At 44.8% G+C, this 288,358-nt stretch overlaps 1 protein-coding gene across 2 annotated transcripts; it reads right to left on the bottom strand.

Moving 5' to 3' along the window:
• Positions 1–54,147: 54,147 nt before the first annotated feature.
• SLC12A2 (solute carrier family 12 member 2) lies at positions 54,148–282,430 on the bottom strand. 2 transcript variants are annotated; one of them, XM_063964250.1, is made up of 28 exons: positions 282,245–282,430; positions 280,656–281,314; positions 200,834–200,953; positions 192,242–192,317; positions 190,487–190,582; positions 166,846–166,985; positions 164,250–164,360; positions 161,343–161,451; positions 158,202–158,329; positions 158,031–158,115; positions 157,704–157,852; positions 155,171–155,278; positions 153,770–153,893; positions 152,413–152,514; positions 151,161–151,316; positions 138,167–138,266; positions 130,529–130,640; positions 130,146–130,286; positions 127,632–127,738; positions 121,615–121,694; positions 99,036–99,170; positions 96,256–96,303; positions 94,873–94,995; positions 91,678–91,789; positions 90,553–90,639; positions 88,780–88,915; positions 59,507–59,574; positions 54,148–55,616 (listed from the first exon to the last, which is right to left on the bottom strand). In XM_063964250.1, the coding sequence occupies exons 2-28, from the start codon at positions 281,259–281,261 to the stop codon at positions 55,481–55,483; spliced, it is 3,495 nt and encodes a 1,164-aa protein (XP_063820320.1). In that variant the 5' UTR covers positions 281,262–281,314; positions 282,245–282,430; the 3' UTR covers positions 54,148–55,480. The 2 variants fall into 2 exon arrangements, with proteins under 2 accessions (XP_063820320.1, XP_063820321.1); XM_063964251.1 differs by lacking the exon at positions 282,245–282,430 and adding an exon at positions 281,740–281,940.
• Between the last annotated feature and the right edge of the window lie 5,928 nt (positions 282,431–288,358).

The following is a 288,358-nucleotide window of genomic DNA, read 5'->3' as shown; positions in this document are numbered from 1 at the left end:
GTCAGAAAAAGAGTCACCAGTGCAGTTGTATAAAGTGTCGACTTAACCACGGACATGTGGACAAGTGGAACAGGGCAGACTAAGGACTACATGACTGTAACAGCCCACTGGGTAGATGTATGTCCTCCCGCAGCAACAACAATAGCATCTCACAAATGCCAACTCGTTCCTAGGCAGGCTATGCTTTGTATCACCGCTTTCCATAAGAGGCACACAGCTGACAACCTCTTACGGAAACTGAGGAACATCATCACAGAATGGCTTACCCCAATTGGACTCTCCTGGGGATTTGTGACATCGGACAACGCCACCAATATTGTGCGTGCATTACATCTGGGCAAATTCCGGCACGTCCCATGTTTTGCACATACATTGAATTTGGTGGTGCAGAATTATTTAAAAAAACAACAGGGGCGTGCAAGAGATGCTGTCGGTGGCCCGAAGAATTGCGGGCCACTTTCGGCATTCAGCCACCGCGTGCCGAAGACTGGAGCACCAGCAAACAGTCCTGAACCTGCCCTGCCACCATCTGAAGCAAGAGGTGGTAACGAGGTGGAATTCAACCCTCTATATGCTTCAGAGGATGGAGGAGCAGCAAAAGGCCATTCAAGCCTATACATCTGCCTACGATATAGGCAAAGGAGGGGGAATGCACCTGACTCAAGCGCAGTGGAGAATGATTTCGACGTTGTGCAAGGTTCTGCAACCCTTTGAACTTGCCACACGTGAAGTCAGTTCAGACACTGCCAGCCTGAGTCAGGTCATTCCCCTCATCAGGCTTTTGCAGAAGAAGCTGGAGACATTGAAGGAGGAGCTAAAACAGAGCAATTCCGCTAGGCATGTGGGACGTGTGGATGGAGCCCTTAATTCGCTTAACCAGAATTCACGGGTGGTCAATCTGTTGAAATCAGAGCACTACATTTTGGCCACCGTGCTCAATCCTAGATTTAAAACCTACGTTGTATCTCTCTTTCCGGCAGACACAAGTCTGCAGAGGTTCAAAGACCTGCTGGTGAGAAAATTGTCAAGTCAAGCGGAACGTGACCCGTCAACAGCTCCTCCTTCACATTCTCCCGCAACTGGGGCTGCGAGGAAAAGGCTAAGAATTCCGAGCCTACCCGCTGGCGGTGATGCAGGGCAGTCTGGAGCGAGTGCTGACATCTGGTCCGGACTGAAGGACCTGCCAACGATTACTGACATGTCGTCTACTGTCACTGCATATGATTCTGTCACCATTGAAAGAATGGTTGAGGATTATATAAGTGACTGCATCCAAGTAGGCACGTCAGACAGTCCGTACGTATACTGGCAGGAAAAAGAGGCAATTTGAAGGCCCTTGCACAAACTGGCTTTATTTTACCTTAGTTGCCCCCCCTCCAGTGTGTACTCCGAAAGAGTGTTTAGTGCAGCCGCTCACCTTGTCAGCAATCGGCGTACGAGGTTACTTCCAGAAAATGTGGAGAAGATGATGTTCATCAAAATGAATTATAATCAATTCCTCCGTGGAGACATTCACCAGCAATTGCCTCCAGAAAGTACACAGGGACCTGAGATGGTGGATTCCAGTGGGGACGAATTAATAATCTGTGAGGAGGGGGATGTACACAGTGAAAGGGGTGAGGAATCGGAAGATGAGGAGGAGGTGGACATCTTGCCTCTGTAGAGCCAGTTTGTGCAAGGAGAGATTGATTGCTTCTTTTTTGGTGGGGGCCCAAACCAACCAGTCATTTCAGTCACAGTCGTGTGGCAGACCCTGTCGCTGAAATGATGGGTTTGTTAAAGTGTGCATGTCCTGTTTATACAACATAAGGGTGGGTGGGAGGGCCCAAGGACAATTCATCTTGCACCTCTTTTTTCTTTCATTTTTCTTTGCATCATGTGCTGTTTGGGGACTATTTTTTTGAAGTGCCATCCTGCCTGACACTGCAGTGCCACTCCTAGATGGGCCAGGTGTTTGTGTCAGCCACTTGGGTCGCTTAGCTTAGCCATCCAGCGACCTTGGTGCACCTCTTTTTTTCTTTGCATCATGTGCTGTTTGGGGACTATTTTTTAAATCTGCCATCCTGTCTGACACTGCAGTGCCACTCCTAGATGGGCCAGGTGTTTGTGTCGGCCACTTGGGTCGCTTAGCTTAGTCATCCAGCGACCTCGGTGCAAATTTTAGGACTAAAAATAATATTGTGAGGTGTTCAGAATAGACTGAAAATGAGTGGAAATTATGGTTATTGAGGTTAATAATACTATGGGATCAAAATGACCCCCAAATTCTATGATTTAAGCTGTTTTTGAGTTTTTTTTGTAAAAAAACACCTGAATACAAAACACACCCGAATCCGACAAAAAAATTTCAGGGAGGTTTTGCCAAAACGCGTCCGAATCCAAATCACGGCCTCGGAACCGAATCCAAAACCAAAACCCAAAACCCGAAAAATTTCCGGTGCACATCACTAAATATATATATATATATATATATATATATATATATATATATATATATATATATATATATATATATATATATATATATATATATATAAACAGGGTAATGAGGCGGCACTCCGGAGACTTTTCAAAGACTTTAATCAGGTGATCTACGTTTCGGGGACACAGCCCCTTCGTCAGGATAAGTGTGTGTAACAAAAAACAGTGTTTAAATACATACATAAGTGGGAATACTCACACCCGCCGCCTCCAGCCGCGTCGCCCGGTTTCCGGCCGCGTCCTTCCGGTCCCACCGGAAATGACATCATGCCGGCCCGTCCAGCTGACGCGTTGTGGCTAGGAAGAAAGAAACCATAGCAACATATAAACAAAAAATATAATAATATGCCTCCTTTCAGCCATTGCATTGTGCATCAAAACAACACTGGTGTATAAATAAGACGATCTGATCCATACGAAAAATCAAACATATATACATCTTATGGTGATCAGAACGATGTAAGTGTGAAACATAAGTTATATTAATACAACGAGCCGTAGGCTGCATATTAAAATCACAAATAAAATATAAATGTTAGTGGCATAGAAAAAATATTAATAACATAGGAAAAAATTTTTTTAGTGACATAGGGACTAATATGCCTAATGTGTGTATCCAACGGGACTCAAGTTGTAGGAGTTTTTTGGATCTGTCTCCACCTCTTAAAGATTTAGGAACCTGGTCAATAATTTTATAACGGAGAGTCGCCATGTTATGTTGTTTTTTAGCAAAATGACGAGCTACTGGCTGTTCGCTATCACCCGCTTTTATGGCTTCACGGATCTTGAGTCCCGTTGGATACACACATTAGGCACACTTGCCCCTAAAGGGCTCAATGAAGCCCTTAATCTAAGATGTTTTTTATGAGCAGTTGTTAGGCAAGTGAAGATGATGCAATAATTATTTGCACTGGTAACAACCAGGTTTAATCCCAATAAAAATAATGTGATAGCCTTATGGATACATATTTTACTATGTCACATATATTAGTCCCTATGTCACTAAAAAAAATTTTTTCCTATGTTATTAATATTTTTTCTATGCCACTAACATTTATATTTTATTTGTGATTTTAATATGCAGCCTACGGCTCGTTGTATTAATATAACTTATGTTTCACACTTACATCGTTCTGATCACCATAAGATGTATATATGTTTGATTTTTCGTATGGATCAGATCGTCTTATTTATACACCAGTGTTGTTTTGATGCACAATGCAATGGCTGAAAGGAGGCATATTATTATATTTTTTGTTTATATGTTGCTATGGTTTCTTTCTTCCTAGCCACAACGCGTCAGCTGGACGGGCCGGCATGATGTCATTTCCGGTGGGACCGGAAGGACGCGGCCGGAAACCGGGCGACGCGGCTGGAGGCGGCGGGTGTGAGTATTCCCACTTATGTATGTATTTAAACACTGTTTTTTGTTACACACACTTATCCTGACGAAGGGGCTGTGTCCCCGAAACGTAGATCACCTGATTAAAGTCTTTGAAAAGTCTCCGGAGTGCCGCCTCATTACCCTGTTTGTATGACGGAGGACTCTTTCCACGAGGAGGGCACCAGGAGCGGCTGTTTGCTGGCGGAGGGGACCGCAGGAGTGCCGGGTCACTGTGCAGGTTATATATATATATATATATATATATATACTTACATACATATATACATTGGCATTCCCCCCAACTTGTGCACATTATGGATCGGGACCTGCCGTACCGGAGGCGCGTCAACGTCCGAAAAGGGGTGTGAACTCTGGATGAGAGGGGGTGGCCTAGCACCGTGACTCCCGTTTTTTTTTATTTTGGGGGCATGCCCAGCGCTCCATGAGCAGCTGGGCAGCCCTCGGCTAACCCTCCATGCAGTGATAGATGGCGTGCGCGTGGCAACTATTCAGTGATAATCGGCTGCTTTGCAGAGCCGTGCAGCAGTGATCACTAGCTCTCCCAAACTGCCACTCGCCCCCCTCCCCACTCGCGGGACACTGTGACCCTCGGGAGGGACTGTGGGACAGTGTCCAATTAGCGGGACTGTCCCACTGTAATCGGGACAGTTGGGAGGTATCCATTGGTTGGTGAGTCCCCCGGAAGCCTCAAGACATTAAAGAATAAACTACACCTGTTTTTTTGCTGATGAAATGTATCCTGTGAGTGCCGCTCTCTTTTGGATGGTTGTATTACGTTATGTGTTCGGGCACCAGAGCCAGTTGCTTGTGTGTATGTATGTGTATATATATATATATATATATATATATATATACACATACATACATACATACATACATACATACATACATACATACATACATACATTTATCTATACTCTATATAGTGGGTAGGGTGGGGGCACCAATATTTACAGATGGAATTAATAGGATTAACTGAGAATGGGCTGTCGGACTTAATCCCCTGCTGTATTGATGAATCCCCTGCTGTATTTTTCTCTGTATTGTATTGCAGCTGAGAACAATAGATGAAGAGTTTATGTAAATAAACCATGGTGTGCAACGGCGTTTCTAGAGAGGAGGGGACCCGTGTGCAGACTCCGTGTGTGGGCCCCCTCCTCTCCTGTAGCAGTCACCGCCGCTGTTAGCGTTGAGACTCTGGCACAGTGCCAGAATCTACAGCGCATGAGCAGGACTCCGAAAAATTACCGCTGCGCTATTTTTCCGGAGTCCTGTGCATGCGCTCAATGTCGGACTGAGGCATAAAGGGCCCACCGGGGGAATGCAGTGGTAGAGGCCCATGTTTAGAGCTGTGTCCAGTCTCCTGAAGTGGTGTGGCCAGCCACCACATTGATTTGTCTAACCATGAGAGAGTGCATGGGCTGGGCCCCTTGATAAATATATGTAGTAAATATTGCTCATGCATGATAATGTACCAGAGTAATACACCATAGTCCTGTGCAGTATAAGGTAACATGTATACTGTACAATTCAAGTGCACAGTCTGGAACCTGGTCTATAGTGGAGGGGAAGGGCCCCTCCAGACAGTGGGGCCCACCGGTGGTTTCCCCTGTACCCCTGTGGGCCAGTCCAAGCCTGCATGTGCTGTAGACTCTGGCACTGTGCCAGAGTTTCTAGTGCACAGTGCGCTATTAGTGGCGGTGACGGCTTCAATAGATGAGGGGGCACACACTCAGTCACCGATGGACGCCGGAAAGGGAAGTATAGAAGAAATGGGTGCAGTGTGTGCAGTGTGGGCTCCCTCTGGACTCAGGGACCTGTGTGCACCGCACACACTGCACCCATTTTAGATATGCCAGTGATGGTGTGCCTAGGCGTAGCAAAGAAGCCAAGATAATTGTGGCTCTTTCTGTATCTTGCCTCCGGGCAACTGCGATGAACGTACGCCACTGAGTCTGAGTAATACTTTATGTACACTTGCCTACTAATGAAAACCATTTCAGGGAGATTATGAAAGTAACACCTATCAGTGGGACGTACGGCTACATCTGAGAGGCGTGTCATAAAAATGACTTACATCCAAATGTAAATGAGCCCCAAAGTTAGTAAGATCTACTTGTTGAAGAAAAGACAGTGATATTTTGCAGTATTTGTGTATTGTGCTTTACAAGAAGTTCCATATACTGTAAGTGGCCACGAGAATCCTTATGTAAAATGCATGTAGCCATAGGGATCATTGAGCCTTATAACCAATGCAGGGAAATGGCACTGATGATCCCATTTGAATGTATGTATCGCTGAATTCTTTTTCCCCCCCAAGAATGTAACAGCTGCATAATGGAGAAAAGGTGCAATCAGGGAGATTGCTGGTCTACTCAGGGAATCAGGGAGATTGCTACTATTTCAGGGAGTCTCCTGCAGAATGAGGGAGGGTAGGCAACTATGACTTTGGGGGGTCATTCTGAGTTGATCGCTCGCTAGCAACTTTTTGCAGTGCTGCGATCAGGTTAAAACTCGGCAAAACTGCGCATGCGTATGCACCACAATGCGCAGGCGCGTCGTATGGGTACAAAGAGGATCAGTGCTGGGCGATGGATTTAACGAAGAATCCATTTGCACAGTCGATCGCAAGGTGATTGACAGAAAGAGGGCGTTTATGGGTGTTAACTGACCGTTTTCTGGGAGTGTTTGGGAAAACGCAGGCGTGTCCAAGCGTTTGCAGGGCAGGTGTCTGACGTCAATTCCGGGACCAAAAAGACTGGAGTGATCGAAGCGGCTGAGTAAGTCTAGAGCTACTCAGAAACTGCACAAACTGTTTTTGTCCCGCTCGGCTGCAAAGACGTTCGCACACTTGCAAAGCGAAAATACACTCCCCCATAGGCGGCGACTATCTGATCGCAGCGCTGCAAAAAGTTGCTAGCAAGCGATCAACTCGGAATGACCCCCTTTATGTAGCTCACTGATAACAAGAGGTTGCCTACCACTGCACTAGGATATCAGGCTGTCAGCAAATAGGAGAAATCCAGCCCAGCTGTGTTATCTACCCCCCCACCTTTGGTTCTGGAGTGTAGTCAGCCAGGCTGCTTGAGTTGCCAGATTTCTTAAGGGGGGTACTCACGGAGCGATCGCTACTTAATAGATTTTAAGTAGCGATCATTCCGTGTGTACCCTTCACAGTGATAGCGATGCATCGCTATCGCTGGTGCTAGATTGGCCTGCTGGGTGAAATGAGCGCACCCCCCCCCCCCCCCGTCTCCCCCTGCACTCTCAGCACACATCGCGCTGTGCTGAGTGGGGGGGAGAGAAACGCTCAGCACACATCTCTCCCCAAATCGGCACGTGAATACGGCCCTTTAGAATACCTTGAAAGATAAAAGAAGCAGGAAAACTGAATGTATAGGGGTTAGTTTGTATTGAAGACAGAATGAAAAGGGTTTTTTTTATTCAGTGGTCAATGCTATAAAAAGCTCAGATGGAGCGCTGGGAAGACAGATTTCTCTCTAGAACAGTGGTTCTCAAACTTGTCTGTTTTTGCAATGGTTTCAAATATCCACATATTTGTCCAGAAAACGATCAGATTTATTCATTGAAACCTGCTTGCAGTTCCTAGCGTACTGTAAAAGGGACAAGGTTTTGCCCCATGAGACAAAAAGCCTAGCTTCAACCCTGATCACTGCTCTAATATCTACAGACAGCACTAATAGTTTTATCTGCTATCCCTTCCTATGTCATTGTAAGCTAATTGAAAAGCTTCTCTATCAGTGGTCAGTGTCACCAGACATAAAGCAAGAGTTATGCCGACAGATTCTAATTAGTCATTAACAAAACTGACCCTGAAATCTTGGGTTTACTCCGTATGTAAATCAAGTGCTAACAATTAGAAGATAATGGCACAGAACAGGCAATGAAAGGCAAATAGTAATGTTTTTTGCTGAATCCAAACATCAGGCATCTGACTTAAATGAGATCATTACATCTTTCATGGAGTCATCCGTATAATCAGAGAGAGCTCTTCCAATGATTTCATTCATTCTCTTGGGACTATAGCTTGCAGGGGTTACACTTCGATTAACCTCATCTACTGTATGACGTGTTTTCTAACACATAGTACTTGTCTGATTGCTGGGTATTTCCTTCTATCTCGGTAGCCACATCCCTTCTGCTAATTATAATCATGTACGATATATGTATACTCCATGTTGCTCTCTGAAAGAAAATTATTTCACTACCAGTATTTTACTTATAAACAGTCTAGTTTATGGGGCAAAGGATATAAATGCCTCAAAAAGCCATTAAATTAGAGAAACAACCAACAATTTCAACGTCCTCAATGGTGTAAAGTCTATTTTTAGCAGCAGAAAACAAAAAAAAAAGGAAAGGATTATATAAAAGGAATAAATGTACATTATACAATTATTACTTTCTCATCATATTTATCCCCCCTTAATAAATTATATACACACTATTTGAAGATAGATTACATCAGGAGCTCAGCTACGGGGTGGGGACAGACAAAGCACATGCTCCAAATGACATATTGTGTGGCACCAGGAGAAGAGCCACTGTAGGATTATGTACTACTAAGCATTGAAGAGATCAAGTGGGCGGAGATAAAGTAGCAGCCAATCAGCTCCTAATTGTCATATCACAGGCTGTTTTAAAAAAATCACAGGAGCTGGTTGGTTGGAACTTAATCTTTCTCCAAGTCTTAGTACAAAGACACTGGCATATCTATAATGGGTGCAGTGTGTGCGGTGCACAAGGGGCCACTGGGTCCAGAGGGGGCCCCCACCGCACACACTGCACCCATTTCTTCTATATACTTACCTTTCTGGTTTCCGGGTGTGGGTCCCTTCTTCTCCCGAGTCCCGTTACATAAATTATTTGATGTATTATATTGTACTCACAACGTTTTGTATTGTATAGCTCACTGATGTTCTCTGTACTATATGGCAGGCACTTATTGCCACTGTGATGGTCTCTACAGGGCCGTAACTACGTGTTTGCCAGCGGTGCCTGGCACACAGTGCAGTCGCCCTGAGAGCGCAACTGTCCACATCCCCATTCAGGGGGCCCAAAGTCTGCGGCATTGTAATGAGTCAGACTGACTCATTACAAGCCGCCTCTGTGCTGCCTGATCCCCGCTGCCCGGCTTCTGCCCCCACACTTAGGATGCCGGATCCCACCTCCTAATCCCCTTTGCCCGGCTTCCACACCCATGCTTAGGCTGCCGGCTCCCGCCTCCTGATCCTCGCTGCCCAGCTCCCGCATGGACAGGCAGGAGCAACAGCACCAATCGGGTGCCGGCTCCAGCCTCCTGATCCCCGCTGCCTGGCTCCCGCACGGAGAGGCAGGAGCAGCAGCAGCAGTGGGGTGCCGGCTCCAGCCTCCTGATCCCCACTGCCCGGCTCCCACACCCACTGTCCTGCTCCCGCATGGAGAGGCAGGACCAGCAGCGGCAGTGGGGTGCCGACTCCAGACTCCTGATCCCCGCTGCTAGATATATATATAGCCAATGTCAAAACAACGGCACTCAGCAGACTGAAGAGATAGTTAAAACATCTTTAAAGCGGTCCTACACCGTTTCGGGGACACCCCCCCCCCCCGAAACAGTTATACTGTTTGTCCCTGAAGACAGGGGGTGTCCCCGAAACGGCGTAGGACCGTATTAAAGACGTTTTAACTATCTCTTCAGTCTGCTGAGTGCCGCTGTTTTGACATTGGCTACATTGCATAGCCATACTAGAGTGCCGAGTCTCACCGCTACCATATATATATATATATATATATATATATATATACGACAAGCGCAGGTGCGGCACTCAGGCAAGAAAGCAGCAAAAAATAACAGGCGGAGGCTGTATTAATCAATTATCAACGTTTCAATATCTGGAAATATTGTCATCAGATTTTGAAGCGTTGATGATTGATTGATTGATTGATTAATACAGACTCCGCCTGTTATTTTTGTTGCTTTCTTGCCTGAGTGCCGCACCTGCGCTTGTCCTATATTCTCCATTGTGAGGGCACCGGCCCAAGTTTATCTTTATGTGGGGAGTGCCGGACCTTGGTCTTTCTTATATATATATATATATATATATATATATATATATATATATATATATATACAGGTTGAGTATCCCTTATCCAAAATGCTTGGGACCAGAGGTATTTTGGATATTGGATTTTTCCGTATTTTAGAATAATTGCATACCACAATGAGATATCATGGCGATGGGACCTAAGTCTAAGCACAGAATGCATTTATGTTTCATATACACCTTATACACACAGCCTGAAGGTAATTTTACCCAATATTTTTAATAAGTTTGTGCATTAAACAAAGTGTGTGTACATTCACACAATTCATTTATGTTTCATATACACCTTATACACACAGCCTGAAGGTCATTTAATACAATATTTTTAATAACTTTGTGTATTAAACAAAGTTTGTGTTCATTGAGCCACAGAAAACAAAGATTTCACTATCTCACTCTCACTCAAAAAAGTCCATATTTCGGAATACACCGTATTTCGGAATATTTGGATATGGGATACTCAACCTGTGTGTGTGTGTGTGTGTGTGTGTATATATATATATATATATATATATATATATAGCTGTGTGTGTGTATATATGTGGCTGTGTGAACTGTATATATGTCTGGGCATCTGGTATGTACTTATGCTCCTGGCCTGTGTAAAAAGGGGACTCTGCCTGCCATACTGTGTAAAAGGGGGACTCTGCCTGCCGTAATGTGTAAAAATGGGGACGCTGCTTGCTGTAATGTGTAAAAAGGGGGACTCTGTCTGCCGTACTGTGTAAAAAAAGGACTCTGTCTGCCGTAATGTGTAAAAAGGGAGACTCTGCTTGCCGTAATGAGTAAAAAAGAGATACTCTGCCTGCTATACTGTGTAAAAAGGGGACTCTACTAGGCGTAATGTGTAAAAGGGGCTCTACCTGGTGTAGTGGGGCTACTGTGCGGCATCATTTGAATAATGGAGACTACTGTGCAGTGTAATATGAATTGGTATTATTTTGTTGCCACTCCCCTATATTATTGGTGCGCACTAGCCCTATTTTAAGACTGGGGGGGCGCCGATGCTGTTTCTTGCACACAGCACTAAAATGTCTAGTTACGGCACTGGTTCTCTACATCATACTGTGGTCACTGTAATGTTCTCTACATTATACGGCGGTCACTGTGATGTCCTCTGCATTATACGGCAGTCACTGTGATGTTCTGTGTATAGCATGGTGGTGATAGTGATGTTCTCTTTATGGGATCTGGTCAGGATCCTGGCGGTTAGGATTCCGACGGCCAAAATACTGATGCCAGAATCCCAACACTAATCGGAATGCCAGCACCAGGATCCTGACATTTATCACCATCCCAGTGCTGGGATCGCAACCGATGCTTTCACGGGCCACAGGAGAGGTAAGGGTTAGACTGTGGGCGGAAGGTTAGGGTTAGGCAACCCCAGGAGGGTTAGTGTTATTAGTGTTAGGCTGCGGGGGAGGGAAGGATAGTTTTAGGCTGTGTGGTGGGGGGGTTAGGCACGCAAGACAGCCAATGGTGGCAAATATTTTGCCTTGGGCGAAAGCCTAGGTCAGACCTGGCCATCTGTGGCTCTCCAGCTGTTGGAAAACTACAAATCCCAACATACCCTCCCACTGATCAGCTGGTAAACCATGCTGGGACTTCTAGTTTCCCAACAGTTGGAGAGCTACAGGTTACCCAGACCTGTACTAGCATCACTGTTGGATAACAGTCTTTCAGGGCAAATGGCTAAAACAGTCACCAAACTTTGTGAATGGAAATTCCTCCCTTTAAAACAGTACATTGACATTGGATACACAAGTCTAGTTTTGTCCAGGGCCAGACTGCCCATCTGGCACAGCTGGCAAATGCCAGAAGGGCCGATGGGCTGATGGACCGATCCACCATGCAGAGATCGGGATTGGCCGAGCAGCTCAGCCTCCTGGCACTCTCCTCGGCTGCCAGGCTCACATAGACAGGGGCAGGCTGAGCAGCTCCGCCCCTAGCATTCTGCTCAGCCGCCCGGCATGGAGAGATGGGCGTAGTGCAAGGTCAGGCCTACGTGACTCGCATTACATCACCATGAGCCTATAGCATCCGCACATTTAAATGCTAGGGCTGTACAGTATAACAGTCCCAGTTCATCCATGGTTTCGTCTCCAGTACAACACACACTTCCTGCACAGGACAATGGCTGAAATGTAGCTGTAGAATGTCTCTGATGGAACATCTGGGAGAAAATAAAAAACAGCAGTAAATCTAGTCAATATTTGCAAACCTCTTTTGACATGAATGCAACAGGAACGCAATAAAGCCATTAAGACAAAGGCACTGCATTCATTTTCCTAGATATAGGGGAGACAGCATTAAAAGTGGACTATGTCTCTCCCATCCTGATACCCATATACTCGGTAATTACGAGGGATCACAACTGCAAAATGTATTTATTTTTATAGGTAATGCAAGATCCATACTAGTGATCACCATCTTAAAAACAGCTCTTCCACCAGGGGTGAGGCAGCCACAACTTATACACCTCCTAAGAGGTATATCTGTGGCTTCCTCTAATCTATTATCCAGCTAAGACAACCCAACCCCATCACACCACTAGTCTGCCATTTTAAGCACAGAGAGTCACAGCAGGGAGATAATTCTCAGGCTGAGACACAAGGCCTGATCCTGCCCCTGATACAAGGTCCTGATACTTTTGTGCATGCATCCAAGTACATATGCATAAGATCGAGATGCATGCAGTTGTGATGGTAGTTCCTGGGCAGTGACAGGGTGTGAGTCCGTGGGTATGCCGGGGTAGGGGAAGGGATATCAGGGGTACAGTTCCACTGAGTTTAGCTAAATTCCAACAGACAATTCTATAGTGAGTAGTTACATGTTTAGGAGATGTGGGTCTGGATTTGATAAGATATAACCGGTTACTAGAAACTGGAGAGAGGTATAAAATATGTTTGTATTTTGCTGCAACTGGTTAAGGATATTACTAAGGAATAAAAGAAACAAAAGATATGAAAGAAACCCATGAGTGTTATTTAGTAGGCAGTGGAGTAGTGTGGGGGCAATATGGATAGGAAAGAAAGAAATCTATTATAGTTATACAGAGCTACATAGAACCACATGGCCCAACTAGTCAGTCTGTCCATATAAACAACTAGCTGAATACCCATGCTTCGCTATGGGATGAAGATGGTTAATACGAAATAATAGTTGTTCGTTAATTTACATTAGTTGGAGATCTAGTATATAGGCATATCTTGCCTCCCTGACCGACTTTGTGTAGTGGCCAGACCCCATTTTGGTCCCACAAGGGACTTTGCTCTTCCCCTGTCACATGCAGCCCTGTCCTGCCTGACATATCATGCATCTCCTAATATACTCTTTGCTGCTGGGGACCCTGCTCCACCCACACCCACTATATAATGCTCAGCGTGTGGCTTCCTGCTACCTCCATTCCCCTCCTCACATCATGTCACTGCCACTGTCACATGTAGCCCTGTTATCACTGACATATCATGCATGTCCTGATATAGTGTGTGCTGCTGGCCCACCCCTAGGGGTGCAAGGGGTGTGTTATCCCCACAGTTTTTGTTCCCAGTTTGTAAGTCATATGTGTACCAAGTTTGGTGTTAATTGCACCAGGCATTCCAGAGGTATGTTGTCTGCTGAAATACTTTGTGCTGCTGGTGTCTTACCCACACAGTGTTTGTTCCCAGATTGTAAATCATGTGTGTCGCAAGTTTGGTGTAACTTGCACCAGGCATTAAAGAGTTATGCTGTATACTGATATACTCTGTGCTGCTGCCCCACCCCTAGGGGTGCTAGAGGCGTCTTTACCCCACAGAGTTTGTTCCCAGATTGTAAGTCATAGGTGTACCAAGTTTGGTGTAAATTGCTCCAGGCATTCCAGTTATGCAGTCTGCTGAAATACTCTGTGCTGCCGCCTCACCGCTATGGGTTGTAGGGGTGTCTTATCCCCCACAGTGTTAGTTCCCAGATTGTAAGCCATATGTGTACCAAGTGTGTAAATTAGTCCCGGCATACCGGAGTTATGCGGTGTCTTAAAATACTCTGTGCTGCTGTCCCACCCCTAGGGGTGTCTTACCCCCACAGTGTTTGTTCCCAGATTGTAAATCATAGGTGTACCATGTTTGGTGTAAATTGGTCCAGGCAATCCAGAGTTATGCTTTCTCCTGATATACTCTGTGCTGCTGCCCCCCCCCCCCCCCCCCGAGGGGAGCTAGGGGTATGTAACCCCCACAGTGTTTGTTCCCATATTGTAAGTCATATGTGTAACAAAACAAAAGAGGAGAAAGACTCTATGTTGGGGCACTCTTAATTACAAATACGACACTAAAACTTAACTTTTAATAAACATAGTAAAATATAGTGACAAAAATATAAACAAAAAACATAAATATGAATATTAGTGCATATTAGTGATGCTACTATTAAGAATATATAAGTAGAATGCCTTGGTGAGAATAATTTGTTATTAATGCGTCAAACTGGGAGAAACCTGTCTATGATATAAAACAGGTTGTATTTTTAATCCCAGCGGGATAGTGACTCGGTTTAGCTTCTCCTTATTGTAAATGCTCCAAGAAGGGAAAAATGTAATCTAACAGAAAAAAATACCAAATTTATTGTAAATTGTTGTAGGCATTCCAGAGTTATGCTGGAACATACATATATACATACATACATTTTTGGAAACGTCCATGGATGGACAGTGACATTTGTAAAACCGGTTCTTAGCAAGCACATGGGACCTAAGGAGAAGCTACCTGCCAAGTTTCAAGATTGTAGGCCTTGTGGTTTAAGAGATGAGTTAATCTCCTTTTTTGCCTTCTATCATCGGAAACCCACACAAGCACGGGGTGAATATACAAACTCCACACAGTTAAACAAAATTTATTTGTGTGCCAGAGGTGGTTTTCTTTATTATATTCTTCTATTTTCATTATATTTCTCTCTATGCATTCAGCAAAGTTACTGACTCGGCCATCAGCCTGCCCAGTCGGCCTACTTATACAGACAAGATCACTTGCATTATTAAATAATACTACTGTCCTGGAAATTTCATAGTTACATAAGATAGATTCTATGTTCAATCTGCAATTGCAGTCATCAAATTAGCAGTTTCACCTTACACATCAGCTATAAAACAGCTAACCCTCCACATAATGTAGTATATGCGAGACTGGATTAAAATTTATGAATTTTGGACCCTACTCTATAATATATATTTTGTGTTGCCTATGGAATGAGGGGATCCATTCTGCTAGGATAAGCACCACTGTTCACAATAAATAATATATTCATTGTACAGTATATCTATACATACCCTATATAAGTATATGTACAATGGGAACTGTTTTGCAGTTAATATGGGTCATATCATTTGCTTTACATAAATCTAGAGGAAGAACTGATCTTGATAGAAGGTAATTTCTATTTAATGTTTACATGTAGCATTAGTGAAGGTTTGAAATTGGTTTCTGACAAATCCAGTACAAAAGCAAATGTAAATATGCTGAGACCTTCTTCTTGCATGCTCTCCAACATTTTCACATCAGTTCCTGTTTGTTTGTTTTTTTAACATTTGTCCATGGAAATTCTCAAGTTTTTTTTTCTTTCTTTTAATCTATCCCATGTGTGGTTTAAAATCTATTGAAAAATGGTTTGCCCTAAATCTTGACCTCGGTTTACCCTACTTTTTTCCCACCCCTATTGTGCGCTTGACTCCTGTAGTGCTATAGATCAGTGTTTTCCAAAATGTGATCTTCACACCACCACTCCCAGCTCATGAATTCAGGATTTCTTTAATCATGCACAAGTCACAGTAAATTTAGCTGGGTCAACAATTATTTAACCTGTATGCATAGACAGAAAGTGTGCCCCCGAAAAAGAGTTTTACTCTTTTTCTGTAAGGCAATAGAAGCTAATTACACAAAATCTGTATACATTATGACTCTGGGGAGCACCATCAACATGAATCACATGACTAGTAAGGTATTATTCACCTAATATGTCTCTCTGTATGGTTGGTCAAAACATATATGGAACATACTGTATATACTTGCTCATGTTGTAGACTCCTGTGCAGGGATCACACCCTTCTCTTTGACAGACAGAAATACTCCAAACTTGATGCTTTAGGGGTGTGCAGGACTGGAATTTGGAAACACTGCTGTTGATCCAAAATGTGCAAACACATCATCAAGCATTGTTTTATATGTGATGTTAATCCAATTACACTTAGAACACAGTGTGACACAGTATTTGCCAGTCCATAAAAGCCAGCCCTAAGTGGGTATATGTGTGTGATTGCACAATATAGCAGACTTGGCATAAAAATGATGCCCATTAATACTCAGAACAGCAAGAAACCTAGAACAGACTTCAGAGTCTACAATTTATACCTCTTTCAGACATAAACCCTGTCTGTAATCAGGCTTTGCCCGGGTCATCGCTATTCTCAGCGGACCCGGGTCTCCCGCAACCCGAGTTTTCTGTCTAACAGTGGATGCTTGGAGATGATGTCATCTCCAAGCACTACTGTGCCCGCCAATAAATTCCTCTTAGACATGACACGGGTCATTTTGTCCCAGGTAATACCTTTCGGGCCACAGGCGACCCGGGAATAACCCGGATACTGAGCAGGGTCGCGGACCCAGGACATCCGACCCGGGTCAGATCGGTTAAGACATAGCCAACACCCAGTTTGAGCCGCAAGCCCCAGCAATACCCCAGGTCTAAAGGCTGTGTGAGAGGGGCATAAGAGACACCGGGGTCTATTTAATAAGCATTGGAGAGAGATAAAGTATCAGCCAACCAGCTTCTATCATTTTCCTAACACAGCCTGTAACATGGCAGTTAGGAGCCGATTGGTTGGTACTTTATCTCCATCTACTTTATCTCTCTCCAAGGCTTAGTACATAAACCCCACTGTCACCAGCCAACAGTAACTGTCCATGAAATTCAGGAACATTTAAAATTTGTTTCTAGAGTAGGGTCCTGATTCATAAATTTTAATCCATTTTCATGTATATTACATGTTGAGGGGTTATATATGTTTGTTTCCTATATATGTAATATTTTACATGCCGTTTAAGCGAAGACAAATTCACTTTAAAAAATGATGAGTAATTTTCCCAATAATATCTTTGAGGATGTTAGGACACCCCCCCCTCCCATTCCTCCCCCCATAGGTGATTTTAATTAGTATAGTTCTTTGCATTTGTGGAATACATATCAGAATATTAGATTGGGCACTACTTTGGGTAAGACCTGGAAAAACCTATATAACGTGTCAGTATTAGGGATGTTTTGGACCCACCTGATGAGGTCGCCATGACGTGGTAGTTGGGCATGCATTTTTGGACAAACGTGCCAAGAACCTCAATTGTACTCCATTTTAATTTGTAAAGTTTATCATAATTGTTCTGATTATTAGTATTCTTATTGTTTAGATTGTGCACCTGCATTTTCCCTTTTTTTCTGTGTAGCACTACAAGTCTCAGCATGTTAGAACCTCTGATTATGCTTAAAATTAGGTTGTGCAGTCCAGCCTCCCCCCTTTCTTTCAGAAAGATTTATATGGGATGCTAATATTTTCTCATTACCATAAAAAAAACAGATGGCTGGCAAAAGTAAATATTAGGAAATATAGTAAGACAGTAGTGCAAGGAAGTTAGCGGGCCAGTAAGAGATCTCATGCCAGGAAATCAAAATGGCCTTCGGTTACTTCCTTATCAGATGGGAAACTAAAAATGTTTTAAAAAGTTAGCCGATATGCCATCAACTGTACGTTATTGTGTCATGCAGATATACAGGTACAGCAATGGACAATTATGTAATGTTATACGCCTAATTGCTGGAGCTGAACAATACTATGAGTTTATTCTGATGGTGTTCATGGTACAATGTAAACCCTCTCACCCAACATCCTGATTTTACAGATAACACAAGAAGTTTTCCCAGAAAAAAAATAAAATAATTTCTAATCTCTACAAGCACAGGTAGAATTCCAAATCAACTTTAGTTTTTGTGTCTTCTAGATGGGTTTTGGTTTTTACTTTCTTCTCTCCCCAAGATTTCTTAGTAATACAGTATACTGTCTTCACCTGCAACACAGCTAACAGCTAAGAGGTAATAAAAGGACATGAAGTGAAAACAACTAACATTTGATAGAACACATTTAAAAACATCTAAAACAGGACATAATAACCAAAAGACAATTTCATTATTTAAACATTGTTTTTATTATTGTCCAATGTCCGTATTGCATATAAAAATAAGTTTTAAAAACGCAATGAAGGAAAGTTCTAAAAATCTGAAACATAAAAGAGCACAGCGTTTAAATATAAATCATAAATAAGATGCTACTTGTTACACTTACTAGTATATTTAAGTTTCATTAAATTAGGCGAAATGCATATATAACAATCTTTGTACTATAAAGACAAAGTGTCAATTTAATTATGTTAACACACAAGTACATTATGGAACATATGCTAATACTACTGAATCTTACCAGATAGGTGTACTTTAAAACATCAAGGTGTCCAAACATTTTGGAAATGTACTTAGTGAAAGTGCACTGAGTAATTATAAGAATATATTTAACCGACCCAAGCCCCAAAGTTTGCATCTGTAGACAATTACTCTTATATATGAATCATCTCATTATCATGTATTATGTACAGTCAAACTTCATTTGGTTTCTTTAAATATTGACCAACATATTTCCTGAATACATACACATACAGTTATAATATAGGTTACTGCAATGCAGTGTGTCACACAACTATATTCCTGAAATGGGCAGTGGAGCGTTAGATGCTAGCAACACCACGCTTTTAAAATATGCCCCACTGTTTGCAACCATTCGGAATACAGTTAGATAAATATATGCCAAGAGTACCTGGTCACAATGTAGCAGCACTAAAACAATAAATCAGCAGTTCATTCAATCTCTAATGGTAGGACGACTGACTTTAGGGACTACCTAGAACAGACTGACTATTGTTGTACATGTTGTATATTGATATACTTCAGCTGTAGAAGTCCACAATCAGACTGTGAAAACCTTAATTTTGTTATATATCCAATTTATCAGTCATCGTGCTACCACTGACAAGCAGAAATGTGCTCAATCCGCTCTCTGAATACACTCGCTGTAATCATTTAGAGTTGGCCAGGTTGCCCATCTTTGGAGAAATTACTATTACACAGCTCATGTTAGTCAGGGGGAGAAGGCTTGTTTATATATTGTTTTACCATTGCCCTTTCTACAAACACCCAGTTTACAAACAATTAAAAGTCACAATATATTGCACTGTAAAGGGAGTCAAAGGAGCAGAGGTGAACTTATTGGGGTTAAATGGTTGTACACAGCGGTGGCTTGTTACTTGCTTGAACGGGGGGGGGGGGTTGCAGCCTTCACCTCCCTGCTCTCTTGGTGATTGATGGTGGGCATCACCGGGAGATGGGACTCAGGTCCAGCCATAGTGGAGGCAGGTCTTAGGTATGGTGGCGGAGCTGATCTCCGGGGCTGCTAAACCCGCTAGGGACTGCATCAGGAAGTGATTCCTATGATAAGTCACTGCCACTGCTAGGCAGTCCCTACGTGTGGCAGATTTTCCTGGGGCGGCTGCCTAGGTAAAATCCGCCACTGGTTGTTATAGCATGGCAGTATATACGGATTTGAATAGAGAATCACCTCCATGTTTTGTGTGAGCTCTGCCCCTTTCAGGACTAGTTGGGAGGTATATGGCAATCATTTATATTTGTCTGCTTCATATGTTAACACAGCGTTCCACTGATCACATTTATATTTTTACAATGCCTATCATAAATAGGCACTGTAAAGATACTACACTTGGAAACTAATTATTTTAGGTGTTATTTGCTAAAGGCCAAGTTCTTGTGGTTAGAAAATCCATCTCGGCATGTACCCAAGAAAGAGAGACACCCTCCCGTCAGTGAAGACTTTGCATATTTCTAAAATTATTATTTTTGGGGGGTCAGGGTTATATGTGAATACCAGGTTTTAGGTGTTATTTAGCACATATAATGCAAAATACTATAAAAAGCAGTTTAGAAACATAACGTTAGCCTCTTACTATAAAGAATGTCTATTTTTTGTTTACCTGTCATCAAGAGTATTATATATTTATTACATCAGTGATTTATTATTTTTATTTATTTCTCTTCAAACCAGAAAACCTAATTTCCCTGTGAATGTGCAACGGCGTAATAAAAATGACTCCAATATTCTTCAGCACAAACAGTTCCTGTAATTAATTATAAAGAGTGTCATTTTCACCTACTTCCATTCCAACACACTGCATAATAGTCCAGTCTGCATATGTTCTAGTGATTCACCAATAGTATCTCATATACATTAGTGTGCCAAACAAGCTCTGCACAAATACAGCTGCGGTGCCTTCACAACTAAGCAGCAATACAATGGATCAGAACACAGAGACTAATTCATGCTGCTTCTACTAAAACACTATTATTACACTGCATCAGTTGCACATGAAAGATTGCGTCATCCAGAGAAAACATATCAGATGTTATTACACATTTTGTAAAAAACAAACAAAATAAAAACCATACATTGAACCAGCAACACCAACACTACAGCCATCATGAGCTTCCCGTACAGACTTTCTGCCAATGAAGTACAATAAGTTTGTGAGGGCGCATCTCTGATGAAGGCAATTAGAATCAGACTGCCCACCTCTAAAGTGAAACCACTGTAGCACTTGGCAGGGAAACCTAAACACATTTCTCATCAGCCCACATGTAAAATAGCAGCTTAGACATTTAGGTCCTAAAACAAATCATCTGATAAAATTGGAAGGGATCTGCTATCTCATTAGAACACCAATTAGTTAGGGTTGAGAACCTGACATTAGGTTCCGTGCTGCCTTTATATTTATGAATTTAATAGTGCCATGTGCATTATCCATTTAAAACAAACAAAAAACAAAAACAGGTGCACTTTTTAATTACAGAGAAAGAAGATCACTAAAATGTACTAATAAATGTCATGTTTGTTATGCTCTCTTGTCAGTAAGTTGACGTCTTCAGAGTGATTATAATCATAAACTAAACCTCTTCATCAACTACAATAACAATATCGGTGGGCCATATAAAAATGTAATAAAGAATGGAGTACAGGTATACCAATATACAACAAGAAGAAATACAGCTAAACAAATACACTCAAAAAAAAATTTTGAGGTTTTTTTTTTGCATTGCAATGTTTAAAAATAATATTTAGCTTAATAGAACATATTAAAACATATTTTGAGAGATGCTGAAAAGCATGGTCCAACATGGTATATAAAACATTTTTTTTTGTGCCAATCTTTTCCCCCCTCCTGTTGTTATTGATGCAGGGGCAGTAGTATTCACCTAAGGGAAACAAGATCTTATTGTATTAAATCAATATTGTAATGATCACAGATAGACTTAGGCATCTTCCATCAGGAAGCCCCTCAATTCATGGGGTTCATTTGTCTTTCAAAATATGTTATTCCATTTTTGATGTAATGAATTATATTACAAGATTTTGGCATTAACTGTGAACATCTGAGTGAATAACATGGACAACTCTGCAATAAAAAGGATGTCTGTGAAACTGCTAGTTTGAAAACTCATTCTGTCTCTTTATTGCAGGAATTACTGTATGCTGACAATAGCAAAACGACAAACAGAAAATGCTAAACTTGCACTCTTGTATTTCTAATAAAGAAAAAACAAACCCCAGAGTATAACAATATAAACATTTAGTCATGAACCCATAATTTACAATACATGTGGAGACAGCCATTTTGTGAAAGGAACCAATCTTTAACCCATCAGTTCACTAGGAACAACTGACATCACTAATTCCTAACAAAATGGCTGCCATCAATTTGTGTATGTAACAAATGCAGTTGTGGTAACAAATGTAGTTTATCAACTGAATGCGCTAATTGAGCAAACCTGAGTTTTTATATAGTAACATCCGTAATGTAAGCTATTCTGTTTCTCACATATAGTGGATTGCAAACTGTAATTAACTGATTTACTTGAAACCACAAGACAAAGCCATCAACTTATTATGAATGAACTTCTAGAAAGAAGACACTATACACCTCATCTTCAGCCAGTGGGATGAAATAATTTGTGCTTAGCTGTGAAAGAACCTGTAAAGAAAATATTAAAATAAAAACACCACACAGTCTTTAAAAAAAAAAGTTTATTTGACAGGGTCTTCACCTGGGGGCAGCGGCCTTTAAACTCTTTTGCATGGCTGCCGCCTCCCCAAGGCTTCCGGCGTCTTCACCTGGGGGGGGCGCCACCTCCCCAGGGCTTTCAGCGTCTTCCTCCGGCGTCTTCACCTGGGAGGCGGCGGCCTTAAAGCTCTTTTGCTTGGCCGCAGCCTTCCCCAGGGCTTCCAGCGTCTTCACCTGGTGGGCGGTGGCTGCTAAGCTCTTTTGCATAGCCGCCGCCCATCCAGGACTTCCGGCGTCTTCTGCCTTCAGGAGGTCTTCTCCGCTCCTCCTCCGCCGTCGGACTGACAGCCGCTCCCTCACGCTGACTTATATAAGTCAGCCGGAGGGGACGGGGCGATGACGCAGCGAGCCGTGATTGGCTCGCGGTGGTCATCTTGAATTGAAAAAATGACGCTGAGGCGCCATTTTTTAAATTGGTACTGCTCCGCTGCCCAAACTCTGCACCTCCGCCGCCTACAGGAGAGGAGGGGACACACAGTCACCGATGGATGCCGGAAAGGTAAGTATAGAAGAACTGGGTGCAGTTTGCGCAGTGTGGGCTCCCTCTGGACTCAGGGGCCTGTGTGCACCGCACACACTGCACCCATTTTAGATACGCCAGTGATGGTGTGCCTAGGCGCAGCAAAGAAGCCAAGATAATTGTGGCTCTTTCTATATCTTGCCTCTGGGCAACTGCGATGAACGTACTTTACGTACACTTGCCTACTTATGAAAAACCATTTCAGGGAGATGTGAAAGTAACACCTATCAGTGCGGACGTGTGCTGCTACATCTGAGAGGCGTGTGATAAAAATGACTTACATCCAAATGTCAATGAGCCCCAAAGTTAGTAAGATCTACTTGTTGAAGAAAAGACACTAATATTTTGCAGTATTTGTTTGTGTATTGTGCTTTACAAGAGGTTCCATATACTGTAAGTGGCCACGAGAATCCTTATGTAAAATGCATGTAGCCATAGGGATCATTGAGCCTTATAACCAATGCAGGGAAATGGCACTGATGATCCCATTTGAATGTATGTATCCCTGAATTATTTTTTCCCCCCAAGAATGTAACAGCTGCATAATGGAGAAAAGGTGCAATCAGGGAGATTGCTGGTAAACTCAGGGAGTCAGGGAGATTGCTACTATTTCAGGGAGTCTCCTGCAGAATGAGGGAGGGTAGTCAAGTATGACTTTGGGGGGGTCATTCTGAGTTGATCGCTCGCTAGCAACTTTTTGCAGTGCTGCGATCAGGTTAAAACTCGGCAAAACTGCGCATGCGTATGCACCACAATGCGCAGGCGCGTCGTACGGGTACAAAGAGGATCAGTGCTGGGCGATGGATTTAACGAAGAATCCATTTGCACAGTCGATCGCAAGGTGATTGACAGAAAGAGGGCGTTCATGGGTGTCAACTGACCGTTTTCTGGGAGTGTTTGGGAAAACGCAGGCGTGTCCAATCGTTTGCAGGGCGGGTGTCTGACGTCAATTCCGGGACCAAAAAGACTGGAATGATCGCAGCGGCTGAGTAAGTCTAGAGCTACTCAGAAACTGCACAAACTGTTTTTGTACCGCTCGGCTGCAAAGACGTTCGCACACTTGCAAAGCAAAAATACACTCCCCCATAGGGGGTGACTATCTGATCGCAGCGCTGCAAAAAGTTGCTAGCAAGCGATCAACTCGGAATGACCCCCTTTATGTAGCTCACTGATCAGAGGTTGCCTACCACTGCACTAGGATATCAGGCTGTCAGCAAATAGGAGAAATCCAGCCCAGCTGTGTTATCTACCCCTCGCATCGCTATCGCTGGTGCTAGATTGGCCTGCAATCTAGCAGGTCGCTCACCTCCCCCGCTGGGTGAAATAATCCCCCCCACTCCCCGACCACCCCGTCTACCCCCGCACTCTCAGCACACATCGCGCTGTGCTGAGTGGGGGGAGAGAAACGCTCAGCACACATCTCTCCCCAAATCGGCACGTGAATACGGCCCTTTAGAATACCTTGAAAGATAAAAGAAGCAGGAAAACTGAATGTATAGGGGTTAGTTTGTATTGAAGACAGAATGAAAAGGTTTTTTTTTATTCAGTGGTCAATGCTATAAAAAGCTCAGATGGAGCGCTGGGAAGACAGATTTCTCTCTAGAACAGTGGTTCTCAAACTTGTCTGTTTTTGCAATGGTTTCAAATATCCACATATTTGTCCAGAAAACGATCAGATTTATTCATTGAAACCTAGCGTACTGTAAAAGGGACAAGGTTTTGCCCCATGAGACAAAAAGCCTAGCTTCAACCCTGATCACTGCTCTAATATCTACAGACAGCACTGATAGTCTTATCTGCTATCCCTTCCTATGTCATTGTAAGCTAATTGAAAAGCTTCTCTATCAGTGGTCAGTGTCACCAGACATAAAGCAAGAGTTATGCCGACAGATTCTAATTAGTCATTAACAAAACTGACCCTGAAATCTTGGGTTTACTCCGTATGTAAATCAAGTGCTAACAATTAGAAAATAATGGCACAGAACAGGTAATGAAAGGCAAATAGTAATGTTTTTTGCTGAATCCAAACATCAGGCATCTGACTTAAATGAGATCATTACATCTTTCATGGAGTCATCCGTATAATCAGAGAGAGCTCTTCCAATGATTTCATTCATTCTCTTGGGACTATAGCTTGCAGGGGTTACACTTCGATTAACCTCATCTACTGTATGACGTGTTTTCTAACACATAGTACTTGTCTAATTGCTGGGTATTTCCTTCTATCTCGGTAGCCACATCCCTTGCTGCTAATTATAATCATGTACTATATATGTATATTCCATGTTGCTCTCTGAAAGAAAATTATTTCACTACCAGTATTTTACTTATAAACAGTCTAGTTTATGGGGCAAAGGATATAAATGACTCAAAAAGCCATTAAATTAGAGAAACAACCAACAATTTCAACGTCCTCAATGGTGTAAAGTCTATTTTTAGCAGCAGAAAACAAAAAAAATGGAAAGGATTATATAAAAGGAATAAATTATCAACGTTTCAATATCTGGAAATATTGCCATCAGATATTGAAACGTTGATGATTGATTAATACAGCCTCCGCCTGTTATTTTTGCTGCTTTCTTGCCTGAGTGCCGCACCTGCGCTTGTTCTATATTCTCCATTGTGAGGGCACCGGCACAAGTTTATCTTTAAGCGGGGAGTGCCGGACCTTGGACTTTCTTTTTATATATATATATATATATATATAGATTAATAAGTCATTAACGCCCTCAGATTTTGTGTGTATATATATATATATATATGTATACAGCTGTGTGTGTGTGTGTGTGTATATATGTGGCTGTGTGAACTGTATATATGTCTGGGCATCTGGTATGTACTTACGCTCCTGGCCTGTGTAAAAAGGGGACTCTGCCTGCCATACTGTGTAAAAGCGGGACTCTGCCTGCCGTAATGTGTACAAATGGGGACGCTGCTTGCTGTACTGTGTAAAAAGGGGACTCTGTCTGCCGTAATGTGATAAAAGGGGGACTCTGCTTGCCGTAATGAGTAAAAAAGGGATACTCTGCCTGCCATACTGTGTAAAAAGGGGACTCTACTAGGCGTAATGTGTAAAAGGGGCTCTACCTGGTGTAGTGGCGCTACTGTGCGGCATAATTTGAATAATGGAGACTACTGTGCAGCGTAATATGAATTGGTATTATTTTGTGGCCACTCCCCTATATTATTGGCACGCACTAGCCCTATTTTAAGACTGGGGGGGGGGGGGGGGGGGCGCCGATGCTGTTTCTTGCACACAGCACTAAAATGTCAAGTTACAGCACTGGTTCTCTACATCATACTGTGGTCACTGTAATGTTCTCTACATTATACGGCGGTCACTGTGATGTCCTCTGCATTATACGGCGGTCACTGTGATGTACTGTGTATAGCATGGTGGTGATAGTGATGTTCTCTTTATGGGATCTGGTCAGGATCCTGGCGGTTAGGATTCCGATGGCCAAAATACTGATGCCAGAATCCCAACACTAATCGGAATGCCAGCACCGGGATCCTGACATTTATCACCATCCCAGTGCCGGGATCGCAACCAATGCTTTCACGGGCCACAGGAGAGGTAAGGGTTAGGCTGTGGGTGGAAGGTTAGGGTTAGGCAATCCCAGGAGCGTTAGTGTTATTAGTGTTAGGCTGCGGGGGAGGGAGGGATAGTTTTAGGCTGTGTGGTGTGGGGGTTAGGCACCACCAGGAAGGATTAGGTTTAGGCTGCGGAAAACATGGGTTAGGGGGGTTAGGGAACAGGGTTAGAGTTCTAATTTACCCTTTGTCTGTATTTTAATCATCGGGATGCCGCTGACGATATTTTGAAAGCTGGCATCCCAACCGTTGGTATCCATATACCAATGCCTCTGTATTTTATGGTAATCACTAATGTTACCTGTATAGTTAGTATGGTGGTCACTGCAATGCTCTATGGTGGATAAGATAGTGTAGTACTGGCAGAAGTACTTACTATACCTTTTAGCCCTGAGACAGTGGAGCCTGCATGCTCCATTTCACCACTTAACTGACAATTTTTACCTTCAAAACCATTCATAATATTGTTTTATTTATTTTTTATTTATTAAAGTTTCAAAAGTATTTTTTAAAATATTTAAATATTATATTATGCACATCTGCAGAACGGATCCTCTTGTCAAAAACTGGGGGACACAGTGGGGCGGTGCATTTGCATGTGTTCTGACCATGCCAGTTAAGTGGTTAATAGTAAAGACACCCCACAACCACATAATAAGAGGGTGCTGGCACCTTAATGTAACAAGGCTAAAACTAGGTTTTGCCCATCCTACAAACATACCAGTTTTAACAATGTTGACATTTGCATGCAAGACAGCCAATGGTGGCAAATATTTTGCCTTGGGTGAAAGCCTAGCTCAGACCTGGCCATCTGTGGCTCTCCAGCTGTTGGAAAACTACAAATCCCAACATACCCTCCCACTGATCAGCTGGTAAACCATGCTGGGACTTCTAGTTTCCCAACAGTTGGAGAGCTACAGGTTACCCAGACCTGGACTAGCATCACCGTTGGATAACAGTCTTTCAGGGCAAATGGCTAAAACAGTCACCAAACTTTGTGAATGGAAATTCCTCCCTTTAAAACAGTACATTGACATTGGATACACAAGTCTAGTTTTGTCCAGTGCCAGACTGCCCATCTGGCACAGCTGGCAAATGCCAGAAGGGCCGATGGGCTGATGGACCGATCCGCCATGCAGAGATCGGGATTGGCCGAGCAGTTCAGCTTCCTGGCACTCTCCTCGGCTGCCAGGCTCACATAGACAGGGGCAGGCTGAGCAGCTCCGCCCCTGGCATTCTGCTCAGCCGCCCGGCATGGAGAGATGGGCGTAGTGCAAGGTCAGGCCTACGTGACTCGCATTACATCACCATGAGCCTAAAGCATCCGCACAATTAAATGCTAGGGCTGTACAGTATAACAGTCCCAGTTCATCCATGGTTTCGTCTCCAGTACAACACACACTTCCTGCACAGGACAATGGCTGAAATGTAGCTGAAGAATGTCTCTGATGGAACATCTGGGAGAAAATAAAAAACAGCAGTAAATCTAGTCAATATTTGCAAACCTCTTTTGACATGAATGCAACAGGAACGCAATAAAGCCATTAAGACAAAGGCACTGCACTCATTTTCCTAGATATAGGGGAGACAGCATTAAAAGTGGACTATGTCTCTCCCATCCTGATACCCATATACTCAGTAATTACGAGGGATCACAACTGCAAAATGTATTTATTTTTATAGGTAATGCAAGATCCATACTAGTGATCACCATCTTAAAAACAGCTCTTCCACCAGGGGTGAGGCAGCCACAACTTATACACCTCCTAAGAGGTATATCTGTGGCTTCCTCTAATCTATTATCCAGCTAAGACAACCCAACCCCATCACACCACTAGTCTGCCATTTTAAGCACAGAGAGTCACAGCGGGGAGATAATTCTCAGGCTGAGACACAAGGCCTGATCCATCCCGATACAAGGTCCTGATACTTTTGTGCATGCATCCAAGTACATATGCATAAGATCGAGATGCATGCAGTTGTGATGGTAGTTCCTGGGCAGTGACAGGGTGTGAGTCCGTGGGTATGCCGGGGTAGGGGAAGGGATATCAGGGGTACAGTTCCACTGAGTTTAGCTAAATTCCAACAGACAATTCTATAGTGAGTAGTTACATGTTTAGGAGATGTGGGTCTGGATTTGATAAGATATAACCAGTTACTAGAAACAGGAGAGAGGTATAAAATATGTTTGTATTTTGCTGCAACTGGTTAAGGATATTACTAAGGAATAAAAGAAACAAAAGATATGAAAGAAACCCATGAGTGTTATTTAGTAGGCAGTGGAGTAGTGTGGGGGCAATATGGATAGGAAAGAAAGAAATCTATTATAGTTATACAGAGCTACATAGAACCACATGGCCCAACTAGTCAGTCTGTCCATGTAAACAACTAGCTGAATACCCATGCTTCGCTATGGGATGAAGATGGTAAATACGAAATAATAGTTGTTCGTTAATTTACATTAGTTGGAGATCTAGTATATAGGCATATCTTGCCTCCCTGACCGACTTTGTGTAGTGGCCAGACCCCATTTTGGTCCCACAAGGGACTCTGCTCTTCCCCTGTCACATGCAGCCCTGTCCTGCCTGACATATCATGCATCTCCTAATATACTCTTTGCTGCTGGGGACCCTGCTCCACCCACACCCACTATATAATGCTCAGCGTGTGGCTTCCTGCTACCTCCATTCCCCTCCTCACATCATGTCACTGCCACTGTCACATGTAGGCCTGTTGTCACTGACATATCATGCATGTCCTGATATAGTGTGTGCTGCTGGCCCACCCCTAGGGGTGCAAGGGGTGTGTTATCCCAACAGTTTTTGTTCCCAGATTGTAAGTCATATGTGTACCAAGTTTGGTGTTAATTGCACCAGGCATTCCAGAGGTATGCTGTCTGCTGAAATACTCTGTGCTGCTGGTGTCTTACCCACACAGTGTTTGTTCCCAGATTGTAAATCATGTGTGTCGCAAGTTTGGTGTAACTTGCACTAGGCATTAAAGAGTTATGCTGTATACTGATATACTCTGTGCTGCTGCCCCACCCCTAGGGGTGCTAGAGGTGTCTTTATCCCACAGAGTTTGTTCCCAGATTGTAAGTCATAGGTGTACCAAGTTTGGTGTAAATTGCTCCAGGCATTCCAGTTATGCAGTCTGCTGAAATACTCTGTGCTGCCACCTCACCACTAGGGGTTGTAGGGTTGTCTTATCCCCAGTGTTAGTTCCCAGATTGTAAGCCATATGTGTACCAAGTGTGTAAATTAGTCCCGGCATACCGGAGTTATGCGGTGTCTTAAAATACTCTGTGCTGCTGTCCCACCCCTAGGGGTGTCTTACCCCACAGTGTTTGTTCCCAGATTGTAAATCATAGGTGTACCAAGTTTGGTGTAAATTGGTCCAGGCAATCCAGAGTTATGCTTTCTCCTGATATACTCTGTGCTGCTGCCCCCCCTAGGGGAGCTAGGGGTGTGTAACCCCCACAGTGTTTGTTCCCATATTGTAAGTCATATGTGTACCAAGTTTATTGTAAATTGTTGTAGGCATTCCAGAGTTATGCTGGAACATACATATATACATACATACATACATACATACATACATACATACATACATACATACATACATATATACATTTTTGGAAACGTCCGTGGATGGACAGTGACATTTGTAAAACCGGTTCTTAGCAAGCACATGGGACCTAAGGAGAAGCTACCTGCCAAGTTTCAAGATTGTAGGCCTTATGGTTTAAGAGATGAGTCAATCAGTGAATCAATCTCCTTTTCTCTGACGTCCTAGTGGATGCTGGGAACTCCGTAAGGACCATGGGGAATAGACGGGCTCCGCAGGAGACTGGGCACTCTAAAGAAAAGATTAGGTACTATCTGGTGTGCACTGGCTCCTCCCTCTATGCCCCTCCTCCAGACCTCAGTTAGAATCTGTGCCCGGCCAGAGCTGGGTGCTCCTAGTGGGCTTTCCTGAGCTTACTAGTAAAGAAAGTATTTATTAGGTTTTTTATTTTCAGTGAGCTTCTGCTGGCAACAGACTCACTGCTACGTGGGACTAAGGGGAGAGAAGCAAACCTACCTGCTTGCAGCTAGCTTGTGCTTCTTAGGCTACTGGACACCATTTGCTCCAGAGGGTTCGAACTTAGGCACCTGTCCTCGATCGTCCGTTCCCGGAGCCGCGCCGCCGTCCCCCTCGCAGAGCCAGAAGAACAGAAGCTTGAAGACGCCGAAATCGGCGGCAGAAGACTCCTGTCTTCATTTAAGGTAGCGCACAGCACCGCAGCTGTGCGCCAGTGCTCCCAGCACACTTACACACTCCGGTCACTGTAGGGTGCAGGGCGCTGGGGGCGCCCTGGGCAGCAATTGAAGTACCTTTTGGCAATAAAAATACATATATACAGTCTGGCACTGTATATATGTAAAAACCCCCGCCATTTTTTCACAGAAAGCGGGACAGAAGCTCGCCGCTGAGGGGGCGGGGCCGTCTTCCTCAGCACACCAGCGCCATTTTCTATTCACAGCTCCGCTGGAAAGAAGCTCCCCATGCTCTCCCCTGCAGTATCCAGATACACAAAGTGTGAAAAGAGGGGGGGGGGGGGGGGGGCACATAAATTTAGGCGCAAATTTGTATATACAGCAGCTACTGGGTAAACACTGAGTTGTAGTGTAATCCCTGGGTTATATAGCGCTGGGGTGTGTGCTGGCATACTCTCTCTCTGTCTCTCCTTGTGGGGGAACTGTCTTCAAATAGAGCATCCCCTGTGTGTGTGGTGTGTCGGTACGCGTGTGTCGACATGTCTGAGGTAAAAGGCTCCCCTAAGGAGGAGATAGAGAAATGTGTGTGTGAGAGGGTGTCTCCGTCGACAACGCCGACACCTGTTTGGATATGTGTAAGTGCTGAGGTGAATTTATTGCACAAAAGATTAGAGAACAGACAGGAAATCTACCCATGTCTGTCCCTATGTCGCAGAGACCTTCAGAGTCTCACAATGATCACTATCCAAAATAATACACACTGATATCGACACGGAGTTTGACTCCAGTGTCGACTACGATAATGCAAAGTTACAGCCAAAATGGCTGAAAGGTATTCAATATATGATTATTGTAATAAAAGATGATTTGCATATCACTGATGACTCAGGTCCCTGACACAAGGGTACACATGTTTAAGGGGAAGAAAGCTGAGGTAAATTTCCCTCCTCTCATGAGGAAAAAGGGCGGGAATCTCCAGACAAGAAACTGCAGCTTCCCACAAGGAATACTCAGGCAGTATCCTTTCCCCACTAGGGCCAGGATGTGATGGGAATCTTCCCCTAGGGTGTCACGTTTGCCCAGACGGTTGCACTAGCTGTTCTCAGGGATCCTGCAGATAGCGTGCACATTCTAGTACACTACTCAGACCGGCGATTGTGTCGGCATGGGTTTATAGCGCTGTGGCAGCGTGGACAGGCACCTTATCAGCAGAGATTGAGACCCTAGTATGCATATAGATATATATATGTATATATAGAGATATATATATATATTAAAGATGCTGTCTTAAGATATATATATATATATAATCACTTTAAAGCAGCGGCACTCAACAGTCTGATGCAGTAAAAAAAGCCGTTTATTACGGTCCTACGCCGTTTCGGGGATAAACCCCGTCTTCAGGGACAAAACAGTACTGTTTTGTCCCTGAAGACGGGGTTTATCCCCGAAACGGCGTAGGACCGTAATAAACGGCTTTTTTTACTGCATCAGACTGTTGAGTGCCGCTGCTTTAAAGTGATTATTTTTGGATGGCAACATTCCCAGAGGGCACCGCAGCAAGTTACAAGCGCCCAGAAGTGAGTGCCGAGCCTGCCAGCTTTGTATATATATATATATATATATATATATATATATATATATATATATATATAAAACATGCCCAAAGAGACATGAGTATACTGGGTCCTAGAGTCAAAGCTATGTCGATTTCTGCTTGACTTGTCCTGTAGAATATGCAATGGACAGATGATGCCGACTTAAGAGGCATATGGAAGGCTGAGGATTGTGTGGAGAAGGGTTCTCGGACCTGGTCTCCACAACTATAGCTGGTAATTCTGATATTTGCCTTATATTCCTCCACAGCCTAGGAAAGCACGACATTATCAAATGCAGCCTTTCAAATAAAGAAACAAGAAAGTCCGAGGTGCGTCCTTTCTTGCCAGAGGTGGGGGCAGAGGAAAGAAGCTGCACAACACAGCTAGTTCCCAGGAACAGAAGTCCTCCCCGCCCTTTACAAAAATCCACTGCATGTCGCTGGGGCTCCACAGGCGGAGCTGGGCCCGGTGGGGGCACGCCTTCGTAAGTTCAGCCACAAGTGGGTTCACTCCCTGTTAGATCCCTGGGCAATAGATATTGTGTCTCAGGGATACAAGCTGGATTTTGAGAAGATGCCCCCTCACCGACAGCCCTGACGGCTTCCCCCCACAAGAGGGAAACAGTGTTAACTGCAATTCACAGATTGTATCTTCACCAGGTGGTGGTCAAGGTTCCCCTCCTTCAACAAGTAGGGGGTTATTATTCGACCATGTTGTAGTCCCGTAACCTGACGGTTCGGTGGGACCCATATTGAATTTAAAATCCCTGAACATATACCTGAAAAGGTTCAAGTTCACGTTGAAATCGCTAAGAGCGGTTATTGCAAGCCTGAAAGGTGACTCGGGACATAAAGGATGCATACCTTCAGGTCCCCATTTATCCACCTCATCAGGCGTACCTCAGAATTACGGTACGGGACTGTCATTACCAATTTCAGAGGTTGCCGTTTGGTCTCTCCACGGCCTTGAGAATGTTCACCAATGTAATGGCGGAAATGATGGTGCTCCTGCGGAAGCAAGGTGTCACTATTATCACGTACTTGGACGATCTCCTCATAAAAGCGAGATCAAGAGAGCAGTTGCTGAACAGCGTATCACTTTCTCTGGAAGTGTAACGGCAACACGGCTGGATTCTATATATTCCAAAGTCGCAGTGGGTTCTTACAGCTCATCTGCTTCTCCTAGGCATGATCCTAGACACAGACCAGAAAAGGGTTATCTCCCGATAGAGAGAGCTCAGGAGCTCGTGACACTGGTCAGGAATCTATTAAAACCAAAACAGGGGTCAGTGCATCACTGCACTCGAGTCCTGGGAAGGAGGGTGGCCTCATACAAGGCCATTCCCTTCGGCAGGTTCCATACGAGGTCCTTCCAATGGGACTTACTGGACAAGTGGTCCGGATCACATCTTCAGATGCATCGGTTAACAACCCTGTCCCCCAGGGCCAGGGTGTCTCTTCTGTGGTGGCTGCAGAGTGCTCATCTTCTCGAGGGCCGCAGGTTCGGCATACAGGACTGGGTCCTGGTGACCACGGATGCAAGCCTCCGCGGATGGGGGGCAGTCACTCAGGGAAGAAACTTACAAGGGCTGTGGTCAAGTCAGGAGACTTGTCTGCACATAAAGATACTGGAACTAAGGGCCATATACAACGCCCTGAGTCAATCGGAGCTCCTGCTTCGAGACCAACCAGTGCTGATTCAGTCAGACAACATCACGGCGGTCGCCAGGGCGGCACAAGAAGCAGGGTGGCAATGGCGGAAGCCATAAAGATACTTCGTTGGGCGGAGAATCACGTGCAAGCACTGTCAGCAGTGTTCATTCCGGGAGTGGACAACTGGGAAGCAGATTTCCTCAGCAGACACGACCTCCACCCGGGAGAGTGGGGACTTCATCAAGAAGTCTTCACACAGATTGCAAATCGATGGGAACTGCCACAGGTGGACATGATGGAGTCCCGCCTCAACAAAAAGCTAAAAAGATATTGTGCCAGGTCAAGGGACCCTCAGGCGATAGCTGTGGACGCGCTAGTGACACCGTGGGTGTTCCAGTCGGTATATGTGTTTCCTCCTCTTCCTCTCATACCAAAGGTGCTGAGAATTGTAAGAAAAAGAGGAGTGAGAACAATACTCATTGTTCCGGATTGGCCAAGAAGGACTTGGTACCCGGAACTGCAAGAAATGCGCACAGAGGACCCATGGCCTCTGCCTCTCAGACAGGACCTGCTGCAACAAGGGCCCTGTCTGTTCCAAGACTTACCGCGGCTGCGTTTGACGGCATGGCGGTTGAACGCTGGATCCTAGCGGTAAAAGGCATTCCGGATGACGTTATTCCTACACTGATAAAGGCTAGGAAGGACGTGACAGCAAAGCATTATCACCGTATATGGCGAAAATATGTTGCTTGGTGTGAGGCCAGGACGGCCCCTACAGAGGAATTCCAGCTGGGTCGATTCCTGCACTTCCTACAGTCAGGAGTGTCTATGGGCCTAAAATTAGGGTCCATAAGGGTCCAGATTTCGGCCCTATCCATTTTCTTTCAAAAAGAACTGGCTTCACTGCCTGAGGTTCAGACGTTTGTTAAGGGAGTGCTGCATATTCAGCCCCCTTTTGTGCCACCAGTGGCACCTTGGGATCTTAACGTTGTGTTGGATTTCCTGAAATCCCACTGGTTTGAGCCACTTAAGACCGTGGAACTAAAGTATCTCACGTGGAAAGTGGTCATGCTGTTGGCCTTAGCATCGGCTAGGCGTGTGTCAGAATTGCCGGTTTTGTCATGTAAAAGCCCCTATCTGATCTTCCATATGGACAGGGCAGAATTGTGGACTCGTACCCAATTTCTCCCAAAGGTGGTATCATTGTTTCATTTGAACCAACCTATTGTGGTGCCTGCGGCTACTCGGGACTTGGAGGACTCCAAGTTGCTGGACGTAGTCAGGGTTTTGAAAATATATGTTTCCAGAACGGCTGGAGTCAGGAAGACTGACTCGCTGTTTATCCTGCATGCACCCAACAAGCTGGGTGCTCCTGCTTCAAAGCAAACTATTGCTCGCTGGATCTGTAGCACGATTCAGCTGGCTCATTCTGCGGCTGGATTGCCGCATCCAAAATCAGTAAAAGCCCATTCCACAAGGAAGGTGGGCTCTTCTTGGGCGGCTGCCCGAGGGGTCTCGGCTTTACAGCTTTGCCGAGCGGCTACTTGGTCGGGTTCAAACACCTTTGCAAAGTTCTACAAGTTTGATACCCTGGCAGAGGAGGACCTTGTGTTTGCTCATTCGGTGCTGCAGAGTCATCCGCACTCTCCCGCCCGTTTGGGAGCTTTGGTATAATCCCCATGGTCCTTACGGAGTTCCCAGCATCCACTAGGACGTCAGAGAAAATAAGAATTTACTCACTGGTAATTCTATTTCTCGTAGTCCGTAGTGGATGCTGGGCGCCCGTCCCAAGTGCGGACTTTCTGCAATACGTGTATATAGTTATTGCTTAAATAAGGGTTATTGTTATGAGCCATCTGTTGAGTGAGGCTCAGTTGTTGTTCATACTGTTAACTGGGTAAGGTTATCACAAGTTGTACGGTGTGATTGGTGTGGCTGGTATGAGTCTTACCCTGGATTCCAAAAATCCTTTCCTTGTAATGTCGGCTCTTCCGGGCACAGTTTCCCTAACTGAGGTCTGGAGGAGGGGCATAGAGGGAGGAGCCAGTGCACACCAGATAGTACCTAATCTTTTCTTTAGAGTGCCCAGTCTCCTGCAGAGCCCGTCTATTCCCCATGGTCCTTACGGAGTTCCCAGCATCCACTACGGACTACGAGAAATAGAATTACCGGTGAGTAAATTCTTATTTTTTGCCTTCTATCATCGGAAACCCACACAAGCACGGGGTGAATATACAAACTCCACACAGTTAAACAAAACTTATTTGTGTGCCAGAGGTGGTTTTCTTTATTATATTCTTCTATTTTCATTATATTTCTCTCTATGCATTCAGCAAAGTTACTGACTCAGCCATCAGCCCGCCCAGTTGGCCTACTCATACAGACAAGATCACTTGCATTATTAAATAAGACTACTGTCCTGGAAATTTCATAGTTACATAAGATAGATTCTATGTTCAATCTGCAATTGCAGTCATCAATTTAGCAGTTTCACCTTACACATCAGCTATAAAATAGCTAACCCTCCACATAATGTAGTATATGTGAGTCTGGATTAAAATTTATGAATTTTGGACCCTACTCTATAATATATATTTCGTGTTGCCTATGGAATGAGGGGATCCATTCTGCTAGGATAAGCACCACTGTTCACAATAAATAATATATTCATTATATATCTATACATACCCTATATAAGTATATGTACAATGGGAACTGTTTTGCAGTTAATATGGGTCATATCATTTGCTTTACATAAATCTAGAGGAAGAACTGATCTTGATAGAAGGTAATTTCTGTTTCATGTTTACATGTAGCATTAGTGAAGGTTTGAAACTGGTTTCTGACAAATCCAGTACAAAAGCAAATGTAAATATGCTGAGACCTTCTTCTTGCATGCTCTCCAACATTTTCACATCAGTCCCTGTTTGTTTGTTTTTTTAACATTTGTCCATGGAAATTGTCAAGTTTTTTTTTCTTTTAATCTATCCCATGTGTGGTTTAAAATCTATTGAAAATTTGTTTGCCCCAAATCTTGACCTTGGTTTACTCTACTTTTTTCCCACCCCTATTGTGCGCTTGATTCCTGTATTGCTGTAGATCAGTGTTTTCCAAAATGTGATCTTCACACCTCCTATCCCAGCTCATGAATTCAGGATTTCTTTAATCATGCACAAGTCACAGTAAATTTAGCTGGGTCAACAATTATATAACCTGTATGCATAGACAGAAAGTGTGCCCCCGAAAAAGAGTTTTACTCTTTTTCTGTAAGGCAATAGAAGCTAATTACACAAAATCTGTATACATTATGACTCTGGGGAGCACCATCAACATGAATCACATGACTAGTAAGGTATTATTCACCTAATATGTCTCTCTGTATGGTTGGTCAAAACATATATGGAACATACTGTATATACTTGCTCATGTTGTAGACTCCTGTGCAGGGATCACACCCTTCTCTTTGACAGACAGAAATACTCCAAACTTGATGCTTTAGGGGTGTGCAGGACTGGAATTTGGAAACACTGCTGTTGATCCAAAATGTGCAAACACATCATCAAGCATTGTTTTATATGTGATGTTAATCCAATTACACTTAGAACACAGTGTGACACAGTATTTGCCAGTCCATAAAAGCCAGCCCTAAGTGGGTATATGTGTGTGATTGCACAATATAGCAGACTTGGCATAAAAATGATGCCCATTAATACTCAGAACAGCAAGAAACCTAGAACAGACTTCAGAGTCTACAATTTATACCCCTTTCAGACATAAACCCTGTCTGTAATCAGGCTTGGCCCGGGTCATCGCTATTCTCAGCGGACCCGGGTCTCCCGCAACCCGAGTTTTCTGTCTAACAGTGGATGCTTGGAGATGATGTCATCTCCAAGCACTACTGTGCCTGCCAATAAATTCCTCTTAGACATGACACGGGTCATTTTGTCCCAGGTAATACCTTTCGGGCCACAGGCGACCCGGGAATAACCCGGATACTGAGCAGGGTCGCGGACCCAGGACATCCGACTCGGGTCAGATCGGTTAAGACATAGCCAACACCCAGTTTGAGCCGCAAGCCCCAGCAATACCACAGGTCTAAAGGCTGTGTGAGAGGGGCATAAGAGACACCGGGGTCTATTTAATAAGCATTGGAGAGAGATAAAGTATCAGCCAACCAGCTTCTATCATTTTCCTAACACAGCCTGTAACATGGCAGTTAGGAGCCGATTGGTTGGTACTTTATCTCCATCTACTTTATCTCTCTCCAAGGCTTAGTACATAAACCCCACTGTCACCAGCCAACAGTAACTGTCCATGAAATTCAGGAACATTTAAAATTTGTTTCTAGAGTAGGGTCCTGATTCATAAATATTAATCCATTTTCATGTATATTACATGTTGAGGGGTTATATATGTTTGTTTCCTATATATGTAATATTTTACATGCCGTTTAAGCGAAGACAAATTCACTTTAAAAAATGATGAGTAATTTTCCCAATAATATCTTTTAGGATGTTAGGACACCCCCCCCCCTCCCATTCCTCCCCCCATAGGTGATTTTAATTAGTATAGTTCTTTGCATTTGTGGAATACATATCAGAATATTAGATTGGGCACTACTTTGGGTAAGACCTGGAAAAAAATAAGATTTTACTTACCGATAAATCTATTTCTCGTAGTCCGTAGTGGATGCTGGGAACTCCGTAAGGACCATGGGGAATAGCGGCTCCGCAGGAGACTGGGCACATCTAAAGAAAGCTTTAGGACTAGCTGGTGTGCACTGGCTCCTCCCCCTATGACCCTCCTCCAAGCCTCAGTTAGGATACTGTGCCCGGACGAGCGTACATAATAAGGAAGGATATTGAATCCCGGGTAAGACTCATACCAGCCACACCAATCACACCGTACAACTTGTGATCTGAACCCAGTTAACAGTATGATAACAACGAAGGAGCCTCTGAAAAGATGGCTCACAACAACAATAACCCGATTTAGTTAACAATAACTATGTACAAGTATTGCAGACAATCCGCACTTGGGATGGGCGCCCAGCATCCACTACGGACTACGAGAAATAGATTTATCGGTAAGTAAAATCTTATTTTCTCTGACGTCCTAGTGGATGCTGGGAACTCCGTAAGGACCATGGGGATTATACCAAAGCTCCCAAACGGGCGGGAGAGTGCGGATGACTCTGCAGCACCGAATGAGAGAACTCCAGGTCCTCCTCAGCCAGGGTATCAAATTTGTAGAATTTAGCAAACGTGTTTGCCCCTGACCAAGTAGCTGCTCGGCAAAGTTGTAAAGCCGAGACCCCTCGGGCAGCCGCCCAAGATGAGCCCACTTTCCTTGTGGAATGGGCTTTTACAGATTTTGGCTGTGGCAGGCCTGCCACAGAATGTGCAAGCTGAATTGTACTACAAATCCAACGAGCAATAGTCTGCTTAGAAGCAGGAGCACCCAGCTTGTTGGGTGCATACAGGATAAACAGCGAGTCAGATTTTCTGACTCCAGCCGTCCTGGAAACATATATTTTCAGGGCCCTGACAACGTCAAGTAACTTGGAGTCCTCCAAGTCCCTAGTAGCCGCAGGCACCACAATAGGTTGGTTCATGTGAAAAGCAGAAACCACCTTAGGGAGAAAGTGAGGACGAGTCCTCAATTCTGCCCTGTCAGAATGAAAAATTAAGTAAGGGCTTTTATATGATAAAAGCCGCCAATTCTGACACACGCCTGGTTGAAGCCAGGGCTAACAGCATCGTCACCTTCCATGTGAGATGATATTTTAAGTCCACAGTGGTGAGTGGTTCAACCAATGTGACTTAAGGAACCTCAAAACAACATTGAGATCCCAAGGTGCCACTGGAGGCACAAAAGGAGGTTGTATATGCAGTACCCCTTTTACAAATGTCTGAACTTCAGGTACTGAAGCCAGTTCTTTCTGGAAGAAAATCGACAGGGCCGAAATTTGAACCTTAATGGACCCTAATTTTAGGCCCATAGACAGTCCTGTCTGCAGGAAATGGAGGAAACGACCTAGTTGAAATTCCTCTGTAGGCCTCACATCACGCAACATATTTTCGCCAAATGCGATGATAATGTTTTGCGCTTACATCCTTCCTGGCTTTGACCAGGGTAGGGATGACTTCCTCTGGAATGCCTTTTTCCTTCAGGATCCGGCGTTCAACCGCCATGCCGTCAAACGCAGCCGCGGTAAGTCTTGGAACAGACAAGGCCCCTGCTGGAGCAGGTCCTTTCTTAGAGGTAGAGGCCACGGGTCTTCCGTGAGCATCTCTTGAAGTTCCGGGTACCAAGTCCTTCTTGGCCAATCCGGAACCACGAGTATCGTTCTTACTCCTCTCCTTCTTATGATTCTCAGTACTTTTGGTATGAGAGGCAGAGGAGGGAACACATACACTGACTGGTACACCCACGGTGTCACCAGAGCGTCCACCGCTATTGCCTGAGGGTCCCTTGACCTTGCGCAATATCTGTCCAGTTTCTTGTTAAGACGGGACGCCATCATGTCCACCTTTGGTTTTTCCCAACGGTTTACAATCAATTGGAAGACTTCTGGGTGAAGTCCCCACTCCCCCGGGTGGAGGTCGTGTCTGCTGAGGAAGTCTGCTTCCCAGTTGTCCACTCCCGGAATGAACACTGCTGACAGTGCTATCACATGATTTTCCGCCCAGCAGAGAATCCTTGCAGCTTCTGCCATTGCCCTCCTGCTTCTTGTGCCGCCCTGTCTGTTTACGTGGGCGACAGCCGTGATGTTGTCCGACTGGATCAATACCGGTTGACCCTGAAGCAGAGGCTTTGCTTGACTTAGGGCATTGTAAATGGCCCTTAGTTCCAGGATATTTTTGTCTCCAGGCTTGACCATAAGCCCTGGATATTTCTTCCCTGTGTGACTGCTCCCCAGCCTCGCAGGCTGGCATCCGTGGTCACCAGGACCCAGTCCTGAATGCCGAATCTGCGGCCCTCTAGAAGATGAGCCCTCTGCAACCACCACAGGAGGGACACCCTTGTCCTTGGTGACAGGGTTATCCGCTGATGCATCTGAAGATGCGACCCGGACCATTTGTCCAGTAGGTTCCACTGGAAAGTTCTTGCGTGGAATCTGCCGAATGGGATTGCTTCGTAGGAAGCCACCATTTTTACCCAGAACCCTTGTGCATTGATGCACTGAGACTTGGTTCGGTTTTAGGAGGTTCCTGACTAGCTCGGATAACTCCCTGGCTTTCTCCTCCGGGAGAAACACCTTCTTTCTGGACTGTGTCCAGGATCATCCCTAGGAACAGAAGACAAGTCGTCGGAACCAGCTGCGATTTTGGAATATTGAGAATCCACTCGTGCTGCCGCAACACTACCTGAGATAGTGCTACACCGACCTCCAACTGTTCTCTGGATCTTACCCTTATCAGGGAATCGTCCAAGTAAAGGATAACTAAAATTCCCTTCCTTCGAAGGAATATCATCATTTCGGTCATTACTTCAGTAAAGACCCGGGGTGCCGTGGACCATCCCTACGGCAGCGTCTGAACTGATAGTGACAGTTCTGTACCATAACCTGAGATACCTTTGGTGAGAAGGGTAAATTTTGACATGAAGGTAAGCATCCTTGATGTCCCGAGACATCATGTAGTCCCCTTCTTCCAGGTTTGCAATCACTGCTCTGAGTGACTCAATTTTGAATTTGAACCTCTGTATGTAAGTGTTCAAAGATTTTAGATTTTAAAATCGGTCTCACCGAGCCGTCTGGCTTCGGTACCACAATAGTGTGGAAAAATACCCCGTTCCCTGTTGCAGGAGGGGTACCTTAATTATCACCTGCTGGGAATACAGCTAGTGAATGGCTTCCAAAACTGCCTCCCTGACAGCGGGAGACGTCGGTAAAACAGACTTTTTGGAAACGGCGAGGGGAATACGTCTCGAATTCCAATTTGTACCCCTGAAATATTACCTGAAGGATCCAGGGGTCTACTTGCGAGTGAGCCCACTGCGCACTGAAATTCACTGAGAACGGGCCCCCACCGTGCCTGAACTTGTAAAGCCCTAGCGTCATACTGAGGGCTTGGCAGCGGCGGAAAAGGGTTTCTGTTCCTGGGAACTGGCTGATCTCTGCAGCCATTTTCCTCTCCCTCTGTCACGAGCAGAAAAGAGGAACCCTTTTGTCCGCTTGCCAACCAGGACTGCGCCTGATAATACGGCGTCTTATTTTGAGAGGCGACCTAGGGTACATCCCCTTTTTTAAGGCAATACTTCCAAATGCCGTTTGGAATCCCTGACCACTTTACTGGTAGAATACAAAGCACTTATACTTGATGCCAGTCGGCAAATATTCCGCTGTGCATCATGCATATATAGAAAAGCATCTTTTAATTGCTCTATAGGCAATAATATACTGTCCTTATCTAGGATATCAATATTTCCAGTCAGGGAATCCGACCACGCCACCCAGCACTGCACATCCAGGCTGAGGCGATTGCTGGTCGCAGTATAACACCAGTATGTGTGTAAATACATTTTAGGATACCCTCCTGCTTTTTATCAGCAGGATCCTTAAGGGCGGCCATCTCAAGAGAGGGTAGAGCCCTTGTTCTTACAATCGTGTGAGCGCCTTATCCCCTGTAGGGGGTGTTTCCCAACGCACCCTAACCTCTGGCGGGAAAAGGTATACTGCCAATAACTTTTTAGAATTATCAATTGTTATCGGAGGAAAACCCACGCATCATCACACACCTCATTTTATTTTTCAGATTCAGGAAAACTATAGGAAGTTTTTCCTCACCAAACATAATACCCCTTTTTTGGTGGTATTCATATTATCAGAAAAGTGTAAACATTTTCCATTGCCTCAATCATGCAATGTGTGGCCCTATTGGAAATCACGGTTGTCTCTTCACGTCGACACAGGAGCCAGTATCCGTGTCGGCGTCTGTATCTGAGGTAACGGGCGCTTTAGAGCCCCTGTATGAGACATCTGGACATGCACAAGCTGAGTAGCCGGCTGTCTCATGTCAACCACTGTCTTTTATACAAAGCTGACACTGTCACGCAATTTCAACAGTACATCCACTCAGGTGTCGACCCCCTAGGGGGTGACAACACTATTACAGACACTCTACTCCGTCTCCACATCATTTTTCTCCTCATACATGTCGACACAAAAGTACCGACACACAGCACACACACAGGGAATGCTCTGATAGAGGCCAGGACCCACTAGCCCTTTGGGGAGACAGAGGGAGAGTTTGCCAGCACACACCAGAGCGCTATATATATACAGGGATAACCTTATATAAGTGTTTTTCCCTTTATAGCTGCTGTATTGTTTATACTGCGCCTAATTTGTGCCCCCCTCTCTTTTTTAACCCCTTTCTGTAGTGTAGTGACTGCAGGGGAGAGCCAGGGAGCTTGCCTCCAACTGAGCTGAGAGGGAAAATGGCGCCAGTGTGCTGAGGAGATAAGGACGCCGAGAAAGGGGCGGAGCCTATCATCCGTTTTTCTATATGTTTTGGCAGGGGTTAAATGCATCCATATAGCCCAGGAGTTATATGTGATGCATTTATTTTAGCCATATAAGGTTTTATCGATTTATTGCGTCTCAGGGCGCTGCCCCCCCAGCGCCCTGCACCCTCAGTGACCGGAGTGTGAAGTGTGCTGAGAGCAATGGCGCACAGCTGCGGTGCTGTGCGCTACCTTATCTGAAGACAGGATCGTCTTCTGCCGCCGATTTCACCGGACCTCTTCGCTCTTCTGGCTCTGTAAGGGGGCCGGCGGCGCGGCTCCGGGACCCATCCAGGCTGAACCTGTGATCGTCCCTCTGGAGCTAATGTCCAGTAGCCTAAGAAACCCGATCCACTCTGCACGCAGGTGAGTCCGTTTCTTCTCCCCTTAGTCCCACGATGCAGTGAGCCTGTTGCCAGCAGGTCTCACTGAAAATAATAAACCTAAACTGAAACTTTCACAAAGAGCTCAGGAGAGCCCCTAGTGTGCACCCTTCTCGTCGGGCACAGAAATCTAACTGGGGCTTGGAAGAGGGTCATAGGGGGAGGAGCCAGTGCACACCAGCTAGTCCTAAAGCTTTCTTTAGATGTGCCCAGTCTCCTGCGGAGCCGCTATTCCCCATGGTCCTTACGGAGTTCCCAGCATCCACTAGGACGTCAGAGAAATAAGATTTTACTCACCGGTAAATCTATTTCTCGTAGTCCGTAGTGGATGCTGGGACTCCATAAGGACCATGGGGAATAGCGGCTCCGCAGGAGACTGGGCACAACTAAAGAAAGCTTTAGGACTACCTGGTGTGCACTGGCTCCTCCCACTATGACCCTCCTCCAGACCTCAGTTAGGATACTGTGCCCGGAAGAGCTGACACAATAAGGAAGGATTTTGAATCCCGGGTAAGACTCATACCAGCCACACCAATCACACCGTATAACTCGTGATACTATACCCAGTTAACAGTATGAAATATAACTGAGCCTCTCAACAGATGGCTCAACAATAACCCTTTAGTTAGGCAATAACTATAAACAAGTATTGCAGACAATCCGCACTTGGGATGGGCGCCCAGCATCCACTACGGACTACGAGAAATAGATTTACCGGTGAGTAAAATCTTATTTTCTCTGACGTCCTAAGTGGATGCTTGGACTCCGTAAGGACCATGGGGATTATACCAAAGCTCCCAAACGGGCGGGAGAGTGCGGATGACTCTGCAGCACCGAATGAGCAAACTCTAGGCCCTCCTCAGCCAGGGTATCAAACTTGTAGACTCTTGCAAAAATGTTTGAACCCAACCAAGTAACAGCTCAGCAAATTTGTAAAGCCGAGACCTCTCGGGCAGCCGCCCAAGAAGAGCCCACTTTCCTCGTGGAATGGGCTTTTACAGATTTAGGGTGCGGCAGTCCAGCCGCAGAATGTGCAAGTTGAATCGTGCTACAGATCCATCGAGCAATAGTCTGCTTAGAAGCAGGAGCACCCAGCTTGTTGGGTGCATACAGGATAAATAGCGAGACAATTTTCCTGACTCCAGCCGTCCTGGAAACATATACTTTCCAGGGCCCTGACTACGTCCAGTAACTTGGAATCCTCCAAGTCCCAAGGAGCCGCAGGCACCACAATAGGTTGGTTCACATGAAAAACTGATACCACCTTAGGAAGGAATTGGGAACGAGTCCTCAATTCCGCCTTATCCATATAAAAAATCAGATAAGGGCTTTTGCATGACAAAGCCGCCAATTCTGATACACGCCTGGCCGACGCCAAGGCCAACAGCATGACCACTTTCCACGTGAGGTATTGTAGCTCCACGGATTTAAGTGGCTCACAACCCAATGCAACTTCAGGAAATCCAACACCACGTTGAGATCCCACGGTGCCACTAGAGGCACAAACGGGGGCTGACTATGCAGCACTCCCTTAACAAAAGTCTGAACTTCAGGCAGTGAAGCCAGTTCTATTTTGGAAGAAAATCGATAGAGCCGAAATCTGGACCTTAATGGAACCCAATTTTAGGCCCATAGTCACCCCTGACTGTAGGAAATGCAGAAATCGACCTAGCTGAAATTCCTCCTTTGGGGGCTTCCTGGCCTCACAGCACGCAACATATTTCCGCCATATGCGGTGATAATGGTTTGCGTTCACTTCTTTCCTAGCTTTAATTAGCGTAGGGATAACTTCCTCCGGAATGCCCTTTTCCTTCAGGATCCGGCGTTCAACCGCCATGCCGTCAAACGCAGCCGCGGTACGTCTTGGAACAGACAGGCCCCCTGCTGCAGCAGGTCCTGTCTGAGCGGCAGAGGCCATGGGTCCTCTGAGATCATTTCTTGGAGTTCTGGGTACCAAGCTCTTCTTGGCCAATGCGGAACAATGAGTATAGTTCTTACTCCTCTCCTTCTTATTATTCTCATTACCCTGGGTAAGAGAGGCAGAGAAGGGAACACATACACCGACTGGTACACCCACGGTGTTACCAGAGCGTCCACAGCTATTGCCTGAGGGTCCCTTGACCTGGCGCAATATCTTTGTAGCTTTTTGTTGAGGCGGGACGCCATCATGTCCACCTGTGGCCTTTCCCAACGGTGTACAATCATTTGGAAGACTTCTGGATGAAGTCCCCACTCTCCCGGGTGGAGGTCGTGTCTGCTGAGAAAGTCTGCTTCCCAGTTGTCCACTCCGGGAATAAACACTGCTGACAGTGCTAACACATGATTTTCCGCCCATCGGAGAATCCTTGTGGCTTCTGCCATCGCCATCCTGCTTCTTGTGCCGCCCTGTCGGTTTACATGAGCGACTGCCGTGATGTTGTCTGACTGGATCAGCACCGGCCGGTGTTGAAGCAGGGGTCTAGCCTGACTTAGGGCCTTGTAAATGGCCCTTAGTTCCAGAATATTTATGTGTAGGGAAGTCTCCTGACTTTTCCATAGTCCTTGGAAGTTTCTTCCCTGTGTGACTGCCCCCCAGCCTCGAAGGCTGGCATCCGTGGTCACCAGGACCCAGTCCTGTATGCCGAATCTGCGGCCCCCTAGAAGATGAGCACTCTGCAGCCACCACAACAGTGACACCCTGGCCCTTGGAGACAGGGTTATCCGCCGATGCATCTGAAGATGCGACCCGGACCACTTGTCCAACAGAACCCACTGGAAGATCCTTGCATGGGACCTGACGAATGGAATTTCTTCGTAAGAAGCTACCATCTTTCCCAGGGCTCGCGTGCATGATGCACCGACACCTGTATTTGTATCAGGAGGTCTCTGTCTAGAGACGACAACTCCTTGGTCTTCTCCTCCGGGAGAAACCCTTTTTATCCTGTTCTGTGTCCAGAACCATACCCAGGAACAGTAGACGCGTCGTAGGAACCAGCTGCGACTTTGGAATATTCAGAATCCAGCCGTGCTGTTGTAGCACTTCCCGAGATAGTGCTACTCCGACGAACAACTGCTCCCTGGACCTCGCCTTTATAAGGAGATCGTCCAAGTACGGGATAATTATGTCGGCCATTACCTTGGTAAATACCGTCGGTGCCGGGGGCAGGCCAACGGCAACGTCTGGAACTGGTAATGACAATCCTGTACCACAATTTTGAGGTACTTCTGGTGAAGAGGGTAAATAGGGACATGCAGGTAAGCATCCTTGATGTCCAGTGATACCATGAAATTCTCAAGGCTTGCAATAATCGCCGAGCAATTCCATTTTGAACTTGAACCTTCGTATATAAGTGTTCAAGGATTTCAATTTTAGAATGGGTCTCACCGAACCGTCTGGTTTCGGTACCACAACATTTTGGAATAGTAACCCCGGCCTTGTTGAAGGAGGGGTACCTTGATTTCACCTGCTGGAAGTACAGCTTGTGAATTGCCGCCAGTACTACCTCCCTTTCTCCGAGGGCAGCAGGCAAGGCTGATGTGAGGTAACGGCGAGGGGGAGTCGCCTCGAACTCCAGCCTGTATCCCTGTGATACTACTTGCAGAACCTAGGGATCCACCTGTGGGCAAGCCCACTGGTCCCTGAAGTTCCCGAGACGCGCCCCCACCGCACCTGTCTCCACCTGTGGAGCCCCAGCGTCATGCGGTGGACTCAGAGGAAGCGGGGGAAGATTTTTGATCCTGGGAACTGGCTGTCTGGTGCAGCTTTTTCCTTCTTCCCTCGTCTCTGTGCAGAAAGGAAGCGCCTTTGACCCGCTTGCTTTTCTGAAGCCGAAAGGACTGTACCTGAAAATACGGTGCTTTCTTAGGCTGTGAGGAAACCGGAGGTAAAAAAATTTTCTTCCCAACTGTTGCTGTGGATACGAGGTCCCAGAGACCATCCCCAAACAATTCCTCACCCTTATAAGGCAGAATCTCCATGTGCCTTTTAAAGGCAGCATCACCTGTCCACTGCCGGGTCTCTAATACCCTCCTGGCAGAATGGACATTGCATTAATTTTGGATGCCAGCCGGCAAATATCCCTCTGTGCATCCTTCATATATAAGACGACGTCTTTAAAATGCTCTATGTTAGCAAAATATTATCCCTGTCTAGGGTATTAATATTATCTGACAGGGTATCCGACCACGCTGCAGCAGCACTATTTATGCTGAGGCAAATGCAGGTCTCAGTATAGTACCTGAGTGTGAATATACAGACTTCAGGATAGTCTCCTGCTTTTTATCAGCAGGCTCCTTCAAAGTGGCCGTATCCCAAGACGGCAGTGCCACCTTTTTTGACAAACGTGTGAGCGCCTTATCCACCCTAGGGGATATCTCCCAACGGGACCTATCCTCTGGTGGGAAAGGGTACGCCAGCAGTAACTTTTTAGAAATTACCATTTTCTTATCGAGGGAACCCACGCTCTTTACACACTTCATTCACTCATCTGATGGGGGAACAAAACACTGGCTGCTTTTTCTCCCCAAACATAAAACCCCTTTTATGTGGTACTTGGGTTCATGTCAGAATGTGTAACACATTTTTTATTGCCGAGATCATGCAACGGATGTTCCTAGTGGATTGTGTATATGTCTCAACCTCGTCGACACGTGAGTCAGACTCCGTGCCGACATCTGTGTCTGCCATCTGAGGGAGCGGCGTTTTTGAGCCCCTGATGGCCTTTGAGACGCCTGGGCAGGCGCGGGCTGAGAAGCCGGCTGTCTCACAGCTGTTACGTCATCCAGCCTTTTATGAAAGGAGTTGACATTGTCGGTTAATACCTTCCACCTATCCATCCACTCTGGTGTCGGCCCCATAGGGGGCGACATCCCTTTTATCGGCCTCTGCTCCACATCCACGTAACCTTCCTCATCCAACATGTCGACACAGCCGTACCGACACACCGCACACACACAGGGAATGCTCTGACTGAGGACAGGACCCCACAAAGTCACACCAGAGCGCTATATAATGCAGGGATTAACACTATACCTGAGTGATTTTTCCCCCAATAGCTGCTTGTATACACATATTGCGCCTAAATTTAGTGCCCCCCCTCTCTTTTTAACCCTTTGAGCCTGAAAACTACAGGGGAGAGCCTGGGGAGCTGTCTTCCAGCTGCACTGTGAAGAAAAAATGGCGCCAGTGTGCTGAGGGAGATAGCCCCGCCCTTTTTCGGCAGACTTTTCTCCCGCTTTTTTCATGGATTCTGGCAGGGGTAATTTATCACATATATAGCCCTGGGACTATATATTGTGATGATTTGCCAGCCAAGGTGTATTATATTGCCCTCAGGGCGCCCCCCCCCCAGCGCCCTGCACCCATCAGTGACCGGAGTGTGAGGTGTGCATGAGGAGCAATGGCGCACAGCTGCAGTGCTGTGCGCTACCTTGTTGAAGACAGAAGTCTTTTGCCGCCGATTTTCCGGAACACTTCTTGCTTCTGGCTCTGTAAGGGGGCCGGTGGCGCGGCTCCGAGATCGAACATCGAGGTCGGGTCCTGTGGTCGATCCCTCTGGAGCTAATGGTGTCCAGTAGCCTAAGAAGCCCAAGCTACCACCAGTTAGGTAGGTTCGCTTCTTCTCATCTTAGTCCCTCGTTGCAGTGAGTCTGTTGCCAGCAGATCTCACTGTAAAATAAAAAACCTAAAATATACTTTCTTTCTAGGAGCTCAGGAGAGCCCCTAGTGTGCATCCAGCTCAGCCGGGCACAAGATTCTAACTGAGGTCTGGAGGAGGGTCATAGTGGGAGGAGCCAGTGCACACCAGGTAGTCCTAAAGCTTTCTTTAGTTGTGCCCAGTCTCCTGCGGAGCCGCTATTCCCCATGGTCCTTACGGAGTCCCAGCATCCACTTAGGACGTCAGAGAAACCTATATAAAGTGTCAGTATTAGGGATGTATTGGACCCACCTGATGAGGTTGCCATGACGTGGTAGTTGGGCATGCATTTTTGGACAAACGTGCTAAGAACCTCAATTGTACTCCATTTTAATTTGTAAAGTTTATCATAATTGTTCTGATTATTAGTATTCTTATTGTTTAGATTGTGCATCTGCATTTTCCCTTTTTTTCTGTGTAGCACTACAAGTCTCAGCATGTTAGAACCTCTGATTATGCTTAAAATTAGGTTGTGCAGTCCAGCCTCCCCCCTTTTTTTCAGAAAGATTTATATGGGATGCTAATATTTTCTCATTACCATAAAAAAAAACAGATGGCCGGCAAAAGTAAATATTAGGAAATATAGTAAGACAGTAGTGCAAGGAAGTTAGCGGGCCAGTAAGAGATCTCATGCCAGGAAATCAAAATGGCCTTTGGTTACTTCCTTATCAGATGGGAAACTAAAAATGTTTTAAAAAGTTAGCTGATATGCCATCAACTGTACGTTATTGTGTCATGCAGATATACAGGTACAGCAATGGACAATTATGTAATGTTATACGCCTAATTGCTGGAGCTGAACAATACTATGAGTTTATTCTGATGGTGTTCATGGTACAATGTAAACCCTCTCACCTAACATCCTGATTTTACAGATAACACAAGAAGTTTTCCCAGAAAAAAAATAAAATAATTTCTAATCTCTACAAGCACAGGTAGAATTCCAAATCAACTTTAGTTTTTGTGTCTTCTAGATGGGTTTTGGTTTTTACTTTCTTCTCTCCCCAAGAATTCTTAGTAATACAGTATACTGTCTTCACCTGCAACACAGCTAAGAGGTAATAAAAGGACATGAAGTGAAAACAACTAACATTTGATAGAACACATTTCAAAACATCTAAAACAGGACATAATAACCAAAAGACAATTTCATTATTTAAACATTGTTTTTATTATTGTCCAATGTCCGGATTGCATATAAAAATAAGTTTTAAAAACGCAATGAAGGAAAGTTCTAAAAATCTGAAACATAAAAGAGCACAGCGTTTAAATATAAATCATAAATAAGATGCTACTTGTTACACTTACTAGTATATTTAAGTTTCATTAAATTAGGCAAAATGCATATATAACAATCTTTGTACTATAAAGACAAAGTGTTAATTTAATTATGTTAACACACAAGTACATTATGGAACATATGCTAATACTACTGAATCTTACCAGATAGGTGTACTTTAAAACATCAAGGTGTCCAAACATTTTGGAAATGTACTTAGTGAAAGTGCACTGAGTAATTATAAGAATATATTTAACCGACCCAAGCCCCAAAGTTTGCATCTGTAGACAATTACTCTTATATATGAATCATCTCATTATCATGTATTATGTACAGTCAAACTTCATTTGGTTTCTTTAAATATTGACCAACAGATTTCCTGAATACATACACATACCGTTATATATAGGTTACTGCAATGCAGTGTGTCACACAACTATATTCCTGAAAGGGTCAGTGGAGCGTTAGATGCTAGCAACACCACGCTGTTAAAATATGCCCCACTGTTTGCAACCATTCGTAATACAGTTAGATAAATATATGCCAAGAGTACCTGGTCACAATGTAGCAGCACTAAAACAATAAATCAGCAGTTCATTCAATCTCTAATGGTAGGACGACTGACTTTAGGGACTACCTAGAACAGACTGACAATTGCAGTGATGGGTATACTGTAATGAAAGTAGGTGAGATCCTAGGAGTTGATTTCCCTTTTAATTCCCCAAAGTCAGGGAACGGATTCACGTAAATACTGTATTTTAGCAAAGTACATGTAGTATATTGATATACTTCAGCTGTAGAAGTCCACAATCAGACTGTGAAAACCTTAATTTTGTTATATATCCAATTTATCAGTCATCGTGCTACCACTGACGAGCAGAAATGTGCTCAAGCAGCTCTCTGAATACACTTGCATCACTCGCTGTAATCATTTAGAATTGGCCAGGTTGGCCATCTTTGGAGAAATTACTATTACACAGCTCATGTTAGTCAGGGGGAGAAGGCTTGTTTATATATTGTTTTACCATTGCCCTTTCTACAAACACCCAGTTTACAAACAATTAAAAGTCACAATATATTGCACTGTAAAGGGGGTCAAAGGAGCAGAGGTGAACTTATTGGGGTTAAATGGATGTACACAGCGGTGGCTTGTTACTTGCTTGAATGGGGGGGGGGGGGGGGGTTGCAGCCTTCACCTCCCTGCTCTCTTGGTGATTGATGGTGGGCATCACCGGGAGATGGGACTCAGGTCCAGCCATAGTGGGGGCAGGTCTTAGGTATGGTGGCGGAGCTGAACTCCGGGGCTGCTAAACCCGCTAGGGACTGCATCAGGAAGTGCTTCCTATGATAAGTCACTGCCACTGCTAGGCAGTCCCTACGTGTGGCAGATTTTCCTGGGGTGGCTGCCTAGATAAAATCCGCCACTGGTTGTTATAGCATGGCAGTATATACGGATTTGAATAGAGAATCACCTCCATGTTTTGTGTGAGCTCTGCCCCTTTCAAGACTCCTAAAACAGGACTAGTTGGGATGTATATGGCAATCATTTATATTTGTCTGCTTCATATGTTAACACAGCGTTCCACTGATCACATTTATATTTTTACAATGCCTATCATAAATAGGCACTGTAAAGATACTACACTTGGAAACAAATTATTTTAGGTGTTATTTGCTAAAGGCCAAGTTCTTGTGATTAGAAAATCCATCTCTGCATGTGCCCAAGAAAGAGAGACACCCTCCCATCAGTGAAGACTTTGCATATTTCTAAAATTATTATTTTTGGGGGGTCAGGGTTATATGTGAATACCAGGTTTTAGGTTTTATTTAGCACATATAATGCAAAATACTATAAAAAGCAGTTTAGAAACATAACGTTAGCCTCTTACTATAAAGAATGTCTATTTTTTGTTTACCTGTCATCAAGAGTATTATATATTTATTACATCAGTGATTTATTATTTTTATTTATTTCTCTTCAAACCAGAAAACCTAATTTCCCTGTGAATGTGCAACTGCGTAATAAAAATGACCCCAATATTTTTCAGCACAAACAGTTCCTGTAATTAATTATAAAGAGTGTAATTTTCACCTACTTCCATTCCAACACACTGCATAATAGTCCAGTCTGCATATGTTCTAGTGATTTACCAATAGTATCTCATATACATTAGTGTGCCAAACAAGCTCTGCACAAATACAGCTGCGGTGCCTTCACAACTAAGCAGCAATACAATGGATCAGAACACAGAGACTCATTCATGCTGCTTCTACTAAAACACTATTATTACACTCTATATTTCACTGCATCAGTTGCACATGAAAGATTGCATCATCCAGAGAAAACATATCAGATGTTATTACACATTTTGTAAAAAAACAAACAAAATAAAAACCATACATTGAACCAGCAACACCAACACTACAGCCATCATGAGCTTCCCGTACAGACTTTCTGCCAATGAAGTACAATAAGTTTGTGAGGGCGCATCTCTGATGAAGGCAATTAGAATCAGACTGCCCACCTCTAAAGTGAAACCACTGTAGCACTTGGCAGGGAAACCTAAACACATTTCTCATCAGCCCACATGTAAAATAGCAGCTTAGACATTTAGGTCCTAAAACAAATCATCTGATAAAATTGGAAGGTATCTGCTATCTCATTAGAACACCAATTAGTTAGGGTTGAGAACCTGACATTAGGTTCCGTGCTGCCTTTATATTGATGAATTTAATAGTGCCATGTGCATTATCCATTTAAAACAAACAAAAAACAAAAACAGGTGCACTTTTTAATTACAGTGAAAGAAGATCACAAAAATGTACTAATAAATGTCATGTTTGTTATGCTTTCTTGTCAGTAAGTTGTCGTCTTCAGAGTGATTATAATCATAAACTAAACCTCTTCATCAACTACAATAACAATATCGGTGGGCCATATAAAAATGTAATAAAGAATGGAGTACAGGTATACCAATATACAACAAGAAGAAATACAGCTAAACAAATACACTCAAAAAAATGTTTTGAGGTTTTTTTTTTGCATTGCAATGTTTAAAAATAATATTTAGCTTAATAGAACATATTAAAACATATTTTGAGAGATGCTGAAAAGCATGGTCCAACATGGTATATAAAACATTTTTTTTTTGTGCCAATCTTTCCCCCCCTCCTGTTGTTATTGATGCAGGGGCAGTAGTATTCACCTAAGGGAAACAAGATCTTATTGTATTAAATCAATATTGTAATGATCACAGATAGACTTAGGCATCTTCCATCAGGAAGCCCCTCAATTCATGGGGTTCATTTGTCTTTCAAAATATGTTATTCCATTTTTGATGTAATGAATTACATTACAAGATTCTGGCATTAACTGTGAACATCTGAGTGAATAACATGGACAACTCTGCAATAAAAAGGATGTCTCTGAAACTGCTAGTTTGAAAACTCATTCTGTCTCTTTATTGCAGGAATTACTCTATGCTGACAATAGCAAAACGACAAACAGAAAATGCTAAACTTGCACTCTTGTATTTCTAATAAAGAAAAAACAAACCCCAGAGTATAACAATATAAACATTTAGTCATGAAGCCATAATTTACAATACATGTGGAGACAGCCATTTTGTGAAAGGAACCAATCTTTAACTAGGAACAACTGACATCACTAATTCCTAACAAAATGGCTGCCACCAATTTGTGTATGTAACAAATGTAGTTGTGGTAACAAATGTAGTTTATCAACTGAATGCGCTAATTGAGCAAACCTGAGTTTTTATATAGTAACATCCGTAATGTAAGCTATTCTGTTTCTCACACATAGTGGATTGCAAACTGTAATTAACTGATTTACTTGAAACCACAAGACAAAGCCATCAACTTATTATGAATGAACTTCTAGAAAGAAGACACTATACACCTCATCTGCAGCCAGTGGGATGAAATAATTTGTGCTTAGCTGTGAAAGAACTCTTTACCTCATTAATTAAATGACCCAATAGAGATTGGTGGCAATTGTTTATTGTATGAAGGCAGTGTTCTACCAATGTTTCGGTAGAAAATAAAAAGCTGTCATCCCTTCATATCCACACTGTACATGCATATTGGGGTTGAAAGATAAATAAAAAATAACCTTTTCAGTTGTTCAAATACACCAATGTGGTCACTTGGTTCTGTTTTATTGTAACAGCGGTCTTATTAAAACCCTGTGAATTTTTCTAGCACACACTAAACAAAAATAATACAAAATAACAATGTTTATGCTTGATGGAAGACGGAAAAAGCAGCATAAGTTATCGTCAAATGTGGAAGAAACTAGAAGCTAAAGGTTTGGAACTGAAGTCCTAGCTGAAAGGCATATTTTGTACATTCTATACAAGTTTATAAAAAAAGGGGGGGGATGGATGAAGTTTGGTTAATTTTCAAAAAGGCACCTCAAGGCTAAAGGCTTTTACAAATCTAGAATCCTTTCACTGGTCAAAATAAAAACAAACACACTTTTATTGCTGCTTTTCAAGTAGCAGATAAATAAACTTCCATGTATCCGAGTCCCATACATAGGAATCTCCCTTATGAAGCCAAGATCCACTGGTAATGTAACAGAAGCAGTACGACTGCAATATTTTCTCAAGCGTGGAAACACAGTTACTTTTCTCCATGTGCTATCGAGTCTCTGGAATCATGAAAGAAGTTCTGGGGTGGAGAGAGTGCGACGATACGTGCGCTCCAGCTGCTGGAGTACCATTTCCTCAGGGCATTGTGGCTTGCGGCACTTAGGAGTAGAATGTGAGGACGCTCTGGTGATTTCCACGTACAAGTAATATGGGTGGGAGATCCTTAGAAAGGGCCTCTATCCATGCCATGTAAAGTGCACTGGACACTGCACCTTTTCTTGCAACTGGAAGGCTCCTAGCAGTAACAAAGAGGAAACAAATGTCAGGGTGATTTTTCTACAATACAAAGTGGGAAATGTATCAAACCACAGAGATAGATCAAGTGTAGAGAGGTAAAGTACCAACCAGTCAGTGCCTGTCCTTTCTCAAACACAGCCTGTCCAATGACAGTTAGGAGCCGATTGGTGGGTACTTAATCTCCCTTCAAAGCTTGAGACGTATCCCCCTAAGGAGTCATTAATGAACTACAAAAAACACCACTTTCCATTTTTCCAAAACGCAAATACTCTGTTTAGCCTCATTCATTTCTTAAATCATGAGACCATACTTGCCTATTCACCTGGAATGTTTGGAACACTCACAAATTTCCAAAGTTCTCCGGGACATTAGAACAGCCTCACCGATTCCACAATGAAATGGGCTGCCCATGGTTTTATTTACAGTTCCCATTGAATTGATTCACTGATGCTCCGATTCCACATTGCGTGATGCCACAGATCATGGCACCATACAGTGGGCACAGGTTTCAACAATGATATGATTCATGACATTCACATAATTTCCCCCCTCCCCTCCCCCCACAACCATATGGACGACCCCTCCAGGACCTCCCAAATGTGACATTTAAAGTGAAGGTAAATGTGTGGCAGACTGTCCTTACTGCGGTGTCATTTTCACACGTAGAAATATTTTCTATTTTTTATTTACTTTATTTTTTTGCAAAGCACTTTCCATATGCAGTGTGTCTGAAAGATGTGAAACATGTCCCTATGAAAGTATAGGACAAAGCTACACCAAACTGTTTGTGTAGAAAAAGGCTGCAGCTCAGTCTACAAACCAAGTAAATATGCTCCCCGCCTGCCGCAATGCTTACATGCCAACCTACTGTATGTCAGCGTTTAGCAGAATAGAAGATATTAGACATAAATAAGTGACTGTAGAGGTAGATATTCTGCAGCACACACCCAGACTTGTCAGTAATCTCACTGAAGATGTTTGAGATTTGCAGCTTTTCTGAAAATGTCTGATCTAGAATAATGCATTCCACTGCACAACAAATGTGAGAAGAATCTCCAACATGTCTAATCCTAATCAGGTATGGGAACTCTGCCAGCACATTGCAAATGTATGCAGACACTTGGCCAATTCTCGAATTTTACTGAACAAATCCAAAAAATTCCAGGAAAAGGTGGTTCTACAAATAAGTGTGGGGATCAAAGACTTGGAAGACAGCCTATTTTTATTTTCTTCCTTTAACACACGTTTTTGCAGTATAAAATATTGCAACATTAAAACTAGTGTAAAAGTTTTAGTGTACAATTTGTTTTTCTAGAAAAATGTACATATTCACCAATGTCTGAAAGCTATAGCAAAACACTGCATATACACCATTCTCAGTAGCTACTATATAAATTACATTTTAAGATTAGTTGGTCCTGAAAGGAAGATATAGGACCAATATATAGGACCAAGCCATCTCCAGTTTCTTGTGATAACAGGACATGGGAGCCTATTAGTCCTGGTTATCCCAGTTGTTGTATAGGATCTGCGGTTACACAGTAGCTCCATCATTTGGGAAAAATGTATCTCTGACATCAATGCTGCCCAATATATATATATATCCTCTATCTTGTGTGGTCATAATTTCTCTGTAAATAGCATTATTACATATTGCAAGATAGGATGGAATTGCCCAATCTCACTTTCAGGGACAATTCTGGGTTTTAAATACGTGTTACTGCACATTATTATGCCGCTCACTCTCTAAGCTTTAGTAATACTTTATAAACAGTTGTAATTAGGTACCTAAAATACAACAGTAGGTGGTAAAAAAGTAAGTCATGTATGGCATGATGAATATGTAGTACTAGGCTCACCTAGGCTGATCCTCATTTATAGGGCTAAGATAAACTGGCACCACTACAAAGGGTCTGGAGTAATGATTATAATACATTGGCAAGTATGCCGACAGATGTTAGAACCTGGCACAGAGCAATAGCATGAAACAGACATAAGGTAAGTGTTCTCATTAAATATTCAGTAATAGGAGCTACTGAGGTGTAGAAGCAAACATTTGCTGAGACTCATATAGTGTGACTAGATGTTTGCACTTTTCTCTTACTGCATCATACAGAAATCTGAAGTGAGATTAGCAAAGTAAAGAATTCACTAAAGGACCACGTCCTCACCAACAACCTGCTTCAAAGCCACAGGTGGAACTAGGGGTGCCCAGGGCAAATAAAGAAAGCTGTTCTTCAAAATTCTTATATTGATGCTCAAACACACATTGGACACACCAAGTAAGGAAGCGTGGTCCCGGGATTTACAGGAGGTCAATGGTGGTAACCCCATGTGCAGGTTAGGGTGCCGCACTTTGACAGCTGAAGATCTCTAAAGCATTTGCTGTGTGAAAATAAAAGTTGGGCTCATTACAGGAGCTTCCAAAACAGTCAAAACAATTTTTACACTAGTAAAAGAGGGAGTAGCGAATGATAAAAAGCTAAAATGACCGTCACACTTGTAAGAACGTAAGAGAACCAAGAGATCTTCATGTATAAGTTTTAGGGGATTTTTATACACTGCATCTAGTCAGGGCTATGGGGAGAGGGTTAGCAGGCGATAATGATGCATTTTAAATACATTCATTGACTGCTGAACCAACATATAATACAGGTCATGAATCCCATATTCAAAAATCTGATATCTAAAATATTCAAACATTTTAGGACCACGCCTGAGCTAGTGACACATTTGCTCTCTGCTAGTTCAACGTACACAAACTTTATTTCATGTTCAAAATTATTAAAACTGCAAATGAATATACAGAAAAATCCGAAATCCAAATACTTTTGGTCCCAAGCATTTCAGATGGGTGTGGATTATTAGATCTACACTAAAAAGGTCTAAAGTCAATAGGTCTACCACTAATGGTAGACATGCATTAGGTTGACAGGGTCAAAAGGTCGACATATAACAGGTAGACAGTAGGAAAGGTCAACATGCGTCAAAAGATGGACAGGGTCAAAACACTGACAAAAAAGTAGACAATTTTTTTTAAGGGTGTTATGTCACTTTTCTGCCACAAACAAGCCCCATTAGTGTACCACGTCGCTTCGCACGCTTTAGGTTACTATTCCCAGTTGTAGTCCAAGTGGATGGTATAGTATGAAAAATGTTGAAAAAAATAAATGCAAAAACTCGTGTTTACCTTATGGGTCTTCCTTTTACATGTCGAACTTTTGACCCTGCCAACCTAATGCATGTCTACCATTAGTGGTAGACCTATTGACTGTAGACCTATAGTCTGGATAACATTTCAGATATGGCAGACTCAACCTGTAGTACCAAGTGACTGTTTTTGGGGTACTTAAATATTATCTTAAAAGTTTTCAGAAATGGTTTGTATATGTCACACCTTACCTTCCCCTCTTCCCCAACAGCTTAATGTTTCTCAATACCTGAAGCCAGTAACAGACTGCTCCAATAACCCTGTATCCCAACAGCAGACTTTTATCAACTTAAGTGGCCAAGTTATTTACTACCTCCTCCCCAGCAGACCTGTCCTACTGGTGGTCAGCATGAGGAGGATGCTGTGCAAATGCGGATTCAAAAGAAAGTTTAAAAAAATCAAGTATGATGTAGGGGGTGTAGGGTGACCACAGACACACACTGTGTGTATTTGTCAATGTTTGGAAGGAAGAGCAGATGTGCAGCCAATCAACTCAAAATGCCAGACAAGGCATGCCCCCTGCGCTTTCCTTTTACTAATGCCCAGGAAATGTGCACGTCTTGCCCCACTCTTGTTACACCACTGTTCAAAGCACCATCAATGTAGTATCACCACATAGCAGATAATACACTTGTATACATTTTTAGAACACATATAACATGCTGATGTAAACTTACATGACAATGACATTGGCTGTGCTTGAGTGCTCTTTCAACAGCTCATTTAACCGGATCTGACGGTGAGTCTAGTGCAAAGCAGAGAATGAGAGACAACAGGTAAGTACATGAGGATGGATGATGGAAGTGCTTTAACATATTGCTACATACTGCAGAGTCACGGTCACTGGTACATAACAGCACATAAACATAGCTGAACATACAACACAACTGAACAGGTGTTACATGTACTGTGCTACCGCAGTGTACAATTCTCAATTTTAAATGATGCCGCACTATCTCCAGCTGTATGTATCCATGTGTATTAATCAGAAAACCAACATGCAAAGTACTAGCAGAATGCTCATTGTGCTCCTCAGAGGTTGCCTGAGACAGCAAACTGTAGGAAGTCTGCCAGCCTGCAGCACATTGGCTCAGAGTGATCACAAGATTACAGTCACATGACCATTGGAACAAATGAAGTCTTAACACAAAAGCTAGTTTACATGTTTTAGAAGCCAAAAAAAAAAATAAGATTTTAAACCTACCGGTAAATCTTTTTCTCCTAGTCCGTAGAGGATGCTGGGGACTCCGTAAGGACCATGGGGAATAGACGGGGAGCCCGAGACATGGGCACTAAAAAGAACTTTAGATATGGGTGTGCACTGGCTCCTCCCTCTATACCACTCCTCCAGACCTCAGTTAGAGAAACTGTGCCCAGAGGAGACGGACATACGAGGAAAGGATTTTTGTTAATCTAAGGGCAAGATTCATACCAGCCCACACCATCCACACCGTATAACTTTTAAATTACGCACCAGTTAACAGTATGCAACAAAACAGCATCAGCCCGAGACTGATCAAAACTGTAACATAACCCTTATGTAAGCCAAAACTATATACAAGTCTTGCAGATGTATTCCGCACTGGGACGGGCGCCCAGCATCCTCTACGGACTAGGAGAAATAGATTTACCGGTAGGTTTAAAATCTTATTTTCTCTTACGTCCTAGAGGATGCTGGGGACTCCGTAAGGACCATGGGGATTATACCAAAGCTCCCAAACGGGCGGGAGAGTGCGGATGAATCTGCAGCACCGATTGAGCAAACATGAGGTCCTCCTCAGCCAGGGTATCAAACTTGTAGAACTTTGCAAAGGTATTTGAACCCGACCAAGTAGCAGCTCGGCACAACTGTAAAGCCGAGACCCCTCGGGCAGCCGCCCAAGAAGAGCCCACCTTCCTAGTGGAATGGGCCTTTACCGCCTTTGGTAACGGCAATCCAGCCGTAGAATGAGCCTGCTGAATCGTGTTACAGATCCAGCGAGCAAAAGTCTGCTTCGAAGCAGGAGCGCCAACCTTGTCGGCTGCATACAAGACAAACAGTGCCTCTGTTTTTCTAACCCGAGCCACATAAATTTTCAATGCCCTGACCACATAAAGGGACTCGGAATCCTCCAAGTTTCGCGTAGCCACAGGCACCACAATAGGTTGGTTCATATGAAAAGATGAAACCACCTTGGGCAAGAATTGAGGACGAGTCCGCAATTCCGCTCTATCCACATGGAAAACCAGATAGGGGCTTTTGTGAGATAAAGCCGCCAACTCCGACACTCACCTAGCCGATGCCAAGGCTAACAACATGACCACTTTAAAAGTGAGATACTTTAATTCCACCGTTTCAAGTGGTTCAAAGCAGTGAGACTTAAGGAACCGCAACACCACGTTAAGGTCCCAGGGAGCCACTGGAGGGATAAAAGGAGGCTGGATATGCAGCACTCCCTTCACAAAAGTCTGTACTTCTGGGAGAGAAGCCAGTTCCTTCTGAAAGAAAATGGATAGGGCCGAAATCTGAACCTTAATGGAGCCTAATTTTAGGCCCAAATTCACTCCAGTCTGTAGGAAGTGAAGGAAACGGCCCAGATGGAATTCTTCCGGAGGAGCATTCCTGGACTCACACCAAGAAACATACTTCCGCCATATACGGTGATAATGTTTAGCTGTCACGTCCTTCCTAGCCTTTATCAGAGTAGGAATGACCTCATCCGGGATGCCCTTTTCCGCTAGGATCCGGCGTTCAACCGCCATGCCGTCAAACGTAGCCGCGGTAAGTCTTGGAACAGACAGGGCCCCTGTTGTAACAGGTCCTTTCTTAGAGGAAGAGGCCATGGATCTTCTGTGAGCATGTCCTGCAGATCCGGATACCAGGCCCTTCGCGGCCAATCTGGAACAATGAGAATTGTCCGTACTCCTCTTCTTCTTAGGATTCTCAATACCTTGGGGATGAGAGGAAGAGGAGGAAACACATAGACCGTCTGGAACACCCACGGCGTCACCAGGGCGTCCACTGCCACCTCCTGAGGGTCTCTTGACCTGGCGCAATACCTCTGTAGTTTCTTGTTCAGGCGTGACGCCATCATGTCTATTTGAGACAGTCCCCATTGACTTGCAATCTTTGCGAAGACTTCCTGATGAAGTCCCCACTCTCCTGGATGTAGATCTTGTCTGCTGAGGAAGTCTGCTTCCCAGTTGTCCACTTCCGGAATGAATACTGCTGTCAGAGCGCTTACATGATTTTCCGCCCAGCGAAGAATCCTGGTGGCTTCCGCCATTGCCACTCTGCTCTTTGTTCCGCCTTGGCGGTTTACATGAGCCACTGCGGTGATGTTGTCTGACTGAATCAGAACCGGTAGGTCGCAAAGCAAATGCTCCGCTTGACGAAGGGCGTTGTATATGGCCCTTAATTCCAGGACGTTGATGTGAAGACAAGCCTCCTGGTTTGACCAGAGACCTTGGAAGTTTTTTCCCTGTGTGACTGCTCCCCAAGCTCGGAGGCTCACGTCCGTGGTTACCAGAATCCAGTCCTGAATGCCGAACCTGCGACCCTCTAAAAGGTGAGCACTCTGTAGCCACCACAGGAGAGATACCCTGGCCCTGAGGGACAGGGTGATCATCTGATGAATCTGTAGATGTGACCCAGACCACTTGCCCAGAAGGTCCCATTGGAAAGTCCTCGCATGGAACCTGCCGAAGGGAATGGCCTCGTAAGACGCCACCATCTTCCCCAGAACTCGAGTGCAGTGATGCACTGACACCCTTTTTGGCTTCAATAGGTCCCTGACCAGAGTCATGAGTTCTTGGGCCTTTTCCATCGGAAGATAAACCCTCTTCTGGTCCGTATCCAGAATCATGCCTAAGAAAGGCAAACGAGTCGTTGGCACCAACTGTGACTTCGGGATATTGAGAATCCAGCCGTGCTGTTGCAACACCTTCAGTGAAAGTGATACGCTGTCCAGCAACCGCTCTCGCGATCTCGCTTTTATTAGGAGATCATCCAAGTACGGGATAATTGTGACACCCTGCTTGCGCAGGAGCACCATCATTTCCGCCATTACCTTGGTGAAAATCCTCGGGGCCGTGGAAAGCCCAAACGGCAACGTCTGAAATTGGTAATGACAATCCTGTACCGCAAATCTCAGGAACACCTGATGAGGTGGGTATATGGGAACATGAAGGTATGCATCCTTTATGTCCAGGGACACTATATAATCCCCCCCTTCCAGGCTGGCTATGACCGCTCTGAGCGATTCCATCTTGAACTTGAACCTTTTTAAGTATAGGTTTAAGGATTTTAAATTTAAAATGGGTCTGACCGAACTGTCCAGTTTCAGGACTACAAACAGGGTTGAATAATACCCCATCCCTTGTTGATGCAGGGGAACTTTGACCACCACTTGTTGAAGACACAATTTTTGAATTGCATTTAAAACTATCTCCCTCTCTGGGGGAGAAGCTGGTAGGGCCGATTTGAAAAACCGGCGAGGAGGCACCTCTTTGAATCCCAGCTTGTAACCCTGAGAGACTATGTCTATTGCCCAGGGATCCACCTGTGAGTGAACCCAGATGTGGCAGAAAAGTCGAAGACGTGCCCCCACTGGGGCGGACTCCCGCAGTGGAACCCCAGCGTCATGCGGTGGATTATGTAGAGGCCGGGGAGGACTTCTGCTCCTGGGAACTAGCTGTGGTTGGCAGCTTTTTCACCCTGCCCTTACCTCTGTCAAGAAAGGACGATCCCCGTACTCTCTTGTTTTTATGCAACTGAAAGGACTGCATCAGATAATGTGGCGCTTTCTTAGGCTGTGAGGAAACATAAGCCAAAAAAGTTGATTTACCTGCCGTGGCTGTGGAAACTAGGTCCGAGAGACCTTCCCCAAACAATTCCTCACCCTTGTAAGGTAAAACCTCCATATGCCTATTCGAGTCGGCATCACCCGTCCATTGTCAGGTCCACAGGACTCGTCTAGCAGAAATCGCCATAGCATTGACTCTAGAACCCAGTATGCCAATGTCTCTTTGAGCATCTCTCATATATAAGACAGCATCTTTAATATGACCCAGGGTTAATAAAATGGTGTCCTTATCCAGGGTATCAATATCCGCCGAAAAGGTATCTGTCCATGCTGCTACAGCGCTACAAACCCAAGCCGACGCTATCGCCGGTCTGAGTAAGGTACCAGAATGTGTGTAAATGGACTTCAAGGTAGTCTCCTGCTTGCGATCGCCAGGATCCCTGAGGGTTGCCGTATCTTGAAATGGCAGCGCTACCTTTTTGGATAAGCGTGTCAAAGCTTTGTCCACCCTTGGGGAGGATTCCCACCGAATCCTGTCCTTAATCGGGAAAGGATACGCCATAAGAATCCATTTGGGAATCTGCAGTTTCTTGTCTGGGGATTCCCAGCCTTTTCACACAACTCGTTTAGCTCGTGAGATGGGGGAAAGGTTACCTCAGGTTTCTTTTCCTTATACATGCGCACCCTCGTGTCAGGTACAGAGGGTTCATCTGTGATATGCTACACATCCTTTATTGCAATAATCATATAATGAATACTTTTAGCCAATCTTGGCTGTAACTTTGCATCATCGTAGTCGACACTGGAGTCAGAATCCGTGTCGGTATCAGTGTCTACTATTTGGGATAGTGGGCGCTTTTGAGATCCAGAAGGTCCCTGCGACATAGTGGCAGGCAGGGCTTGACTCCCTGTACACTGCCTGGACTCAGCTTTGTCCAACCTTTTGTGTAATAAATACACATTTGCATTTAAAACATTCCACATATCCAACCAGTCAGGTGTCGGTGTTGCCGACGGAGACACCACACTCATTTGCTCCACCTCGTCCCTAGGAGAGCCTTCGACCTCAGACATGCCGACACACACGTACCGACACACCACACACTCAGGGAATTCTCATATCTGGAGACAGTTCCCCCACAAGGCCCTTTGGAGAGAGAGAGAGAGAGTATGCCAGCACGCACCCAGCGCCAATGACCCAGGAAAGAAAAGAAAAAAATCTTTTTACCCAGATAGCGCTATTAATATATATAACACTGCGCCAATTTTGTGGCCCCCCCCCCCCCTTCTTTCAAACCCTCTGTCACCGTGTTCTGCAGGGGAGAGTCCGGGGAGCCAGCTTCTCAGCGGTGTGCTGTGGAGAAAATGGCGCTGGTGAGTGCTGAGGATCAAGCTCCGCCCCCTCAACGGCGGGCTTCGGTCCTGCTTGAAATCTTTTAAAAAACTGGTGGGGGATCTCAATATACAGTGCAGAGCCTATATATATATATATATATATATATATATATATATATATATATAGTTTTGCCAGACCGGAGGTATAAATTGCTACCCAGGGCGCCCCCCCTGCGCCCTTACAGTGCCTGCCGTGTGTGTGTTGTGCGGGAGCAATGGCGCGCAGCGTTACCTCAGTGAAGAACCGAAGTCTTCTGCCGCCTCTGAAGTCTTCTTTCTTCTCATACTCACCCAGCTTCTATCTTCCGGCTCTGTGAGGAGGACGGCGGCGGGCTCCGGGACGAACAGCTAGGAGAGACCTGCGTTCCGACACCCTCTGGAGCTAATGATGTCCAGTAGCCTAAGAAGCAAAGCCTACCATTTAAGTAGGTCTGCTTCTCTCCCCTCAGTCCCTCGATGCAGAGAGCCTGTTGCCAGCAGGCTCCCTGAAAATAAAAAACCTAACAAAATTTCTTTCTTTCAGGAAACTCAGGAGAGCTCCCTGTAATGCACCCAGTCTCTTCTGGGCACAGTATCAAACTGAGGTCTGGAGGAGGGGCATAGAGGGAGGAGCCAGTGCACACCCATATCTAAAGTTCTTTTTAGTGCCCATGTCTCCTGCAGAGCCCGTCTATTCCCCATGGTCCTTACGGAGTCCCCAGCATCCTCTAGGACGTAAGAGAAATAAAAATAAAAAAAAGTTAGGGGCACAGGTGTATGGGTAGCCCCACTCCAAAGAATTACATTATTACTAGTATTATCAGTTATTTACATAGCCACACATATTCTCCAGCGCTTTAGAGAATATCTTGCCATTTATATCAGTAACCCCCACCCCCACAAACACACCAGAGTTAATTCTTATTGGGAGCCAATTACCCTACTAGTATATTTTTGTATTGTGGGAGGAAACCAGATTAACCGAAGGAAACCCACGCAAGCACAGGGAGAATATATAAAGTCCACACAGTTAGGGCTGTTGTGGGAATCGAACCAATGACCTGTGTGAAGCAGTAATGCTAACCATTACACCATCCGTACTGCCATGTCCCTAAATAGTTGTTGCAAGCCTTTGGCACACACTGACCCTATTTTAAACATGGGGGGCACCCAAAGGGAACTTTCACCCACAAGGTCTACAACCGGCTCTCTCACCAGTTTAGGATTTTTAAATGTTGTTTCTTTTGAAATGTAACATGCCACCACATGTCGGCTAGGCCCCCAGTTCAGTACAGGGGAAGGGGGTGCCAAAACATGCCCTTGCTCCGGGCGCCATGGCACCTAGCTACATCTCTGCATTGGCCCCTTCAATATGTTGCTATGGGGCCCATACAGTTCTGGTTATGTCCCTTTGTCACCAATTTTACTATCTTCTCTATATATCAGCTTCATGTGTAATGTGTCCGATTTTATTTTGACCAACAGATATCTTTTTTTTTTTTTTTTTACAATTTAGGCATAATAAATGTACAGCTGCATGTAATATGCTACAGCATCATGGTCTGCCGGGTATGCATTTTGCTATGCAAAGGCTAATATTGGTACATGTAGATGCTATGGCTAATTGGTTTGCTTCTCTGCTACCCTACCAAGCAGGTCTCGCTGTCTAAGCATATGTATTAATATTTGTGTTATGTAAACTGTGGAATAATAGGTAATGTGGGCACTACTGCCTGGTATAATATAAAAGGGGCAGTGTTCTTTGGCATATTAATTGTGGGCACTACTGTTTGGCATAATATGAATTGTGGGCACTATTATTTGGAATGTGAAATGTACACCTTGCACCTATTTTTTCAATACTGAGCCTCTGGAGTCCCGCATCGGCAGCAGCAGAGCTGCAGAAACTGGCTAGACACGAGGGGGCCCAGACAGAATCTGCACATTAGCCTCCCCCTCTCTTGATGCGCCTCTGGTGGTACCATATCGTTTTTTTGTAATGCCTTTATCTAACTGTCTCACTGTACACTACAAGAGGTAGCTATGATCTTTTAGTAGAAGAAACACATCAGCATCAATGCAAAAGCTTGCGAGTTGCAGGCAATCTCTGGATTTTGGTAATTATGCTAAACTGTTAGATTCAAGTCTACATTACTGTATTTTAAAAAGGAAAAAACAGGTTTGTTTTGCCTTTCACATTATTGCTGCTTTAAATTTAGCAGATAAATGTAAGAAATTCCAGAGCTGACTGCAGTTGCTATTACAGGTTGAGTATCCCTTATCCAAAATGCTTGGGACCAGAGGAATTTTGGATATCGGATTTTTCTGTATTTTGGAATAATTGCATACCACAATGAGATATGGTGATGGGACCTAAATCTAAGCACAGAATGCATTTATGTTACATATACACCTTATACACACAGCCTGAAGGTCATTTTAGCCAATATTTTTTATAACTTTGTGCATTAAACAAAGTGTCTCTACATTCACACAATTCATTTATGTTTCACATACACCTTATGCACACAGCCTGAAGGTCATTTAATAGAATATTTTTAATAACTTTGAGTATTAAACAAAGTTTGTGTACATTGAGCCATCAAAAAAATAAGATTTTACTTACCGATAAATCTATTTCTCGTAGTCCGTAGTGGATGCTGGGGACTCCGTCAGGACCATGGGGATTAGCGGCTCCGCAGGAGACAGGGCACAAAAATAAAGCTTTAGGATCAGGTGGTGTGCACTGGCTCCTCCCCCTATGACCCTCCTCCAAGCCTCAGTTAGGATACTGTGCCCGGACGAGCGTACACAATAAGGAAGGATTTTGAATCCCGGGTAAGACTCATACCAGCCACACCAATCACACCGTACAACTTGTGATCTGAACCCAGTTAACAGTATGACAAACGTAGGAGCCTCTGAACAGACGGCTCACAACAATAACAACCCGATTTTTTTGTAACAATAACTATGTACAAGTATTGCAGACAATCCGCACTTGGGATGGGCGCCCAGCATCCACTACGGACTACGAGAAATAGATTTATCGGTAAGTAAAATCTTATTTTCTCTGACGTCCTAGTGGATGCTGGGGACTCCGTCAGGACCATGGGGATTATACCAAAGCTCCCAAACGGGCGGGAGAGTGCGGATGACTCTGCAGCACCGAATGAGAGAACTCCAGGTCCTCTTTAGCCAGGGTATCAAATTTGTAGAATTTTACAAACGTGTTCTCCCCCGACCACGTAGCTGCTCGGCAGAGTTGTAATGCCGAGACCCCTCGGGCAGCCGCCCAGGATGAGCCCACCTTCCTTGTGGAATGGGCCTTGACAGATTTAGGCTGTGGCAGGCCTGCCACAGAATGTGCAAGTTGAATTGTGCTACAAATCCAACGAGCAATCGTCTGCTTAGAAGCAGGAGCACCCAGCTTGTTGGGTGCATACAGTATAAACAGCGAGTCAGATTTTCTGACTCCAGCCGTCCTTGAAATATATATTTTCAATGCCCTGACAACGTCCAGCAACTTGGAATCCTCCAAATCGCTAGTAGCCGCAGGCACCACAATAGGCTGGTTCAGGTGAAACGCTGACACCACCTTAGGCAGAAACTGAGGACGCTTCCGCAGTTCTGCCCTGTCCGAATGGAAAATCAGATATGGGCTTTTATACGATAAAGCCGCCAATTCTGACACTCTCCTGGCTGAAGCCAGGGCCAGTAGCATGGTTACTTTCCATGTAAGATATTTCAAAACCACCGATTTGAGTGGCTCAAACCAATGAGATTTGAGAAAATCCAAAACTACATTAAGGTCCCACGGAGCCACTGGGGGCACAACCGGGGCTGTATATGTAGTACTCCTTTTACAAAAGTCTGGACTTCAGGAACTGAAGCCAATTCTTTCTGGAAGAAAATCGACAGAGCCGAAATTTGAACCTTAATGGACCCCAATTTGAGGCCCATAGACAATCCTGTTTTCAGGAAATGTAGGAATCGACCCAATTGAAATTCCTCCGTGGGGGCCTTCCTGGCCTCACACCACGCAACATATTTTCTCCAAATGCGGTGATAATGTTGTGCAGTCACCTCCTTCCTGGCTTTTACCAGTGTAGGAATGACCTCTTCCGGAATGCCTTTTTCCCTTAGAATTCGGCGTTCAACCGCCATGCCGTCAAACGCAGCCGCGGTAAGTCTTGGAATAGACACGGTCCCTGCTGAAGCAGGTCCCGTCTTAGAGGTAGAGGCCACGGATCTTCCGTGAGCATCTCCTGAAGTTTCGGGGACCAAGTTCTTCTTGGCCAATCCGGAGCCACGAGTATCGTTCTTACTCCCCTTTGCCGTATAATTCTCAGTACTTTTGGTATGAGAGGCAGAGGAGGAAACACATACACTGACTGGAACACCCACGGTGTTACCAGAGCGTCCACAGCTATTGCCTGAGGGTCTCTTGACCTGGCGCAATACCTGTCCAGTTTTTGTTGAGGTGAGACGCCATCATATCCACCTTTGGTTTTTCCCAACGGTTCACAATCATGTGGAAGACTTCTGGATGAAGTCCTCACTCTCCCGGGTGTAGATCGTGTCTGCTGAGGAAGTCTGCTTCCCAGTTGTCCACTCCCGGAATGAACACTGCTGACAGTGCTATCACATGATCTTCCGCCCAGCGAAGAATCCTTGCAGCTTCTGCCATTGCTCTCCTGCTTCTTGTGCCGCCCTGTCTGTTTACGTGGGCGACTGCCGTGATGTTGTCCGACTGGATCAACACCGGCTGACCCTGAAGCAGGGGTTTTGCCAGGCTTAGAGCATTGTAAATCGCTCTTAGCTCCAGTATATTTATGTGAAGAGACATCTCCAGGCTTGACCATACTCCCTGGAAGTTTCTTCCCTGTGTGACCGCTCCCCAGCCTCTCAGACTGGCATCCGTGGTCACCAGGACCCAGTCCTGTATGCCGAATCTGCGGCCCTCTAACAGATGAGCACTCTGCAACCACCACAGAAGAGACACCCTTGTCCGTGGCGATAAGGTTATTCGCTGATGCATCTGCAGATGCGATCCGGACCATTTGTCCAGCAGATCCCACTGAAAAGTTCTTGCGTGAAATCTGCCTAATGGAATCGCTTCGTAAGAAGCCACCATTTTTCCCAGGACCCTTGTGCAATGATGCACTGACACTTTTCCTGGTTTTAGGAGGTTCCTGACTAGCTCGGATAACTCCCTGGCTTTCTTCTCCGGGAGAAACACCTTTTTCTGGACTGTGTCTAGAATCATCCCTAGGAACAGCAGACGTGTCGTCGGAAACAGCTGCGGTTTTGGAATATTTAGAATCCACCCGTGCTGTCGTAGAACTACTTGAGATAGTGCTACTCCGACCTCCAACTGTTCTCTGGACCTTGCCCTTATCAGGAGATCGTCCATTTTCTTTGAAGAAGAATCATCATTTCGGCCATTACCTTGGTAAGGACCCGGGGTGCCGTGGACAATCCAACCGGCAGCGTCTGAAACTGATAGTGACAGTTCTGTACCACGAACCTGAGGTACCCTTGGTGAGAAGGGCAAATTGGGACATGGAGGTAAGCATCTGTCCCGGGACACCATATAGTCCCCTTTTTCCTGGTTCGCTATCACTGCTCTGAGTGACTCCATCTTGATTTGAACCTTTTTATGTAAGTGTTCAAATATTTCAGATTTAGAATAGGTCTCACTGAGCCGTCTGGCTTCAGTACCACAATATAGTGTGGAATAATACCCCTTTCCTTGTTGTAGGAGGGGTACTTTGATTATCACCTGCTGGGAATACAGCTTGTGAATTGTTTCCACTACTGCCTCCCTGTCGGAGGGAGACGTTGGTAAAGCAGACTTCAGGAACCTGCGAGGGGGAGACGTCTCGAACTTCCAATCTGTACCCCTGGGATACTACTTGTAGGATCCAGGGGTCCACTTGCGAGTGAGCCCACTGCGTGCTGAAACTCTTGAGACGACCCCCCACCGCACCTGAGTCCGCTTGTACGGCCCCAGCGTCATGCTGAGGACTTGGCAGAAGCGTTGGAGGGCTTCTGTTCCTGGGAATGGGCTGCCTGCTGCAGTCTTCTTCCCTTTCCTCTATCCCATGGCAGATATGACTGGCCTTTTGACCGCTTGCCCTTATGGGGACGAAAGGACTGAGGCTGAAAAGACGTTGTCTTTTTCTCCTTTATACGGCAATACTTCCATGTGCCGTTTGGAATCTGCATCACCTGACCACTGTCGTGTCCATAAACAACTTCTGGCAGATATGGACATCGCACTTACTCTTGATGCCAGAGTGCAAATATCCCTCTGTGCATCTCGCATATATAGAAATGCATCCTTTAAATGCTCTATAGTCAGTAAAATACTGTCCCTGTCAAGGGTATAAATATTTTCAGTCAGGGAATCCGACCAAGCCACCCCAGCGCTGCACATCCAGGCTGAGGCGATCGCTGGTCGCAGTATAACACCAGTATGTGTGTATATACTTTTTAGGATATTTTCCAGCCTCCTATCAGCTGGCTCCTTGAGGGCGGCCCTATCTGGAGACGGTACCGCCACATGTTTTGATAAGCGTGTGAGCGCCTTATCCACCCTAAGGGGTGTTTCCCAACGCGCCCTAACTTCTGGCGGGAAAGGGTATACCGCCAATAATTTTCTATCGGGGGAAACCCACGCATCATCACACACTTCATTTAATTTATCTGATTCAGGAAAAAATAAGATTTTACTTACCGATAAATCTATTTCTCGGAGTCCGTAGTGGATGCTGGGGTTCCTGAAAGGACCATGGGGAATAGCGGCTCCGCAGGAGACAGGGCACAAAAAGTAAAGCTTTTTCCGATCAGGTGGTGTGCACTGGCTCCTCCCCCTATGACCCTCCTCCAGACTCCAGTTAGGTACTGTGCCCGGACGAGCGTACACAATAAGGGAGGATTTTGAATCCCGGGTAAGACTCATACCAGCCACACCAATCACACCGTACAACTTGTGATCTAAACCCAGTTAACAGTATGATAACAGCGGAGCCTCTGAAAGATGGCTTCCTTCAACAATAACCCGAATTAGTTAACAATAACTATGTACAATTTATGCAGATAATCCGCACTTGGGATGGGCGCCCAGCATCCACTACGGACTCCGAGAAATAGATTTATCGGTAAGTAAAATCTTATTTTCTCTATCGTCCTAGTGGATGCTGGGGTTCCTGAAAGGACCATGGGGATTATACCAAAGCTCCCAAACGGGCGGGAGAGTGCGGATGACTCTGCAGCACCGAATGAGAGAACTCCAGGTCCTCCTTAGCCAGAGTATCAAATTTGTAAAATTTTACAAACGTGTTCTCCCCTGACCACGTAGCTGCTCGGCAAAGTTGCAATGCCGAGACCCCTCGGGCAGCCGCCCAAGATGAGCCCACCTTCCTTGTGGAGTGGGCCTTTACAGATTTAGGCTGTGGCAGGCCTGCCACAGAATGTGCAAGTTGGATTGTGCTACAGATCCAACGAGCAATCGTCTGCTTAGACGCAGGAGCACCCATCTTGTTGGGTGCATACAATATAAACAACGAGTCAGATTTTCTGACTCCAGCTGTCCTTGCAATATATATTTTTAATGCTCTGACAACGTCCAGTAACTTGGAGTCCTCCAAGTCACTTGTAGCCGCAGGCACTACAATAGGCTGGTTCAGATGAAATGCTGACACCACCTTAGGGAGAAAATGCGGACGAGTCCGCAGTTCTGCCCTGTCCGAATGGAAAATCAGATATGGGCTTTTGTAAGATAAAGCTGCCAATTCTGACACTCTCCTGGCAGAAGCCAGGGCTAGAAGCATGGTCACTTTCCATGTGAGATATTTCAAATCCACCTTTTTTAGTGGTTCAAACCAATGAGATTTTAGGAAGTCCAAAACCACATTGAGATCCCACGGTGCCACTGGAGGCACCACAGGAGGCTGTATATGCAGCACTCCCTTAACAAAGGTCTGGACTTCAGGGACTGAAGCCAATTCTTTTTGAAAGAAAATCGACAGGGCCGAAATTTGAACCTTAATAGATCCCAATTTGAGACCCATTGACAATCCTGATTGCAGGAAATGTAGGAATCGACCCAGTTGAAATTCCTCCGTCGGAGCACTCCGATCTTCGCACCACGCAACATATTTTCGCCAAATTCGGTGATAATGTTGCACGGTTACTTCCTTCCTTGCTTTAATCAAAGTAGGAATGACTTCTTCCGGCATGCCTTTTTCCTTTAGGATCCGGCGTTCAACCGCCATGCCGTCAAACGCAGCCGCGGTAAGTCTTGAAACAGACAGGGACCCTGCTGAAGCAAGTCCCTCCTTAGAGGTAGAGGCCACGGATCTTCCGTGATCATCTCTTGAAGTTCCGGGTACCAAGTCCTTCTTGGCCAATCCGGAACCACTAGTATCGTTCTTACGCCTCTTTGCCGTATAATTCTCAATACTTTTGGTATGAGAGGCAGAGGAGGAAACACATACACCGACTGGTACACCCAAGGCGTTACCAGCGCGTCCACAGCTATTGCCTGCGGATCTCTTGACCTGGCGCAATACCTGTCCAGTTTTTTGTTGAGGCGAGACGCCATCATGTCCACCATTGGTCTTTCCCAACGGGTTACCAGCATGTGGAAGACTTCTGGATGAAGTCCCCACTCTCCCGGGTGAAGATCGTGTCTGCTGAGGAAGTCTGCTTCCCAGTTGTCCACTCCCGGGATGAACACTGCTGACAGTGCTATCACATGATTCTCTGCCCAGCGAAGAATCCTTGCAGCTTCTGCCATTGCACTCCTGCTTCTTGTGCCGCCCTGTCTGTTCACATGGGCGACTGCCGTGATGTTGTCCGACTGGATCAACACCGGTTTTCCCTGAAGCAGAGGTTCTGCCTGGCTTAGAGCATTGTATATTGCTCTTAGTTCCAGAATGTTTATGTGAAGAGACGTTTCCAGGCTCGTCCATACTCCCTGGAAGTTTCTTCCTTGTGTGACTGCTCCCCAGCCTCTCAGGCTGGCGTCCGTGGTCACCAGGATCCAATCCTGTATGCCGAATCTGCGGCCCTCCAATAGATGAGCACTCTGCAACCACCACAGAAGAGACACCCTTGTCCTTGGAGACAGGGTTATCCGCAGGTGCATCTGAAGATGCGACCCTGACCATTTGTCCAACAGATCCCTTTGGAAAATTCTTGCGTGGAATCTGCCGAATGGAATTGCTTCGTAAGAAGCCACCATTTTTCCCAGGACTCTTGTGCATTGATGTACAGACACCTTTCCTGGTTTTAGGAGGTTCCTGACAAACTCGGATAACTCCTTGGCTTTTTCCTCCGGGAGAAAAACCTTTTTCTGAACCGTGTCCAGAATCATCCCTAGGAACAGCAGACGAGTTGTCGGCATTAACTGGGATTTTGGAATATTCAGAATCCACCCGTGCTGTTTTAGCACTTCTTGAGACAGTGCTAATCCCATCTCTAGCTGTTCTCTGGACCTCGCCCTTATTAGGAGATCGTCCAAGTATGGGATAATTAATACGCCTTTTCTTCGAAGAAGAATCATCATCTCGGCCATTACCTTTGTAAAGATCCGAGGTGCCGTGGACAATCCGAACGGCAGCGTCTGAAACTGATAGTGACAGTTTTGTACAACGAACCTGAGGTACCCCTGGTGTGAGGGGTAAATTGGAACGTGGAGATACGCATCCTTGATGTCCAAGGATACCATAAAGTCCCCCTCTTCCAGGTTCGCTATCACTGCTCTGAGTGACTCCATTTTGAACTTGAACTTCTTTATGTACAGGTTCAAGGACTTCAGATTTAGAATAGGCCTTACCGAGCCATCCGGCTTCGGTACCACAAAAAGAGTGGAATAATACCCCTTCCCTTGTTGCAGAAGAGGTACCTTGACTATCACCTGCTGAGAGTACAGCTTGTGAATGGCTTCCAACACCGTCTCCCTTTCGGAGGGGGACGTTGGTAAAGCAGACTTCAGGAAACGGCGAGGTGGATCTGTCTCTAATTCCAACCTGTATCCCTGAGATATTATCTGCAGGATCCAGGGATCTACTTGCGAGTGAGCCCACTGCGCGCTGTAATTTTTGAGACGACCCCCCACCGTCCCCGAGTCCGCTTGAGAAGCCCCAGCGTCATGCTGAGGCTTTTGTAGAAGCCGGGGAGGGCTTCTGATCCTGGGAAGGAGCTGCGTGTTGCTGTCTCTTCCCTCGACCTTTGCCTCGTGGCAGATATGAATAGCCCTTTGCTCTCTTATTTTTAAAGGAACGAAAGGGCTGCGGTTGAAAAGTCGGTGCCTTTTTCTGTTGGGGAGTGACTTGAGGTAGAAAGGTGGATTTCCCGGCTGTAGCCGTGGCCACCAAATCTGATAGACCGACTCCAAATAACTCCTCCCCTTTATACGGCAAAACTTCCATATGCCGTTTTGAATCCGCATCGCCTGTCCACTGTCGCGTCCATAAAGCTCTTCTGGCCGAAATGGACATAGCACTTACCCGTGATGCCAGTGTGCATATATCCCTCTGTGCATCACGCATATAAAGAAATGCATCCTTTATTTGTTCTAACGACAGTAAAATATTGTCCCTGTCCAGGGTATCAATATTTTCAATCAGGGACTCTGACCAAACTACCCCCGCACTGCCCATCCAGGCAGTCGCTACAGCTGGTCGTAGTATAACACCTGCATGTGTGTATATACTTTTTTGGATATTTTCCATCCTCCTATCTGATGGATCTTTAAGTGCGGCCGTCTCAGGAGAGGGTAACGCCACTTGTTTAGATAAGCGTGTTAGCGCCTTGTCCACCCTAGGAGGTGTTTCCCAGCGCTCCCTAACCTCTGGCGGGAAAGGGTATAATGCCAATAATTTCTTTGAAATTATCAGCTTTTTATCAGGGGCAACCCACGCTTCATTACACACGTCATTTAGTTCTTCTGATTCAGGAAAAACTATAGGTAGTTTTTTCATACCCCACATAATACCCTGTTTAGTGGTACCTGTAGTATCAGCTAAATGTAACGCCTCCTTCATTGCCAAAATCATATAACGTGTGGCCCTACTGGAAAATACGGTTGATTCGTCACCGTCACCACTGGAGTCATCGCCTGTGTCTGGGTCTGTGTCGACCGACTGAGGCAAAGGGCGTTTCACAGCCCCTGACGGTGTTTGAGTCGCCTGGACAGGCACTAATTGATTGTCCGGCCGTCTCATGTCGTCAAACGACTGCTTTATCGTGTTGACACTATCCCGTAGTTCCATAAATAAAGGCATCCATTCTGGTGTCGACTCCCTAGGGGGTGACATCCTCATATTTGGCAATTGCTCCGCCTCCACACCAATATCGTCCTCATACATGTCGACACACACGTACCGACACACAGCAGACACACAGGGAATGCTCCTAATGAAGACAGGACCCACTAGCCCTTTGGGGAGACAGAGGGAGAGTTTGCCAGCACACACCAAAAGCGCTATATATATATCAGGGATAGCCTTATAATAAGTGCTCCCTTATAGCTGCTTTGTTATATCAAAATATCGCCATAAATGTGCCCCCCCCTCTCTGTTTTACCCTGTTTCTGTAGTGCAGTGCAGGGGAGAGACTTGGGAGCCGTCCTGACCAGCGGAGCTGTGAGAGGAAATGGCGCCGTGTGCTGAGGAGATAGGCCCCGCCCCTTTTCCGGCGGGCTCGTCTCCCGCTATTTAGAAAAATTAGGCAGGGGTTAAATATCTCCATATAGCCTCTAGGGCTATATGTGAGGTATTTTTAGCCTTTATAGGTACTCATTTGCCTCCCAGGGCGCCCCCCTCCCAGCGCCCTGCACCCTCAGTGACTGCCGTGTGAAGTGTGCTGAGAGGAAAATGGCGCACAGCTGCAGTGCTGTGCGCTACCTTTAGAAGACTGCAGGAGTCTTCAGCCGCCGATTCTGGACCTCTTCTGACTTCAGCATCTGCAAGGGGGCCGGCGGCGCGGCTCCGGTGACCATCCAGGCTGTACCTGTGATCGTCCCTCTGGAGCTTGATGTCCAGTAGCCAAGAAGCCAATCCATCCTGCACGCAGGTGAGTTGACTCCTTCTCCCCTCAGTCCCTCGCTGCAGTGATCCTGTTGCCAGCAGGAATCACTGTAAAATAAAAAACCTAGCTAAACTTTTTCTAAGCAGCTCTTTAGGAGAGCCACCTAGATTGCACCCTTCTCGGCCGGGCACAAAAATCTAACTGGAGTCTGGAGGAGGGTCATAGGGGGAGGAGCCAGTGCACACCACCTGATCGGAAAAAGCTTTACTTTTTGTGCCCTGTCTCCTGCGGAGCCGCTATTCCCCATGGTCCTTTCAGGAACCCCAGCATCCACTAGGACGATAGAGAAACTACAGGTAGTTTTTTCACACTCCACAAAATACCCTTTTTTGTGGTACTTGTAGTATCAGAAATATGTAACACCTCCTTCATTGCCCTTAACAAGTAACGTGTGGCCCTAAAAGAAAAATACGTTTGTTTCTTCACCGTCGACACTGGAGTCAGTGTCCGTGTCTGTGTCGACCGACTGAGGTAAAAAGACGTTTTAACGCCCCTGACGGTGTTTGAGACGCCTGGACAGGTACTAATTGGTTTGCCGGCCGTCTCATGTCGTCAACCGACCTTGCAGCGTGTTGACATTATCACGTAATTCCTTAAATAAGCCATCCATTCCGGTGTCGACTCCCTAGAGAGTGACATCACCATTACACGCAATTGCTCCGCCTCCTCACCAACATCGTCCTCATACATGTCGACACACACGTACCGACACACAGCACACACACAGGGAATGCTCTGATAGAGGACAGGACCCCACTAGCCCTTTGGAGAGACAGAGGGAGAGTTTGCCAGCACACACCAAAACGCTATAATTATACAGGGACAACCTTTATATAAGTGTTTTTCCCTTATAGCATCTTAATATATATAATCATATCGCCAAATAAGTGCCCCCCCTCTCTGTTTTAACCCTGTTTCTGTAGTGCAGTGCAGGGGAGAGCCTGGGAGCCTTCCCACCAGCATTTCTGTGAGGGAAAATGGCGCTGTGTGCTGAGGAGAATAGGCCCCGCCCCCTTTTCGGCGGGCTTCTTCTCCCGTTTTTCTGAGACCTGGCAGGGGTTAAATACATCCATATAGCCCCAGGGGCTATATGTGATGTATCTTTTAGCCAGTATAGGTATTTCATTGCTGCCCAGGGCACCCCCCACAGCGCCCTGCACCCTCAGTGACCGCTGGTGTGAAGTGTGTGTCAACAATGGCGCACAGCTGCAGTGCTGTGCGCTACCTCATGAAGACTGAAAAGTCTTCTGCCGCCGGTTTCAGGACCTCTTCACTTTTCGGCATCTGCAAGGGGGTCGGCGGCGCGGCTCCGGGACCGGACTCCATGGCTGGGCCTGTGTTCGATCCCTCTGGAGCTAATGGTGTCCAGTAACCTAAGAAGCCAATCCATCCTGCACGCAGGTGAGTTCACTTCTTCTCCCCTAAGTCCCTCGTTGCAGTGAGCCTGTTGCCAGCAGGACTCACTGTAAAATAAAAAACCTAAAAACTTTTTCTAAGCAGCTCTTTAGGAGAGCCACCTAGATTGCACCCTGCTCGGACGGGCACAAAAACCTAACTGAGGCTTGGAGGAGGGTCATAGGGGGAGGAGCCAGTGCACACCACCTGATCCTAAAGCTTTATTTTTGTGCCCTGTCTCCTGCGGAGCCGCTAATCCCCATGGTCCTGACGGAGTCCCCAGCATCCACTAGGACGTCAGAGAAACAAAGGTTTCACTATCTCAGTCTCACTCAAAAAAGTCTGTATTTCGGAATATTCCGTAATTCGGAATATTTGGATATGGGATACTCAACCTGTATATGTATCCTGGCATGTAACACTAGGCCCCTTGCTATTGCTTTTAAAGAGAGGGTCTCATGCCTTATTCACATACCCTGCCCAGTAGCACCGAGTGGGGGTGGGGGGAATGTGTACTCTATGCCCAGGCTTTTGGAGGGGTCTAGCAGGTGCTCAGGCTGGGTCAGCTGCCAAGTGCTGCTGATGGGGACAAATAATCCCCTTTGCAGCATGCATCACTGCTCATAGTGGTCCATGTTAGTTGCTGTAGGGGACAAATAAAGTTTTTTTTATTATTATTATTATTATTATTTTTCTTCATGAGTGTCCGTGGCAACGGCCACACAGTATTCAGGCCTGTGTCCACTCTCAGCAGCCCTACTCCCACCCAATTTAGTACTACTTCCAGAAATTTTTGCCCCTGGTGTTTGCTCATTTGTTTATTAACTTTGTTAGGTGCTGTAGTACCGTTGTGGCAACATATAAACAAACACCACCACCACATACTGTATATGTTATTACTTATGCTGGGCATACATGCTACAATTATCTCGCCGATCTGCCCGATATCAATGGATCAGCCAGACCATTGCAGCGTGTATGTGGGCGGCCAACCTGAAAACATCGATCGGTCGGGCATGCTAGAAGGTCCGCCCGAAGCGATATTTTCAAGTGCCCGGTGGGCCGCATAGGGCAGTGTATGCACTATCGCTGCTGACTTACAGACATTTCTATGTTCCTTAATGGGTAAATGTCTCCTCCCTGGGGGCAGAGCGCCTAAATCATGTGACATGCACCGTGAGATATCTCCTAGTGTATGTCCCAGATATCAGCAGGGTCAGACAAAATGCCCGTCGGTCTGCAAGGCATTTTATCTGAGCGTGTATGCCCAGCATTAGGTTTTAATTTAAGTTTTGGTGAGATTTTGTTGAAGGACAGGAAGGATAGAGATCCTCAAAGGTTAGAAAATGGCAGTGGGAAATCAGAGTGGGGGGTTAAAACTGTACTTTCAAATCTGATCCAACAACTTTTCCCTGCTTGTCTCGTGTATAAAAGATTTGCTCTGCTGCATTAAACAGGCAATGTTCTTATTGATGTAAGTGCCGGTGTTTCAAAATGACACTGGCAATAGGGGAGGGTATGGAAGAAAGCCTATTGACCTAAAGACTGTCGACCCTATTAGTGTCAACCTAGCATCCGGATCTCGAAAAGGGTGTGGATCATAAGGTCGAACAGTGTCTAGGTTGACCCCAAAAGGTCGACAGGCACAAGGTCGACATATGTAAAAAGTCGACATCGGCAAAAGGCCGACACTGAAAAGGTCGACACAGAAACAGGTTGACATGAGTTCTTTTAGGATTTTTTGTGTTTATTTCATAAAGTGAACGGGAACCCCAATTGGTGCACTGCGACGGGCAAGGTGCCTCGCTTCGCTACCACTGCGCTCGGCACAGGTTACTTTTCCCAATCGTAGTGCACGTGGATAGTACAGTATGAAAAAGTTTTAAAAATGAAAAAAATTGTAAAAAAAACCCATGCCGACCACTAGGGGTGTACCTATTGACTGTCGACCTAGCATCCGGATCCCGAAAAAAGAGAAAGATGAATGCTTTCTGTGCCTGAAATTTGCCTATTCTGGGAGTTCTGCATATGCTCTTTAGGAGAGAATTTATTTATTTATTTTTTTGCCTTCGACTTGACACAAGAGTCCAACAAGAGTACTTTTTCCAAATATTTACGATACATATTCGTTATGCATCATTAATGACTATAGCCTTAAGAATAAAAAAAAAAAAAAAGTTAACAGAAAATGAAAAGTTGATTCATTTATCACACAAATTAAGTCTGTGCACTAACATTTTTTCAGCAACAAGATATATACAAAAATAATAAATATTGGCGCTATGTGGAGCTGCACTTGGGGAGGTCTCACTCTTCTGCGATTTAAATACACAGAATGGTAGTTGCTCAAATAAATTTATTGGTACCTCAAAGGTGCATGAAAGGAAGGGGTTAACCTAGACTAGAAAAAAAACAAACAGATACATTCCCCAAGCATGACACGGGCGGCGTCTCTTTTGCTGGTTCATTATCTAACATATGCAACTTAGATCTTCGCATCACTATAATCATGCAGGACGACACATTTCCCCCCGCTGGCCCACCATGGGGGCCGGATGCAATGCAGTGCGAGACGGCCAGAGCCCCGCAACCCCAACCGAACTTGCACGTCTCTCCAAAGCGGCAACCGCCGCTTCAAAAAAACACACGAGCCTGGCCGGAATCCTGGAGCTCTGGCTATCCGGCACCGCACCTGGCCCCACAATAGACCAGCAAAAACAGGATTTTGGTATTTACCAGTAAATCCCTTTCTCTGAGTCCATAGGGGACGCTGGAGTTCAGTACTATGGGGTATAGATGGTAGATGGGGTGATCATGCGAGCCGGCACTTTAAATTTTTTAATGTGTGTGACTGGCTCCTCCCCCTCTATACCCCTCCCCAAACTAGTTAAGAAACTGTACCCGAGGAGAGACGCAACCCGACAAACAGAGGCGGCCCAGCGACCTTCTTTGCTGCAAAGGCAGAGAGCTACCCTTAATATGAGAGTGCTTCGCTGTTTAGCGAAGTGCTCGCATTTCAGCTGGGGGGGGGGGGGGGGAGCGAGGACCCGGCCTGCAGGGCGGCCTTGCCCCGTGTTGGGCGGCCCCACGTATCCTAGAGCAAGGAGTTGTAGTTTTGCGATTTTGCACAAAAATACAACTCTGAATTAGGTCCTAAAAGCTCCACTGAAGCATGATCAAACTACCTCCACCACCACAGGTATTGTTTATAAAGCATCCTTTTAGCCCTATGCTTGTACTTTCTTTTGCTCACTAGCAATTGTATCTTTTCTACCTCTCACTTTCGCATCTACATTGAGCCTCGGCATGTATGAAAGCAGATAACGTGAAGAAAAAATCACTTTTCCCTATGGTATTTGTGCATATCTAATGATTTGCTGTCAACATGCTATAGGAAAATTGAGATGTATTAAAAAAATAAGAATTTACTCACCGGTAATTCTATTTCTCGTAGTCCGTAGTGGATGCTGGGAACTCCGTAAGGACCATGGGGGATAGCGGGCTCCGAAGGAGGCTGGGCACTCTAGAAAGATTTATGACTACCTGGTGTGCACTGGCTCCTCCCACTATGACCCTCCTCCAAGCCTCAGTTAGGACACTGTGCCCGGACGAGCTGACATAATAAGGAAGGATTTAGAATCCCGGGTAAGACTCTTACCAGCCACACCAATCACACCGTACAACTCGTGATACTATATCCAGTTTGACAGTATGAAAAACAACTGAGCCTCTCAACAGATGGCTCAACAATAACCCTTTAGTTAACAATAACTATTTACAAGTATTGCAGACAATCCGCACTTGGGATGGGCGCCCAGCATCCACTACGGACTACGAGAAATAGAATTACCGGTGAGTAAATTCTTATTATCTCTGAAGTCCTAGTGGATGCTGGGAACTCCGTAAGGACCATGGGGATTATACCAAAGCTCCCAAACGGGCGGGAGAGTGCGGATGACTCTGTAGCACCGAATGAGAGAACTCCAGGTCCTCCTCAGCCAGGGTATCAAATTTGTAGAATTTTGCAAACGTGTTTGCCCCTGACCAAGTAGCTGCTCGGCAAAGTTGTAAAGCCGAGACCCCTCGGGCAGCCGCCCAAGATGAGCCCACCTTCCTTGTGGAATGGGCATTTACAGATTTTGGCTGAGGTATGCCTGCCACAGAATGTGCAAGCTGAATTGTACTACAAATCCAGCGAGCAATAGACTGCTTAGAAGCAGGAGCACCCAGCTTGTTGGGTGCATACAGGATAAACAGCGAGTCAGATTTTCTGACTCCAGCCGTCCTGGAAACATATATTTTCAGGGCCCTGACGTCTAGCAACTTGGAGTCCTCCAATTCACTAGTAGCCGCCGGCACCACAATAGGCTGGTTCAGGTGAAACGCTGACACCACCTTAGGGAGAAATTGGGGACAAGTCCTCAACTCTGCCCTATCCATATGGAAAATCAGATAAGGGCTTTTACATTATAAAGCCGCCAATTCTGACACTCGCCTGGCTGAAGCCAAGGCTAATAACATGACCACTTTCCACGTGAGATATTTCAGAGCCACGGTTTTTAGTGGCTCAAACCAATGTGATTTTAAGAAACTCAACATCACGTTGAGATCCCAAGGTGCCACAGGAGGCACAAACGGGGGCTGAATATGCAGCACTCCTTTCACAAATGTCTGAACTTCAGGTACTGAAGCTAGTTCTTTTTGAAAGAAAATCGACAGAGCCGAGATCTGTACTTTAATGGAGCCTAGTTTTAGGCCCATATCCACTCCTGCTTGCAGGAAATGCAGAAATCGACCTAGTTGAAATTCCTCTGTTGGGGCCTTATTGGCCTCGCACCATGCAACATATTTCCGCCATATGCGGTGATAATGCGTTGCCGTAACATCTTTCCTGGCCTTAATAAGCGTAGGAATGACTTCTCCCGGAATACCCTTTTCCTTTAGGATCCGGTGTTCAACCGCCATGCCGTCAAACGCAGCCGCGGTAAGTCTTGGAACAGACAGGGCCCCTGCTGTATCAGGTCCTGTCTGAGCGGTAGAGGCCACGGTTCCTCTGAGAGCATCTCTTGAAGTTCCGGGTACCACGCTCGTCTTGGCCAATCCGGAACCACGAGAATTGTGTTTTCTCCTCGCTTTCTTATTATTCTCAATACCTTTGGAATGAGAGGCAGAGGAGGGAACACATAAACCGACTGGTACACCCACAGTGTCACTAGAGCGTCCACAGCTATCGCCTGAGGGTCCCTTGACCTGGCGCAATATCTTTTTAACTTTTTGTTGAGACGGGACGCCATCATGTCCACCTGTGGTTTTTCCCAACGGTTTACCAGCATCTGGAAGACTTCTGGGTGAAGTCCCCACTCTCCCGGGTGGAGGTCGTGTCTGCTGAGGAAGTCTGCTTCCCAGTTGTCCACTCCCGGAATGAACACTGCTGACAGTGCTAGTACATGATTCTCCGCCCATCGGAGAATTCTTGTGGCTTCTGCCATCGCCATCCTGCTTCTTGTGCCGCCCTGTCGATTTACATGGGCGACTGCCGTGATGTTGTCTGACTGGATCAGCACCGGCTGGTGTAGGAGCAGGGATCTTGCTTGACTTAGGGCATTGTAGATGGCCCTTAGTTCCAGAATATTTATGTGAAGGGAAGTCTCCTGACTCGACCATAGTCCTTGGAAGTTTCTTCCCTGTATGACTGCCCCCCAGCCTCGAAGGCTGGCATCCGTGGTCACCAGGACCCAGTCCTGTATGCCGAACCTGCGGCCCTCTAGAAGATGGGCACTCTGCAGCCACCACAGTAGAGACACCCTGGTTCTTGGAGACAGAGTTATTAAGCGATGCATCTGAAGATGCGATCCGGACCACTGGTCCAACAGGTCCCACTGAAACATTCTGGCCTGGAACCTGCCGAAGGGAATTACTTCGTAAGAAGCCACCATCTTTCCCAGGACCCGTGTGCAGCGATGCACTGATACCTGTTTTAGTTTCAGGAGGTCTCTGACTAGAGATGACAACTCCCTGGCTTTCTCCTCCGGGAGAAACACTTTCTTCTGGACTGTATCCAGAATCATACCCAGGAACAGTAGCCGTGTCGTCGGAACCAGCTGTGACTTTGGGATATTCAGAATCCAGCCGTGCTGGTGCAGCACCTCCTGAGATAGTGCTACTCCCACCAACAACTGTTGCTTGGACCTCGCTTTTATTAGGAGATCGTCCAAGTACGGGATAATTAAAACTCCCTTTTTTCGAAGGAGTATCATCATTTCCGCCATAACCTTGGTAAATACCCTCGGTGCCGTGGACAGGCCAAACGGCAGCGTCTGGAATTGGTAATGGCAATCCTGTACCACAAATCTGAGGTACTCCTGGTGAGGACGGTAAATGGGGACATGCAAGTAAGCATCCTTGATGTCCAGGGATACCATGTAATCCCCCTCGTCCAGGCTTGCAATAACCGCCCTGAGCGATTCCATCTTGAACTTGAATTTTTTTATGTACGTGTTCAAGGATTTTAAATTTAAAATGGGTCTCACCGAACCGTCCGGTTTCGGTACCACAAATAGTGTGGAATAATAACCCCGGCCTTGTTGAAGTAGGGGTACCTTGATTATCACCTGCTGGGAATACAGCTTGTGAATTGCCGCTAGCACCGCCTCCCTGTCTGAGGGAGCAATCGGCAAGGCAGATTTTAGGAACCGGTGGGGTGGGGACGCCTCGAATTCCAGTTTGTACCCCTGAGATACTATTTGCAGGATCCAGGGATCCACCTGTGAGCGAGCCCACTGATCGCTGAAATTCTTGAGGCGACCCCCCACCGTACCTGGCTCCGCCTGTGGAGCCCCAGCGTCATGCGGCGGACTTGGAAGAAGAAGCGGGGGAGGACTTTTGCTCCTGGGAACCTGCTGTTTGTTGCAGCCTTTTTCCCCTACCTCTGCCTCTGGACAGAAAGGACCCGCCTTTTCCACGCCTGTTTTTCTGGGTCCGAAAGGACTGAACCTGATAAAACGGCGCCTTCTTAGGCTGTGAGGGGACATGGGGTAAAAATGCTGACTTCCCAGACGTTGCTGTGGAAACTAGGTCCGAGAGACCATCCCCAAATAATTCCTCACCCTTATATGGCAACACTTCCATGTGCTTTTTAGAATCTGCATCTCCTGTCCACTGGCGAGTCCATAAGCCTCTCCTAGCAGAAATGGACAATGCACTTACTTTAGATGCCAGTCGGCAGATTTCCCTCTGTGCATCTCTCATATATAAGACTGAGTCTTTTATATGGTCTATGGTTAACAGGATCGTGTCTCTGTCTAATGTGTCAATATTTTCTGACAGTTTATCTGACCACGCAGCGGCAGCACTGCACATCCAAGCTGACGCAATAGCTGGCCTAAGTATAATGCCTGAGTGTGTATATACAGACTTCAGGATCGCCTCCTGCTTTCTATCAGCAGGTTCCTTGAGGGCGGCCGTATCCGGAGACGGTAGTGCCACCTTTTTAGACAAACGTGTGAGCGCTTTATCCACCCTGGGGGGTGTTTCCCAACGTGACCTATCCTCTGGCGGGAAAGGGAACGCCATTAGTACCTTCTTAGGAATTACCAATTTTTTATCAGGGAAAGCCCACGCTTCTTCACACACTTCATTTAATTCATCTGATGGGGGAAAAACTACGGGTAGTTTTTTCTCTCCAAACATAATACCCTTTTTAGTGGTACCTGTAGTTATATCAGAAATGTGTAACACCTCTTTCATTGCCTCAATCATGCAGTGAATGGCCTTAGTGGGCATCAGGTTAGACTCATCGTCGTCGACACTGGTGTCAGTATCAGTGTCGACATCTGGGTCTGCTTGTGGTAGCGGGCGTTTTAGAGCCCCTGACGACCCATGCGACGCCTGGGCAGGCACGAGCTGAGAAGTCGGCTGTCCCACATTTGGCATGTCGTCAATTTTCTTATGTAAGGAGTCTATACGTGCACTCATTACTTTCCATAAGCTCATCCACTCAGGTGTCTGCCCCGCAGGGGGTGACATCCCTTCTAAAGGCATCTGCTCCGCCTCCACATCATTATCCTCATCAAACATGTCGACACAGCCGTACCGACACACCGCACACACACAAGGAATGCTCCGAATGAGGACAGGACCCACAAAAGCCCTTTGGGGGGACAGAGTGAGAGTATGCCAGCACACACCAGAGCGCTATATAATGCAGGGACTAACTGAGTTATGTCCCCTATAGCTGCTTTTTCTATATATTATATACTGCGCCTAAATTTAGTGCCCCCCCTCTCTGTTTTTACCCTGTTCTGTAGTGTAGACTGCAGGGGAGGGCCAGGGAGCTTCCTTCCAGCGGATCTGTGAAGGAGAAATGGCGCCAGTGTGCTGTGAGAGATAGCTCCGCCCCTTTTCCGCGGACTATTCTCCCGCTTTTTTCCATATTCTGGCAGGGGTATTTTCCACATATATAGCCTCTGGGACTATATATTGTGGAATTTTTGCCAGCCAAGGTGTTATTATTGCTTCTCAGGGCACCCCCCCCCCCCAGCGCCCTGCACCCTCAGTGACCGGAGTATGAAGTGTGTATGAGGAGCAATGGCGCACAGCTGCAGTGCTGTGCGCTACCTTGGTGAAGACTGATGTCTTCTGCCGCCGTTTTTCCGGACCTCTTCTTGCTTCTAGCTCTGTAAGGGGGACGGCGGCGCGGCTCCGGGACCGAACACCAAGGACTGGGCCTGCGGTCGATCACTCTGGAGCTAATGGTGTCCAGTAGCCTAAGAAGCCCAATCCGGCTGCAAGCAGGCGAGTTCGCTTCTTCTCCCCTTAGTCCCTCGCTGCAGTGAGCCTGTTGCCAGCAGGTCTCACTGAAAATAAAAAACCTAAATCTATACTTTCTTTCTAAGGGCTCAGGAGAGCCCCTAGTGTGCATCCAACCTCGGCCGGGCACAAAATCTAACTGAGGCTTGGAGGAGGGTCATAGTGGGAGGAGCCAGTGCACACCAGGTAGTCATAAATCTTTCTAGAGTGCCCAGCCTCCTTCGGAGCCCGCTATCCCCCATGGTCCTTACGGAGTTCCCAGCATCCACTAGGACGTCAGAGAAATTATAAATTCACTTATGCTGCTTACTGCTTTTTCACATATTGCCAGATATCACCTGTGTATGCTATAAGAGGCGAAGCAGGAAGAGCACGATAAGTGTCGCTAAAGTACATCTACCCCTCAGTCTTCCACATCTGGCTGCTGAGCAACTTAACCCTCAAGATCATACAACAAAGCCACAAGGCAGACACACACAAAACTTTCATTAGCTCCATAGGGCAACAATGTGCAGCAGCTTCTACATCTGCTGTAAGTCAATATTAGTGTGTTGGTACCTTCCTGCTACAGAGCGAGTCTGCACATGCAGTGGTAGAATGTTCAAGAGGATTTTCTCCCTTCTCCAGGTTAAGGTGTGTACACAGAGTGAGATAAAGCTGTAAGATTTTGACTATACAGTTAAAATCTTATGAAAAGTTAGTGCATATCTCAAGGTGTTAGGTAGCTTGCTATACAGAGTCGATCCCGATGTGCGCTCCCGTGGGGTCGGTATCGTAAGGCTAGATAGACTGTGCAGGCAAGTCAATCTTGTCTATCTAGTGTACAATCTAGTACAAAGTATAGTCAGAATTGTCACTTAGTGATCGTACATAGACAAAATCTCAAGCACAGATAGTCAAAATCTGTGCAATCTGTGCTATGTGGGCTCTGGGGGAGTTCAAGGGAAATCGCATAGTCAACATCGGTGATAGCAAGGATCTCACCGTGTGTACACACATTTATCCTCTACTACACCCTCCCCTCCTTATGTACGCTCCCTTTATGAGTAAATATTTGTTACTTACATGTACAGTATGTTTCTAATTGGATGCTGCAATCACGTTTTTACCATATTATTATTATTATATACTTCAAATGACCGTGAGAGGTTCATTTTTCAATTACTATGTGTGCGCTATACAAATAACTGGTAATAAATAAAAGAAATAAATTACTGCACATACATTTTTACTGTCTAAATAATTTCTACTTAAAAGCACTTTGTATACAGTATAACACTGCAAATAATTTGGTGAATTCTCAACACATCTGAGAATATTTTAAATTCACTTGAAAACACTGACTACTAGACTGTAAGTCATTAGAGCACTGCATGCACTATACGAAGTGGATGGCGGGAAATCTGTACATGCAACACATACAGCCTTCAGGATAATTATGAATGTGATAATTGTTGATATTACATAAATGGTTTACAAATGTATACCTTTGTTTTATACAGTTCTAGCTCATTATCAGTTATTCTCCAAGGTTCCTCTTCTTTCATTTTGTCAGCTACATCCTGATCTTTTTCATCTTCACGCAATCTAAATGGTTCAATCATCTCCTCAAAAGCTGCCACGCTGAAAGTTGCGGGGAAACACAAACGGAAATACAAATTGGAAACAGACAGCAAAATATCTGCATTTGCTTTTTTCTAGAAGATAAGGCGCATAACTACAAATGAATCTGATGGTCACATTTATGTTACGGTACTTGAGAGAGTTGTTTTGTGCACTCATATATAATTAATGGGTGCAATTCAATTGTTCCAGGCGCTCATTAATTATCCCAGTTGTCACGCCCAAATAGGTGGGGTTTACCTTTTTATAGTGGCTATACCCATCTAACGTCCTATATAGGGTGCCCACACCACAGACATCACACATTTCATCTAGTCTCCTCAGGAAGCTTCGAACAGAAATGTGCGCCCCACAGCACCCTTGCCCAAACAGAGCAGCAATGCAGTTGCTCCATCAGGCACCATCTAGTGGCAGCTGCAGTGGAAAACAATTGAATCACACCCTTGGAGATTTAGGATTAAGGAGATGTCAAAAATTCACTGGTTTAATACAGTAATTTCTAAGATGCTTGTGGAAACAAAGCTCCATCATGTTCCCCACAATTAAATATAAACAGACAAAGAACTCTATTAGGCAGTCGGCAACCATGGGAATCGGATAGTTCCCATACAGATCTTCTTTGGAAAACCACAAATCCAAAAGGTGATGCTTATGAGATTACAGAAGCTGGAGAATCATATTTAGGGGGTGTGATCGACTGACGAGCGTGCCAAATCCCGGATTTGCCAGAAGTGATTTTGACAAAGCCACGTAAGAAAATAAACATGACAAGCAATCCGTGTACTTGGCAAGCTACCTACGCCTTTGCAAAAATACATAAAAGGTGTCACCTACAGCTTCTAGACTGTTTATATATAAACTTGTATATTGTAGGTCATAAAAAGCACGATATTAAATATTTAGTCGATAGCAGATAAACTGCATCGGACATGTGGCTTTATCTGCAATGTCCCCTGTAAAGAAGTCTGTATGTATTCCGGCAATCTGTAAAGCACTTAGTGTTATCTGTCCCAGCGGCCACTCCACATCTGAAACATATGTCTGATGACATCATTCTTCAATATAAATTGTACCATGCATTATCAGAGCCACAAAGCACAATCCTGTATCTTAAAATTGCTGTTTACTGCTAAAACATAAAAGCCATGCTATGGTTCCACCCCTGGCACACTGTTACCTGCTTAACTCACATTACATTACACTAGTACAATTACATTTTATACCACCAATGTGGAGGACCATGAGGAAATAACACACTTTCAAAACACTGGAATGGCTGAGGCTTCTGCCCAATCAGATGCTGAATTCATTAAACACCTAAAGGTTGGCACGATATAGGGGAGCTTATGGCCACATGCAACCAAGAAGCTAGCCAAAAATAAGACAATCCATTTAATATAGTGACGACAAATTCATTCCAAGGTGTATACTTACTAAAATATGGGTTTATAGAGGAATGCACTGATGCAAGGAAGGTTAACTCAGTACATTTTATCTTTGCAAAATTAAAAATAAATCATCAAGCAGAGGAAAAGAGGGCGATGACATTATAAATAAAGAAAAGAAGTACACAAGTGACCTATAACATAGTTAGATATATTAATGCAACAATAAAACAAACGAAAAGCACATCATACTTTTCTTTCTTTGGCTTTGTGTTGATATCACCAAGGACCATGATGTCAGAGAAGTCAATTCTAAACTTGCTAAGTAATGTCGCCATCCTGAAAAGACAACATCACAGCTGTAAGCATTACAAATGTGTCATATTTACCATATAACAATCTCGTAGAAAAATGCAGTAAGTAGTAGTAGGTTGCTCAGGGAGCTCCCTGGTGTAGAACGAGGGCTTTGTATAAATGACACAGCTGACATTGCGCAGTTCCACTTTGGACAGGTGCAAAGCTGATGCTAAAAATATTTTTTTAGCAGGGGAAAATTATTTGCCGTCCCCAACCCTTTCCCTTATTAGATAGCTCTGGTGAACCAGTTTATAGTTAGCAATAGCACAAACATTACAACCCACAACAGAGTTATTAAATAACAAATGGACTAGATCATAAAGCATTTCTTTTTTTTGCACCACTATTTTGTCTACTTGAACGTATCATAAGGTCATGGCTATTATTCCTTGAGCTCACATGAGGAGAAAAAAAAAACCGTTCTTTCTGAAATAATGAGTTATAAATAAATACATGGTCCTTTTATTCATCAATTTCATGGTACAAATTAATTTTGTATTCTCATGGTTATTACACAGCGTTTCAGTCATCTTACCCTTTCATCTGGAGATAAATGGATTTAAATGTGTTTTAAGCTGGTAGTGGGACACCACTTTGAACAGCAGCTTTTCCCACACTTCTCAAGTAAGAATTACAATTTAATAAATCATAATCACGAAATAATAACGGTGGCAAGGGACCCATTAGATTACATTAGTTTGTCTTTTATCTCAAGCTGCTGTGCAGTTTATATCTGATCTGGAAGTCAGATGTCATCTCCCAGTCATACTGACAGTAAGTCATTTATCTCATCGTCCCTCTGTATGTGTGACTTGACTATACAAAACATCCCACGACAATTATAATTTTGACTTGCGCACATAATAAAGCAGCTGCTGATTGGGATGGAGAAAGGAGACAACTTATTTATTAAGGAATGCATATTTACAAAGAAACACAAACCAAAATGTATTTGCGCCAGCATTGTGACAGGAAGCTTCTTATATATAAACATGAACTTCTAAGAAGAAAAATACATACGCCCTGCGGTCATGGTCTATCCTGTTAATTTTTCCACCAATAAAAACTCTGATCTTGCAGTCTTTCCATTTCTTTTTTGTTGTCAGCAAGTATGGGATTAACAGTGTCAGACCTGAGTGAAACGATACGGCACATGTTAATAACAGTAATGATGACCTTGAAGCAAGCGACAGAACACATGCAAATATGATCTCTTCATATAAAAATAATAATAATGGCGTGCTGCAGTCAATAACCCCCCTCCCCACCAAAAACAGAGGTCTGACATGATACGCCTCTATCCACAGCATAGTACTTCCCAGCACTGACCAAAACAGACTCCTATAATCAATATGAAGCAAAGGGCTTGATTGCCTATGCCATGAAGCACAGAAAGATTTCAGTTTCAATCGATCGGTAAACGCTGCTGAATTTTTCCTCGGGGAGTAACAATGTGAAAAAGGTCAAAACTGCAGCAACTGAAACTGTATATGAATCTATCAGACACTGAACAACGTCAGATCGCTTACTCAGCCGGATGGTCTCTGAGCTTCTGTTCTCAGGCCAAATGCTACAAGTACTCTGTGTATTATTGCTGGGAGTGTGGGCCAAGCCCCCAGCCGCTTGTGCACTGTTTACCATGGCAGAAGTGTCTAAAATAGTTGCATACACGACATTATGGGTCCCTGATAGAGCGCCATCAGCCCTAGGTGCAACCGCCATACCACCACCAAAGCAGGGGTATTCAACAAACGGCCCTCCAGCTGCTGTGGAACTACACATCCCAGCATACTCTGCCACAGTTTTAGCATGCCTTAATAACAAAGCTGTGGCTGGGCATGCTGGGATGTGTAGTTCCACATCAGCTGGAGGGCCACAAGTTGAATACCACTGCACTATAGCTTGTATCTAGAGAACTCGAGTTAAGCAAATATACCATGATGGCAGAAACAATACCCTGAAAACACCCTTGGTTTGATCATTTTTTCATTATTATTTATTACGGTAATGGTTTACCAAAGACTGTTTAAAAAATGTATGTGGTTATACGAAGTCCTCCATGTTGTGTGTAAATTCAATGTCAAAGTACCCCCTAATCCGGGCATCTACCTCAGACCTCACTGTATGTACACAACACTCATAAGCAATCTGCACAATGGTCACGCAGAAATCCTGTTACAATAATGCAATCATCTGGGGGCCTGCCTCTGTAACCATCCCTTTCTACTGGATAATTTGTTGGAGAATCTAGATGGTTGTAAACCTGCCAGGTCACTACAGGTCAGGGCCTTGGCCTGCATTGTTAAGAATGCACTTAGAACCAGAGCTTGAACTGAATTATACTTTGATCTACTCTAGAATCAAAAATGAAACAATTTTAACAAACACTGCAGCTCAGGATCATTATGTGGCCTCTCCTCACTTCTGCCATGAGAACACCAGGAGTAGGCCTACCAGCCCTCTGGCTGAGAACATCAGGACTGCCCCCTGGCCTACCCCTCAAGGTGAGCAGGGAGCTGCGTAGGGAGAACACCAGGACCAGGCTCAGAAGGGTCATCTACATTAGTGTGCTCCCCACATTCTCATACCCGCCCGTACTGCTCCCATAAGACCAGGACATTTATATCATTTTTTCAAAATATTATGTTATCCCGATTTCCCCCCTTCCGTTGGTTAACTGCAAATGTGGTCTTACCATGTGCTTTTTTTTTTCTTTTCTTCTTCTTCTTACAGCGTACTTCCACCCCACTGTGTGCTATTCCTGTAATGTGTACCTCCACTGATGCACACCCTGCCAGCAGCAACCTACGCAGTGCACCCTAGATAGTTGCCTCGGATGGTTCCTCTGCGGGCAGGGTGTACTTCACGTGGATCTTTCTGGACAGGGTGTAGCATACTACTACTACTACACAAGTGTCAGTTTTCCCATATCTGTATTGGGCCCTTGTATGGCTCACCTCCCACAGTGTAACCTTCTAAGTGCGCCCAAAATGGCTGCCTCATCTGGTATGCTTGTGGATGGAATGAAAAATATATGTTCCTGTAAGTTTTGTTGGGACTCTTCTCTGAGGGTTAGGACGCTACAATCACCCCATTTTGCCTCATCTCTTCTAGGTGTAACCTATTCCACCCTGGGTAATCATACACAGTGCGCCCAGGATGGCTGCCTCACCTGGTACCTGTGAGGGTGAAATACACAACCCATGGAAGTTATTACCCAAAACGCCTACACCAATCCTGCATTGTGGTTACTGTGTACTACACAGTAGATTATCCCGCACCACTGTGTACTCTAGGTTTTCTTTTTTAAGTCTGTGTGGCTTGTCTATTGCTGTATTACTTAAATCTTCTATATTATGTGCATTGTTTTTTTTATGTCTGTAATGCGCCTTGAGTACTGTTGGAAGAGCACTAATAAATAAAATTATAATTACTAGACCTATGCTATATCTCGGGAAGCATTCAATATCCCGGCGCTCCGCATACCGGCACTGGGATCCCGAGAACTATTCTCACTCTTGAGGTGTCCACGACACCCCTGGTGAGAGAATAAATAGCATGCCCACAGCGTGGCGAGCGCAGCGATCCCGTAAGGGGCTCTTTTGCACTTGCCCCACTGCCGGCATTCCGGCGCCGGGATCCCGACGGCCGGCATATCGTAGTAGACACTGATATCTCATCTCAGAAGCTGACCACTAGGGTCCCCAGTAACCGCCTCCATGCTAAATTTAATATAGCATATCATAATGTGCTATCACAGCATCACACATAATAATCAGTTACAGAAGCAGGACATACAGTAGCAGGGAAGCTGGAAGATGAAAATTATGTCACATGATGCACTCATACAGCCAGGACACAAGTGTTGTTCTATACAGTTGTAGTGGTCTGCTCACGTCTGTAATTAGACGTAATTCTATAAAGTATGGCCCCTCGAGATATGAAGTTTTTCCGTTAGGGAAGGGATATTATGGGTGACACACAAAATAAATATAAAAAACCACCACCACTAATAATAATAATAATAATAATAATAATAATAATAAAAGGAAAACCCCCGTAAGACCAAAGAAACATGCCGTTAAACACTCTTTGTAGAATAATTTGCCCAACTAAACCCTAAAACATATACATAAAACATATCCATCAAATGGCCAAAAAAAGCATACGTTATTGCTTAATCTGCTTCTCTTGCAGGATGACTAGTATTCCTACCTCCGTCATCAAACAGCCACCACACATCCACTGTGCTTTTGCCTTGCTTTCTCTGGAACTGTAAGCTGGCGTCCAGAAGTCTCTGCTCGGCAGAATTCAGTGTTATTCCTTGACCTTTAGATTCTGCAAACCAGGGAAGGGGGGTGATGTAAGGGCAACAATCAGTGTTATTATTAAGTATTTATTTACCACATATGGAGCAAATAGAAAGGAGAAGGAATGTTAGTAGTTTGTGTTTTCCTACCAGCAACTCTAGTTTGTCTCTCTATCCGTTCTATCTGACCTCTCTGTGCTACTCGCTAGCAAGAGGCTTGTCACAGATCTAACATTACGCTGTCTACCATAGATTGTCAGTCACTTAGTGGAGACTAGCAATGCTGGAACACACAACTGTACCATGACCACCAGCCATTGTTTTACCAATATGTTAGCACTGGCATAAAGAGGGAATACATATTATTCTTCAAAATCCCACTCCCACCACAGAATTATCAGGACAATGGAGGAGCCTTGATCAGGAAACCCCACAGTTCAGGACACAATGGCCCCCTCCAACAATGCACATGATGTTATTGCAGCTGACAGACTGCCGTACAGCACAGGCAGATCACTTTCATCTGCTGGACTGAGAGATGCACCAGGTGCAGCATTGCAGGATCCTGCATCTCCTTAACTGTGGGGCAAGTAATAATAATAAAAAAAAATAAAAAAAAAAAATACAACGAAGGTTTTACTTTAAAAAAATAGTTGGAAAGCTATAGGGTGGGTCAAACTCTGCTGGACTGAAACCACACTGAACAAATTGAAGAAAAGCAAATATAAACAGGAAAATGGAGAATAGAATTTGGTGCACTCAGTATTATCCACATAGACTGGTATATAATGTTTTCCTGGACAATGTCAGCAATATTAGTTCCTAAGCATATCCATGATACATATACATAACAATTAAAATGTAAAAGGTAATACTTTTTAGACAACCTATATGGAAAGAATTTGTATTCCAGTCTCAACATGTTATGCAGGTGAAGCATATAATATATATATCAACTTCAGGGTGTCTGCAGTGTAAGTAACAAACCACACAGATCATGGGAATAGCTGAAGATAGTATCTTGAACAGGAGGATAAACAGTCTTAAGTGCTTCAGTTATTATTACTGACAATAGATGTAAAGGTTTGCTCATACCCGTATCATGTCATTACATCTCATTTTTACATCTGCTCAGAACTTGCTAACCCTCTACAGAGACATGTGCGTCATGGCTAGTAAACTAAAGCAAACACATAGTAAAGACAACAGAAACTTACAACAACCACAGGAAGGTGACAGAATGAAAGACAAAAAAGGGATGGAACTAAAATAAAAATGATAATGCCTGCCTTTTTTCAACAGGGGTTGTGTAGGAGTCTTTCCATCGTCTTCCTCATCTGGATTTTATTTAGAAAGAAAATTGGAAATAACTGATGTTAATTGTGTTAATAGTCAATGAAACAGGTGATAAAAAAAAAAAAGACAAATGAATAATAATGTGGGGGGAAAAACGCATTCACAAATAATATATTACAATGAAAACATAATGGAAAATAAAGGATTTAAACCACAGCCTTTTTTCAAAAGGCTACCAAAATACGCCAGGAATGTGGAGACACGCAGTAAGGGATAATACCTGGCAAACATACTGGATGTACCTGGCTGATTCAACCACCATATAACTACATTTCTTCTGGATGCATTACATCCAAAAAGTTATATTTGGACCCCAAATTGTAACTTTTTTATTCTACAAACCGGAGGCAAGTGCAGCGATGGTTGCAGGTGCCCAGTTCACAGAACACAAGATTTGCTATTTCAAACAGGAAGACCTTGCACTTTACTGCACAAGTGCTTGTGCGTAACCCTTTTTGCTGGCCAGTGTAGTATGAAGGCTTTTCCAAATCAGGACATATGTATAAAGCCTGATTTAGAGTTAAATGTAAAATGCACCCATACGCTTACATTTATGTGGCTATATTTAAAAAAAAAATATGTCCGGTAATTGCAGTCAACAATATCAACTCCGAAACTTGCGCCAAGCCCATGGGATGCACAAATATATGCCTACTAAGACATTGTGTGTGGTTCTCAGTGTTACCCAAACTCAGTGCTCAAAGCAACAAAACAGTGATGGTTTTCAGGTTATCCATGCTTAAGCACAGGTGATTTAATTAGTGCCTCAGTCAGTTTGATGTAACCATCTGTGCTCAAGCATGGATATCCATATAAAACATGGACTGTTAAGATGTCTTGAGAACCTAGTTTGGAAAATCCTGGTGTATCTTAAATATGTGCATCTCTTTACACATCAACTTTTTTGCTCAGTCTCTGTAAGTGGAGTCAAGTACACAATACTCTTGCATGGCAACTAGTAATACAAAATGGGCTTACAGCCAACTCTAAATCAGGCCCATAGTGTTTGCTGTAGACTTCAATTCTTCACCGACTCGCAAGTGTAAAACTATGCAAATGTCAGCTTGGGCATTCCTCTAGTCTACTTCTGTGTAATGGACTGAGCAAACCCTGTAACGCCCACTTTGCATATCTGAGCAATGCTCAACTGCGCTGGTGGATTCTGAGGACTCCACCATCAGTCGCAACATATACTCCTTGGGCAGCGCCTGCCTGGCGCTTGCAATGCTTTTAAAATATGCTCCCTTGTAACTCTCTCAAAATATGGCCACACTGTTGCTGCGGTCCTCCTCTTTCTGCGATCACTTTAAGTCACCTCACAGTCTCCACCCTGAAACGCCCTTGGATCAAAGAATCTGTCTCAAGTCATAGTGGTGTCGCACACAAATGCGAACTGCTGTGTGTTCCGTCACACACATCGGTTCGCAGGTACGTAGTGTTTCCTAGACATTTCACGTGGCAAATAATCGCTCAACTGCACAAACATTGGCACTGCGTACATATCACTTGCCTGTAATAATAAACCACATGAGTACAAACACTGCATTCACATTTACTAATTCTATGTGACTCTTTATAACACCACAGTCACTAGAATGGCAGCCGAAACAGAGTTTTATCTTGGCATAAGAAGAGTATATAACGCACGTGTGCAATTATACAAGTGTAAGTTAAAGATTAAATTCCCAATTTCAAAACTCTGCTCTTGGTGCCTGCAATCAATTATATTTTGTAAAAAGAAGACAAAAGTATATAATATCTGATATATAATGGTATTAATGCAGTTTCCTGGTTTTACATTCATGAAATACATTTCATCTATATTTTATGACGCTTGGCCTTGAAGTATGATTTTTAGGAAATGTTTGTGGAGAAAAATCTTGTCAGAAATGGGCATTTATGAAGACTGTTAAATAAGACTGATAATTAAGATCGTTCGCAGGAAGTGACAGAATGTAGGAGACACATAAATGTAAACTCATCTTGTTGTTTTAAAGAAGGAAGAATGGCGAAAACTCAGAGGAGCCTATAGCACATTTTTAGAGACTCAATGGGGGAGATTCAAATGTTTGAAAAGTCAGTTGGGAGTCTGTTTTTTCCTATCTAATAGACAGGAAAAAACAGACACCCAACCGACTTTTCAAACATTTGAATTCCACCCAATGGGTGGTATTCAAATGACATATCACGCCCAATCTTCTTCTTTCTAAAGTGATCCCTGTTATCGTGCATATCGCACCCATCGTAATCAGGTTTAGCTGCGTAAAGGGTTGGGAGCCCTTCCTGCGTAAAGGGTTGGGAGCCCTCCCTGCGTAAAGGGTTGGGAGCCCTCCCTGCGTAAAGGGTTGGGAGCCCTCCCTGCGTAAAGGGTTGGGAGCCCTCCCTGCGTAAAGGGTTGGGAGCCCTCCCTGCGTAAAGGGTTGGGAGCCCTCCCTGCCCCGAGGGTAGCGAGCTGAAATGATTATACCACACCCATCAGCAGAAACAAAACGGGTGTGGAAGGAGGGTGAAAAGAATTGAATACCACCCTATAACTACGAACTAAAGAAGAACCCTGATGTGATCACTTTCATTGTTGGACAGTGTTCAGTCTATTATAAAATGGCATTTCATATTCATTTTTTTTGGCTCATCATCTTCAACTAATAATCTATTTTGGATTGATTATGACGATTTTCTGTAACCATGTAGAAAAGAGACCATTTGCAGATACCTTTTCTCGTCATGGAACTTGTCTCATCACTGGAGTAAGGTTTAGAAGACTCTGCCTCAGCCTTCTTACTGTAGTCTACATATACCACCACATCTTTGGTGCCTGGAGACTTCTCCTGTGAAGACAGCAATTCCTCTAAAACAGGAAAGAAAAACAATATTCACTTTTCTGGACATGTTGTAATATGTGCTATTATAAAGACAACAGTAATAACTAATTATTCACTCGCCAGCTGAATATATGTTGCTTTTGGATCCCATATATGTATATGATGAAGAATAAGTAAACACAACAGTTTTCAAATGACTTCCACATACCTAAGGGCCTGATTTAGAGATGGACGCTATGCCGATGTTTGCACAGTTGTCCAATGTGTTTTGTACTGCACATGCACCGGGGGATAAAGTGTGAATTTGGACACAGAGAACTGGTATTTCAGTGGTCGTTCCTGGGTGGTAACAGAGGGGTGGCTAGCCAACCACACAGGCGTGTCATGGTCAGCGAGTGCATCCAAAGACGCAGTTGCACTGGCGGCCATGTTCTGACAGACATTCTGAGCTCTAATGTCAGATAATGCGCCTTTTTACGCAATTGCTGTGTGATTTCCATTGGCTGCGGCATTAGCAGAATTGCACTGCGTTAAAAGACGCAGTCACGCCAGGATTAACGCCCATCGCTGTACCTGAGTGCTTCCAATGGTGCCAGTGAAGCTTATCTATAGGACACTTACACTTAATTATAAAGCACTTGAAAATATGTAATGGCTAAATTTACCTTCAGAGAGGTGACTGGCTTAAACATGTAACATACTGTATAAAAATGTGTGCATGCAATGCCATACATTACACATCATATTATTTAAGTGAGTCCTTATATCAGAAGCAGAGGGGATTACCACTGTTATAAAATCAGATATCCTTGAATAGAACCCTACAGATTTTGTTATTTTTGAATACACTTCAATGTACGTAACAATTACACATGGATATCACAAGTGTACAATTAGAACAGTATAGGCTACTAATCTGGAATACAAATCTGGGTCATGGGGTTCTGAAGTCACTCTGACCTCCATAGACTTGTGCAAATATCGACTGGATGTTATTGATCCTTTCATTTCCACTCAGGCAAGCTAAAGAGAACTGTAGCAATTAAGACTTCAATTACAAAGTGCTTCCAGAACAAAAAAAGGGAAACCACAGAATGTATTGTCTGGGGAGCAAAATTATGTTTTGAAAATGAAATAATAATAAATGTATATATAAATGTATCCCTTGCATTAAATCAAAAGGATATTATAAGTGAAGGAGTTAATTGACCATATAAATACAAAACATTCAATTTATACAGAGGTGACTTGGCAAGTCATTAGCCTATATCACAGGTTCTCAAACTCTGTCCTCAGGACCCAAAATAGTTCATGTTTTCCAGGTTTTCCCACAGAATCACAAGTGGAATAAGTACAGTAGCTCCACCTGCGGATCTTTGAAAATGTGTCAGTGAGTTACAATAAGTACACTTGCGTACCTGCTAGGAGACCTGGAAATTGTGAACGGCGTGTGGTCGTGAGGACAGAGTTTCAGAACCACTGGCCTATATAAATCATATTCAGGGAACAGATGAGACTGTGTAGTATGTAGATGCAAGTGCATGGGAACGCAGGAACATTTACAACTTCCTTTTTCTCAGTATGCAATAGCAAATGGTTTCCTGCCTTTTTTATAGGAGAGTGATGGCGCTGTACTGCCAACAGGCACACTCCAGAGTTTAGACAGACATTAACCATCAGGAAATTTGTTTTGTCTGGTCCATAAATTAGGCATGATTAATAAGAAATGTACCTAAACTTTCCCATGGAATGCATTCCACAGCTTCATACTGTAAGAGTTCCATCCCTGAATAAATAAATACCCTGGGAGCTGCCATTTACTGTGCCACTCCATAAGAGTATTACTTTAAAACACGTGTCAGATTGACATTTAAAAAAGCCTAACCCCAACAATACTAGATGGAGTAATTAAGCAACATAAAAGCCTAACCCTAAAAATACTATATGGAGTAATTAAGCAACATAAAAGCCTAACCCCAACAATACTATATGGAGTAATTAAGCAACATAAAAGCCTAACCCCAACAATACTAGATGGAGTAATTAAGCAACATAAAAGCCTAACCCCCCAACAATACTAGATGGAGTAATTAAGCAACATAAAAGCCTAACCCCAACAATACTATATGGAGTAATTAAGCAACATAAAAGCCTAACCCCAACAATACTAGATGGAGTAATTAAGCAACATAAAAGCCTAACCCCAACAATATTAGATGGAGTAATTAAGCAACATAAAAGCCTAACCCCAACAATACTAGATGGAGTAATTAAGCAACATAAAAGCCAAACCCCAACAATACTAGATGGAGTAATTAAGCAACATAAAAGCCTAACCCCAACAATACTAGATGGAGTAATTAAGCAACATAAAAGCCTAACCCCAACAATATTAGATGGAGTAATTAAGCAACATAAAAGCCTAACCCCAACAATACTAGATGGAGTAATTAAGCAACATAAAAGCCTAACCCCAACAATATTTATTTATTAACAGTTTCTTATATAGCCCACAAATTCCGTTTCGCTTTACAACTGGACACAATTAGAGGACAAAACTGGGTAAAAACAAACAGTCATAGAGGTAGGAAGGCACTGCTCGCAAGCTTACAATCTATGGGGAAAATAGGCATTGATACACAAGAATAGGTGCTATCTATTGCATAGTTGTCCACCAGATTGCAAAGGTTCTTGGTGAGCTGCATGATATCACAGCAGTAATGAACCAGGGTCAGGAGGAAGGGAGAGTGAAGAATTAAATATGTGGGGAATATGTGTGGCCTGTACTGTGGGGATTTAATTGGCTAGGAAAGCTATGAAGGTAATGTGAGCGGTTCTGGAATCGACAATACTAGATGGGAGTAATTAAGCGTCCAAAAAGCCTAACCCCAACGATACTAAACGGAGTAATTTAGCGACTATACCAAATTACTTATTTTACTACTACAACATGATTGGAAAAATTCTGCACTTTTAATAACAATGAAATGAATTTAAGCTAACAATAGATAGATCACCCCTACAGGAGAGACAGCTGAAGCCACATCTTTATGATATAACACAAAGCTGGATATTATGAGGGTCAATAAGGTTACATTTTCCAAGCGCGGGATGTGAGAAAACTCCCAACTCCTTACAGACACCATGTCCCTGTATATGAATCAACCAACCTGCACAATTTATAATAATTTGGTGACGTGCTGACTCAATCTAATATGCACTGGCTACACACTGCTACAAGACAGAGAATCACCACAGCAAATTCTGCTTTCTCTTAATGAATAAAGCAGCAGCATGCTGGACATATACTTAAGTGTATATCCTTATTTCTGGTAAATGATGTAGAGTAGCTCGGTAAAACGGGTCTGGGTAGAATACAAATAAGGCAGTGTGAAAACATAGCCAACAAACTGGAGTCAGGTACTTTTTGGGCCTTAAGGTTTAGCAATGCATTTTTAATCCTAAAGACAATATATAGCTATAAACACCCTAAGGAATAGCATGCTTTCCATGGTAGATACCAAATAAAAAATACAAATATACACACTACTAAGCACTGATCCTGTTTGGCAATGAATTCATTATACTGTCCAGACAGACTGCAGCTCCCACCAGAAGGATTAGTGAAACCTTCAGGTAAATATAGAAGAAAAAGTATATATGGTAAATGTTGTCTCTCCAGAAGTATTTATTAAGCAAGAATTACTTAAGAACAGTAATAACCCAACTAAAAATAAGAATTTACTTACCGATAATTCTATTTCTCGGAGTCCGTAGTGGATGCTGGGGTTCCTGAAAGGACCATGGGGAATAGCGGCTCCGCAGGAGACAGGGCACAAAAAGTAAAGCTTTAGGATCAGGTGGTGTGCACTGGCTCCTCCCCCTATGACCCTCCTCCAAGCCTCAGTTAGGATACTGTGCCCGGACGAGCGTACACAATAAGGAAGGATTTATGAATCCCGGGAAGACTCATACCAGCCACACCAATCACACTGTACAACCTGTGATCTGAACCCAGTTAACAGTATGATAACAGCGGAGCCTCTGAAAAGATGGCTCACAACAAATAATAACCCGATTTTTGTAACTATGTACAAGTAATGCAGATAATCCGCACTTGGGATGGGCGCCCAGTATCCACTACGGACTCCGAGAAATAGAATTATCGGTAAGTAAATTCTTATTTTCTCTATCGTCCTAGTGGATGCTGGGGTTCCTGAAAGGACCATGGGGATTATACCAAAGCTCCCAAACGGGCGGGAGAGTGCGGATGACTCTGCAGCACCGAATGAGAGAACTCCAGGTCCTCCTTAGCCAGGGTATCAAATTTGTAGGATTTTACAAACGTGTTTGCCCCTGACTAAATAGCCGCTCGGCAAAGTTGTAAAGCCGAGACTCCTCGGGCAGCCGCCCAAGATGAGCCCACCTTCCTTGTGGAATGGGCATTTACATATTTTGGCTGTGGCAGGCCTGCCACAGAATGTGCAAGCTGAATTGTATTACACATCCAACTAGCAAAAGTCTGCTTAGAAGCAAGAGCACCCAGTTTGTTGGGTGCATACAGGATAACAGCAAGTCAGTTTTCCTGACTCCAGCCGTCCTGGAACCTATATTTTCAGGGCCCTGACCACATCTAGCAACTTGGAGTCCTCCAAGTCCCTAGTAGGCGCAAGACACCACAATAAGCTGGTTCAGGTGAAACACTGACACCACCTTAGGGAGAGAACTGGGGACGAGTCCGCAGCTCTGCCCTGTCCGAATAGACAAACAGATATGGGCTTTTTTGAGAAAAAAACCACCAATTTGACACTCGCCTGGTCCAGGCCAGGTCCAAGAGCATGTTCACTTTTCATGTGAGATGCTTCAAATCCACAGATTTGACTGGTTTTAAACCAATGTGTTTTGAGGAATCCCAGAACTACGTTGAGATCCCACAGTGCCACTGGAGGCACAAAAGGGGGTTGTATATGCAATACTCCCTTGACAAACTTCTGGACTTCAGGAACTGAAGCCAATTCTTTCTGGAAGAAAAATCGACAGGGCCGAAATTTGAACCTTAATGGACCCCAATTTGAGGCCCATAGACACTCCTGTTTGCAGGAAATGCAGGAATCGACCGAGTTGAAATTTCTTCGTGGGGCCTTCCTGGCCTCACACCACGCAACATATTTTCGCCACATGTGGTGATAATGTTGTGCGGTCACCTCCTTTCTGGCTTTGACCAGGGTAGGAATGACCTCTTCCTGAATGCCTTTTCCCTTATGATCCGGCGTTCCACCGCCATGCCGTCAAACGCAGCTGCGGTAAGTCTTGGAACAGACATGGTACTTGCTGAAACAAGTCCCTTCTTAGCGGCAGAGGCCATAAGTCCTCTGTGAGCATCTCTTGAAGTTCCGGGTACCAAGTCCTTCTTGGCCAATCCGGAGCCATGAGTATAGTTCTTACTCCTCTACGTCTTATAATTCTCAGTACCTTAGGTATGAAAAGCAGAGGATGGAACACATACACCGACTGGTACACCCACGGTGTTACCAGAACGTCCACAGCTATTGCCTGAGGGTCTCTTAACCTGGCGCAATACCTGTCCCGTTTTTTGTTCAGACGGGACACCATCATGTCCACCTTTGGTAATTCCCAACGGTTTACAATCATGTGGAAAACTTCCCCATGAAGTTCCCACTCTGCCGGGCGGAGGTCGTGCCTACTGAGGAAGTCCGCTTCCCAGTTTCCATTCCCGGAATGAAACACTGCTGACAGTGCTATCACATGATTTTCCGCCCAGCGAAAAGTCCTTGCAGTTTTTGCCACTGCCCTCCTGCTCTTGTGCCGCCCTGTCTATTTACGTGGGCGACTGCCGTGATGTTTTATCCCACTGGATCAATACCGGCTGACCTTGAAGCAGAGGTCTTGCTAAGCTTAGAGCATTATAAATTTACCCTTAGCTATATTTATGTGGAGAAAAGTCTCCAGACTTGATCACACTCCCTGGAAATTTTTTCCTTGTGTGACTGCTCCCCAGCCTCTCGGGCTGGCCTCCGTGGTCACCAACATCCAAAACTGAATGCCGAATCTGCGGCCCTCTAGAAGATGAGCACTCTGTAACCACCACAGGAGAGACACCCTTGTCCTTGGATATAGGGTTATCCGCTGATGCATCTGAAGATGCGATCCGGACCATTTGTCCAGCAGATCCCACTGAAAAGTTCTTGCATGAAATCTGCCGACTGGAATTGCTTCGAAGGAAGTCACCATTTTTTTTTACCATGGCCCTTGTGCAATGATGCACTGATTTTAGGAGGTTCCTGACTAGCTCGGATAACTCCCTGGCTTTCTCTTCCGGGAGAAACACCTTTTTCTGGACTGTGTCCAGAATCATCCCTAAGCACAGGAGACTTGTTGTCGGGATCAGCTGCGATTTTGGAATATTTAGAATCCACCCCTGCTGTTGTAACAGTATCCGAGATAGTGCTACTCCGACCTCCAACTGTTCCCTGGACTTTGCCCTTATCAGGAGATCGTCCAAGTAAGGGATAATTAAGACGCCTTTTCTTCGAAGAAGAACCATCATTTCGGCCATTACCTTGGTAAAGACCCGGGGTGCCGTGGACAATCCAAACGGCAGCGTCTGAAACTGATAGTGACAGTTCTGTACCACGAACCTGAGGTACCCTTAGTGATAAGGGCAAATTTGGGACATGGAGGTAAGCATCCCTGATGTCTCGGGACACCATATAGTCCCCTTCTTCCCGGTTCGTTATCACTGCTCTGAGTGACTCCATCTTGATTTGAACCTTTGTAAGTGTTCAAATTTTTTTAGATTTAGAATAGGTCTCACCTAGCCTTCTGGCTTCAGTACCACAATATAGTGTGGAATAATACCCCTTTTCTTGTTGTAGGAGGGGTAATTTAATTATCACCTGCTGGGAATACAGCTCGTGAATTGTTTCCCATACTGCCTCCTTGTCGGAGGGAGACCTTGGTAAAGCAGACTTCAGGAGCCTGCGCAGGGGAAACGTCTCGACATTCCAATCTGTACCCCTGGGATACTACTTGTAGGATCCAGGGGTCCTGTACGGTCTCAGCGTCATGCTGAGAGCTTGTCAGAAGCGGTGGAACGCTTCTGTTCCTGGGAATGGGCTGCCTGCTGCAGTCTTCTTCCCTTTACTCTATCCCTGGGCAGATATGACTCTTATAGGGACGAAAGGACTGAAGCTGAAAAGACGGTGTCTTTTTCTGCAGAGATGTGACTTAGGGTAAAAACGGTGGATTTTCCAGCAGTTGCCGTGGCCACCAGGTCCGATGGACCGACCCCAAATAACTCCTCTTCCTTTATACGGCAATACACCTTTGTGCCGTTTGGAATCTGCATCACCTGACCACTGTCGTGTCCATAAACATCTTCTGGCAGATATGGATATCGCACTTACTCTTGATGCCAGAGTGCAAATATCCCTCTGTGCATCTCGCATATATAGAAATGCATCCTTTAAATGCTCTATAGTCAATAAAATACTGTCCCTGTCAAGGGTATCAATATTTTTAGTCAGGGAATCCGACCAAGCCACCCCAGCTCTGCACATCCAGGCTGAGGCGATCGCTGGTCGCAGTATAACACCAGTATGTGTGTATACACTTTTTATGATATTTTCCAGCCTCCTGTCAGCTGGCTCCTTGAGGACGGCCCTATCTATAGACGGTACCGCCACTTGTTCTGATAAGCGTGTGAGCGCCTTATCCACCCTAAGGGGTGTTTCCCAACGCGCCCTAACTTCTGGCGGGAAAGGGTATACCGCCCATATTTTCTATCGGGGGGAACCCACGCATCATCACACACTTCATTTAATTTATCTGATTCAGGAAAAACTACGGTAGTTTTTTCACATCCCACATAATACCCTCTTTTGTGGTACTTGTAGTATCAGAAATATGTAACACCTCCTTCATTGCCCTTAACGTGTGGCCCTAATAAGGAATACGTTTGTTTATTCACCGTCGACACTGGATTCAGTGTCCCTGTCTGTGTCTGTGTCGACCGACTAAAGTAAACGGGCGTTTTAAAACCCCTGACGGTGTTTTTGAGACGTCTGGACCGGTACTAATTGTTTGTCGGCCGTCTCATGTCGTCAACCGACCTTGGCGCGTGTTGACATTATCACGTAATTCCCTAAATAAGCCATCCATTCCGGTGTCGACTCCCTAGAGAGTGACATCACCATTACAGGCAATTGCTCCGCCTCCTCACCAACATCGTCCTCATACATGTCGACACACACGTACCGACACACAGCACACACACAGGGAATGCTCTGATAGAGGACAGGACCTACTAGCCCTTTGGAGAGACAGAGGGAGAGTTTGCCAGCACACACCAAAAACGCTATAATTATATAGGGACAACCTTATATAAGTGTTTTCCCTTATAGCATCTTTTTTATATATTTCTAACGCCAAATTAGTGCCCCCCCTCTCTGTTTTAACCCTGTTTCTGTAGTGCAGTGCAGGGGAGAGCCTGGGAGCCTTCCCTCCAGCCTTTCTGTGAGGGAAAATGGCGCTGTGTGCTGAGGAGATAGGCCCCGCCCCTTTTTCGGCGGCCTCGTCTCCCGCTCTTAACGGATTCTGGCAGGGGTTAAATATCTCCATATAGCCCCCGGAGGCTATATGTGAGGTATTTTTAGCCAAAAATAGGTTTTCATTGCCTCCCAGGGCGCCCCCCTCCCAGCGCCCTGCACCCTCAGTGACTGCCGTGTGAAGTGTGCTGAGAGGAAATGGCGCACAGCTGCAGTGCTGTGCGCTACCTTAAGAAGACTGAGGAGTCTTCATGCCGCCGATTCTGGACCTTCTTCTTGTTTCAGCATCTGCAAGGGGGCCGGCGGCGAGGCTCCGGTGACCATCCAGGCTGTACCTGTGATCGTCCCTCTGGAGCTAATGTCCAGTAGCCAAAGAAGCCAATCCATCCTGCACGCAGGTGAGTTCACTTCTTCTCCCCTAAGTCCCTCGTTGCAGTGATCCTGTTGCCAGCAGGACTCACTGTAAAATAAAAAACCTAAGCTAAACTTTTCTAAGCAGCTCTTTAGGAGAGCCACCTAGATTGCACCCTTCTCGGCCGGGCACAAAAATCTAACTGAGGCTTGGAGGAGGGTCATAGGGGGAGGAGCCAGTGCACACCACCTGATCCTAAAGCTTTACTTTTTGTGCCCTGTCTCCTGCGGAGCCGCTATTCCCCATGGTCCTTTCAGGAACCCCAGCATCCACTAGGACGATAGAGAAATGTTAAAATACACAATGATCTCTCACAATATTATTAATACTGTAACTTCTGTTTCAGAACCAATCAGTATATATGAATAATCCTCTTTAAAACAGCCTGAGTGAATAATTTCTAGTCACTATAGTAGGCTGTTAGATTCTATAACCAACCTTCAAAAGGATTACAATCTCATAACCTACGAACAACTAACATTTGTAGAGGACTGCATTCATGTTATTTGACCAATTAGTTACAACTGTAATTGACTGATTGGGACTTCTTATACGCTTTTTTGTCAGCTATAGTGACAACAAATTATTCACGCAGGCCGTTTTAAAGAAGTTTATTAATTTAAATTTAAGTTCTGAAGCAGAAGGTATTAATATGATATTCTGAGAGAGATCATTGTGTATTTTAACATTTTAATTGGGTTATTATTGTTCTTAAATAATTATTGCTTAACAAATACACCTGGAGATACGGCGCTTCCCGCATATACTTTTTTTCCATTCCTGCATATACTTTTTATCTATGGTAGTGTTGGTCCTCATTTTAAAACCTAATACCCTGTCCCATTGCAATAAATAAACCTGATAGTAGATTTCCATGCAAAAGGCATTCTCCAGCACAGACCAGGATATTTTGGAATACCTGACGTGCTTTCTACTTTCAGATTACACCCATAAAACAGTCTGTCATTTTTTCAAAGAAATGCACAATAGCTAAGCTTGCCGGAAACGTGCCTTTCCTGTGTTATTTCATAATATATATATATATATATATATATATATAAAAGAAAAAGCTAAAAAAAGAAAAAAGTCAGTAATGCAGCTGCTTGTACAGAAGTCCCAACTGTGACCTATTTGCATGCAATGAAAAAGGACAATAGAACAGAACCTTGAAGCAGAAAACTATAAAACTAAACAGGAAAAAAAAATATCTTAAAAGGAACCTTTTCACTGTAACTAAGAGATAGCAATTATATGTATTTTCTACTGTGTAATGGTGGAAAAACAGTCTACTTAGTAGCAACACCAAAGCTTGTTGCAAAAGTTCAGTTCTAACAAACCTGTGTCACGTCCCATTATTATTTTGGTATATAACATGAAAGTATAGATGCCCTTAGAATCAATGAAGCACATATATTTTCTTTTTGTTGGTGTGTGTTTATCCATTTTTACTCAGAATTATACAGTATGTCTCATAGTACTCGTGTCTTATTGCTCATCTGCCACAGCATTGGCAGAGTAAAACCACCAGTGTGTGCTAACATTCAATGACAAGGGGCTGTCTCAAGATAGCGACATAAGAAAAAGAGTATATAAAATAACTAAAGAAAACAAAATAAATAACAAAAGCTAGATTGCTGTCAAACTCTGGCATCCGGTTAATAGACAGTGTCTAGTTAAGACAGTCAATACATAGACACCATATGTTAGACAGACATTAGGTTGACAGGGTCAAAAGGTCGACATGAAAATGGTAGACCATTCAAAATGTCGACAGGGTCAAAAGGTCGACATAAAAAAAGATAGACTTTTTTTTTTTATTTAACATGTTTTTGGACTATTTCATACCTTCTCTATCCATGTCGGCATAGAGTTGGTTATAAACCTTGTGGCGAGCAAAGCGAGCCCCGCGAGGGTATGGCTCTCTACAATTGGGGGTTCTAGATGACAAAACTATCCACACAAACCACAAAAATGCAATAAACCTGGTGTCTACCTTTTTATGTCGACCATTTTCATGTCGAACTTTTGACCCTGTCGACCTTTTGTACTGTCTACCTTTTTCATGTCGACCTTTTGACCCTGTCACCTAATAGCTGTCTAACATATGGTGTCTATCTATGGACTGTCTAACTAGACACTGTCTATCTTTTATACCACAGCCCCAAACTCTACTGTAGTGCATAAAGAAGAAGAGGTGGGACACAAAAGTGAGCAGCACAGATGCAGGATTCTTAAACTCTGCTAAAGATAAATGAGTTGGAGAAAGGTGCATATTTATACACTGACTCTAGCCAACATCCCGGGATATCTCAGTTACATGTTCCACAAGCGGAGTGAGTCTCACACGGGAAATTCAAAGACGGCAAGCTTATAGAGACATCCGTTGGCCATTTCATTATGGGATGCAAACAAAGTGCTTGTTCTTGGGGCTGATGAAACTTATCTCAGAGAAAATACCCCCAGTCCCCCCAAAATAGGATTTTAATACCTAGCAGTAAATCCTTTTTTCGTAGTCCATAAGGGATACTGGGGTTCACTTAATACGATAGGGGTATAGATGGGGTCCAAAGGAGCCAGTGTACTTTAAATTTCTTCAACTGGGTGTGCTGGCTCCTCCCCTCTATGCCCCCTCCTACAGCCAGTATAGGTAAAACTGTGCCCGAAGGAGAATGGACATACTTGAGAGAAGGAACATAACAGTGAGTGGTGAGATTCATACACCAGCACACCAACAACAGAAAATGACCAGCAACGATGGTAACAAACAGCAACAGCTGAACAGGTAAACTTCTTGAAAAGAAAAACCTGCAGACACATCAACGCACTGAGGCGGGCGCCTAGTATCCCTTATGGACAACGATAAAAGGATTTACCGGTAGATATTAAAATTCTATTTTCTCTAAAATCCACAAGAGATACTAGGGTTCACTTAGTACAGTGGGGATGTCCCAAAGCTTCCAGAACGGGTGGGAAAGTGCGGAGACGTCTGCTGCACCACCTGCCCAAACTGGGAATCCTCTTTGGCCAGGACAACAAACCTGTAGAACTTCACAAAGATGTTCCTCCCTGACCAGGTAGCAGCTCAGCATAGTTGCAAAGCCGAGACTCCATGGGCAGCCGCCCAGGAACACCCCACCAATCTTGTAGAGTGGGCCTTCAGAGACTGTGGAACAGGTAAGGCTGCCGACACATTGGCCTGTTGGATAGTAAGCCTAAGCCAACGAGCAATGGACTGCGTAGAAGCAGGGCAACCCTTTTTCTGCGCATCATATAGCACAATCAAGGAATCCATCTTTCTGATCAGAGCAGTCCTCTTGATATAGATCGTCAAGGCTCGCACAGCATCCAATGCCTCTGGAGGAGCAGAAGTGCCAGAACTTGATGAAGCCACAATAGGTTGATTCAAGCGGAACTCAGAGACGACCTTCTGCAGGAACTGCTGCCTAGTTCTGAGCTCCGCTATGTCCTCGTAAAAGACCAAGTAGGGACTTTTACTCGATAGGGCACCTAATTCTGAAACACGGCTAGCAGAAGCCAAGGCCAATAACATCACCATCTTCCACCCGCCAAAAGCCAGGATTTCTCTTCTGTGGTGGCTTCAGACTTCTCACCTGACCGAGGGCCGGAGGTTCGGGATTCAAAATTGGATTCTGCTAACAACAGACGCAAGCCTCAGAGGTTGGGGAGCAGTCACCCAGTTCCAAGGAAGATGGTCAAGTCAGGAAGCCATTCTTCCGAACAACATTCTGGAACGAAGGGCCATATACAACGCCTTTCTACAGGCATCGCATCTTCTTCAAGATCAAGCCATTTAGGTTCAGTCGGACAATGTGATGAGCAGAGTAGCAATGTCAGAGGTAACAAGTATTCTCCTCTGGGCAGAAATGCACGCTGTGAAGTTGTCCGCAATCTTCATTCCGGGAGTAGACAACTGGGAAGCAGACTTCCTCACCAGACACGACCTCCACCCAGGAGAGTGGGGCCTTCACCCAGAGGTGTTCGGGTGCTTGACACGTCAGTGGAGAATTCCACAAATTGACATAATGGCCTCCCGTCTCAACAAGAAGCTGAAGCGGTATTGTTCCAGGTCGAGGGACCCACAAGCAATGGCGGTGGACACTCTGGTGACTCCATGGGTCTACCAGATGGTGTACGTGTTTCCACCACTCCCATTGATCCCAAAGATTCTCAAAAGAATACAAAGGGAAAAGGTTCAAGCAATTCTCATTGCTCCGGACTGGCTAAGAAAGGTCTGGTATGCGGATCTACTGGAGATGCTCCTAGAGGACCGGTGGCCTCTACCTCTTCGCGAGGACCTTCTCCAACAGGGGCCATTCATCTATCAAGACTTACCATGGCTACGTTTGACGGCATGGAGGTTGAGTGTCAAATTCTAGCCTAGAAAGGGATCCCGGATAGGGTTATTCCAACCATGATACAAGCCAGAAAGGGGGTAACGTCTAAACATTACCACTGTATTTGAAAAAAAAATACGTCTCTTGGTGTAAGATCAGGAAATTTCCTGCGGTGGAATTTCAACTGGGACGTTTTCTCCTTTTTCTGCAGTCAGGTGTGGATTTGGGCCTAAGTTTGGGCTCCATAAAAGTCCAGATTTCAGCCTTCTCCATTTTCTTCCAGAAACAACTGGCTTCTCTCCCTGAGGTTTAGACATTTATGAAGGGGGTTCTGCACATACAACCGCCCTTTGTGCCTCCTACGGCACCTTGGAATCTCAACGTGGTGTTGCAGTTCCTGCAATCGGAATGGTTTGAGCCTTTACAGGACATAGACGTTAAGTTTCTTACGTGGAAGGCCGTCGCACTGTTGGCCTTGGCTTCTGCGAGGCATGTGTCCGAGCTGGGGGCATTGGTGGTCATTCAGAGTTGTTCGCTCGAATTGGGAGGGAAAAAAGACAAGAAGAAGTCTGTACTATTGACGCACTTGAGACAGAAAATGATTATGTAATAAAAAATAACCTTTATTAAATATTCATTAAAATTGAGATGTATTTATATATTTATCCCAAACTCGCAGTGAAACATAAGGTTTAAAATCACAAAACAAACATATAGGTGATGAGAAAAAATAAAGAAATGTGAATGAAAGATTAAGAAGCGTGTTCACGTGTAATTCTTTACTAGACCACCTCAACCGATTTATCCTGTGTATGGTCAAGTTACTAATGTAATAATTTTATACTATAATATTCTTAGTGAAACTTGTTATTTATACACTATTCACCCGGCGAGGGTAGATTCTTAAATAATCATTCCCAGTAATAGGGCTGTGGGGGTAGATAGGTATAATAAATTTAACCCACCTCCAGTTACAGGGTTGATCAGTCGTTAGGGATCACTATATCTCTATGTCCCTTTAAACCATATTCCCGATTAAGAGTTGTTCGCTCGCAAGCTGCTTTTAGCAGCTTTGCACACGCTAAGCCGCCGCCTACTGGGAGTGAATCTTAGCTTCTTAAAATTGCGAACGAAAGATTCGCAATATTGCGATAAGACATCTCTGTGCAGTTTCTGAGTAACTCGAGACTTACTCGGCATCTGCGATCAGTTCAGTGCTTGTCGTTCCTGGTTTGACGTCACAAACACACCCAGCGTTCGCCCAGACACTCCTCCGTTTCTCCAGCCACTCCCGCTTTTTTCCCAGAAACTGTAGCGTTTTTTCACACACACCCATAAAACGGCCAGTTTCCACCCAGAAACACCCACTTTCTGTCAATCACATTACGATCACCAGAACGAAGAAAAAAACGTGAGTAAAATTCCTAACTGCATAGCAAATTTACTTGGCGCAGTCGCAGTGCGGACATTGCGCATGCGCACTAAGCGGAAAATCGCTGCGATGCGAAGAAATTTACCGAGCGAACAACTCGGAATGACCCCCATTGTCTCAAAAAAGCCCCTATTTGATTTTTCATGAAGATAGGGCTGAACTCGTCAGCAATTTCTTCCAAAGGTGGTGTCTGCATTTCATATCATCCAACCTATTGTGGTTCCGGTGGTTACCGACACCTCTACTACTTCAAAGTCCTTGGATGTGGTGAGGGCTTTGAAGATCTATGTGAAGTGGACAGATTGTCACAGAAAATCTGACTCGCTGTTTGTTCTCTATGATCCCAATAAAATTGGGTGTCCTGTTTCAAAGCAGACAATTGCACGCTGGATCAGGCTTACTATCCAACATGCTTATTTCACGGCAGGTTTACGGTGTCCAAAATCTGTACAGGCCCACCCTACTAATGTCGGTGGGTTCTTCCTGGGCGGGTGCCCGGGGTGTCTCGGCTTTACAGCTCTGCCGAGCAGCTACTTCATTCAGGTTCGAACACGTTTGCCAAGTTCTACAAGTTCGATACTTTGGCCTCTGAGGACCTTCAGTTTGGTCAATCAGTTTTGCAGGAACCTTAGCACTCTCCCACCCGGTTTGGGAGCTTTGGTACATCCCCATGGTACTAATGTGGACCCCAGTATCCTCTAGTAAGAGAAAATAGGATTTTAATTATCTACCAGTAAATCCTTTTCTTGTAGTCCGTAGAGGATACTGGGCGCCCACCCAGTGCTTCCTTTCTTCCTGCACTGTTACTTGGTTAAGTATTGTTGGTTCAGCGGTTGCTGTTCCTGGTTTGAAGTTTGGTTAGCTTGGCTTTCCTCTAGTTTGTGTGTGCTGATTCAGAATCTAACCACTATCCTTTTATATCCTACTCTCAAAGTATGTCCGTCTCCTCGGGCACAGTTTATAGACAGAGTCTGGTAGGAGGGGCATAGAGGACGGAGCCAGCCCACACTATCAAGTTCTTAAAGTGCCAATGGCTCCTGGTGGACCCATCTATAACCATGGTACTAATGTGGACCCCAGTATCTTCTACAGACTACGAGAAAAGGATTTACCGGTAGGTAATTAAAACCCTATTTTCTTGACCTCCATAAATTATGAAGCAGAAGCAGCTTTAGAAGTAAGATATATGCCTTAATGATACATCTCCCCCCTCGTACCAACACTTGGCAAGTTAGCAGATGGTTGGTGGCTTCAGGGTCTGCATTTCTTAGTAGACACCATATCGAGCTCAATGTAGCGTAACAGCCACCAGTGATCGCGCTGAGCCCAAAAAAAAGTGGGTCCCAGGGACCCCTCACTTTTAAAAATTGGGGTCCTACTGGTTCTGTTCTGGGTCCCATCGGAATTAAGGTTTTTATTAATATTAATCTTATTTGGACACTACAGAAGTGTTGCAAGGTGGGGGCATGGGGTGACAGTGCTGCTGGGCTGTGTAGCATGCAGGACACTCTGCCCCAGAGCTTTAACTAGATATTTTGGTGCCCTTTGGCAGAAAGTGAATTGGAGCTCCACCTCCCAGAAACGAAACAACAGGCGGTGCGCGCCGCAGGCGCGCCGCAAAAATTTAGGTGCATGGCTTCATGGGGAAGGGGCGTGACCACATAATAGTGCCAATTCACATTACAGCACACTGTAGTGCCGCTTATACACATTGCACCAGGTAGAACCTCCTATACACACTGCGCCAGGTAGAGCACGTTATACACACTGCGCCAGGTAGAGCACGTTATACACACTGCGCCAGGTAGAGCACGTTATACACACTGCGCCAGGTAGAGCACGTTAAACACACTGCGCCAGGTAGAGCACGTTATACACACTGCGCCAGGTAGAGCACGTTATACACACTGCGCCAGGTAGAGCACGTTATACACACTGCGCCAGGTAGAGCACGTTATACACACTGCGCCAGGTAGAGCACGTTATACACACTGCGCCAGGTAGAGCACGCCCTTATACACACTGCGCCAGGTAGAGCACGCCCTTATACACACTGCGCCAGGTAGAGCACGCCGTTATACACACTGCGCCAGGTAGAGCACGCCGTTATACACACTGCGCCAGGTAGAGCACACCGTTACACACATTGCGCCAGGTAGAGCACGCCGTTATACACATTGCGCCAGGTAGAGCACGCCGTTATACACATTGCGCCAGGTAGAGCACGCCGTTACACACATTGCGCCAGGTAGAGCACGCAGTTATACACACTGCGCCAGGTAGAGCACGCCGTTATACACATTGCGCCAGGTAGAGCACGCCGTTATACACATTGCGCCAGGTAGAGCACGCCGTTATACACATTGCGCCAGGTAGAACACGCCGTTATACACATTGCGTCAGGTAGAGCATGCCATTATACACATTGCGCCAGGTAGAGTACGCCGTTATACACATTGCGCCAGGTAGAGCATGCCATTATACACATTGCGCCAGGTAGAGCACGCCGTTATACACATTGCGCCAGCTAGAGCATACCGTTATACACATTGCGTCAGGTAGAGCATGCCGTTATACACATTGCGCCAGGTAGAGCACGCCGTTATACACATTGCGCCAGGTAGAGCACGCCGTTATACACATTGCGTCAGGTAGAGTACGCCGTTATACACATTGCGTCAGGTAGTGCACGCCATTATACACATTGCGCCAGGTAGAGCACGTACCTTCCGCACCACCAGGGCCCTGTGCTGTCACCGCTGTTTCCGTCAGGTAAAAGAAGTGAGAAGAAGTTTGAGGAGGAGGGGGGGGGGGGCACCTCGGGAACTGGCTCCCCTGTCACAGGCCCGCTAGCTGGGCGTCCGTAGGGATGCTGGGGACACCTGATGGTAATGGTGCAGCCCGCTCTTCTCACGGCAGCAGTATGGTGGCAGAGCACGGCAGGGGCTGGAGGTGAGGTTCCTGGCCGGTCACCGCTGCTCTCCTTCACACAGATCGCGGGAGAGCACACTGGAGGCAGCCGAGAGGGAGGCAGATATCGGGTTGGGAGGGAGCTGCAGTTCACAGTCTTGGCGAGTCACCGCCCGCCCGCAGCGTACAGCAGCCGCAGAGCCGTCTTCTCTCTCTGCCCGGCCCCCGTGTGAAGCCACTGCACGTGACCAGGAGGGGGAGGGGGCACCGCCAGACTGCCAGTGTAAGGCTCCACCTCCGCTCTGTACGGGCAAGAAGCGCCGTCGCCGTCAATTTACAAGGAGTTGGCTGCAGCGGAGCGCGTCCCCGGGGACCCTCACATGTTTTAAAAGTGAGTCCCCGCCTTCAGATCGGGTAAAATACGCGCTATAGCGCGTATTTGCGAACACTGAGCCACTGCAGTTTGTATTGTTCAAAACAGGAGAACCGTAGAAATTCCGACACTACATTCAAATGCCAGGGTGCTGTGGGCGACACAAAAGAAGGTTGTATGTGAAGTATCCCTTATAAGAAGGTCTGAACTTCTGGCAACACTGCCAATTTCTTCTGGAAGAAAATTGAGAGAGTTGAAAGCTGGACCTTAATGGAACCCAGATGTAAGCCCTCATCCACACCAGTCTGCAGGAAACGTCCCAAGTGGAACTCCGCAGGCGGATACGTGCGTTTCTCGCACCAAGAGACATATCTTCTCCAGATAGTGTTTTGACGTCACAGGTTTCCTGGCCTGAACCATGGTAGCAATAACAAACGGTCCTTGCTGAAGATGATCTCTTCTCATTGGCAGAGGAGAATGGTCTTCGACGGACATGTCCAGAAGATCCGCAGACCATGCCCTCCGAGGCCAATCCGGTGCAATCACAATTGCCTGAACTCTGATTCCTGATTTGCTTTAGCACCGTTGGGAGCAATGTAATTGGAGGAAACAGGTAGACCAGCCGGTAAGGCCAAGGCAACGTTAGTGCATCTACTGCCTTCGCCTGAGGGTCCCTGGTTTGTGAGCAATACCAGTGAAGCTTCTTGTTGAGTCGAGAAGCCATCATGTCTATTTGTGGGCAGCCCCACCGGTCGATGATCTGATTAAACACCTGATGGTGGAGACCACACTCTCCCGAGTGGAGATCGTGACGACTCAGGAAGTCCGCTTCCCAGTTGTCCACTCCCGGAATGAAGATTGTGGACACTGCTCTTGCATTTCTTTCTGCCCAGAGAAGTATCTTTGACACTTCTCGCATGCAGGCTCTGCTTTTTGTCCCTCCTTGTCGATTTATGTAAGCCATCGCCGTGACGTTGCCCGACATGGATCGCTTGATCCTTGAATAGAGAAGAGGCCTAAAGCAGAGCATTGTAGATCGCCCGAAGTTCCAGAACGTTGATCGGAAGTAGGGCTTCGTGGGCTGAACACTTGCCCTGGAACTGAGCCCCTTGGGTGACAGCTCCCCATCCTCTCAGACTCGCATCTGTCGTGAGGAGGATCCACTCCTGAATCCCGAAACTTCGACCTTCCAGTAGGTTTGAGGACTGTAGCCATCACAGGAAGGAAATCCTGGCCTGAGGTGACAGCCGTATTATCCGGTGCATCTGAAAGCCCTCTTGGATTTGAGTAGCCTATGTATGAATGGGACGTGTTATGTAGCAACTCGCAAGCACAAGCTATGCCAGCCGCTGTGCAAATAGACTTTAGCGTAGTCTCTATTTTCCTATCCCCAGGGTCCTTTAGTGTAAAGGAGCCCGGAGCTGGTAGTACCACCTTCTTAGAGAGGCGGTAGACCAATACGTCCACGGCTGGACAGTTTTCCCAATTTTTCCTACCTTCTGGTGCAAATGGGAATGTGTGCAAAACCCATTTTGTCACCTGATATTTTTTATCAGGAGTTTTCCAGGCTTGCTTAAACATGTCATCTAATTCTGGGGAATCAGGGAAAATGACACTGCGTTTTTTCTGTGCTAAGAAAAACGACTGAGTTCATGCAGCGTCTTCTAAAGGGATTTTTAACCCATCCCTGATAGCCATTATGAGGGGCTCAATACCCTGCGCAGAAGTTGAATCCTCCGTAACAGGATCCAATTGCTCCGCCTCCTCCTGTACCGCTTCCTCAGAATCTGAGAGTAAATAAGGCAGCCCACGTTTATGTGGTCCTGAGCTAGGGGGGGGGGGGGGGGGGGGGCGGTTGTTTATCATCTGCCTTTGCAGCTAGGTCTGCGACAGCCTGCTGTAGCTGTTGTGTCTTCTGACTATTTGCAGTGAGCTGAGATGACATATCTGCCATCATTGATTTTATGGCACCGAGCCAGGATGGCTCCTGACCCTCCCCCCTAACTTGGGAGGACTGACTGCATTGTACACATGATTGGGAACCAGGCATAGAGGGAGAAAATCTGGTGTGACATACACTGCATAATTGGTGTTTTACGATGTTTACAGTAGACAACACACACACACACACACACACACACACACACACGTATTACAACAGCAAGCCTGCCTTACTGTACAGTATGTGAGGAGGAAACATAGAAAGAGAGGAACAGCACACCCAAGCTTGTCAGACTCCGTGAGAGTTCTTATCCTTTTCAAGACACTATAGAGTGTACAATAGCGGCTCTCCCCCTATTTACATCCCTGTATTGAGTGTTTGGAGAAGCTGTGTCTCCTTGCTACTGCAGCTGTAAGCAGAGGAAGGCACCAAAACGCCACTGGACCAGCTCTGAGAAAGCTCCGCCCCCTGTAATGGCGCCGGAGCTATGTAGTTATTTATACTGGCAAAGTCTCCTATTCTGTGTAAAACATCACAAATGCTAGTTTTTCACCACCGCTGCCAGTGTACACAGGGGGGCTATAGCGGATCCCCCCAGCGAAGGTTCCATATGCCGCCCCTGCGTTGCGCCGCACCAAGAACCGGGGGACCCCCCTAGCGGGGCCTCTGGTTTGTACTCACCACTCTTCTCACCTTCAGGCTATGTTAGGGGTGTGCTGCGATTGCGTTCGCTAAGGCGCAGTGCCCTGCGGTACCAACAACCTCTCAGGACGGTGGTCCTGCAGCGGAGAAACGGCTCTGACGCTTTAAGAGGCCGGTGACCGCCGGTGAATGTGCTTCTAACACTCTGATAAAGCAAAAACTTAGTTCAAAGTTGTGTTTTTAAACACCTGTGTCACAGCCCTATTTTGCAAATAAAGCTTTTCACACGTCTCTATATGACGCCACTGGCTGCAGGAATGGGTTCATTAGCAACCAGGGCACTTTAAGTGTGGCGTCTGAATCTTCTCCTCGCCTTTATGAGAGTTTCCTCAGGTGAGTTTATGCACCTCTGTCCCTGTTCATATGATAGGGACAGAGGTGATTTATTCAATATACAGTACACAGGACAGTACTATACAACAGACCATAAGCCCTGTTGTGGAAAAGGTGCAATCTCAAGCTGACTGGTAAATCAAAAGCTGCAATAAAGGAGACTGCATAAAACTACTTTCATTATTTTGGTTTAGTGGACATACGAGATGGAGGTAACATAGTGATCGTTTCCTTTAGAAATTAATCTTTTCTTCTCTTACAGACAAACCATTTGGCGATCATTAAGAAAACCTACTTTTAACGTGAAACCTTAAGCAAATGAGTAAATATTATTTAATTTCTGTTTGATTAATAAGCAAATGCAGCTTCATCCACAGAAGGCGTACTAAGTGTCAAAATAGCAGCGCTCAGAACAAACAGGCATATGAGGTAACGAAAGGGTTGATAGACATATGTGTTATGTCACATTCCATCCATTGTCTGCAAATCCACACTGTTCAGAGGAGAGGAGGCAACGCTTACAATATGTGCCATCAGTCAGCAAAATGATTGTCAACCAGCTTCACCCTGCCCATGTAATTAGGACCTCTCAGCTTTTCTGGTCTCGGTTTCCTCTCATTCAATGACTACTACAAAGTTATTTGCCTAAGGGTGGGGAGAATACCCTTTAATAGCTTGTCCTGTCACAACTCCCTCTGGCATCCTCTTCATGTCCTTCATGATATTTTTGGCTCTACGCTTCATGTGAATAGTCACTGGAAAGTTTCACTTGTCCCTATAAGCTTATTCAATTATTTCCAGAACCTATTGCTAGTCATGATTATTATTACATACAGGTAGAAAACAGTTTCAGCTATGAGATACTGAGATATAATAATCAGTAAGTCAGGAGAAAAAAATAAAAAAATTATATATATATATATATATATATATACACACACACACACACACACACACACACACACACACACACACACACATATATATAAAATCATACATACACTAATATTCATATTTATTTTTTTAAATTGTAGGCTTTAATCACTGAACCTGATCTCCATGACCTAGGTATTCTGTGCTGTACAATGACAATAAATTGCTGTAAGAACATAAATTATGTGCTATAACTTTGACAGAAGGTACTGTAGAGCTAACTTTTTTTATTAAATACTTGTACGTTTAACTAATTTACAAATTAAATTAGTAGTGTTTAATGTCTTAAATGGCCTAGTTTATTTGTTACAGATTTGGAGACCACCAACATTTGGCAAGGAGGTTAAACATGATTATACGCAGCGCACAGACACAGAGATTACAAACAGGAGGATGTTTTGGGAGCGATGTAAATAAAATAGCGAAATAGCAAAGTAGGGTACATTCTGTGAAAAGGAGAAGTTACACTAATTAGTTCTATATCTTATTTATGATCTATTAGGCTTATTACCTTGTCCTTGGAGATGTGAAATATCTAATCCTTCTCTGAGACGGATGACAACAACACCATACTGGTAATCAAAAGCATCACTGGAAAAACAAACAAACAAGTGTTTAGACTCCCCATAACATCAAATCAATAAACCTGTAGTTTATATATATATATATATATATATATATATATATATATATATATATGTAAACACTGTCACCGGACGTATATGCAATGTATGAGTATAGGGGGTATCCAATTAGGTGCGATACGTTCAAATCGGCCGGATATCGCGATTAATGACGATGGTCATTATCACGCTATCCAATTAGAGTCCCTTTTGATCCCCTGAAAACGGACGTGTGATCACGCAAAAACAAATGGGATCGGGGATAAGTCCCTGACCCCATGTGTTACTGCGGCTCTGGCACGCCACTTATCGCGGATTACGCTTTGGGTGCCTGAGGCACCCGAAGCATAATCCGCGATAAGTGCCAGCATTTGGGGGGAGGAGCTCACCGCATCGGGGCTAACAGGATAACCCCGGCGATACAATTATCTGCAGTCATTGACTATGCATAATTGGATACCCCCCTATGTCTGTACGCCTGCATGCACAGAACTAAATGATTAAGGTTTACAAAATTATTAATCCATTTTCTTCCCAGAGAAAATATAACCAGGATGCTCCACAGAGAAAGGGGCACACTTGTTCTTCTGATAAGTGTCCTGAATAACATTTATAGTCCTTATTATAGTATGTACGCAGGTACGGGGGTTACAGTGGTTAACACAGATCAGTGGAAATGTTTCTCAGGATACTGTCACTTCTGTAAACTCTGCTGCTCAAAGCTTCTAAAATTATCAACAAAGATTTATTTTCAATTACAAAGTAATAAAGGTGTCAGGTAACAAAGTAAACTATATAAAAACGGCTGAGAGATAAGTGTGTAAAACTATTGTCTACAAAGGCCTAAAAATACAAACAAGCCTCATAGATCTATTTCTGACTGAATCTCTTGGGAGATTGACGATTTAAGGGGGGTACTCAGAGCGATAATCTAAGCAATCTGACTAGATTGCTTAGATTTTAAGTATGATCTCTCCGTGTGTACCCCCCACAGCAATAGTGATGCGCGGTCCCGCGTGTCGCTATGGCTGGTGCTAGATTGGCCAGCATGCAGGCTCAATCTAGCAGGTCGCTCATTTCCCCCGCTGGATGAAATGAGCGCCCACCCACCCCTGTCCCTCCCGCACGCTTAGCACATATCGCGCTGTGCTGAGCGGGGGGAGAGATGTGTGCCAAGCGGTTCACTCAGCATACATCTCTGGCAACATCTGCCGGTGAATACGGGCATTTAGGGGAAGAAAGCAGACAACCACCTCACACTGCATCACCAAGCCATGACTACACCAGAAAATACCAAAAAGGCTTCATCACATACATGATGATGTGATCGTTTTACAAGTCATGATGATCTCCTTTTTACACCTACCTTTTGCATCTTCCAGAACCAAGTAGGCAAGTACAATATTAAAGAATAAACAGATAACTATTGTAGATCCAAGATATAGATAATACCAAAGCCAATACCATTCCAGAAGGTGCTCAGCAACACCTTCCACCTTACTACAGTATTGTGGGTTAGAGAGCAGAAACAAGTGGGTGCATATAATACCACTTTGTCTGCAATCTAAAGACCCATTTACTTATTTTTGCCTCTAGTGTATGGGTTTTTATTTGTGTTTTGGCTCATGTGTGTCTGTGACAAGAGCTATTCTGCACAGTTATGGCTGCTGAAGATATGAAACACTGGGTAACTACTATTCGTAAATTTAGTTAGTTATTAGGGAAAATTCATAGTCATTTTAGAGTGGTATTCATTTACAAGGTATTACATTAATTTGGCAAGAGACTGAATTGCTTAAAAGAGAATAATAATAATAATAATAATAATAATAATAATGTTTTAACTGAATAAACAGCTTTGTTTTTATTATTTAACATACTATTACACTATACTTTTCTAATTCTATTATTATTGCAGTATGTATTTTTTCCTTTCATAGTAACATAGTAACATAGTATCTGAGGTTGAAAAAAGACAATTGTCCATCGAGTTCAACCTATTTGTGGTGTCCTCTGCATGATGATTTGACTAAATAGTAACTATAATGCATGACTATGCACCATACCCCTGGATATCCTTATCCAATAGGAATTTATCTAACCCATTCTTAAAGGTGTTGACAGATTCCGCCATTACAACTCCCTCGGGCAGGGAATTCCAAACACGTATTGTCCTTACCGTGAAAAAGCCTTTACGCCGTATTGTGCGGAATCTCCTCTCCTCTAACCTGAGCGAGTGTCCACGAGTCCTCTGTGTTGATCTAACCAAAAACAGGTCCCGCGCAAGCTCTGAGTATTGTCCCCTTATATATTTGTAGATGTTGATCATATCCCCTCTTAGTCTCCGCTTTTCCAATGTAAACATGCCTAGTCTTTCAAGCCTTTCCTTGTATTCCATCGTCTCCATGCCCTTAATTAGTTTGGTCGCCCTCCTCTGTACCTTTTCTAGCTGCAGGATATCCTTTTTGTAGTACGGTGCCCAGAACTGTACACAGTATTCAAGGTGTGGCCTCACTAGTGATTTATATAATGGGAGTATAATACTCTCGTCCCTAGCATCAATACCCCGTTTTATGCATGCTAATATCTTATTAGCCTTCTTTGCTGCAGTCCTACTTTGGGTACTACTGCTTAGCTTGCTATCTATGAGGACACCTAAGTCCTTTTCCAGTACAGAATCCCCTAGTTTTACCCCATTTAGTAGGTAGGTGTAATTTTTGTTCTTGTTACCACAGTGCATTACCTTACACTTGTCTGTGTTGAAGCGCATTCTCCATTTGGCTGCCCATGCTTCTAATTTAACTAAGTCGTTCTGAAGAGACTCGGCATCCTCCTCTGTATTTATAGCCTTACACAATTTGGTATCATCTGCAAAAATTGACACCATGCTCTCTAGACCTTCTGTTAGGTCGTTAATGAAAATATTGAACAATAGCGGTCCTAATACTGAGCCTTGCGGCACACCACTTAGCACTTCAGTCCAAGTTGAAAAATATCCATTAACCACAACGCGCTGCTTCCTATTATCTAACCAGTTTTTGACCCAAGTGCATATTGTGCTTCCTAGCCCTGATTCTTGTAGCTTGTATATAAGTCTCATGTGTGGTACAGTATCAAACGCTTTGGCAAAGTCTAAAAAGATTACATCCACGTCTTTACCCTGATCTAGGTTTGCGCTTACTGTTTCATAAAAGCCAAGTAAGTTGGTTTGACAGGATCTGTCCTTCATAAACCCATGTTGATTCCTTTTAATGACCTTATTGGTTTCAAGGAACTTCTGAATACTATCTCTTAGAATACCTTCCAATACTTTCCCCACTATAGATGTAAGACTAACTGGTCTATAATTACCTGGTTCAGCTTTACTTCCCTTTTTGAATATAGGCACTACTTCCGCTATACGCCAGTCTTTGGGAACCATACCTGATATAACTGAATCCTCAAAGATCAGAGATAGCGGTTTTGCCAGTTCAGAGTGAAGCTCCATTAGAACCCTTGGATGAATACCATCGGGCCCTGGTGATTTATTAATCTTTAAATGTTTTAATCGGTGACAGACTACTTCCTCGCTTAAATAAGTACCTATCAGTGTGATATTGTCCTTATTGAGATTGTGTGTCAGTCCCTGAATTGGGTCCTCTCTAGTGAATACTGTTGAAAAAAACTCATTTAGTGTGTTCGCTATGTCATTATCATTTTTGCTTAAGACTCCCAACGTGTCCTTCAAAGGGCCTATACTCTCCTTTTTTAATCTCTTGCTATTGATGTATTTAAAGAATTTTTTGGGATTTGCTTTGCTTTCCTTTGCTACTAGTTTTTCAGTTTCTACTTTAGCCGCTCTTATTTCCTTTTTGCAATTTTTGTTACATTCCTTATAGTGCTGAAATGACTCTGCTTCCCCGTCAGATTTGTATTTTTTAAATGCTCGCCTTTTCTTGCCCATAAGTTCCTTAATCTTTTTGTTAAGCCACATCGGTTTATGATTTTTATTCCCTTTTTTGCTACTCATAGGAATATATTTGAGTGTATTTTTAGCTAGCAGGAATTTTAGTACCTCCCATTTCTCCGTAGTATTTTTTCCTAAAAACAAATCTTCCCATTCAATATCCCTGAAAAATACCCTCATCATTTCAAAATTTGCTTTGCTAAAATTTAAAGTCCTAGTTGAGCCAGTATAGGGCTGTTTGTAGAAACTGATATTGAATGTGACCATATTATGGTCGCTGTTTCCTATGGGTTCCCCTACTATAATACCCGATACCAAATCCTGATTGTTTGTTAATACCAGGTCTAAGATTGCATTGTACCTAGTTGGTTCCTCAATTAGTTGGACTAGGTAGTTATCATTTAGTGTGTTTAAAAACATACTTCCCCTAGCAGTATCACATGAATCGTTTTTCCAGTTTATCTCTGGATAGTTAAAATCTCCCATCACTACTATGTCTCCTACTCCTGCTGCTTTTTCAATTTGCTTTAGTAACAATTCATCATCAGATGCGTTGATACCAGGCGGCCTATAGCATACACCCAATACTAACTTTTTTGTTCCTTTTTCCCCGCATGCAATTTCTATCCATAGTGTCTCAACAGTGTCTACAGTACCCTCCTGAGTATCTTCCCATATATTAGGTTTTAAAAACGGCTTTACGTACAGACACACCCCTCCACCCTTTTTATTTAGTCTGTCTCTCCTAAACAGTGTATAGCCCTCTAGATTGACTGTCCAGTCATGAGATTCATCCCACCAAGTTTCAGTAATGCCTATAATATCATACTGTTTGCTTGCTGCAAGTATTTCTAGTTCACCCTTTTTACCAGTAATGCTTCTGGCGTTTACATACATACAACTAAGATAAGTATTTTCCCTTGCATTAGGGACATCTTTCACCTTATGTGGCAAGGATGACCTGTAATCGTCATTGGTTAGTGCTTTGGTAAAATCCCTTTTAGTACCCATGTTAATAACCTTACTGCCTGCTCTTACCCTCCCCCCAACTTCTCCCCCATTTTGTTTACTACCGCCATCCCCACTATTCTCACTGCATGACCCGTAGTTTTTAGCTAAACCCTCCCCCCAGGCTCCTAGTTTAAAATCTCCTCCAACCTTCTAACCATCCTTCCCCCCAGCACCGCTGCCCCCTCCTCAGTCAGGTGCAATCCGTCATATGATTATGATTTCAAGCACCTGGATGTCCATTCCAAAAATCCTGTATTTGCCTCTACATTCACAAAAATATGAAAATAATTCAAAGTTTGCCACAGAACTTTAACCAAAATGACAACTTTAAAGTGATCTTACAGGGGTCATTGAAGTTGATTATTTGGTCAAATTTCAGTGCTATATATGGCTGGAAAAACTTTTGTAAAATTCAAATGTATTGTTTGAAATTGATGAGGAGATCTTGTGTTCAGCTCAAAATATAATACACTGTAAATAAAGGCTGAAAGAGCTTTAGAGGCTGCAAAAACCTACAGTAATCCAAGGAAAGCGTACTTCAGACTACTCAAGAACATTTTCAGAAAGCAATTCTCTGTAACCATCTAGCTGAATGACATACATGTATGTAGCTGTCCTCGACTGATGGATCCATCTATGACTCATAAATACTGTCAATTTTTTTTGTGTGTGAAATCAGAGGGTTTGTCAACATAAATCAAAAAACACAATGCCCAGAACTTGCAGAAAGTACAGAAACCAAGGGGGAGAAGGGGGGGAGGACAGTAACAGAGGAAGTTTCAGAAATGGACAGCAATTCACAGATTCAGTGATGATATACCCCCCCCCCCTCTTCCCCACACACCTTCAAGTGACCAGTAGTGCTGCTCAAAGTATTTTTCTATATTATTGTCTACTAGATATATAGGTGCATTACCGACAAGTGATTGAAAATTTGCATGCACTTACTGCAATAAATTAATGTAGATTTCCACTTCTTTCATATCAGACTGAATCCAATTATTTTTGAAGCCAACCACAAGGGTATTTGGTCTCATTCGCCCCAACCCAGCAGCCTAAAATACACAAAACAATATAGAAAAGTGCAGTAACCCCTACTTGCAACAGAAAACCATAATCATACACATAATTTTTGCTTAAAATATAAATGAGTATAAAGCCAAAACCCTTTCATCTCTGGTGATTCCTGTATTAAAAATGACAAGTTGAGGCTCCCATATCCAAAATCCAAAATTTTTCGAGCACGACTAAAGGCCCCTACACATTTGGTGATCGCCGCCTAGCTGTCTGGCGGCGGATACGGCCGACCCGGTGGCCGGGGGGGGGGGGGCAGTGACGGGGGGAAGGAAATTTCTTCACTCCCCCCGTCACCCGGCTCCATAGCAGTGCATGCTAATATGGACATATTGGCCTGCATGCATAAGCGACTGGGCACCAACGATGAACGAGTGTGGGACCGTGCATCGTTCATCGTTGGTTCCTACACACTAAACGATATGAACGAGAACGTTCATATCGGTTTTTTAAATCTATTAGTGTGTAGGGCCCTTAAGAAAGTGACACCAAAGCTTTCTGATGGTTCGATGTAAAACTTTGCTTCATGCACAAAATTATTAAAAATATTGTATAAAATGACCTTCAGGCTATGTGTATTGGGTGTAAAAGCATTTGGTGTATGCACAAATTAGTTTGATGACGAATGACAAAAGAGTGATTTATGCTCACATTAGCACATGAGATGCACATAGCCTCATTACTGATAAATAAGTATATCTGTTCGCTTCATACAGACATGGAAAAATATGAGACTAGCAAAAACTATACATTATATATAGGTGTAGAAGTGTGTTTAGCATTCAGTCTGTTCAGAATATGTTTACTACAGTATGTAGTTGCGTATATATGACAGGTCCACTTTAAGGCACCAATTTTAAATGAACTCGTTCACCTTCAGAAGTAGAATATATTTAATTAGAACCCAAACATTATAATCTGAGGGAGTTATTCAGGTTTACTAGCAAACAAAAAAGCAAACAAATTGCCAAAACCATGTTGCACTGCAGGTGGGGCAGATGTAACATGTGCAGAGAGTTAGATTTGGGTGGGTTAAATTGTTTCTGTGCAGGGTAAATACTGGCTGCTTTATTTTCACACTGCAATTTAGATTTCAGTTTGAACACACCCCCAGGGCCGGCAACAGAAATCTTGGGGACCTGTACACTGATATCACTGCCCCCCCCCCCCCCCAACCACATTCGATCCCCAACCTCCTCCAAACATCCCTGCATACACACACATGTAATAAAGAACATTATATTATATATATATATATATATATATATATATATATATATATATATATACACACACACACATAAATACAGTATATACATACACACGTATCTGTATATATGTGTATGTATACATATATACTGTATACATGCACTTATGTGTGTGTACTGTATGTGCATAAATGTGTATGTATACAGTATATATGTATATGTACATACACTTACGTACACATAGTTAAAGTGATTTTCATTTTGACAAAAAATCATTACAGGCTGTGGTGATGGTAACAGGACCCAGATGGGACTCACCAAGGGTGAGTCTTTCATGTCTGTAGAGACAGCGGGAAATTCTGTGGGCTGCTGATGTCTGTAAATGCCCCCATGACCGTCCGAGTCTATTACACTGTGACCGGAGGTTGTGTGCGCTCATGCTGGGGCCAGGCTCAATACTGTTCCTCAGCAGCAAGAGAGAAGGAAAAGCTAGTGCAGCGCTTACGTCGCGCCAGGACCGGACCAAGTGACAGGTCACCAGGATGGGGGGGGGGGCCGCAGGTGGAGCGGGCACTATAAAAATTGGTGCAGGTGGAGCAGGCACTATAAAAAACACAAATTTGTGCTGCTGACAGCCTGCTGCCCATATTTTGTCTCCATGATACTTGGTGCCCCTCTCACCCTCGGGGCCCGATACTGGTGTCCCCTTTGACCCACCCCCTGTCGCCGGGCCTGCACACCCCACCCAAATCCAACTCTCTCTGTACATGTTATATCTGCGCCACCTGCAGTGCACATGGTTTTACCCAGTTGCTTGCTTTTTTGATTTGCTAACAAACCTGAATAAGGCCCTGGAACAATAATAACCACGTTTCCCCCACGCCCCCATTTGTTCCAAAAAAAAAAAAAAAATTCACTACTGGAGTAAGTGGAACATTACCAATTAAAGAGCAGATTAGTGAAAAGGATTATACATACTAAAGAAAACTGAAACACATGTTATTCAATTTGCAGAAAGTTCATAAACACAATGTAACTGCAACAGTAGGTAAAGGGAATATCTCACATGCCTAAAATATGGGGAAGACAGCTGGCATGTGTCGCTTTCCAATGCAGTGAAACATGACTATTACATGACAGGTATGCCTGCAGCAATAGCAGCAGAATGTAGAGCTGTTACCTGCATGAGATACTGGGCTCCGTCCCGCAAGTCTTCCGCATGCACAGGTGAATAGAAAGCTTTGGTCTTGTTTTTAATAAGCCACCTCTGGTATCTAGCCTGGTCTGTAAGCAATTCCTTCATAGCTTGCCTTCGAGGACCCTATCAAATAAAATAAAAAAATAAATATTTTTTTTTTTTATATATTATGTATATATTTTCACACACAATATACATATACATATTATATACATACATATTATAAATGCATACACACACACAAATGAAGTTCATTTAACAAGAGATGAGAGCAGCAAAAATGAGTTATGCGAATGATCACCTGCAAATGTTGTTGTCTGTTTTTGAGGGAGGGGTACAAATCAAAAAATTAGAGCCTGTCTTACCATGTGCACATGCCCACAGATCATCAAACCAACATTCTTTGTAAAGGCGTGTACTAGGTGGAGGAGAGCTGGACGTGAATTTGGTGCGCCAATTAAAACAAGACATTGAGGCCTGTTGTGAAAAGAAATCACAGGATAACAGTTTTAGAACAGGATTTTCCTGAAAAACATTTTGAAGAAATGCAGCTGAAATCCAATCAGTACCATACAACACACATTACTTTGTCAGCCAACAATAGAAAATAAGATTTTAAACCTACCGGTAAATCTTTTTCTCGTAGTCCGTAGAGGATGCTGGGGACTCCGTAAGGACCATGGGGATAGACGGGTTCCGCAGGAGACATGGGCACTTTAAGAAAGTCTTTAGAACTGGGTGTGCACTGGTTCCTCCCTCTATGCCCCTCCTCCAGACTCCAGTTAGAGAAACTGTGCCCAGAGGAGATGGACAGTACGAGGAAAGGATTTTTGTTAATACACGGGCAAGATTCATACCAGCCACACCAATCACACCATATAACTTGCTTATCTAATAAACAGTTAACAGTATGAAAAAACAATGAAGCATCAGTCCAAAGCTGATGAAACTAACCCTTATGAAAACAAAACTATATACAAGTCTTGCAGAATGTTGTCCGCACTTGGGATGGGTGCCCAGCATCCTCTACGGACTACGATAAAAAGATTTACCGGTAGGTTTAAAATCTTATTTTCTCTAACGTCCTAGAGGATGCTGGGGACTCCGTAAGGACCATGGGGATTATACCAAAGCTCCCAAACGGGCGGGAGAGTGCGGATGACTCTGCAGCACCGAATGAGCAAACATCAGGTCCTCCTCAGCCAGGGTATCAAACTTATAGAACTTTGCAAAGGTGTTTGAACCCGACCAAGTAGCAGCTCGGCATAGTTGTAGTGCAGAGACCCCTCGGGCAGCAGCCCAAGATGAGCCCACCTTCCTGGTGGAATGGGCCCTAACCGATTTAGGTAACGACAATCCAGCCGTAGAATCGTGTTACAGATCCAGCGAGCAATAGTCTGCTTAGACGCAGGAGCACCAAGCTTGTTGGTAGCATAAAGGATAAACAGAGCCTCTGTTTTCCTAACTCGAGCCGTTCTGGCCACGTAAATCTTCAAAGCCCTGACTACATCCAGTGACTCGGAATCCTCCAAGTCTCGTGTAGCCACAGGTACCACAATGGGTTGGTTCATATGAAAAGATGATACCACCTTATGCAAGAACTGAGAACGGGTCCGCAATTCTGCTCTATCCACATGGAACACCAGATAGGGGCTTTTATGAGACAAAGCCGCTAATTCCGACACTCGCCTAGCCGAAGCCAAGGCCAATAACATGACCACTTTCCAAGTGAGATATTTTAATTCCACCGCTTGAAGCGGTTCAAACTAGTGCGACTTAAGGAAACTCAAAACCACGTTAAGGTCCCAAGGCGCCACCGGAGGTATAAAGGGAGGCTGAATATGTAGGACTCCCTTCACAAACGTCTGCACTTCTGGAAGATAAGCCAGTTCTTTTAGGAAGAAAATAGATAAGGCCGAAATCTGAACATTAATGGAGCCTAATTTTAGGCCCAAATTTACCCCAGTCTGTAGGAAGTGAAGGAGACGGCCCAGATGAAATTCCTCCGTAGGAGCATTCCTGGCCTCACACCAAGAAACATATTTTCGCCATATCCGGTGATAATGTTTAGCTGTCACGTCCTTCCTGGCCTTTATCAGCGTAGGAATTACCTCTTCTGGAATGCCATTTTCCGCTAGGATCCTGCGTTCAACCGCCATGCCGTCAAACGCAGCCGCGGTAAGTCTTGGAACAGACAGGGCCCCTGTAGCAACAGGTCCTCCCTGAGAGGAAGAGGCCACGGATCTTCCGTGAGCAATTCCAGTAGATCCGGATACCAGGTCCTTCATGGCCAATCCGGAGCAATGAGACTTGTTCTCACTCCTCTTTTTCTTATTATTCTCAACACCTTGGGTATGAGAGGAAGAGGAGGAAACACATAGACCGACTGGAACACCCACGGTGTTATTAGGGCATCCACAGCCACCGCCTGAGGGTCTTTTGACCTGGCGCAATACCTTTGTAGCTTTTTGTTGAGGCGGGACGCCATCATGTCTATCTGGGGCAGTCCCCACTGAGTTGCAATTTGTCCGAAGACTTCCTGCTGAAGTCCCCACTCTCCCGGATGTAGGTCGTGTCTGCTGAGGAAGTCTGCTTCCCAGTTGTCTACTCCCGGAATGAACACTGCTGACAGTGCGCTTACATGATTTTCTGCCCAGCGAAGAATCCTGGTGGCTTCCGCCATCGCCCCTCTGCTCCTTGTGCCTCCTTGGCGGTTTATATGAGCCACTGCGGTGATGTTGTCTGACTGGATCAGCAACGGTTGGTTATGCAGTAAGGTCTCTGCTTGACGTAGGGCGTTGTATATGGCCCTTAGTTCCAGGATGTTGATGTGAAGACAAGTTTCCTGACTTGACCACAGACCTTGAAAATTTCTTCCCTGCGTGACTGCTCCCCACCCTCGGAGGCTCGCGTCCGTGGTCACCAGGATCCAGTCCTGAATGCCGAAACTGCGACCCTCTAGAAGGTGAGCACACTGTAGCCACCATAGGAGCGACACCCGGGCTCTGGGAGACAGGGTGATTAACCGATAGATTTGTAGATGTGACCCGGACCACTTGTCCAGTAGGTCCCATTGGAAAAATCTCGCATGGAACCTGCCGAAGGGAATGGCTTCGTATGATGCCACCATCTTTCCCAGTACTCGAGTGCAGTGATGCACTGATACTTGTTTTGGCTTTAATAGGTTCTTGACGAGAGTCATGAGTTCCTGAGCTTTTTCTATTGGAAGAAAAACCCTTTTCTGGTCTGTATCCAGAATCATGCCCAAGAAGGGCAGACGAGTCGTAGGAGTCAACTGTGACTTTGGAATATTGAGAATCCAGCCGTGTTGCCTTAACACCTTTAGTGAGAGTGACACGCTGTTCAGCAACTGCTCCCTCGATCTCGCTTTTGAGGAGATCGTCCAAGTACGGGATAATTGTGACCCCCTGCTTTCGCAGGAGTACCATCATCTCCGCCATTACCTTGGTGAAAATCCTCGGGGCCGTGGAAAGCCCAAACGGCAACGTCTGAAATTGGTAATGAGAATCATGTACCGCAAATCTCAGGTACGCCTGGTGAGGTGGATAGATGGGAACATGAAGGTATGCATCTTTTATGTCTAAAGATACCATAAAATCCCCCCCTTCCAGGCTAGCGATGACCGCTCTGAGCGACTCCATCTTGAATTTGAATCGTTTTAAGTATAGGTTCAGGGATTTTAAATTTAAAATGGGTCTGACCGAACCGTCCAGTTTCGGGACCACAAACAGGGCTGAGTAATATCCCTTCCCTCGTTGGAGTAGGGGAACCTTGACCACCACCTGTTGAAGGCACAACTTGTGAATTGCATTTAAGACTCTCTCTCCCTTTCTGGGGGAGAAGTTGGTAGAGCCGATTTGAAAAAACGGCGAGGAGGCATCTCTTCGAATTCCAGCTTGTATCCCTGAGCAACAACTTCCACTGCCCAGGGATCCACCTGTGAGTGAACCCAGATGTGGCAGAAAACTCGAAGACGTGCCCCCACTGGGGTGGACTCCCTCACAGGGGAGCCCCAGCGTCATGCGGTGGATTTTGTAGAGGCCGGGGAGGACTTCTGTTCCTGGGAACTAGCTGTGGTGTGCAGCTTTTTTCCTCTGCCCTTACCTCTGGCAAGAAAGGATGATCCTCGTACTCTTGCTTTTATTGGAACGAAAGGACTGCATTTGAAAAAGTGGCGCTTTCTTAGACTGTGAGGGAACATAAGGCAAAAAATTCGATTTACCTGCCGTGGCGACCAGGTCAGAGAGACCTTCCCCAAACAATTCCTCACCTTTGTAAGGTAACACCTCCACTGCTTGGTCCATAGGACTCGTCTAGCAGAAATTGACATAGCGTTTATTCTGGAACCCAGTAGACTAATGTCTCTTTGAGCATCCCTCATATATAAGACAGCATCTTTTATATGCCCTAGGGTCAATAAAATGGAATCCTTATCTAGGGTCTCAATTTCCGCTGATAAGGAATCTGTCCATGCTGCTACAGCGCTACAAACCCAGGCCGACGCAATTGCCAGTCTGAGTAATGTACCAGAAGGTGTGTAAATGGACTTCAAGGTAATCTCCTGCTTGCAGTCAGCAGGATCCTTGAGGGTAGCCGTATCCTGGGATGGCAACGCTACCTTTTTTGATAAGCGTGTCAAAGCTTTGTCTACCCTAGGGGAGGATTCCCACCGTATCCTGTCCGTTGGCGGGAAAGGATACGCCATAAGAATCCTTTTGGGAATCTGCAGTTTTTTTGTCTGGAGATTCCCAAGCTTTTTCACATAATTCGTTCAACTCATGTGAGGGGGGGAAATGTTACCTCAGGTTTCTTTCCCTTATACATGTGTACCCTCGTGTCAGGGACCGGGGGTTCCTCTGTGATATGCAAAACATCTTTTATTGCAATAATCATATAACGAATACATTTAGCCACTTTTGGCTGTAACTTTGCATCATCGTAGTCGACACTGGAGTCAGAATCCGTGTCGGTATCTGTGTCTCCTAATTGGGATAGTGGGCGCTTCTGAGACCCTGAAGGTCCCGGCGACATAGGGACAGACATGGGTTGACTCCCTAGATGTTCCTTAGCTTCAGCTTTGTCTAACCTTTTGTGCAATAAGTTTACACTAGCACTTAAAACATTCCACATATCCATCCAGTCAGGTGTCGGCACTGCCGACGGAGACCTCACATTCATACGCTCCCCCTCCTCCCTAGGTGAGCCTTCTACCTCAGACATGTCGACACACGCGTACCGACACACCACACACACAGGGAACCTCTTATCTGAAGATAGTTTCCCCACAAGGCCCTTTGGAGAGACAGAGAGAGAGTATGCCAGCACACACCCCAGCGCTATATGACCCTGGAAAAAACAATAAATGTTTATCCAGTAGCGCTGTATATATATATATATATATATATATATATATATATATACACACACCAATTTGTGCCCCCCCCCTCTTAAAACCCCTCTATCATCGTGTGTAAGCAGGGTAGAGTCCGGGGAGCTTCCTCTCAGCGCTGTGGAGAATAATGGCGCTGGTGAGTGCTGAGGGAGAAGCCCCGCCCTCTCGGCAGCAGGCTTCTGTCCCGCTCAAAATTACTGAAAACTGGCGGGGGCTCTGTTATATACATGTACAGTGCCCACCTGTACATGTATATACTTATTTTTGCCAAATGAGGTCCAATTGCTGCCTAGGGCGCCCCCCCTGCGCCCTGCACCCTTACAGTGACTGTGGTATGTGAGGTGAATGGGAGCAATGGCGCACAGCTTTACTGCTGTGCGTTACCTCAGTGAAGATCATGAAGTCTTCTGCCGCCTTTGAAGTTTTCTTTTCTTCTTATACTCACCCAGCTTCTATCTTCCGGCTCTGCGAGGAGGACAGCGGCGCGGCTCCGGGACGAACTCCAGGGTGAGACCTGTGTTCTGACTCCCTCTGGAGCAAATGGTGTCCAGTAGCCTAAGAAACAGAGCCTTGAAACTCACAGAAGTAGGTCTGTTTCTCTCTCCTCAGTCCCTCGATGCAGGGAGTCTGTTGCCAGCAGGCTCCCTGAAAATAAAAAACCTAACAAATATACTTTCTAACAGGAAGCTCAGGAGAGCTCCCTGTAGTGCACCCATCTCCTCTGGGCACAGTATCAAACTGAGTTCTGGAGGAGGGGCATAGAGGGAGGAGCCAGTGCACACCCAGTTCTAAAGACTTTCTTAAAGTGCCCATGTCTCCTGCGGAGCCCGTCTATCCCCATGGTCCTTACGGAGTCCCCAGCATCCTCTAGGACGTTAGAGAAATATATAACATCAAGCGGGAATAAATAAAGTAAAAATAATAGTCTAACTGGGTGCTGTGGCAACCTGAGGTGCCTTGAGGCACTCGCAGGAGTGCCTTGGATGGGTGGTCCAGGACCAATTCAAATTATTTATGGTCAACTTAATAGGCAAAACCAGTTCTGGCGACTGCTAATCATAAAATACGAGGACAAACAGAAGCAAATCCTGTCACTCACCATATAACTGTAAAGGAAGCATTTAATATTCCGGTGTCGGGATCCCGGCGCTCAGCATACCGGCGCCGAAATCCCAATTATTCGCACTCTTGGGGTGTAAACGACAACCCTGGAGGGAGAATACATAGCTTGGCGGGTGTATCGTGTAACCGTGCCCACAGCGTGGCGAGCGGAGTGAGCCCGCAAGGGGCTCTTTTGCACTCGCCCCACTGCCGGCATTCCGGCGGTCAGGATCCCGACAGCTGGGATATCATAGTAGACCCAACTGTACCTAAGGATGACATATAAAAACGATTTACTTTATTTAATATATTTTTCTGAATTTTTCAATAAGAAAATTGTCTAAGGGTGCCATAACAAAAAATTATAATACTCTAGGACGTTGTGATACAAAAAAGTTTGAGAACAACTGATCTAATGTGTACAATGAATTTACTGATGCAGTCATGCAACAGATCATAAAACGCACAGGCGTTTACTCCTAAGTGAAATATTTTACAGTCTTGGGGGTAGATCAAGCGCTGTATGGGTAAGAAGCTGTATCAGCGCATGTTATGTGCACTGATGATACCACTTCGCCCCATGTATTAAAGCAGCGGTGTGGGCTAAATGCAAGGGCGCATAGTCTATATCGGCGCTACTATCGAAAAGATAGCACGGAAATATGCAGGGGCAATGTATGAACGGTCAGTGCAACACCTGCAGCTATCGATTTCGACAGCTGCAGGTGTCAATGTCCTATCTCCACAGGAGTCACAGTTCTTTCCCTGGCTGTGGCGGGTGCCGGCTCCTGGCAGCTTGTGAGATCTTGCACATGCGCACCGGAGCGGCCCGGGAGAGACACAAGGCATCGGCACTATGCTCATGCACAGGTAGGAATCGCTGGAGGTGCATCCAAGATGTTAATACATCTCTGTACTGCTGCTGTGATAAGTGCGGGTATAATACATTTCGGCCATATTTACTAAAGGTCGATTTTCATCTATTTTCAGAAGATGAAAATACATCTAAATCAATTTGTTTACAGGGCTAAATAGACATTTACGAACATTTAAATATGAATATAAAAAACCCTCCGTTAGTAAATGTGTGTTTTAGACCCTAAAACACATCGAATTATATTATTATTTTTTTAATCATCGAATTGAAATTAATAAAAATCGATGAGTAACGCCCATTAGTAAATATACCCTTAACAGTTCAGTAAAATAGCATAGACCATTCTAATCTATATGAAAACTGATGTGGTGTATTGTACTAGGGCATTTTATCTAATTTTCTGAGAAGTATACCTGAAATATGCTATTTACTAAGATAAGGTAGACTCCTCACTAATCATGGGTAAATGGTAATGCAGCCATAGAAAAGGAGGGGAAAGGGTGTGACAGTTCTCAGTCCCCGAAATAGACAACCCAGGAATGTTGCTGGCAGCAAAGATGTATGTACTTCATCTGTAACTTTTCTTTTTATTTTCTTTGCATGTTAAATTACCTGAAATTTTTCACATGATCTTCTACACCTGCCAGCCGAATGGTGTGCTGCAGTGCATTCAGATAGGTCAAGGCTTGTGTTGAAGACCCCCAGTTTACATCTGGAAGATTGCAATGCCAAAAACAAAAAACAGTTGTTAAGCATTCATGCATAATACAGATGGCAGACTCCCATCTGGCTACTCTATCCAGCATGTGACCAAGTTGGCCGTTTGATGGTAATTCTGAATAGCAAGGCAAGCATAGACATAAAAAGTGCAGAACTTGATGATGACCCCAAGTCTATCAGCGTAGCCCCTTGCACAAAAGTGTTAACTTCTCCATAGGGTAGCGAACACTTTTGTGTGAATCGGGGTGCAAATTGGCCAAACAAATGGTGTGAGAAAGGGTGTCGTTGCTGGCATTTAAACTCTGCAGCAGCGGCACTTCACATCCTTCGCCGGCAATTGAATCCCCCCCCCCCCCCCCCACGACCTCTTTAAATCAGTATTTTATGGTACAGTGATCGATTAGGCACCCGCCACACACAAAATATAACAGTTTTCTAAAATGGGCAATGAAATGTTTAACTTGGCCAGAATTGTTGTGTGGTGTTTCGGAATGCAACTGTATTGCGTGTTGTGTTATGAAATGGGAATGTCTTGTGTGTTATGTTTTGGAATGGGAATGTATTGTGTATTGGCCAAACACAAAGCTTATATTTTTCTAAATGATGAGTGAAATGATACAGGCAGGAAAAGAGCAGGAACTAATGGAGCATCCTGTAAACCATACACCACCTTGACATCCTGCAGTGCTGAAAGGATCCTGACCTCACAAGTATTCAGTTAGAAAATGTGGCTGCCTGATGTTACAGTGACAGCTGTTAGACGGCACCTGCAGCACTGTTACGGCTGATGACAGCAATATGTTCCGTCAGCACATTTACCTCATGCCGTTATGTCCAAATTACAGTCTGTGTTACCACAAAATGTAGTTATAAAATAATAATTCTTTGGATATCGAGGTTATGGAGACTCAAAAGGAAATATTCCCCCCCCCCCCCCCCCCCTTCCATTACGTTAATGCTAAGCCATCTGTAATCGACCAATCTAACTCTTGTTATATTGTGAAATAGTTTCCATTGATATAAATAATTTCTGAATGACTTAAAACAGCAGATGGGTATGATTTTCTACAAATAGCTTTTTGGCTTGATATGGACCACAGCGACCTTGAAGTTAAACCCACCACATTCTTTAGTCCATTATAAATGGGATCTTAATTAAATTTAACACAGAAAAGCTAATCCCAAAAATGTTTGGTGCTATAAGATACAACCACAGTTCAAATTACAGTGGTAATTTATCATCTGAAATTCCTGCATATAAAACATGTACTATTTAATGGTGAATAATACGTGTGTGTAATGCAGCTCTAATATTACCGACAAAACAATGCTCAACTGTATCCACTGGGATGATGAGAAATGAAATCCCAGTAAGGTGGAAACACAATTAATTTATATAACACAGGATACAAATGAGGGTGTGATAACGGAATATATTGAAGTAATTACTCAAATGAAAAAAAAAATAAAAAAAATAAAGTAGGTTAAGAGAAGATCCACGTATGTGCATATCTGATAGCAGTGTTATACCTGCACCTGTGGTTAGATTTAATTACCCTAACTGTGCAGAGTTTGTATATTGTCCCCGTGCTTTCGTGGGTTTCCTCTGGGCAGTGCCATAACTAGACATTTTTGTGCCCTGTGCCTGAAATATAATTAGTGGGCCTAATTCAGACCTGATCGCTCGCTATTTTTTGCAGCGCTGCAAGCAGATAGTCGCCGTCTATAGGGGAGTGTATTTTTTGCTTTGCAAGTGTGCGATCGCATGTGCAGCCGAGCACTACAAAAGAGTTTTGAGCAGTTTCTGAGTTGCCCAGAACTTACTCAGTCGCTGCCATCACTTCAGCCTGTCAGGTCCCGGAGTTGAAGTCAGACCCCCTCCCTGCAAACGCTTGGACACGCCTGCGTTTTTCCAAACAACCCAGAAAACGGTCAGTTGACACCCACAAATGCCGTCTTCCTGTAATCTCCTTGCGATCGGCTGTGCAAATGGATTCTTCGTAAAAGCCATCGCACAGCAACGATCCGCTTTGCACCCGTACGACGCACCTGCGCATTGCGGTGCATATGCATGCGCAGTTCTGACCTGATCGCAGCGCAGTGAAAGAACTAGCGTGCGATCAGGTCTGAATGACCCCCAGTGTCCTCTCCCCCAATTTCAAAAGAGGGATACTGAGCAGCAAAAATAAAGGGGCATGACTATATGGAAAGGGGCGTGGCCACAGAATAGTACCAATTCACAATACACCGCGCAGTAGTACAGCAGTACACCGTACAGCTGACCGCACAGCAGTGTCTGTTATTCACATTACACCACACAGTAGTCCCCTTATACACGTTACGCAAGGCAGCAGGGTCCCTTATACACATTGCGCAACAGTAAAGCACATACCGCCTCATCATTCCTCCTCCTCCTCATACTATTATGTCTGGGAGTACTTCATACTCCCAGACATAAAAGTACTAATATTACACTTCATACCCCCAGACGTTATATTACGCCTCATCCCCACTATTCCCAGATATAATATTACGCCCATACCTCATATCAACCAGAAATTATTATTTAGCCCCTGGGATCCCCTCTGGCCATTCTGTAATCTGCAGGACTCTGCCACTGATGACTCCACAGCTCTGTGTACCTGTTACCATAGAAATTGCTGCGCACAAATGACATCTCTCCCAGGAGACGCTGCGGGCGGGAGACAGGTGACCCAGGAGGGGGCGGAGCATACAGGCGGGCAGCTGCACAGCTGTCTGAAGTAATGTATGTAGCGGTACACTGGGGAGAGAAGGAGCCCGGTGCACCGCTACATAGTTAAAGTGGGCAGCCATGTATGTATGATAGTATAGTAAGGCGATCGCAATTGCTGGGTGGATGCGGCCAGTTCTCCATCCACAGGGCATATGTGCTGCGTGCTGAGCACTGTTGGCACCACCTCTGGGTACTCCAGTTACCTCCCACAATCCAAAAATATACTGGTCAGTGATCGCATAAATGCGCATATTTTACTGCAGAGTTGATGGTGGGGACACAAAAATAAAAAATGCCGGGTCCCTCAGGGCGCACTGTGACCCGCAGCGCTGTCCTGTGCTGTCAGTCAGTCAGGTATCCACAACAACAGAGGGAGGAACTTGGAAGAGGCGGAGACCATGAAGAGTATGTTCTTCCGCCCTCCCTTCATCCTCTGCTCCGCATGCCCCCACTCTCCCCCACGAATAACGGCTGCAGGTGCCCTCCTTCCGCAAGTAGCGTGACTCGACCGCTGCTCCCTGGCAGCCCACTGGACACCTGCCCGGCTGACTCCGCTGCTGTATATACCCCAGCTGGGGGCAGTTCGGTCTCTGTGCCACCGGCTGGATGCCGCCGCCGCCGCTCTCCCCGCTGATTCCTCTCTTCTCCCGCCCCACCCAGGCGTCTCTCTCTGTCCCTACTTCCTCCTACCTCTGTCCCTACTCCCTGGTGCCTCTCTCTGTCCCTACTCCCTGGTGCCTCTCTCTTTCCCTACTCCCTGGTGCCTCTCTCTGTCCCTACTGCCCGGTACCATATAAAATGTGTACAACATGCTCTACCTGGCGCAATGTGTATAGAACACTAACTGGCGCAATGAGTATAATGTGCTCTACCTGGTGCAGTGTGTGTAAAGTGTTCTACCTGGTGCAGTGTGTGTAAAGTGTTCTACCTGGCGTAATGTGTGTAACGTGCTCTACCTGGTGCTATGTGTAACGTGCTCTACCTGGTGCTATGTGTAACGTGCTCTACCTGGTGCTATGTGTAAAGTGCTCTACCTGGTGCTATGTGTAACGTGCTCTACCTGGTGCTATGCGTAACGTGCTCTACCTGGTGCTAATTGTAACGTGCTCTACGTGCTCTACCTGGTGAATGTGTGTAATGTGCTCTACCTGGTGCTATGTGTACCGTGCTCTACCTGGTGCTATGTGTACCGTGCTCTACCTGGTGCTATGTGTAACGTGCTCTACCTGGTGCTGTGTGTAACGTTCTCTACCTGGTGCTATGTGTAACGTGCTCTACCTGGTGCTATGCGTAACGTGCTCTACCTGGTGCTAATTGTAACGTGCTCTACGTGCTCTACCTGGTGAATGTGTGTAATGTGCTCTACCTGGTGCTATGTGTACCGTGCTCTACCTGGTGCTATGTGTAACGTGCTCTACCTGGTGCTGTGTGTAACGTTCTCTACCTGGTGCTATGTGTAACGTTCTCTACCTGGTGCTATGTGTAACGTGCTCTACCTGGTCCTATGTGTAACGTGCTCTACCTGGTGCTATGTGTAAAGTGCTCTACCTGGTGCTATGTGTAACGTGCTCTACCTGGTGCTATGCGTAACGTGCTCTACCTGGTGCTAATTGTAACGTGCTCTACGTGCTCTACCTGGTGAATGTGTGTAATGTGCTCTACCTGGTGCAATGTGTGTAACGTGCTCTAGCTGGTGCAATGTGTGTAACGTGCTCTACCTGGTGCAATGTGTATAGGGTGTTCTAAATGGCGCAATCTGTATAACGTGCTCTAAATGGCGCAATGTGTATAACGTGCTCTACCTGGTTCAATGTGTATAACATGCTCTACCTGTGTGGTGTAATGTGAATTGGTACTGTTATGTGGCTGTGCTCTTTCCCCATGAAACCACGCCCCTGAATTTTTGGTGTGCGCCAAAAGGCGCGCACTAGCCTTGATTTAAAATATGGGAGGGAGAGCACCAAGTTACTTTCTGCCAAAGGGCACCGAAATGTCTAGTTACAGCTCTGGTGCAGAGTGTCCTGTATGCTACACAGCCCAGCAGCATTGTCACCCCCTCCCTCCTCCTTGCAACACTTTTGTAGTGTCCAAGTCAAGTCTGTTTTTATATTTGAATAATTAATAAGATTAATATGAACCTTCTTTCCAATGGGACAGATAGGACCCTAATTTTTAAAAGTGAGGGGTCCGTGGGACCCACTTTTTTTTGGGCTCAGTGCGATCACTGCTGGTAGGTTATTTGGTTCCCATCAAAACATTAACCCTAGTGTATATCAAATCAGATAGAAAAGCGGAGTCATTCCAGTATTACAAGGAATGCAACAAAATATGCAAAAAAGAAATAAGAGCGGCTAAAGTAGAAACGGAAAAGCAAATAGCAAGGGATAGCAAATCAAACCCCACAAAGTTTTTTAAATACATCAACAGCAAAAGATTAAAGAAGGAGAGTATACGCCCTTTAAAGGACAAGCTGGGCGTCTTAATCAAAAACGATAATGACATAGCAGAAAAATTAAATGAGTTCTTCTCATCTGTATTCACAAGAGAGGACCAGATGCAGGGATTAACACTTAATCTCAGCAGCGATAATGTCCCACTGCTACGTGCTTATTTAAGCGAGGAAGTAGTCTGTGAACGATTACAAAAAAAATTAAGATTAATAAGTCACCTGGTCCCGATGGAATTCATCCAAGGGTTCTCAGGGAGCTACATTCCGAACTAGCAAGACCGCTATTTTTGATCTTCAATGACTTGCTTACATCAGGCATGGTTCCCAAAGATTGGCGTATAGCGGAAGTTGTGCCGATATTCAAAAAGGGAAGTAAATCTGATCCGTGTAATTATAGACTAGTAAGTCTTACATCTATTGTGGAGAAAGTACTGGAAGGTATTTTAAGGGATAGTATACAGAAGTTCTTTGAAGCCAAAAAGGTTATTAATAGGAACCAACATGGATTTGTGAAGGATAGATCATGTCAAACAAACTTATTAGGCTTCTATGAAACAGTTAGTGCGAACCTAGATCAGGGTAAGTAGGTGGATGTAATCTTTTTAGACTTTGCTTTAGCTTTCGACACAGTACCATACATGAGACTTATCTACAAGTTACAAGAACTGGGGCTAGGAAGCACAATATGCAATTGGGTTAGAAATTGGTTAGATAATAGGGAGCAGCAAATTGTGGTAAATGGAACTTTTTCAAATTGGACTGAAGTACTAAGTATGTGCCACCATGGTCTGTACTTGGACCACTATTGTTCAACATTTTCATTTATGATATAGCAGTAGATCTAGAGAGAATGGTGTAGATTTTTGTAGACTATACCAAACTGTGTAAGGTTATAAATTCGGAGGCGGACGCCGAGTCTCTTCAGAACGGTCAATACAGACAAGTGTACGGTAATGCACTTTGGTAGCAAGGACAAAAATACCACCTACATACTAAATGGGGTACAACTAGGGGATTCTGTGCTGGAAAAAGACTTAGGTGTTCTCATAGACAACAAACTTAGCAGTAGTACCCAAAGTAGGACTGCAGAAAAGAAGGAAAACCAGGTATTAGCATGCATAAAGCGGGGAATTGATGCAAAGGATGAGTGTGTTATACTCCCATTATATAAATCCCTAGTGAGGTCACATCTTGAATATTGTGCACAATTTTGGGCACCATACTACAAAAAGGATATCCTGGAACTAGAAAAGGTTCAGAAGCGGGCGACCAAACTGATTAAGGGGATGGAAAAGCTAGAATACGAGGAAAGGCTTGCTAATCTAGGCATGTTCACACTGGAAAAGAGGAGATTAAGAGGGGACATTATCAACATTTACAAGTATACAAGGAGACAATACACAGAGCTTGTGGGGGATCTGTTTTTGGTAAGATCAACACAGAGGACACGCGGACACCCGCTTAGGTTAGAGGAGAAGAGATTTCGCACAATGAGACTAAAAGGTTTCTTCACAGTAAGGACAATACGTGTTTGGAATTCCCTGCCTGAGACAGTGGTAATGGCAGACTCTGTTAACACTTAAGAATGGTCTAGATAAATTCTTAATGGATAAAGATATACAGGTTTATGGTTGGTAGATCACGCACTATATTAAAAATAAATAATTAAATAATGGCCATCTTCTTCATCATTTTCAACGTACAAAATTAGTGCTAATAAAATAATACAGTGTAGGAGACCACCAATAGGTTGAACTCTATGGACAAATTGTCTTTTATCAACCTCAGAAACTATGTTACTATGTTATATATGTGTGTGTTTGTGTGTATGTGGTAGGTAATATATATTGTAAGCTACTTTGAGGCGGGGAATTATGTGAATGGCCAAATATTCTCTGCAAAGTTCTGTGGGATATATGGTTACTATATAAAATAAGATTTTACTTACCGGTAAATCTATTTCTCGTAGTCCGTAGAGGATGCTGGGGACTCCGTAAGGACCATGGGGAGAGACGGGCTCCGCAGGAGACATGGGCACTTTAAGAAATAATTTAGTTCCTGGTGTGCACTGGCTCCTCCCTCTCTGCCCCTCCTCCAGACCTCAGTTAGAGAACTGTGCCCAGAGGAGATGGACAATACGAGGAAAGGATTTTTGTTAATCCAAGGGCAAGATTCATACCAGCCACACCAATTACACCGTATAACTTGTGATAACAATCCAGTAAACAGTATGACAATAACATAGCATCAGTTCACGCCCGATGCAACAATAACGTAACCCTTATTGAAGCAATAACTATATACAAGTATTGCAGAAGAAGTCCGCACTTGGGACGGGCGCCCAGCATCCTCTACGGACTACGAGAAATAGATTTACCGGTAAGTAAAATCTTATTTTCTCTAACGTCCTAGAGGATGCTGGGGACTCCGTAAGGACCATGGGGATTATACCAAAGCTCCCAAACGGGCGGGAGAGTGCGGATGACTCTGCAGCACCGATTGAGCAAACATGAGGTCCTCCTCAGCCAGGGTATCAAACTTATAGAATTTTGCAAAGGTGTTTGTACCCGACCAAGTAGCAGCTCGACACAGCTGTAGTGCCGAGACCCCTCGGGCAGCCTCCCAAGAAGAGCCCACTTTCCTAGTGGAATGGGCCTTAACCGATTTTGGTAACGGCAAACCAGCCGTAGAATGCGCTTGCTGAATCGTGTTACAGATCCAGCGAGCAAGAGTCTGCTTTGAAGCAGGGCCGCCAAGCTTGTTGGCTGCATACAGAACAAACAGTGCTTCTGTTTTCGGACTCTAGCCGTCCTGGCTACATAAATCTTCAAAGCCCTGACCACATCAAGGGACTCGGAATCCTCTAAGTCCCGTGTAGCCACAGGCACCACAATAGGTTGGTTCATATGAAAGGATGAAACCACTTTTGGCAGGAACTGAGGACGTGTCCGCAATTCCGCTCTATCCATATGGAAAAACCAGATAGGGGCTTTTATGTGATAAAGCCGCTAATTCCGACACTCGCCTAGCCGAAGCTAGGGCTAATAACATGACCACCTTCCAAGTGAGATATTTCAACTCCACCGTTTTTAGTGGTTCAAACCAGTGTGACTTTAGGAAGTCCAAGACCACATTAAGGTCCCAATGCGCCACCAGAGGCACAAACAGAGGCTGAATATGCAGTACTCCCTTAACAAAAGTCTGAACTTCTGGGAGAGAAGCCAATTCTTTTTGAAAGAAAATGGATAGGGCCGAAATCTGGACATTAATGGAGCCTAATTTAAGGCCCAAATCCACTCCAGTTTGTAGGAAGTGAAGGAAACGGCCCAGATGGAATTCTTCCGTAGGAGCATTCCTGGCCTCACACCAAGAAACATATCTTCGCCATATACGGTGATGTTTTGCTGTTACTTCCTTCCTAGCCTTTATCAGCGTAGGGATAACCTCAACGGGAATATCTTTTTCTGCTAGGATCCGGCGTTCAACCGCCATTCCGTCAAACGCAGCCGCGGTAAGTCTTGGAACAGACAGGGTCCCTGTTGCAACAGGTCCTGCCTTAGAGGAAGAGGCCACGGATCTTCCGTGAGCATTTCCTGCAGATCTGGATACCAGGTCTGTCGTGGCCAATCTGGAACAACGAGGATTGTTCTCACTCCTTTTCTTCTTACTATTCTCAACACCTTGGGTATAAGAGGAAGAGGAGGAAATACATAGACGGACCGGAACACCCACGGTGTCACAAGGGCGTCTACCGCTACTGCCTGAGGGTCTCTGGACCTGGCGCAATACCTCTGTAGCTTTTTGTTGAGGCGTGACGCCATCATGTCTATCTGTGGCAGTTCCCACCGACTCACATTCTGCGCGAAGAGTTCTGGATGAAGTCCCCACTCTCCCAGGTGTAGGTCGTGTCTGCTAAGGAAGTCTGCTTCCCAGTTGTCCACTCCCGGAATGAACACTACTGACTGTGCGCTTACATGATTCTCCGCCCAGCGAAGAATCCTGGTAGCTTCCGCCATTGCCGCTCTGCTCCTTGTGCCGCCTTGGCGGTTTACATGAGCCACTGTCTGACTGGATCAGAACTGGTTGGTCGCGAAGAAAGGCCTCCGCTTGACGTAGGGCGTTGTATATGGCCCTTAGTTCCAGGATGTTGATGTGCAGACAAGTCTCTTGACTTGACCAAAGACCCTGGAAATTTCTTCCCTGTGTGACTGCTCCCCAACCTCGGAGGCTTGCGTCCATGGTCACCGGAATCCAATCCTGAATGCCGAATCTGCGGCCCTCGAGAAGGTGAGCACTCTGCAGCCATCACAGGAGCGACACCTTGGCCCTGGGGGACAGGGTGATAAACCGATGCATCTGTAGATGTGATCCGGACCACTTGTCCAACAGATCCCATTGGAAAGTCCTCGCATGGAACCTGCCAAAGGGAATGGCCTCGTATGAGGCCACCATCTTTCCCAGGACTCGAGTGCAAAGATGCACGGACACCTGTCTTGATTTCAAAAGGTTCCTGACCAGAGTCATAAGTTCCTGGGCTTTTTCTATCGGAAGATAAACCCTTTTCTGGGTCGTGTCCAGAATCATGCCCAAGAAAGGCAGACGAGTCATAGGAACCAACTGCGACTTTGGGATATTGAGAATCCAGCCGTGTTGTTGTAACACTTTCAGTGAAAGAGATACGCTGTTCAGCAACTGCTCTCTTGATCTCGCTTTTATGAGGAGATTATCCAAGTACGGGATAATTGTGACACCCTGCTTGCGCAGGAGCACCATCATTTCCGCCATTACCTTGGTGAAAATCCTCGGAGCCGTTGAGAGACCAAACGGCAACGTCTGAAATTGGTTATGACAGTCCTGTACCGCAAATCTTAGGTACGCCTGATGAGGTGGATAAATGGGGACATGAAGGTACGCATCCTTTATGTCCAGTGACACCATAAAATCCCCCCCTTCCAGGCTGGCGATGACCGCTCTTAGCGATTCCATCTTGAACTTGAACCTCTTCAAGTATAGGTTCAGAGATTTTAAATTCAATATGGGTCTGACCGAACCGTCCGGTTTCGGAACCACAAACATGGTCGAATAATAACCCCTTCCCTGTTGAAGGAGGGGAACCTCGACCACCACCTGCTGAAGATACAATTCTTGTATTGCATTTAACACTATCCCCCTCTCTAGGGGGGAAGACGGTAGGGCCGATTTGAAAAACCGGCGAGGAGGCACCTCTTCGAATTCCAGCTTGTAACCCTGAGACACAATTTCTATTGCCCAGGGATTTACCTGGGAGTGAACCCACATGTGGCTGAAATTCCGAAGACGCGCCCCCACTGGCCCCGACTCCGCCAGTGGAGCCCCAGCGTCATGCGGTGGATTTTGCAGAGGCCGGGGAGGACTTCTGTTCCTGGGAACTAGCTGTATTGTGCAGCTTCTTTCCTCTGCCTCTCCCTCTGGCAAGAAAGGACGCACCTCGGACTTTCTTGTTTCTTTGTGAACGAAAGGACTGCATTTGATAATGCGGTGCTCTCTTAGGCTGTGAGGGAACATAAGGCTAAAAATTTTATTTTCCAGCCGTAGCTGTGGAGACCAGGTCCGAGAGACCTTCACCGAACAATTCCTCACCCCTGTAAGGTAAAACCTCCATATGTTGTTTAGAGTCGGCATCACCTGTCCATTGCAGAGTCCACAGGACCCTTCTGCCAGAAATCGACATAGCGTTTATTCTAGAACCCAGCAGACTAATGTCTCTTTGAGCATCTCTCATATAAAGGACAGCGTCTTTAATATGCCCCAGGGTCAATAAAACAGTATCCCTATCTAGGGTATCAAACTCCTCTGATAAGGTATCAGTCCATGCCGCTACTGCACTACAGACCCAGGCCGACGCGATTGCCGGTCTGAGCAAGGTACCTGAATGTGTATAAATGGACTTCAGGGTACCCTCCTCTTTGCGATCGGCAGCATCCTTGGAGGTAGCCGTATCCTGGGACAGCAGGGCTACCTTTTTGGATAAGCGTGTTAAAGCTTTGTCCACCCTAGGGGAGGATTCCCATCGTAACCTGTCCGTTGGCGGGAAAGGATACGCCATAAGAATCCGTTTGGAAATCTGCAGTTTTTTATCTGGAGATTCCCAAGCTTTTTCACATAACTCATTCAGTTCGTGTGAGGGGGGAAAAGTTACCTCAGGTTTCTTTCCCTTATACATATAAACCCTTGTGTCAGGGACAGGGGTTTCCTCTGTGATGTGCAAAACTTCCTTAATTGCTATAGTCATATATCGGAGTGATTTAGCCAACTTTGGCTGTAACTTTGCATCATCGTAATCGACACTGGAGTCAGAATCCATGTCGGTATCTGTGTCAACAATTTGGGATAGTGGGCGCTTATGAGACCCCGACGGTCCCTGCGACATAGGATCAGGCAAGGGTTGAGACCCTGCCTGTCCCAATGCATCAGCCTTGTCTAATCTTTTATGCAAGGAATTTACATTATCATTTAAAACCTTCTACATATCCATCCAATCAGGTGTCAGCGCCGTCGGCGGAGACACCACATTCATTTGCTCCCGCTCCTCTCCCACATAGCCTTCCACATCAGACATGTCGACACAAGCGTACTGACACACCACACACACAGGGAATGTCCTTTCGGAAGACAGTTCCCCCACGAGGCCCTTTGGAGAGACAGAAAGAGAGTATGCCAGCACACACCCCAGCGCTATATAACCCAGGAATAACACAGTAACTTAATGTTAACCCAGTAGCTGCTGTTTATATACTTTTTTGCGACTAATTATGTGCCCCCCCTCTCTTTTCAACCCTCTTCTACCGTGTATCAGCAGGGGAGAGCCTGGGGAGCTTCCTCTCAGCGTGCTGTGGAGAAAAAATGGCGCTGGTGAGTGCTGAGGGAGAAGCCCCGCCCCCTCGGCGGTGGGCTTCTGTCCCGTTTAAATCTTATTTCTCCTACATATATACAGTGCCCAGCTGTATATACGTGTTCATTTGCCAGAATGAGGTCCCAAATGCTGCCCAGAGCGCCCCCCCCCCCTGCGCCCTGCACCCTAACAGTGACCGGAGTATGTGCAGGTGTGTGGAGCAATGGCGCACAGCTGCAGTGCTGTGCGTTACCTCCAGTGAAGATCACGAAGTCTTCTGCCGCCTGTGAAGTCTTCTTGCTTCTCATACTCACCCGGCTTCAGTCTTCCGGCTCTGCGAGGGGGACGGCGGCGCGGCTCTGGGACGGACGGCGAGGGTGAGATCCTGCGTACCGATCCCTCTGGAGCTAATGCTGTCCAGTAGCCTAAGAAGCAGGACCTAAATTCAGAGAGTAGGGCTGCTTCTCTCCCCTCAGTCCCACGATGCAGGGAGTCTGTTGCCAGCAGAGCTCCCTGAAAATAAAAAACCTAACAAAAAAACTTTCTATCAGCAAACTCAGGAGAGCTCACTGAAAAGCACCCAGCTCCTCTGGGCACAGAATCAAACTGAGGTCTGGAGGAGGGGCAGAGAGGGAGGCCAGTGCACACCAGGAACTAAATTCTTTCTTAAAGTGCCCATGTCTCCTGCGGAGCCAGTCTCTCCCCATGGTCCTTACGGAGTCCCCAGCATCCTCTAGGACGTTAGAGAAATAATGGTTAAAAAATTAATAAGAAGATTCTATAGGCATAAACTAAGGCAACATAAACTTACCAGGCTTCTTGTATGTGACGTATATATACAATCCAATGACTATGACGTATGTTAAAAGGGCGGCCCACCAGTTAATAACAAACATGACACCGCAGCAAAGGAGGGCCCCGATGAGAGACACCCACATGTTATAGTACTTGAAGGCAGGACGCCAACCTGACAAAAACAACAAAAAAAGTGTCAGCAATGAAACAGAAATGACACCGCTGCTCCCACACTTATTCAAAGTAAATAACCATTTGCTTCACTGGGAACCCATCATTGCTTTCAGTATCATGGACCCAAACGGAATTTTTGAGAAAAAGATGCGGTCGCATGTGCAGCACCCGTCCTGCGCATGTGCAGCACCCATCCTGCGCATGCGCAGCACCCATCCTGCGCATGCGCATGCATTTTCTGCGGGGGGGGGGGGGGGTGGCGCAGAAAATGCAATTGCCTAAGCCTGTCAATCAGGCAGGGGCGGTCGCGGGGCGGGCAACGCTCTGTTTCTAGGGAGGAGACGGAGCATTGCGGGGGCAGAGACATACGAATGGGAGCAGGGTGGCGCAAACGGGGGCGTGAACGTGGCGGCTGCGTGACGTCACAGGCAGCCACTGCGATAGGGAAGATGGTGGCAGGTCTCCTGCGGGCGCAGCTAAGCTGCTCCGGGAGGAGGCTTCCTCTATTTCTGCTAAAAAGCAGAAATTACGATTGCATCACAATTTCTGCTTGTTGAAGTGGGGGAGGCTCCGGTCAGAAAGCTGGGCAGCCTTGCCAAGCGATGGGCGGCCCCAAGCATGCGCTCCAAAGGATAGCAAATTCTGCTAATTAGCAGAATTTGCTATCCTTACTGAATTAGGCCCACAATCTGTAATCTGGTACTTTTTATAGTGGAAACTAATACTCAATGATTATGTATATGAAAATCAAAGTAACTTTTTTTTTTTTTCTTAATCATGCACGTACTGTATCTGGATTCCTCATTTGCTAACACAATTTGTAAAATTTGTATAACAGGGGCAGAGATATAAAAATGTCACCATATGTAAACATTAGTAAAACATGCAAGCTGAAGTAATTTAAGAGAAACTAAACAAAAACATCCAAGTAAGGTTGTTAGTAAAAAAATACACAGTCGTCACAATGACTATTTTAGTATGGAAACTTTATGTAGCAAAAGGGTAGTACCTGCCAATTTATGCCTCCCTTCAATAAACTGTCCAAACTGCTCTTAGGGGACAAATAAAAAACACATAGTACACTTCAGTCTTACCTGGAGACTTGGCAAGAGAAGCGTGGAACACAGAGAAGTTTATTAAGGCATATGATGCCAGGAAGAAGTTTGAAATGATGGGAGCAATCACATTTAGTTCAGCTAAGGAAGAAAATAAGAGCATTTCAAAATTACACTTGTGGTGTTAAATTGCACATAGAATTCCCCCTTATTCCAACCTGGAGCCACACTAAACTCTACCTACCACCAAACCCGCCTTACAACCATGCTCGCATCTCATGTCACTTGTCTGTCTCCACCCACCCCCTAGATTGTGAGCTCCTTGGAGCAGGGCCCTCACAACCCTCTTCTCTCACACTTCAATGATAGCCTACGTAGCGAATGTCTATACCTGCATCTCCTCTCGTTCATTACGGTTTATCTCTTCCAGTGGCTGCCAGTAATATGACGACTACTCCTTTGCTTCCTTTCATCTCGGCTGTAGTATGTACTGAGAATTGTGTTGCTAATTGATATCTGTGCTCTGTTTTAGTTTTTCTGTTTGTATGTTAAGTTCTGTGTACCCTGTATTGTTGTAATGTCTGCCGTATGTGAAACACTTGTGGCGCCCTATAAATAAAATGTAATAATACTGAAATGCATCTAGCCCCAAACACAGCCTACAGCTAGATTTAACTCTATCTACCCACAAACAATCTACAGCCATACTGAACTACATCTAACCACAACCCAGTCTACAGCCACAATGGACTCTATCTATCCCCAAACTCAGTCTACAGCCATACTGAACTCCATATACCCCCAACCTTAGAGGTCTATTCACTAAACCTTGGAGAGAGATAAAGTGGAAGGATACAAATTACCAACCAACCAGCTCCTTACTGTTATTTTTCAAACTCAGCCTGCAACATAGCAGTTAGGAGCTGATTGGCTGGAACTTCATCTCTGTCCACTTTATCTTATCTGAAGGCTTAGTAAATAGACCTCTTAGTATTTAGTCAAACTGAACTCCATCTACCTATAAACTCATACACGCAGCCATATTATTAAACTAGTTACAATTTTCACTGACACAACATAATATTGTATAGTTATGGCCTTCACAGCTAATACAGTAATTCTCTAAGATAGTGTATTGCTTGAGCCATATATGGCATGAGTACCCTCTTCTCAAGACATCTAGCTATGCTTATTCTTAGGAAATGTGAAGTTTGTCTGCAATTTAACAAGACTCACAAACACTTGAGTATAATTAGAATTATATGATCTGAAGGATTTTAGATTTCCAAAAAATAAATGCAGTCACTGTTACTTGGTAAAACTACTTGTACTTGTTTATTGGAAGCAAATGTGAAAAAATTAAATTAAATTAAAATACAAATGAAAACACACCAACCAATTAATATGAATCCCAATGCGATAATGAATGTGAGAAGATAGCCACGGAGGGGTTCGTTGTTGTTGCCATATCCCTTAGCAAACATCTGAAAACCTGGGTAAATGTTGTCCTTGCACAAGGCCTGAGGGGAAAGGAGACCTCTCATTTAGGACGATATATCTGCTGCATATACAAAGTAAAAACATTAAATTTGACAAACTTGTCAGAGAAATAAGATTCGAATACAACACAGCATAAATCAAAAAGGATGATTGCAGAGTATTTTACAAAGCACAAACCATTAGTAAATATGAACAAACTGCTAGTAAAGCACTAAGCTAATGTGGCCAATGCAGTATATGGTATGTACAATTTATTGCGAAAAGTAACGTTGGTCAAAACTGGATATGTAAAAATGCTGAAGGAAAGAGGTATTTCCAAAAATAACGGAATAAGGGGCAGATTTATTAAGCTTGGTGAAGTGATAAAGTGGAAGGTGATAAAGGACCAGCCAGTCAGCTCCTAACTGACATTTTTCAAACCCAGCCTGTGACATGGCAGTTAGGAGCTGACTGGCTGGTCCTTTATCACCTTCCACTTTATCACTTCACCGAGCTTAATAAATCTGCCCCTAAGTTACAGAGAGGCAGATATATTAAGCCTGGTGAAGTGATAAAGCAGTGATAAGTGGAAGCAATTAGCTCCCAACAGTCATTTTTCAAACCTGTAATGATTGGCTGGTGCATTATCACTGCTTTATCACTTCTCCAAGCTTAATACACCTGCCCCAGAATCAAAACCAGCGATACAAAACACTAGAAACTAAGCACATGTAGGTCCTTATGTAATAGCCTGCAAGGGACAGGTACAGGTGTAATATTTGACGAGTTAGTCCATTTATTTAGGGGCCAGTAATAATGTAAAAGGCAAAACCAGGTTGGTTGTGCTTGGATTAAATTGACAGAATGATACACGTGCCTGCAACTCACATACTCTTACGTAAAAGCACTGTTTGAGTAAGCAATGACACCTGATAGGATCCTTTTGCCAGAATAGTATTCTTATTCTCCTTGTAGTGCTAATGGGAGATCCTGGGGGTGGCTCCAAGGTAAGCTGGCCCTTTGTCTGGATGCGTTTTAGTATGAGCCTTTATCATGAGGCCTTACTGTAGACAAATCACATGGCCCTATGTGGGCACTGCCATTATGTAGTGTTAGGACTGCTGATATCAGAGAAGCCTTGACGTAGCTCAGCAGCTAAACATATCTTTGCAAACGCATGCGACCAATTCTCTAAAATTCTATTACCAGATATGGTTCAAATTATGGTTACAGATAATTTTTAGTGTGCTGGGGGGATACCAGGAATCTCCAGAAATGATTGAGCAGCTGCCACTGTTTGTTAGAATAGTATTCTTACCTGGAAAACCTTTGGAGCACTCACTAAGGAGGCAAGAGCTGAAGAAAGGGTGGCTGAGAAGATTCCTGCAGTAATAAGTGGTGCAAATCCAGATACCATGCTCATGACCTGCAAAGTTAAGTTACAGCACTTTATATTTACACATAAAATACTATTAACAATCTTTACATAGAGGATTTCACAAATGACACAAATAAACTTAAATTGGACCTAACCCTTTAGCAAACAAATTATATATATATATATATATATATATATAAAATAAAAGTTGAAAAGTGTTCGGCACTCCCAGTTAGAATGTTTATGGTGCCCGGTGCCTTCCAATGCAGGATTCTGCTGTTACAAATAGCGGTTTGTCAGCGGCACTCTTGGGACTTTAAATCATAGATCCTCTGGAGACCAGATAGAGCAACGTTTCGATTTAATAAAAATCGTCGTCAGGCATGCTCTATCTGGTCTCCAGAGGATCTATGATTTAAAGTCCCAAGAGTGCCGCCGACCAACCGCTATATATATATATATATATATATATATATATATATATATATATATATATATATATATATATATATAAAAGAATGTGTAGCTCGGCACTCCCTCTATTGAGTCCGTGCCCCGGTGCCTTGAGAAAGAATACTCAGTAAAAGACATAAATGCTGCGGCACTCAGGGTCTTGTAGCGGAAGATGTGTATTGGTAAACAATTACATCAACAACGCACCTTGAGTCCGTGCCCCGGTGCCTTCAGAAAGAAAACTCAGTAAAAGAAATAAATGCTGCGGCACTCAGGGTCTTGTAGCGGAAGATGTGTATTGGTAAACAATTACATCAACAACGCTGTTGATGTAATTGTTTACCAATACACATCTTCCGCTACAAGACCCTGAGTGCCGCAGCATTTATTTCTTTTACTATATATATATATATATATATATATATATATATATATATGGAAGAGAGAATGGCACTCCAAAAGCGATTACACACAAAGCAGCCGGTGCCCTCACGATAACTTCATATAGTAGAATGGAGGTGCGGCACTCACGGCATTCAATGACGGACTTACGGCGGTCACGTATAATTAGTAACGTTTCAGTGCCCCAGCACTGAAACGTTACTAATTATACGTGACCGCTGTAAGTCCATTATTGAATGCCGTATGTGCCGCACCTCCTTTCTACTATATGTGTGTGTGTGTGTGTGTGTGTGTGTGTGTGTGTGTGTTAGGATATGCTACAGAACGAGGGTGGGGAACCGTTGGCCCTCCAGCTGTTGTTGAACTACACATACCAGCATGCCTTGCAAAAGTTTTGCTATTTGACCATGCTAAAACTGTTGCAGGGTATGCTGGGATGTGTAGTTCAACAACAGCTGGAGAGCCGAGGGTTCCCCATCCCTGCTAAAGAATATGGTGAATGGAACAATCTAAACTTTCTTCCTGAACAATAAAATATGTAATTTACTTTTGGCTCTGTGCATCCTTCTTCTTAAATTAATTGGTCATCAACTCTTATGTTGAGTTTGTACATACAGAACAAGAAGAAAAGCAAATACAGTGGAATAAACCACAAAAATACCCTGTAGTGTCTATTAAGTCATACACTATTTCCAGATAAACTCAGAACAATGTGTAGAAGACCAATAAATAAAAATAAAGTTGAAGAAAGCAAATAACAAATTCAGTTCCAGAAACTTGAGGTGAGTGAGAAGGACCCTCTTTGGCTTACATCCGGATAATTGTAAACAGACTGTGTTTAATTCATCCAAGAAGCACACAGCAGCTTAAGTTTACAGGACTAGGACGTGTTGTTCTCACTCGCTTTATTCAGCTTTTTTGCTGGTAGAATTCTAGACTGTGTGTGTCCAGACGTAAAAGTTTTATATATATGAACAAGTTTTTTTTTTTTCAATTTTATTTTTTTTTGCATTTATTTTCCATTTTAATATAACTGATCTGAAAATAAAAGGAAATGGTTTCAGGCTGTTAACAAAATGCAGGAATGTCTCGCAAGAGATTTTTCCTTGTAGCCACAGCTTTGTGACATGTTGGGCCTTGCAGTTCAACAACCGGTAAGACATTAGTTTTGTAAAACTACTCTAGATCTGCCCCACTCAATTAAGTGCAAGTTGCTGCGCGCACTGTTTTAAAGCAACTACAGTGCAGAGACTAATTCATTAGTGCCGAGGGCGCACTTGCACTTAACTGAATCAGCCCCTATACAACAGTGGGAAAACGTTTTTAGTAGCAGTAAATAAGCAAATATTGGCTCAGAAATAATAAACTCCACTTTCACAATGAACCTGGTATAATGAAACAGTAAATACTAGGTAGAAGCGCATTTAAGAATCAAAACAGAACCCTACAAAATCAAGCACTCACAAAACAAGATGATGGAAAGTTGTCTATCCCTCCATAAAAGAGGCCAGTGCGCAGGACATGGCAGCCTCTAACCCTGTCCGCAATGCTGTAACACTAGTTAGCGAGACATTTACATTTTTCCATATAGGTCGGTGGTATGTAGTCATTTCTATACCTGGAAGTTGTTCATAAGTCCAAATTTACATTTTGGTATACAGGCAGAAAAGTCATAATCCAAGCTACATGCTGCGCTGGTGCAGTTTGTCACTGCTGCAGAAAGGGTGTCATTAACGCTCCCAGATGCATCTCGGACGACACATGAACCTGTTGCAGAAGATGAAAATGAATATGGTCAATGGAGGAAAAAACTGAGGAAAATGGACAGCGAAACAGCAATTTTCCTGAAGCTTCATAAAGCATGCAGCACAAGCACGTGTATTTAAATATGCACTTTTCAGAAAAATAAAAAAATAAAAGATAATCTTTTATTCTCACTCCTCACCCACAGACACTGCAACCCCCATGTACACCACAGTTGTTATAAGAATGGCCAGCAGAGTTCCTTTGGGTATGGCTAGTTGAGGGTCCTGGAGAACAGAACATATATACACATGGGTTAAACACAGCAACGTAATCTGTATATGTTACACCTACTCCCACACACAATACTCACCGCAAGATCACCTGAGATATTTGCTCCGGCTAAGATGCCAGTTGCAGCAGGAAAGAATATGGCAAAGACAGAAAAGAAGGTTTCATCACCCCGAAAGTCTGGTCCAAAGTTTTCACTGAATATTTCAGCTGCGGTAGAGGATAAGACAGTCAGTTGCCTATACATACAGGGTGGTCTTCACCCTTCTGTGGATGGTTTTGTTATCACTACACAGCTTCCATTGCATAATACAAGAAGAAAAGCTTGATGACACGTTTGGAAGGGTCTACTACGTTATGCCGGCTGTTGGGATCCGTCGCCCAGCATACCGGCGCAGGCATGCCGGCAGCGGGGCAAGCGCAAAAGAGCCCCTTGCGGGCTCGCTGCGGGCACGGTGGCGCGCACCGCTATTTATTCTCCCTCCAGGGGTGTCATGGACCCCACAAAAGAGATAATAGTTGTCGGTATGCCTGCTGTCGGGATCCCGACGCCAGTATGCTGAGCGCAGGGATCCCGACAGCCGGCATATCAAATGCCTCCCGTCTGGACAGAGAGATGAAGACAACAGAGGTTGTGGCTTTGGTAATACCCTACTAACAAGAACTATTAATTTACTAAATAAATGAAAATGTAAATAGAAAAACTGGGCCCGTTTCACAGTCTCAAGCAAAATGCACGCAATTTTGATGTTTACGTAGTTGAGTAATTTATTGCATCTGCGCATGTCCCAAAATTACTAAAAACTCGTACATTGCATGTGTTATGCAAAAAGGCTTTGTTGCGACGGGTGCAGAAAGAGATAATATATATCCAAGGGTATTCGGGCGCTGTGAGACGAGATGCTCGGCTAAGCAGCAGCCAAATTTAGAGGGAAGTCACTCCCAATATATTTACACTAGAGGAAAAAGAAAGGAAGGCTGCGCTTCAAGAGGAAAGAACAATAATCCACTAAATGTGTAGTTTGATAAATTTATTAAAAGTACTATCTAGTTAAAAAACGGTGGTATTCCGTGCAATTAAATGTGCCATGTGCATACAATAAAGGAATAAAAGAATTTTTTTACCCAATGTATTGGTTCAGGACATATGTCATATATGCTCTATAGGATCCGTTCCAAATATTGCCCAAGAGTGTTAAAAGTCCAGTTTTGATCCACTGTGGAGAGTCCCTTCTATATGGTATTTAGAGAGTCCTTTGTAAGTTCCATATACCGCTAGAGGATTTAAAAATGGAATGCAATGTCCCATGTGCGGTCAGTACCTCATGCGATGCGGTAGTTTTGGATGGTGCCTCTCTGGGACTCCTCTGGATTGCTGGAAGGTTGGTAGGGGCTGGTCCGGATCCAATTCGAGAAAAAGTCCTGCTCCAGGGGTAAGAAACCTGACGCGTTTCGCTGCATATGCCTTGCAGCTTTTTCAAGCTATTTATTCTCCCTCCAGGGGTGTCATGGACCCCACAAAAGAGATAATAGTTGTCGGTATGCCGGCTGACGGGATCCCGACGCCAGTATGCTGAGCGCAGGGATCCCGACAGCCGGCATATCAAATGCCTCCCGTCTGGACAGAGAGATGAAGACAACAGAGGTTGTGGCTTTGGTAATACCCTACTAACAAGAACTATTAATTTACTAAATAAATGAAAATGTAAATAGAAAAACTGGGCCCGTTTCACAGTCTCAAGCAAAATGCACGCAATTTTGATGTTTACGTAGTTGAGTAATTTATTGCATCTGCGCATGTCCCAAAATTACTAAAAACTCGTACATTGCATGTGTTATGCAAAAAGGCTTTGTTGCGACGGGTGTAGTATGATTTGCCGGCGGTCGGTGTCCCGGCGACCAGCATACCGGCGCCGGAATCCCGACTGCCTGCATATCGACAGCTGGGCGAGCACAAATGAGCCCCTTCGGGCTCGCTGCGCTCGCCACGCTACAGGCACGGCGCCACGCTATCTATTCTCCCTACAGGAGGGTTGTGGACCCCCAAGAGGGAGAAAAGATGTCGGTATGCCAGCGGTCGGGATTCCGGCGCCGGTATGGTGGTCGCCGGGAGGCCGGCCACCTGCGGACCACCCGTTGCGACAGACGCACAGCATCAAAAATGTCTTGGATGGCTTGGGTGTTTCTGGAAGGTGACTGGGAGGCATCTAAAAATGCACACACCAGGAGACTGTGCTGATTCATTTGATATGCGACAAATGTATATCTGTGTGCGGTTGAGTCTCTGAATCGGAAGACGCAGTGTTACAATGTAGCAGCCGCAGCTTTTTTCCATACCAAGTTCTGCTGGGCTTCGTATACAGACTCAGTCACACACAGATATACAAGTGTTGCATAGCAAATCAGTGCAATCTCCTGATGCATCCTAGCTGTGGGATCAGTACGAGATCCCGCCGGTCAGGAGACCCACGCCGGGATCCCGACGGCAAGCACAGAGTGTCCCCTTGTGGGCTAGCTGCGCTCGACATACTTCGGGCCCGGTGGCGACCAAACAGGGTTCTATTCCCTCTCGGGTGGTCGCGTGGACCCAAGTGAGGAAACCAGCCAGTGGTCGGGACTCCGACAGCCGGTATTGCAACTTGTGTCAGGATTCCGGCGTCGCTATATTGACCATCGGGATCCTATCCGGCGGTCAATTGACTGCCTCCCCCTAACTGCATCGCGTTATGTCTAAGATGCTTTTTGTCTGCAAAAAAAGAGGCCCACCACTAGCAGAGTTGCACGGGACCTGTCAGCTCCTTCATGCCAGGCATCTTCTGCTGCATGGGGTATTGAGGCTTGATGTAGGAGGACACATTTGTATTTGAGGAATTCTGAGGTGTGCATTTGCTTTTTTAATTAATGGCTATGCAATTCATGTTTTTGTACAGTTAAGATAACATATTGCTGCAGTTTTATATAAATACACATTAGATACAGTTGTAATAGGTTATAAACTCAGTTTCTTTACAACCTACAAAGAACATAGTTCTGTCCAGGTAACTAACTAGATAGTGTCAAGCAAGACCCAGGTCTTGTGCAAGATTCTAGTAGTGACCCCATAAACCTTCACGATCGCCTTTTTAAATTTATTTCTTCATTTTTCTATACAAAACTATAAACTTATCTAAAAATAAAAACAACGAAATAGGTGAATGCATCCAACTATACACTGTATAGGCACCTTTATATCCAAAGAATCCCTTGGCCTTCTTGTCTTCTAATGGTATAACAGTTCCTATAAAGTAGTCAACTATTGCCAATAATAAAATTACCAGCAGCACAATTTGGGCCTGTAAACAAAACAGAACATACTCAAATAAATGACAGTCAAAAATAAAAAGTCATGTTGCAAAACAACCTTATAGTTTTAAAATCCTATAATTTTATTGCATATATTTTTAAACAAGATCAAATAGTAATACAGAGACAGGAGCCATGAACCTCCAAGCACCTACTTAATCTACATACTGTAATATTTTATGCAGTGAACTCACAATGGAAATACAGTAAAAACAAACTGGTCAAATGAAGGAGTAAGCGGTTACAATACCAACAGTCGGGATCCTGGCGGTCACAACACTGACACCGGAATCCTGACAGGGGGGGAAATGCTGCCGATGGAATACCGGCGAGACAGGCTATTCTCCCTCTGTGAGTGCCATGACACCTATAGAGGGAGAATATAACCAGCGTAGTGAGTGCTGTAAGCCCGCAAGGGACTTTCTAGCGGACAGGATCCCCCTGTTGGAATCATGACAGCTGGGATCCCACCTGCCGGCAAATAGTACATATCCCAATTCAGGTCACTGGTTTGCTGGAGAAAAAAAAAAATCTCGCCAGGTAAATTAACATCTAGGGGTCAATTCAATTATGCACGAGCTGCAAGTTGCCATTTCCGCTGCAAATTCCAGTTGCCAATTTATTTTGCAATCCAATAAGAAACTTGCACAGAACCAGCCAGAGTAAACTCTAATTTTCCGTTCGCACCTTATTGAGGGTGAGAGATGGTAGGGAAAATCTTTATTTTAAGGTTGAACTGTCTGGACACGATGCAGAACCGCCTGGGCACACATTACCAAGTTTCAGTTAGGCTAATAATTACATATAATTTTTGGGAGTGAAAAAAATACATGGCCTCAAATTACCCCAAAATCATCTTTTTCATTAGATGATGCACCCCAAAATGTAATGAAAGCATTTATTTAACCATAAAGTAATTGCTTTGGATTATTTTTTAACTTTTGATTCTGCCAACGAAATGGTCACTTTTCTGGGGTCCAGGAAGGTCACTCCGCTTTTCATGCACTTCTCCCACATCACAAATGGCTGATAATTTGCAAACCCCCGCTGCAAGTACTGTGAATAGGCATTTTTAATTGGACTGGAGAATTCTCGACAGAGCACATTTGTGCAATTGTCTGATAGTTTCACAAAACAATTTGCAACTCGGAGACTTGCACCTAATAGGACTGACCCCATAGATCCCGTGATAAGTTCCCAGACCTATGTGTTAACACAGCTGTGGCACCCAAAAACAGGCCCTTTATCTGGGTATTTCTTGTCGAGCCTGCTCAGGCTTGAAAAAAAAAATCCCCATTAAGGGCAGCCTGCGGGCTACCTTCGGGGCAAATTGAATTGCCTCGGAGGATTAGTCAGTGGTAAATTGTCTAGGCTAATTGAATACCCACCTCTGCCTTAAAAATGGTGCACATTTCTACCTGCCTTATATAGCTGTAGTAATTCCAACAAGTCTAAGTCTCTTATGAGCCAAATATGTGAAAGATGTATTTAGGAGTACTGTATATACTTATGATGCAGCACATTGACCACTTAACTAATAAATATTTTATGCACCCTTATTATTAGCAATACATAAAGAAGTATTTCAATAATAGTAATGCATTTCTATCAGACTACTTTTTAAGTTTCTCAGTGGTATTTAATGCACAACAGTGTAAAATACACGATGCTGATTCAGTATCGATTGCAAAATTAGTGTTGTACATGCTAACAATTATTTTCAAATAAAACAAAGCCCCAGAGCAAGTTTGAATTTTCCTATAATCGTTATTTTTAGGAATACTCAGTGGTACTTTCTCTGGCAACCCCCGCCCCCAGGACTAATTAAGCAATTGAAAGTTTCCAATTAGCTTAATTAGTCCTTACTCGCCTTCTGAAGCAGTGTCTTCTTCCTTCAGCAGCCTGTGTGTAAGTATGTGTGCGTGAGCGTGTGTGATTCCTGCCCCAAAGCAGCAGCAGGGAGAACTACATTTCCCAGCAGCCCCCTCGCCAATGCAAAGATTGAGGGGAGACAACCAGACCGGTATCATTTCTCTCTCGCGCGCTATAGAGTTTTCAAAGCTGAAAACCAAGAGTGCATTATTTTTTTAAATTGGCTATCGGGAGCGAGCATAACCGATGTGGTCCAAACTTGCCCGAGGTCCACAAGGTTTTTATTGCAGTAAAAACCTTGCGACCAATTGAATTCCCCCAAAATGCTCAGCTGTATGGCTTTGTATTGATAAAAATATGCACCAGGTTTATGCCAAGCAACGTTTTCAGCAATTCACTTTGCTTGCAAACTGCACCTTTGCTAATCGGCGCCCCTTGCTGCAGAATCATCTCTCATCTCTTATACTTTCAATCTTTTTTCCCCATGTATGATACTGTATATTGTCAAACACATAGCACCAATTATCCTCAGCGGTTTATTTGTAATCAGCCTCAAAATCGGAAAGCTAGTGCTGGCATCCACCAACATCATCAATGTATTTGCACCAGTTCCTGACCACCTGCTAACAATACGACTTAGACGTACACGTCCAGCATATCACACGTGAAACATTCTTATGGCGCACGGCCTATGTCAGCACACTCCTTCCCTTCCCACCTCTCCATATGTGCAGAGACATGTTATGAGCATAACATATACACTACTGGCAGAATGCAATGTTTATTTTGCTTTGCCACCTCAGACAGCAGCATGGCTAGGCCCATTCCTGCATATAATAAGCCAGCTAACGAGGCACTGTCTGGTTCATCACCAAGAGATTCTGCATGTTTAATTCCACTATAGCCGGTCACTTACTTTTGCTTCCCATTCCATTCCAGCTACAGAGATACCCAGTAGCAGAACAATTGTTATCGCACCTATGATTCGGATATCATTAAATTCATCGACCATCAGGGCATTGTTTTCCTATGTAAATGATTAAAACAGCTTTAGTACATACTCGAGTATTAACTGAACATATGCATATTCTTTTTCATACAGCCACAATATAACATACATTCATTCCTGTATGGTTCATCCAGTTCATAGTGTGAGAAAGAGAAAGAACACAGAAAAGTTTCTGTGTCCATTCAGCATCAATAACCAAGACACTGAGCACTGAACAGGCATTTGTAAAACAGTCCTATTTGGGCACATTCCTGGAGCTCAGCCAGCGCATGGAGCTGATGACATCAGAATCTCTATGCAGCAGGCTTCCTTTGTGCCTGGCACTTGCAGGGACTCTAAGAGAAGTGTGCAGGAAAACCTGACTAATTGTTATGCAGGGTATTGGAAAAATGACTGGATACCATGCAAGATGAAAACACCCTCCACCAATCCCTCTTTGAGGCAAACTAAATAAGCATGTGATTTTTATTTTCAAATAACATTTATTGATCAGCTTTCTAAATACAATGGCATAGCCGATATTCTGGGCACGTAGAGCACGGTATCCGGTTAACAGATCTACAGTAAACTGAAAGATAGTAAATAGGTCGACACCATATGGTCGACATGCATTAGGTAAACAGGTTCAAAAAGGTCAAACTGGTTGAAAGTCGACATGTAAGAAGTAAACAATGCTTAAGGTCGACAAGTTCAAAAGGTCTACATTACAATGCTCAACATCAGTTTTTTGTTTATTCATTTTCTTTTTCTATCTTTTTCATCCTATATTATCCACATGGACTATGATTGATTGGGAATAGTAACCTGTGCAGATTGCAGCGAGCATCTTGCCCGAAGCATGGCGAGCCTCTGGAGGTCCCCACAGTACAATACTTGGGGTCACATGTGGTTAGAAACAGAAAATGACACAACAAAAACGGGTCATCCTTTTTTGTTTTGGCCATGGTCATATCGACCTTTTGTACAGTCTACATTTTCTACATCAGCCTTTCTGACACGGTCAACCTTTTGGGGTTCAACTATTTGGGGTTGACCTAATGACTTGTCTAGGAGTTTCCCGCAGATCTAATGAACCACACTCGTGGAGCACCTACTTAGAAAAGTGTCCTAGTGTATACCAGGGCACTAAAAGAAACAAGAACAAGCTACAATGACATTTACCTGACACTGGCTGCTTCTATACTAAATCTACCATTATTATAAGCCCGCTATCTAGCTGAGGAGCATGGGAGACAAAGAACATCTGCTAAAATGGTATCACGCCAATAAAATAAGCCAGGTCTGTCACATCATGCGCATCCTCAAAGGCATTACTGGGGGTCTTCACTGCCCTGGGAACATGCAAAGCTTCTATCACATAATGTTATTTTTTAATAACATTTGGATCTGTGAGTTCATCTACCATATGAATAATGTCAACACAAGAAACCTCAAGATACTAAGTTAGAAATAAAAGAAGCCCCAAATAAGGATCACAGAAATTACCTTAAATATAAAAACCTAATGACAGACAAATCGAAGCAAAAGGCTGTAGACTGTAGTGTCCCCTACACAGGAAGGACAGGGCATGTGATTTCTCTGAGGCTCCTGAAGCTACCATATAAAGCTACTGCACATACTACAGAGAGTCTAAACCAGGGGTGGGGAACCTTTTTTCTACTAAGGGCCATTTGGATATTTATAAAATCCTTCGGGGGCCATACAAAAATTATCAACTTAAAAATTAGCCTGCCCTCAGTAGATATGCCCCAATTAGATATGACCCCTAGAAGTGCCGCTTACACACACACACACACACACACACACACATATTAAAAGAAAGAAAAAACACAATACTCACCAGCCACGCTATTGCTTCCGGACCCTTGCCCTCTGCCTGGCTGCGCGCTCCTCAGAACTATGGGAGAGACGTCATGACATCTCTCCCATAGCACCGTACAGGCACGCACGCACACTGCCAGAGCCGGAAGCCGGAGCTCAGGAGTGAGCTCCTGCCTCCGGCTGCTGCTGAGGGGAAGAAGCCGGTCGCCCGCTTGTAACAAAATCTCAGTGGGTGCCCGGCATCTACCTTGGTTAGGTGAGCCTGGAAGGGCCGGATCAAGTGTCTTTGCGGGCCTTATACGGCCCGCGGGCTTGAGGTTCCCCACCCCTGGTCTAAACAAACAATTACATGGACATGTAATCTGCAATACAAAGCCATACGTACAATCAGAGAAAAACACAGCTGGCACAATACCAAAATATTTGAAATTCAACACGTTACTATTTTCTATCGGCCAAGAACTTTGATAACTTACAACATATTGTACACAAGCCAAATCAGAGAAATGCATGTTATTTGGTAGCAGCTATAAATTATACATGACTTAATGACACAAAAGCAATGGGCAAGTATGTGTGAAGAAGTAGGATATACACCCAAAAAACATCCAAAAAAACAATACCTAGGATCAAGTATTGCACATTCTGTTTTTTTCTTTTGAAAAGCAGGATTTGTACTTACCGCCAGTAATTCTACAACAGTCTCTGCAAAGCCCACCACATACATCGCAACTGCCACAGCATTGGCAAATGCAAAGATGAGCCCAATTGCCCCTCCAAATTCTGGTCCCAAACTGCGAGAAATTAAGTAGTATGCACCTCCTAAACACAAAGAAGGAATATTAATAAACAAAATAGTAACTTAAAGAAAACAGAAAGCTGAAATACGAAAACATGTGTTGCAAGTATTTTTCACTATAAAAGGGACATTAAGGATTATTAGGGAATCGCTAACCACAAATCAAGATGCCTTAATAATGTTTCATAAAATTCACTTTTACGCAATGTACTATGACTGTACGTAATAGATTTCTTGATCTGAACTATTCATGAGAATGTAACCTAGCAATCCACTGAGGCTTGAGATACTGGATGCGTGTGTATGATGTGGTACAGATGACACCACATCTTGGGAACAAGAAATGTGTTATGGCGTTGTAGAAATTAACTTCCAATATCCAAAAGCTACATACTTCCCATGTCATAGCATGCAAAGGATAAGGAAACGCTTTTTCCTAGCATAAGCTGAGGTGTTTTCCATGACATACTTAAGGTGCCCATCCACTAGTGCAATATGGCCTTTTCACACGATTTTGACCCATTGGGCCGATAAATCGCGTGAAAAGTGTCACATCGTCTGTGTTTTACCTCCAATACGCGGTCCCGTGCACATCGGATCCGGAGATTGTCACTGCTGCACCAAGGATTTCTAGGATCCTGTAGCCATGACTGGGATATAATAAGATATATATCGTAGGCAAAAGGACCGCATGCACTGTATCGTATGCGGTCCAGCCGCCGGGGAAATGCTGAGTTGGCGGGGTATAGCATGAAAGGTTCACATGCGATACCTCGCACCAGTGGATGGGCATCTTTAATGGAAGATCTGCTGGTTGTTTAGTTGCTCACTTGCTGTCCTAATAAAGGAAGCTATGCTGTCCTGAAATGGCAGCCTCTGTTTTAGGCGAGATGTTACTCAATTAACTAATCACACTTACCAAGGTTGAATGCTGAACAGATACATTTTACTATTTTTGCAAAACACACACACACACACACACACACACACACACATATATATATATATAAACAAACACAAATACCTTGGGGATCCTGTCCTAACATGGGGTGGCCATGATGCAATAGTTCCAAGAAGAGGGACGGCACTCACAGGTTTTTTGCATCAAACAAATTGCATTCCAAAGCAGGAGAAAAATCCCAACAGGTTACATCAATGTAACCTGTTGAGATTTTTCTCCTGCTTTGGAATACAATTTGTTTGCTGCAAAAAACCTGTGAGTGCCGTCCCTCTTCTTGGAAATCTTTGTCTTCTCTAACACTGCTGGAAACCAATTGTTTTATTTTATCTTTAACTTTTTGTTATCCCTGGCTGCAAAATAGAAATATTATAACGTGATGCAGCTAATTTGCCGGCTGTCGGGATCCCGTCGGTCAGGATACCGACACCTTGAATCCCGACAGCTGGCAATTGAACACTAGTTTATTCAATAACTAAAAGATACAAAAAGCAAAGTCACAGTCTATATCTATATTACACTACAGTTACCAGCACGGTCACTGTGGAATGTTTGTAAGCAGGGTGCAGAACGTTGGCTGTCACTGAAAGTAGCAGAATGTTGAGCATGGTTCTGTTAGTACACAATAAACTAGCACTGTTGTGCCCTTTGTAAGGAACACAATTAACAACACTAGTGTTCCTAAACTGGCTGTGATGGTAAAAAGGAACTAATAGTTTCACGTCACCTTCAACTAAACAAATAAATTAACTTTTACATGTTATTTATTTCAACATTGGTCTTCCTCCAAGTGTAGGTATTTTTTCTACTTATACCATGACGAACAAATAATAATCTAAACAATATAATAAAAGGAAAAATAGGATTATAATACCTACCGGTAAATCCTTTTCTCTTAGTCCGTAGAGGATGCTGGGGACTCCGTAAGGACCATGGGGTATAGACGGGATCCGCAGGAGACATGGGCACTCTATAAGACTTTGAATGGGTGTGAACTGGCTCCTCCCTCTATGCCCCTCCTCCAGACCTCAGTTAGAAAACTGTGCCCAGGGAGACGGAAATTTTGAGGAAATAATTTATTGTTTAAACACGGTGAGTGTCATACCAGCTCACACCTTGAACATACCGCAGAACGTGGTATTCAATAGAACACCAGCCAAGGGTATGAAAAATTACACAGCCGCATGCTGAGAGAATATGTAACACAACCTGTGTGTCAATCCAACCAAATAAGAAGGCACCGCATGCCATGGTATGAACGTCGTCAGCAACATCCTGACAGAAAAGAAACACCACAGGACTGCAGACACAGTACGCACTGGGACGGGCGCCCAGCATCCTCTACGGACTAGGAGAAAATAAGAATTTACTTACCGATAATTCTATTTCTCATAGTCCGTAGTGGATGCTGGGGACTCCGAAAGGACCATGGGGAATAGCGGCTCCGCAGGAGACTGGGCACAAAGTAAAAGCTTTAGGACTAGCTGGTGTGCACTGGCTCCTCCCCCTATGACCCTCCTCCAAGCCTCAGTTAGGATACTGTGCCCGGACGAGCGTACACAATAAGTAAGGATTTTGAATCCCGGGTAAGACTCATACCAGCCACACCAATCACACCGTACAACTTGTGATCTGAACCCAGTTAACAGCATGATAACAGAAGGAGCCTCTGAAAAGATGGCTCACAACAACAATAACCCGATTTTTGTAACAATAACTATGTACAAGTAATGCAGACAAACCGCACTTGGGATGGGCGCCCAGCATCCACTACGGACTATGAGAAATAGAATTATCGGTAAGTAAATTCTTATTTTCTCTAACGTCCTAGTGGATGCTGGGGACTCCGAAAGGACCATGGGGATTATACCAAAGCTCCCAAACGGGCGGGAGAGTGCGGATGACTCTGCAGCACTGAATGAGAGAACTCCAGGTCCTCCTCAGCCAGGGTATCAAATTTGTAGAATTTAGCAAACGTGTTTGCCCCTGACCAAGTAGCTGCTCGGCAAAGTTGTAAAGCCGAGACCCCTCGGGCAGCCGCCCAAGATGAGCCCACTTTCCGTGTGGAATGGGCTTTTACAGATTTTGGCTGTGGCAGGCCTGCCACAGAATGTGCAAGCTGAATTGTACTACAAATCCAACGAGCAATCGTCTGCTTAGAAGCAGGAGCACCCAGCTTGTTGGGTGCATACAGGATAAACAGCGAATCAGATTTTCTGACTCCAGCCGTCCTGGAAACATATATTTTCAGGGCCCTGACTACGTCCAGCAACTTGGAATCCTCCAAGTCCCTAGTAGCCGCAGGCACCACAATAGGCTGGTTTAAGTGAAATGCTGAAACCACCTTAGGAAGAAATTGAGGACGAGTCCTCAATTCTGCCCTGTCCGTATGAAAAATTAGGCAAGGGCTTTTATAGGATAAAGCCGCCAATTCTGAGACACGACTGGCTGAAGCCAGGGCTAACAGCATTACCACTTTCCATGTGAGATATTTTAAGTCCACAGTGGTGAGTGGTTCAAACCAATGTGATTTTAGGAATCCCAAAACTACATTGAGATCCCAAGGTGCCACTGGAGGCACAAAAGGAGGCTGTATATGCAGTACTCCCTTGACAAACGTCTGAACTTCAGGAACAGAAGCCAGTTCTTTTTGGAAGAATATTGACGGGGCCGAAATTTGAACCTTAATGGACCCTAATTTGAGGCCCATAGACAGTCCTGTTTGCAGGAAATGCAGGAAACGACCCAGTTGAAATTCCTCTGTAGGGGCCTTCCTGGCCTCGCACCACGCAACATATTTACGCCAAATACGGTGATAATGTTGTATGGTTACATCCTTCCTGGCTTTGATCAGGGTAGGGATGACTTCATCCGGAATGCCTTTTTCCTTCAGGATCCGGCGTTCAACCGCCATGCCGTCAAACGCAGCCGCGGTAAGTCTTGGAACAGACATGGTCCCTGCTGGAGCAGGTCCTTTCTTAGAGGTAGAGGCCACGGGTCTTCCGTGAGCATCTCTTGAATTTCCGGGTACCAAGTCCTTCTTGGCCAATCCGGAGCCACGAGTATAGTCTTTACTCCTCTCCTTCTTATGATTCTCAGTACTTTTGGTATGAGAGGAAGAGGAGGGAACACATACACTGACTGGTACACCCACGGTGTTACCAGAGCGTCCACAGCTATTGCCTGAGGGTCCCTTGACCTGGCGCAATATCTGTCCAGTTTTTTGTTGAGGCGGGACGCCATCATGTCCACCTTTGGTTTTTCCCAACGGTTCACAATCATGTGGAAGACTTCTGGGTGAAGTCCCCACTCCCCCGGGTGAAGATCGTGTCTGCTGAGGAAGTCTGCTTCCCAGTTGTCCACTCCCGGAATGAACACTGCTGACAGTGCTATCACATGATTCTCCGCCCAGCGAAGAATCCTTGCCACTTCCATCATTGCCCTCCTGCTTCTTGTGCCGCCCTGTCTGTTTACGTGGGCGACTGCCGTGATGTTGTCCGACTGGATCAACACCGGCTGACCCTGAAGCAGAGGTCTTGCCTGACTTAGGGCATTGTAAATGGCCCTTAGTTCCAGGATATTTATGTCAAGTGACGTTTCCATGCTTGACCACAAGCCCTGGAAATTTCTTCCCTGTGTGACTGCTCCCCAGCCTCTCAGGCTGGCATCCGTGGTCACCAGGACCCAATCCTGAATGCAGAATCTGCGGCCCTCTAGGAGATGAGCACTCTGTAACCACCACAGGAGAGACACCCTTGTCCTTGGAGACAGGGTTATCCGCTGATGCATTTGAAGATGCGATCCGGACCATTTGTCCAGCAGATCCCACTGAAAAGTTCTTGCGTGGAATCTGCCGAATGGAATCGCTTCGTAAGAAGCCACCATCTTTCCCAGGACCCTTGTGCATTGATGTACTGACACTTGGCCTGGTCTTAGGAGGTTCCTGACTAGGTCGGATAACTCCTTGGCTTTCTCCTCCGGGAGAAACACCTTTTTCTGTACTGTGTCCAGAATCATCCCTAGGAACAGCAGACGTGTCGTCGGAATCAGCTGCGATTTTGGAATATTTAGAATCCATCCGTGCTGTCGTAGTACTACTTGAGATAGTGCTACTCCGACCTCTAACTGTTCTCTGGACCTTGCCCTTATCAGGAGATCGTCCAAGTAAGGGATAATTAAGACGCCTTTTCTTCGAAGAAGAATCATCATTTCGGCCATTACCTTGGTAAAGACCCGGGGTGCCGTGGACAATCCAAACGGCAGCGTCTGAAACTGATAGTGACAGTTCTGTACCACAAACCTGAGGTACCCTTGGTGAGAAGGGCAAATTGGGACATGGAGGTAAGCATCCTTGATGTCCAGAGACACCATATAGTCCCCTTCTTCCAGGTTCGCTATCACTGCTCTGAGTGACTCCATCTTGAACTTGAACCTTTTTATGTAAGTGTTCAAGGATTTTAGATTTAAAATGGGTCTCACCGAGCCGTCCGGCTTCGGTACCACAAACAGCGTGGAATAATACCCCTTTCCCTGTTGTAGGAGGGGTACCTTGATTATCACCTGCTGGGAATACAGCTTGTGAATGGCTTCCAATACCGCCTCCCTGTCGGGGGGAGACGTTGGTAAAGCAGACTTCAGGAACCGGCGAGGGGGAGACGTCTCGAATTCCAATTTGTACCCCTGAGATACTACCTGCAGGATCCAGGGGTCCACTTGCGAGTGAGCCCACTGTGCGCTGAAATTCTTGAGACGGGCCCCCACCGTGCCCGAGTCCGCTTGTAAGGCCCCAGCGTCATGCTGAGGACTTGGCAGAAGCGGGGGAGGGCTTCTGTTCGTGGGAAGAGGCTGTTTGCTGCAGTCTTTTTCCCCTTCCTCTGCCCCGGGGCAGATATGAGTGGCCTTTTGCCCGCTTGCCCTTATGGGGACGAAAGGACTGAGCCTGAAAAGACGGTATCTTTTTCTGCTGCGAGGTGACTTGGGGTAAAAAGGTGGATTTTCCAGCCGTTGCCGTGGCCACCAGGTCCGATAGACCGACCCCAAATAACTCCTCCCCTTTATACGGCAATACTTCCATATGCCGTTTGGAATCCGCATCCCCTGACCACTGTCGCGTCCATAATCCTCTTCTGGCAGAAATGGACATCGCACTTACTCTTGATGCCAGAGTGCAAATATCCCTCTGTGCATCTCGCATATATAGAAATGCATCCTTTAAATGCTCTATAGTCAATAATATATTGTCCCTGTCCAGGGTATCAATATTTTCAGTCAGGGAATCCAACCAAGCCACCCCAGCACTGCACATCCAGGCTGAGGCGATTGCTGGTCGCAGTATAATACCAGTATGTGTGTATATACTTTTAAGGATATTTTCCAGCTTCCTATCAGCTGGTTCCTTGAGGGCGGCCGTATCAGGAGACGGTAACGCCACTTGTTTTGATAAGCGTGTGAGCGCCTTATCTACGCTAGGGGGTGTTTCCCAACGCGCCCTAACCTCTGGCGGGAAAGGGTATAATGCCAATAATTTTTTAGAAATTAGCAGTTTTTTATCGGGGGAAACCCACGCTTCATCACACACCTCATTTAATTCATCTGATTCAGGAAAAACTACGGGTAGTTTTTTCACACCCCACATAATACCCTTTTTTGTGGTACTTGTAGTATCAGAAATGTTCAAAACCTCCTTCATTGCCGTGATCATGTAACGTGTGGCCCTACTGGAAAATACGTTTGTTTCCTCACCGTCGACACTGGAGTCAGTGTCCGTGTCAGTGTCTGTATCGACCTGAGGTAACGGGCGTTTTATAGCCCCTGACGGTGTTTGAGACGCCTGTACAGGTATTAACTGATTTGCCGGCTGTCTCATGTCGTCAACAATCTTTTGTAAAGTGCCGACACTATCACGTAATTCTTTCCATAAGACCATCCAGTCAGGTGTCGACTCCCTAGGGGGTGACATCACTAACACAAGCAATTGCTCCGCCTCCACACCATTTTCCTCCTCATACATGTCGACACAGCATACCGACACACAGCACACACACAGGGAATGCTCTGATAGAGGACAGGACCCCACTAGCCCTTTGGGGAGACAGAGGGAGAGTTTGCCAGCACACACCAGAGCGCTATATATATATACAGGGATAACCTTATATAAGTGTTTTTCCCTAATATAGCTGCTGTATATATTAATATGCCAATTTAGTGCCCCCCCTCTCTTGTTTTACCCTGTTTCTGTAGTGCAGGACTGCAGGGGAGAGTCAGGGAGCCTTCCTCCAACAGAGCTGTGAGGAAAAAATGGCGCTTGTGTACTGAGGAGATAGGCTCCGCCCCTTTTTCGGTGGCCTTTCTCCCGCTTTTTTGTGGAAAACTGGCAGGGGTTAAATACATCCATATAGCCCAGGAGCTATATGTGATGTATTTTTAGCCATTTAAGGTATTTTCATTGCGTCCCAGGGCGCCCCCCCCCCCAGCGCCCTGCACCCTCAGTGACCGGAGTGTGAAGTGTGCTGAGAGCAATGGCGCACAGCTGCGGTGCTGTGCGCTACCTTATTGAAGACAGGACGTCTTCTGCCGCCGATTTTCCGGACCTCTTCACTCTTCTGGCTCTGTAAGGGGGCCGGCGGCGCGGCTCCGGGACCCATCCATGGCTGGGCCTGTGATCGTCCCTCTGGAGCTAATGTCCAGTAGCCTAAGAAGCCCAATCCACTCTGCACGCAGGTGAGTTCGCTTCTTCTCCCCTTAGTCCCTCGATGCAGTGAGCCTGTTGCCAGCAGGTCTCACTGAAAATAAAAAAAACTATTTAAACTTTTACTCTAAGCAGCTCAGGAGAGCCACCTAGATTGCACCCTTCTCGTTCGGGCACAAAATCTTAACTGAGGCTTGGAGGAGGGTCATAGGGGGAGGAGCCAGTGCACACCAGCTAGTCCTAAAGCTTTTACTTTGTGCCCAGTCTCCTGCGGAGCCGCTATTCCCCATGGTCCTTTCGGAGTTCCCAGCATCCACTAGGACGTTAGAGAAAAGGATTTACCGGTAGGTACTAAAATCCTATTTTCTCTTACGTCCTAGAGGATGCTGGGGACTCCAAAAGGACCATGGGGTCTATACCAAAGCTCCAGGACGGGCGGGAGAGTGCGGACGACTCTGCAGCACCGACTGAGCAAACATGAGGTCCTCATCAGCCAGGGTATCAAACTTGTAAAACTTAGCAAAGGTGTTTGAACCCGACCACGTAGCTGTTCGGCAAAGCTGAAGTGCCGAGAACCCTCGGGCAGCCGCCCAAGATGAGCCCACCTTCCTGGTAGAATGGGCCTTTACTGACTTCGGCAACGGTAGCCCAGCCGAAGAATGAGCTTGCTGAATCGTATTACAAATCCAGCGTGCAATAGTTTGCTTAGAAGCAGGATTTCCAATCTTGTTGGAAGCATACAGGACAAACAAAGCCTCTGTTTTCCTGGTAATGGCCGTTCTGGCGACGTAAATTTTCAAAGCTCTTACAACATCAAGAGACCTTGGAACCACCACAGCATCCGAAGCCACAGGCACCACGATAGGTTGGTTAATGTGAAACGAAGAAACCACCTTCGGCAGAAATTGTTGACGAGTCCTCAATTCCGCTCTATCCGAATGGAAGATCAAATAAGGGCTCTTGTGAGACAAGGCCGCCAACTCTGACACTCGCCTGGCAGACGCCAGAGCCAAAAGCATGACCACTTTCCAAGTGAGAAACTTTAACTCAACCTTACGCAAAGGTTCAAACCAGTGAGACATAAGAAACTGCAAGACCACTTCAAGATCCCACAGCGCCACCGGCGGCACAAATGGAGGATGGATATGCAGCACTCCCTTCACGAAAGTCTGAACCTCTGGAAGGACGGCCAATTCTTTCTGAAAGAAAATAGATAAAGCCTAAATCTGCACTTTGATGGAACCCAATTTCAGGCCTGCATCGACGCCTGCCTGCAAAAAATGGAGAAACCGACCCAAGTGAAACTCCTCCGCAGGAGCTGCTTTGGTTTCACACCACAAAACATACTTTATCCAAATACAGTGATAATGTTTCACCGTAACCTCCTTCCTAGCTTTAAGGAGAGTGGGGATGACCTCCCCGGGAATACCTTTCCGAGCTAAGATTTGGCACTCAACTTCCACGCCGTTAAACGCAGCCGCGGTAAGTCCGGAAACACGCAAGGCCCCTGCAGTAACAGGTCCTCTCTTAGAGGAAGCGGCCAGGGATCTTCCACTAGTAATTCCTGAAGATCCGGATGCCAGGCCCTCCGTGGCCAATCTGGAACGACGAGTATCGCCTGAACCCCTGTTCGTCGTACGATCCTCAGCACCTTTGGAATGAGAGGAAGCGGAGGGAACACATACACCGACTGAAACACTCACGGAGTCACCAGGGCGTCCACTGCACTGGCCTGGGGGTCCCTTGACCTGGAACAATACCTTGGAAGCTTCTTGTTGAGGCGAGACGCCTTCATGTCTATCAGAGGAATTCCTCAACGCCTTGTTACTTCTGCAAATACCTCTTGATGAAGAGCCCACTCTCCCGGATGGAGATCGTGTCTGCTGAGGAAGTCTGCTTCCCAGTTGTCCACGCCCGGGAGGAAGACTGCTGACAGAGCACTCACGTGCTGTTCCGCCCAGCGAAGGATTCTTGTGGCCTCTGCCATAGCCGCCCTGCTCCTTGTTCCGCCTTGGCGGTTTACGTACGCCACCGCTGTTATGTTGTCCGACTGGATCAGGACAGGGAGACCCTGAAGAAGGTTCTTTGCTTGCAGCAGGCCATTGTAAATGGCTCTCAACTCGAGAACATTTATGTGGAGACAAGATTCCTGGCTTGACCATTTTCCCTGGAAATTTCTTCCTTGCGTGACTGCTCCCCAGCCTCGGAGACTTGCATCTGTTGTCAGCAGGACCCAGTCCTGGATTCCGAATCGGCATCCCTCTAGAAGGTGAGAGCCTTGCAGCCACCACAGGAGAGAAATCCTGGCCATGGAAGATAGACATATTTTCCAGTGCATGTGCAGGTGAGACCCGGACCATTTTTTCAGCAGATCCCACTGAAACACCCGGCATGAAACCTGCCAAACGAAATGGATTCGTAAGCCGCAACCATCTTCCCTAGTACTCGAGTGCATTGATGAATCGACACACTTGTCGGCCTCAGAAGCTCCCTGACCATGGTCTGGATTTCCAGAGCTTTGTCCTCCGGCAGAAACACTCTCTATATCTCCGTGTCTAGGATCATGCCCAGGAAGGGCAGCCGAGTGGCCGGGATCAACGGAGACTTTGGCAAATTTAGAATCCAACCGTGATGACGAAGAACCGATAGGGAGAGATCCACATTTCTTAACAACTGTTCCTTGGACCTCGCCTTTATCAGGAGATCTTCCAAGTACGGGATAATTGTGACCCCTTGCTTGCGAAGGAGGACCATCATTTCCGCCATTACCTTGGTGAAAACCCTCGGGGCCGTGGAAAGCCCAAACGGCAACGCCTGAAATTGGTAATGACAATCCTGCACCGCGAACCTCAGGAAGGCCTGATAAGGAGGGTATATCGGGACGTGTAAGTAAGCATCCTTTATGTCAACTGACGCCATAAAATCCCCCCCTTCGAGGCTGGAGATCACCGCTCGAAGAGACTCCATCTTGAACTTGAAAATTTTCAAGTATGGATTGAGAGATTTCAGGTTCAGAATCAGTCTGATCGAGCCGTCCGGCTTCGGTACGACAAAGAGGCTCGAATAGAAGCCTTCCCCCCGTTGGGACGGGGAAACCAGCACAACAACCCTCTGTGGACACAGCTTTTGTATTGCAGCAGTTACCACTTCTCTTTCCGGAAGAGAAGCTGGCAAGGCCGACTTGAAAAAGCAGTGGGGGGGCATCTCCTGAAACCCCAGTTTGTACCCCTGGGACACTATGTCTAAGACCCAAGGATCCTGGTCCGATTGAAACCAGACCTGACTGAAGAAACGGAGACGGCCCCCCACTGGTACGGACTCCCGCAGGGGAGCCCCAGCGTCATGCGGTGAATTTGGTAGAGGTGGGGGAGGACTTCTGGTCCTGGGAGCCCGACACGGCGGGCGACTTCTTTCCCCTTCCTCTACCTTTTGAAGCGAGGAAAGACGAGCCCTTTCCTTTTTTGTATCTATTAGGCCGAAAGGACTGCATCTGAGGATGGGGTGCCTTTTTCTGTTGTGTGGGGACATAAGGAAGGAAAGATGACTTACCCGCAGTAGCGGTAGACACCAGGTCAGCAAGGCCGTCACCAAACAAGACACTACCTTTAAAAGGGAGAGCTTCCATATTCTTCTTGGAGTCGGCATCAGCATTCCATTGATGAGTCCACAGCGCCTTCCTAGCCGAGACCGCCATTGCATTGGCTCTTGATCCCAAGAGGCCCACATCCCTCGCCGCATCTTTCAGGTAATCTGCCGCGTCCTTGATATAACCAAGAGTCAAATGAATGTTATCCCTATCAAGGGTATCCATATCAGAATCCAAATTTTCAGCCCACTTTGTAATAATACTACTCACCCATACCGATGCTACCGCAGGCCTGAGCAATGCACCAGTATTAATGAAAATGGACTTCAATGTCGTCTCCAGCTTGCGATCCGCTGGATCTTTAAGAGCAGCCGTGTCAGGGGACGGAAAAGCCACCTTCGTGGACAATCGGGATACAGCCTTGTCGACATTTGGAGACGACTCCCATTTTTCCCTGTCATCAGAGGGGAAAGGATACGCCATGAAAATTCTCTTGGGAATCTGCCATCTCTTGTCCGGTGACTCCCAAGCCTTTTCACAAAGAGTATTCATTTCATGAGAGGGGGGAAACTTCACCTCAGGTTTTTTCCCTTTAAATAAGCAAATCCTTGTTTCCTGCACACGTAAAACATCTTTAATAGCCACAATCATGTACTGAATACTCTTAACTACCATTGGGTGTAAAGTAGCCTCATTAAAATCGACATCTGAATCAGAGTCCGTGTCGGTATCCGTATCTACCATCTGGGTAAACTAACGTTTTTGTGACCCTGAAAGGGTCTGCACCTGAGCCAAAGCATCCTCCATGGATTTCCTCCATACTTGTGTCTGAGACTCAGATTTATCCAGCCTCTTAGACAAAAAGGCCACATTTGCATTGAGTGTACTTAACATAGTAACCAAATCATGTGTCGGCTGTGCCGACAGAGTAATATCCAACTGCTTTTCTGCGCCCCCAGTACCTTCCTCCGGGGAGGAACACTCAGTCTCAGACATGCCGACACACCCAAACGCACTCTGCCTAAAACTAGGGGACAGACCCACAGGGAAGTCCGGAGAGAGAAACACAGAGGGAGTATGCTGTCCTTAATGATAAAAAAGCACCAATTTATCCCCCCTCCGTTTTGCTCCCCTTTACTTGTAAGGAGCATGGAGGTCCCGGGCCAGCGTCTCTGCATGAGTCAAAATGGCTTTGGTGAGCTGTGCGGCTAAGCCCCGCCCCTTCCAGGCACGCTTCAGTCCCGCTAAAATTCAAATATTTTATGCTGGCGGGGGTATGAAATACAGTGTCCGTACACCGAATATGCCTGTATGCCAGCTCAAAATGACCCCAGTAACGTGCTGCCCAGAGCGCTCCCCCCCCAGCGCCCTGCACCCTGTGAGTGCCGTTGGTGAAGTGTGCGAGAGCATGGAGCGCATCGCTACCGCTGCGCTGTACCTCGTTACTGAAGTCTTCTGCCGTCTGATGTCTTCGGATCTTCTCATACTCACCCGGCTTCTTTCTTCTGGCTTCGGTGAGGGGGGTGACGGCGCGGCTCCGGGAACAAGCAGCTAGGCAAACCAAGTGATCGAACCCTCTGGAGCTAATGGTATCCAGTAGCCTAAGAAGCAGAGCCCTTAACTAAGAAGAAGTAGGTCTGACTTCTCTCCCCTCAGTCCCTCGATGCAGGGAGCCTGTAGCCAGCAGGTCTCCCTGAAAATAAAAAACCTAACAAAAGTCTTTTCTAGAGAAACTCAGTAGAGCTCCCCTAGTGTGTGTCCAGTCACTCCTGGGCACAAAGTCTAACTGAGGTCTGGAGGAGGGGCACAGAGGGAGGAGCCAGTTCACACCCAGTCAAAGTCTTTTTAGTGTGCCCAAGCTCCTGCGGATCCCGTCTATACCCCATGGTCCTTTTGGAGTCCCCAGCATCCTCTAGGACGTAAGAGAAATGACAGTTAGGAGCTAATTGGTACTTTATCACCATGCAATTTATCACTCTCCAAGGCTTGATAAATCTGGGCTTTATAATAATCCTCTTTACAGATATGATTTTATACTCGTCATGATGAAATCTACTAATCTCTTGGGTTTGTGTTGTGTGTGCCTGAATGGCGTCTTCTGGTTCCCCTCCCACTACTATCATATCGTAGGGGGGGGGGGGGGGGTTGTGTATGTGGCTCTATGATTGAAATAGCTGCCTTTGTTTATTTGTGATGTAGTTAGCCCTGTCTCTTCTTTACTTACTGTTCCCTCTGCTATAGTACCTGTTATGAAGAAACATTTGTGATGATCCGCAACAAGATACCCCCTTGTTTGTGCCTGGATGACACAGTTACACACAAATGAACACACGAGGGGGGTTAATTCTTTAAAGAAAACCAAATACCTATGATTACTCGGGTAGATTCACCATAATACAGGGTTGGTGTTGCTCCCCAGAGTCAGAAAACCAAATATTCTAGAAAGAGAAAAGAAGACTCTATCTTGGGGGCACTCTTTGAAATATAAATAGGGCCAGATATACCCTTAGGTATCATTAAAATATAACATTTAATTGTATCTTTAAAATTAATAGGAATTTGAAAAGGAAAAATATATAAACACACACACAGGTTTATTCATATACACCTTGGGATCACTTGTCTATCACAAGGAGTTCAAAGAACACTGATTGCTCACTATGGAGCTTATTGGTTCAGAGAACACTGATTGCTCACCGAGGAGCTTGTTTTAATTATTTTTATTCAGATTTTTTTATAACCAATTATGATCTCTCACTGTTTAAACAACCATATCATGAATAGGTATTGATTTACCGAACGTCAGCTCCTATATTCTCAAACACATGTATAATTATAAAAATTCTAAATTTGCCCAAATGGTATATACACAGTGTTGAGAGATGCAGAATGCCCATCATATTTATATGGTATCTTATGCGCTCATTAGTAGCCCGACATAAATAGTTGGTATAGAGAGAAAAAGGAAAGAGTAAAAAAGATGATCAGTATGCCATGGTACATTGCTTCTACTGTCTCACCGTCATGAGCTCAAGGTTTTTGTTAGCTCAGCGGCCGGTGGATGAGAGGGCAGCGACCTTGAAATTTCTGACCAGAAAGAGGATAAGTGGCCGTACTGCTTTCCCTGTTAGAGCGGATGGAATGTCTCGATATCCTAGGACATTGCAGGACACTGCACCGCAATCCAGGGATGAGTGTTAACCGAAATTGAGTACAATTCCTGCCTGTTTAATTTTCAGGTAATTGCAGGGAGATGATAGGGAGTGGTTCAATGTTAAACCAGTGCCGTGCACATTCTCACATAGAAATGCATTTATCAAAAAAGCCGTTCTCCACACAGGCTATTAGCAAAGTACTTTCCCAAATTTATTTTCAGGTATACTTTATCGGTATACTAATATTGTTAGGCTCACTTAACATAATTCATTATTTTCTCTAACATTTGACCATAGGTCACTGAACAATATGTGTTGGGCTAAAAGTAGCAGCAAACCCAGCTAGAATGAAAAGTTTTTATGACCGCAAACCCAGTCCAGCCGCTGAGATCTCTTTTCGTCATGTACTCTGGTCACTAGGACCGGTGCAGCGGACGGCAAATATGAAAACAGCAGCGCTTCGGGTATTACTGGCCGGAAAAAAGATTAGTAGCTGTGCTGCTTTCCACGTTAGAGCGGTTGCAGCGCCTTGATATCATAGGACAGAGCAAGGACGCTGCACCACAATCCGTGGATGAGAGCTAGCTGAAAATAGGAAGATTACCGTTCTAAAGGCAGCAGGACTTCTGGACGGAGCAGCGTATGTTGGTTGTAGGACCAGTGATTCTAACTTTCACAAGGCGACATTGCCATGCTGATTCCAGCCGTGCCAAAACGCGTTTTCACCCGTAGGCTTGCTCACTTCACTGCACTATCTGGCACTAATCTTCCTATTTTCAGCTAGCTCTCATCCACGGATTGTGGTGCAGCGTCCTTGCTCTGTCCTATGATATCAAGGCGCTGCAACCGCTCTAACGTGGAAAGCAGCACAGCTACTAATCTTTTTTCCGGCCAGTAATACCCGAAGCGCTGCTGTTTTCATATTTGCCGTCCGCTGCACCGGTCCTAGTGACCAGAGTACATGACGAAAAGAGATCTCAGCGGCTGGACTGGGTTTGCGGTCATAAAAACTTTTCATTCTAGCTGGGTTTGCTGCTACTTTTAGCCCAACACATATTGTTCAGTGACCTATGGTCAAATGTTAGAGAAAATAATGAATTATGTTAAGTGAGCCTAACAATATTAGTATACCGATAAAGTATACCTGAAAATAAATTTGGGAAAGTACTTTGCTAATAGCCTGTGTGGAGAACGGCTTTTTTGATAAATGCATTTCTATGTGAGAATGTGCACGGCACTGGTTTAACATTGAACCACTCCCTATCATCTCCCTGCAATTACCTGAAAATTAAACAGGCAGGAATTGTACTCAATTTCGGTTAACACTCATCCCTGGATTGCGGTGCAGTGTCCTGCAATGTCCTAGGATATCGAGACATTCCATCCGCTCTAACAGGGAAAGCAGTACGGCCACTTATCCTCTTTCTGGTCAGAAATTTCAAGGTCGCTGCCCTCTCATCCACCGGCCGCTGAGCTAACAAAAACCTTGAGCTCATGACGGTGAGACAGTAGAAGCAATGTACCATGGCATACTGATCATCTTTTTTACTCTTTCCTTTTTCTCTCTATACCAACTATTTATGTCGGGCTACTAATGAGCGCATAAGATACCATATAAATATGATGGGCATTCTGCATCTCTCAACACTGTGTATATACCATTTGGGCAAATTTAGAATTTTTATAATTATACATGTGTTTGAGAATATAGGAGCTGACGTTCGGTAAATCAATACCTATTCATGATATGGTTGTTTAAACAGTGAGAGATCATAATTGGTTATAAAAAAATCTGAATAAAAATAATTAAAACAAGCTCCTCGGTGAGCAATCAGTGTTCTCTGAACCAATAAGCTCCATAGTGAGCAATCAGTGTTCTTTGAACTCCTTGTGATAGACAAGTGATCCCAAGGTGTATATGAATAAACCTGTGTGTGTGTTTATATATTTTTCCTTTTCAAATTCCTATTAATTTTAAAGATACAATTAAATGTTATATTTTAATGATACCTAAGGGTATATCTGGCCCTATTTATATTTCAAAGAGTGCCCCCAAGATAGAGTCTTCTTTTCTCTTTCTAGAATAGTACCTGTTATGCCAGATATTGAGTTCCTGACTACAACATTACCACTCAATTTTTTTGCAATGTATTCAAAATGCCGTGTTATTGTCACGTTTACTATTTTTCTCTCTGTTTTTGTGCTATTATTATTGTTATTTTTATTATTATATAATGCACTATTTTATTCCTTGTACTGTTACACATTTTTCATGTCTCCTGTGTTTTCTGTTCAATGTGTTCTTATGGGTGGAAATGTCCAAATCTTATTTATAAAAAAAAAAAAGATTGAGGGCTAAATAGGTGGCATGTTCTGGTCTCTGATAGGTTAGCCAATCAGAATGTTCCAAATCACCCCATTCAGTGAACGGAGCCAAGTCATAGAAACTCAGATGTTACTGTAAATGAGCAGCAATGCTAAAAGAAAAGAAATGCAATTAAGCATAGACTTGGGTACTTACTCAATTAAAGAGATGGAGAAGTACATTTGCCATGAAGAGGTCATATGAACTAGAGAAATCGTTTTGGGGTACAATGCAACCAAGGCATTGTGAGCGCCAGGATTCTGCTGCTGGGATTTCATACCCAACCCCATGCATGCATCCTTTCATTGAGGGAAATTATCTATGGAGCCATATAAGTAAACAAAATTTCTACGGGAAAGGCGCCATTATATTAAAGCAATAAAAGATTACATTTATCCTGGTAATGTACTCTATTTAGAATGCTACATCATTGTGGGGTTAATAATTTTGGTCTTCACATATACTGCCTGTAAGCTATGAAATGTTAAAGGGATATCTCTGGCAACCATTGTTTCAGTGACAATGCTTTTACTGTGGACTATTTATAAACCAAAACATTATACTAATTTTATATTATTAATTATAGATGAAATTCAGAAGAAATACACTGGCACTTATAGTTGATGAATCACAGTGTCAGTACAAAACTCTTCTGTAGAATTACTGTCAGTAAAAGTCACCAACTATTATGTTAATGGCACATATTAAGACGGCAATATATGTTGCTATGAAAAGGCAGCACAGCCAGCTTCCACTGATATGCCGTTTGCACTTTAATACAATGAGCAAAAGTTAACAATAAATACAATTTTTTTTTATAAAAAAAAGTCAGCCAAGCTCCTCTTCATGATTATGTGCAGATAATTTTACAAGTGATACATTATTCATTATTTATAGAAAATAAACACCCAGCACAAGCTCATTGCTGGAAATAGTAGTTATCAAGTCAAGTCCTCGGTGGCCACAACCAGCAAAATGGATAATGTCTCAATTGCCGAGAAGATGATGAAACAGAAACAGGTTTTATATTCATACATTTTCTCCAACAGTGAACATACAATACATCGTGTGTTCGTCACAATGGTTAATGCGTCAAGTAGATGGCTATGGGAATTGAACCTGAAAAACCAGATTTGGCTGAACCTCCTACAAAACAAACACCAAAGGTCAAATTTTAGAAAGTGTGGGTTTACAAAAGTAGAGGATTTGCTCATAGGACCCAAAGCAGATTCTGGGTATCATTTATCTGGTACATACTAGAAAAAAATAGCTAGCATTAGATTAGTTGCTATGTGCAACATGCCGACAACTTAGTAATACCCCCAAGTGATCTGCAGAGGAGAAAGATCTGCCCATATGAAGTTCTCTCTACAGGCTATATGGAAAGGCTACACACAATTTAGAATGCCACTAAACCACTACACACTGGCTTACACATCATGCTCCCTCCCATCACACTACCCCTTATGACCTGCCCATGTCATGTACTATCCTCAGCAATTGTCAACTATTATGCAGTTTCCCAGGCCACCCTTTCTTATTTACTGAAAAAGGTTCCAGTCTGCTCCACTTAACTTCTAGGCCCAGCTACAGCAGTACTTGATCTAAAAGCACCAGGTCTTCAATAATCCTATCCGTGAACGGTCATTGGGAATGCATACTGCTCACACCTGCAGCTACAACAACACAGTAAACGTGCAGAAACTATATGCATGTGTTTGTCAGTATATAAAGTACACTTTCTCACAATCAGAGGCTTCCCCCTCCCCCCCACCCACACACACACTGAGTAGGCATTTACGTAATTTACATATTGCAATCCCACTTCTACCACCATCCACATGTCCATACTTATCAGTCACTCTCTTGCTATAAGCAAAGACTTAAAATAGAAAGATACACGCAGCATCAGCTAAGGTATAACTAGCATTTTGATTGGCTAGATATTTTTTTTTCCTAAGCAGCATAATACTTGCATTTTACTTAGGAGAACTACAAAAAAAATAAGTATTTGTCTAATGGGTGCCTCCAAATTCAGGGTTTTCCCTAATAAGGAGGGAGATTTTCATAATGCTGGTTAGCAAACAAGCCTGCAGAATATAAAATGTTTCTTTGTGGAATAACCCTCCACCCCCACTCTTCTCAAACTTGTATCTCTTTCATAAAGGGAATTATTGTTGTACTTCAATGGCTATTTTCTATCATTTACCTACACAATTGTTCGTACTTCACTGGTACTGCTAAACAGACAAGCTACAATTTTTAATGTAAAAAAAAAAAAAATCAATACAAAATTATTGAATGGGGAAAAGTAAATCGAGATTAAATGCATTTCTTGTAGATTTATGCACATTTTAGCCATAACATCAGAAGTAGAAGGGATGTAATACGAATGCTATACTGCTTTTTAAAGGCTAAGTGCTTTTGAAAAAGCAGGAAGTTTTAAATGCTGCAGGGGACAGCTGTATAAGCTACAAATATATAATGTATGAGCCCCGTCTGGCTCCAGCAGGACATGCTGCAAAATATCTGATAGCATTAAAAAGGACATTGTGTCAGAAGGGGATATATTCAAAACTGCGGGCAGAAATACAATCTTCCACTTTCATACAGTCATTTCCAGATGTGCCTTTGAGGTTTTCATATATCCCATTATTGATCATTTAGGAGAGGCACAGTTATTCTGTACTAGTGCGCATCATAACGGATTTAGATGCATTACGTGGTTATTACAGTATATCCCTAGATCCGCCATGTGCTGCAGAAGTTTACAGCCATAAACAAGAGGATGACAAAAACATCCACTATAAAATATTATAAATATCTGTAATACGATTTACGAAAGGAAAGGAACACTTTAATTTGTAAAACATATAGGTGGTCATTCCGAGTTGTTCGCTCGGTAATTTTCTTCACATCGCAGCGATTTTCCGCTAATTGCGCATGCGCAATGTTCGCACTGCGCCAAGTAAATTTGCTATGCAGTTAGGAATTTTACTCACGGCATTACGAGGTTTTTTCTTTGTTCTGGTGATCGTAATGTGATTGACAGGAAGTGGGTGTTTCTGGGCGGAAACAGGCCGTTTTATGGGTGTGTGTGAAAAAACGCTGCCGTTTCTGGGAAAAACGCGGGAGTGTCTGAAGAAACGGGGGAGTGTCTGGGCGAACGCTGGGAGTGTTTGTGACGTCAAACCAGGAACGAAACTGACTGAACTGATCGCAGTTGCCGAGTAAGTGTGGAGCTACTCAGAAACTGCTAAGAAGTGTCTATTCGCAATTCTGCTAATCTTTCGTTCGCAATTTTACTATGCTAAGATTCACTCCCAGTAGGCGGCGGCTTAGCGTGTGCAAAGCTGCTAAAAGCAGCTTGCGAGCGAACAACTCGGAATGAGGGCCATAGTGATATGCCAGAGATTCTTACACCAGACTAGAACCTTTTCTAATTTTAGATTTATTAATACCTACATATGTGATGTCAGCAAATGTAAAAATGCAACATGTGTTGCCCAGTATAGTGTTCTACAAGACTGTATGGGTCATAGAGTACTTTCTGTCAAACAAAACAAGTGTTTTTCCATATCAGATGTACCGTATATACTCGAGTATAAGCCGACTTTTTCAGCACTTTTTATTGTGCTGAAAAAGCCCCTTCGGCTTATACTCGAGTCAGTATTTAGGAGGGACACGGAGGGCACAGCGCGCGGCTCTCCTGTGTCCCTCCTGCGTCAGCGGCGTGTGTGTGTTAAAGGAAGTGCACGAACCGGCACTTCCTTTAACACACACACGCCGCTGCCGCCGGAGACGCAGGAGGAACACAGGAGAGCCGCGAGCTGTGCCCTCCATGTCCCTCCTTCAGAAGACAGCGCGGGAGCGACGGAGGGTAAGTACGGTAACTGGCACTGTGGGGCATATCTGGCAGCATGAGGGCATATCTGGCACTGTGGGGCATATCTGGCAGCATGAGGGCATATCTGGCACATTTGGCACTGTGGGGCATATCTGGCAGCATGAGGGCATATCTGGCACTGTGGGGCATATCTGGCAGCATGAGGGCATATCTGGCACTGTGGGGCATATCTGGCAGCATGAGGGCATATCTGGCACTGTGGGGCATATCTGGCAGCATGAGTGCATATCTGGCACTGTGGGGCATATCTGGAAGCATGAGGGCATATCTGGCACTGTGGGGCATATCTGGAAGCATGAGGGCATATCTGGCACTGTGGGGCATATCTGGAAGCATGAGGGCATATCTGGCACTGTGGGGCATATCTGGCAGCATGAGGGCTTATCTGGCACTGAGGGGGCATATCTGGCAGCATGAGGGCATATCTGGCACATTTGGCACTGTGGGGCATATCTGGCAGCATGAGGGCATATCTGGCACTGTGGGGCATATCTGGCAGCATGAGGGCATATCTGGCACTGTGGGGCATATCTGGCAGCATGAGGGCATATCTGGCACTGTGGGGCATATCTGGAAGCATGAGGGCATATCTGGCACTGTGGGGCATATCTGGAAGCATGAGGGCATATCTGGCACTGTGGGGCATATCTGGAAGCATGAGGGCATATCTGGCACTGTGGTGCATATCTGGCAGCATGAGGGCTTATCTGGCACTGAGGGGGCATATCTGGCAGCATGAGGGCATATCTGGCACATTTGGCACTGTGGGGCATATCTGGCAGCATGAGGGCATATCTGGCACTGTGGGGCATATCTGGCAGCATGAGGGCATATCTGGCACTGTGGGGCATATCTGGAAGCATGAGGGCATATCTGGCACTGTGGGGCATATCTGGAAGCATGAGGGCATATCTGGCACTGTGGGGCATATCTGGAAGCATGAGGGCATATCTGGCACTGTGGGGCATATCTGGAAGCATGAGGGCATATCTGGCACTGTGGTGCATATCTGGCAGCATGAGGGCTTATCTGGCACTGAGGGGGCATATCTGGCAGCATGAGGGCATATCTGGCACATTTGGCACTGTGGGGCATATCTGGCAGCATGAGGGCATATCTGGCACTGTGGGGCATATCTGGCAGCATGAGGGCATATCTGGCACTGTGGGGCATATCTGGAAGCATTAGGGCATATCTGGCACTGTGGGGCATATCTGGAAGCATGAGGGCATATCTGGCACTGTGGGGCATATCTGGAAGCATGAGGGCATATCTGGCACTGTGGTGCATATCTGGCAGCATGAGGGCTTATCTGGCACTGAGGGGGCATATCTGGCAGCATGAGGGCATATCTGGCACATTTGGCACTGTGGGGCATATCTGGCAGCATGAGGGCATATCTGGCACTGTGGGGCATATCTGGCAGCATGAGGGCATATCTGGCACTGTGGGGCATATCTGGAAGCATGAGGGCATATCTGGCACTGTGGGGCATATCTGGAAGCATGAGGGCATATCTGGCACTGTGGGGCATACCTGGAAGCATGAGGGCATATCTGGCACTGTGGTGCATATCTGGCAGCATGAGGGCTTATCTGGCACTGTGGGGCATATCTGGAAGCATGAGGGCATATCTGGCACTGTGGGGCATATCTGGAAGCATGAGGGCATATCTGGCACTGTGGGGCATATCTGGCAGCATGAGGGCTTATCTGGCACTGAGGGGGCATATCTGGCAGCATGAGGGCATATCTGGCACATTTGGCACTGTGGTGCATATCTGGCAGCATGAGGGCTTATCTGGCACTAAGGGGGCATATCTGGCAGCATGAAGGCATATCTGGCACTGAGGGGGCATATCTGGCAGCATGATGGCATATCTGGCACTGTGGAGCATATCTGGCAGCATGAGGGCATATCTGGCACATCTGGCACTGTGGGGGCATATCTGGCAGTATGAGGGCTGTGTACGGCTAGAGCTGCATTTCCCACTCTAGGCTTATACTCGAGTCAATAAGTTTTCCCAGGTTTTTGTGGTAAAATTAGGTGCCTCGGCTTATATTCGGGTCGACTTATACTCGAGTATATACGGGTAGTTGTAGTTTGGGTAGGTCACACAAGTCATTTAATATGTATCCCACCCATTGTGACTATAGATGTTACTGTATAATAACCAACAGCAATATTAACAATACATATATGCACATCATCTCATTCCTTCCCATAACTGTTTCACTGACCGATAAGAGAAAGAGAACTGCTTGTCTAAGAAGTAAACAAATGTATCATTTACTTTCCATGAACTTCACTATACACATAAAATAAATAAGCTGAATGGGGTCATTAGCTCCATTTTACAGGTACATTCTGCAAGTTTGTGATAATAACATAGTGGTAGTCTTTTCACAGGTCCAAACAGATTGGAATCCAATATAATAAAAGGCTAATGCTGTTCCTCACCTCTATGGGGGGAATCCAAGTGTTTTGCACGCCAGCAGCAACAAGATGGCGCCCGACGAAGCAATTCAATTGTTGCTCCGTTCGGGCGTGCACAGCCGCCGGCGCGGACATTACTGCTATGTTGGTCCATTATTTTGATGGACTGGTAACTAATAAGACATATCTAACAATGTAAGTCACACACACAAACACACACATAATATACACACATAATATTTAATAATAATAACACTTTCTGTAGATTGAAATTACTTAACACAGAATGTTATTATTTGTCGGCATTAAGTGATCAGATGATAGGCAAAGGACAAGAAAGACTATTACAGCATCTAATCATTGACCTGAAAGGAACACCCAGTAATCTCAGAATACAAATATTTAAAAGTTCCTAATAAACATATTTACCTCCTCTAACAAACCCGTTAGTAGCAATGGCGGACGTAGACAATCCAGTGATGGTAGTCACCACAGTGGCCATTGCAATGACAACAATAGCTAAACCTGTCGAAAGACAAAACACATATTTGTACATAAACTTGAAAATAAAAATTAAACATTTAATAAAAAGTGCAAAATAAGAGTTAAACTTCATAAATAAAATCTTTAGTAAAATAAGCTGTAGGACACATTCAGCCAGGGCTTCAGATACATCTTGTGCACTCTTATCAAAGAGTGGGCATATGTAATTAATGGCATATGACCACACCCGTTAGGAAAAAGATTCAATCTGAAGTCTGTGCAAGTCACTGCATAGCGGCAGAGAGTGCCCTTGGGAGAGGAGTGTTTCTCCTCCTCCATGGCTGATTCAGGCCCTTGCTGGGCCCTCCAGACAAGCCCTCTCCCCCCTCTCTTGGCACCCACTGAATTCAGCATGTCTTATGTTTTGCCCATGTACTAGAAATGATCTAACAGTTTATATCCCTTATGTCACTTGCCAACCATTCACTAAGTAATGGTTAGGTAATGCTTCAAATTAATATACGATACCCTTAGCTAATTTCTCGGAATTGCATTTTTCCCCCTAAAAAGCTACCTTTGTACAAATATAAAAACATTTAAACAGGTGACAAGCCTGGAAAGCTTCCACCAAGACTGTGACAGCCACTCAGGCAGAGAGCGGAGTGTAGAGGAAGAAAGTGGAGAAGGCAGGGGAAAGGTATGAATCTGAGTGGGGCAACAAACGTGAAAATGGGATCCAAAAATGAATGGCAAGAAGAAGGGAGGAAGGTTTGAGGAACCATTATAGGAAAGATGAAGGACGGAGGAAAGAAAAGAAAAAAAACCCACACATATTCATTAGAAAAAAGGCCATGAACACACAAGCTTTTAGTCATTAGCATTTACCTGAACGTTTAATACTTTTTAGTCTTTAGCAGTCCTACTGTATTATTTAATTTTTTTTGTAATGTACACAAAACTATGTGTACTAAAATAGTAGAAATTAGTTTCACTGTCTAGTAGAAAATTAGATACATGACAGCTGAAATATTCAAAATGTATTAATATATTTTAAAATGTACACATTAATCAATGTCAATCAATAATGAAAGGAAACTTTTTCTCTTCTGCTTTCAGCAAATGGGCTAAGGGTATGCCTTTCGCGAGGGTATGCATTTCTACAATTGTGGATCCCAGATGACAAAACTATCCACACAAACCACAAAAATGCAAAAAACATGGTGTCTACCTTTTTCATGCCGACCATTTTCATGTCGACCTTTTGACCCTCTCGACCTTTTCCATGTCGACCTTTTGATCCTGTCGACCTTTTGACCCTGTCGACCTAATGTCCATCTAACATATGGTGTCTATCTATTGACTGTCTAACTAGACACTATCTATCTTTCATACCGGAACCCCAGTGATCAGGCAGCTGACGTTATGCAAACCAAGCCTCTGTCATATTACTAAGCTGCTCTCCTAGCTCCACGAAATACATCAAAGCCACCACTTTGGCACTTCCGTGAAAATTACTTTTACATTACTTGGGCTTGCCTGGAATGTCAGAAGTAGGTTACATGTTAAGGCTACACATCTGATATGGTAACTTTAGCAGTTTATAACCGCACATGCTGTGACATGTTCTTGTTTGTAATTGATGAAATAATGACTCCATATAAAACAAGAACCTCTCCCTTACAGATAAATGGAAAGACCTACCGATTCCAGCCTGCCCGACAATCCACGACAGCCTGATGAACAGCATCACACCCCATATGTTTAGCATGCATCGTACCTAGGTTTAAAAAAGAATAAACTAATTATTAAACAAAAGGCAGCTTATCTCCTAGTTACACAAAATATATCAGAAACCAAGTTTCTTATATGGCTTAATGTTTCACACTTTTCTGTGGATGATACTGTAAAATTGGTCTACTTGTTATTGGGCTGAAATGAAAAAGCGCAGATGTGTATCATTATCACAATGATTACTCAGCTTCTGTATTTAATAAATTCCCAATTTAGTTGGATGTACAGCGCAAACAATTCAGCTGGAATTCCAGTAACAGGAGATAGATGTCAACAAGGTTCAGTCTGCCAGTCTCGGGTGTCAATACATCACAGCTTTCCCAATAAGTTTCTCTTACAGACAGAGCCGGCCCTAACTATTATGATGCCCTAGGCAATATTCTGGCTGGTGCTCCCCCTTGTGGAGATAGTGGATGACTGGGAGAGGGTGACAGGGAGATAGTGGGTGACTGGGGAGGCAGGAGTGACGGGGAGATAGTGGGTGACATGGTGAAAGGATGACCGTGAGATAGTGAGTGACAGGGAATTAGTGGGTTACTGGGGGGGCAGGGGAGACAGGGAGATAGTGAGTGACTGGGAAAGGGTGACAATGAACCTCCCTGCCGGCACCAGCGACAACCATGAATCCCCCCACACACATCCCGTCAGCCCGGGATAACAGCAATGAAGGCAAAGCGGGTGGAGGATAAGGAGGACCGGTGCTGCATCAGCCATGCTGCTAATTCCAGTAATAGAGTCTCTCTCTCTAGGTTACAGTCCTGCTTTATTACATTAGATGTCCCCCCCTCCCACGCAATCACATATAAAGGACCCCTGTGTAGTATCAGTGTGTGTACGGACTCCCTGCATAAGGTCAGTGTGTGTATGGACCCTTATATAGCGTCAGTATTTATATAGTGGACCCCTGTATAGTGTCAGTGTGTAAATGCAACCATGCATAGTGTCAGTGTGTATATAATGGGCCCCTGTATAGTGTCAGTATGCAGCACTACCTCACTGACAGCGGCACATTCCCGGCTCACTGATAGCAGCACATCCCCGCCTCCTGCCTCACTGACAGCAGCACAATCCCAGACAGAAAAAATAAAAAAAACATCTATATATATATATATATATATATATATATATATATATATATATATATATAAGACTTTCTGTAAGCAGAGCCGGCCCTAGCTAAAGGCAGATTAGGCAATTGCCTAGGGCATCTGCCTCTACGTAGGGGCCGGCTCAGATACCATTGGTAGTCAGTGGGGCACCAGATGTTCGGCGGCTCTGCTCTGGCTCCGGGAGGAGAGGTGCTGCGCATGCCCTGCAGCTCCTCCTCCCATGGTCCTTTGAAGTCAGTCACTCAGACTCCGGACACTGCACCACCACTGCTACCCCCACCCGCAAAGCAGCAGCAGCAACTTTAAAAGTGCAGGGGCGGACCAGGCCAGCACTAAATGTATTTAAAACAGTAAGGAATATATATGTGTGTGTGTATGTGTGTGTATGTATGTGTGTGTATGTATATATATATATATATATATATATATATATATATATTTCCTACTATCTCTCCTCCTCATTCTGGCACAGAGCTAAAAGAAGCTAGAAAAAAAAAAAAAAAAAAAGAACAGGACCATTTCTAATATAACTAAAAGAAATATACAATTTACCTACTTGTCAAATCAACTATTAAACCTCCATTACTTAGATTTTAATAATTGCTTAGTTCAGTGGCTCCCTAACCTTTTTGAATCAAGGCACCTTAGAGTATCAGATTTGTTTTATTTTTTTCAGGGCATCCAGTTTCTTATTGAGAAATTTAGGAAAAAATATTAAATGAAGCAAACTGTGTTTATATGTCAAACTTATGTTCAGTTCTGTGGTGAAGGACAAGATTCACTTCTGCTTGTCCACATACTTTATGATTGGCAGCCACAAGAACTGGTTTTGTCTATTACATTGACCATCAATAATTTGAATTGGTTCTGGGTCACCAATCCAAGGCACCCCTACAAGTGTCCCGAGGCACCCCAGGGTGCCACAGCAGCCAGCTTAGGGACTACTGGCTTAGCTGTTAGTTTGTTTGTTTATGTTTCAAAAAAGGACATACGGATAGAATTCAGAAACAGCATAATATTTTAGCGATTGCTATTGTTTTTCTCTGTCTAATACTCATAAAATAGGATGTTATATCCAATAAGTATTGATAAAAAAATAAATAAAAATCCTCTTTAAAACAAAACAATTACAAAGTCAATATAAAACTCACTCGGTTGACAAACAATCGAAATCCAATGGCAATGGCAAATCAAATAAAAAATGAGAATGCAATAAATTGTTTATTATTGTGCATTCTACCTCTGGATTATGAAGATATTATATACCTAAAAATCAAAACAAAAATGAATTGACCTAAAGTTATAACGCTATAGAAAGAATTGATAAATGGTTACAATGGATGACTGTGCCAATGCCAAAGAAAAAAAATAAGCAAGGAAAAATGTGGAAGGGCAATCACTGTCGCCGAAATAAAATAGGATTTTAATACCTACCCGTAAATCCTTTTCTCGTAGTCCATAAGGGATATTGGGGAAATCTAGTAAAATGGGGTATAGACGGGGTCCAAAGGAGCCAATGCACTTTACATTTCTTCAACTGGGTGTGCTGGCTCCTCCCCTCTATGCCCCCTCCCACAGGCAGTTATAGGTAAAAATGTGCCCGAAGGAGAAAGGACATATATGAGAGAAGGAAATATAACAAAGAGTGGTGAGATTTACAAACCAGCACACCACTAACATACAACAACCAGCAACAGCTCGTAACAACAGCAGCAACAGCTGAACAGGTAACTACAGTACATAACAAGAACCTGCAGAAAACCCAACGCACTGAGGCAGGCGCCCAATATCCCTTATGGACTACGAGAAAAGGATTTACCGGTAGGTATTAAAATCCTATTTTCTCTAGCATCCATAAGGGATATTGGGGAAATCTAGTACGATGGGGACGTCACAAAGCTTCCAGAATGGGCGAGAACTTGCGGAGACTGCTGCAACACCACCTGCCCAAACTGGGTATCCTCTTTGGCCAGGGTATCAAATTTGTAGAACTTCGCAAAGGTGTTATTCCCAAACCAGGTAGCAGCCCAGGAAGAACCCACTGATCTCGTAGAGTGGGCCTTCAGAGACATAGGAACCGGTAAGACTGCCGACACATAGGCCTGTTGAATAGTAAGCCTAATCCAACGAGCAATGGACTGCTTTGAAGCAGGACAACCCTTTTTCTGCACATCATGGAGCACGAACAAAGAATCCGTCTTTTTGATCCGAGCTGTTCTCTTGACATTGATTTTCAAGGCTCGCACAGCATCCAATGCCAGCAGAAGCACCAGAACTGGACGGAATCTCAATAGGCTGATTCAAGTGAAACGCAGACAAAACCTTGGGCAGGAACTGCTGTCTAGTCCAGAGCTCTGCTCTGTCCTTGTAAAAGACCAAGTATGGACTTTTACATGACAAGGCCCCCAATTCTGAGACACGGCGAGCAAAAGCTAGGGCCAGTAAAATCACCGCCTTCCACGTCAGGTACTTGTCTTCTACCGTCATCAGAGGTTTAAACCAGGAGGACTGCAGGAAAGCCAAAACCACATTCAGATCCCAGGGTGCCGTAGGCGGCAAAAAGGAGGTTGGATGTGGAGCACCCCTTGCAAAAAGGTCTGAACTTCTTCTGGAAGAAAAAGGAGAAGGCTGAAATCTGGACCTTAATGGAACCCAGATGTAAGCCCTTATCTACACCAGCCTGCAGGAAACGTAAGAAACGTCCCAAGTGAAACTCAGCAGGCGGATACGTGCGTTCCTCGCACCAAGAGACATAACTTCTCCAGATATGATAGTGTTTTGACGTCACAGGTTTCCTGGCCTGAACCGTGGTAGCAATAACCTTCTTGGAAAGGCCCTTGTGAGCTAGGATGTTCTGCTCAACCTCCATGCCATAAAATGAAGACACCGTAAGTCCGGGTAGACGAACGGTCCGCGTTGAAGAAGATCTCTTCTAAGTGGTAAAGGCCAAGGGTCTTCGATGGACATGTCCAGAAGATCCGCATAAAACACCCTCCGAATACAATCCGGGGGAATCAGAATTGCCTGGACTCTTTGATTCCTGATTCGCTTGAGCACGCTTGGGAGCAATGGAATCGGAGGAAACAGGTAGACCAGCCGGTAAGGCCAAGGTGACGCCAATGCATCCACTGCCCTCGCCCGAGGGTCCCTGGTTCGTGAGCAATACCAGGGAAGTTTCTTGTTGAGACGAGAAACCATCATATCTATTTGTGGACAACCCCACCGGTCGATGAGCTGCTGAAACACCAGATGGTGGAGTCCCCACTCCTCTGGGTGGAGATCGTGACAACTCAGGAAGTCCGCTTCCCAGTTGTCCACACACGGAATGAAGATTGCTGACATTGCTTTTGCATTTCATTCCACCCAGAGGAGTATTTTTGACACCTCTTGCATGCAGGCTCTGCTTTTTGTCCCTCCTTGAGGATTGATATACGCACAGCCGTGGCTTTGTCAGACTTTACCTGGATCACGCGATCTTTGAGCAGATGACAGGCCTGAAGCAGAGCATTGTAGATTGCACAAAGTTCCAAAATGTTGATTGGAAGGAGGGCTTCGTGGGCTGACCACCTGCCCTGGAACTGCACCCCTTGGGTGACAGCTCCCCATCCCCGTAGGCTCGCATCCGTTGTGAGGAGGGTCCAATCCTGAACCCCGAAACTCCAGCCCTCCAGTAGATTGGAGGACTGTAGCCACCACATGAGGGAAATACTGTCCGGAGGTAACAGCCGAATCATCCTGTGCATCTGTAGATGTGATCCGGACCACTTGCTCAGGAGATCCAACTGAAATGTTCTGGCATGGAACCTCCCATACTGGATTGCCTCGTATGAGGCAACCATCTTTCCCAACAATCTTATGCAAAGATGGATGGACACTCGAGTAGGTCGGAGCACCATGCGGACCAACACCTGAAGTGTTTTCGCCTTGTCCCCTGGTAGAAACAAATTCTGTGTCACAGTATCCAGCAACATCCCCAGAAACAGGAGCCTCTGAGTTGGCTCCTGGTGGGACTTCTGTAAGTTGAGGATCCACCCATGGTCTGACAGAAGATGGATGGTGTGGTCAATATGGAGCAACAAAAGCTCCTTGGATCGTACCTTTATGAGAAGATCGTCCAGATAAGAGACCACATTGACCCCCTGGACCCGGAGTTGGAACATCATCTCCGCCATCACCTTTGTGAATACCGTCGGGGCTGAGGACAGACCGAAGGGTAGTGCCTGGAATTGGAAGTGATTTCCAGTAGGGCAAACCGCAGGTACGCCTGATGAGGCGGCCAAATTGGAATATGGAGATAAGCGTCCTTGATATCCAAGGAGACCATAAATTCCTGTTCTTCCAGGCCTGCAATCACTGCTCGCAGGGAATTCCATCTTGAACCTGAACACCTTCAAGTAAGGGTTCAAGGATTTGAGATTCAAAAAGGATCTGACCGAACCGTCCGGTTTCGGCACCACAAACAGGTTTGGGAAAAACCCCTTGCCGCGTTGCGGTAGTGGTACTGGAACAATGATGCAGGACTGGACCAACTTTCGGATTGCCTTTTGCAACGTAACTTGCATATCCTCCAAAGCTGGTAAGCTTGATTTGAAAAATCGTTGGGGGGTACTGTCGAACTCCAGCTTGTACCCCTGAGAAACGAGATCACTGACCCAGGTATCCTGGCAGGAAGTCTCCCAGACGTGGCTGAAATTACGCAGTCGAGCTCCCACCTTGAGATCCCCTCGGGATGGGTGGGCACCGTCATGCTGAGGCCTTAGTGGAAGCAGAACCGGTGGACAGTCCCGGAGAACTGGTGCTTGCAGGTTTTCTGAACTTACCTCTGTTAACTCTAGTCACATTGGAGGCACCTCTGGCCTAAGATCGAAATCTGTGAGACCGAAAGGACTGGACAGACGGCCCCCGATAGGAAAGTTGTGCCAGCGGGACCCCAGAGGGGAGACACGTGTATTTTCCAGCCGTAGCCTTGGAAATCCAGGTATCCAGCTCAACCCCAAAAAGCCACTTCCCAGAAAAGGGAAAAGATTCCACACTTCATTTGGATTGTGCGTCCGCAATCCACTGACGCAACCACAAGGCCCTGCGTGCCGACACTGCCATGGCAAAAGTCAGAGCATTAATAAACATAGAATTTGACGGCAGATAAGAACCACTTGGCCCATCTAGTCTGCCCCTTTTTTTTATCCTTTAGGCAATCTCAACCCTTTTTGAACCTTAATTCTTTGTAAGGATATTCATATGCCTATCCCAAGCATGTTTAAATTGCTCTACAGTCTTAGCCTCTACCACCTCTGATGGGAGACTATTCCACTTATCCACTACCCTTTCTGTGAAGTCATTTTTCCTTACATTTCCCCTGAACACCCCCCCCCCCCTCCAGTCTCAGTGTATGTCCTCGAGTTCTAAGATTTCTCTTCCTTTGAAGAATGTTTCCCTCCTGAACTTTGTTAAGACCCCTGATATATTTGAAAGTTTCTATCATGTCCCCCCTTTCCCATCTCTCCTCCAAACTATACATGTTAGGATCTTTTAGCCTTTCCGGGTACGTTTTGTGATGTAGGCCATGCACCATTTTAGTTGCCCTTCTTTGTACACTCTCTAATGTATTTATATCCTTCTGTTACCCATCTCCTTGAGTGAATAAGAGAGGACCCGCGTAGTGTCCTGAATGTGCTTCAATAGGGTGACCATAGTAACTAAGGGCATATCTCCCGAGAGGTCCCCCTGAATCTGAATGGCCCAGGAATGAATGGCATGGGTCATCCAGCAACCCGCAATGACCGGTCTTTATGATATACTGGCTGCCATGTATATAGACTTTAGGGTAGTTTCTATCTTCCTATCCCCAGGATCCTTGCTGGTAAAGGAGCCCAGGTCAGGCAGCACCGCCTTTTTAGACACATCCACCCCAAGGGGGTACTCCCAAAATTTTCTACCTTCAGGAGCAAATGGGAAAGTGCGCAAAAACTGTTTGGACACTTGGAATTTTTTTGTCTAGATTTTTCCAGGCTTGTTTGAATAGGTCATCTAACTCTGTAGAGTCAGGCAAAGTGACATTAGGCATGTTTTGTATAAAGAAAAACGACTGCTGTGACGCAGCGTCCTCTAGAGGGAGCTTTAACACGTCCCGTATAGCTAGAATTAGGGGTTCAATAACCTGAGCAGAATCAGGATCCCCACTGACAGAATCCAGGTCATCCCCATTCTCCTGTATATCATCATCTGTATCAGAGAGTAGAGCAGGTAACCCACGCTTCTGTGGACCTGCATGGGAGAGGGGGGCTGTACATCTGCCCTAGCAGCTAAATCTGCAACAGCTTGTTGTAGTAGCTGAGTCTTCTGCACAATAGCAGTGAGCTGGGATGACATATCTGACATCATAGTTTTAATAGACCCAGTGGGGCTCTGGACCCTCTCCCCCCGCCCCTTCACTGATTTGTGAAGATTGACTGCATTGTTCACATGAAACATAATCAGTAGATAATGGAGATATTCTGGTGTGTCATACACTACACAGTTTCTGTTTACCCATGTTTCACAGTAAGCACAATAACATACACACAGACAGTGATATTGCAAGCCTGCCCTACTGTATGTGAGAGGAGGGAGAGAGAGAGAGAGAGAGAGAGAGAGAGAGTGTGTAAGAGAGAGGACACCAGCACACCCTGAGCTGCATAGCCCCAGTGAGGCTGTCAGCTCACTAGAACACTGTAAACACTAACAATTCCTATCCTAAATAGGATTTATGTAGTGTACACAAGCGGCTCTCCCCCTTTGCTACACCCTGTACCAGATATCCAGCGTGTCTGAGGATCAGGAAGTGCTGTGTGTGCTGTCTGTCCTGCAGTAAGCAGAGGAAGGCACCAAAACGCCTCAGGTCCCGCTCTGAGGTAGCTCCGCACCCTCCAATGGCGCCGGAGATACCTAATAGTATTATACTGGCAAAGTCTCTGTTTTTGCTCAAAAGTGCTTAATCAAGCGTTTGTGCCAGTTTCCACATGGGGGATCTTAGCGGGACCCCCCCGGGAGGGTCTCGTATGCCGCACTTTGAACCGGGGGACCCCCCTAGCGGGGCCCTCGGTTTGTACTCACCACTGAGGTCACCTTCAAGCAGCGTTAGAGGTGTGCGGCGTGCTGCGGCTGTGACGGCCAAGGCGCAGTGCCCCGCTGAACAACATCCCCTCAGGATGGTGGTCCTGCAGCGGGGAAGCGGCTCTGCACCTTGGAAGGCCGGTGACCGCCCCCTACCTTATCTTTGATTATTTTATTCCCATTATTATTAACAGTAAACAATATACAAATTCACACAGGATCAAAGACACTGGAGGAGTGGCGAGACTAAATGTTTGGGATTTTGTAAGAAAATCTGTACAAGATAATAAACTGTACTCACCAATACACCTTTAATCCAGCCAAATTTCACCACTCCCTTACTGTCAGCAGTATGATTGGTCATAGCATCGCCTGTTGGTGTTCCTTCTTCTCCATTGGCGAAACCATCTTCAAATGGTTCCTAAAAAGGTCAAAAAAAGAAAAAAAAGAAAAAATACATTGTTAACAAAAGTAATTATATAAATAAGAAAACAAACTTACACAGTAAGACATCACCCTAAACTCGCATTAACCACTTAACTGACGATTTTTCTCTTCAAAACCGTTCATATAGTTTTTACATTTTTATTTAATATTAGTTTAAAAAGTTTTTTAAAATATGTCAATATTATATTATGCACATCTGCAGAACGTATCTTCTTGTCAAAAACTGGGGGACACAGCGGGGTGACGCGGTCACATGTGATCTGACCATGCCAGCTAAATTGTTAAAGGATCTGAACCATTTGCTCAAGTCACACCCCTAAATCATTACAAATGGTTTGCAAGTCACTTTCTAAATATTCTTGTGCCCGAAGTGGATCTCACAGAGAGCTTTTAAAATCCTGCCTTCTCTAGATCACTTCCATTTCCCGTACACTGTGGTGACCCTGCAGGAGCTTCAGAGGGACACTCTTCCCTGGCAACAAGGCATTATATAGCAGACTAGCTAAATGAATATACAGGTTGAGTCTCCCTTATCCAAAATGCTTGGGACCAGAGGTATTTTGGATATGGGATTTTTCCGTATTTTGGAATACTTGCATACCATAATGAGATATCATGGTGATGGGACCTAAATCTAAGCACAGAATGCATTTATGTTACATATACACCTTATACACACAGCCTGAATGTCATTTTAGACAATATTTTTTATAACTTTGTGCATTAAACAAAGTCTGTGTACATTCACACAATTCATTTATGTTTCATATACACCTTATACACACAGCCTGAAGGTCATTTAATACAATATTTTTAATAACTTTGTGTATTAAACAACGTTTGTGTACATTGAGCCATCAAAAAACAAAGGTTTCACTATCTCACTCTCACGCAAAAAAGTCCGTATTTCGGAATATTTGGATATGGGATACTCAACCTGTACTACTCTTTGTCATCAGATTTAAGCTCACTTCAGAACTTTTCAATACACACATATAAAGAGGGGCTCCCCAGTGTTTTAGTGCCCTGTAACTTAGTGGTTACAGGGCACTAAACATGGACAGTTTTTAACAGATATTAATGTTTTTAGTTTTATTTGTAGTCTCTCTCAAACTATAAATCATTGTCTACTCATTGTTTTAGTTCACTTTAGTTTAGGAATTAAGACTTGGGGGGAAATGCTCTTAAAACTGAGAAAGAAAAGGTCATGCAAAGCAATCCCTGCTCAAGGCTTACAATCAATGGGAATGCAATTCTATTTACATGATAAGACCCCATAAACACAAAATTGGTGGCATTCCCACATGACAATGAGGGTCATAAGACCCCTGTGGCATGCAACCCATATAATAGAATCTAACAAAAAGGGCTTTGGGGCAGTCAGCAATCTGATTCTTGCTCTCATATCTGGATAAGAAACGGGATCAAGCGATCACATTTCTTAAGTGACCAAGTCATTCTCTTTGACCTTTTAGATCATGTTCTTGTAAAATAAAGTGAGTGTAAAAGAATGGAAAGGTTCATAGAATACATAGAAACTGCCAAGAGAATGGAGAAGCAGAAGTAATTTTGAAGGTATCAACAAGGCTCCCTGATTGTTGGTAATTACTCCTCCATGAACTTGGGTGTCGAAGTAATGCACAATGAAAGAAAACTAGTCAAGCTTGTTATCAGCGAGTGTTTCTGCATATTTTCCATTAGCTTGATAATGACAAAATCACAGGAAAGGGTCTTAACAATGAATATTGCTACACCTGGTGCTCGGATAGTAAAATATATGAATCTCATTTCTTGTTAGCATTTAATAGTCTGAAAACGTATTTTATATTTAGACAGACATACACACACACGTATAGGGGCCGGTAAAAATGCATTCACATTTCTATATGTATTAGATCAGTGGTTCTCAGGACCCCACACAGTGCATGTTTTGCAGGTAACCCAGCAGGTGCACAGGTGTATTAAAAACTCAATGACACATTTTAAAATGTCCACAGGTGGAGCTAATTATGTCACTTGTGATTCTGTGAGGAGACCTGCAAAACATGCACCGTGTGGGGTCCTGAGGACCGAGTTTGAGAACCTGTGTATTAGATAATCACTAACACAAGCAAGAGTAAATGCTTGTACATCACCAATTCACTTTAACAACCAAATTTACCAAGCCTTATCTTGTATTAACCCATACTGAACAATGATTATATAGGATTAAACAAAAAACACATTTCTACAACATGCTTAAGGTGTGTACACACAGTGAGATAAATCTGTAAGATTTTGACTATATAGTCAAAATCTTATGAAAAGTTAGTGCATATCTAATACGGATGAGCAGTACGGATAGTGTAATGGTTAGCATTACTGCCTCACAGCACTGAGGTCATGGGTTCGATTCCCAGCATGGCCCTGACTGTGCGGAGTTTGTATATTCTCCCCATACTTGCGCGGGTTTCCTCCGGGTACTCTGGTTTCCTCCCACAATCCCAAAAATATACTGGCAGGTTAATTGGCTCCCAACAAAATTAACCCTAGCGTGAATGTGACTGTGTGTACATGTGGTAAGGAATATAGATTGTAAGCTCCACTGGGGCAGGGACTAATGTAAATGAGCAAATATTTTCTGTAAAGCGCTACGGAATGTGTGCGCTATATAGATAACTGGTAATTAATAATAAATATCTGAAGGTGTTAGGTAGCTTGCTATACAGAGTCGATCCCGATGCGCGCTCCCGTGGGGTCGGTATCGTAAGGCTAGATAGACTGTGCAGGCAAGTCAATCTTGACTATCTAGTGTACTATCTAGTACAAAGTATAGTCAGAATTGGCACTTAGTCAAAATCGTACAGAGACAAAATCTCAAGCACAGATCATAATCTGTGCTATCTGGGCTCTGGGGGAGTTCAAGGGAAATCGCAGTCAAAATTGGACATACCAAGGATCTCACCATGTGTACACACTTTTAGCGTGTGCAAAATTTAAGGGTGGGTGCACACTACAGTGATACTGGGACGATATGCCGCTTCGTAACGACACATCGTCTAGTGTGTACGGAAAATTGCGCACTGCCACGGGACGTTAACAATGTTCTCTGGTTCTCTGGTTGGCCCTGCTGCATGGCCAATCAAACAATATTGTATGCGATGAGGTGCACATTGTGTAGTGTGTACGGGCAGCCGACGACCAGCCGATGTGTCGGTTGATTTGGCTTCTGAAGAAGTCATCTCTTGCCACTCCCTAGCCAGTGATTTTTCTAGTGTATACAGGAGCAATCGTAAATCGTATACAAAAACAATATGGTTTAACATTCGGTCATTTGCAAGATTGTACAGAGTGTACACTCAATATTGTTTGTACTGGGCTCAAGGGAAACCGTCCCGATTGCCGGTCGTTCTGGTGTATAGCCGTCCTAACACAAATAGGACCTGACTCAGAATTGCAGATATGTGCACAGTAGGCTGATATTTCTTGTGCTGCGCATGCATCCGTGTCGCACCACCCACATGTCCCAATTGTCTGAGCACAGAGACATGGAGCAGACTCAGGCGCAGGGCCTGACAATTACAGCTGTAATAAGTGGGTGGTGAAGTCAACGCAGGTGTGTTGGTGAAAGTAACCATTTAAAGACACAAAGTCAGTCACAGGCCAAAGTCAGACAGTGAAACTGGATCTGCTATAGGGCTAATGCAAGTTTTGATGGAGCACTGAAGAGGTGTCTAAAGATGCCCCTGACGAAAATGCACTCTTAAGAAGCTGCAAATGGGTGTCTCAGTTCTTTAAAAATCGGAGCGGGCATTCGCATAAAGACACTGTGCATCTCCGTCTACCTCAGAAACAGGTCCATAGTGACCACGAGACTAATTATTAATAATTCATAGCGGACGTTAATAAATATTTTCTTCAAAATCTGCATAATCCCCATAATCCCTATGGTCTGACTGCCCACTGCCATCAGCAGCACATTATCTTTTAGCCTTTGTACCATCAAATATCTCCAATCGGCTTTTTCCCACTTAGATTATTTTGAGCAATTTCCATCTGACCACAACAGCAGCCAAGTAGTACAGCAATAGCACTTCCTTTACATCAATCTGAATGAGAGAAGAGCCACCCAAAGACATTTTGCTATGTTGTCAATCCATTAAAGGTTTATTGTTTCGTAAACGTATATTCAGAGGTCACTTTAGCAATAAATTTCCTTGTGTAAACCTGGGCACATACTGCATGTAGGGTGAATGTTTGGATGCACTATGCCCTAGAAGCAGCACCTGCCACTAACCCCAGCGCTCGCTGCCTACCTGGACTGCAGGTGTTTGGAGGTTCGTATTACCATCTACAGTAAGCTGGGAATGTTTTGTTTCTTTTATATGATGTAAATCACTTTGCAATGAAGGGAAAAAGCAAAATGTTACCTGTTTAGTAAGTACTATAAAATCTGTCTCATTCAAAATGCAAAGTCAATCGCTAAAATTAGCAAATTATGAAGAATAAGTAAAATACTGTACACCCTTTTATACTGAATACTGGTACAGGTTGACTCTCCTAGAATCCAAAATAACGAAATACGAAACTTTTTGATCGTGTCTGAGACACCTATGCTTTGTCATGGTTCAATGTACACAAACTTTGTTTTATGCACTAAATTATTAAAAATATTCTATAAAATTACCTTTGTGCTATGTCTATAAGGAATATAAATAAAACACAAATGCATTTTATGTTTAGAGTTGGGTTCCAAACCCGAGATCTCTCTTTGTGGTATGCAAATATTCCAAAATATGGAAGAAAAATCTGAAATCCAAAATACTTCTGTTCTCAAGCACTTTGGATATGGGAGACACTACCGCTACTGCTAAAAATAATGATTCAATAGGATACTGTACTATTTTTATTCATTTCTAAATAAAACATTTCTTTGGATTAGCAACCTTTTAATCAATTGCTCTGTAGAGGACATGAAAATTCAATACATCCATGCACCACATCAGGAATCATGGGAGCAAGCTCTCATATTGCTATTATTTATATTGATTGCTCCCATAACTGCAAAGCAATTTGTATCTGGGCTTACTGACAACAGCAGGTTTTGTGACCATTATCTTTCCCCTACAGTGAACTTACAAAACTCATCAAATTAGTGGCAGGGAACAGCTTAGGGGACAAAAGCAGAGTGATGGAAAGGAGTAGATGAGAAGTGACTTGTGTTATTGTGCACAGTCAGCATAAGTTAGTATGGTAAATGTCTCTATGCAAAAAGGGAAATCACCACCTACAAAAACCAGCCAGTTAAACAAAAATGTATTCAGTGAACAAATACAATTATGTATGTATGAATGCAAGTGTGTATATTACTAAACTGTCATGTGTATATGTCTTACATGTCATTGTAATTATGTTTTCACTTAAAAAAATATATATATATACTCTGAGTGCAAGAAAGAAAAAATTACTTTCCCTGTGACAGACAGAACTGCAGCAGCATACAGCCTGCCTGTTGAAGTCTTCAGTGAAGACCAAGCTAAATAAATAAATAAATAAAGTAAAAATAAGAATTTACTTACCGATAATTCTATTTCTCGTAGTCCGTAGTGGATGCTGGGGACTCCGTCAGGACCATGGGGAATAGCGGCTCCGCAGGAGACAGGGCACAAAAGTAAAAGCTTTAGGATCAGGTGGTGTGCACTGGCTCCTCCCCCTATGACCCTCCTCCAAGCCTCAGTTAGGATACTGTGCCCGGACGAGCGTACACAATAAGGAAGGATTTTGAATCCCGGGTAAGACTCATACCAGCCACACCAATCACACTGTACAACTTGTGATCTGAACCCAGTTAACAGCATGATAACAGCGGAGCCTCTGAAAAGATGGCTCACAACAATAATAACCCGATTTTTGTAACAATAACTATGTACAAGTATTGCAGACAATCCGCACTTGGGATGGGCGCCCAGCATCCACTACGGACTACGAGAAATAAAATTATCGGTAAGTAAATTCTTATTTTCTCTGACGTCCTAAGTGGATGCTGGGGACTCCGTCAGGACCATGGGGATTATACCAAAGCTCCCAAACGGGCGGGAGAGTGCGGATGACTCTGCAGCACCGAATGAGAGAACTCCAGGTCCTCCTAGCCAGGGTGTGCCCCTGACCAAGTAGCAGCTCGGCAAAGTTGTAAAGCCGAGACCCCTCGGGCAGCCGCCCAAGATGAGCCCACCTTCCTTGTGGAATGGGCATTTACATATTTTGGCTGTGGCAGTGCTGCCACAGAATGTGCAAGCTGAATTGTACTACACATCCAACTAGCAATCGTCTGCTTAGAAGCAAGAGCACCCAGATTTTTGGGTGCCTACAGGATAACAGCAAGTCAGTTTTCCTGACTCCAGCCGTCCTGGAAACCTATATTTTCAGGGCCCTGACAACATCTAGCAACTTGGAGTCCTCCAAGTCCCTAGTAGCCGCAGGTACCACAATAAACTGGTGCAGGTGAAACGCTGACACCACCTTAGGGAGAAACTGGGGACGAGTCCGCAACTCTGCCCCGTCCGAATGGACAATCAGATATGGGCTTTGTGAGACAAAGCCGCCAATTCTGACACTCGCCTGGCCGAGGCCAGGGCCAACAGCATGGTCACTTTTCATGTGAGATATTTCAAATCCACAGATTTGAGCGGTTTAAATGTGATTTGAGGAATCCCAGAACTACGTTGAGATCCCACAGTGCCACTGGAGGCACAAAAGGGGGTTGTATATGCAGTACTCCCTTGACAAACTTCTGGACTTCAGGAACTGAAGCCAATTCTTTCTGGAAGAAAATTGACAGGGCCGAAATTTGAACCTTAATGGACCCCAATTTGAGGCCCATAGACACTCCTGTTTTCAGGAAATGCAGGAATCGACCGAGTTGAAATTTCTTCGTGGGGCCTTCCTGGCCTCACACCACGCAACATATTTTCGCCACATGTGGTGATAATGTTGTGCGGTCACCTCCTTCCTGGCTTTGACCAGGGTAGGAATGACCTCTTCCGGAATGCCTTTTTCCCTTAGGATCCGGCGTTCCACCGCCATGCCGTCAAACGCAGCCGCGGTAAGTCTTGGAAACAGACATGGTACTTGCTGAAGCAAGTCCCTTCTTAGCGGCAGAGGCCATGAGTCCTCTGTGAGCATTTCTTGAAGTTCCGGGTACCAAGTCCTTCTTGGCCAATCCGGAGCCACGAGTATAGTTCTTACTCCTCTACGTCTTATAATTCTCAGTACCTTGGGTATGAGAAGCAGAGGAGGGAACACATACACCGACTGGTACACCCACGGTGTTACCAGAAACGTCCACAGCTATTGCCTGAGGGTCTCTTGACCTGGCGCAATACCTGTCCAGTTTTTTGCTCAGGCGGGACGCCATCATGTCCACCTTTGGTCTTTCCCAACGGTTCACAATCATGTGGAAGACTTCCCGATGAAGTCCCCACTCTCCCGGGTGGCGGTCGTGCCTGCTGAGGAAGTTTGCTTCCCAGTTGTCCACTCCCGGAATGAACACTGCTGACAGTGCTATCACATGATTTTCCGCCCAGCGAAGAATCCTTGCAGTTTCTGCCATTGCCCTCCTGCTTCTTGTGCCGCCCTGTCTGTTTACGTGGGCGACTGCCGTGATGTTGTCCCACTGGATCAATACCGGCTGACCTTGAAGCAGAGGTCTTGCTAAGCTTAGAGCATTGTAAATTGTCCTTAGCTCCAGTATATTTATGTGGAGAGAAGTCTCCAGACTTGATCACACTCCCTGGAAAAAAAAATTTTTTTCCTGTGTGACTGCTCCCCAGCCTCTCAGGCTGGCATCCGTGGTTACCAGGACCCAGTCCTGAATGCCGAATCTGCGGCCCTTTAGTAGATGAGCACTCTGCAGCCACCGCAGAAGAAACACCCTTGTTCTTGGAGACAGGGTTATCCGCTGATGCATCTGAAGATGCGATCCGGACCATTTTTCCAGCAGATCCCACTGAAAAGTTCTTGCGTGAAATCTGCCGAATGGAATCGCTTCGTAAGAAGCCACCATTTTTCCCAGGACCCTTGTGCAATGATGCACTGACACTTTTCCTGGTTTTAGGAGGTTCCTGACTAGCTCGGATAACTCCCTGGCTTTCTTCTCAGGGAGAAACACCCTTTTCTGGACTGTGTCCAGAATCATCCCTAGGAACAGCAGACGTGTCGTCGGAAACAGCTGCGATCTTGGAATATTTAGAATCCACCCGTGCTGTCGTAGAACTACTTGAGATAGTGCTACTCCGACCTCCAACTGTTCTCTGGACCTTGCCCTTATCAGGCGATCGTCCATTTTCTTTGAAGAAGAATCATTTCGGCCATTACCTTGGTAAAGACCCGGGGTGCCGTGGACAATCCAAACGGCAGCGTCTGAAACTGATAGTGACAGTTCTGTACCACGAACCTGAGGTACCCTTGGTGAGAAGGGCAAATTGGGACATGGAGGTAAGCATCCCTGATGTCCAGGGACACCATATAGTCCCCTTCTTCCTGGTTCGCTATCACTGCTCTGAGTGACTCCATCTTGATTTGAACCTTTGTATGTAAGTGTTCAAATATTTCAGATTTAGAATAGGTCTCACCGAGCCGTCTGGCTTCAGTACCACAATATAGTGTGGAATAATACCCCTTTCCTTGTTGTAGGAGGGGTACTTTGATTATCACCTGCTGGGAATACAGCTTGTGAAATGTTTCCAATACTGCCTCCCTGTCGGAGGGAGACGTTGGTAAAGCAAACTTCAGGAACCTGCGAGGGGGAGACGTCTCGAATTTCCAATCTGTACCCCTGGGATACTACTTGTAGGATCCAGGGGTCCACTTGCGAGTGATCCCACTGCGTGCTGAAACTCTTGAGACGACCCCCCACCGCACCTGTTTGTACGGCCCCAGCGTCATGCTGAGGACTTGGCAGAAGCGGTGGAGGGCTTCTGTTCCTGGGAATGGGCTGCCTGCTGCAGTCTTCTTCCCTTTCCTCTATCCCTGGGCAGATATGACTGGCCTTTTGCCCGCTTGCCCTTATGGGGACGAAAGGACTGAGGCTGAAAAGACGATGTCTTTTTCTGCTGAGATGTGACTTGGGGTAAAAAAAAAAAAGGTGGATTTTCCAGCTGTTGCCGTGGCCACCAGGTCCGATGGACCGACCCCAAATAACTCCTCCCCTTTATACGGCAATACTTCCATGTGCCGTTTGGAATCTGCATCACCTGACCACTGTCGTGTCCATAAACATCTTCTGGCAGATATGGACATCGCACTTACTCTTGATGCCAGAGTGCAAATATCCCTCTGTGCATCTCGCATATATAGAAATGCATCCTTTAAATGCTCTATAGTCAATAAAATACTGTCCCTGTCAAGGGTATCAATATTTTCAGTCAGGGAATCCGACCAAGCCACCCCAGCGCTGCCCATCCAGGCTGAGGCGATCGCTGGTCGCAGTATAACACCAGTATGTGTGTATATACTTTTTAGGATATTTTCCAGCCTCCTATCAGTTGGCTCCTTGAGGGCGGCCGTATCTGGAGACGGTAACGCCACTTGTTTTGATAAGCGTGTGAGCGCCTTATCCACCCTAAGGGGTGTTTCCCAACGCGCCATAACTTCTGGCGGGAAAGGGTATACCGCCAATAATTTTCTATCGGGGGAAACCCACGCATCATCACACACTTCATTTAATTTATCTGATTCAGGAAAAAACCACAGGTAGTTTTTTCACACCCCACATAATACCCTTTTTTGTGGTACTTGTAGTATCAGAAATATGTAACACCTCCTTCATTGCCCTTAACATGTAACGTGTGGCCCTAAAGGAAAATACGTTTGTTTCTTCACCGTCGACACTGGAGTCAGTGTCCCTGTCTGTGTCGACCGACTGAGGTAAATGGGCGTTTTAAAGCCCCTGACGGTGTTTGAGACGCCTGGACAGGTACTAATTTGTTTGCCGGCCGTCTCATGTCGTCAACCGACCTTGCAGCGTGTTGACATTATCACGTAATTCCCTAAATACGCCATCCATTCCGGTGTCGACTCCCTAGAGAGTGACATCACCATTACAGGCAATTGCTCCGCCTCCTCACCAACATCGTCCTCATACATGTCGACACACACGTACCGACACCCAGCACACACACAGGGAATGCTCTGATAGAGGACAGGACCCCACTAGCCCTTTGGGGAGACAGAGGGAGAGTTTGCCAGCACACACCAAAACGCTATAATTATACAGGGACAACCTTTATATAAGTGTTTTCCCCTTATAGCATCTTAATATATAATCATATCGCCAAATAAGTGCCCCCCCTCTCTGTTTTAACCCTGTTTCTGTAGTGCAGTGCAGGGGAGAGCCTGGGAGCCTTCCCACCAGCAGTTCTGTGAGGGAAAATGGCGCTGTGTGCTGAGAATAGGCCCCGCCCCCTTTTCGGCGGGCTTCTTCTCCCGTTTTTCTGACAACCTGGCAGGGGTTAAATACATCCATATAGCCCCAGAGGCTATATGTGATGTATTTTTAGCCAGTATAGGTACTTTCATTGCTGCCCAGGGCGCCCCCCCCAGCGCCCTGCACCCTCAGTGACCGTTGGTGTGAAGTGTGCTGAGAGCAATGGCGCACAGCTGCAGTGCTGTGCGCTACCTCATGAAGACTGAGAAGTCTTCAGCCGCCGATTTCTGGACCTCTTCTCTCTTCAGCATCTGCAAGGGGGTCGGCGGCGCGGCTCCGGTGACCCATCCAGGCTGTACCTGTGATCGTCCCTCTGGAGCTAGTGTCCAGTAGCCTAAGAAGCCAATCCATCCTGTACGCAGGTGAGTTCACTTCTTCTCCCCTAAGTCCCTCGTTGCAGTGAGCCTGTTGCCAGCAGGACTCACTGAAAATAAAAAACCTAATAAAACTTTTACTCTAAGCAGCTCTTTAGGAGAGCCACCTAGATTGCACCCTTCTCGGCCGGGCACAAAAACCTAACTGAGGCTTGGAGGAGGGTCATAGGGGGAGGAGCCAGTGCACACCACCTGATCCTAAAGCTTTTACTTTTGTGCCCTGTCTCCTGCGGAGCCGCTATTCCCCATGGTCCTGACGGAGTCCCCAGCATCCACTTAGGACGTCAGAGAAATGTAGAAAGGGCTGGAGACAGCCCTTGTAGCCCCTGGCTCCCTGAGGCACCAATCAAAACTGGGCTTGGAGGGATATAGAGGGGAAGAAGTCAGCTACACTTCCTGAAAAAAAAATTTAAGTGCCAGGCTCCGATTAGACACTCGTCTATACCCCATTGTCTATATGCTCCAGTGTTCCCTAGTAGATGGAGAAAAAGAAAAATGACTAATCCCAGTTGGAATCTTGCACGATCTGACTTCCTGCTGCATCTGGCAAAGGGGGAGTCAGAAACAAAGATCATCAAAGTTAATAACAGAACCATGCTCACCACAATATCCCTTTCCCAGGAACCAGTTGCATCACTGAGACATATGGCGACTGCTATAGAAATCCACACTGTAATCTAACAGGTCTCCCTGACTTTTGGTTAAACCTCGGCTTATACATCGAACTGTTAAACCTCAATGAAATCTTCCAAGCTAAATAAACTGCACTGCTAGTTTTCAAACTGTCGTGTAAATGGTTGAATGCTCGATATTATAAAACAGTAACTACTGTATGATTAGAATTTAGTGGTACTTATGAACATATACCTTAAAAATACTTATTTTCCCTCCTCCTATCAATACCCCGCCTCTAGTTTCATCACACTGTCCCCTATTCCACAAGACCACTGACTTGGTGTCATCCTCTACTCAAACTTCATGTTGATTTTTGTTGAATTTCAGTTCCATTTGCTTCGGTTGTGTCAGCACTGCCCTGTCCCTCTACACCAGTGTTTCCCAACCTTGGTCCTCAAGGCAGACTAACAGTCCAGATTTTGAGGATATGCATGCTTGTGTACTGATAACCAAATCAAAATAACTGAAGTACTAATTAAAATCACCTAAACCACTTAAAATCATCATAGCTGTCCCTAAAACCTGGACCATTATCCTATTTGCAACATTAATTCTTCAGTCGGAAAAAAATACATATATTTTTTCGGGATTTTAGCCCAATATTGAGTATAGGGCTATCCTGTTAAAGCCCTTTTTATCCGGCTGAGAAAATCCCATTTGCGATCGATAACATATGGGATCTGGGATAAATTCCATATATTATCGCGGCTCTGAAGTGCTGCTTATCGGTGATTATACTTTGCGTGCCTCAGCATAATCCCCGATAAGTGTCGGCATCGGGGCTACATAGCCACCGACCGACCAATCTATTAGCAGCGGTAAATTACCACTGCTAATAGGACATCCCCCTTTGTCTCAAAGTCTACACCACTTTTCTCAACATCGCCTGTAATGTTAGCATGTTGGATGTCAAGTAACTCTGAATGTCTGTTGCTGTGGAGTTTTCTGGAGCATAACAATAAAAACAATTATGCATTTACAAATACAGGCTGAATCTCCAATATCCAGAATGCTTGGGACCAGAAATATTCTGGATATTTCCGTAGTTTGGAATATTTGCATACCATGATTAGATAATTTGCAGATGGGATCCATGTCTAAACAGTGAATGGATTTATGCTTCATATACACCTTATACGCATAGCCTGAAGGCCAACTTACAATATTTGAATAATTTTGTGCATGATACAAAGTTTGTCAAGATACACTAAATTAATTTAGGTTTCATATACACCTTCAACACACAGCCTGAAGGTAACTATATAAAATATTTTTTAATAACTGTGTGCATTAAGCAAAGTTTGTGTACACTGAACCATCAGAAATCAAAGGTTTCACTATCTCAGTTATGCTCAGAAAATTCTGTATTTCGGAATATTCTGTATTTCATAATGCTGGATATGGGAGACTCAATTTGTATATCCAAAAATTACCCAAAACTCACCAAGTGTGTCTAATATGCGGGGAGAGAAGGCAAAAGTGAGTGAATGGGAACAGTACGAGTGTGGCCCACCGGTAACCCTTATGCACTGGCTTTCAGAAGCATTTCATGGGTGAGATTTAGGACACTTACCTCTGCACAGATTCTGCTTCCTGAAAATTTTAAAAATGACTTCAGGAAGATTTGTCCCTGTGTATGTAACAGACATTGCAGCATCATTGTGACAATAATGCGTTAAACTAATTCTAATGATAACTTCCAGAAGACGCTTCTGGTACTTTTCTCATGGGAACGATATTTGTTTCTCTCACACAACAGCTCTGTGACGAAATAAATATTATAGCCATCCCCTGTGGCAGTGCAAGTTCACAGGGAGCGTAGTATAAACAGTTGTTCTATATGGGAGAAGGACTATCAACATAAAAAATAAAAAAAATTAAACCAAAAATCTCACGTTTATGAACATACAAGCATTTGCAGAATTTAATTCACTACTGTAGTACATGCAGTATGACTTGTAACTTGAATATGAACTTAAATAAACTGCACATCCCCCAGCAGAACCAGTTTTGTTTGTTTTGTATGTCTGAAGATTGACAATCAAATTACTGAGAAAAACAGCTGTTTTTAGCAGGAGGGGAAAATAAATACACTTATGCTGCATTCAGATCGCAAATGCCGGATCCTACCCGGTAAGAGAAACGTGTACTTACCGGGTGGGATCCGGCATTTGCGCTCCGTTGCTGGCTTTCCGACCCGGCAATATACCGGGTCGGTTGCCATAGCAGCGGAGGGCGCAGCAGCAGCAGGGGCGGGGGTGGAGGCGGCGCCGGGAGATGAGCTTATCTCCTGCGCCGCCTCTGCCTATGCTGTGAATGGGAGCCGTATCGCATCGGAACGGCTCCCATTCACACTGCGCCTGACCCGGTAATCAACCCGGTAATAACCCTTCTTTTTTACCGGGTTGAATTACCGGGTCAGGCGACCCGCTAATTCACCAAAGGACTTTTCACATCGCACACGGACCCGTTTCGACACGGCAATATGCCGTGTCGATACCGGGTTTTTAGTGCGATGTGAAAGGGGTATAAGATGTAGGATACACATTTGGTAACAGATATATAATTATCACAGTCAGGGCATAATTCTCAAGGACCACTCAAATACTTTCCAGTATGTTTTTTGGATACAAATTACTGGGGGGAAAGGACAAAAATAAAAGTAGCATAATAACAAAAAAAGCCAAATTACGTTTTATTCTTTGGAAACATGTGTAAGGTACTAAGACCCCTTATACCCCAGAAGTTAAACTCATGGAGAAGTAGGGTTACCCAATAAGTGAGTGATGGTAAACCAAGACATAAGGCACAAATAGGGAGATTCAATTGTTGTCCCCCGTGGCTAAACCCTGCCCGTAAGAAAAAAAAAAAAAAAAAGACACTCAAAAAACAACTTAATCAACCCCCCAATATCTTTGTAAGCCCATCACTAAGGGGATGCAGTTAAAATGTTGGCTGTTGAGATCCCGGCGTTTAGGATACAGATGCAGAAATCCCAACAGCCGACAATGCCGCCAGCCAGAATCCCGGCGCACCAGAACTATTCCCACTCGTGGGTGTCCATGAAACCCATAGAGTGGGAATAGATCCTGTGGCGAGCGCTGCAAGCCACGAGCCCGCAAGGGGACTCTTACTGCTCCCCCCGCTGCCGGCATTCTGGCGAGGGGGATGCTGCTGTGGGGATATTGACAGCTGGCATCCCGTTTGCCGGTATTATGTATGTAAGCCACACTAAGTATTGTATCTGTTTACGAGTTCTGAAAGTGGTGTAGTTACAATTTAGACAGTCAAACTAAAATTTCAACTGACAAAATGTGGACAACCAAAAGGTTGACAGGGTCATAAGGTTGACAGTTAAAGTCAATAAATGTTGACAGTTAAATTGGTAACAGTTAAAATATTGACAATCATAAGACTGATGCGAAAAATGTCCTCAGGGTCCAAATGTCAACAGTCGTAAAAATAAAAATTATAATAATAATAATAATAATAATAATAATAATAATAACAGCCGCCAGCTGAGACAATAAGAAAAAAACATGTGGGGTTACACTGCCATACAGAGATCACTGTAGCGCAGAGGAAGCATCTTCATTAATATAGAACAATGATGAGTGCCTTACATAACACTTGCTGTAACAGTGCTACAGAATTTGGAGAAATAGTACATTCCAATCAGCACCATACTATGTAAAATATTTATTGGACAAAGTGACCTTTTAGGTAAGGACAGACACTTATCTGTACCCACCTATTGCCTTATAACATAATTTTTATCTGTTCACGTGTTAAGAAATATCCGCCAATGTATACATGCATCCTGCATGCAACTCGCCTCACAGCGTTACAGGGTAGCAGAAATTATTAAATGGATCGGCTAGGTTTTACATTAAAGAAAGCTTCTAAAACAGACAACTAATCAGATTCTAGCTATCATTTTCTCTATTGCATTCTAGAACATTGTAGACATAATCTGATTGGTTTGTATGTGCAACACCACCAATTGTGTTTTTAGAACCTTAAGTAAATATACCCCTAACACTACTTTTCTCTATTTTCCCTTTATCATAGCCTATAATTCAGGGTTTAGCAAAGGCCAAAACAAAAACATTGATAGCTCCTGAATACTACGTTATTTTATCTACACCTTGCCAAAAGTGAAGATTAGGGAATTAATTTAAATGTATAAAATATTCTTATCATAGCAATGTGACTAGTTTCTATAAAAAGTGTTAACTGGCAGCTTGCAGAGCTCACCATTCAGGAGCTGCATCATGTATATACTTCCCCATAGTCACGTTATCAGCTACAGCAGCTCAACAGTTTACTGAAGTCTGTCCATTCTCTCAATACAAAGACCTGGCAAGGACTACTAGCAAAGAGACATCGTTGGGCAGTGTTGCTAGGTCCAGAGAGGGCCAAACCCATGACAGAGCAAGCAATAGCCTGCACCAAGTAATAACATACAATTAAGCCCATAGTCTACAGCTCACTGTGCTGCTCACTATTAGACTGTAGCGGTTATAGGGGCCGATGTATTACGCCTAGAGAAGGGATAAAGAAGTGATAAAGCAGTGATAAGTGCAAGGTGATAACGCACCAGCCAGTCAGCTCCTAACTGCCATTTTTTAAATCCGTAATGATTGGCTGGTGCGTTATCACCTTCCACGTATTACTGGCTTATTAGTTCTTTATCCCTTCTCCAAGTTAATACATCTGCCCCAGTGTACCTCTAGGATGAAACTTGATAGCTCATTGCTCGCGCACGCTTCTCCCATAGGCTTTACATATGAACTTTGCCGCTCTGCAACACCTGAACGGTTGCCCCAAACTAATTTTTATTTTCGACTAGCACATCTACATGGTAAGACCTTTATTTTGATACTTCAACCATATTTTTACATTCAGCCGTTCTCTCAAAATAAATGTCACAGTAAAAAAAAACAAAAAAAAAAATAAAAATAAAAAAAAACACACAATATATAAATGCTCAAATCCCACCATGATTAAAAAAATGAATGGGGAAATCAAAATGTCAGTCATACAACCCCCCAGAATAAATAGAATCAACAATTCTATCTGAGCTGGGACAACAAAGCCCAAGAATTATATATAATTTTTTATATACATACATATACACACACACACATATATATATATATATATATATATATATATATATATATATATATATATATATATATATATATATATATATATATATATACACACACACACACACACACAATTATACATATATACATACACACACATATATACACACACACATACATACATACATACATACATACATACATACAAACAATATCCTTATCTTGCACACAGACAAAAGCAGCACTACAGGAGGCACCTCTGTTGTAAGGTCTTAAATATACAGAACAAACAGAATTCCTAAGTGCGCTATATTTCTTGAATATTTATTCCTCAAATCTACCAAACAATGGACCCAATGGGTACAGACTGTAGGTTGGAGAATTCTTAAAGAGATTATTCACAGAGTATCCTGTAACAAATATCCCCTCACTGGAAAATCACCCAGGCAAAAGGCCATAAAGGCCAATTAGTACAAATTATTGGTTTATTGACACAATTTTTAACATACACAATAAAAATGTTGAACAGAAATAAAATTTGTATATCAGTGAGAGAAGACCAGATCTTGTAGTTGGCGAATTAGATCTTCCCTCACCTTCACAAGGTGTGAGCTCAAAAGGGAGAATCTTCACAATCTGGATTGGTGACTCATAGCTGACAGACCCTATGCGTTTTGTTTTAACGACTTCATCAGGGGTAATTCACAAAAAAGGGCAAAACCACAAGATTGGAGTTTATATAGGGCAATAAGCATACAGCTACCTTGGTGAGTTTTTTTCTCTAAACAAAACCATATCAGGGTCCTTAATCGCAAAAATTTGCGATGAAAGTCATCAATAATGATCGTATAGATGTCCTTAAAAACACATGGACTAAAAGACTTTAAATCCAATTGATTTAGATGAAGAAAATCTCATATATAAAATTTTGTCATAATAGTAGAACAGAGGTTAAAAATATGTTGACAATGAAAACCTCCACAGTGAGATTCACATATAGATCCAAACGTACTTGTGCAGCAAACAAGTGAAGATTTCACAATCTATATATATATATATAGCAAAGTGATTTAAGTTTCCTCCATACTCAGTGACATAAAAGGGCAGATTAAATTGTTTTAATTGCGGACACCACTAGATGACGCAAGATAGCAGCAATTCAATTGCTCTGCCATTCGGGCGCACAGTAGCCATGGAGGTCACATTTTTCTCACAATAAAGGTTAAAAAAAAATCGGAGTCAAAAAGAGGCCAAAACGCATATCATAGAAGAGCAACTGTAGATGAAGTACAATGGAGGAATATTGTGGGCTGAATAATAATGTCATCTGTAACTGCATCAACACTGTAAAGTTTACTAATTGCCATCCCAGTCCACACAAGGCAATTAGAGCAACATCCCCCAATTTAGGAACTACCTAAAGAGAGCTAATTAAGGTTAAAATTACATTTTAAGGCAATTTATCTACTTTGATATAACTGGCACAGCCCCTTTACAGAATTCCAAAAATGGTTACACGGAATGGCTGCATAGACAGCCTGATCTGCTTACACAGATAGAGAAGCCCCTCTGAGCAGGACAACCACAGATTTAGCAAAGTGTTAACACTTCCTCTTTCATATAAAATGATCCAGCTCAGCAGTACACAGCCTTTAATACACATAGTTTTCACGTTTACAGTGTGCACTTTTTATTTTATTTCTGACACAAAAGGATGGCTCACAAAGCATGGGAGGGGGGAGGGGAGGGGGGTATTAAACAAACACTTCAGATACAGCAGGTATCCCAAAGTACAGTGATACCCAGTCTTTGATAACTATGCATAATATCCAATTGTGAGTTCTGCTAAAGAAACAATACTAAACGTAAAGAAAACATGTTTGATGGCATCCTCTGACAAACATTCTTGAGAGAAAAGCACCTGTGAGATTAATTCATAAGCGGGAGAGCACCGGGATGACTATAAAGATTATACAGCTTTAGAGGATTATGAAAGATAAACCTGTACTTTAAGCCTAAAAATTGAACTGGTAGGATAAAAATAAAAAAGTGAATTAACAAATAACAGAAAAACTGAGATCACAGTACCTGCTGCAGTGTGTACACAAGTTCACAGGGAAAACAGGATTTTGGTACTCACCGTTAAATCCTTTTCTCCTAGTCCGTAGAGGATGCTGGGGACTCCAAAAGGACCATGGGGGTATAGACGGGATCCGCAGGAGCTTGGGCACACTAAAAAGACTTAAAACTGGGTGTGAACTGGCTCCTCCCTCTATGCCCCTCCTACAGACCTCAGTTATAGGAACTGTGCCCAGGAGAGACTGACAGTACAAGGAAAGAATTTTGTTTTAACTAAGGGCTACCAAACTACCAGCCCACACCATAAACATACCGTACAACCGGAATAACGCCAAACCAGATAACAGTATGCATAAAACTCCAGCAACCAGCTGCAACAAACCAATACACAACTCGTGTACAAACTAACTTAACCAGTAAGAAAACACACTGCAAGTAATAGTCCGCACTGGGACGGGCGCCCAGCATCCTCTACGGACTAGGAGAAAAGGATTTAACGGTGAGTACCAAAATCCTGTTTTCTCTTACGTCCTAGAGGATGCTGGGGACTCCAAAAGGACCATGGGGATTATACCAAAGCTCCAGAACGGGCGGGAGAGTGCGGACGACTCTGCAGCACCGACTGAGCAAACGACAGGTCCTCATCGGCCAGGGTATCAAACTTATAGAACTTAGCAAAAGTGTTCGAACCCGACCAAGTAGCTGCTCGGCACAGCTGTAGCGCCGAGACACCTCGGGCAGCCGCCCAAGATGAGCCCACTTTCCTGGTAGAATGGGCTTTAACCGATTTCGGCACCGGCAGTCCTACCGAAAAATGAGCCTGCTGGATTGTACTACAAATCCAGCGTGCAATAGTCTGTTTTGAAGCAGGATGACCAATCTTGTTGGCCGCATACAAAACAAACAACGCTTCAGTTTTCCTAGTAACAGCTGTCCTAGAAACATACTTTTAACGCTCTTACAACATCCAGAGATTTTGGAATCGCCACCTCTTCCGTAGCTACCGGAACCACAATAGGTTGGTTAATGTGAAATGAAGAAACCACCTTCGGTAGAAATTGTTGACGCCCTATCCGAATGAAAAATCAAGTACGGGCTCTTATGCGATAAAGCTGCCAATTCCGACACTCGCCTGGCAAATGCCAGCGCCAAAAGCATAACGACCTTCCAAGTGAGAAATTTCAACTCAACCTTACGCAAAGGTTCAAACAAGGAAGACATGAGAAACCGTAAGATGACATTGAGGTCCCATGGTGCTACAGGAGGTACAAACGGCGGATTGATATGCATCACACCCTTCACAAAGGTCTGAACCTCTGGGAGGGCAGCTAACTCTTTTTGAAAGAAACTAGACAAAGCCGAAATTTGCACTTTGATGGAACCCAATTTCAGGCCTGCATCTACGCCCGCCTGTAAAAAGTGGAGAAAACGACCCAAGAGAAAATCCTCCGCAGGAGCCTTTTTAAGCTCACACCAGGAAACATATTTCCTCCAGATACGGTGATAGTGTTTCGCCGTAACCTCTTTCCTAGCCTAAATGAGAGTTGGAATGAATTCCCTCGGAATACCCTTACGAGCTAAGATCTGGCGCTCAACCTCCATGCCGTCAAACGCAGCCGCGGTAAGTCTGGAAACACGCATGGACCCTGCAACAACAGATCCTCTCTTAGAGGAAGTGGCCAAGGATCTTCCACCAGCAAGTCCTGAAGATCCGGGTACCAGGTCCTTCTTGGTCAGTCTGGAACGACGAGAATCGCCTGAACCCTTGCTCGACGAATGATCCCCAGCACCTTTGGAATGAGAGGAAGTGGAGGGAACACATACACCGACTGGAAGACCCACGGAGACACCAGGGCGTCCACTGCAGTGGCTTGTGGATCCCTTGACCTGGAACAATACCTCGGGAGCTTCTTGTTGAGCCGAGACGCCATCATGTCTATCAACGGAATTCCCCAGCATCTTGTCACTTCTGCAAATACCTCTTGGTACAGAGCCCACTCTCCCGGATGGAGGTCGTGTCTGCTGAGGAAATCCGCTTCCCAGTTGTCCGCCCCCGGTAGGAAAACTGCTGACAGTGCTCTGACGTGTTGTTCCGCCCAGCGAAGGATCTTTGTGGCCTCCGCCATTACCGCTCTGCTCCTCGTTCCGCCTTGCCGGTTTATATGGGCCACCGCTGTGATGTTGTCTGACTGTACCAGGACCGGTCGATCCTGAAGAAGACTTCTTGCTTGGAGCAGGCCGTTGTAAATGGCTCTTAACTCGAGAATATTTATGTGGAGACAGGCTTACTGGAGCGACCATTTTCCCTGGAAATTTCTTCCTTGGGCGACTGCGCCCCAGCCCCGGAGATTTGCATCTGTCGTCAGAAGTACCCAATCCTGGATACCGAATCGGCGTCCCCCCAGGAGGTGATGAGCTTGTAGCCACCACAGGAGAGAAATTCTGGCTCTGGGAGATAGACTTATCTTCCGGTGAATGTGTAGATGAGATCCGGACCATTTGCTCAGCAAGTCCCACTGAAACACGCGGGCGTGAAATCTGCCAAATGGAATGGCTTCGTACGCCGCAACCATCTTCCCCAGAACCAGAGTACAATAATGGATTGACACACTCGTCGGCTTCAGAAGTTCTCTGACCATCGTCTGCAGTTCCAGAGCCTTTTCTTCTGGAAGGAATACCTTCTGTAACTCCGTGTCCAGAATCATGCCCAGAAAAGGAAGCCGAGTGGTCGGAATCAACTGGGATTTCGGCAAATTGAGCACCCAACCGTGCTGTCGCAGAACAGATAGTGACAACTCTACACTTCTCAGCAACCGTTCCTTGGACCTCGCCTTTATCAGGAGATCGTCCAAGTACGGGATAATTGAAACCCCTTGTTTGCGAAGAAGAACCATCATTTCTGCCATGACCTTGGTGAAAATCCTCGGAGCCGTGGAAAGCCCAAACGGCAACGTCTGAAATTGGTAATGAGAATCCTGTATCGCAAACCTGAGGAAAGCCTGATGTGGAGGATATATCGGCATATGTAAGTAGGCATCCTTTATGTCGACTGACGCCATAAAATCCCCCCCCCCCCCCTCCAGGCTGGCAATCACCGCTCGAAGGGATTCCATCTTGAACTTGAAGACTTTCAAGTATGGATTGAGGGATTTTAGATTTAGAATTGGTCTAACCGAACCGTCCGGTTTCGGTACCACAAAAAGGCTCGAGTAGAACCCCTCCCCCCGCTGGGACGGAGGGACGGGAACAATGACCTTCTGTAGACACAATTTTTGAATCGCCGCCCGGACCACCTCCCTGTCCGGAAGAACCACTGGTAATGCCGAAATAAAGAACCGGCGAGGGGGCATCTCCTGAAACTCCAGTTTGTATCCTTGAGACACGATTTCTAACACCCGAAGGATCCAGGTCTGATTGAATCCAGACCTGGCTGAATACCTGAAGACGGCCCCCCACCGGTCCGGACTCCCCCAGGGAAGCCCCTGCGTCATGCGGTGGACTTGGTAGCAGCCGGGGAGGACTTCTGGTCCTGTGCGCCTGAGGCTGCAGGAAGTTTTCTTCCCCGTCCTCTACCCTTTGAGGCGAGTAAAGATGAACCTTTCCCACGCCTGTATTTGTTGTGACGAAAGGACTGCATTTGTTGATGTGGTGCCTTTTTCTGTTGTGTGGGAACATAAGGAAGAAAAGAGGACTTACCCGCAGTCGCGGTCGAGACTAGGTCCGCCAGGCCGTCCCCAAACAAGACAGTACCTTTAAAGGGTAGAGCTTCCATAGACCTCTTGGAGTCGGCATCAGCATTCCATTGATGGATCCACAAAGCCCTCCTGGCAGATATCGACATGGCATTGGTCCTTGATCCCAAGAGACAGACGTCCCTTGCCGCATCCTTTAGGTAATCCGCAGCGTCCTTAATATAACCGAGAGTTAGAAGGACATTATCTTTATCAAGAGTATCCATGTCACTAGCTAAATTCTCAGCCCATTTAGAAATAGCACTACTCACCCATACCGACGCCACAGCAGGTCTGAGCAATGCACCCGTATTAGCGAAAATGGACTTTAAACACGTCTCCAACTTGCGATCCGCCGGATCCTTGAGAGCTGCCGTGTCAGGAGACGGAAGTGCCACCTTCTTAGACAAACGGGATAGAGCTTTATCAACAGTTGGAGATGTCTCCCATTTTTCCCTGTCATCAGAGGGGAAAGGATACGCCATATAAATCCTCTTGGGAATCTGCCATTTCTTATCCGGCGACTCCCAAGCCTTTTCACAAAGAGTATTCATTTCATGAGAGGGGGCAAACTTCACCTCAGGTTTCTTTCCCTAGAACAAGCAAATCCTTGTTTCCTGTACCGCAGGTTCATCAGAAATTTGCAAAACATCCTTTATAGCCACAATCATGTACGGAATACTCTTAACTAATCGTGGATGTAACGCAGCCTCAGTGAAATCGACCTCGGAATCACGAGTCCGTGTCGGTATCCGTATCCCCCACCTGAGTAAAAGGCCTCTTATGGGACCCGGATGGGGTCTGTACCTGAGATAAAGCCTCCTCCATGGACTTTATCCACACCTGCGTCTGTGACTCAGACTTATCTAAACTCTTAGATAAAGAAGCTACATTGGAATTTATTGTATTAAGGAGAGCTAGTAAACCAGGAGTCGGCTGCGTCGACAGTGCTACATCTAGCCCCGCATCCCCACCTCCCATAACCTCCTCTGGTGAATAACATTCAGGCTCCGACATGTCGACACGTAGTACCGACACACAACCCACACAGAACCGTCCCAGCAAGGTGACAGGCCCACAATGCAGCCCAGAAGAGGAGACAGAGGGAGTATGCCAGCTCACACCCCAGCGCCTGTATATTGGTACACGAATATATGCACCCAGCGCTGCCTTATTATCAAAAAGACTGGTACCCCACTGCGGCTCCTCTCTGGAGATGCCCCCTTTACTTGAAATCAGCGTAGAGGTCCCGGCAGAGTCTCTCCCTCCGTCTGGTGCAGGGAGAAAATGGCGCGTGTGGGCCGTGGACCGAAGCTCCGCCCCCTTCGGCCCGCCAAATTCAAACTCATGTAAAATGCCGGCGGGGGTCTGTAAAAGGTGCCTCGGCACCCACAATCATATGCCGCCCTTACAAAACTTCAGTAACATGCCTCCCAGGGCGCCCCCCCCCTTCGCCCTGCACCCAGTGACAACCGTTGGTGATATGTGTGTGGGAGCATGGAGCACAGCGTTACCGCTGTGCTTTACCTTCCGTCACTGAAGTCTTCTGCCGTCCTGAAGTCTTCTGATCTTCTTATACTCACCCGAATTCTGCCTTCTGGCTTGTGTGAGGGGGTGACGGCGTGGCTCCGGGAACAAGCAGCTAGGCGCACCAAGTGATCGAACCCTCTGGAGCTAACGGTGTCCAGTAGTCGAGAAGCAGAGCCTTGAAACTCACAGAAGTAGGTCCTGCTTCTCTCCCCTCACTCCCACGCTGCAGGGCGCCTGTAGCCAGCAGGGCTCCCTGAAAATAAAAAACCTAACAAAAGTCTTTTTCTAGAGAAACTCAGTAGAGCTCCCCTAGTGTGCATCCAGTCACTCCTGGGCACAAAGTCTAACTGAGGTCTGGAGGAGGGGCATAGAGGGAGGAGCCAGTTCACACCCAGTTTTAAGTCTTTTTAGTGTGCCCAAGCTCCCTGCGGATCCCGTCTATACCCCCATGGTCCTTTTGGAGTCCCCAGCATCCTCTAGGACGTATGAGAAATGAGGAATGCTAGCTTCTGAAATTAATGTACGATAATGAACCTATAACTAAGTAAAAGAACCTTAACATCTTATGATGTTACTTTGTATGTTGACCCTATCAGTACTGAACACCAAATTTAGGTGTGTTATTAGTCAGTGTAGTCCATTGTAGATTAGTGTACATAACGCTTTCACTATGAATCATGAATGAATGAATAGTTTGTAATCCACGTACTTGGCAAAATAATAAAACACAAAACCCGATCCACGCACTGAAAGGGGTCCCATGTTTACACATGGGATCCCTTTCCCCGACTGGTGGGACCCCCCGTGACTGCTGTCAAAGAGGGTCCCTTGAGCCAATCAGGGAGCGCCACGTCGTGGCACTCTCCTGATTGGCTGTGCGCGTCTGAGCTGTCAGGCGGCGCACTCGAGATACAATGTAGCACATAGGCGCTCCATTGTATCCAATGGTGGGAACTTTGCGTCAGCGGCTGAGGTTACTCGCCGTCAACCGCTGACCGCAAAGTTCCCACCATTGAATATAATGGAGCGGCATAGTGCTATGCGCCGCCTGACAGCTCAGACGCGCACAGCCAATCAGGAGAGTGCCACGACGTGGCGCTCCCTAATTGGCTCAAGGGACCCTCTTTGACAGGAATCATGGGGGGTCCCAGCAGTCGGGGAAAGGGGTCCCATGTGTAAACATGGGACCCCTTTCAGTGCGTGGATCAGGTTTTGCGTTTTTATTATTTTGCCAAGTACGTGGATTACAAACTAAGAAGAGGACAGATCTACACAGGATTTTTGTGAGTATAATTTTATTTACAGGAACCCCATGGATTCTACGTGGAGAAGGGGACCGAGCCTCGTGTCAACATAGGTAAGTATATGTGTGTGTCTGTGTGCATGTATGTAATAAAGTTTTACTATCACGGTGTGCGTGTACTGTTTTTATTTGGGTTTTTTTTTTTGCAGTAGAACTACAGGTACCAGCGGGCCCACTTTTCCCCCACATGCTGGTACTTGTGGTTCTCCAAGTAACAGCTTGCGGGGAGGCTTGCTGGGACTTGTAGTTCTGCTACAAAAAACAATATTCTTTATTTTGACACTTGGCTATCAGCCTCCCATCCGCCACCCTTGGATGGGGGGGGGACAGCCTCGAGCTTCACCCCTGGCCCTTGGGTGGCTGGAGGGGGGGGGGGGGGCCTTGATTTAAGAGGTCCCCACTCCTCCAGGGTGACTAGTTGGCGATTTAATGCCACGGCCGCAGGGACCGGTATGAAAGTGTCCCCCGGCTGTGGCATTATCTCTCCAGTTAGTGGAGCCCGGTGCTGGTGTGCAAAATACGGGGGACCCCTACGTCTTTTGTCCCCCGTATTTTTTGCACCAGGACCGGACGCAGAGCCGGTGCTGGTTGTTAAAATACGGGGGATCCCCTGTCAATTTTTTCCCCGTATTTTTACAACCAGGACCGGCTCAAAGAGCCCGAGGCTGGTTATGCTTAGGAGGGGGGACCCCACGCATTTTTTTTTCAGGGTTTTTAACCCATTCCCACCCCATCCCACTGAAAAACATGCTCTGATCTCTCCATATTATTTTAGTCAGTAAAAAAAAAAATATATTCTTTTAAAAAAATATATAAAAAAATACTTGTGGCTCCTAATAGGCAAACCAAGTAGATAATCCCTTCTAATATAAATAGATATGCTATTAGCAACCAAAAAAAAAACACAAAAAAAACATGATTTTAAATTTTTTATTAGATCACGCAAGCAAAATAAGGGGGACTGAAATTGACGAAATGACTGTCGAATCGACATTCTTCAATTGAATATACTTTTGTCGAAAAGCCGCATTTTTACTAGAGATGAGCGGGTTCGGTTTTACTCTGTTCTCAAAACGGCATCTTATTGGCTATCCAAAACACGTGACATCCGTGAGCCAATAAGATGCCGTTTTGAGAACCGAGTAAAACCGAACCCGCTCATCTCTAATTTTTACCATTGCAGACATGTCCAATTTGACAACTGTCGAATTGCAAATGTCGAATCTGAAACTGCCGTTTGTCGAAAAGTACTGTATTGCATTGTCGAATCATTTTTTTTGTGTCGAAAATGCCCCGTTTTTAGACATTTGCGGCAATTCGACCGCAATTGCATATGGCCCTTTATCCATTAATATTGGTGTAAGCTTCTGGGGAGCATGGATTTGTCATGAAAACCCTGTTGTTACGTCAGTGGGAAATAATTGGTCAAATAAATAAAACTTCATTTGGGCAAAGTTTTTCTTTAAGGGTGTCTATGTTACATATGACAGGGGCTAATAACGCAAACTATGCCATCAGAGAAAACGCAAAAATGTGGTGGTATAAATCTAGCATTTCTCATCGAATACATCTAATTGGGAAATCCTATTTACACCAGAACATAAATTCTTATGCAACGTGTAAAGTTTTTATATCCGCAAATAAATTCTACATTTGAAACCTCAAATAATAAATCTTCAAGCTATATCCACTATAAACTGTATATTTTATTTAGAATAGTGTAAACACAATAGATCTCAGGGGAGATAAATATTAGTATTAGAGATACATGAGGGGAGAAACGGAGTACAGCTACTTTGTTATAAGGTTGGAGCTGCCTTGTATTGTGCTAAGATACAATAGTGAAACCTTACTACAAGTCATTCATAAAGAGTGTCCGATACGGATTTAGACAAATACCAATTTTACAACGGATGCCCACTGGCAGCCTGGTTTATTTAAAAAGATCAGCAGACTAACTAGTTTTGGTGAACTGGTGCCTGCAACCGTTAAAAAAAATAAACATAAGCTACATATCAAGTCATGTTATTCAAAACAGAGAGCATTTGTTTTAGAGACCATTAAAAAAAAAAAAGAGAGAGCCTACATTTAACATTAAAAGAATGTTTTTGGTCTAATTCAGTTGTTCGCAAACGATCTTGAATCACGGCGCTCGAGTATATCACCATTGATTTTATGGCACCCTTAGATTAAAAGATTGTTATTGAGAAATTTAGCAAACGTTATTACGGAATGTCTGCTATCCGCTCATCCCATGGATCATTTATGTGGGGACAGGGTTGCACTTCTGTTTGCAACATATTTTATGATTGGCAGCCACCTGCATTGGTTTTGCTAGAGCTTTCCCAGCCAACTGAAGGGAAAATGTCCCTGCTCTGTCACACAGAAGTAATTAATCCAGTGGTCCCCAAACTGTGTGCCTAGGTGTGGCCGGAGAGACCCCCAGCCCACGTGGACAATGGCCACTGCAGCACTGAAGGGGTTAACCCCTAGTGCCCCGCGCCATGTAGCGGACAATAGGTGCTTGGCGTCACTGTTAAATGTACTTACGGCGCTGGGCGCAGACTGTTTAAAAATATGTTTAATGATGTGTCTTAACATGTCATATGTAGTGCTCTGTGCACAATTGCAGGAATGCATGTTTAAATGTATTTATATTTAAGATGTGGTCACCTGTATATTTAAAGGAAAAATGCACTTACTATAGCTGTCTGAATAAGAATCTCTCAGCCTCTGGAAATAGGAAGTGGCATGCTAATGGCCCTGTCCTAGCAGAGAGATGTGAATGACAATACCTTTTGATGTGTAAGTTCCTTAGAGAAATATTCTAATCACGGGGGATCTCCTTATCCCATAGATAAAGTCTATGGGCTTGGAACCTGTTTGTTTCATGTAGCTGATTTAATTGATATACGAACCCTGAAAGGCAGATGCAGGAAGGAAGACTGTTTGTTGTGTTTCCTGTTGTAATCCCAAACACTGGGATTGCCTAGAGATGTGACTGAGACAGAAACATTTGTATTTTGAAGCTATGTGATAAATTTATCAATAGTGAATGTTAATCTGATACCAAACGTTGTCTGTGTCACAGGAAGGAGGATATTGTTTTATTGCACTTATCTCCTTTTTAAATGTAATTTATTTATTTCTAAGTTATCCTGATTGGATAGAAAGGGCTCAGGGAGGACATGACCCCCTGTTGTACTGTGTGGAAATTTGACATAAAAAGGAGGCCTGCGTGCCTCCAGTGTATTGTATTGTACCATCTTCATTCTGCTGGAACATCTTGCTGTATGCTGTTGCCCCTAGCAATAGGGATGAGTCTTTTTTAAGGCTATTATTGAGCAAATAAACATCTGCCTCAAGAAGATTGCTTCACCTTGTGACCTACAGGGTTATGCCAAACATAGCCCCGTCCTCCGGCTGTCCAGGAAAGCACCTAGCATCTCCAAGTTCCGCCTTCCGCAAGCTACCGGTAGCGGCCTAGTCAGGTGACTAGTGGGGATTCGTCAACACCACACAGGTGTGGTAACGCAGTGTGTCGGCACATACAAAGCAGAACCGTGGTTCCAAACGCCACGGCAGGTTAGGAGTTTGGTGGTGGCAGCATAAACCCGCCCACAGCGCAGTGGGTGGAGTCAGTAACAGGCGGTTACTGACAGTAAGCGGGAATCCCCTATGTGGTCAGGTCCCGTGTGACCTAAACCTTCCATTCTGTGCACTGGGAACGGGACGCGGAAGCGGTGAGTGCTTTCGTACGGAACCGTCCTATCACACTAGGCATAAAATTATTTATGGTCAAAGGGATAGTCAAAACCAGTACTAGTGCCTTCCAATCATAAAACATGTGGTCGATCAGAAGCACAACTGTACAATAACACATCACACTCCCTGGTGCAGACAACTTGAAATTCTTGTGCTCCTGCACGTGTTCATGACGGTATAAGATGGGTAGAGAGGCACTGATTAGATCATTTGTTAATGAGATGGCTTGCCAGAAGGTTCAACAGAGTTTGAAAAGGGGATCATCGAAGGCTGCACGATGTCACATTTCCAGGGTGACGCTGGACTGGTATACAGAAAATTCAGTAACCCAGATGGACTGGTCAGCTCAGAGTTCATTGAGAACTTCTGATACAAATTGGAGCATTCTAGACCGACTCTACCTTCAGTGTTGCAGATGGTCACTGTACTTAAGGCAGAAAGGCAAAACACGCCGTCTGGTGTTGTCCTGGAACTTGTGGACATTTTGGAGTAATCCATGCACATGGCGGACATTCACAAGTACTGACATCAATAAAACCTCATTGATCTATTTTCTTTTGTCTACATAGTATACATTTACACAAAAGGTACAAAAGCCACAGAAAGAGAGAGAGAGAGAGAGAGAGAGAAAAAGCACACCTCCGTAATAAACTACAAATAACACAAAAAAACAGTAGTAATAATAAAAAATAATAATAAAAAATATAAGACAACAAAAATTCAGCAATAGTTACAGTGTTTCTCAGGTCTGAATATACACCGTTTACTGTGACACAAAAGAACAACTGAACAAGGACAGTACAGAGTTGGGAAAATTACCAAATAATGTCAATCACCAGTTGTCACTACTGCAAAACACTACTAGAAGATAAAGAAAACTATTTCTTGTGTTTTGAAAGATAATTTAATTTTTAGGACTAATTTTGGTTTTAATCACAATCTGTCTGTCATATTTGCCATTTCCTTTTATATAAAGATTTGCATTGGGTAACATTCCACTGAAAATACGTATCTTAACACAGAAATTAGACAGGTCCAAACTATCTATATTAAAAGGATGTTGGCAGCAAGGGTCAACCAATAGGAAGCTGCAGTGTCACGCTCCGATAACATTCCATTTCCTATTGGTGCATGGGAATAAAACCTGGATGTCAGCCATTTGGTTTTCCAAAAATAACTAATATGTAAAATCGATTAGAATGCATGGTCATTTCCAATGCGGTTTCCTGCAGACTGAGGTTTCTTAGAGTTCATCAAGTTTTTTCTAATGGAAAATCTAAACACAAAAAAAATCTCTTCCATCAAGTAACCTGGAGATTTATAGGTTTTTAGCACTATGAAGATGTAAAGGCTGCGAAAGATCCACTAACCCCATCACAAAGCGGATATTTTCTGGTTGCACCACCTATAAAGAATATAACCCAAAGTATAAGTGTAGAGACAATATAAAACATCTCATTATATTGTTATTGATATTATGCAATAGAAGATCTCAAAACTGTGCAGGGCACAGATACCAATCATTCCTTTCCTTTGTGGCTGGCATAGCTAACAAATAGTCATGACATTCTAACAATATTCATACACCGTCCGAAGAGTGGTTTGGAAGCACAGAGGCAGAACATAGTTTACATTTATTCTCATTAACAGCTGTATTGGTCAGAGGAGAAATATGCTATGGAGCGGAAAAACAAACAAAAGTATTTCAAGAAAATATGCAAATGGTGAAGTGGTGGCTTTGAAGTTAAGAGAAAGACCATACTTATTATGTTTTCTACAATAAAGTTAGTAGTTGGTTCATATATTAAATTTATTACAAAGTAATAAAGTATATTCTGAGTTCTTTATGGTCAGAAACATTTGATGAGCTGCTCTGTTTAAAATTATTTTTTTTCTCCATAGGCAACAATAGCCCGCTAGAAATTAGGGCAGGGCCTGATTAAGGTTTCCAGGCACCTTAGGCTTATACACTTGTATTGCTGCTAACATAGCACAATGTGAATACGTGCTCAGCAAACTTCCACTCATACTTTACATGTGGTGTTAACAAATGTTATATTATGGACATGTTGCATCTGATCATCTAATAATGTATGTGGAGTGTAAAGGAGACTTTGGCTTCTGTGGAATCCGAGGAAGACACTAAGGATTTTTATGAAACTCTTTAGGCTACCCAGATGGCTCTGTAGCACAAGGCATTTGCATGGGTTTAGCCACTCTACGCATCTAAACCTGAGCTCTTTTGGGCAAGAGAAGTAATCCATTTGCGCAGGATTGGCCAAAACAATTGAATAGCTCAGTCAGGTGCTCATTACTTATCACCCCCCACATCCCTAAAAAAACAACTTATGGAATGAACTGGGTTTTAACTTTATTCCCTGACTGTCAACTGGGTGCGCCCCTCCTTCCTCCCCCAAGTCCTGGAGCACTCAGCTGCAACCTTATGATTGATCATGGTATTAGAGATCATGAACTGTACACTTATTGAGATGTACAGAGTACACCCCCAAACGGTAGATGACAAGAGTATATTTATAGGTTTTATGGCTGCATGCACAATAATCTGCGTAAATCAATTATCCTGACTGCTCAGTTTTCATAACATTGTTGCTTTCCATTCGAAACAGGCTTCTAAAAACAAAAAAGACTGCGAACCAACTAAAGCCTCAAACTATCGGGTCCCTGATTCTTTTCTTTGGAAATAAAAAAAATAAAAAGGCAGGAGTACTATGGATCATATATATCAAATACTGCCCCAAATGGTTCCCATCTGTGATATAGAGCATTGTGGTATTCTTTACAGGCCCCCAGCCTCAGACGAAGCTTTTAAAAGTGTATTGTCTTACAGAAATCTGATCTGCCTCTTGTTAACAATGCTCTATTAATAACAACAGCATTAATGCAAAGCTCAATTCACCAGCGCTACAAATAAAATGGGATAGACGGCCCTTGTGGTTTACAATGTGACCAGTCACAACGACTGATCACGGTGAAGAGAGGGTCATTCAGTATTGTACACCTGGCGTATCATGTTCTCCCACACCTCACAGAATGACATAACAAAACACCCAGAACAAAAACACCATGAAATAAATGAACAGAATAATTTTATTTACTAATGAAATCAATAGAAGACAACAGGAGTTAAGGAAGTGTGCTACTTTTCTCTCTAGGGGAAAGGCTAATTTAACACTCGAGTTTTAACAGAGTTTTAATTTGCAGGTACTTTATATTAAAACTGGAGAATGAATAAAAGATACGTTAAAATGAAGAACACCATTGTTTTGTTATGAAAATCTGTATCTGTTTGATATGTCACAACTACCTTCCCAATTAAAAAATTAGAGCTGCATCCAAGATGGCGGACTTCAAGATGGTCCCCATACTGGTGACATAAAAGTTTCCCCCCACTCCCATATGATGTGTGTAGACACTGGATTAATATTTCCTTACTCATTTCCTTTTTATAAGGGCGTTTCCACACTTATGGACCACCGTACTTTAGACACCTATATAGATACAAAATATCACTGCAGTATCTATAGTGTGTCGAATGAGTCCACATTAAAATGGAGTATGCCAAGTTCCTTATGTCTCTCTGAAAACAACAGTCTTTGTTTCTCATACAAGCAACATGCTGACCCTTCTATAATCCTCCTAGATAGAAGGTAACAAATTGTGTGCACCATTTGCTGCCCATTTACACTAGATACTAATGTGTACTGGACAATAGAGATAACACTGCCTAGTTTGTGGGGCTCTTAGGGGTAATTCATAGATGGACATAGATCTTGCTTCCTGCAGCAAGATTTGTGACCGCCTGCTCACACGTTGGGGACCAACCGGCTTGTCTGTGGCGCCGCCCCGCGATGCGTCCACAATGTAATTGCGGACGCATCGATTTAAGGTTGATGCCTGGTCCGACGCCATTTGTTTCCTCAGAGCGGCTGCATACGACGTCATGCAGCCACCCTGAAAATGTTCCGGACACGCCTGCACTGTCTGAACCGTGCTCACATAACACAGCGATGACGCACGTCAATCACCTTCCAGGATGCGTCCGCAAGGTGAAGGGTCGTGCACTGCAGCCGGTGCATATGCGCAGACTCTCTAAATGCAGCCGCTGCGTAAAGAGTACAGCTGCGTTCAGGTCTGAATGACCCCCCCCCTTGTTCCCTATTGAGGTGCCATCTAAATGAAACATGAAGAGGGTGCCAAAGGCCCCAACACTTAGCTCCTTAACAAAGTATGTAACAAACCAGTAAGCAGGGAGTTTAGGCTAATACAAGAACTTTCTATAATTCATACCAATGTATACAGTAAACATTTAACAGACCACAACTAATAACCCTATAAAATATACATATTGTTTTGCTGAAGAAATGACTGGGAGGTATAGAAGATGTAAAACAAAAAGAATTACAATTCTAACACACAACTGAAGAGGAAAGTGGATGAGTGTGTTACGTAACAATTTTCTGAAAAATCAGTTTTTTTTTTTTAATGGAACCAGGGATCATAGTAATCTTATTTTACATCTTGGTAGTCTATTTCCGGATACATTTTGTGGATAACAATGCTACAGTATGTGCAATTTTTAAGTCAGCAATAATATATCTTGAACACAGATTCATCTAAACGTAACATTACATCTTCATCCATTCGCCTCTTCGTTTCTATGCTATGACTATGAAGGGCGGGGGATTGAACATAAACAGGTAAAAAAATATGTCACAACAAATTCCATCCTATAATATAACTCGGATAACAGGCAATTTCATCACCCCTGGATGATTTACTGACTGCTTCCATAAGTACAACATAAACTTGTTGGAATGTGCTTAACATGCATATGTCTTGGCGGCTTCGGCTAAGAGACCGGCGCTCGGAATCCCGGAGGTCAGCATTACCACAGGTTCTATTCCCACTCTATGGGTGTCATGGGAACAGTCCCTGTGGATTGGCATTCTGTCTGCTGGCATTTTGATTGCCCGGGATCCCGGCGTCGGCATGGTATCCCCGTGATCCCGAACTGCGGTCACATAGCTAGTCTTGGCCTTGTGGGCTAGTTCTCCATTTAAGTAGTAATTATTCTTATTCTTATTTTTACAGCACATTTAACCTAACAGGACTCAAAGAACTTTACATTTGCCTTTACAGCACAAAATACAAAACAAGCTTAACAGACATTGTGAAATGCTTGGGTAAACAGATAAGTCTTGAGCCAATTTTTGAAGGATTCTGGAGTGGAGGCTTCTCAAACTGCAGGAAAGTGGAGTTCCACAGAGCTGGATCCACAAAGCTGAACGCTCCACCATCAGATGAATTCTGGTAGATTCTAAGTACTGTTAGTAGGCCTTCATCTACAGATTGCAGTAATTTAGGGGACCAATAAGTGATCAGAAGCTGCTTCAAGTACCTTGGAAAACAATTTGCCATCTTACCGGCAGCCAGGGAAGGAAGTAGAGTGGGTGTTATGTGGCTGGAACAGGGCTGCTTGGTTAACAGCCTGACAGCTGCATTTTTTACCATCTGCAAGCAGTACAATTATTTTGTTGGGAGACCAAGGTAGGGGGCATTGCAGTAGTCTAAGTGTGATGACACAGATGCATGTACGACTTTAGGTAGATCTGAGGGAATTCATTTTTAGCTTGATGTTGGCTATGTTCCTCAGATGAAAGAGGATACCTGATATTTAAGTGTCAAGCTACTATTCAGAACACCACCAAGATTCAGCACATGTTCAGAGTTTTGTAGTTCTGAACTCCCAAGCATAAGTCCTGTTGGTTGGCTATGCTGCAGTCTTGTCCTATCATAAGGACCTCTGATTTAGCAGGGTTCAGTCGCAGCCAACTGGCACTCATCCACTCCTGCAACTCAGCCAGAGAGCCATTTAGGGTTGTTATTGGGCTCTCAGTACCTCGAGCAATGGACAGGTTGAGTTGTACATCATCCTTACAGCAGTGGTAGACCAGGCCATGACATCTGATTATTTTACTTTACTTTTATTGGTTGTAAGAAAGGAAGTTTAAAATTCTCAATTTTTTGCATTACACATTAAGGTTAGTAAAACATAGTTCATGTTTACAACATAAACAGTTTTGAGTATCAACAAGTAAAACTATACTTGACAAGTCATTTATGCAATCCAAAATACAGAAAGCAATTAAAGCCGTATTATATCTAAACATCCGAATACATTTGTTAAATCCCATTTAATAACCTGCTGTGGCAGTTTTTCTTAATCTAGCTGCTGTTCTTTTATTGGCTAATTATATCAATTTGCTTCCTTTATCAATGCACAGGAAGGCAGGAAGGTACCAGTGACAACATATCTGTCATCTGCCTGGTCTCGCATACTAGACCATTTCAGAAAACTGTATAGTTAGGGTCAATATTCATTTTGGCGTTTCATCGTTTCTTTTCTTTTCTCTTTTTTTTTTTTTTTACACAGGTGGCTTTAAAACATCCAAACAGTTAGTTCTATTTTCCTTTTGTGTGTTTAGTAATAACATTGATATCACTATACAAACAGATAAAAGTAATAGCTTGGTTCTTTGTCATAAAAAAAGTACAAAGTGCTTGTTTATCTATTCACAAACAAAGATATCCCACACATAATGTCTTCCATTCTATTTTCCTCTGGTTCAGTAATAACATCACTTTGGTAAAATGCTGTTTTAGGGCTCTTCCAGATCATGGGTGGGTACGAACCATCGACAATCATAGTATCGATGTTGACAATGTCTACAATCATTATGTAGATAGTGATGAAATGTCAACATATCAGAAAGAAAAACATTTCATCCTGGTGTCCCGGCAGTGACATAACGTCTCCTGTCGGCTGCAGCGGCATCTTCCAGATCCTGGCGGTCATGTGACCGTCACTTCCGGGTTAGGACCGGGAGATCGCATCCCTTGTGATGTTTAATATTAGTAAACCCGATCCCATAGTAAGCCAGTACACGCTGAACTATTCCTAGCACAGTGTGTATGGGACCCGCGGGCGGCTCACAGGGGGTCAAGCTGGGAACACAGCACTCAGCTGATTGGAAGAATTGACCCAATCAGCTGGGTGATCGCAAAGGTGTGTAGCCAACTTAAGGAAGTTGTTGATTGTTAATAGCAGAAGTTGTTTAGGGGGATTAGAGTTGCTAGGCTGACTCCATATGAAATATTAAAAAGGTATGCAGAGTTACATCAAGATCCTAGCAGACACTCTTGCTTGCACAACAACCGTAGAGATATCTTGGCTAAACCCTATATCTAAAACTTCAGAACAAAAAGGTTTTTAAGCAAATGTTTATCCTAAAGGCAATGGAACGTGCTTACTCAAGCAAACATCAAGTCGTTCTGCTTAGTTTCATACATATATTTACAAATAAGTCAACTCAGATCTAAAAAGTCATGCAAAGCACCATGTGCTGTATTTTAGTACTGGTTCATTGAAAAAAAATAAGAATTTACTCACCGGTAATTCTATTTCTCGTAGTCCGTAGTGGATGCTGGGAACTCCGTAAGGACCATGGGGAAATAGCGGGCTCCGAAGGAGGCTGGGCACTCTAGAAAGATCTTAGACTACCTGGTGTGCACTGGCTCCTCCCACTATGACCCTCCTCCAAGCCTCAGTTAGGTACTGTGCCCGGACGAGCGTACACAATAAGGAAGGATTTTGAATCCCGGGTAAGACTCATACCAGCCACACCAATCACACCGTACAACTCGTGATATGAAACACAGTTAACAGTATGAAACAATAGAGCCTCTCAACAGATGGCTCAACAATAACCCGATTTAGTTAACCATAACTATGTACAAGTATTGCAGATAAACCGCACTTGGGATGGGCGCCCAGCATCCACTACGGACTACGAGAAATAGAATTACCGGTGAGTAAATTCTTATTTTCTCTAACGTCCTAGTGGATGCTGGGAACTCCGTAAGGACCATGGGGATTATACCAAAGCTCCCAAACGGGCGGGAGAGTGCGGATGACTCTGCAGCACTGAATGAGAGAACTCCAGGTCCTCCTCAGCCAGGGTATCAAATTTGTAGAATTTTTGCAAACGTGTTTGCCCCTGACCAAGTAGCTGCTCGGCAAAATTGTAAAGCCGAGACCTCTCGGGCAGCCGCCCAAGATGAGCCCACCTTCCTTGTGGAATGGGCATTGACAGATTTTGGCTGTGGCAGGCCTGCCACAGTATGTGCAAGCTGAATTGTACTACAAATCCAACGAGCAATAGTCTGCTTAGAAGCAGGAGCACCCAGCTTGTTAGGTGCATATAGGATAAACAGCGAGTCAGATTTTCTGACTCTAGCCGTTCTGGAAACATATATTTTCAGTGCCCTGACAACGTCTAGCAACTTGGAGTCCTCCAAGTCCCTAGTAGCCTAGGCACCACAATAGGCTGGTTCAGGTGAAACGCTGACACCACCTTTGGGAGAAAACTGGGGACGAGTCCTCAATTCTGCCCTATCCATATGGAAAATCAAATAAGGGCTTTTACAAGACAAAGCCGCCAACTTTGATACTCGCCTGGCAGAAGCCAAGGCCAATAACATAACCACCTTCCACGTGAGATATTTCAGATCCACGGTTTTTAGTGGTTCAAACCAATGTGATTTTAAGAAACTCAACACCACGTTGAGATCCCAAGGTGCCACAGGAGGCACAAACGGGGGCTGACTCTGCAGCACTCCTTTTATAAATGTCTGAACTTCAGGTACTGAAGCTAGTTCTTTTTGAAAGAAAATCGACAGAGCCGAGATCTGTACCTTAATGGAACCCAATTTAAGGCCCATAGTCACTCCTGCTTGCAGGAAATGCAGAAATCGACCTAGTTGAAATTCCTCTGTTGGGGCCCTTTCGGCCTCACACCATGCAACATATTTTCGCCATATGCGGTGATAATGAGTTGCTGTAACCTCTTTCCTGGCTTTAGTAAGCGTAGGAATGACTTCCTCCGGAATGCCCTTTTCCTTCAGGATCCGGCGTTCAACCGCCATGCCGACAAACGCAGCCGCGGTAAGTCTTGGAACAGACAGGGCCCCTGCTGTCGCAGGTCATGTCTGAGTGGCAGAGGCCATGGGTCCTCTGATATAAATTCTTGAAGTTCTGGGTACCAAGCTCTTCTTGGCCATCCACGAGTATCGTTCTTACTCCTCGCCTTCTTATTATTCTCAGTACCTTTGGTATGAGAGGCAGAGGGGAGAACACATAAACCGACTGGTACACCCACGGTGTTACCAGAGCGTCCATAGCTATCGCCTGAGGGTCCCTTGACCCGGTGCCATATCTTTTATAGCTTTTTGTTGAGGCGGGACGCCATCATGTCCACCTGTGGCCTTTCCCAATGGTGTACAATCCTATTGGAAGACTTCTGGAGGAAGTCCCCATTCTCCCGGGTGGAGGTCGTGTCTGTTGAGAAGATCTGCTTCCCAGTTGTCCACTCCGGGAATGAACACTGCTGACAGTGCTAACACATGATTTTCCGCCTATCGGAGAATCCTTGTGGCTTCTGCCATCGCCATCCTGCTTCTTGTGCCGCCCTGTTGGTTTACATGGGCGACTGCCGTGATGTTGTCTGATTGGATCAGTACCGGCTGGTTTTGAAGCAGAGGCCTTGCCGGCCTCAGGGCATTGTAAATGGCCCTCAGGTCCAGAATATTTATGTGTAGGGAAATAACCTGACTTGACCAAAGTCCCTGGAAATTTCTTCCCTGTGTGACTGCCTCCCAGCCTCAAAGGCTGGAATCCATGGTCACTAGGACCTAGTCCTGTATGCCGAACCTGCGGCCCTCTTGAAGATGGGCACTCTGCAGCCACCACAGTAGAGATACCCTGGTCCTTGGAGACAGGGTTATCAGCCTATGCATCGGAAGATGCGATCCGGACCACTTGTCCAACAGGTCCCTCTGAAAAGTTCTTGTATGGAACCTGCCTAATGGGATTGCTTCGTAGGAAGCTACCATTTTTCCCAGGACTCGCGTGCAATGATGCACCGCTACCTATTTTGGCTTCAGGAGGTCTCTGACTAGAGATGACAACTCCTTGGCTTTCTCCTCCGGGAGAAACACTATTTCTGGTTTATGTCCAGAACCATCCCCAGGAACAGTAGACGTGTCATAGGAACCAGCTGTGACTTTGGACTGTTTAGAATCCAACCATGCTGTTGTAGCACTTTCCAAAATAGTGCTACCCCGACTACCAACTGCTCCTTGGACCTCGCCCTTATAACGAGATTGTCCAAGTACGGGATAATTACAACTCCCTTTTTTTTGAAGGAGTATCAACATTTCGGCCATTACCTTGATAAAACACCCTCGGTGCCATGTACAGTCCAAACGGCAGTGTCTGGACTTGGTAATGGTAATCCTGTACCACAAATCTGAGGTACTCCTGGCGAGGATGGTAAATGGGGACATGCAGGTAAGCATCCTTGATGTCCCAGGATACCATGTAACCCCCTCGTCCAGGCTTGGAATAACCGCCCTGAGCGATTCCATATTGAACTTGAATTTTTGTGTTCAAGGATTTTAAATATAAAATGGGTCACACCGAACCATGCGGTTTCGGTACCCCAACCCGTGTGGAATAGTAACCCCGTCCTTGTTGAAGTAGGGGCACCTTGAGTATTACCTGCTGGGAATACCGCTTATTAATTGCCTCTAGCACAGCCTCCCTGCCTGAGGGAGTTGTCAGCAAGGCATATTTTAGGAAACGGCTGGGGGGAGACATCTCGAATTCCAGCTTGTACCCCTGAAATACTACTTGAAAGAAACAGGGATCCACCTGTGAGCGAGCCCACTAATTGCTGAAATTTTTGAGACGGCCCCCCACCGTACCTGGCTACACCTGTGGAGCACCCGCGTCATGGTGTGGCCTCACAGGAGGCGGGGGAAGAATCTTGATTCTGGGAACAGGCTGACTGGTGCAGCTTTTTTTCCTCTACCCTTGTCTCTGTACAGAAAGGAAGCGCCATTTGACCCGCTTGCTTTTCTGAAGCCGAAAGGACTGTACCTTTGTCTGTGAGGAAACCTGGGGTAAAATTATTTCTTCCCAGCAGTTGCTGTGGATACGAGGTCCCAGAGACCATCCCCAAATAATTCCTCACCCTTATAAGGCTCTCTATGCGCTTTTTAAGTCAGCATCACCTGTCCAGTGACAGGTCTCTAATACCCTCCTGACAGAATGGACATTACATTTATTTTGGATGCCAGCCGGCAAATTATCCCTCTGTGCATCCCCCATATATAAGACGACGTCTTTAATATGTTTTTATGTTTTCCAACTAGTATCCCTGTTTGACAGGGTCACCGACCACGCTGCAGCAGCACTATCTGCAGGTCTCAGTCTAGTACCTGAGTGTGTAAATACAGACTTCAGGATAGCCTCCTGTTTTTTATCAACAGGTACCTATTAAAGTGGCCGTATCCTAAGACGGCAGTGCCACCTTTTTTGACAAACGTGTGAGCGCCTTATCCACCCTAGGGGATATCTCCCAGCGTAACTTATCCACCTGGCGGGAAAGGGTACGCCATCAGTAACTTTTTATAAATTACCAGTTTCTTAACGGGGGAACCCACGCTTTCACACACTTCATTTATTCATCTGATGGGGGAACAAAACACTGCCTGTTTTTTCTCCCCAAACCTAAAACCCATTTTTAGAGGTGCTTGGGTTAAAGTCAGAAATGTATAACACCTTTTTTATTGCCGGGATCACGTCACGGATGTTCCTAGTGGATTGTGTATATGTCTCCACCTTGTCGACACGGAGTCTGACTCCAGTGTCGACATCTGTGTCTGCCATCTGAGAGAGCGGGCGTTTTTGAGCCCCTGATGGCCTTTGAGACGCCTGGGCAGGCGCGGGCTGCGAAGCCGGCTGTCCCACAGCTGTTACGTCATCCACCCTTTTATGTAAGGAGTTGACACTGTCGGTTAATACCTTTCATATCCATCCACTCTGGTGTCGGCCCCACAGGGGGCGACATCACATATATCGGCCTCTGTTCTGTCACCATATAAGCCTCCTCATTCAACATGTCGACACAGCCGTACCGACACACCGCAGAAACACAGGGAATGCTCTAAACGAGGACAGGACCCACAAAAGCCCTTTGGGGGGACAGAGTAAGAGTATGCCAGCACACACCAGAGCGCTATATATATACAGGGACTAACTGAGTTATGTCCCTAATAGCTTTTATATAATATACTGTATACAGTGCAAATTTTAATGCCCCCCCTCTCTTTTCCCTCTTACTGTAGAATTTCAGGGAAGAGCCAGGGAGCTTCCCTCCAGCCGAGCTGTGAGGGAAAAATGGCGCCAGTGTGCTGAGGAGATAGGCTCCGCCCCTTTTTCGCGGCCTATTCTCCCGTTTTTTATGGAATTCTGGCAGGGGTATTTACCTCATATATAGCCCCTGGGGCCATATATTGAGGTATTTTAGCCAGCCAAGGTGTTTTTATTGCTGCCTCAGGGCGCCCCCCCCAGCGCCCTGCACCCTCAGTGACCGGAGTGTGAAGTGTGTGAGAGGAGCAATGGCGCACAGCTGCAGTGCTGTGCGCTACCTTGGTGAAGACAGAGTCTTCATGCCGCCGATTTTCCGGACCATCTTCTTGCTTCTGGCTCTGTAAGGGGGACGGCGGCGCGGCTCCGGGACCGAACATCAAGGCTGGGCCTGCGGTCGATCCCTCTGGAGCTAATGGTGTCCAGTAGCCTAAGAAGCCCAATCCGGCTGCAAGCAGGCGAGTTCGCTTCTTCTCCCCTTAGTCCCTCGCTGCAGTGAGCCTGTTGCCAGCAGGTCTCACTGAAAATAACAAATTCTAAGACTATAACTTTCTAAGAGCTCAGGAGAGCCCCTAGTGTGCATCCAACCTCGGCCGGGCACGAAATCTAACTGAGGCTTGGAGGAGGGTCATAGTGGGAGGAGCCAGTGCACACCAGGTAGTCCTAAATCTTTCTAGAGTGCCCAGCCTCCTTCGGAGCCCGCTATTCCCCATGGTCCTTACGGAGTTCCCAGCATCCACTAGGACGTTAGAGAAATAATAATAATAAACACAATGCAAACATATCTCTCATATGGAATAATTTAAGGCTGTACTAAAATGTACCAACAAGTGACCTAGACCCGTCTTCCCAAAAGAGCGTTCTGTAAAACATCCATCCAAGAGACAAAGCTAAGTGATCACTCGATAAATAATCCTTACAGCTCAATTCAACTTTAATAATGTCATTACAACAGTCTTAAAGGTGCTATGTGGGCAAGATATCATGGGACATAACAGCTCACAAGCATACACTGCAATCAAATCCCTAGTCAATTAGTTTTTCTCAGCAATTGTGAAAAAAAACATGGAAATTTACACTAAACTGTTCATCAGAATAATCATATGGTGTAGCCAACATAAAGTAGCATTAATAATAACAGAAATCGCACCCATGTCTGTATCACTAGTTATTGATTCATGTATGGGCTGCAGCCAGTATTCACCGTTAAACAGGGGGATAACAGTCTAACGAAGATCTCTACTACTGTAAAACTACTTTGAGGAATCTTTTTTTTGGCCTTCCTACAATTCAAATACCTGGAAACCACTTGCTGGGTAACCTGTTTGGACATCGCAAGGAGATACTGTAACACTTGCTTGATAAACTTCTGCTTGTTTTTAGTCTTTCCCCTATGGCTCCTGTACACCATCCTGGACACTCTCCCCAACTGGACCTCGGTGACATGGCTGTGAGTTTCTGCCTGACACTCTTCCTGATGCTGTTGTAGGCCGAGGCTCTGTTCCTGACACTGACCACTGGATGACTAATACCCCTTTCACACCGCAGCTTGTACCCGGTAATTTGCCGTTTTTACTGGCTTCCTAAACGGTTCGAGCTGCGATGTGAAAGGGTCACCTTCAATTTACCGTTTACAAAATACCGGTATTTTGAAATGGTAAAAAAGCAGGGTCCTACCCGTTTCAGACCCGTTTAATTGTGCAGTGTGAAAGGGTCTGAAACGGTATTTGCAAGCCCCAGAAGGTGATAGGCTGTCTCCATGTGTGATCTCACCATGCAGAAGCAGGAAATAAACATATAAAATGACAACCACTGTTTTGTATGGGTGAAACGAGTTCAGTGTGAAAGGTACCAAAACGGTAATGAAATGGTAATATACTGGTTACAACATGCGATGTGAATGGGGTTGAACTGCTCAGACCCGTTTTAAGAACCGTTTAAAGAACCGTTTCAAAAGCAGGTTTTGCGATGTGAAAGCAGCATAAGTCTCTCTCTCTACACCACTATTCCCGGGAGCTGGTGCACATACCCCAAATCCGGTACAATCCCAGTAAATCCAGGATGAAGAGCATCCCTACCCTAACATTAATCCTAATACCCTATCCATAATACCCTAACCTTTCTCTAACCATTACCCCTACACCTATTACCTTATCCAACCCTAATATCCTACCCCTGATATCCTAATCCCATAGCTCAATCACCATACCAACTCTAATCCTCTATCCCTAATACCCTAAAGGGCCCTACTCACTGGCCGACCCGCCGCCGAGCTGCCCGACGGCGGATACGGCCGACGAGCGACCCGGCGGCGGGGGGGCAGTGACGGGGGGAGTGAAGTTTCTTCACTCCCCCCGTCACGCGGCTCCATAGAACTGCAGGCAAATATGGACGAGATCGTCCATATTGGCCTGCATGCACAGCCGACGGGGGACCAGCGATGAACGAGCGCGGGACCGCGCATCGTTCATCGCTGGAGCCTCCACACTGAAAGATATGAACGAGTTCTCGTTCATTTATGAACGAGATCGTTCATATCTTTCAAAAAATCGGCCAGTGTGTAGGGCCTATAACCCAATTCCCTAAACTAACCATAATACCCTAACGCTAAAGGGCAGACTGGATGGGCCATATGGTTCTTATCTGCTGTCAGATTCTATGTTTCTATGTAACAGCTTGCTGATCAGACAACAAGGTATATGAATCCTATGGGAACCTTTTCGTAAATAAACTTTGACACATTAAGATACCCATTCATATTGATTAGTTTGTCCTGGAATTGACTTTTCTCTTAGTAAATATTCAGCTCAATAGCACGGAAACAGGGATTATATAAAAGTATTACTCATTTAATAATTAAAAAAAATTAGGAGCAAAGGTTTATTTAAAATGTTTGTACATTCATCTTCTGAATTTAGTTAATCAAAAGTAACAATAACTACTATGCACAGTAAATGCTGTGATGCCCTTCCTATCACAGCAGAATGTGCAAGAGGCAAAACTCAAAGATGATGGAAAACTAAACTCCAATGCAGGTAATTCAGAGTCATCTACTGGCCTTGAACTTGAAAGTCTCATGTAAAGGTTAAGCTTTTTAATATTATCAACCTGCTGACTGAAAGCGGCACTAATAAAAGGCAAACATGTTGACATTATAATCAAAAGGCAGGCCTTGAAATAAATGTGAAGGATGTGAAAAAAAAAATATGAGACCAAAAACAAGATACAGGTTAAGTATCCCTTATCCAAATATTCCGAAATACGGAATATTCCGAAATACGGACTTTTTTGAGTGAGAGTGAGATAGTGAATCCTATGTTTTTTGATGGCTCAATGTGCACAAACTTTGTTTAATACACAAAGTTATTAAAATATTGTATTAAATGGCCTTTAGGCTGTGTGTATAAGGTGTATATGAAACATAAATGAATTGTGTGAATGTAGACACACTTTGTTTAATGCACAAAGTTATAAAAAAATATTGGCTATAATTACCTTCAGGCTGTGTGTATAAGGTGTATATGTAACATAAATGCATTCTGTGCTTAGATTTAGGTCCCATCACCATGATATCTCATCATGGTATGCAATTATTCCAAAATACGGAAAAATCCGATATCCAAAATACCTCTGGTCCCAAGCATTTTGGATAAGGGATACTCAACCTGTATTGAGAATAGCCCAAGACTGTTAAAATTATGGATAGTTTGACCTTATAGGCGGGCAATAGTTGCTGGTTTTCCCCTGTCTGTTGTTGTCTGTTGCTGTTAATCTAACCTATGAACATGGCTTCATTTTATGTAGGTATAAAGCAATTTCTCTAACGTCCTTGAGGATGCTGGGACTCCGTAAGGACCATGGGGAATAGACGGACTCCGCAGGAGATAGGGCACTTTAAGAAAGCTTTGGACTCTGGGTGTGCACTGGCTCCTCCCTCTATGCCCCTCCTCCAGACCTCAGTTTTACACAGTGCCCAGAGCAAGATGGGTGCACTGCAGAGAGCTCTCCAGAGTTCTCTGCCTAGAAGCATTTTTGTTTGGATTTTTTTTTCTACCTTTTACTACTGTTTCACAGGGAGCACTGCTGGCAACAGGCTCCCTGCATAGAGGGACTGAGGAGAGAGGAGCAGACCTTCTTGTCAAAGATAGGCTCTGCTTCCTCGGCTACTGGACACCATTAGCTCCAGAGGGGGTGAACGCAGGTTCTTACTGGGCGTCCACCCCCGGAGCCGCGCCGCCGTTCTCCTCACAGAGCTAGAAGTACAGAAGACAGAAGTCGTCAGGCGGCAGAAGCCTTCAGCTTCACTGAGGTAACGCACTGCACTGCAGCTGTGCGTCATTGCTCCCATACACCTCACATACTCCGGTCACTGTAAGGGTGCAGGGCGCAGGGGGGGGGGGGGGGGGGGTGCCCTGGGCAGCAATATAAACCTCTGCATGGCAAAAAGACTATATACATGTACAGGTGGGCTCTGTACATGTATATAAAAGAGCCCCCGCCATATTTTACTAAGTTTGAGCGGGACAGAAGCCCGCCGCCGTGGGGGCGGGGCTTCTCCCTCAGCACTCACCTGCGCCATTTCCTCTCCACAGCACTGCTGAGAGGAAGCTCCCCGGACTCTCCCCTGCTTACACACGGTGAAAGGGTGCTTAAAAGAGAGGGGGGGTTTACATATTATACAGCGCTGCTGGGGAAAAAACATTTTGTGTTGGTCTCCAGGGTTATTGCGCTGGGGTGTGTGCTGGCATACTCTCTCTCTCTTGTCTCTCCAAAGGGCCTTGACAGGGATACTGTCTTCAGGAAAGGGGTTCCCTGTGTGTGTGTGTGAAGTGTGTCGGTACGCGTGTGTCGACATGTTTGAGGAGGAAGGCTCGCTTAATGTGGAGGGGGAGTGCTTGAATGTCAGGTCGCCGTCGGCAACGCCGACACCGGAATGGGTGGAAATGCTGAATGTCTTGAATGCAAAATGTCAATCTATTGCATAAAAGATTAGACAAGGCAGAAGCTAGGGATCAGTCAGGTAGCCAGTCCATGCCCGTCCCTGGGGCGCCAGGTCCTTCGGGGTCTCAGAAGCGCAACATATCCCAGATCGATGACACAGATACTGACTCTAGTGTCGACTATGAAGACTATGAAGATGCAAAATTACAGCCGAAGGTGGCTAAGGGTATACGGTACATGATTATTGCCATTAAAGAGGTTTTGCATATTACGGAGGAACCCCCTGTCACTGACACGAGGGTACACATGTATAAAGGGAAAAAGCCTGAAGTCACTTTTCCATCCTCATTTGAATTAAGTGACTTGTGCGAAAAGGCTTGGGAATCTCCGGATAGGAGACCACAAGTTCCCAAAAGGATTCTCATGGCGTATCCTTTTCCACAAACTGATAGGATACGCTGGGAATCTTCGCCAAAAGTTGACAAGGCGCTGACACGTTTGTCCAAAAAGGTGGCACTGCCTTCTCAGGATACGGCTTCCCCTCAAGGAACCTGCTGATCGCAGGCAGGAAATTACCTTAAAGCACATTTACAATCATTCCGGTACTATTGCTCGACCGGCTATGGCGTCGGCCTGGGTTTGTAGTGCGGTTGTGGCATGGGCAGATTCCTTATCTACGGAAATTGACACCTTAGATAGGGACGCCATTCAAATGACCATAGAGCATATCAGAGATGCTGCCTTGTATATGAGGGATGCTCAGAGAGACATTTGTTTATTAAGCTCCAGAATAAATGCTATGTCTATTTCTGCTAGGCGGCTCTTGTGGACCCGACAGTGGACGGGAGATGCCGATTCAAAGCGGCATATTGAGTCCTTGCCTTACAAAGGGGTGGAGTTGTTTGGAGACGGCCTCTCGGATCTTGTCTCTACGGCTACGGCTGGTAAGTAAAATTTCTTACCTTATGTCCCCCCGCAGCATACAAAGAAGGCACCTCATTATCAAATGCAGTCCTTTCGTTCCAATAAAAACAAGAAGGTACGTGGATCATCCTTTGTTGCCAGAGGGAAAGGCAGGGGAAAAAGCTGCACACAGCTAGTTCCCAAGAGCAGAAGTCTTCCCCTGCGTCTGCAAAGTCCACCGCATGACGCTGGGGCTTTCCAAGGGGAGGCAGATCTGGTGGGGGCTCGTCTTCGGTTTTTCAGCCACGTCTGGGTTCACTCGCAGGTGGATCCCTGGGCATTAGAGATTGTTTCTCAGGGATACAGGCTGGAATTCGAAGACTTGCCTCCTCGACGATTTTTCAAATCGGCTCTGCCGGCTTCCCCGTCAGAGAGGGAGCTAGTGTTGGCAGCAATCCAAAAATTGTATATTCAACAGGTGATTGTCACAGTTCCTCATCTCCAGCAAGGAGAGGGATATTACTCAACCCTGTTTGTGGTCCCGAAACCGGACGGTTCGGTCAAACCCATTTTAAACCTGAAATCTCTGAACCTGTACTTGAAGAGGTTCAAGTTCAAAATGGAATCACTCAGGGCGGTCATCGCCAGCCTGGAGGGGGGGGGGATTGGATGGTGTCCCTGGACATAAAGGATGCTTACCTTCATGTTCCGATATTCCCCCCGCATCAGGCGTTCCTGAGATTTGCAGTGCAGGACTGTCACTACCAATTTCAGACGTTGCCGTTTGGGCTTTCCACGGCCCCGAGAATTTTCACAAAGGTAATGGCGGAAATGATGGTGCTCCTGCGCAGGCAGGGGGTCACAATTATCCCATACTTGGACGATCTCCTCATAAAGGCGAGATCTCGGGAGAGGTTGCTGGACAGCGTGTCTCTGTCCATGAAGACGTTGCAGATACACGGCTGGATTCTCATATACCGAACTCCCAGCTAGTCCCTACAACGCGTCTGACCTTTTTGGGGCTGATTCTAGACACAGACCAGAAAAAGTTTTTTCTTCCGATCGAAAAGGTTCAGGAACTCATAGCCATGGTCAGGAACCTATTAAAACCAAAAAAGGTTTCAGTGCATCATTGCACGCGGGTCCTAGGGAAGATGGTGGCTTCCTACGAGGCCATCCCTTTCGGCAGGTTCCATGCGAAGACTTTTCAATGGGACCTCTTGGACAAGTGGTCCGGGTCCCATTTACAAATGCATCAAAGGATCACCCTGTCTCCCAGGACCAGGGTATCTCTCCTGTGGTGGCTGAACAGTGCTCACCTACTAGAAGGTAGCAGGTTCGGCATTCAAGACTGGGTCCTGGTGACCACGGACGCAAACCTCCGAGGCTGGGGAGCAGTGACACTGGGAAGAAATTTCCAAGGTCTCTGGTCAAGCCTAGAGTCTTGTCTCCACATCAACGTCCTGGAGTTGAGGGCCATATACAACGCCCTGCGTCAAGCGGAGGAATTGCTTCGGAGAAAACTGGTTCTGATTCAGTCAGACAATGTCACGGCAGTGGCTCATATAAACCGCCAAGGCGGAACAAGGAGCAGAATGGCCATGGCAGAAGCGACCAGGATTTTACGCTGGGCGGAAGGCCATGTAAGCACGCTGCCAGCGGTGTTCATCCCGGGGGTAGACAACTGGGAGGCAAACTTCCTCAGCAGGCACGACCTGCATCCGGGAGAGTGGGGACTTCATCAAGAAGTCTTTGCACAGATCACGGATCGTTGGGGACTGCCTCAAATCGACATGATGGCATCCTGTCTCAACAAAAAGCTAAACCGGTATTGCACCAGGTCAAGGGACCCTCAGGCGGTAGCGGTAGATGCTCTGGTGACACCTTGGGTGTTCAGATCGGTCTATGTGTTTCCTCCTCTTCCTCTCATACCCAAGGTGTTGAGAATAATATGAACAAGCAGGGCCAGACCAATACTCATTGTTCCGGATTGGCCACGGAGGACTTGGTATCCAGAGCTGCAAGAGTTGCTCGTAGGGGATCCGTGGCCTCTTCCTCTAAGGCAGGACCTGCTGCGGCAGGGGCCCTGTCTGTTCCAAGACTTACCGCGGCTGCGTTTGACGGCATGGCGGTTGAACGCCAGATCCTAGCGGAAAAAGGGATTCCGGAGGAAGTCATTCCTACCCTGATCAAGGCTAGGAAAGACATGACGTTAAAACATTATCACCGTATATGGCGGAAATATGTTTCTTGGTGTGAGGCCACAGCTGCTCCTACGGAGGAGTTCCATTTGGGCGGTCTACTTCACTTCCTTCAAACAGGAGTGACTTTTGGCCTAAAATTAGGGTCCATAAAGGTCCATATTTCGGCCTTATCCATTTTCTTTCAAAGAGAATTGGCCTCTATTCCTGAAGTACAGACCTTTGTGAAGGGAGTGCTGCATATTCAGCCTCCCTATGTGCCTCCGGTGGCGCCTTGGGATCTTAACGTGGTGTTACGTTTCCTCAAGTCACCTTGGTTTGAACCACTCAAAACTGTGGAGTTGAAATACCTCACGTGGAAAGTGGTCATGTTGTTGGCGTTAGCTTCGGCAAGACGTGTTTTCGAATTGGCGGCTTTATCACATAAAAGCCCATACTTGGTTTTTCACGTGGATAGGGCAGAGTTGTGGACTCGCCCTCACTTTCTGCCAAAAGTGGTCTCATCTTTTCATGTGAACCAACCTATTGTCGTGCCTGTGGCTACACGGGACTTGGAGGATTCCGAGTCCTTGGATGTAGTCAGGGCTTTGAAGATTTATGTGACCAGAACGGCTAGAATCAGAAAGACTGAAGATTTGTTCGTTCTGTTTGCGGCCAACAAAGTTCGCGCTCCTGCTTCAAAGCAGTCTATTGCTCGCTGGATCTGTAACACGATTCAGCAGGCGCATTCTACGGCAGGATTGCCGTTACCGAAATCGGTTAAGGCCCACTCCACAAGGAAAGTGGGCTCTTTTTGGGCGGCTGCCCAAGGGGTCTCGGCATTACAGTTGTGCCGAGCAGCTACTTGGTCGGGGACAAACACCTTTGCAAAGTTCTATAAGTTTGATACCCTGGCTGAGGAGGACCTCCTGTTTGCTCAATCAGTGCTGCAGAGTCATCCGCACTCTCCCGCCCGTTTGGGAGCTTTGGTATAATCCCCATGGTCCTTACGGAGTCCCAGCATCCTCAAGGACGTTAAGAGAAAATAAGATTTTACTTACCGGTAAATCTATTTCTCGTAGTCCGTAGAGGATGCTGGGCGCCGTCCCAAGTGCGGACTTCTTCTGCAAGACTTGTATATAGTTATTGCTTACATAAGGGTTATGTTATAGTTTTTCGCTGGAACCGTGGCTATGTTGTTGTTCATACTGTTAACTGGGTAAGTTTATCACAAGTTATACGGTGTGATTGGTGTGGCTGGTATGGATCTCGCCCTTAGATTTACAAAAATCCTTCTTCGTACTGTCCATCTCCTCTGGGCACAGTTTCCCTAACTGAGGTCTGGAGGAGGGGCATAGAGGGAGGAGCCAGTGCACACCCAGAGTCCAAAGCTTTCTTAAAGTGCCCTATCTCCTGCGGAGCCTGTCTATTCCCCATGGTCCTTACGGAGTCCCAGCATCCTCTACGGACTACGAGAAATAGATTTACCGGTAAGTAAAATCTTATTTTTCTCTTTTATCTCTCTCTCCTTGTAAGACCCAGTGGGTAGCCAATGACCGCAGGTAACTGTATCGCCGAGGGCTATCCAATTAGCCCTGATGCAGCGCATTCCTCCCCCTGATGTCAGCATGTATCAGGGATTAGGCTCAGGCACTCGAAGCATAATCTGCGATAACTGGCCAACAGAGCCGATAACACACAGGATTGAGAGTTTATCCCATATGTTATTGTACGATAGCTGGTCCGTTTCTGGGCAATCAAAATGGCCTCTAATTGGATACCTGGCAATTTTGATCCACCAAAAACAGATTGCATTTAATTGGATACTCCCCTTAAGATTCATAAGACACGGTGTCTATTATGTAACAATATTGGAGTCTCATATATCCGAAATGCTTAGGTATTTGGGATTTTTCTGTATTGTGGAATATTTACAAACCATAATGAGATATCCTGGGGATGGGACTGCATATATGTTTCATATATACCTTATACACATAGCGTGAAAGTAAGCTTAAACAATATTTTTTTTATATTTTTGTCCATAAAGCACAGTTTGTGTACACTGAACCATTAGAAAGCAGAGGTGTCACTCTCACTCAATTAAGTTTGAATTTCGGAATATTTTGGATATCAGATTTGTGGATATGGGACACCCAACTTATATAGGAAAAAATAATTGGCTGCTTCACACATGTTTGTGGATTGCATTAGTTGTACCTTAAAAGGTCATTACCAGATTTATTTCATCCTCGGTCACCAATTTAACGACCAATTTACTTCCAAATGTCGTGAATTAAAATTTTCATTTGCAATGTACTGAAGTGAGCCACAATAAAAAATATTTTGTGAATCCCACATAGACCTTTTAGGGGTAGAGTTCTGTACTTCACTGATACACAAGCACATCATCTGTAGCTTCCAGAAAACGTATACCCTGGACTGTAACACCCCCACATTTATAAAAAAAAAAAAAAAACATCAAGAACTATTAAAACTGCCTTCAGACATTTGTGCTTACAGCTGAAATTTTCACTACCATCACTCCCAGAGTTGGCACAGCCAAGGTATAAATGCTAGGAGGGTGATATTAATGGATCGCTGCAGGCATACCGGATATGGGAGTGCTACCCTCAACATGTCCCTGGTGCATGAGGAGAGAAAGAACATTTGCTCCCGCTGCTTCGGCACACCTACTTTTTTATGCCATGGTGAACGGGACCTGTCCAGCTGTGGGCACCGTACACTATTAATAACCTGAATATTGTTTTATCTATGAAGGTGGCACACTTTAAAGAACCACTAAACACCAACATTTTAAAATGGTATAAAAGGCCTCCATAAATGTACTTTGTCCACTGTAGTTCTGGCCAAAATAAAATTATAGTCCCATTGCCGGTAAAGCTTGACAAGCACTTATAGGAGTTAGTGTTGCATCACTTGCACTGTGTATGGTTCAATCAATCCATTAATTTTACAGAGAGATGCAAATATAAGTCCAAATGACATGGTCTCAAAAATGTTTTGCAGAAGAGCTAAAGGCCAAAGTACTGATGACACTGAATGTCTGAGTATAGGTTACGGTTTTGTAAGACTTCCCTTGACGGAGCATTCTGTAAGGCTTAATGAATAAAAACAAACATTAAGCACCATCTCCAAGCAAGGCTCAAACGGGACAGTCAAGGGTTGCAAGTTTTAGAGCAATTCAAAAAGGTAATCCTAATACAGTGATTTAGTGTAGAAAGACTCATTTGACCCTCACTATACCAGATGTGCCACAAAGCACTCTCCTAAATGAATACAGCAATATACATAGAGCAGTGTGTCACTAAAGAGTGCATCAGCTGGCACCGATGTCGAAAGGAATATCACAACTAAAAGGGCTGGAGTTCATTGTTCTAGTGCACAGGTTCTCAAGCTCGGTCCTGAGGACCCCACACAGTGCATGTTTTACAGGTCTCCTAACAGACTTGCAAGTGAAATCATTTGCTTCACCTGTGGACCTTTTTAAATGTGTCAGTGAGTAATGAATACACCTGTGCTCCTGCTAGGTGACCTGCAAAATGTGTACAGGTTGAGTATCCCATATCCAAATATTCCGAAATACGGAATATTCCGAAATACGGACTTTTTTGAGTGAGACTGAGATAGTGAAACCTTTGTTTTTTGATGGCTCAATGTACACAAACTTTGTTTAATACACAAAGTTATTAAAAATATTGTATTAAATGACCTTCAGGCTGTGTGTATAAGGTGTATATGAAACATAAATGAATTGTGTGAATGTACACACACTTTGTTTAACGCACAAAGTTATAAAAAAATATTGGCTAAAATTACCTTCAGGCTGTGTGTATAAGGTGTATATGAAACATAAATGTATTCTGTGCTTAGACTTAAGTCCCATCACCATGATATCTCATTATGGTATGCAATTATTCCAAAATACGGAAAAATCCCATATCCAAAATACCTCTGGTCCCAAGCATTTTGGATAAGGGATACTCAACCTGTACTGTGTGGGGTCCTGAGGACTGAGTTTGAGAACACCTGTTCTAGTGTACAAAAATGGCAAAACGGCAGTGGAATACAGAAAAGTTGTTTAAATCCAAAAAAAGAAACAGTTTGCATATTCTGTACAGGTACTTTGCATTAATTGTGGCTTGTATTATTTGCATGGATAGATTATATGGGTGGATTGTTTTGGAACAGGATATTTTTTTCCTGCAAACATATGAATTTGCACATCAGCTGAAAAATCTAAGAAAGGTGGCACAGGTAAAGTCACGTTTACATAAGAATATACAGATCTTATTTCATAGTCTACTCAAGGTTTTTTTTTTGTTATTTTTTTAGAGCATATTGTATTCTATTTGCCGACACTATGGCGATTGGGAATATAACCTGTGGCGAGCGAAGCAAGCCACCGGGCCAGAAGCATGGCGAGCGCAGTGAGCTTGTGAGGAGACTCGCTGCCGGGATTCTGACGGATGGGATGCCACTGTTGGTATAATGACTGCCGGCATCCCGTCTGCCGGTAAAACATACCGATCCCGTACAGACAGCAGATTTGTGAATTCATACATGTAAAAGCTGCACTTTATCAATTTAGTTTTTTGTAATCAATCTTCTACACAACAAACAGTAAATGGCTAGAGGATAGTAATCGCTGTATGGGTTTATTAATTATTATTATTATTTTTTTACTTTTGTGGGTTTAGGTGTCCATTAGAGCTGCACATTATGGTTCATTAAATCTACACATAGTAAGCCTACTTTATAATTGATCTGTGTTTGCAAAGTATGTCAAGGAGATTAAATACTTCCTCAGTCACAAATACAGGAAGAAATGCAAGAGCCTGCAGCTCAGGAAATCGATGTCAACATTTGTAGAGAGAAACAGAAAGAAAGAAAAAAAAACTTTGTGAGCAAGTAGGGGAAACTAAACATGTGTCACAGAACAAAACAATCCCATGAACAGCATCCCTCTGTATCTGGGAAATGCAAACTCTAAACAGCTATATAATGAATGATGGTCTTATTTTTAATCACCCATATGCTGTAGTAACAGGCTCCATGTATAATTTGTATGTCATATTTACTATGCATTGTAACAGTTACCTTTTCAAAGGAAATGAGTGCTCACTATAAGCAAATTTATATAGGCGAGCTTAAAAAAAATAGCCATGCATGATATTCAGGAGGTGATTTATAAAGTCTTTGAAAATGAACCTGTTCTACAATAGAGCCACATAAAAGAATATAGGAAACTCTACGCTCCTCTTTTGGGACTGTCCTTTTGCACAGGCGGGATACAGTCATTAAGTCGACCACTACTGGTCAACATGCATTAGGTCGACATGGTCATTAGATCGACATGGAAAAAAAGTCGACATGCGTTTTTCATATTATTTTTCCATTTATTTTTTTTACTTTTTCATACTTTACGATCCATGTGGACTACGATTGGGAATAGTAACCGAGCGAAGTGAGCCATGCGTGGGGACACGGTGTACTAATTTGGGTTCCCAGTCACTTTACGAAGAAAACGACACCAAAAAAAGTTTTAAAAAAACCTCATGTCGACCATGTACACGTCAATCTAATGACCATGTCACGTCGACCTAATGACCATGTCGACCAATAGTGGTCAACCTAATGACTGTCGACCTAAGTGTGGTCAACCTAATGACCCATACCCTGTACAGGCAAAGTTGGATGCCCTAGAATTAGAACTCAGAGATGATGTGCCTAGGAACAGCCTATGACACCATTACCATAGGGAGCAACACAGGAGGCCTGGCATCTAATGAACAGCGTTACGGACACTTTTTCCAGAAATTGCCTCATTCTGAAAAAGGAGAAGAGACTATTCCACCTTTGAAAGCTCTGAGTAAGAAGAGGGCTAAACCCCTCTCCTCCTTCCACTTTCTTCCAAATGTGTACATTTCAATAAAGTTTTGGGCCTCTGCTTCCATCTCCATAATACCACTTGATGTCTTTGTTGATACACCGGCCGTATTTCTGTACCCTCCTCATATGTGTCTGTCTTTCAAAAAAGCTTCACAGTCCTGTATCTCACATTCTCTCCTTTACCCCCATCGCGCCCATTTGTTGAATGTTCTGAATGAATAGTACAGTACATGATGTGTAGTATAGGATGCATTATATCAAGTATTGTGCTATAAAATATGACAGATTTATGCTGCATCGTGTAGATTGTTTTGGCTGTGCTACACTAGATTGGAACTTATGCCTGATATTTGTGTATATTTTATGCCAATAACATGAAAATAAATATAGGCTAGCTGTCCTATTAAAAAAGGTCTGTAAACCAATATTCTTTTATTTTTACGTATTACATACTGGATAGCTTCCAAACTTGTGCTTATTACAGCTCATTTTTAATATCTGGACCAACTACGAGGACATGTTTGAAAAAATAAGAATTTACTTACCGATAATTCTATTTCTCGGAGTCCGTAGTGGATGCTGGGGTTCCTGAAAGGACCATGGGGAATAGCGGCTCCGCAGGAGACAGGGCACAAAAAAGTAAAGCTTTTACCAGATCAGGTGGTGTGCACTGGCTCCTCCCCCTATGACCCTCCTCCAGACTCCAGTTAGGTACTGTGCCCGGACGAGCGTACACAATAAGGGAGGCAATTTGAATCCCGGGTAAGACTCATACCAGCCACACCAATCACACCGTACAACTTGTGATCTAAACCCAGTTAACAGTATGATAACAGAAAGAGCCTCTTAAAGATGGCTCCTTAACAATATAACCCGAATTTGTTAACAATAACTATGTACAGTATTGCAGATAATCCGCACTTGGGATGGGCGCCCAGCATCCACTACGGACTCCGAGAAATAGAATTATCGGTAAGTAAATTCTTATTTTCTCTATCGTCCTAAGTGGATGCTGGGGTTCCTGAAAGGACCATGGGGATTATACCAAAGCTCCCAAACGGGCGGGAGAGTGCGGATGACTCTGCAGCACCGAATGAGAGAATTCCAAGTCCTCTTTTGCCAGGGTATCAAATTTGTAGAATTTTACAAACGTGTTTTCCCCCGACCACGTAGCTGCTCGACAGAATTGTAATGCCGAGACCCCTCGGGCAGCCGCCCAAGATGAGCCCACCTTCCTTGTGGAATGGGCCTTAACAGATTTAGGCTGTGGCAGGCCTGCCACAGAATGAGCAAGTTGAATTGTGTTACAAATCCAACGAGCAATCGTCTGCTTAGAAGCAGGGGCACCCAACTTGTTGGGTGCATATAGTATCAACAGCGAGTCAGATTTTCTGACTTCAGCCGTCCTTGAAATGTATATTTTTAAGGCTCTGACAACGTCCAACAACTTGGAGTCCTCCAAGTCGCCAGTGGCCGCAGGCACCACAATAGGTTGGTTCAGGTGAAACGCTGATACCACCTTAGGGAGAAAATGCGGACGAGTCCTCAGTTCTGCCCTATCCGAATGGAAGATTAGATAAGGGCTTTTATAAGATAAAGCCGCCAATTCAGATACTCTCCTGGCGGAAGCCAGGGCCAGTAACATAGTCACTTTCCATGTGAGATATTTAAAATCCACCTTTTTCAATGGTTCAAACCAATGGGATTTGAGGAAATCTAAAACTACATTTAGATCCCACGGTGCCACCGGAGGCACCACAGGAGGCTGTATATGCAGTACTCCTTTAACAAAAGTCTGTACCTCAGGAACTGAGGCCAATTCTTTTTGGAAGAATATTGACAGGGCCGAAATTTGAACCTTAATAGATCTCAATTTGAGACCCATAGACAATCCTGATTGTAGGAAATGTAGGAAACGACCCAGTTGAAATTCCTCCGTCGGAACACTCCGATCCTCGCACCACGCGACATATTTTCGCCAAATGCGGTGATAATGTTTCGCGGTGACTTCCTTCCTTGCCTTAATCAAGGTAGGAATGACTTCTTCTGGAATGCCTTTCCCTTTTAGGATCTGGCGTTCAACCGCCATGCCGTCAAACGCAGCCGCGGTAAGTCTTGAAAGAGACAGGGACCCTGTTGTAGCAGGTCCCTTCTCAGAAGTAGAGGGCACGGGTCGTCCGTGACCAACTCTTGAAGTTCCGGGTACCAAGTCCTTCTTGGCCAATCCGGAGCCACTAGTATTGTTCTTACTCCTCCTCACCGTATAATCTTCAATACCTTTGGTATGAGAGGCAGAGGAGGAAACACATATACTGATTTGTACACCCAAGGTGTTACCAGTGCGTCCACAGCTATTGCCTGTGGATCTCTTGACCTGGCGCAATACTTGTCCAGTTTCTTGTTGAGGCGAGACGCCATCATGTCTACCATTGGTCTTTCCCAACAGTTTATTAGCATGTGGAAGACTTCTGGATGAAGACCCCCCTCTCCCGGGTGAATATCGTGTCTGCTGAGGAAGTCTGCTTCCCAGTTGTCCACGCCCGGGAAGAACACTGCTGACAGTGCTATTACGTGATTCTCCGCCCAGCGAAGAATCTTGGCAGCTTCTGCCATTGCACTCCTGCTTCTTGTGCCGCCCTGTCTGTTTACATGGGCGACCGCCGTGATGTTGTCCGACTGAATCAACACCGGTTTTCCTTGCAGGAGTGGTTCCGCCTGGCTTAGAGCATTTTAGATTGCTCTTAGTACCAGAATGTTTATGTGAAGAGACTTTTCCAGGTTCGTCCATACCCCCTGGAAGTTTCTTCCTTGTGTGACTGCTCCCCAACCTCTCAGGCTGGCGTCCGTGGTCACCAGGATCAAATCCTGTATGCCGAATCTGCGGCCCTCCAATAGATGAGCCTTTTGCAACCACCACAGAAGATATACCCTTGTCCTTGGCGACAGGGTTATTCGCAGGTGCATCTGAGGATGCGACCCTGACCATTTGTCCAACAGATCCCTTTGGAAAATTCTTGCATGGAATCTGCCGAATGGAATTGCTTCGTAAAAAGCCACCATTTTTCCCAGGACTCTTGTGCATTGATGTACAGACACCTTTCCTGGTTTTAGGAGGTTCCTGACAGGTCGGATAACTCCTTGGCTTTTTCCTCGGGAAGAAAAACCTTTTTCTGAACCGTGTCCAGAATCATCCCTAGGAACAGCAGACGTATCGTCGGAAAACAGCTGCGATTCTTGGAATATTTAGAATCCAGTCGTGCCGTCGAAGAACTACTTTAGATAGTGCTCTTCCGACCTCCAACTGTTCTCTGGAACTTGCCCTTTTTAGGTCGTGCAAGTAAGGGATAATTTAGATGCCTTTTTTCTTTGAAGAAACATCTTTTCGGCCATTACCTTGGTAAAAAGGCCCGGGGTGCCGTGGATAATTCAAACGGCATCGTCTGAAACTGATATTGACAGTTCTGTACCACGAACCAGAGGTACCCTTGATGAGAAGGACAAAATTTGGACATGGAGGTAATCCTTGATGTCCAGGGACACCATATAGTCCCCTTTTTTCCGGTTCGCTATCACTGCTCTGAGTGACTTTATCTCGATTTGAACCTTTTATGTAAGTGTTCAAAACATTTTAGATTTAGACTATGTGTCACCAAGCCGTCTGGCTTCAGTACCACAATATAGTGTGGAAAAATAATACCCTTTTCCTTGTCGTAGGAGGGGTACTTTGATTATCACCTGCTGGATATACAGCTTGTGAATTGTTTCCAATGCTGCCTCCCTGTCGGAGGGAGCCGTTGGTAAAGCAGACTTCAGGAACCTGCGAGGAGAAGATGTCTCGACTCTCCAATCTTTACCCCTGGGATAATACTCGTACGATCTAGGGGTCAACTTGCGAGTGATCCCACTGCGCCCTGAGACTCTTGAGACTACCCCCCCACCTTGAGTCCGCTTGCACGGCCCCAGCGTCATGCTGAGGACTTGGCAGACGCGGTGGAGGGCTTCTTTTCCTGGGAAAGGGCTGCCTGCTGCAGTCTACTTCCCTTACCTCTATGTCTGGGCAGATATGACTGGCCTTTTGCCTGCATGCCCTCATGGGAAAGGAAAGATTGAGGCTGAAAAGACGGTGTCTTTTTTAGCTGAGATGTAACTTGGGGTAAAAAAGGTTGGATTTCCCAGCTGTTGCTGTGGTCCCCAGGTCCGATGGACCGACCCCCAAATAACTCCTTCCCTTTATACAGCAATACTTCCATCTGCCGTATGGGATCTGTATCACCTGACTACTGTCGTGTCCCTGACATCTTCTGGGAGATATGGACAACGCACTTATCTTGATGCCAGAGAGCAAATATCCCTCTGTGCATCTCACATACATATATATAGAATGCATCCTATTAAATGCTCTACATGAATAAAATATTTTCAGTCAGGGAATCCGACCAAGCCAACCCAGCACTGCATCTCCAGGCTGATGGCGATCGCTGGTCGCAGTATAACCACCGTATGTGTGTATATACTTTTTAGGATATTTTTCCAGCTTCCTATCAGCTGGCTCCTTGAGGGCGGCCGTATCTGGAGACGGTAACGCCACTTGATAAGCGTGTGAGCGCCTTATCACCCTAAGGGGTGTTTTCTGGCGGGAAAGGGTATAACGCCAATATTTGCTATCGGGGTAACCCTACGCATCATCACACACTTCATTTTATTTTATCTGATTCAGGAAAAACTACAGGTAGTTTTTTCCACTCCCACATAATACCCTTTCTTGTGGTACTTGTAGTATCAGAAACACGTAACACCTCCTTCATTGCCCTTAACGTGTGGCCCTAATGAGAAATACGTTTGTTTATTCACCGTCGACACTGTATTCAGTGTCCGTGTCTGTGTCTGTGTCGACCGACTGAGGTAAATGGGCGTTTTTAAAACCCCTGACGGTGTTTCTGAGACGCCTGGACCGGTCCTAATAGATTGTCGGCCGTCTCATGTCGTCAACCGACCTTGCAGCGTGTTGACATTCTCACGTAATTCTCTAAATAAGCCATCCATTCCGGTGTCGACTCCCTAGAGAGTGACATCACCATTACAGGCAATTTCTCCGCCTCCTCACCAACATCGTCCTCATACATGTCGACACACACGTACCGACACACAGCACACACACCGGGAATGCTCTGACAGAGGACAGGACCCACTAGCCCTTTGGGGAGACAGAGGGAGAGTCTGCCAGCACACACCAAAAACGCTATAATTATATAGGGACAACCTTATATAAGTGTTTCTCCCTTATAGCATCTTTTATATATATACAATATCGCCAAAATCAGTGCCCCCCCTCTCTGTTTTAACCCTGTTTCTGTAGTGCAGTGCAGGGGAGAGCCTGGGAGCCTTCTCTCCAGCTTTTCTGTGAGAGAAAATGGCGCTGTGTGCTGAGGAGATAGGCCCCGCCCCTTTTACGGCGGGCTCGTCTCCCGCTATTTTTGAAGTTAGGCAGGGGTTAAATATCTCCATATAGCCTCTGTGGGCTATATGTGAGGTATTTTTTGCCTCTAATAAGGTTTTTATTTGCCTCTCAGAGCGCCCCCCCCAGCGCTCTGCACCCTCAGTGACTGTTGTGTGAAGTGTGCTGAGAGGAAAATGGCGCACAGCTGCAGTGCTGTGCGCTACCTTTATGAAGACTCAGGAGTCTTCAGCCGCCGATTTTGGACCTCTTCTCTCTTCAGCGTCTGCAAGGGGGCCGGCGGCGCGGCTCCGGTGACCATCCAGGCTGTACCTGTGATCGTCCCTCTGGAGCTAGTGTCCAGTAGCCAAGCAGCAAATCCACTCTGCACGCAGGTGAGTTCACTACTTCTCCCCTAAGTCCCTCGTTGCAGTGATCCTGTTACCAGCAGGACTCACTGTAAAGTAAAAAACCTAAGCTAAACTTTCTCTAAGCAGCTCTTTAGGAGAGCCACCTAGATTGCACCCTTCTCGTTCGGGCACAAAATCTAACTGGAGTCTGGAGGAGGGTCATAGGGGGAGGAGCCAGTGCACACCACCTGATCTGGTAAAAGCTTTACTTTTTTGTGCCCTGTCTCCTGCGGAGCCGCTATTCCCCATGGTCCTTTCAGGAACCCCAGCATCCACTTAGGACGATAGAGAAACATAAAATATTCACCGGTAGTAAAGACAAGAACTTTCTGCTCTAGAACACTCATGGTTAATCACAAATACTTCTGACGAGGGTGATTCGGTCTGATTGAAACCAGACTTTTATTCACACAATTCCTCTTCTAATCTCAAAAAAAAAAAAAAAAATCTAAAAAGACTAAATGACAAACATTTGGAGGTATAATTCGGAGGACAAACTGATACAGGTATAGCCATCCATAGCACTACTGCATTTTATTGTAAACCGCACACAAGCAGACTACTAAAACCCAATAGACCAGTGGTTCCCAAACTTTTTTGAATCACGGCGCCCTAGAGTATCAGAATTTTTTCACGGCACCCCTAGTCCAAAAGTTTCTAATTGGGAAATGTATAAAAAAATATGAAATTAAGTAAGTTATGTGGTGAGGGACAAGATTTGCATCTGTTTGTACACATTTTATGACTGGCAGCCACAAGTACTAGTTTTTCCTATTACATGGATAATAAATATTTTGAATTGGTCCTGGACCACCAACCCGAGGCACCCCTGCAAGTGTCCCGCGGCACCCCAGGGTGCCACGGCACACAGTTTGGGAACCACTGCAATAGACCATTTGTAAGATATATAGAGGGGAATTCACTGCGGGCTAATTGATCCCCCAGGGCTATACAATTAGTCCCGAAGTCAGACGGAAAAATTATCAGGGTTACAGTAATTGAATTCCCCCCATAACCTTTTCAAATTGACCATTAGACTATACAGCTTGTGTTATTTGCACTCACATAATGCAACTAAGGGGTATATTCATTACCTGTCGGATCCTTTTCGATGGAAAGGATCTGACAGGTTAGTATTCAGTGCTGCGGCCAAACCCGACAGGTTTGGCTCATTCCCTACACTGCCAATCCGACTTATTTTTAAAGGGGGCTAAAACCTGTTGGGTTTGGCAGCGCTTCCGACAACACACGCGGCTCGGTGGCGGTATTCCAACAAGTCGGATTTCCCGACTTGGAAAAATGGGGCCCTAATGAATAGGTCGGAACCCTTTCAGATCTAAATCTGTCGGAAGCTGCCGTCTTTCCGACAAAGCGGCAACTTCCGACACTTATTGAATACAACCCTAAATCACCAAATTGCCAAAAATAATATAAAATAAACTATATATATTATGTAGGCAAGTGTGGAAAAAATGCTGCAAAGTAAGAATGCTTTAATATTAAATGTTAATAGTTTATTTTTTATCCATTAACAAAAACATCAATTCTTCTAGGTACACTTGCACACAGTTTTTGAAGGAACTCGGCAGGGAGGTTGGTCCAAACATCTTGGAGACTTAGAACCATAGATCTTCTGTGGATGTAGGCTCGATCAAATCCTTCTGTATATTCATTTAATCTCAGATAGACTCGATGTTGAGATCAGGGCTCTGTGGGGGCCATATTATCACTTCCAGGACTCTGTTCTAAAGATAGTTCCTAATGACATTGGCTGTAGGTTTGGGATCATTGTCCTGCTGCAGAATAAATTTGGAGCCAATCAGAGGCCTCCCTGATGGCACTGAATGATGGATAAGTACCTGCCTGTATTTCTCAGCATTGAGAACACTAATCCTGACCAAATCCCCAACTACTTTTGCTAACATGCAATCCCAAATTTGCATGAAACCTACACCATGCTTCACTGTTGCCTGCAGACACTCATTATTGTACCGCTCTCCAGTCCTTCTGCAAACAAACCGCCTTCTGTTACAGCAAAACAGACAGTCCAGAGCACCTGCTGACATTTATTTTTACACCCCAGTTCCTATGTTTTTATGCATAGTTGAGTCGCTTGGCCTTGTTTCCATGTCAAAGGTATGGCTCTTTGGCTGCATATTTTTGGCCAGACTTCTCTGAACAGTAGACGAGTGAACATGGGTTCCACTGGTTTCTGCCAGTTCTGAGATGATGGCACTGCTGGACATCTGCCGATTTCAAAGGGAAGTAAGCATGTGTCTTCCATCTAATGCACTAAGGGGGTAATTCAGAGTTGATCACAACAGCAAATTTGTTAGCAGTTGGGCAAAACCATGTGCACTGCAGGTGTGGCAGATATAACATGTGCAGAGAGAGTTAGATTTGGGTGGGTTATTTTGTTTCTATGCAGGGTAAGTTTCCTTGGCTGACCACTACATCTACAGGCCTCAACATTGCCCGTTTCTTTGTGCTTCTTCAAAAGAGCTTGAGCAGCACATCTTGAAACCCCAGTCTGCTTTGAAATCTTTGCCCGGGAGAGACCTTGCTGATGCAGTATAACTACCTTGTGTCTTGGTGCTGTGCTCAGTCTTGCTATGGTGTATGACCTGTGACATGAAACCGTCTTCCACCTTTGTTGCAGAGTTTGGCTGTTCCTTAACCAGTTTTAAGTCTCCTACACGGCTGTTTCTATTTCAGTCAATGACTGCGTTTCAACCTACACATGAAAATTATGATAATTATCATCACCTGACTATGATCCTGATATAGTGTGTGTGTGTGTGTGTGTGTGTGTGTGTGTGTGTGTGTGTGTGTGTGTGTGTGTGTGTTCGGAAGTAGCTTCCCTCTAGAGTTGCAGAAGCATTGGGTGCCCAATTGAGAGGTGGATGCAGAAGTGACCACAGCCAAGTCCTTCCCTTGTGTACTTCCGTGCGTCTGAATTTGCAATGCCCGAGACGCTCATTTATTCAATCCGTATACACATACGGATAGGTGCATCATTAGACGCTACTACCAGTCGCACCCTCAAACCTGCATTAGCACTATGGCAGGTGCAATTTCTCCATCTGTGTATGGTCTCCTATGTGGGCAGTCAAGAGTCTGTGTAAGCAACCACTTTCCCCAACACTCCGAGACACTGCCATAATGCGTGTGCTAAGGCATCTGTCACCGTCCAAGAACACCCACTACATTTTCAATACACTTCTCCTGGAATTAGAACAGAGACTCTGCACACACACAACAAGGGCGCATGTGTGGTGCATCTTAGACTCATACCAAGGGCATAGCTACCATAGTTGCAGGGAGTGCAGCTGCTATGGGGCCCAGAGTGGAGAGGGGCCCACCTTGTCAAAGCTGTCCAAGTTATATGTGTTATATAAATTTTTCACCATTGGGTGGTACATAAGAGCCCTTACAATATTTTGCCTTGAGGCCTACAATTTATCTAGTTATTTCCCTGGACCTGTTCATTGTAATGTGGTAGAAAATTAAATGGAGGGCATAATAATGTTACATAATATGAAGTGGGACACTGTAATTTGGCACAATATGAAGTGGAGCCTCTATAGTGTGGCATAATATGAACTAGAGGCACTGTATGTCATAATGTGAATTGTGGGGTACTGTGTTGCATACTGTGTACTGGCAGCCCTGCAATGTGACATAATGTGAACAAAGGCACTAATAGGGATCATAAAATTAACAAGGGCACTCAGTGATCACAGAAACGCGCTATAGCGCGTATTTTACCCACTACTGAAGTCCGGGGACTCACTTTTAAAAAATGGGAGGGTCCCCGGGGACGCACTCCGCAGCAGCAAATCAGCGCTTGCTCTGTATTCAGGACTTAAATAGAGGAGGAGGAGCCTTATCGCTCTTCTCCTGTCTATATGTGCTGTGGGGGGGAAGGGGCACTAGTGACTGTATGTGCTGTTCCAGCGGGGGAAGTCAGGGGTGAGAGCTGGTGGCTATATATGTGCTGCGAGGAAGGGGGGGCTTGAGAGCCGGTGACTATGTATGTGTTGTGTGTGTATGGGGGTGGGGGGGTTGGGTTGGGTATTAGATGTAAGCGGGCTCCTACATCTGTCACACTGGGCTCAGATGAACTGACCCTGTCAGTGGCCATCGCTGCAGCACCAGAGCAGAAGGAGGACCAGAGCTGCTGCACTATATGTCATTCATCCATCCCCTCGGCACCCCCACTGACACCCGTAATGACTGTGGGCACCCCCTTCCCTTGCTGACATCCACGATCACTGTGGACACCCCCTCCACAGACACCTGCGATCACTGCGTCTGTGGGGCCTGAGGTGGTGGCTGCATTGGTCTAAGCGCTCTACCTGGTGCAGTGTGTATAACGCGCTCTACCTGGTGCAGTGTGTATAACGCGCTCTACCTGGTGCAGTGTGTATAACACTACGCCCCTGACTCATACATAGCAGCAAAACAAAAACAATTGAAAAATACATTGAAAAAATCACCCCATTATGTGCGACATCGGCGATGTGCACACCCCTGAATCTGCCCATGTGCATGATGGAGGGAAAAACTATTATTACATATTACTTTATAAAGTTGCAGTGGAAAGCCCAGGTAAAACTGACCTGCGAATTTAACACTTTCTTGATTTAAGCATAGACTAACTTCTTTTATAAGTAATACCATTCAGCACTGTTTTCTGCTTAAGTAGAAATGTTCTACCATATTCTGCATGGAGATGCTAGCACAGTATAATATATTCCTTTATTGGTTTTATCATCCATTAGACCATCATTTATAATCTTGTCCACCCAAATGTTTATGTTTTAGTCCAAAAATATCTGGGAATTTACACTGTACCATCTAATGAAGTACTGATGTGAATTATTTAATTCTCTGGAAAGCAATGTGAAATGTGGTAGTGCTATACAAATAAAGTGCAATATAAATAGAACATCCCTTCTGTATCTTTCTGCTCACAAAGTAGATTCTGCCTGGAATAAACAACAACTCAGACATCTTATTGTAGGACGAGGGGTGGAGTCAGACACATTATTTGAGGAGAGGGGTAGAGGAGGCAGAGACTGACATCTCTGGGGGCACATAAATTGTCATTTGCACCAGCAGAATTTTTGTTTTTTCGTTTTGTCCATGTACTACAGGGACACGCACAATTGTGCTGCTCTGCAAATGATTATAATTGGCCTGCCATGAGGAGGTGGCAGAATATTTTTTAGTACTATGCCATCATCAGTCCACACTGCTAAGCTACAATGACAAGTATAAATTTGCATTGTTCTACATATACAAGAGCAGTTGTGGCAAACTCATTCTGTAAGGTAAATTGATTAACCTTTATGGAATGTCCAGGCTGCAAGGCTGTTTATGTAGGAAAGAGAATAGTAAATACCCAATTATTTTTATTTTAAGAGGATTAAAAAGGGAATACTTTTGGATCAAATGTAGATATGGAAGATTTGTCCTACAAAAACAGAATTAATGCTATTTGTTTCACATTGCTACATGTTAAATCTTATAAAATACCCAGCTAAATTTGTTTTTTATGCTTAAATAAATCTGTGCAGAATACGGTCTCCTGTATAGTTTAGAGTACGCCGCTATTGCGTAGGAGGGTGGGGTCTCCCTATCTATTTTTGTATTCCATGATATCCACTTAGCACCGTGACAAAGATTTAGAATGTTGCATGAGTACAGGTTGAGTATCCCTTATCCAAAATGCTCGGGACCGTAGGTATTTTGGATATCGGAATTTTCCGTATTTTGGAATAATTGCATACGATAATAAGATTTTACTTACCGATAAATCTATTTCTCGTAGTCCGTAGTGGATGCTGGGACTCCGTAAGGACCATGGGGAATAGCGGCTCCGCAGGAGACAGGGCACAAGAATAAAAGCTTTAGGATCAGGTGGTGTGCACTGGCTCCTCCCCCTATGACCCTCCTCCAAGCCTCAGTTAGGATACTGTGCCCGGACGAGCGTACATAATAAGGAAGGATATTGAATCCCGGGTAAGACTCATACCAGCCACACCAATCACACCGTACAACTTGTGATCTGAACCCAGTTAACAGTATGATAACAACGAAGGAGCCTCAGAAAAGATGGCTCACAACAACAATAACCCGATTTAGTTAACAATAACTATGTACAAGTATTGCAGACAATCCGCACTTGGGATGGGCGCCCAGCATCCACTACGGACTACGAGAAATAGATTTATCGGTAAGTAAAATCTTATTTTCTCTGACGTCCTAGTGGATGCTGGGACTCCGTAAGGACCATGGGGATTATACCAAAGCTCCCAAACGGGCGGGAGAGTGCGGATGACTCTGCAGCACCGAATGAGAGAACTCCAGGTCCTCCTCAGCCAGGGTATCAAATTTGTAGAATTTTGCAAACGTGTTTGCCCCTGACCAAGTAGCTGCTCGGCAAAGTTGTAAAGCCGAGACCCCTCGGGCAGCCGCCCAAGATGAGCCCACTTTCCCTGTGGAATGGGCTTTCACAGATTTTGGCTGTGGCAGGCCTGCCACAGAATGTGCAAGTTGAATTGTACTACAAATCCAACGAGCAATAGTCTGCTTAGAAGCAGGAGCACCCAGCTTGTTGGGTGCATACAGGATAAACAGCGAGTCAGACTTTCTGACTCCCACCGTCCTGGAAACATATTTTCAGAGCCCTGACAACGTCAAATAACTTGGAGTCCTCCAAGTCCCTAGTAGCCGCAGGCACCACAATAGGTTGGTTCATGTGAAAGGCAGAAACCACCTTAGGGAGAAATTGAGGACGAGTCCTCAATTCTGCCCTGTCAGAATGAAAAATTAAGTAAGGGCTTTTATATGATAAAGCCGCCAATTCTGACACACGCCTGGCTGAAGCCAGGGCTAACAGCATCGTCACCTTCCATGTGAGATATTTTAAGTCCACAGTGGTGAGTGGTTCAAACCAATGTGACTTAAGGAACCTCAAAACAACATTTGAGATCCCAAGGTGCCACTGGAGGCACAAAAGGAGGTTGTATATGCAGTACCCCTTTTACAAATGTCTGAACTTCAGGTACTGAAGCCAGTTCTTTCTGGAAGAAAATCGACAGGGCCGAAATTTGAACCTTAATGGACCCTAATTTTAGGCCCATAGACAGTCCTGTTTGCAGGAAATGGAGGAAACGACCCAGTTGAAATTCCTCTGTAGGGGCCTTCTTGGCCTCACACCACGCAACATATTTTCGCCAAATGCGGTGATAATGTTTTGCGGTTACATCCTTCCTGGCTTTGACCAGGGTAGGGATGACTTCATCTGGAATGCCTTTTTCCTTCAGGATCCGGCGTTCAACCGCCATGCCGTCAAACGCAGCCGCGGTAAGTCTTGGAACAGACAAGGCCCCTGCTGGAGCAGGTCCTTTCTTAGAGGTAGAGGCCACGGGTCTTCCGTGAGCATCTCTTGAAGTTCCGGGTACCAAGTCCTTCTTGGCCAATCCGGAACCACGAGTATCGTTCTTACTCCTCTCCTTCTTATGATTCTCAGTACTTTTGGTATGAGAGGCAGAGGAGGGAACACATACACTGACTGGTACACCCACGGTGTCACCAGAGCGTCCACCGCTATTGCCTGAGGGTCCCTTGACCTGGCGCAATATCTGTCTAGTTTTTTGTTTAGACGTGACGCCATCATGTCCACCTTTGGTTTTTCCCAACGGTTTACAATCAGGTGGAAGACTTCTGGGTGAAGTCCCCACTCTCCCGGGTGAAGGTCGTGTCTGCTGAGGAAGTCTGCTTCCCAGTTGTCCACTCCCGGAATGAACACTGCTGACAGAGCTATCACATGATTTTCCGCCCAGCAAAGAATCCTTGCAGCTTCTGCCATTGCCCTCCTGCTTCTCGTGCCGCCCTGTCTGTTTACGTGGGCGACTGACGTGATGTTGTCCGATTGGATCAATACCGCCTGACCCTGAAGCAGGGGTTTCGCTTGACTTAGGGCATTGTAAATGGCCCTTAGTTCCAGAATGTTTATATGAAGAGATGTTTCCATGCTTGACCACAAGCCCTGGAAATTTTTTCCCTGTGTGACTGCCCCCCAGCCTCTCAGGCTGGCGTCCGTGGTCACCAGGACCCAATCCTGAATGCCAAATCTGCGGCCCTCTAGTAGATGAGCACTCTGCAGCCACCACAGAAGAGACACCCTTGTCCTTGTCGACAGGGTTATCCGCTGATGCATCTGAAGATGCGATCCGGACCATTTGTCCAGTAGATCCCACTGAAACGTTCTTGCATGGATTCTTCCGAATGGAATCGCTTCGTAAGAAGCCACCATTTTTCCCAGGACCCTCGTGCACTGATGCACTGACACCTGGCCTGGTTTTAGGAGGTTCCTGACTAGCTCGGATAACTCCCTGGCCTTCTCCTCCGGGAGAAACACCTTTTTCTGGACTGTGTCCAGAATCATTCCTAGGAACAGTAGACGTGTCGTTGGAATCAGCTGCGATTTTGGAATATTTAGGATCCACCCGTGCTGACGTAACACTACCTGAGATAGTGCTACTCCGACTTCTAACTGTTCCCTGGACCTTGCCCTTATCAGGAGATCGTCCAAGTAAGGGATAATTAAGATGCCTTTTCTTCGAAGAAGAATCATCATTTCGGCCATTACCTTGGTAAAGACCCGAGGTGCCGTGGACAACCCAAACGGCAGCGTCTGAAACTGATAATGACAGTCTTGTACTACAAACCTGAGGTACCCTTGGTGAGACGGGTAGATTGGGACGTGGAGATAAGCATCCTTGATGTCCAGAGACACCATATAGTCCCCTTCTTCCAGGTTTGCTATCACCGCTCTGAGTGATTCCATCTTGAAGTTGAACCTCTTTATGTAAGTGTTCAGGGATTTTAGATTTAAAATTGGTCTCACCGAGCCGTCCGGCTTCGGTACCACAAACAGCGTGGAATAATACCCCTTTCCCTGTTGTAGGAGGGGTACCTTGATTATCACCTGCTGGGAATACAGCTTGTGAATGGCTTCCAAAACTGCCTCCCTGTCGGAGGGAGACTTTGGTAGAGCAGACTTCAGGAACCGGCGAGGGGGAAACGCCTCGAATTCCAGTTTGTACCCCTGCGATACCACCTGTAGAATACAGGGGTCCACTTGCGAGTGAGCCCACTGGGCGTTGAAATTCTTGAGACGGGCCCCCACCATGTCTGAGTCTGCTTGTAAAGCCCCAGCGTCATGCTGAAGACTTGGCAGAAGCAGGGGAGGGCTTCTGCTCCTGGGAAGCGGCTGCATGGTGCAGTCTTTTTCCCCTTCCTCTGCCCCGGGGCAGGAAGGAATGGCCTTTAGCTCGCTTGTACTTATGGGAACGAAAGGACTGAGTTTGAAAAGACGGTGTCTTTTTCTGCTGATGTGAAGTGACCTGGGGTAAAAAGGTGGATTTTCCAGCCGTTGCCGTGGCCACCAGGTCCGATAGACCAGCCCCAAATAACTCCTCCCCTTTATACGGCAATACTTCCATATGTCGTTTGGAATCCGCATCGCCTGACCACTGTCGCGTCCATAACGCTCTTCTGGCAGAAATGGACATAGCACTTACTCTTGATGCCAGGGTGCAAATATCCCTCTGTGCATCACGCATATATAGTAATGCATCCTTCAAATGCTCTATAGTTAACAGTATATTGTCCCTATCCAGGGTATCAATATTTTCAGTCAGGGAATCCGACCACGCGACGCCAGCACTGCACATCCAGGCTGAAGCGATTGCTGGTCGCAGTATAACACCAGTATGTGTGTATATACTTTTAAGAATATTTTCCAGCCTTCTATCCGCTGGTTCTTTGAGGGTGGCCGTATCAGGAGACGGTAACGCTACTTGTTTAGATAAACGTGTGAGCGCCTTATCTACCCTAGGGGGTGTTTCCCAACGTGTCCTAACCTCTAACGGGAAAGGATATAGTGCCAATAATTTTTTAGAAATTAGCAGTTTTTTGTCGGGGGAAACCCACGCTTTATCACACACCTCATTTAACTCATCTGACTCAGGGAAAACTATTGGTAGTTTTTTCACACCCCACATAATACCCTTCTTTGTGGTACTTGTAGTGTCAGAAATGTTCAATGCTTCCTTCATTGCCGTGATCATGTAACGTGTGGCCCTACTGGACATTACGTTTGTCTCCTCACCGTCGACACTAGACTCAGTATCTGTGTCTGGATCTGTGTCGACCCACTGAGGTAACGGGCGTTTTAGGGCCCCTGACGGTGTCTGAGACGCCTGGACAGGCACTAATTGATTTGCCGGCTGTCTCATGTCATCAACCGTTCTTTGCAAAGTGCTGACATTATCACTTAATTCTTTAAATACGATCATCCAGTCAGGTGTCGACTCCCTAGGGGGTGACATCACTAACCCAGGCAATTGCTCCGCCTCCACATCATTTTCCTCCTCATACATGTCGACACACACGTACCGACACACAGCACACACACCGGGAATGCTCTGATAGAGGACAGGACCCCACAAGCCCTTTGGAGAGACAGAGGGAGAGTCTGCCAGCACACACCAAGCGCTATATATATATACAGGGATAACCTTATATAAGTGTTATTCCCTTATAGCTGCTGTTTATATAGTTTTTAGCTGCCAATAGTGCCCCCCCTTCTCTTTTTTACCCTGATTCAGTAGCAAGTCTGCAGGGGAGAGTCAGGGAGCCGTCCTTCCAGCGGAGCTGTGAGGGAAAATGGCGCTTGTGTGCTGAGGAGATAGGCTCCGCCCCTTCACGACGTCCTTATCTCCCGCTTTTTCTGTAAAAAATGGCAGGGGTTAAAATACATCCATATAGCCCCAGAGCTATATGTGATGTATTCTTTAGCCAATCTAAGGTATATCATGTTATATTGCGTCTCAGGGCGCTCCCCCCCAGCGCCCTGCACCCTCAGTGACCGGAGTGTGAAGTGTGCTGAGAGCAATGGCGCACAGCTGCGGTGCTGTGCGCTACCTTAGTCTGAAGACAGGATCGTCTTCTGCCGCCGATTTCACCGGACCTCTTCGCTCTTCTGGCTCTGTAAGGGGGCCGGCGGCGCGGCTCCGGGACCCATCCAGGCTGAACCTGTGATCGTCCCTCTGGAGCTAATGTCCAGTAGCCTAAAAAACCCGATCCACTCTGCACGCAGGTGAGTCCGTTTCTTCTCCCCTTAGTCCCACGATGCAGTGAGCCTGTTGCCAGCAGGACTCACTGAAAATAAAAAAACCTAAAATATACTTTTATTCTAAGCAGCTCAGGAGAGCCACCTAGCCTGCACCCTTCTCGTTCGGGCACAAAAATCTAACTGAGGCTTGGAGGAGGGTCATAGGGGAGGAGCCAGTGCACACCACCTGATCCTAAAGCTTTTATTCTTGTGCCCTGTCTCCTGCGGAGCCGCTATTCCCCATGGTCCTGACGGAGTCCCAGCATCCACTAGGACGTCAGAGAAAATGAGATATCATGGTGATGAGACCCAAGTCTAAGCACAGAATGCATTTATGTTACATATACACCTTATACACACAGCCTGATGGTAATTGTAGACAATATTTTTTATAACTTTGTGCATTAAACAAAGTGTGTGTACAATGAGCCATCAGAAAACAAAGGTTTCACTATCTCACTCTCACTCAAAAAAGTCTGTATTTCGGAATATTTGGATATGGGATACTCAACCTGTAGTATGTTTTGGAGTGATGAGGAACTTGCAAAAACCTCCTTTACATAAACAGATCTATAGGGGTATATGCAATTCACGGCGAATCGCGGCAAATTATCGCCGTTTTTAAATTCGACACAATTCGACAGGTGAATTCCGGCAGGTGGCTGCCGGAATTCACCATATTCAATGAAAAACGGATTCGACAGTCCCGCGGGCGAAAAACGGCCGATTTGCCGGATTTTGCCGCGATTTTAAAAAAATGGGAAAAAACGGGAAAAACACGAAAAAAAAATGGCGTGGGGTCCCCCCTCCAAAGCATAACCAGCCTCGGGCTCTTCGAGCTGGTCCTGGTTCCAAAAATGCGGGGGGGGAAATTGGGCAGGGATCCCCCGTATTTTTAAAACCAGCACCGGGCTCTGCGCCTGGTGCTGGTGCAAAAAATACGGGGGACAAAAAGAGTAGGGGTCCCCCGTATTTTTTACACCAGCATCGGGCTCCACTAGCTGGACAGATAATGCCACAGCCGGGGGTCACTTTTATGCAGTGCCCTGCGGCCGTGGCATTAAATATCCAACTAGTCACCCCTGGCTGGGGTACCCTGGGGGAGTGGGGACCCCTTCAATCAAGGGGTCCCCCCCCCAGCCACCCAAGGGCCAGGGGTGAAGCCCGAGGCTGTCCCCCCCATCCAATGGCTGCGGATGGGAGGCTGATAGCCTAGAGTAAAATGACAAGAATATTGTTTTTTCCAGAAGAACTACAAGTCCCAGCAAGCCTCCCCCGCAAGGTGGTACTTGGAGAACCACAAGTACCAGCATGCGGGAGAAAAACGGGCCCGCTGGTACCTGTAGTTCTACTGGAAAAAAAATACCCAAATAAAAACAGGACACAGACACCGTGACAGTAAAACTTTATTACACACTGCCGACACACACATACTTACCTATGTTCACACGCCGACATCGGTCCTCTTCTCCATGTAGAATCCACGGATACCTGAAAAGAAAAGATCAATATACTCACCTCAGCCAGGGTCCAGAGATAAATCCACGTACTTGGCAAAAAAAGAAAACGGACACACGGACCACCGGACTGAAAGGGGTCCCATGCCGACACATGAGACCCCTTACACCGAATGCCGGGACACCACGTGACTCCTGTCACTGAAGTCCCTTCAGCCAATCAGGAAGCGCTACTTCCGTGGCGCTCACCTGATTGGCTGTGCACTGTCTGTGCTGTGACAGCGCATCGCACAGCTCCGTCCATTATATTCAATGGTGGGAACTTTGCGGCTAGCGGTGAGGTCACCCGCCGGTCAGCGGCTGACCGCGGGTAACCCCACCGCTGACGGCAAAGTTCCCACCATTGAAACTAATGGACCGAGCTGTGCGATGCGCTGTCACAGCACAGACAGCGCACAGCCAATCAGGTGAGCGCCACGGAAGTAGCGCTTCCTGATTGGCTGAAGGGACTTCAGTGACAGGAGTCACGTGGTGTCCCGGCATTCGGGGTAAGGGGTCTCATGTGTCAGCATGGGACCCCTTTCAGTCCGGTGGTCCGTGTGTCCGTTTTCTTTTTTTGCCAAGTACGTGGATTTATCTCTGGACCCTGGCTGAGGTGAGTATATTGAACTTTTCTTTTCAGGTATCCGTGGATTCTATATGGAGAAGAGGACCGATGTCGGCGTGTGAACATAGGTAAGTATGTGTGTGTCGGCAGTGTGTAATAAAGTTTTACTGTCACGGTGTCTGTGTCCTGTTTTTATTTGGGTATTTTTTTCCCAGTAGTACTACAGGTACCAGTGGGCCCGTTTTTCTCCCGCATGCTGGTACTTGTGGTTCTCCAAGTACCAGCTTGCGGGGGAGGCTTGCTGGGACTTGTAGTACTACTGGAAAAAAACAATATTCTTGTCATTTTACTCAAGGCTATCAGCCTCTCTTGGATGGGGGGGGACAGCCTCGGGCTTCACCCCTGGCCCTTGGGTGCCTGGGGGGGGGACCCCTTGATTGAAGGGGTCCCCACTCCCCCAGGGTACCCCGGCCAGGGGTGACTAGTTGGATATTTAATGCCACGGCCGCAGGGCACTGTATAAAAGTGACTCCCGGCTGTGGCATTATCTGTCCAGCTAGTGGAGCCCGATGCTGGTGTGAAAAATACGGGGGGACCCCTGCTCGTTTTGTCCCCCGTATTTTTTGCACCAGGCGCAGAGCCTGGTGCTGGTTTTAAAAATACGGGGGATCCCTGCCCAATTTTTCCCCGCATTTTTAGAACCAGGACCAGCTCGAAGAGCTCGAGGCTGGTTATGCTTTGGAGGGGGGACCCCACGCCATTTGTTTTTTTAATTTTACCGTTCCAGCACAAAAAAAAAAAAAATATTTTAAAAAATATATAAATAATACTTGTACAGGTTGAGTATCCCATATCCAAATATTCCGAAATACGGAATATTCCGAAATACGGACTTTTTTGAGTGAGAGTGAGATAGTGAAATCTTTGTTTTCTGTGGCTCAATGTACTCAAACTTTGTTTAATACACACAGTTATTAAAAATATTGTATTAAATGAACTTCAGACTGTGTGTATAAGGTGTATATGAAACATAAATGCATTCTGTTAATGTACACACACTTTTTTTAGTGCACAAAGTTATTAAAAATATTGGCTAAAATTACCTTCAAGCTGTGTGTATAAGGTGTATATGAAACATAAATGCATTCTGTGCTTAGACTTGGGTCCCATCACCATGATATCTCATTGTGGTATGCAATCATTCCAAAATACGGAAAAATCCGATATCCAAAATACCTCTGGTCCCAAGCATTTTGGATAAGGGATACTCAACCTGTACCTCCAAAAAAAAAAAAAAAAAAGTACCTAATCCCTTCTAATATAAATAGATATGCTATTCCCAAAAAAAAAAAAACACCAAAAAAAAACATGTTTAACATTTTTTTTATTGTTTTCACCCTCCAAAGTGTGGCGGATTGAAAATGACGAATTTACTGTCTAAAAGCACTGCTGTCGAATTTCCAAACTTGAATTGAATATGCTTTTGTCGAATTGCAGCACTTGTATCATTGCAGAAAAGTCGAATTTGCAAAAAGTCGAATTTCAAAAAGTCGAATTTTGAAAGTCCGTTTTTTTGACGGAAGGCACTGAATTGCATTGACGATTTTTTTTTTTTTTGGCGAAAATGACCCGAAATTCGACAATTTCGGGAATTCGACCGCAATTGCATATACCCCATAGTGGAGAGTCAACTTAATGCTGAATAGTGCATTTCACCATTATTCTAAATATATGGAAGTTCATTGTGGGGATTAGTTGCTCTTTAAATCATTTGTAAAGTAAAGTGTGGGTCATAGTGACCCTAAACAACATCAAATAGGGTTTATTAATTAGCGTTTCCTTTGTTGCTAATACCGCCTAACATTTTGTCCACAGCTGATACAGAATGAATGATTTACTTAATTATGTATTAAAAGGTCTCTGTGACATTCTGCTGATAAACACAGCTTTACTCACCATTGAATCCACTGTTCTTACTTTGGAGCTCACATACTATAGATAGAAATTAAGGTCATGTTCTGTATACTGGATTAATATGCAACCGGAAGCAATTGTGCATGAATGCCTCTTTCTCTATAAATTGTAAGCTTCTGTCTGTCTGTTATTACCCAGTCTTGTTTTATTAGTGTTTGTTCCCAATTGTAAAGCGCAACATAATATGATGGCACTATTTAAGTAACTTTTAATAAAATAATACACTTCATTTCAGTTTTCAGATCAGTTACCAGAGACCCAAAGTGACCTGCATAAGACTACAAATGAACCCCCTTAGCTATGCCACTGCTGAGAATCTACAGGCACGTTGGGTGGTTCAAGGACAACTGGTTTATTAGTATACATAAGTATGCCATGATAAGATTCAGTGCATACATTTGCACAAGGACAAAAAAAAAATTGTCTCTTTATAAATAAGACGTAACACATTTAACAGCATTGTGTAAAGGCAACTGGAAGATAAAAATACTGATAAAGACAACACATACATTCAAAGCAGTGCAAATGGTGAAGGGGATTGCTCATGAAAAAAAATGTACAGTATTAATCCATGTGGGAAACCAGAAAATTATACTCCGTTACACTCACAGGGGGTAATTCAAATGTTATTACTGGTCCCCGCACCCTCTGGCAGCTATTTAAATGTTGTTGCCGACAGGCGCAAGATCTTCATTTCAGCTTGCTACCCCCAGGGGTAGCGAGCTGAAATGTGTGAAATTACCCTTTTGGGTGCCCATATGGGACAATATGCATCGTGCCCATTTGTTTAGTCAGGTTTTTCCGCTTTTCACTGCAAAACCCAACTGAAATGGGTGCGATTAGCGCGATAATGGGGGAAAATTGAATATCGCAACATGAGCTCCCGTCACTTTAGACCAGAGGTTCTCAAACTCGGTCCTCGGGGGCCCACACAGTGCATGTTTTGCAGGTAACCCAGCAGGTGCACAGGTGTATTAATTACTCACTGACACATTTTAAAAGGTCCACAGGTGGAGCTAATTATTTCACTTGCGATTCTGTGAGGAGACCTGCAAAACATGCACTGTGTGGGCCCCCGAGTACCGAGTTTGAGAACCTCTGCTTTAGACAGAAGATCGGACGAGACTAAACAATTGAATTCCCCCCCATAGTCCAAACAACGTGACAGGGAATAGAGGTAGAATTATGGGAACAAAGAACTGAACAAAACACTTGAATTAAGTAACCAATATGGGAGTTTCCATTCAGATGTATAAATGCAAATTTGCAGACAAAGGGAGAATCAGAGAATATAGGATAATTTACATTTAAAAAGACAGAAACGTATAGGGGCTAACCAACTTGGAAGTTTTTGGAGACAATCAGCAATACCCAATATTGGCTCTATCAACAACAATAACCACTTTGGAAAGCCTGGGAAAGCAGTATAAATAAAGTAATGTAAAAGTTGAGACTTAAATTGCAAAAAAATAAAAATTATTCCAAGACAGAGTGCTGAACTGTGTATAGCATACATCTACAGTGAATGAACGGGAGGCTATTATTGTATTATGGAGTTTTGTTCACATTGGACTAGATTTTCATTTCTATAAAACATCCTGAGGTTTAAGTTTTTTAGACTTGGTGATGTTGCCCATAGCAACCAATCAGATTCTATTATCTTATAGAAGCAACTAGATCAGTGATGGCTAACCTTGACACTCCAGCTGTTGTTGAACTACACGTCCCAGCATGCCCTGCATCAGTTTTAGCAAGGCCAAATAGCAAAACTGTAGCAGGGAATGCTAGGATGTGTAGTTCAACAATAGCTGGAGTGTCAAGGTTAGCCATCACTGAGCTAGATAAATGTTAAGTAGAATCTGATTGGGTGCTGTGAGCAACATCACCAGTTCTAAGAAAACTCCCATCTTAGTAAATTTTCCCCTCTGACTGAAAAATACGAAGTGGTAAAAACACTTCCAAAATGACCTTTAGTAGTTATTTAAAGTTTAAAAGTGGGCAGACCCATAGATGTGTACCCTGAGGCAATGCATTAACTGCATATGAAATATGAACTGTCACAATACATTCCTGTCACTCTATAAATAATAGCCTAGAATGAACACTTTACAGATTTTTAATTAAATACATGTTATTAACAGGCTCCAGCTTTATTCAGTAATCAGTCATGCAGCTTTTAGTGGCCTAATATTTTTATCTGGGGAGTAGTAATAGGCCTAATAACCCTCACTTGTACAGAGGCTGATGGCTGAACTGGTCTGAAGATGATGATACATTGCCACCTATGTGTGTAAATAAGCCAGCCTGCTGCAGCCACTGTGCACTACAAAGCTGGCTTAATTACTACACCAAGAACAGATGTTAGTTTACTTGAACTGTGGTGTAGTGGGTAATATACAAATATTGGATGGGGGTTTTTTTTGCCAACTTTCTATCAATGCAGATAAGCTATCAGTAATGTTCATCTGCCAACTTGGACATCACAGAAATTAAAGTGAACTCAATAGGTACGTAATAAGTATAAAAATAACTATAAAAGCACCAAAGAAAGGATTAATCAAGTGTTTTCCTAAGAACAGCATGGCCAAGTGGGAATTCATTAGCAGTTTAGCAAGAGACAAATCCCAAGAGTTAAGTAGTCATGACTCCAAGGAAATACATGGTATCACATGACTTTTGCATATGTATAAGGACCCTACTGAAAAGAGAAAATAATCTCCAAGGATGATCAAAGGATATGTATAGCCGAACATAGTTCATTATCATAAATGTCAATAATTATAAAACTGTTTTGTAGGGTTTTTTTATACCATCATATATGGGTTCACGAGCATTTTCTATGACAATAGAAAGAGGTAACCCAAACGTTATTTATTACCAGTTATTTATATAGCGCACACATATTCCGCAGCACTTTACAGAGATTATTTGGCCATTCACATTAGTCCCTTTCCTAGTGGATTTTACAATCTATTCCCTACCATACGCACACACATTCACGCTGGGGTTAATTTTTGTTGGGAGCCAATTAACCTACCAGTATATTTTTGGATTGTGGGAGGAAACCAGATTACCCGGAGGAAACCCACGCAAGTACGAGGAGAATATAAAAACTTTAGGCGTAACAACCACATATCACTAGAACCACATGCAATTAGTGACATAAGAGATTTGCACCCTACATGGAAAATGCAAGTTTATAATTAATTTTCCCTTTAAAAATCAAATCATTATGTTACATTGGAAGGAGATACAACTTTACTAATACAGTGTACCCACAGCATGGATTAAACTGATATAGCATTACATAACAACACACCGGGAGAGTAAACTTTTTTTACCTTGTCAAATTCATCATGCAGTTCTGCCAAGCTGGGTCGCAACAACTTCTCGCCAAGGTCGGCAGCTGTGTGCCGATAGTGATCAATCCTGGGCACTGCATCAATGGTGTTGTGCCCAAAAGTCCGCAGATAATAAGTATTGGTATGAGTGTCATAGTGGTAGTGATGGCCGGTTCCACTACCTTCACTTAGCACTGTGTCACCATTCTGAAAGCTCACCCCACCTCCTCCCTCACCACTTGGCATCTCAGGGGAGCTTCCATCAGGATCTGCTGGGTCCACAAAGTTTACCCTAAATCGTCCTTTAGCCTCCTCTCCACCTGAACCACCCCTTCCCCTATGAGTGATGCCATCAGCAGGACCTTCTTGCCCTCCAGCTGCTGCTGCTTCCCGGGCTACTTCAGTGACCGGATCCACCTGGAAGCGGCTTTGACTTGGAGTGGGACCTAGAGGACTGCCATCCGGCCCAAAATCAACTTGCAGCTCTTCTGCATCTGTAACTGATGGAGGAGGAGGAGAGGAGCGAGACATCTGGGAGTGATGAGGGGTGGATGAGGATTTTCCTTGCTCAGACCGGGCTGAAGCTAACTTGCTCTTGTCTTTCATGAACTGCTTCTCTGTAACTCAGTGATGAGGATGTTGGTGACACAATCTAAAATCTGCAAAAAGAGAAATGTGTGTATGAGAGAGAAGGAGCCAGCCTACTGTACGCTGTGTGTAGGTGTCTGCAATAGCACAGCTCAGCACTCTGCTAGTTTTGTCAGTGATGTTCCTCCTCCTCATAATATAAAATTAACCTAATGAAATGTATGCACACACCCAGCTCTATTCCAGTGCTAAGGAATGATGATGAATGCAACTATTGTGCAGAGGATATGGGAGGAGAGGAGGCGGGCGAGGACGCCTCTTATTTCCATGAAGACACAAGTGTAAGCTGTGTGAGTGCGAGTCCCAGCAGCAGAGCATGCACCATAGTGTCCCTGATACTACACGTGACACTGCCATCCCCAGCACCGCTACCCTCAGCCTCCGCTATCGATTGTGTGCAGCCGCATCATCACCAGCAGCGCGATCTCCGGGTCACCTTGGGATGTGCATTGTTATCTCCCTCCTCGGGTGACCGGGCGGCAGGAGGGCTGTGTGCTGCTGATGCTATAAATGTGCAGCCGCTGCCAGTGTCAGAGAGACTAGTACTGCGGCCGCACATCACACACGCACAGCTACAGCGCGGTACCGCATGTAACTTCCTCCCCCCGCAGCCGCCGCGGCATGCTATGGAAGTTATGTGCCGGAGACTGATGATGCTGATCCTGGGGATGGGATTGCCGCCCCCGTGTACAACAAGAGCCGCAACACCCCTCCCCCCTGGGTGACCACCGCCCCCAACCACCGGCAGATGCTGCTGCCATGTGTGTGCTCCCCTCTGCCGGCTCCCCGCACACAGCACATGCCGCCCGGGGACACCGGACAGACGGGATGTGCGCCTGCCGCCTCCTCCTCCTCCTCCTCCTCCTCCCGCCGCACGCAGAGACACCGCTCACCTCCCCGCTGCCGCCCAGCACCCCACCCAGTGCCGCGGGCCTGCTTACCTGCTCTGCCCCCGGGTCCCTCTCGCTGCGGTGAGTGCGCGCTCCAGTGTGCTGATGCCGGGGAGGAGGTGGCGGGGGCGGGCTCCGGTTACGGGATCACCACACAGCAGCAGCCGGACTCCGTGCAGCCGGTGTGAGTCGCTGGGAAGGGAGGCGCATGCGTTACAGCAACACCCATCACTCTGCCCAGATTGGCTCCGGCGCGGTTTAACCCGCTCAGCTGCTGCAGTCTGGGTACCTGAGGGGCGGCTGCCGGCGGCACATCTGTCCTGCAGGACTCGCACATGGGCCGGCTCCTGCCTCACTGCCCTCTGTGTACTGTATATACTGTATGTAATAATGTATGCTATATTGTATACACTGTATGTATGCTATATTGTGTGTACTGTATGTATGAGCCTGTGGCTTACGCTACAAATATACTGTAGTGTGTCTGCACACCTCCCCTCCGCTATGTGGTCGCTTTAGTGATAGGATGCTGAGTTGGGAAAATAGAAGTTTTTACATCAGTTAATTAGCTGACAATGGAATTTGCAATATTCTGTAGAAATACTTCAGTTTCTATTGCAATGTTGATGGGAGTATGTCTGCATACAGCTCGGTATGAGAGGGTGCGTAGTATTAATTTCCTATAGTTTGCAACATTTTATCATTTCTACATAAAAACAGATTTCTAATTTAGCAAGGAATGGCCCTACCACTTTCAGACCATTTTTTCAGCTAATTGGCCTTTCCTTGCTAATGTTTCCTACTTTGGGTTTAATATGTAGGGTGGCATTTATCAATGCTTGGATTTAGATAAAATTGTGACAGATAAAGTACCAACAAATCAGCCCCTATCATTTTTCAAACACAGGGGTAGGTGTGTTATCCTGGCACGTATCGTGTGGGTATAACGCTTCCAGCTTCACCTCATTACCGAGGAAAAGCAGGAATCACTGGCGACTTGTTGCATTAACATCTCATATGATGGAGCCAGGGAGTGAAAACTTCCTCCCTCTGGTGGTCCCTGCCAGACACCCACACACAGCGCAACAGCCTAGTGCTGACGCGTTGTCTCTACACCAGCTCTCTGGGCATGCGTGAGATGTCGCAAGTCTTGCAAGATATCACGTACAGCCCAGAGGTGGCAGCTGCCACAGCCAGGGACAGAGCTGCCCTTGCTGTGGTGAATGGCCAACTGCAGCTGTCGAAATCGATAGCTGCAGTCAGAGCCGCCATCAGAAATTGTGGAGCCTGGGACTGGGTCCGCTATCATTTACCGCTGCTCGGGATGCCGAATGACAGTATCCCGACATCGGCATCCCGAGCGGTGTAATGCCGGCTGGGGGGCGAGCGCAACAAAGCCTCTGGCGGGCTCGCTGCGCTCGCCACACTGCATGCTCTGTGGCAAGCTGCGCTCGCCACAGGTTTTGTTGTCCCTCTATGGGTGTCGTGAACACCCATAGTGGGGGAATCACCTACCTCACCGATATACCAGCAGTGGTATGGGGATCCCGGCCTTTTTCCCACTGTTTTTACTTCAGAATTAGGGATGGCCATCTGAAAGTCGCCATAGAATTATGGCATTCAACTATCGAATCTTAACCACTTAACTGATAGTTTTTAGATTTTTTTTTTTTTTTTTTACTCAGAAATTGTCATTTTTTATTTAATAAAGTTTAAAAATTGTTTTTACTAATAATATGTATAATATGTTTAAATATTATATTAAAAAAAATACCTAAATTATGGTTGGAGATATTTAATGTACATTTTATATCAAATGGGCTGTATGTTAAATGTAACTATTGTATATGACAGGAGAAGTGAATTACAGATTGCGAGTTCACATTCAACAGGTGAGGTAGATTGCTGGTCGAATCCCAAATCCTATTTAAAGGAATACTGTATTCTGATTACGCTTGTTACTTACTTAAAGGTGTAATATGACACGTACTTATGTCCATGTAAGAGGTTTTATACTTTAGTTATTCTTTGGAATTTTCTGAGCCTGCTTACACCCTCCCACAACCTTGTGCCATTCTCTTATCATATAATAAGAGCTTTTCACATTTCACCTTGGACAGCACCCTCACATTATTATGGTATCTGGTCTGTTTATTTGTACGTGAGAAGTGCCTGTTCCTTATTCAAGGACCTTTGAGTCCCATTTGTGAATCCACAAGGAACAGCAAACTAATTGCCCTTATGACCCTTTTAAATTTGTATTTACTGCATTACTTTTTATATGATTTAAAGGTTACAGTTTAATCATCTATTATTTATGTGCGCTTCCCTACAATTTATTATCATTATTATTATCCTTTATTTATATGGCGCCACAAGGGTTCCGCAGCACCCAATTACAGAGTACATATGCACATAATCAAAACAGGAAAACAGTGACTACAGTTGAAGACAATTTAGGACAAGTACAGGGTAACTAAGCATAACTACACCAGTAAATGACAGAGATAAGTTCCAGGTGGCTAAAAAACTGCGTGATTTGGGCAGTTGAGGATTATTAAAGTAAGAAAATGATAAGCACATGAGGAAAGAGGGCCCTACTCGTGAGAGCTTACATTCTAAGGGGAGGGGTAGACAGACGGGTGACACAGATGGGGTACATAGAGAGCGTGGAACAGAGGGTTAGGATGAGATTTGGCTGGGTTTGGTAAAGAAATGGGTCTTAAGAGCCCGTTTGAAGTTTTGTAGAGAGGTGGAGAGTCTGAGGGGGAGAGGTAAAGAATTCCAGAGGAAGGGAGCAGCACGTGAAAAATCTTGGAGATAGGAGTGGGAGGAAGTAATCAGAACTCAATGAAATGAGGGTGTCCTTGAGTACGAGTGTGCCAGAATCGGGAGATGATCAAGTACATTATGTGACCCTCCCATCCTCGGGCTGTACTAGCATTTCTACAATGAAGGGTATTATTGTCTGCGGGTCACTTTATTTAGGGGAGTTCTGTCTTTCAAACATAAATGCTCCATATTCTCTAGGGGCCAGCATGGGGAATTAAGCACACAATTTATTTTGTACCTGGTGAAAGTGATTGGGTACAAAATGTTGACATTCATCATGTACACGGTGATGAAAAATCAACATGTTAGAATGCCAACATTTCTTCCTTGTGACCCAGCAATGACTTACCTTCTGGCAGCTGTAGCTGCTCCAACAGCATCTTCCAGGTGCCCACAGTCATGTGACTGCCACTTCCACAGCTCCAATCCTCTGGCATTCCAGTATCTCTCTGCTATTACTAACCCTAATCCCTACCAGGGACGGATTTAGACTGTTCTTTTGATGGGGGGTTAAAAATTTATACAGACTCCTCCTCTCTCTACTCATTACTCCTCCCACTTCCAGTCCTTCCCCTCCCATTTTTTAGACTGTGATGTCATTCCCCGAAGGCAAGAGTAAGGCCGCCTCACCTGTAGCTTCCAGTCAGGAGGAGGCTGAGAGAGAAGGGCCCTGGGAGGGTACACGGGCTTGCATTAGATACCTTACATAAAACCCGAAGACGTGTCTGCAAGTTTTATTAATAAAAATAGTGTATTCCTAAGGCTTCCTGTATGCAGCACCTGCCCACCTCAGATAATGCAGTGTCATATAACCTGGCTGCTCATTAATGTACTACCTTGATACAACCAATATGCCAAAAGTTCCCATAGCATTATTTCTGAGAACGTAAGATGCATAGAAACACATACCTGATAAATAACTTTACAGAATAATTAAACAGCAGAAGTGAGTGCAACTTCATCTTCTACTAATGCAGTTCAATATCTGCACCCCTGACTTGTCACACTGCCTACCAACACAAAGTGCAGTAACATTGACAGGACACTGCCACAACACTGTACTGTTATTCAGTACATAGGCCCTCATTCCGAGTAGTTCGCTCGGTAATTTTCTTCGCATCGCAGCGTTTTTCTGCTTAGTACGCATGCGCAATGTTCGCACTGCGACTGCGCCAAGTAATTTTGCTATGAAGATAGTTTTTTTACTCACGGCTTTTTCTTCGCTCCGGCGAACGTAATGTGATTGACAGGAAATGGGTGTTACTGGGCGGAAACACGGCGTTTTATGGGCGTGTGGATGAAAACGCTACCGTTTCCGGGAAAAACGCAGGAGTGGCTGGAGAAACGGAGGAGTGTCTGGGCGAACGCTGGGTGTGTTTGTGACGTCAAACCAGGAACGACAAGCACTGAACTGATCGCAGATGCCGAGTAAGTCTGAAGCTACTCTGAAACTGCTAAGTAGTTTGTAATCGCAATATTGCGAATACATCGTTCGCAATTTTAAGAAGCTAAGATTCACTCCCAGTAGGCGGCGGCTTAGCGTGTGTAACTCTGCTAAAATCGCCTTGCGAGCGAACAACTCGGAATGAGGGCCATAATACGTACATGTCATCTGACTAGTCCCAGAAGCAGCCTCCTTCTATCCCTCCTCCTTGTCATCATCCAGCCGGATGGCATCCTCTTAATCACAGCGATTGAGCAGCAGCACACTAAAGTTGGCCGTGGGTCCCTTCAACGCAGACGCGCTGACATTGCAGCTCACCCCCGTGCCCAGAGCTGCAGCAACAGAAAGTTCCTAAGCGGGCGTGGCTGTATCTGTAAGTAAGGGCGGGCGTTCACCCCAATCCGGCTGAAAATGTGGACATGTTGCCTGTCGACGTTGTTATTGTCTACCTTTAGACTACATCCTGGTGAAAGGAGACGAAAAGGTCCTATTATTACAAAATCATTGCTATGGCGTCAAGTGGTTGTCTTTGTCTCTACTAATATGTAAATGTATGATTAGATGGGTTTGCCAGTTAAAGTTTTCATTCATCCATAACGAACCCTCCATAATGGGGTTCATTAGCTTAATTCTACCATTTAGAATATTTCTAATCCTGAGTATTTCTGCTTGTGTGAGGGCTGTAACTAAGGTGTGAGTGTGGTGCCAGCACCCAGAGAGCAGGGCCTGAAGGCGGCACCGTTGCTGCCCTATGGTCACTGCATTGGGGCCTAATTCATTATGCGGCGCCTCAGCGATGACGCTTTGATAACAACCAAGCGACTTAGCAGAATAGGCCATTTAATAGAGGTGTGAAAACAATATACAGATTTCACATCACCATTCCGATCAGTGGGGGTCATTCCGAGTTGTTCGCTCGCAAGCTGCTTTTAGCAGCTTTGCACACGCTAAGCCGCCGCCTACTGGGAGTGAATCTTAGCTTATCAAAATTGCGAACTAAAGATTAGCAGAATTGCGAATAGACACTTCTTAGCAGTTTCTGAATAGCTCCAGACTTACTCGGCATCTGCGATCAGTTCAGTGCTTGTCGTTCCTGGTTTGACGTCACACACCCAGCGTTCGCCCAGACACTCCTCCGTTTCTCCAGCCACTCCCGCGTTTTTCCCAGTTTTTTCGCACACACCCATAAAACGGCCTGTTTCCGTCCAGAAACACCCACTTCCTGTCAATCACATTACGAACACCAGAACGAAGAAAAAAACCTCGTAATGCCGTGAGTAAAATACCTAACTGCATAGCAAATTTACTTGGCGCAGTCGCACTGCGGACATTGCGCATGCGCATTAGCGACTAATCGCTCCGTTGCGAGAAAAAAATAACGAGCGAATAACTCGGAATGACCCCCTGTGTTGTTTTACGCTGTCAATTTGCATAATTTATAACTGATGTGTGGCAGAGGCAGGACAGGGAACCCTTAGGGCCACAGTCAGCTGGCAACACATGCAAAATTAGCAGACATTGGTTAAAAAAATTAACATTGAAGCCTCATAAAGTACAAAAAGATATATGGGTGCAAAGAAAATAAATATCCTACAGGTACATGTACCTTATACATCATTCATTTTAATTACGTACCACTGAGCATTACAGGTGCATTGGTTTTAATCCAAAAAGAAAAACATGCATGACTGTCTATACATGACTCTCTATAGGGTAATTTTACAGTACGTTGCAGATTTTTTTACAGGTAGTATTATATGCCTGCTTGGCGGGAACTCAATGTACAGCAGCATATGCTAACAGTCTGGGGCCCTGTGCAACTCAGGTGCAGGCATTGACACTGCGTGTGTCTCACAGTCAAGCCCATAATATTTTATTTAGACCTCAAA

The sequence above is a fragment of the Pseudophryne corroboree genome, chromosome 1 (assembly GCF_028390025.1).
Source record: "Pseudophryne corroboree isolate aPseCor3 chromosome 1, aPseCor3.hap2, whole genome shotgun sequence".
In the NCBI taxonomy this organism is placed as follows: domain Eukaryota; kingdom Metazoa; phylum Chordata; class Amphibia; order Anura; family Myobatrachidae; genus Pseudophryne; species Pseudophryne corroboree.
The sequence above is the reverse complement of the archived record's forward strand: the minus strand, read 5'-3'. Positions and strand labels throughout refer to the sequence as shown.

Coding starts and splice junctions, on each gene's coding strand:
- SLC12A2 (XM_063964250.1), bottom strand. CDS start 281,261: ATGAAAGACAAGAGCAAGTTAGCTTCAGCCCGGTCTGAGCAAGGAAAA. Junction 192,318..200,833: donor GCTGGATTAAAGGTGTATTG/GTGAGTACAGTT, acceptor TTTTAAACCTAG/GTACGATGCATGCTAAACAT. Junction 127,739..130,145: donor GAGCCCAGTATCTCATGCAG/GTAACAGCTCTA, acceptor TGTGTATTTTAG/GCTGCTGGGTTGGGGCGAAT.